Source organism: Ambystoma mexicanum, chromosome 2p (genome assembly GCF_040938575.1).
Source record: "Ambystoma mexicanum isolate Mex_15411 chromosome 2p, UKY_AmexF1_1, whole genome shotgun sequence".
Lineage (NCBI taxonomy): Eukaryota > Metazoa > Chordata > Amphibia > Caudata > Ambystomatidae > Ambystoma > Ambystoma mexicanum.
Window position 1 is genome coordinate 1,414,846,850 of NC_090923.1, and position 269,312 is coordinate 1,415,116,161.

The 269,312-nt window shown below is 45.5% G+C and overlaps 1 protein-coding gene across 3 annotated transcripts; it reads right to left on the reverse strand.

The window, feature by feature from the left end:
* Positions 1–4,386: 4,386 nt before the first annotated feature.
* LOC138566062 (uncharacterized) lies at positions 4,387–213,380 on the reverse strand. 3 transcript variants are annotated; one of them, XM_069643094.1, is made up of 7 exons: positions 213,169–213,380; positions 168,161–168,286; positions 72,857–73,006; positions 64,150–64,338; positions 59,455–59,610; positions 31,957–32,136; positions 4,387–4,708 (listed from the first exon to the last, which is right to left on the reverse strand). In XM_069643094.1, the coding sequence occupies exons 1-7, from the start codon at positions 213,265–213,267 to the stop codon at positions 4,676–4,678; spliced, it is 933 nt and encodes a 310-aa protein (XP_069499195.1). In that variant the 5' UTR covers positions 213,268–213,380; the 3' UTR covers positions 4,387–4,675. The 3 variants fall into 3 exon arrangements, with proteins under 3 accessions (XP_069499195.1, XP_069499197.1, XP_069499196.1); XM_069643096.1 differs by lacking the exon at positions 64,150–64,338; XM_069643095.1 differs by lacking the exon at positions 31,957–32,136.
* Between the last annotated feature and the right edge of the window lie 55,932 nt (positions 213,381–269,312).

The window sequence follows — 269,312 nt, forward strand, 5'->3', positions numbered from 1 at the left end:
ACCTTTTCTCTTCCTTTCCTTCCTTTCAGGTATCCCAAGATCGAGGCGGGCGTGGCTGGAGGCAAGATGCAGGAGCAGGCACGGTGAGCGTTCAGCTGCTAGATGCAGAGCAACGCGAAGCACGTGTGGCAGTCCGGGCGTGGTTTAAATAGCCTTGGAAGAAGTTCCAGGTAAGTATTCTTCCACGGTCCCCACCCAAGTAAAATAGTTCCTTTGATAAAATAGTCCCTCCTAAGCCTCATTTGGCTTGAGGCTTCATGCAGCATGGTCTGCGTCAGGTAAGTGCACCAAACACCCTCTTTTATGAGCCTGGCGCCTATGGCGCCAGGACTGATGTCCAACATGAGCCTGGCGCCAAAGGCGCCAGGACAAAGTCCAAAGAGCCCCTATTAGGGGCCTCTGGGCTTTTACCCGAGGGCATGATGCCTGCTCCCGGGGGTGCTGGGCCTGTCCTGGTGCTCCGGGGGTAGGCATCATGACAGGAAGAAGCGGTCGCAAGGATACGTGGATTCCAGGAACAGGGTGGAAAGGAGAGGTTGGAAGGAGTGGGAATAAAGGTCCAGGAACTTGGATAACAGAAGGGTTCGCCAAGTTCCGAAGTACACATCTAGTCACTACCTGTTGATAGCGTTGAGATGCGTGGGGCCGCGGGGCGTGGCATATTTATGGGACGTACTACGTCCGCCGTGAAGGCTGGTGCGAGGCGTGTCACGTGATACGGCCATGTTGGGAGAAACAATGAATGCAAGCCCCGTCGCGATAAGGACCAGGAAGTCCAGAAGGGGCGTTCTGTGGGTCATGACAAATGTGCAACATGTGCAATAACCATCACCATATGGTAATGTGCGCATATCAGTTCACTTCTGCTGTTCTACCACGTCTAAAATGTCCTCCACAACCATTCTTTGAAGGTCACCAGCCTCGGAGAGATGCAGAGGTAAAACTGCATGGGTGCATTATGTTGTGGTGGCTGTGGTGAAGTCCTAGGCTCTTGGGTGCATGGCCTACGGCCTATGGCCTTTCACCATGCACCCAACATTGTAGGCCTTGCCCACACCCAACACAACATCACAGAGCTATGCAGGCGAACATGTGGCCAGGTACCACAATCCACAAACGTAACATAGGCAGCAACACTTCTACCCAACCCCTGCACCATAATACAGCGATGCATGCACACATGTAACAGCAGAATCCACAAACATACCACAGAGTCTGGCACCCCTAGCCACTTCTATTCACATAGCATTGCATTACTGCCAACCCAACCACAACATCTTCACAACAGTGGCCCTGCTCCCAGCACTCTAATAGGTGCGCAAAACAAATACTTCATGGTGCAGTACAGTAGTCTGCACTCCGTGCAATGGACAGTACCGAAGCCGATAAAATATGCAGTTCAACCCTATCCACTTCTATGCACACAGTACTTCAACACTGCACTCTGTGGACACACTACATGACTGTTCACTCCATCAGGTTCAGCCATGTAAGATGTGCTAACAATCCGCACGCCCATGGAACCAAGAGTGTATGCAATGTTGACCAACCACACACACAAGGCAACAATGTGAAACCTACTTGGAACCAGGGCACATAGTTGTTGGTGCAAAGCCTCCACCCATACATCGAAGGGCCTACGGCCATACTTCACGCAACGCACCATAGTACACTGTATGTTAAAATGTTTATGTCATGTGCAATGCACTCCCTTTCTGCAATTGATCTGCCATCAGTCACCACGGAAAGCGGTCGCTGACCAGCTATTGTGCTGTAACGCAGGCTGCTTGCATTCACCACACAAGGTAGTCGCCTGTGGAGGAACCAGCGAATTGGTGCAATACGCGCGGATACTGCAGGCACACCACCGTCTTCTTCCACCTAATGAGATATATCAGATGAACCACTTGTCACTCCTCCACCCTTTCCATCCTTTCTCCCCACCACCACATGGCATAAGGTATGTTTTCCATGCCCTTCCGGCACCGCTCTGTCCGCCGATACACCATGGCAGCGTTTCCCAAAAATTGTGACGCACAGCATGCTTCCCCCCAGCCAACCACCGGCCGTGCGCAGCGGAGCCAGATATTACACATTTTTTGCGACGTACATTTCAGTTCTTTGCAACAAAAGTACTAGTCGGATTTCCACCAAACACACAAAAGCATGCCTTAGGAACTAAGCCCCCGCTCCTGCCGCAAATTTGGTTAAAATCTGTCCAGCCGTTTGGCCTGTAGGCATGCGCAAAGCTTTTGGCCATTCAGTCTATGGAAAAAAAATTGGAACCCCCCTATAACTTTGCCCCCTCTCCACGAAACCTCACCCAACCAAATTCAGTGGGACCCATATACTTTTTTGGTAAAGTTTTAGCCAAATTCGTCCACGGGCGCAAAGTTATAAGCCGCCCAAAAAGTGGTCTTCCTATGGGTTTAGCAATTTAACCATAACTACATGGCCGCTACCACGGGTGGTGTAATACATATTTATATACATATATTCAGATAACAATGGCAGACTTATTAAGATGACTCCCTTCTCGGCAGGAGGGTGAAGGTCTGGCTGACGGTTTTCTCACTTTACTCACAAATAATACCAGTTATTATCACCAATCCTTATACACAGTTACAACATTCACTACTACCTCCCTGAGTTTCGGCCTTGGGACATTTTCTGGGGAGCTATAAAACATATTTTAGATTGTTTACAGGGCTTCCTAAAATCCAACTTTAATAATAAATATATTAATAAGTAGGCCTGTACAACAGCTTTTTAGTTATGTCTGAACCATTAAGGTGTGATTTAAGATTCTTGAGAAAATTCACTATGACAGTCCATTTAAACAAATGGGAATCTTCAAATATATATGCAGATCCTGACTTTTATTTCACAGTATCAGTTTCATTTCTTCTTGGAGCATCAGTTCCCTTTTTCTGCTGCTTCATTGTTAACTTAAGCCTGCAATTATCCCATCAGCCTTTCTTCTCCCAAAGTTAATGGTCATCCATCTCAGAGAACAGGCCCGAATTAAACTCCTTGCCAGTCCCTGCATGAGAGTTGTCAATAGAAACCGGGCCCGACTCTAGCAACAGACACTCGTATTTCTGAAGGTGATTTTGTGGTTGCAAATGCTATGCTTTCCATGTAGAATCAGCCTTTAATTTTTCTTGGATTGATCAATCACATGCAAAGTCCAATCAGTACCTGGATTCCTCTTTAATTTGAAACAGCCTTTTTAATGTGGCACCTGAAAATGAAATGCGGCCTTTGTCTGTCAGCTCAGAAAGTGCCTTTACAATTCCCTTCTGCAGGCTAGTTTCGTTTTTTGCATATTCCTTGTTACAACTGAAGAAGTACATACATCGAATTCACCAGGCACATTAGCAGCGTTGCAATTGTTTTTTTCCATGCCGGCTTTCCAGTCTGCTAGTGTGCCTTCTCATTACAAGAGGGTATTACTGCACATGTTGGGCCTAACCGGCCTTTCAGTTCATTTGATCCAGGGGCTGTCAATAAACCCCACATGGGTGAACAAAACATGTGGTAGGGTAAGTAAAAGGACATAAAGAGGATAGGGGTGGATAGAGTGGGTGGGGGTAAAGAGTACAGATAGAACAGGCAGTGAAAGAGAGGAGGGGTGCAGGGTGGCTGTACAAACATTTTGCAACGACCTTGAGCAACACAAAATAAAATCACATGAGTTTTACTCTGTATGGTGTCCAACGGCTGCCCTTGTGTCAACCTCTGCAGCAACAACCACCAGGGCAACCTCGGCATTCAGACATTGCCCACCATGCCACACCACAGCAGTAGCAGCAAGGTCATCTGAGTTGCAGCACCATCCCTCCATACACTGTCTAAGATTTACATGCCAAAGTGAGATGGAAAAAGTGCAGTGCAAGTTCTGCAAAAAGGTTCTACGCCGTGGGCCTTAAAACGTGAAATCACAGAGCTTGGGAACATCTGTCCTCAATCAACAATTAGTCCAGCTCCATTGGGACAACATTCATGTGGTCCCAATGGAGTTATTGCAGACAGACTTAAGGACAAGTGCAAATAAATAAACCTTTAACCTCACAGAAAATAGTCAATTCATTATTTCAGTTAGTTCTTTTCTTTTTAAATATTGTTTATTTGCAGCGGAATAGTGCTCATTCTCAAATCCTTTTCAATTTTTGTTCCATTTACCTCCCCAGACATCTCACTGAAGACTAATACACCACCATGATCATCATTGCACATGGCAGGCAAGAGGCGGCCATTAGGTGCCTTGCGCACAATCAATCTTTAGACAGAGTACAAAGAAAGATGCATCAACCTGCTCTAGAAAGAAGTTCTGTTTGTGTGAGTTGTGTTAAATGAATACCTGAAAAAAGTCACTACTTTCAATTTTTGTATTCATTTCTTTATTCAGACATTATTCCGTTTTTTTTTAAATAAAAATGGTATCGTTAAGGCATACAATCATAGACCTTCACTTATAAGTCCTACAGACAAAGCTACAACTATCCAATGTGCAATTGAAGCTTAATTTAGGAATATTAATTGGACTTGGTTATCCTTAAGCTGTGGCCGTTGTTGTTCTTCAGACACTACTCCAAACTGGCTGATGGGGACAGGGCCGAAGTAGACCTGGGTGGCTTTCCTTCGCCTGGACACGGCACTCTTCCGACTCCATTCACCCTCTTCGCGGTGAGCTGGGGTTGGCCTCCTGTGTATGGAGAAAGGAGAGTTACAGCCCAATGTCTGCATCTGTTAGGCAATACATACAGCAATTCTGACTGTTTGTGTACAGTCCTCGGATTACTTGTTTTCACTACTCCCAGCCCTAGCGCTCCGTGAAGATGAAGAGGGGCCGAAGGGGACGGAAAGTGAGGACGTTTGGATGTCATTCACTTACATTTGCACTCGGTGTCTGTGAGGGGAATTGGGGGAGGAGAACTACAAATGAAAGTGAAGACAGAGCGTTGTTTAGCCCAAACAAAGGGACTACATGGAAAAACTCAGTTATGGGCCAGGTAGAGAAGGATGCAAGCAGCCACTTTACAGAAACTTTGTATTGGTGCAAGTGCAATTGTGCTTGTATTTGCACTAGCGCACAGTTTGCCTAGTGTAAATGCGTGTTCTTTTCATGCTTTTTTGCACCAGGGAAATGTTTACCCCAAGCCTAAAATCGGGACTATTAGCACTAACGCAAACATTGCCCTGGTGCAACATGTATTATAATCATGCGTTTTTGCACTACAGTAGTATTTGTCCTTGTGCTACAGTGTGCTTATTTGATCGTGCACCTGTGCAAGATGTCTCACCCACACATCGATCCAATGGAACTATTATTCTGCCATTATTTTTAGCATTCTTCTGAGGGCTTTTCTTTACCTGCGTGGAGGTTTTCACAAGTTAGACACACCGAACAAGATTCTTGCATTATGGGAAGGAATGTCCCTGACTCAGTTCAGACAAAATAATTCTTCATACAAATCTATGCATACCTGTAAATAGGTCACCTTTAAGGTGTTGGATAATTAGCACAATAAGGATTTCAGACTATAATCATAATGATGTGTTATTTACATAGCGCCTTAAACCAAAGCGCTTGTTTTATATCCGGTCACGTCACCGTCTATGGTGCAGATCATATCTTCGCATAATAGTGGTGTCACAATAATGTTTTCGCAAAGAAATACTGGCCGTCCGGTGCGTCAAGGTATGGTGCTGTTCCAAGACAACCATAGACCCAAACCCAGCACTGCATGGAAATAAAAAGAAGACTAGCAAGTTCTTTCAAAGGCACCCCAGGGTATACCTGCTCATTTCATTGGTCAGCCAAGAACAATCAAGCGCCATCTGCTAAGGTCTAAAAAGGGGTGCGATTCAGGACCTGGCTGCGGTGGCTGGTGAGTGTACAGGGATTTCGGTTTTTGATTTTTAATCTGCTAGAATTAGGAACTGGGTGATAAATGAAAATGCTACTACACTTTTTACAGGTTAGCAACAATGATATCTCAGAAGTTCGAAATCTACAAAAAAGGACTTTAAACAAAAGTAGAAAGTGACTCCAATGAAGGAAACCTATCCCTAGCTGAACATGTAAATACCTCAGAGGACTCACCCCAATCAGAGAGCTGGAGTTTGGGGTTACAGCACCCAGAAATCCACACCAACTTCTTTCTCAAATGATTTTAACTGCAGTGACTATTATGTTTGTAAGATCCTGAAGGGGCGGGCATAGTAGATACCAAGGATGTAGAGACCCTGGACAGGGATCAGTGGCAAAGACAGTAGAGGGGCCCACAGGTTGGCAACCGGAGCTCTGGCACAGGGTGAACTCTGGGGCAAACTTTGTGTTTAATATCAACAAGTGCCCCAAAGCCAACTGAGAGAAGTGGAGACCAATCTTTTGAGCAAAGGCTAGATTGTTTCTTCGGCTTGGAAAAGGAATTCATTCTAACCTAAGAGTGAACTTCAAGGATTTGAAAGGACTTTCAGTCAGTTAGCGAATGTAGCCTTTTGTATAAAAATAGATTATAATCTTTTAACATTACAAAAAAAGCAGTGTGTGTTACAAATCATCAACATAATGTTGTCCTGTTGTTGATGAAGTGCTCGTGAATTTTTTTTTTTTTATCAGATTAGAAAGAAGGTCTTTTTTAACGTGTCGGAAATCATCATAGAATTAGTTGGCAGATTCATTTGTGAAGTTCGTGAGGCAGGCCTGTTTTAAGGATGGAGGCCCTCTGTATTCGCCCAAGGCACCAAACTGATATAATTTACAAAGGGCACTATAGACACTGCCACGCCAGCATGGAGGAGCCTTTAAAAAGCTCCCCTGTGCTGGCGTGGCTTCTGCTGTGGCGCCCTTTGAAAAATAAAGACTCCAGGGACGTCATTTCACCAAACTGCCTGGGGTAGCGTAAGTGACATCACACGACCCTTGACCCCCTCATGACATCACAGGAAGTGATGTCGTTGGACCCCACCCCAGAGTGATATCGCGGGAAGCGATGGAACACGACCTTTCACCCTTGATAAAACAGGAAGTGGCATCACATAGCATTGTACACTACGAAAAATATGGTTACGCTATCACTATAATGTAATGTACATTTCATACAAGAATGGATCACCATATGTATTGTCAAGATCAGTGTGTATAGGCCCATATTACCAAATTACTGTGAATGCAAGCAGACGTCCATGACCAAATGATAATGATGTGTTATTAAATAGCATTTACGCTTAAGCGCTTTATATAGAAAAAATATACACCCAATATCACTCAACCTGTATTGGTACTCATTTATCGACTGCAGAAGGATGAAAGGCTGAGTTGAGGCGTTTAAGAACAGACTAAATCAGTGACTCCCCCCTGAAGTGTGCCTGAAATAAACCTTTAATGAGTGTAGCAATTATTGTATAGAATTCCAGAAAGACATATTATTTGGTATTCCTATTCTTTCTTATTTAGGGTCAGTGCTGAAATGTTAGACTTGTGCACTCCTGTTCTTATTTTTTTTTCTTTTTTAAGGGGCCTGAACAAGAAAGCCAGCCACTCCAGAAGTAAAGAGCCACATGGTGCTGGCCACAGCCCAGGAGCTTGCATTTTTTAGAGGTCGCAAGGGAGACCACAGAGGTCGCAAGGGAGACCTCAGAGGTCACAGTTGCAACCTCTGGCGACCCCTAAATGACGTCCCTGAAAGACTCCCCCATGCTGGTGCTGCACTGGTGCCCTACATAAATGAAAAACTCCTTCCCTTGTGGGAGGAGCTGTTCACTTACGTTTGGCGCCGCTGTCATGCCAGCATGGGGGAGCCTTTCAAGAACCGGGTGCTCCAGCACAGAAGCTGGGAGCTTTTTTCATTGGAATAGGACGTTGCTGCCATGCCAGCATGGGAGAGCCTTTGAAAGGATTCTCTCGAGCTGGCATGGTGGCTGCACCCTGTTTGTGTGAAAAACTCCATGCTCCCGTGCAGGACTAGGGAGCTTTTCACTTACACAGGGCACCGGTGGTAAAAACAATTACTCTGTGCTCCCCCTCCTCCGTGATGGTAGGGGGCATGGACACTCTTTCACCAAAATGCTAGGGATAGCTGAAGTGATATTATACACCTCATGACATCACAGGAAGTGGTGTCACATGACCTTTCACCCGAATGGCATCAGTTCCTCTTTACCCTAGTGACATCACTGCAAGTTGCTTGCGGGCATAAACATTTTTTTAAATACCAACTAGGTACTGAAGAAGACAAGAATATTTTAGATACAACATCATTTTAACAAGAGTGCTGCCTTCATATGTCATGAATGGGGTTATGATATGACAGGGGTAGACACAATAGAATAAACCAAGGGTGAAGCACTGCCATAGATATGCCATGTAAGCATTATGTGACCCATTACTTCGATATTATGCGAATTATAGCTGCATGTCAGGTATTATATTATTATATGATAAGTAGAGCCACTGTATTGCAAGTTGCTGTGGTAATACAGTATCCAAAAATCAAATAGATGCAAGTCCCCAACAGTGCACAGGAGCAGTAATGCTTTAATGAATGATTTGTTATTCATGTAGCACTTTCACCAAAGCGCTGTCAATAGCACATATTTAAATACAATTATCATCCCAACCGAAGCTGGTACTCATTTATCAACCTGGGAAGAATGAAAGGCTGAGTTGGTCTTGCCGGGATTCAAACCTGCGACCTGCAGATCACATATAGATCACAGCAGAGAACGCTCAACCTGCTGAGCTATCTTACCACTTTGCTATTAAAAATGCAATGCCACAATGAGAAAACATGCCAAAACTGGCTGTCCAATGTAGGCCAGACACGTAATAACACTTATCATGTTTGCTGTATCCTAGATGACGGACTGTAAAAAAAATACATTTAGACTGGCTGCACCAAAATGCCAATCCAACCAAGTAATAACATTTATCATGCTTTCTTTATCATAGATGCCCAGAAAAATATATGATGCCACAGTAAGGAAAGGCTAGACTGTCTGCACCTAAATACCAGTCGAACTTACTTCCTTATAGATGCCCAGAAAAATATGCCATGACACAGTAAGAAATGGCCAGACTAGATTAGCTGAACCAAAATGCCAGTCTAACCACTAATGAAACTTATCATGCCTGCTTTATCATGGATGCCAATTATATTTTAGCGCACACCCCTCCATCTGCACACATCCCCCCACCTCCCATTCTTCTCCTCCTCCACCCAAAATCAGCTCCTCGACCCAACATTACTTCCACATCCCTCTTCCTCGTCGCAGTACTTAGGTGCGAGGCAAGCAGCTTCATAGGCAAATACTGGGATTTTGGGAACATAAGAATGCCTACAATTTGAAATTTAAAATATGGCTGTGTCAGTGATTCAGCAAGAAACCCTTTTGAGGAATGGAAATTGTACTCTGCTGTTTTCATTGGTCACAATATTCACCCAAACAAACAATTGTCCGTTAATTTCAAGACATATGCGCCAATTTGGACATATTCCAAACAGGATTTGACGCTGGCTGTGCCTGCTTTCAGTCTTCTGCTAAGTCTTCTAAAGCTGGGCTAAGGGACATATTTCGGAGTTTGCTGGATCTACCCTGGTCCTCTGGCCAGAAAAGCTTTCTATGTTGGTGCCGGGACCTTTTTACTTTTACATAGGGTGCCGCTGCCACCCCAGCATGGGGAAGCATTTGAAAAACATCCCTGAGCTGGCACGGTGGTGGAGCCAGCCTCAAATTATCTTTTGAGGGGATAGGGGTGACTGCATGACAGTTTTGACAGCTCGTCATCATAGGGTATACTGTTATTGCCTGGGGTGGCTTTTGTCCTCTGCCACTGTATGCTTGCTGCTGCTGCCACATCAATGAATGTTTAAATGTAAATAGTCTGCTCTCCCAGGTCATAACTATAACAAGCACTTGGTAGCACCCCTTTCCAAATGGAGACCAGGGCTGAGCACTCGGACATCAAGGCAGAGTGCTACCTCCTGCCTGCAACTTCCTCAAAGTGGGAGGCTTAAGCACTCCCAAGCCAGGGGCTGGTGTCACCCTGTTTTTGTAGCTTAATTTATATTGTCATTTTATAGCACAAACAAACAAAACAAACTCCAAACTGACATAATTCACATGGTATACAGATCATATCTCCTCACTTGGTTATAGAAAAAAAAGTGACAATCCTGTAGTACCTTGGCCTGGCCCTCTATCAATGCCAAATCCACTTTAACCAACACCCCACTGCCCCGTGTCCCAAAAGGCCAACACTGTGCCCAAATCGAGGGAAGAGACCTATTTCTTCAACCCCCGTTCATATCCCATGGCAGTTGTCGCATGTTAAGCGATTCTGACCTCTCAACCCACCCTATGGGTTAACCACTCTCCTCCTTCCCTACTACGCCCAGAAATATTGGTTCTGTTCTATCTCCCGAGCCATATTCGTCTGTAAACTGTCCCCATTCCTCCGTAAATTATGTAATTTCATCATGGGCCATGTAGGTGAGTTTCTCCATCAAGTAAACCTCCCACGCCTTCCTAAGCCAGTCCTCTTTCTCTGGGAGCGAGGGTGTTTCCCAGTTCTGTGCCACTGTTATCCTACTCGCTCGGAGCAGAGCTTTCCACATTCTCAGAAATCCGTAGGACTCATAGCCCTCAGGGGGTATACCCAGAGGCACCGTAAGGGGTTCATTAGGTATGGGGATCCCCATATCCTTTATCCAACTGAGCAATTCGGTCCAGAAAATCTTTATACGAGGACAGGAATTGATCATATATGTATATATAAATATAAATATATATATATAAAAAAATAAAAATAAATATATATATTCAGTAAAAAAACTTTGTTAAAGGGACGTTATGGTTAAGTTGCGCTACTAAAAACCTATGAAATTTAGTGAAAAAACTTTTTTAAAAGGGACGTTATGGTTAAGTTGCGCTACTAAAAACCTATGAAATTCAGTGAAAAAACTTTGTTAAAAGGGACGTTATGTTTAAGTTGTGCTACTAAAAACCTATCAAATTCAGTAAAAAAACTTTGTTAAAGGGACGTTATGGTTCAAAGTAAAACCGAAAAAACCCTGAAATTCGGCAGTTATGGTAAGATAAGCTACCATAACTCGCGCCACCGTGCACTGCTAACATTAACACCCAGGACATCAAAGATGACATCACAAATGTCATTGATGACATCACTGATGACATCACATGTGCATTTATTTTTCATGAAAACTCTGCAGGAGGGATTCTTATAATGTTGACCAAAAAGTGTGAAGAATCATTTGAATAAATATCATGAGCTAATTAGTGCATTAAGCAATGCATTGATACAAATAGCATTCTATTATGAAGTTCTATCCAGTATACTAAGCAACTCATGCAGAAACTTAGGCAGTGTGTGCAGTATACATGATGAAGGTGCAATATTCATAATCTAACATGTAATAAGTAGCTAATAAGACCCACTTAATACATAATTACACTTAATACAGACAAAACACAAAGAGACAACAACAAATACAAATATGATTATATACAGGGACAGAGAAGTAAGCAAAAAAGCACAAGTAGTAGCAGAAAACTTCATAACCTAACTGATTATCTTTATGCAGAGAAATGCTTCTGTTTCAAAGGTGCTACTTTCTGTATGTATGTGTATCAAATGATATCAGTGAACCCTTAGGAAAGGAGTGCGAGTACAATGTATACAAATATGAGCATATACAGGGAAGGTATAGTAATAAAAATAAAACTATGAGAAAGTGCTGATAACTCTAATGATTATCTTCATGCACAGAAAGGATTGCTCTCTTTTAAGCCTGTGTCTTCCGCTATATATATGTTTCATATGATATGACTTGACTCTAAGTCTACAAATATAGTACCTTTTCAATTTTTACTTCCTGACTGTTACTGAAGAAAACTATGTGGCTTAGATATGTCAGTAAAGGAAAAAAAGGGAGAGCCAGCCAGGTGATATCATCACTGATGTCATCAATGACATTTGTGATGTCATCTTTGATGTCCTGGGTGTTAGTGTTAGCAGTGCACGGTGGCGCGAGTTATGGTTGCTTATCTTACCATAACTGCCGAATTTCAGGGTTTTTTCGGTTTTACTTTGAACCATAACGTCCCTTTAACAAAGTTTTTTTACAGAATTTGATAGGTTTTTAGTAGGTCAACTTAACCATAACGTCCCTTTTAACAACGTTTTTTCACTGAATTTCATAGGTTTTTAGTAGCGCAACTTAACCATAACGTCCCTTTTAACGTTTTTTCACTGAATTTCATAGGTTTTTAGTAGCTCAACTTAACCATAACGTCCCTTTAACAAAGTTTTTTTTACTGAATTTCATAGGTTTTTAGTAGCGCAACTTAACCATAACACATATGTGTAATTGTTATATCATAACATAGGAACATTTAACAAATTCACAAAGCAGCACACATACAAAGTATATCTAGTAATACTTAAGAAATGTAACCCATATATGTAACACACTAACCATTCATTTAAATACAATATGTTCTAAAATGGAATATACCAAAACAAGATAAAGTAGCTTCCAACATAATTACCTCACAGACACTCCACAACTAACAGCAAGACCAGACGTATAGACTACTGATTACATATCTTACCAGAAATAGTAAGTGCACTTCATTTTACTCATATATTTATAAACTTTCTATATTAGAAAAAAAAACATATTACTTCTTTGTTTTCTCACAGAAATGTGTAGTACTGTGGAGTGTCTAGAGGACCATTTCCCACGAGACGAAATGTTAGAAGATAGTCCAGCTAATGGTACACACTTTCCTATATAAACCAATTAATACATATTATTTTGTATACATTCAACATATACATTTTTTTTTACAGACCCTACAAAAATTGCAACTTCCAAAGAAAAAGAAGCGGTGGATAACCCTCTCGAACACATTACCCACAAAATGGACCAACTTATGGCAAATTTTACGGATTTAAAGAACTTTGTGGAAGATCACCTAAAACCACCAACAACATACCATTGTCCCACCTGTACTTGTCCCCCCTCACCATTTCCCATTCATTTAACCCCAAACTCTCTCCATGGACCACAACGTTTTGATGAGATTTCCATCCCTTCTTCACCTGATCCCACTTATATTGAAAACCCTAATTCTCATGTTTTTGTTTCCGTTTCTGCCCCACCTTCTCAGTCATAAATTGTTTATATATGTTAAATAAAGTTACTTTTTTATATTGTGTTGTAATTACTTTCAGTTCTTTGTGGTAAAACCAATTTAGGTGTCCACGGACAACGCGGTTGTTCAGAAATGTTCATAAATAAACGAAAATGTAAGTGTCCTGAGGACACTATATCTGTCCGTAATGTTCTCATGCAAGTTGAAAATGTTCTAAGAACACTCGTAGTGTCCTGAAATGTTCGTAAATAAACGAAAATGGAGGTGTCCTTAAGAACACTATGCCTGTTCGTAGTGTTAGCTAGCAAGTTGAAACTGTTCTAAGAACACTTGTGGTGTCCTGAATTGTTCGTAAATAAACGAAAATGGAGGTGTGCTTGAGACGCTATGTCGGTCCGTATTGTGCACAAGTAAATTAAACTGTGCTAAGAACAAATGGCTGTCCGTAACTGTTCGTTTTACGTGTGATGCACTTTTAATTAGTTCAGGACCCGAACACTGTCCGTAGAACATCAACACGGATGTGCAAAACAATGTCCGTACATTGGGTGTCCTGCGGACGGCTGCTACTTTAGCGAACATTCTCGTGAAACAATCATGTGACCGCGCCCACGCTGATCGCGTGTTCTGAATGCGGACACTGTTCGTGTCCCCAAACACTTTAAAAGTACATTTGCAAGTTATCCTCAATATTTCTCATTAAAAACTCAACATACCACAAATCCCACATACTAATCCTAAGTTTCCACCTAGTTTTTGTGACTTTTTGAACCTTTTTTGGTGTTCGAGCTGTCTTGCGGACGGCGCGCATGTCCGCGAACCGCGCACAAGCACCCCTATAAAAGACCACACCCTAGAGCTCATTCTCATTGTGTTTCTGGCTATTCTACAGAGCACAGAGATTTTTGCTGCAACCTGCAGATTTCCATCTTCAACCTGATGACTTCTGTGGCTCCACTGCTGCCACCTGGTGCTGTATCTGCCTCAGCACCACCCCCACCCCCTCCACCACCACCACCTTCCCAAGGGCCTGAAGAGGGGAACAGGAGTGAGGATACAGAGGAGGAAGAAGAAGATGACGAGAATGAGGTAGAGGAAAACCATACTACTCGCCCTCGGCGTGATTCTTGGGTGTGGCGGTTGTTTACCGTTCATGGGAATGGTCCTAAGGCTTGTGCGAACCGTGTCACCTGCAATGAGTGCAAAATGGTGCTCAGTCGCGGGAGGCATGGTTCGTATAGCTTTGGGACTACGACCACGAAGCGACACCTGAACTCATTCCACACTGGGGCCATTTGCAAGGTTGTACCTTGCGAAGAGCGTAGTAGGTTGATTGCCTCTACTTCATCCGCCGTTTCTGATTCTGTCACCACAAGGAACACTTCTCTGGGACAGTGTCTTCTTCAAGCTGCCTCACAGGCCATACAGAATTCTGATGACCCTTACCTTTCGAGGGTCACAGTTGTATGTATGTACTGTGACACAGTACACTGCAGGGGGGAGCGACTTCGCAGTGCTTTTGAGACTATCGTCTCAGAGCACGAGAAGACCTGCACACTACCCAAATAAAACCCACTCTACATCTTCCTCTCTCAGTTCGCCCTTTCTTATCCCTGTGGTTGGTGTCCCCACTTTACCCTCCGTTCCCCTCCTCTCCTAGTGTGTCGTGTGTAAAAAACAAAAAAAATACAAAATAACAAATATCAAAAAAAAAATAAGGCTCTTTTCAGAGTCGCCTTTCACAGTTAAAAAACAGAAGTAAAGATAAATAACGCAGGGCCCTTTCTATTTCTTGAAAGTCCACGGACAGTTTGCGAACATAAAAAAAAATTGGGATGCTATCCTATTGTAACCATTGCATTTTTCTCTGGGAGGAAGTGGTGGCTCTGAAAAGAGCCTTTGGGAGGTGTTTGTATGTCAAAAATTATAAATACTTAACACCTACTTCGAAATGCATGCTGCATTTCTAAAAAAGGTTGCAATGCATTTTGTACATTTCTCAGAAAAATCTGATTGCCAGCATAGGTAAAATGGACACCATCTCTGCGAAAAATGTATGTACTACGAAACATAATATTTTCATTGTGAAAAGAGGACATGCCAAAATCTCTTAGGAAGGTACAAACAGCCTTATTGACATTACGCCTTGCTTTCTCCATTTGTGGACCACATGAGAAAGAACGAAGCCACATTTGTCTCTGTGCAATCCGTGAAAAAATTACTATGGAGTTCGGAAACATGTCCATGATCTTCTGAAGTCCTTCTTTCATTGCAAATTGCAAAGAAATTCCAGACACATGTCCTAAACTGTTCCCTCCACAATGAATTACAATTATGTCTGGATGTTCCTCTATCTTCAAAGTTGCACAGAGAGGTAGCAAGTCCAGCCACTTAATTCCACGGACTCCATGCCAGTGCACTTCCACATGTGGGAATCCAAGATCTATAGATACTCCACAGCTTTCTGCATGCACCTTCAACCAATGTATCCACAAGTCTCCCAAAATCCACACAATCTGTTTTTTAAAACACTCAGCCATAGCTATCTGTTCTTCTCTCAGCAAAAAGAATATCTGAGAAAACCTCTCCTAGCACAACACACCCACTAAACTTTACTGACCAATCCCTTGCTACATTCAATCTCATTTGCATGCCTCCCCACCCCAAATTCCCCGGATGTAATACGCAGTGTCCTAGAACTACCGCCATGTTCGCGAACATATCGTAACATGGACAGCCCTTCTACCATTTCCACTTCACTCTCTGTGCCATTCCCTCATTGGATGTAGCTAAGAAATCACATGACCATCCACCAATCAAATCCAAGACCTCTACATGTAACTGCATCATCATAGATCAGCATTGCAAATGTACAGTGAATCTCTCGGACTACAAGTCTCATACCATTGGCAAGCACGATCTACGAGAAATACTAGACAAGTCTCCAAGATTTCTACTTGCAGCTTCGTCCATATCCATATGCATGAACACAAACTACAGGTATGCATATTTTCTATACAGTACATGAACACATTTTCTAACCGACTTTTACCTTGTATAATCTGTAAAATGAATCTACGATCATTTTTTCATTCTCCTAAAATGAACTGTGACTTACAAACCTTTATACTGTTTAATTTCTTCGTACACACACACACGCAAATAATGTTAAACTAACATTTTTGAAATAAAATATATAGACTACATATGATGAAACAAAATGACATGCACACTCTATCATCAAATCTCAAAGAATAATATTTGTACAAACACATACTTGGTTTTAATTTTTTTAGTTTATATAATTACTTACATTTATATAGGACAAGCAGGCTATGACATTAACTCCCTCTTACGTGGAAAAGCAGGCTATCACATGGACTCACTATTACGTGGAAAAGCTTAGTTACAGGAATAGTGGTATACAGTGGTACATTATGATTTTGACAAGCCACAGTAAAGATATTTTCTTTCCTACAGTTAGTCATAAGATAGTTTTAATGGTTTTGAGGAAGGCGCTGAGTATTTCAATTTAAAAAATGTATGTCTAAATTAAAAACAGTGCTATATACAAATCGAATTACTAATTTCTTTCTTTTACAATTGCAGTGAAGACCATTCTCCTGAAAATAAGCAGCCGAATTTGAATTACAAAGAACAACTAAGAAGCAAACTGCTCATTTTAGAAAAAAAGTAAGTAGATTGTTACCATAATATTTGAATTATTACTCAAACACACTCTAATGTTAATTCATGCTACTTATGTGCCTAAAAATAGAGATTCTGCACCATTCAAACCAAAAATCCTCCCGTCTTAAACAGTGATTTACTGGCAGAATGGCCCACAAATTCCTATTTTTCGCCACACAAATTACCCAACTCAGCCACTAGAATTTAGATGTTGTAGAAGAAACAACTGTTTTAATTGTATAGCTTTAGATATACTATATATACTTCTCCACACCACTGGCTTACTTTTTTCTGTCATCTGAACCCCAGTTTATTAACGCATTAATTCAAGAATACCCATCCCTAGTAGTTGTACTTCCCAATGCACAATCACACACCATTACATACATCTTTATCATCTCACTCAAACACTCATGCACACAACACACATGCATTGCAGAACACCCCAACCCATACCTTCTGTATTTTTTTCAACAGACCCTAAAGCATGCCTACCAAAAAGCAACTCCGTAGAATGGAACGCAGAAGTAGAGCAAATGAAAAGAAAAGTCTCCAACATAAACATCCATCTACAGCAGAATTTGTAAAAAAAAGTTGAAACACAACAGCTAATACAGTCATGTAGTGAAACAGAAGACGTTTCTAGTACAAAAACTTTGCCTCTTCTATCAAAAAGTAAAACAACCCAAAAAACAATTAACAGAAAATCAACTATCACTACAAATAAAACTTCTTCTATAAATCTTGATATAGTACAAAGTAAGCATACCAAGAAAAGTATTTTAGCTAAAATTTTCTGTCACAAAGTCCTTCAAAATCTTATAAAAACAGGAGAGAAACCAGGTTCAACACTTCAAACCTATCGTAGGAAAGTAATCTTAGAAGCGTTGATAGACAGTGCACTTCTTCTCAAAAGAAAGTTATTTATTTTAGTGTTAAACAGAATGAAACCACTAACAAAACTAATAACTAAATTACAAAAAAGACTTCTTAATAAAGAAATGTCAACAGAAATAACTTCTTAAATATCTGTGGAGGTGAATGGAGTCACACTACAAGTACATAACCATAGTTTAATGAAGAAGCCAACAAACAAAAGCAAACAAATACAATTGCCATACATAGCAGTGGTCGAGGTTATGAAATGGAACAAGAAGTACTCCTTCCAAAAATATGCCCTGAAAACATAGATTTACCCCTCCATTCAACTGAATCAGAACATCTAGTGTACAAATGGCCATGAACGTCAATGTGTAACATTCCCAAAAAAATGTTCAAGTCTTTACACCAATTCCTCAATCAATATGTGAAAAGCAAAGACAAAATAAAAATTAAACTACTGCAAAATATGGATGCTTGTCCAGTACGCAAGTACACAGGACTACAAGGAAATTCATTGGCCTGCATTACAGGACCTACTTGCAAAACACCCTTCCATGATATCAAAAGGATATCAACACATCATGCAAGTGCAAGAAATCTAGTTTATAAACTGTACTATGCTAAAAGTCCTGCTTTAGCACTAGCCAATTTAAATAACATTCTTCTACATGGTACAGCAAAAGACATACTAGAAGAAATCGACTATATCCAGACAAAATATTTTGGAAGTGAAACTCACTTACAAGATGAATTAGCTGTAAACCAACTTCGAAACAAATCTGCACATGGCAACCTTTCACTACACACATACAAAAAAGAAATACTAAAATTTGAAAGTACTTCAGCTGAAGTACCAAACCACGTGTGTGTATGTTGCCGCAGAACCTTTTATAAAAGTAACACAAAAACTGTAGACCTATCATACAAAATAGAAGACAATGAAGATTCTAAATGGTTTGAATTAGCTCTCTATCTTATAGCAGAAAACAAATATGAATTAACTGACCCCATAATACTTTGCAGTTACTGCACTACAAAACTTGACAACAACCAAACTCCTTCACGTGTTATCACAAATAACTTGGAATTATATCCACTAACAAAACCCCTTCAACAACTTAATTTATATGAGAGCATCATAATTCAAACAATGCACCCATTTCAAGCAATAATACGCCTTCAACCAAAAACTGCAAAATTACCTCCCTCTGAATTAGTAAAAGGTATTCGTGGAAAAGTAGTGTATTTACCATTAGATCTAAAAGAAAATGTGCACACTCTAGGAGTGCAACGTCCAATGCAGCAATCTTTAATTATCTTGGTAAATGGAGTACCTACAAAAGACAAAAAAAATTGGCAACAACTGGTAGATTTACATAAAGTTAGAGAAGCCCTGCAATATCTTAAAGAGAATAATGAATATTACAAAGAAATTAATATTGAGGAAAACTTGAAAGATACAACTGAAATAATTCAAGAGACACAAGAAGCTGGTCAATTTGAGCTCCTAGATCCTGCAACAATATCAAACACTTTAGACCATTATACAATTCATCCATTGCACTCTAATGACACCATAGAAGATGCACTGGAAACGTACCAAATGCGTCAAACAAAAGGATCACCAATCAGCATATGGGAAAAAAGTATAGAAGCACGTGCTTTTCCTCTACTCTTTCCTACTGGCAAAGGAGGAAGATACGATGATAGACCTATTCAAATATCAGTATCAGAATATATATTCCACCTACTCTTTGAAAGTGAACTAGCAACTTTATGTTACGGAGTTGCACACATATTAAAATCAGGATCACACTTTCAAAATATGACAGCTACACAATTATTACAAAAAGTTCAACAAAAAGATGAGGTTTTACAAGCAAATCTTACAAATCTATAAGCAAATATGCGTGGTACTTTGTTCACAGGATCCTGTTAATGTTTCAAGATATTTTCACCATCGCTTCATTGCTATGCTACATTTTATTTGTAACAAAACTGTTCCTCTCCTTGGAGAAGTGCAAAACTTCTTTTGGAGAAAAGAATACCAAGCCAGAGGAGCACCACATGTCCACATGCTTTTATGGATTAAAGATGCTCCTAAATTTGGTCAAGACATTGATGCCACTGTTTTGCAGTTTATTGAAAAATATGTCACTTGTGAAATTCCATCAGAATCCGCAAATAGTGATCTTTATGCAAACATTTTACAATTCCAAAGACACAAATGTGGCAAATATTGTCGTCGCAAATACAAAAACAAAGGGAAATACTACACCAAATGCCGATTTGGTTTCCCTAGACCAGTTACAAATACAGGTCAAGTGAACAACCTCATGTCTTCAGTTAGACATAGTGTTAAAGGTAAGTCACCTAAAAATACATATTGCATAAAAATAAAAGAAGAAGAAAAATATATCAATGATTACAATGCAATCATTGCCCACTTTTGGAATGCAAACATAGACGTGCAGTACATTGCAGACAATTCTACTGCAGTTGCACGATATGTCACAGCATACTTAACCCAATCAGAAAAGACAGAGCTCCAAGACCTCTGGAATGACCTGTCATCAGATAAAACAGTGTCTCAGAAATTATACAGCTTGGGCATAAAAATGCTGTCCCATAGAGAATGTGGATCCTATGAAGCAGCTGATCGATTAACTGGTACTGCATTGTATGGTAAATCTGCAAATATAGTATGGCTAAGTCTTGGTCCAGCTAAATCTAGAAAAAGAGTTCTAAAATCATACGAAGATATAGAAACAATAGCCAAACAAGATCCCAACAGCCAAGACATTTTAAAAAAACAATGTATTGGACACATACTACCCAAACAGGAGTACCACTTTGGGAACCATGAGCCTATACCACATAGCCCAAAACTACACATACAAAAATAATATAAAACCTGATGAACAAAACCGTAAATACAAAGTGACAAACTGTGAAGGCAGCTTAGTAAAACTCACCAAACCAAATTTAATTAATCATATCAAATTGTCATTAAAGACTGCTCAACATAAAGAAGTATATTAACATGTCCCTGCTACAACTCTTTAAACCATGGAGAAAAGAAGAAGGAATACTAGATAACTATGACTCATATGAAGACGCTTTCAAAGCAAATGAAAGCAGTATAACTGATGTAAACTTTGCACAGTACAAAACAATGTTGCACAATGAACAGCAACACGAAGAAGAACTCCAGGCCCAACTAGATAAGGACATTCCTGACAGTAGTCAACCTTCTATCACAGGAAGCCAAGAACCACTGAGAGACCCAATAATAACAAATGAGGCAGAAATAGCTATGATAGAAGTAGAAAACACCATGTGTCAGTATGAAGAAAAAGAAGACTTAACTATACTACAATCAAAGCTAAATAATGAGCAACATAGCATTTTTCAAGAAGTAACAAAAGAAATTGCACATGGTGTACAACATGAAAATAAAGAATGCAACTGTCAAAATTACAAACCTATACTATTGTATGTCAGTGGTGAAGCTGGTTCTGGCAAAACATTCTTAATCAAAATCATCAGTAAGTTCCTTCAACAATTGACAAACAACAAACTGTCAGCTGTTGTCACTGCCCCCACAGGTTTAGCTGCCTACAACAAAGGTGGTGTCACTTTACACTGATTACTACTCCTGCCAGTAGAACACCAAAACAAATTAGATTATTACAAACTTTCTGCAGAAGCTGCAAAGGAACTACGCAGAGTATTGAAACAAATGAAAATGCTACTATTAGATGAAGTGAGCATGGTGTCCAACCTAATGTTGGCTTTGATTCACCTCAGATTACAAGAAGTACTCAAAACAAACTATGAAGAGCTCTTTGCAGGAAAACACATTATTGTTTTCGGAGATCTTCTTCAATTGACACCAGTAAAAGGTGAGCCTATTTTTAAAACATTAGGACACAAACTCTGCCGTAAAACTGTTGGCAGCATTGGAAATGTCAACCTTTGGCAACATTTCCAATACAGAGAATTAACAGAAAACATGTGCCAATCTGCACATCTCACTTATGCCAACATCTTAAAAAGTATCAGAGTTGGTATGCTTTTTACCAGCAAATCTTACAAACGCTTGTTCAATGTTCTTAAAACCAAAATTTGTTAACTAAACTGTACTTAAACCTTAAGTACACTTGTAGTAAAAAAAATATAAACTGTCACAATATTCCAAAAGCTATCTAACTGCCCAAAGATGCTACAACAACTAATCAGATAAATTAATACCTCTCAAGTAGAGCAAAAAATAGACAGCTAGAATACGCCAATTGGTATCTAACTGTCCCAAAATTTAGAAATATCCAAATAGATAAAGCAATACCACAAAATTATATAAAAAAAATAAACAGTTAGAATACGCCTACTGGTATCTAACTGCTCCAAAATTTTACAATATCCAAACCAATACCTAATATCTTACTGCTCCCAAAAACTGGAACAATCCAATGTATAAAGCATTAGCCAGAAACAACAAGTAAACACTGAAAACAAACAAATAAATAAACTGTAGAATAACAGAAAAAGGTTTTTTTTTAATCCAAGATGGATTTTTTTTCTCCCACATACCCAATGATTTTAGCAACAAACACAGAAACTGAGCAAATTGCACAGTACTCTGGTTTGTCATCTACTAAATATGAGGGTCAACAAAAAAAAGAAAAAATTGTGATTGTACAATGTAATAAGTCTTTATAAAATACTAATACTAACATGCTATTTTCTTTTATCACAGAAATGAACAAGAAAAACATGGACTTCCGTTACTAAACCAAATAGTAAGTATAACATGATAAATACAACCATCGCAGCATATCACACCCATACTGGCTTATAACATTGTTCCTTATAAATTTGTTTTTGACCCAAAGTTATAAGCCACTATGAGTGTGATATGCTGCGGTGCTTGTGGCCAGGGCATAGACTCTTGGGTGCATGGCATATGAGTGTGATATGCTGCGGTGGTTGTGGCCAGGGCATAGAGTCTCCTATGGAAACACCAACTTAACCAAAACTATATATACACAGTAGTGTCTGTGTAGTTATGGTTAAGTTGCTGTTTCCATAGGAAGAACACTTTTTGGGTGGCTTATAACTCCGCTCCCCCTGGACCAAACTTTGCAAAAAAAGTATATGTGCCACTCTGAATATTCCTGCAAAGTTTGGTGATGTTTGGTCCGGGGGGGAAAGTTATAGGGGGGTCCCAAAACATCTTTTTTTTCCCATAGACTTAATGGCGGAAAAACTTTGCGCACGCCTACAGGCCAAACCTCTGGACGGATTTTCACCAAATTTGCGGTAGGGGCTTAGTCCCGAAAGCATGCTTTTGTAAATTTGGTGACAATCCGTCCAGTAGTTTCCTTTAAAACGACCAAAAAAGATGTCTAAAAAAGTAGTGATATCTATGTCCACTCCGCGGTCACACTTCCCTGGTCGCTCCGTGGACAAGAAATCGATTGGCTAATCCGTAGCATCATGTCCGCAGGCATGTGGCACTTTCACCGATTGGTTGTGGAACAGTGTGAAGTGCGTCAGATTTCTTCGCTGCCCCTGCCATCTTTTGTTCATGTTTTGGTGTACGCGGACATCGCCAGTAACACATACAAAACAAGACACCATTGCACTTGTTACACTTATGAAATACTGTTTCCGAAGGTGAGCTTTAATGAGGCTGGGATGGGATGTGGCAGCAGAAACTCAAAAAGTGATGTTTTCTTGTCACCAAAGTCATACGGTAAAGTAGATGTTGGTGCTCAATGTACGGTGACCAATTACTGCGTCTGTGTTATAATGTATTTAGAATAATATTGCCGTCAGACTGGCGTCCTACGTTTTGAAATCTGAGGCCGCCACCTGCACTGTTTGATGGAAACAGCGGTTCTGGAGGTGTATGGGAGTAGCGGTTCTCATGATTGGATTCTCATATGTTGTTGCAAAGTGAGAATGTATTTGCCTTCTGAGTGAAGGTCAATTGATTTGCTTTTTGGTTGCGAGCTCAGTAGGCCCACGCATCCGAGTGAATCCATAAGGGGCAATTGTTTTTTGACCTTGAGTGAAAGGGAAACTTCAGAAGCAATGCAAGGAATGAAAGCTTGGAAAAAATACCATTTGATAAGGTTATGTTTTAAAAACGTTTGTAAGGCCCATGCAATATCAGTTCACGAAGATTCATTGGTGCGAATACATTTCTGTCTGACTTGGCCAAAAACAATGGAGGCAGTAAACATCAAGTAAGTTTAATTTTGACGACTCTACACCGAACCACGTTTTAATTTTATATGACCGAAACACTAATTGTGACAATATAACTGAAGTATTATCTTTCTGCGCAGTTGTAATTTTCCTCCAATAACAGAGAGTGCAGATTCTCCCCGTTTGCAGGCTATGACTAGACTCACCCTTGTTGAGAGTTAATATTTCTTCTTTGAAATGCTATGTTTGCCCACGTAGCTTTGTGTATCACTTTGCACGTTCTTTTGGTCTTGTTTAAAATCACGAGATGTAATTTTTTCTTACTTGTCCATTCATTTTGGCTTCATAACTGAATTACCATCTTACTGTGTAGTTGCCATTTTTTTAAACCTGACAGCGAATGCAGATTCTCGGCGTTTGTAGGCTGTCACTATATTTACCCATGGTCAAACGCTAATATTTCCTTAAACTGTCATGATTGACCACTTCGATTTGTGCATTTCTTTCCACATTCTTTGTGTCTTTTTTGCAATTTTTTGCTAAAGGTTGGGTATTGACACGTATTGTCTCTTAAGTTTTCTGCCCAGCTACATCTTGCCGTACTGTGCATGCCATGGTTTCGAGATGTCGAGTGACGGGTTCTTTGGACGCCAGATGCAACTGCTCGTGACCGGCTGCCTGTCCATCACAATTTTGTGGAATGATCGCCCAGGCCCCTTTTGTCCATATGCTGAACTGGCCATTAGGCGTAACATAACATCATTTATGGTGGTGTAAGCCGAAGGTCATGGCACCGTTTTGGAAATCACTGTGCAAACAAAGCGGGTGCTTTAACAAAAACGCATACTTTGTGTATGGCAAAAGACCAACATGTGCCTCACCATTAACATTTTCAATGGCGCCCTTAGAACCATTGTTACAATTTAATCGAAAATGGGATTAGTCCGATAGTCTCTGACAGTTTCTTGTTAAATAAAACTACTTTACAAATTCTAAAATGTTAACGTTTTCTTTTAAAATCCAGTGTATCATTTCAAAATGTAAGGTACTACGTTGTACGTCGCTGTATGTTCATTTACAGGTTCTGCGTCATGGCAAGTACTTTTGCTTTTTGCAGGCTGCCATGGAAAGCGAAGAGGGGCCATGTATGGAACAACCGCCTTCCCTTTCTATGGTGGCCATCTTGAAAAGGGATTTTGTTTTGTAATCCGGCCCACCACAGGCGCCGGATTATAACCATAAATCCTATTTTTTAGTAGCACACGTTACTGCTTTGCAAATCTAGACTATTACTGGCAAATCTTATTGCTTCTATATCCTTTAGTGAGAAATATAAAGTACATGGAGTGTATGCGATTTAAAAAATATATATATTTACACTGTGAAAGGTGGTTCTTAACAGAACATTTACTTTGTTTACGGACGGCTTTCTTTTTTGGTTTGACAGCTAATAAGGCAATTTGCGAACGGAAATGAGGAAAGAGGCACCAAACAGTAATATGGGGCGGTAGGTGGACGGCGAAAAATGTTGTGCGTTTGTTATTTGTAAGGTAGGGGCAGTGTTTCTCATGCTCCTTCGTTACAGCAGTGCTTCTGTTTCTTGGGGAGGAGGGATGGCCTCAGCTGATGTCATTTTCAGATAACTAGAACTTTTGCTAAAAGTATGTAATGTGTACTACATTGCTAATGGCTGACTATCAATACGTGTTGGCGCTGTGCAAGTGAAATGTTGAAGGTGGACGTTCCTACATCAATATAAAATCTATTTCCACACTGTCCACGAGACATACATCTTACTGTTAAGTGTGTACGGATTCTCAGACACGTCACCGTGCTGTACGCCAGCATATTGTCATGTGGCATTCTCCGCAAGGTGTGTAAATAAGTCAGAAGTTACTTTACATTATGGTTAAGTGCCACTACTACAAACCGATGATCTTTAGCATAAAAACGTTGTAAAGGGACGGTATGGTTAAGTTGCCCTACTAAAAACCTGTGAAATTCAGTAAAAAAAAAAACTTTGTTAAAGGGACGTTATGGTTAAGTTGCAGTGCACTACTAAAAACCTATGAAATTCACACAAAACAAAACTTTGCTAACGGAACGTTATGGTTCAAAGTAAAACCGAAAAACCCCTGAAATTCGCCAGTTATGGTAAGCTAAGCAACCATAACTCACGCCACCACCGTGCACTGCTAAGACTAACACCCAGAACATCAAAGATCACATCCCATGTGTAGCTTCCTATTTTTCCCTTTACTGACATATCTAAGCCAGGTGGCTTTCTTCACTGTCAGTCAATTATCCAATCAATTTGAAAGTTTGTCTCAGCCAATGGGAGGATTATGAGGTCTTTCAAAATGAGGCTAAGAATAACAGGCAGTGTCCCGGGCCAGGAGCTGAGGAGAGGAGTTTGCTAAAGTAGTTGTAAAGAAGCAGATAAGAGGACCCCCTTGAACCCAGAAGATGGGTGTGCTCCAGTGCAAAAAGAGGTTAACTCCTGGAACCCCAGTAGAGAGGTATGCTCCAGTGAAATGGAGGAAAACCACTTAAGGCTAGAAGAGGGGTGTACTCTAGTGATGCGGAGGAGAGCTCCATGAGCCCAGAAACAGGGTGTGCTCCAGGTAGGAAGAGGAAAGCCCCCGTAGGCCCAGAAAGAGTGTGCGCTACAGTGAGCGGAGGAGAGCCCCGTGAGCTGGGAAAGGGGTTGTGCTCCAAGGAGGAAGAGTAGAGCCCCTTCAAGCACAGAAGGGGTAGTGATCCAGAGAGGGAGATCAGAACCCTTTGAGATCAGAAGAAAGAGATAGCCCATAGACCCTTGACATGAGTGAGGGGAAGAGTAGTGAAAGGGAGCATGATTTTGATCCCTGGAAGAGGCGATATGTAACAGAAGAGGAGAACCCCTTTGATCCCCGGTAAAGGGGCATACTCCAGTGAGGGGGAGGAGAGCCCCGTGAGTCAGGAGAAGGCTGCTCTAGTGAAGACAGAGAGAGGGTGGATGTTATACCCAGAAGAGTGGGCATGTTACTGTGGGGGAGAGCCCTTGTTTCAGAACAGGGGAGTAAGTAACAGAGGGAAAGAGTGCAAGTGAAGGGTATGGCTTTTTTGACACTTGTCAAGGGAGGAAAGGGAGAAGAAGACCCAAAATATCAGAAGATAGACAGAGAGGCCTTGTGCTCCCCAAAACAAGGGATGGGGCTGCATATAAGAGTGAACCAGGTAGGAGACTTTCCTGCCTTGAACATTGTGTAGTATTTGTATAAACCAATTAAGTGTCCTGAGGACGTTTATGTTACAACCATCCTAAACCAATTCCCATGCAATAGTTTTATGCTTTACTGTTGCTTCATAAAAACCACTGAATGATCATTTGGTGTCAGTAGTTGTGTGTTACCTCGGTACTTTGAACTAATTAAAAACATTGATAAAATCTGAATTTTCCTGCTTGTAACAATCTTAATACTTATTACTTTTTTGATACGAAGGAGCCAAGCGATCCAAAGTATCTCGGGACATGGCATGCAGTTATGATTACATAGCGTATATGGACCCTTGTCTATGGGAAAATGTTTACTGGTCAAACCTAGAAGAAAATGAAAATAAGAATTGCGGAAACAAGATGCAAACAAGTTCAGGCCGTTGTTTATGCAGCATCCATCCTAATTATCATTTCATACCTATGTATAATGCCTCACCTGATGTATTGTGTATACACCGACATCCCTACTTGAGCCCCGTGCTATGTACAGTGTCCTGTTAGTTTTTGAGGTCAAGTCAATGCTGCATAAACACGTTAAATGAACATACACTAGTATGTGAACCTCTTGCACAACATCAGTGGGCCTCATTGCGAGTTTGGAGGTAGCCATGCCGTTCTTAGCGGCATAGCAGCCTCCAAACTCGTGTCTGGGTACGGAGAAAAGGGAATTACCGGGCCATTCTGACTTTTGCGGGCCAGGTAATTCCCTTTTCTCGGGACCCGGTACATCCCCATTCCCATTCGAGCCCCCATAGGGCTCAATGGGAATGGGGAGGATTCTAACAACGGACCCGTTAATGACGGGTCCGTTGTTAGCATCCTGGTCTGCTCGCGGGTGGCGGTATGCACGTCTGGTCTGGCCCAGACGTGCATACCGCCACCCGCGAGCAACCTCGTAATGTGGCGGCCCGGAATGAACAGCGCCGGTACCTTACCGGCACCGTTCATTCCGCAGCCGCCAGCCTCGTAATGAGGCCCAGTGGCTTGAGGTGCCAGACCACTAAGCATGTAGAGAAAAACCCATGTATTAGTTTCAGAGGCCAGGCATAATTGACACCTGTGGCGCTTTTCGGATGCACAAAGTGAAGAATATGGGGCTGAGGGATACTCAATGACAAAGGTGCAATGGGTGTTCTTCATCATTGGAGGGAGAGTGAGAGAGAGAGAAAGAGAGAGAGAGACAGAGAGAGAAAGAGAGAGACCTATTTCTTTAGAAAGAAACATGTTGTCCACCTGTTTTAAAAATAATCTTGTATATGGTGTCAAGTTGAATCTCTGAATGGATCACAATAAGCATTGACTCGAATAGCCCTTTTCCAAAAGAGAGCAAATAACAAAAATCCCTAACAGAGCAGGGAATTACTGATTTCTGAATTGTACCCCTCATCCACAACCACTCAAGGGATGCAAGGGAGTGCAAGGGATGCTTTAGGTGGAATGTTTTTTTGCATGATGAATGGTGGGCCTGAGTGGAAGAATTATGTGTGCAACAATCAGAATTGAAATAGGGATTCTGGAGTATAGTTTAATTAATCTTTGGGAGTGGTGTTTGGTGTTGGAAAGATATGCTTTAGGGACCTACGTGATTGTTTTCAAAAATATTTTACCTAATGGAGAAGTGACCAAATTTATTTAACCTAAAAACGAAAATCACTTTTTTCTTTTTCTACTTTTTTTTATAATGCGGGGGGAGACCCCCTGTAACTCACCTTACCCCTTCCTACCCTAGCCTATACCCTTACCCCACACCCCACCTATTATGCACTATATTTATACCACATTACCTACCATTTTCGGTCAAATAAATTCAGTCACTTCTCCTTAGGTGAAATTGTATTCAGTGAAATCTACGGCAGCGGTGCTTTAGTGACATTAGATATGTTTCACTTTGTAAGCCTGCCTTCCATCTTTACAATTGGCGATGTGGGGAGTGTAGGCCCGTGCAAGGTTTACTGGTGGACTCCACCTGCTAGAATATACCTTAATTTGAGTTGAAGGAGGAGTTCAAGCAAGACCTTTTTGCAAAGTCAAAGAGCTTACCCACAACCTTATGCTGTGGAAAAAGTCGTCTGTAGTGTGATGCTGTTGAAGTTGGAGACCTACAGAAGGCTGATGCTGTTGAAAATGGGGGTGAAAGCATTGTAAAGAACGTGAGATTTTCCATCATTGTAGAGGGTTATAATAGCTAACATATTTAGATAACAGCAGGTAATGTGTCATCAAGGTTCTTTGCATGTTCCTAGTCCATTCTGTGTTTGAATATATATACATTTTTCAAATGTCTTTGCCATTTAACAAACTAGTTTTTTTGGATTTATCCATTCATTCATACTGTTTAGGAGGTTTCTTTACTCATTCTTGATGAATTTTTGATTCAATAATCTTTCATCCACATAATATAAATTGTCTCTGATTACAGTAATTTCTTAACATTCAAATGATCCTCTCCTTTACAATGTCAGATATCTAAACTTCATTTTTTATATTTTCTTAGTATACCAGTTGATCATTTCTTTATAGCATTATGAGATGTATTGTTTTTTGTTTGCAGGGGTTCCTTCACATTCCAAAATATTAATTAATTTGCATTTTTCTGGACAATGAGAACAACATTGTCCCCAGTGGCGGCTATTTGATTGCTATACCGTGACGTCACAGTGTTACGTGCATGAATCATGACGTTATCGATCCAGCATCTGTTTGCTGCGGCTAGTCTATAATGACGTTATCTTGCAGTGACGCTGAGTTAATAATGTAATAGTCAGGAAAATAATGTGTTGGTTATGTAGAAAACAAGAACTTACTTTTATACATAGGTCTTCATTACTGTGACCTCATGGTTATGAAATTACATCTTTAATTAATTTATAAGATTCTAAAAGTATTGTTTTAAGCACCCGATTGTTAAATTATTTCCTCAATAATTCCTAGAAATGGAGGCTTGGTTTTGTTTTGGTTTCTTAATTTGTCAATAGAGTTTTGTCTCATATTATTGTAATTGTAACCACAAATCAAAGATTATGGGCCTCATTCTGAGTAGGGCGGTAAGGTTTAATGGTCACCGGTAACGAGACCGGTACTGTTAAACCCTTACCGCCCTACTACGAGTTCCCTTTGCGGGTCCTTCGTTAACGCCTGCTTTTAGCAGGCGTTAAGGACGGGACCCGCAAAAGGACTCCGGGGTCAAAAACGGTACCGTAATTTACGGTACCGTTATTGCCGCCTTCCCCCTTCCCATTGAGCCCTATGGGGGCTCAAATGGGAATGGGGAATGGCCCTGGTGAATGGGGAATTAACGGTCCCGCTGACCTCGGAATGGACCGGTAATTACTCCATTCACCAGGCCGGAGTTTGGTCCAGTTCGGAGGCAGCCATGCCGCAAATAGCGGCATGGTTACCTCTGAACTCGGAATGAGGTCCTATGTGATTGGGGTTCAGTATCTTATGGCATATATCAGTGAATTTTGATGCTTTCAAAGAAACACATATCATTCTTGATCTTTGTTGAGACCAATGTTGCATGCATCCATTTTGTCGATCCAGGCGGCTTCTTGCTGTCTCAATTCTAGTTCTTTACTTCTACCTATTGGTGATGGTTTGATAGACCTAATTCCTGTACATTTTAAAGTCTGGGTCTTAATCACAGGTGATATATTGCTGCTTGCTTTGGTGTTGCATGCAAGGCTGTGATAAGGCCCTTTGTCTCATCTTTACACAATTACATATTAGAGCAAGCAAATTAACTGGGATCTAAGGGGATGTGGACATTTTGTCTAGCAGGCTCAGTTTAAAATAATATTTAAACCCACATCATAACAGTCTGTTCCACACTGTATATCGCATATGCACATTGATTTTAAAAACCTAGAAAGGAAACACTGTGGGGCAATTGAAGGGATGGAAGGCGTGATTTGTGAGTAGTCAAAATCACTTGGAATTATTTTGTTTTAAAACAGGGACCTACAAGGAATTTAGTAAATTGCAATGGGCCTCATTACGACCCTGGCGGAGAACCATGGTGCAATTTGCACCATGGTCCATGGCGCAAAGCTGCCAACTCCGCCATGGGGGTTGGCGGACTTACCGCCCCATTCCGACCTTGGTGGGGCGGTAAGTCCCCAATCCCCATTTACCCTTCCCCATTCCCATTTTTGCCCCATAGGGTATAATGGGAGTGGGGAAGGCGTTAATTACGCCACCGTAAATTACGGTGGCGTAATTAACAACAAGTCCCGTAGCGCCATGGATTTTTCCGCCTGCAAAAAGCAGGCGTAAAAATCACCATGGCGCTACGGGAACTCGTAGTCAGGCGGAAAGGGGCGCCATGGTTTACGCTGGCGTAAACCCCTTTCCGCCAGGGTCGTAATGAGGGCCAATATCAGAATTTTATATAGCGCCAGATTTCTCTTGCTTCAGACAAGTTGGGCAATTGTATCAACCTCAAAAGCATGAAAGGCTGAGTTGGCCCGGCAGACATTCGACCTTGCAACTGCTGGCGGCATACAAAGCTATGAAGCGAGCCCCTGACGTAGAAATCTCTCCTCCTGGCTTGTGCAAGCATGCACATAGCCTGCTTCATCATAACAGTATTTAGCAGACAGAACACAGAGCAACCTATCAAGGAACGGCCAGAAGCTCAATGCTAGTGGTTCCTTTAAAAGCGAATGTTGCAAAAAACAAACTTTGCATATTTATGGAAACATTTGCATATATTTTTTTACCCAAGTGTGGATGTGCTCTGCAGCCCAGGCCTCTTCACTTGAGCTCATAGAGGAGGAATCTGCCACAGACTGGTAGCCACCACGCGGGCATGGACTCATCTTTTTTCTCAGCTGTGATGGATAATTATTGGGATGCACCCCTTCTGCCATCTTTATCCTGCCCGCTGCCAGGGTTTGGCTCTGTGAAAGGAGGCCCCCAGATGGTGAGTCAGGAACTGTAGCCACTGCATTCTCCTCTCTTACGTATATGTATCATGCCGCAATTCACACACAAAACACATACTGAAGTGTCTCTTGGCATTTTCTATGATTGCCGTCAATTTCAAAGGCAATTATTTGATACATTTTGGAAGGGTAAAAGAGTGCTGCTATTCAAACTGGTGTTCTTCTGATAGAGCACAGACCGCTTCAGGAGGTCCTCAAAACAGTACATTTACCAGCTTGTGAATTTGTAACTGCAGTGCCCAAGTGTGCAAAGCGGATCTCCCAATAGGCAATCCAAAGCGCCAATCGGGCAGGTACAAAGTCACTGTCAGAGGCCTGACTGTCCTGACCACAATGGCCTTTCACAGGTTGGCCTAACATATGTGCCCAGTGATCAGTGCTTCCTCCAATTCTCCTGCCAGCCATTATTCACATGCAGCATTCAGACCCCCCTCCAGGCGTGTCAAAAATATCATTGTACATATGAATAATGGATGCAACAAGCAACTCATGTATGATTGATGACATTGTTATGTCCTAATCAAACTTTTCTGCAGAGCGACAGACAGGTGCTTCAGCCCATGTGGCAGCACCCAGGGACATCAGTGACATCAAATCTCAAACAAGGTGTGATGAAATCCTCAGCCTTTGACTGGGGGCTCTAGGGCAGTAGTCATAAATGTCTGGTGCCCCTGCCCCCTGTTTTAGGTCGGACCTGGGATTTTACATGAGGGTCCCAAGAATACCCCACCCTGGCCTAATAGGGAACTGTCACACAGTGTGGCTAGCCATCACTTCACCGTTTACTTTAAGAGATTCCCACATGCAGGGACCGAGCTAACATTAGCGGCTCTATACAATATAGTTCCCCTTTTTGCAAACTGAGACCTAAACCCCTAAAACGGAAGGGGGGCACCTCATTTGGGAATTTATGACCACAGAATTGAATTTTTAAGGTCAAGGTGAAGTCACCTGTTATTATCAATGCTTCACGTTTCATTCATTTTCTTTGCCCCTAACCTGTAAACACCCCAGTAGACCGTTGTTTAAATATATCCTTTACTGTTTGCCTGTTGTTGATCCTACTTGGTCCTCTGAATGTGAAAGTACTATTAGCAGGGTCAAGGAAGTTGTAAGCGCAGAGTATCTCACCTGCTTCGATCAAACTCTGAAAATTGAGAAAAAAAACATGGATTCAACTCAAGACGGGCTACTTGCCATATTAGCCAAACTCAAACATGGCAGAAACTCTGCAGTGGACATCATTTCATAGACTAGCAGGGACCTCTTGCAGACAGAGGGGTCATATTCTCAGGTAGGCAAAAAATGGTCAGACAGTTATCTAGGTTAGCAAACACTAGCCTTATTTTGTATATGGGAGACCGGCTACCGCCATCACTGAACGCCAAGCTTACCTCACTTTCTTTTTAAACCGAAAGCCAGAGATGTCACCTTGAATCGAGAGAGAGGGTATATGCATACAGGAATATGATTTACACATTATCCAAAAACTCAGAAAAGATCACAAGGCGGCAGACTAAAAATCGCGCCACCAACAAAAAAATAAACATGAGGCTCAGCGATAGATGAGCAGTAAACCAGATTCATAAGGCAAAATGGTATTCCACCATCAGTGCCCATGGAAGAAATAGTTAATGCCACCATGGAAAATGTCTTCATGGGACTGCAGAAAGCAACCCATTGCTACTCCACATAAAGAAAACTCAAGTGCAGTGCAGTATGAGCAGGGAAGATGATAATGGACTATCAGTAACAGGGACAGGCGTCTTCCGATAAGGTTTCCACGTTGCGGTACCCAAAAGCTTAGGGAAGACATTTTGATATTGGGACATGACTGACAGGGAGGATTGATTGCAAAAAAGGAATTGTTACAACGTTTCCTTTCATCCCAATTAATGCACAATTAATGCCACTGAAACTAAAAAAAGACTGGTCACACTTGCGGACGCAAGAAAAAGAAGAGCAGTCGACCACCAGTAAGAGATTAAGAACTTCCAGAAGAGTGTTACGGAAAGTATCCCTAGAGTGACTTATACACCTCCCTCCAAGCAGACAAATGCAGCAGTAGTGATTGATGAGTATTCAAAGTTCCCGATTATCGGGATGATATCGTTAACAGCACTTAACCCTGGCCCCTGCTGGTCTGGGCACACTTTTCCCTCTCTCCCTCCCTTGCACTTCCCGTTCTGCGCACTTGCACAAGCTTGACCTTGAATGTTCTAATCTTTGCAAGTCTGTCTGTCCTCCCTCCATCTCCCCACCCTGGCTTAGTTGTGCTTGAAATACTCCTGCATAGGCGCATTGGATGTTCAGCCACCAAGCAATCTGAAATGGTGCCAGGCCAGTACTGTAGTTTATTAATCTGTATGTTCCTCTCCCCTCTCACTCCTTCTGCTCTCCCTCTTTGTCATGCACGTCGCTAGTAGACATGCCTCGGGCTTAGTATGCTAGCTATTGCTGCTGGATCATTCGGAAGCTTCAAGGCCTAAGAATGACTACTGTATTTCCTTGTTCCCTCCCTGTCTTGAAGCGCTTTGAAGCACTTTACTTGTGTATAAGCGCTTTGAAGCACTTCACTTGTGTATAAGCGCTTTACAAATAAACAATTACAATTACAATATACCCACAATCACATTTTTACCATGGGGAGAATTCTGAAGGTAGTCAAATCAGATAAATCCTCTTCAGTTAGTAAGCACGAGTACATGAAATTTGAAGAATACCCAAGTTGGTCCCTGCCATCCTTCAGCACACTGTTTTCCTGGCACAGTATTCTGTATGCTTTCAGCTGTAATTCTTGTATGTTTTACCTATGTACTGTAACTAAGAGACCTCCCGGTCGCATGTAACCAACCTTAACCAAAACTTTGCTACACATTCATGTAACAGCGCCACAATGCCTCTGGGCTGCATGTGCGCTATACAAATGCAAAAAATAAAATAAAATCCAAATAAACAGTTTCCAAGTGGCCAGATGTGGCTTCTGTTTATTCTGTGTAAAGTACTGTCACCCTTTTGGCTTCCGTGGTGGTCTTGCTCACAGGCTGGGTTCATGGGGCTGTGATGCTGCTGGCGGTGGTGGTTGTGTCCTAGATGCCATGGAATGATGTGATGTGCATTCTGATCTGTGACAGGAAGGCTGTTTCTCAGAGAGTCGTATGTTAGCTCCTATTATTTCTAAGGCCTCAGCATCTGGGGTACAATTCTCCTCTCCCTCCTCAGTATTTGTGCTTTCCAACAGCAATGCTTGTTCCCACTAGACTCTGATGGAGCATAGCCTTTGTCTTGATCGTCATCCATCTTGTTGTCATTACTGTCTGACATAGTGAATGGGGCAGTGAAGATAAGAGACCTGAAATGTTCTGTCTCCTGCCACTGTTCCCGTATTCTCTGATTTGGTATTTGCAGGCCTTCATTGGATAAGAACTGCGCATCTCCACATTCTGCCCCTGAGATAGTGGACCAAACTGAAAGCGCAACCACCTCTGTCTGTCTGGCTGGATGTTCATTCTCGTTGTGCAATATTCGTGTATTTTCTTATGCTGGCACATTTACCACAGAGTGACTTTTGATGGGAGCGTGGAACGTAAGTTGGATGATGCCATGAACTGACCAAGTGAAATTATGCCCCCCTTCCGACTCCCCTCAGTGCACACAGTAAGTTCTGCTGCAGGAGTGAAAAGTCCACGAGCAGCTTGTATCCCCCTGCCACTCGCTCATTTCGGTGCTGACAAGCTGTTTCAACTGTGGGTCACCATGTCCCCAAATATTTGCTGCTTCCTCCTAGCAAAATCAGGCATGTCTGATTCTCCCACAAATTGCCCTCAGGGTTTCCGACACCACCCACGCCACCACCTAGGGGTCACCCAATAGCACGTGTCTCGTCTACTCACTTCAAGAAACCGACACTGACTGGTGTGTCTCCCACCAACTTGAATCTCTGCAGCGTCCCACCAGCACAGGTTTCCCTCAGGGATTGGTGGCACCACCTTTCAGGTGCCACACAATGAATGGCATGTGTCTTGTCTTCTCACCTTTAGAGACGGATACTGATTGGCACGCCACCCAGTTCATCGAATCTCTGCTCTTCTCGCAGAAAAATCAGGCAAGTGTGCTACTCCCACAAGCTGCCATGAGGGTTTTTTTCGAAGCCTCCTGCTCCTCCTTAATGGTGCCACCTGATGAACCATGTCTTGCCCACTCACTTCAAGAGACTGACACTGACTGGTGTGTCACACGCCTCCCTGAATCTGTGCTGCTTCCTCTCAGCAAAAACAGAGGAGTGTTTTTTCCCCCACACGCTTCCCCCTGGGTATCCCAACTCCTTCCACTCCTGTTCCCATGTGTCACACAATGTCATGTGTCTTGTCTACTTGCTTTACGAGATGGACACTGACTGGTGTGCCAGCTACCACACTGAATCACTGTAGCGGTTTCCCAGCTAAATCTGACAAGCTGCCTGCAGGCTTTCACGGATCCTCCTGGTGGAGGGCACTCAAACATTTTCATGGCACACATCCTCATCCCTAAAAACGAGGGAAAGGGGTGCTTTTTCACTTGCAATCAAGGAGATGTGCTTCCTTGATTTGCAAGATAAAAGGTGCCGTTTTTTGTCGCCCTGTGTGTTTTTTGGAGTTTGGGGGTGGGCGGACCTGGGGGGTTGAATTCCTCAACTCTTTGCTGTCCTCCCGCTCCATGCTGCCCCCACCTGTAATTGGCCAGGTGAACTAGCATCTCTACAGGGGTCTCTGCTGAAAAGGCTGGTGAGGCGCAGTGTTGCCAACTCCACTTACCATAAGCGATGTTGGGCTTGTTTTTGCCCAAAGTCGCTTATAATATTTGGAGGTCACTTGTCGCGGTTTCTGTTTGTTGAACCCAATGCATGCATGCATGCTATTGGGTTTGTCTACATTTCAGCTAAGCCCACTGCAGGCCACGGCTCCACAGACCTTGTGCACTGGACTGCAGGCAGCCCTTTATCAACTGTAATGGCTCCTTTCTCTTGCTCCCAGGTGCTCCCTCCTTGTGCATGTGCAATGCATGCATGCATGCTATTGGGTTTGTCTACATTTCAGCTAAGCCCACTGCAGGCCACGGCTCCACAGACCGTGTGCACTGGACTGCAGGCAGCCCTTTATCAACTGTAATGGCTCCTTTCTCTTGCTCCCAGGTGCTCCCTCCTTGTGCATGTGCAATGCATGCATGCATGCTATTGGGTTTGTCTACATTTCAGCTAAGCCCACTGCAGGCCACGGCTCCACAGACCTTGTGCACTGGACTGCAGGCAGCCCTTTATCAACTGTAATGGCTCCTTTCTCTTGCTCCCAGGTGCTCCCTCCTTGTGCATGTGCAATGCATGCATGCATGCTATTGGGTTTGTCTACATTTCAGCTAAGCCCACTGCAGGCCACGGCTCCACAGACCGTGTGCACTGGACTGCAGGCAGCCCTTTATCAACTGTAATGGCTCCTTTGTCTTGCTCCCAGGTGCTCCCTCCTTGTGCATATGCACTGATGGGACATTCGCATCTGAAAGGCCCCTCACAGATGGTTGCCTAGTCCCTAGGTGCCCCATGAACACCAAAGGCCTAAACATATGCAGAAGAGAAAGCCGCCTTTGAAAGGTTGGCCAGGAGCTCAGCTACACTGACGTGCAAAGCAGGGATTGTTCTGTATCGCACAATAGCAAGCCACAAGTTTGTGATAACCATTCTTCATCCAAGTTACGTTGCTACACAGCATTTATTAGCAATTCTCAGAGTGAATAAAATAAAGTAGTGTAAAAAGAACATTTATTTCAGGTCTGCATTATTTTACATTTTGCGACTTCTAGTTTTCCGTTCATTAATTGAAAAATGAAGCAAAACCTATAATCGTTTGACTGAGCGGGTTTCTCCAAGAATATATTGAAAGGTTGCTTTAATAGGAGATGTGTATTTTGCAAAACAATGTGTCAGAGTGCTCAAGTTACCATGCAATGCGTGCGAAGACCATTTATTCCTGTTTTTTCCCTTTTGGATTCTGGAATTTGACGTTTTCTCCCCCTACTTGAAATGTAGGAAAACTACAAGTCTCATAATTCTAAGAAAACACAGGAGCTGATGGCTTTCTCAAGCATGTCTATGGGAAGTTTTAGAGCTCTGTTGTGTAAGGCAGTATTAATGTGGGCCTTGAAATACAAAATGTAAATATTTGTAGCAAGTGCAGCATGAAAGGTATGTGTTCAAGTTCCTAAACTGTGCAATGGGTTAACATTCCTGCTTCACTGTTTAATCAAAGTGTGTGACCTTGGGCAAATATTTGATCCTCTTTTAGGAAAGAGCACTGGCCTCAGCAGGGACAACATGAATGCCCTCCCCTTTTTCTCTGAAGTACATGAACTCTCCAGGTCACTGCCCCACAGGAGAATGAGTGGGCCTCTTTGTTTTGCCCTGCTATGCTCTGTCTTGTATATCACACAGTCTACGGTTTTCACTATTTCTTGGAATTTCAGGATATGCAGGAGGTGGTATACGGGGCTAATTTAGGAGCTGGGCAAGGTTGCTTTGTAGCAATGTTGATGTGTGCAGACACGAGAAGATAGGACACTCTGGGGTGTGCATGTTTTATTTATCTTGTGAGTTGACTGGAGCAGTAGATAATGGGCCCTGCAGGCTGGTAACGTAAATGGTCTATGTGATTGCGCTGTCTGTCGGAGTTGTGTTTGAGGAGAGTGGGGGATTGAGTTTGTGCATCTGAGGTGAGCTAGATAATATTTAGGGAAATTGAAGGTGTACACATGCCTTTTGTTGGTGTACATTCCATTGTGCAATCTGTGTTGTTTCTGTGGCGGTGTTGTGTTTATAGATGTGTTGTTGGTTAGGGTGGGATACAGAATGACTTTCAGGTGTTTACTGTTACCATATCTTGCACAACAGACCAGCTAATAACTGTGGACAACCTTTTTCACTTTGACAACATCAAAGTTGGTCACATTGATTTGCTTACATCAATGCCTTGTTATGTCATATGTAGTTTTAGGCTACCTCTTGCTAAATCAGGTGACACTGAGCCATGGCAAAATAATGTAGGGCTCACGGTTTCTAGTAAGTTTCCCAGGACCTCCCTTATGACTGCCCACTGACTCCTCAGACACTCCCATTGTAGCACTGTATACATGCCAACATGCCCCACACCAGCAACTAGTCCAGTCCTGGTTCTTACTTTGTATTCTGGTACTTTTAGTGCTGGATTTATAATATGGAAATCTGGAACTGCAAGTGCCAGAATGCAAAGTTAAACCCAGGACTGAACTAGCATATCGCAAATGGAACGAGGCATGTTCGCAAGTATGGCAGCACTCAATCTTACATGAGATAATAGTATACTGTTGTTGGATTTGGACCATCAACTAGCAACTGACCAAGCCAAGCAGGCACCACATGCTAAGCACCAGAGAAATAATGGAACAGATGAGAAACTCACAGGGGAGCCAATGACCAGAGGTCTGATGGACCAGATGAGCCGAGAACCAGAGGACAGCGGCCTGCCAAAGACCAGAAGGGTGAGTGACCAGAGGAGAATGACTCACCGGGGAGTCAAAGACCAGAGGCGCGACAGACTAGAGGAGCAACTCACAAGGGCATAGCTGCCCAGTGGGACCGTCTTATGCATTATACCATGAGCCAGGCCTAGGTTTTCTGTAGCATGCTGGTACTTATAGGCCCATACTCATCACAGTAAGGACAAAAATGGCAGTCCAGCATTCAACAGGAAATTCTCAGACTGGTCCACATTGTCACACATGACGCAGGGCTACCTGGAAACTATGCAAGGGAGCCAAGGACCAGAGGGGTCACGGGCTCAAGAAACCATGGATCAAAGCAGAGCAACTCACCTAGGGGCCAAGTACCAGTTGGAAGACAGACCCGAGCTCCCTATGAGAAACAGTGGTACAATCTCCAATGACACTAGGGGGTCAAAGAGAAGTAGAAACGTGATTTTCTTTGAGGAAGTATACATTGCAACGTGTGAAAGCTCTGATAGAAGAACTTGCCCAATGAAGCGTTATTCCGTAATTTGATGTCAGGGAGTAAAGGGCGCTAGCACAATATCAAGTGGTGTAGGAGTCATACGACGAAGCCATACACACTACTAACTGAAGTGCTGCACCTACACTACTTCACTGCGGTTTATGTCAATGATTCCACGAAGGGGACATGGTGTGTGTATGATGCTTGTTATCCGCTCGTGTATCCTTGAGTAGCCTTCATATTAAACCTGTGCATGTCACTCACGGAGCGTTCATTCAAATGCAGCATCTAGAACTTTCTCAGCCACGCACAATGATCAGAAGGAATTCCCACTTTAAAGCAATTTGATAAATAAAATAAACTTGAACCACTTGTGCAATTAGGTATTTACTTGTAAGGCCCAGTTTATGGAAAACCGTAAAATGAACGCAATTTTCAGTGAGACAAAACCACTACAATAAAAAAAGACATTCTTAGGCAAAACACAGCCAAAAGGACGTTCTTAGCTGAGGCTCAAAAACCCGGGCAATCCCGATCCCATTGAGATCCCATCGAGAACAACAAACCCACATACCATACCACACCTGGGACAAATGCCAATTTCCATTAAAAAGGCATGAAAGGAAAGGAAGCCACTAGGCCTGTATTACAAGCAAAAAGGAATCTAGATGGAAAATGGGTGGCATTCGTTCTTGGGTGGTGTAATGGATGTTACCTACTCCTTGTTTTCGGAAATAAGTGGGTGGGGAGGATTAAGGTCGAAAAACAAAGAAAGGGGGCGTTTTCAAAAAACGGGGACGAGCATGGTTACAACTTTAGACTGAGATTACCACTGGGCCGCTCTTCCTCCCAAGTGTCGCACTGTGACCTGTGCCTTGTCCACTCACTTCAAGTGACAGACACTCCTCACCAAATCTCTGGTGATGGTCCCTGTGCTGTCTACCCACACTGAATTCGTCATCTAGCATATTGAAAACAAAACTCTACATCTCCCTCTCCGACTGTGTCCCAGTCGCCCTCCCCTTACTACAGGAACTACTCTAAATGCACTTTTTAGGAAGCCTTCCCCCAACTATTCTAAGGCTGCCACCAGCAGCGACCTCCTGCCACTCTAAAGCTGTCTGAGACTGAATGGGAGCTCCAAACACTTGTCTCCCTTCAAGCCATGTGGTTGAACTATATAATAAGACACATAGGCAGTCTGTAAGACGTAAGAGAAAGGGGAGTAAAGTAGTCACTCCTCCATCAGCAATTTACACTTGGTTAACTAAGGGAGAAGAGCTGAGGGGGCCAGGGATGTCATGGGTAGGGCCGATCCAGGGCCGAGCCTGGTGGTAGGCCTGGCTCTAGGAGCCCACCAAGGGCCGAGCCCATGAAATCCCTGGCTCCTCCAGAAAAAGGGAAAACATTAAACGCTTTCCTGGCGAGCCACCATCAGCGCCATGTTTATTTTTTTCATACATGGGCATTTCTTTCCCTTTTGCCCGCGCGGCGTACTGGGCTGCCATGGTGGGGCCCGTGGCATCCGGGAGTACCGGCCCGAAAGGAGGGTCGGGCTGGATCCCCTGTTGGAGCGGGTGCCGGCCAAGACCTCGCCAGGCTGGCCCACCTCTATAAGGGAGTAAGTCACAGAGGACAGTGAAAGGGAAATGAATGGTACCATTTCCAATGCCGTGAAAAGGAGCAACACATTTCATTTGACACCCATGTTAATCTGCACTTGTGTGGGATGTACGTTAGTGCATGTAAATCATTTCACATGCCTGCATGTCCCACATCTTCCCAGTTTAAGAAACTTCATGAGGGTGGAGGCTGTTAGGAAGTCAAATTAGATCAGCCTCTCTTGCTGCTCGCCGGGGCATTCGGCACTAGCGATACGCGCGCCCCCCGTGACGTGCAACATGGAGGTTGTATATGGGGTTTTCCCAGAGCACCTCCTTAGTTCCAAGTCTGTCCTGTCTCAAACCATATACGCATTCGTCCCGATATTAGTAATCCTCAGTAGAGGCATAGTGACCCCAGGGGCAGTTCGACATGCCTGTGGTCCAGGGCCCAGTCCACCCAACAACACACTTTCCCACTAACGGGAAAGATCCCAAACCCAGACCATGTATTTAATCGTGGTTCCTCTGGTGTTATGCCATTAGCAATCGAGTTTCTGCGGCAACCCCAGACTAATTGGTATGAGGGTAGTAGGGCTTGCCATCTATGCCCTATCCCCACTGCCCACTATAGGATGCCGTGGGTGGCCCTTTCATCTCCACTTCCCAACCCTAGAGGAACTTGCATCCAAAGATAACTCTTGGGGAGCGTATCTTGAGTGGTTGGCCGCACCACAGTGGGAATGGGAGTGTGATCACAATTGCTTTTATAGAAGTCAATGCTCACGGGCCAGAGGGAAACATATTTTTGGGCACTGCCGGAGAGCAATGGGAGAATCTCAGAGCCGTTGTTCAGTTTCCTGCCGGCCTCAGGAAAACTGAAGCCCTCATCACAGAGCCAGGCAGCTTGCCCACAACTTCTGCCCGGCTTCAAAATGGCAAATCAGCCTTTTAAGCCTTCGGCCACCGCTGCAGAACCGATAATGAGAAAAGATTACGACAGTGAGACAATGATCATTGACACATGGGGAGCATGAGGGTAAGTCAGGAAACGGAAAAATCAGGGAAACAAAGTAATAACCAGTGCTTAACTTGTGCCTGTGCTTGCAGAGGCCCAGCCCCAGGACGCAGTTCTGAGCACTGGCACTTACTGCACCCAGCAAGGATGTAAATGACGGGTCTTACAGCAACATAATGATTGCTTTGTACTTGTCACTATTCATGTAAGCCAGGAGAGTTCACTTCAACTTCCCTTCCTGCTTTCCGCTCTGTCCAATTGCAGAAGCCCCTTAATTGGCCTTCCCTTCCTTGCCAGGCAGTGGTCGAAGTGGGCGGGAGCGGTCGGCAGCGGTGCTCCTCTACTTCTTTTAATTACGTTTTACTGGTCCCATACTTTTTTTTAAAAAAAGAAACCGTTCCGGAACGGTTTCGTTTTAAAATAAAAGTGAGAGAAGGAGTTGAAACTTGCACTTTCAGTGCACTACACTGAACGTTCCCTTAAACAGCAGGCACATGTGTTTTGGGGTTTTTATTGTGCATGGGTGGGGGCGCAGCAATGGGGTCTGTGGGGAGCAGTGCAGGCCAGTAGGGAACATAGTTCCACTACTTCTTTTCGTACACTTCGACCACTAAGTTGTCTTTAATCACCTGCTCTGCAGAAGCCAGGAAAGAGCTGTTGACAACATTGGGGGTCATTTGCTGGTATCCCACTGGTAATTCTGGAGGAATACCGGCAAGCGAACCTACCGTTACCGGGACCTGATATCCCAGTATTACCGGGATATTACAGGTGCCTGCAACGGCAGTCATTCCCCATTCCATGGATTCCCATAGGACTCTATAGGGGGAAATTGACAGTACTACCAACTGTTTTTTGTCGGGGGGGCCGAATTTACCTCCAGCTCTTGACTGGAGGTAATACAGGTAAACCCCACTGACAAACTTGCCGTTTGGCGGTGGGAAAAGTGGCGGTAACAGAATTACAGCCACTTTTACTGCAACTTTTCCCCCACTGCCAAAACTCCTGATGACCCCTATTGACTCAAATATGCCTGGTGATATTGCAAGTGTTTCAAGGCGTGACGAGGAAAGGAAGGGGGAACAGAGGGAGGACAGAGACAACGATCTTACGAGGCCAAATGACCTTGAGATCACGCAAGTGCAAGGGTGGGGAAAAGTGCCAGGGGATAGGGGAAGGGGCAGTGCTGTACATGGGATCAAAATAATAACAAGAAGTGCGGTCAGCAAGTGGTAGGTGCATGGGTAAGTGCAGACAGCAGGTGTCCAAAAGTGCAGGTAGGGGGACTGTAGGGTTACAGATACAGACCCAAGTGCAAGGGTTGCCGGGAGGCAGTGCGGGTGTGCAACTGGGCGGGCAGGGACCTGGGCCCAAAATCAGTGGGGAGCCAGGTAACCAGTGCAGTATCAGACAGGAAATCAGCAGGGGAGAGAAAGAGAGATGGCAGAAGCAAAGAGGAAGGTCTGGAGGTGCTTCCGGAACCGGAGATGATTCTACTCAACTTTCAGAAAGGCAGGGAGGCAGTTCCAGAGGGAGGCCCCAGCCGAAGAAAGAGATCTACCACCAACTTGTTGCTTGGAGAAGCTACTGACCCTGAGGGAGTTGGAGGTGGAGGAGCAAAGAGCTTGAGTAGGAAGGTATTTACGAAGAGAGAGTTGGAGGTATTGAGAACCCAGGCCCCAGAAGACCTTGTGAACGAATGCAGAGGGTCTTGAACTTAATCCTTGCAGTCACTGGGAACCAATGCAGAGATTTCACTGCTGGAGACATGCGATCCATTGGCTTGAGGTCAAGGACAGGTCTCGCAGTCCTGTTCTGGATGAGTTGCAGAGGGCGGAGAGTAGAAGCAGGCAGATTTAGAGAGAGGCTGTTGCAGTAGTCCAGCCTAGACAGAACCAGAGCTCTAGAGAGAATGAGCTTCTGGGGGAAGGAGAGGAAAGGAAGAATACCTCTGAGGAGGTGCATTTTGTAGTGTGACTTCTTAGAGACATCAGAGATGTGAGGAGAAAAGGAGAGTGTGGAGTCAAAGATGACCCCGTGGTTCTTAGCCTCACAGGTGGGAGCAGGAAGGGGGCCAAGGGAGGCCGGCCAGAGAGTGACAGGAAAGGAGGGTGCAGGTGTGCCAATGAGGAGAATCTCTGTTTTACTGGCATTAAGGCAGAGATCCTTGGCGGCACACCACTTCTGGATAGCAGGCAGTCAGAGATGAGAGAAGGAGAAGAGGTGGCAGAGGGGAGCCTGAAAATGAGCTGAGTGTCATGCCTATAGCACTGAGAGTTGGAGCAGAGAGCGTCAATGTGATGGGCGAGAGGTGCTAGCTATTGGTTGAACAGCCATGGAGAGAGGTTAGACCCCCGGGGAACACCACAGGTAGAAAGTGAGATAGAGGAAAGGAAGGACCCCAGATGGACCTAAGAGGGTCGATCAGAGAGGAAGGAGGTCAGCCAGGCCAGGGCCTTATCGGTGATACCCAGGTTATCACGGAGATGATTGAGCAGGATGGCATGGTTGACCGTGTCAAAGACAGAAGAGAGATCGAGTAAGATAAGAACAGAGGGGAGATTAGAATAAGGTTAGAGAGCAGGTCTTCACTGATGTTCAGGTGAGCAGTTTCCATGCTTCTGGCTGCTCTGAAGCCAGACTATTGGTCATGGAGACAACCAACAGATTCAGTGCAAAGATTAAGTTGGGAGATGGCCAGTTTTTCCAGGAGTTTGCCCAAGAAAGGAGTGATAGAGATCGGGCGATAGTTAGCCGAGAAGGAGGGGTTGGCTGAGGTTTTCTTGAGAAGAGGGTGCACAAGAAAGAGCTTCAGGGGGAAGGGAAGGCTCCAGTGGCGAAGGAGTGGTTGCAGCAGTCATCCAGGGCAGGAGCGAGGGTGTCAATGTGGTCCTTGATGTTTTTGGAAGAACAGATGAGAACCTGTTTTTGACGAGACCTTCATAGATCGGACTTGTCTAGAAACCTTGTCAGTGGAGAACAGAGGAAAGGAAGAGAAAGAGGGAGGAGAGTTGGCCACAGGGGGCCCAGAGGTAGAGCACAGAGTAGAGGGAGGAGGAGGAGGAGGAGGAGAGGACGAGAGGGTGGACAGGATGGTCTGGGTTTTAGAGATGAAATGATAAGCCAGGGCCATGCAGAGGGCCTGGGAGGGGACAGTAGAGGTAGAGACTGCAGCAGGATTGGCCAGCGCCTTGCAGATTTTAAAGAGTTTGACCGAGTTGTTGGATGCTGCAGAGATGCAGGCTTGGATGTGGGCTCTCTTCTTAGTGTGGACAGAGAGTCGGTATTGCCTTTGGAGCAGGTGGCAGGCCAGTTTGTCAGAGGATGCACAAGAAGCTAGCCATTTCCTCTCAGCCACCCTGCACTTGCGTTTAAGGGTGACAAGGTCAGAGTCATACCTGGAGTTGCACTTGGCCTTGAGCTTCAAGTGGATCCTCATGATGGGGCAAGAACATCAAGAGTATCAGAGATAGAAGAGTGTAGCATCGAAAAGGCTGTGTCAGGGTGTGAGTCAGCCAGCGGTGCGGGGGGAGAAAGTGGCAGTGAAAGCCTCAACTGACACACGCTTCATGGGTTGGATAACCGAGAAGGTAGGTGGCAGTGCTGGAGTTGGCTTGGCCTGAGGGGTAGAGAGGGAGAGATGGGAGGAAAGGAGAAAGTGATCACTCCAGGAGAGAGGAGTGGTGAGGGGGGTAGAAAGGGGGAGGTCTGAGGATATCAGTTAATCCAGAGTGTGCCCTGCAGAGTGAGTCTGGCCAGACGGGAGAAAAGAAAGAGAGAGAGAGTCACAGAGGTCACGAAAGAGTCCAGAGGAGGAATTGAAAGCATCCAGGTGGATGTTAATGTCTCCAAGAAGGAGGAGTTGAGTGGTCGAGGCCAGGAGAGAGGAGGAGAGGTCCGCCCACTCAGAGAGGAAGGAGGTTATCTGACCAGGTGGCCGATAGTAGCCATGGTAAGAGAGTGGCAAGGAGAGAGAGAGAGCCTGCAGACAAGGCATTCGAAATAGGAGTAGGCCTGCATAGGAATGACAGAGGCAGGAATCGACTGCGGGAAGATCAAGGCTACACCCCCTCCAGAACGGTTGGTTCGGGGCGCAGAGAGGATCTTGTAACCATCAGGGAGGAGAGTGTCAAAGCTTGTGACAGAGCTGGCCGTGAACCATGTCACAGTGAGACCAAGGACATCGAGGTCATGTTCTTCCAGGAGGCGGCATATGTCAGAGGAGTGTTTGACAGCTGAGCGAGAGTTGAGAGTGGAAATATGGAGAAGGTTGCCAACCTTCAAAGACTTCCAGGGAGGGGTACAAATCAGAGGTATGCCGTGCAGAGGTGTAGAAAGAGCCCAAGGGGGGCAGAAGAGGAAGGAGGAGAGGGCAAGGTAGCCAAGGAGGAGGCAGAGGGGGGAGGCAAGGAAGCCGAAAAAGGAAGAGAAGGGACAGCAGGAGAAGAAAGGAAATTGATGAGGTGCGTGAAGCATCTATCAAAGAGGAGAAGGTTGGCCTGAGGCCCTTGGACCAAGACGGTGCCATTCAGGTAAACATTAAAGATGACCTTAGAGGTGTGGAAGGGGGCCAGGAGGGACTCCCACCGGGTGCTACCATTAATGGGAGAAGAGAAAGGGGAGAGCACAGAGACCATATGAAGATGCCATAGGTCTGGCGAGGGAACGACAAAGAGGATGTCAGTGAGTGTCTGTCTGGAGGAAACACTGGTATAGGTGTCAGCAATAGGGAGCGCTGGGTTGGAGACCAGAATATCCTTTTTGAGCTTCTTCCTACCAGACTCAGAGAGTAGAGCAGGATAGTCGATACAGAAGCAGTTTGAAAAGATAGGAGAGACAGAGAGCACAACAGAGTAGGTGGGGGAAGAGAAGAGAGGAAGAGAGGTGTTGGGGAAAGGTGGGGGGGAGACACTAGGGGAGGACAAAAGGAGGGGTGCAAGAAGATGAGACAGAAAGGGACAAGACAATAGTGGACGATTGACTACATGTATCCCGTGGAAGAGGTTGTCTCCTCAGTGCTTTACCAAGTGGGAGCAGGAAGCATGGAGAGCCTCTTACCAAGCCACACTGTGGCTCTTCTGATCTAGCGTGCTTGACAGTCCTCTAGTCAGAGCAGGCGCAAGAGGATATGCAGTGTTGTGAAGGGCAGGGCAGGATCCACCGCTGAACGAAAGTTGGCATATGTCCATCTGCGACTGTAGCTTACAGCCGGTGTAATTCCCTGTTGCGTGGCTGTATTGGGGATCTCGTGGTTTCACAAGTGTTCCAGAGGAGTATAATTGGACTGCAGTAAAAGCAGTATAAACAAGCACTGGAAAAGACAATAGATCTGGCCTTTCTGTGAGTGTGTGAATATGACTGAAGAAGTGGATGCATGCATAAATAAATAAATGAGCGGGTGGATGTGGTTAAATAAGTGGATAAGTATGGGTGTAAGAATGGATGGGTGAGTGGATGAACATGGATGGATGAATCTATGAATGCGGTTTTACAAGTGGATCTTAAGGCACTTTTGGGGGAGTTAGAAACAGAAGTTACCAGGTTCTTTGGGATATTAGCATAATTATATTTATAATTATATAATTGTTCACAAAAATATAATTATATAATTGTTCACATAATTATAATTTTTCTTTTATAACACGCTTAATACCAGAGATTGGTTTCTAAGCACAGGATCAGGATTTAAACCTGTGTTGCTCCGTGTTGTCTTGCTTCCAAGACAAACGCATTGCCCCTGAGCTATCCCCCCTGTTTTTGGCTTCACCATAACAGGCTTCCAGAGCCATAAATGTCTCAGTTTTCGATGAGGATGTGAAGAAGCTACACAGGTATGTCTTGGGTAGGCACAATAACCCACTAAGCTGTCTTTTCAGTATTCAAGCGTTTGCCCTGTTACAAAGAGCTCTGTGGTAGGTCCATGCGCCTACTGAGGACTCTTGGCTAAGCGTAGGTGACCGGCTGCTTGGAGAATAGATAGTGCATGTATTGTCCATGGGGATTGGAGTCTAATAATGGCAGGTTACAAAGCAGATGCCACAAACCAAATTGTCACTTGGAGTGTGCATAATTTAGCCCTGTAGATGGGCAGCAGAGACACAGCCGGGCAATATGTGTGCACAATATGTAACATATTTGTGCATCCAGCATATTGGCCTCAATGTGGAAACATTGAGCGGGGACCATTACAAACTGGCATCGCAAAAAACCCTATTTATATTTCAGTGGTAGTGGAAAACACATATTATTTTATAGACCTGTACCTTGGGTATAGGGAGGAAGGTAAAATGCTCTACGGTGAGGGGGAGTGCAAGAAATAGTAGTGGTGTCCTGCTGAAAAAGGAAATGATCTGAAGGAGGGATGGGAGAACAGTTGCAGAAATATGATCTTTCTATAGGGGGAGGCCAGAAGCACAGAAACAGGATTGTACTGGTAGAAAGGTTGCGGTGACCATGAAAAAGGATGAAGAAAAAAAATCCAGGTGAGCTGTGATATGTTTTAAGCACTTTACTTGCCCCCACAGTTTTTCTATGTTACTCTTTGACTATTGACCATGCTGCACTTTTGTGACACCACTCTCTACCGTCCAAGAAGTTCGACATATCACAGTCTCACCCTATCTACTGCAATTATCCTCGATAACCATCCCATGTCACCAGCGTAGCAAAATGGAGCTATCGTCTTACTATATAATAAAAGGACAGCTGTATGTTTGTCTGATGCCGTCATGTGCAGTAGAGGCTGCCCGAAAGCACAGAATGCTCCACTAGAGGGAGCTGTTGCCTTACTATTTACAGTGGTTCAATTAGCATAGTTTTGCCTGTTGTGAACACTAGAGGGAGCTGCAGACTTATGACCTATAGTGGTCCTACTGTGTTAATGAAAACCTGCACTTTGGCCCATGTACAGGGGACTGTACACTAGTTTATCATACCATACCCGAACAATCGCAGGGCATGAGCAAGGTGCAGAGAACCTTTTGACACACCTTCCCTGGAGCAGCTCCGGTCAAGAGAGAGAATAGAAGATCTATCCATCATCACATCTTAACTGAGCCACACAATGCATAGCATGGAATGCTTTCCAACCTTTACACCGGTAAGCGACCTAGGATAGCATTTATTTATTTATTGTTTGCTTGTTAGGCACTTATACAGCAAGTAAAATACTGTTTCAAAGCACCCACAGGGCAAGGGGAGGGAACAAGGGGGTGACACACACATTACAAACACAATATTTAAGGCAGTGGAGGGAAAGAAAGAACAAACCTACTATGCCTTCTGAGTATTCAGAATATGCAAGTGCAGCAAGGAAGAGGGCAGAGGAGATAAGTGCTGGGGAGGCCAAGCTCATGGATGAGCCACAGATGAAGTACTTGAATGTTGAGTGCTACACAGCCTGGAGCCATGTTAGTTGTAAGTGTGAACCTCCAGTGAGGAGGGTGTGCTAAGGCAAGTGCTGAGGGTGAATAAGAGTTGAGTCTATTGGGTGTGGGAGGTTGGGGGGCCTGAGGATGCATAAGTGTCCCGGACACCAATCACAGCAATTTAGGGGATTAGCAGAGGAGGGAAGAAGGGAAAGAGGAGGTAAAGAGGAAAGTCTTGAGGAGCTTTTGGAATTTAAGACAGTACTACTGAAGGCGCAGAGGGAGGGGGAGGCTGTTCCATAGGAGGGCGCCAGCTGAGGAAAGATGATCGACCACCAGCCCTCTGTTTAGCGAAACTCTTACACAAAGAGTTGGTGCCAGAGGAGCGTAGTGGTCTAGAGGGAGAGTATTTAGTAAAATAAAGTTGAAGATAGTTAGGTCTCTGGGCCCAGACAGTCTTGTGGATGATCCAATGGGATTTGAATGTAATCCGTGCAGCAACCGGGAGTCAGAGAAGACTTTCTGGGCAGGAGAGATGCAGTCCTTGGGCTTAAGGCCAAGGATAAGTCTTGTTGCTCTATTCTGGATTATATTAAGGGGGTGCAGAGTGGACTACGGTAGATTCAGGAGGAGGCTATTGCAATAGTGAAGACTAGAGAGAACCAGGGCTCGGGTAACATTGAGCCTCTGTGGGAAAGTGAGAAAAGGGAGAATTCCTTTGAGAAGGAAGGGCGAAAAGTGGGACTTCTTGGTAATGTCCTGAGTGTGAGGGAGGAAAAAGAGAGAGAAGTCAAAGATGACTCCAAGGTTTCTGGCTTCAGAAGAAGGAGCAGGGGAGAGCCCAAGGAGTAAGGCCAGAGTGAAGGGAAGAAGGAGGGAGCATGGGTCCAGATGGAAAGGATCTCAGTTTTACAGACTTTGAGGCAGAGATCATTGAAGGTGCACCATGACTGGATGGCAGATAACCAGTTGGGGATGATGGAGGGTGCAAGAGGGTCAGCAGGAAGTTTGAAAAAGAGTTGTGTGTCACCTGCATAACACTGGAAGTTGGAGGAAAAGTAGGAGAAGAGGCGTGCAAGCTGAGCAAGGTAGATGTCAAAGAGCCAAGGGGAGAGGATGGAACCCTGGGGGACACCACAGGTGGCGAAGGAAGTAGTAGAGGAGAAGGTACCGAGGATGACTTGGGAAGAGCAGTCATTTAGAAAAGTTGTCAGCCAGTCCAGTTCCCGTTCCGAGATGCCAACGGTATCGTGGAGTTTTTGTATGAGGATGGAATGGTTGACTGTGTCAAAGGCAGGGGAGAGATCGAGAAGGATGAGGACCCTGAGGAGTTGGAGTTCAGAGATGCAAGAAGTTCATCACGGGTGTTCAGAAGAGCAGTTTCCATGCCTCTGGATGCTCGGAATCCAGATTGATGGTCATGGAGACCACCAACAGGTTTGGTGTGCAAGTTGAGTTGGGGCAATACCAGCTTCTCCAGCAGCTTCCCCAGGAAGAGGGTGATGGAAATATTGCGATAGTTGGCAGGACTGGAAGGGTCTGCTGATGTTTTTTTCAGGAGGGGGGCACACAAGGTAGTGCTTAAGGGAGGAGGGGAAAGAATCAGCGGCAAAATAATGATTGCAGAAATCAGCGAGTGTGGGGGCAAGAGATCCAAAGTTATCATTAAAGGTCCTGGATGAGCCTGGGGGAACCTGTTTAGAAGAGACCTTCATAGAGCGGACAACTCTGGTAACTTCTTCAGGTGTGACAGGGGAGAAGAAGGAGAAAGAGGAAGGAGGAGAGTGATGGGCCAAGGGATGCAATGGGGTGTGGGATAAGTTGGGAGGGTGGGTAACAAGGGTGTTTAGGATGTCCTGAGTTTTGGTGGTGAAGTGAGTGGCCAGTATGTTGCTGAGGCCCTGGGAATGAGAAGGGGAGGAGGAGACTGCGGAAGTGTTGGCTAGTTCCCTGCAGATTTTGAAAAGTTCAGCTGTGTTGCTGGATGCATCGGAAACCTGTGCCTGTATGTGGGCTCTTTTCTTGGCATGGATGGAGAGTCTGTATTGTTTTTGGAGCAGGCGGCAGGCCAGTTTGTCAGAGGATGAGCCTGAAGTATGCCACTTCCATACTGCCACCCTGCACTTTGATTTCAGGGCTGCAAGTTCAGAATCGTACTAGGTGGTACGCTTGAGGCAGGTTTCAGGCAGATCCTCATGACTGGGGCAAGGATGTCAAGAGTATTGGTGATGGGCAATTGGAGATTGCCGGGAGCAGAAGTAGTGGTAGAAACTGGGGTTAAGGGTGAGGGGGGATGAAGTTAGATGTTGAAATCACCCAGGAGGAGGAGGTTGGAGGTGGATGAAAGTAAGGAAGAACAGAAATCAGCCCATTAAGAGAGGAACAGGGTGGTGGTGCCAGGAGGCTGGTAGATGGTAGCAATGGTCAGGAAAAGATGGGAGAGATGACCAACTTGCAGACCAGGCTCTCAAAGGATGAGTAGGGCTGAGTGGGTAAGATGGAAGCAGAAATCCACTCAGGGAAGATTAAGGCAACCCCCCGCCATTGCGGTGAGGTCGAGGCTTGGAGATGATCTTGAAGCCGGCAAGGAGGAGGCAGTCAAAAGCAGTGACTGAGCGGGCATTGAACCATGTCTTGGTAAGAGCGGGAATGTCATGGTCAATGTCTTCAAGAAGGAGGCAGATGTCAGCGGAGTGCTTGTTGGCTGAGCAGGAGTTAAGAGTTGCCAGGTGGAGGAGGTCTCTGCCTTTGAACATTTTCTGAGGTGGCGTACATGGACGTGGTACACTAGTCAGAGGAAGGAAAGAGAGAGTAGTAGGGGAAGATGCAGGTGAATGAAGGAAGTTAATGAGAGAAGGCAAGATCCGGTCAAAGAGAAGGAGGTTGGGTTGAGGAACGTGAGCCAGGATAGTGTCTGTGTGATAGACATTAACGAAGCGATGTGAAGATCAGAAGCCGGCCAAGAGGACTTCCCACTTGGTGCCACCGATAATGGGAGAGGATGTGGAAGGAGAGACAATAGAGATGAGATGGGGGTCCATAGATCTGGAGAGGAGACAGAGAAGAGGATATTGGTGAAGCGTTTACATAGGTGTCTGCAATGGGAAGTCCAGGATTTGCACTCAAGATGTCTTTTTTGTGCTATTTTAAACCGGAATTAATGAGAGAGGGGGGCTAGGTGATAGTGTAGCAGTTAGAGAAGATAGGTGCGATGGACAGAGCCATAGTGGAGGCAGAGGTTAGTCGAGGAGTCAAAGAAGAGAAGCTGCAGAGTACAGTTCTAGCTAAACTCACCAGGAGGACTAGTGCAAGTAGCCAGAAAGGCATAAATGCAATCCTGAAGGAAATAGAATAATAGGAGACAAGAGGTGCACAGATGTAAAAGTACACACACCTAAATCCTGCGGGTGTTCTCACTGGTAGACCCCAGGGATCCTTTGCGCAGGTATCCAGGGGATAGCGAGCGTGCTTGGATCCCGACCCTGGGGGCAGACAAGCGAGGGAGGATCACCTGGGCAAGGGGCCCTTGGGGACCAGGGAAGCAACGCCCCTGGGCGAGACGCAGTATCCTCTTTTCTGCAGTACACCCCTACCCGACAAAATATTGCCACCACAGTCCCATCCTACCTCAGTACTTCCCTTTAAGAAAAGGCAGGAGAAAACATCTTTATCCACAACGACACATCTGTTACCCCCTTTCTGACAATTACCTTCCATCCTCTTCAATGGAACACTACAAACCCCATAATCTATATATCCTCTGATGTACGACCATCATTTTTTCCCGCTAATAAGGACAGGTGAAGTCAGGCATTCCCTTACAACCAGGCACACCTGAACCAAAGTACCACTTCCAGGAAGTATAAAAGGCGGGGCAGGAAAGCACACTTTGAGTGAGTTGGGGATGCTGGAATGGGCATGAAGTGAACACCAGAAGAGCTGCAGAGACCCTGGGAGACCCGGAAGAGGAGAAAACTGCCCTGACACTGGCCCTGTGAGTCTAGGAGAGAATGTGGAGTGGGAGCTGTACCTCCAGAAGGCAAGACCAAGGGCATCTGGGGTTGCCAGGCAGTACCCACAGTAAGACTCCTCCACTGGGCCAGTCAGGTGAACCCAGGTCTCTGAGGGTCAGCGAAAGAGACCCTGACCCTACCACAATATCCCGTTTTAGCTCTTGAAGCTCCCAATGCCAAATGTGGTTTTGGGGTGCTGAGAAGTGGGTGCAAAATCCCGCCAGTGCATTCTGGGACTGGAAGTCCCAAAACCCTTTCTGAAGATTGCGAACTTTGTGAGAGGGGTCTGAGCCCGGTAGAAGGAGACCCTTGAGAACTTTGTGAGAAGGGTCTGAGCCCGGCAGAGGGAGACCCCTGTAAACTTTGTGAGAGAAACTGGCACCAGAGATAGAGTGGTCCGGTGCCACGTGGTTGCTCATTCGAAGGTCTCTGGACAGCGCCCCCTCTCCCGAACCAGGAGAAACAATGAGTACCAAGAGGCAAAAGGAAGGGAAGCGTGAGGTGTCAAGGTGGTCATACAAGGGTCAAGCCAAACCCCTTGTACAATCAAAAAATCGTTGACACGTTGTAGAAGTTTTGACATGTTGTGGAGGCAGACATGAACCCGACTGAGGGATGCCTGTGCATACATTGTGATGAATGAACTGTTGCAAAGCCTGATTGGGGGCTAAGACTCGGACTTGGGTAAAATGAAGTCCCTAAGGGGTCGAGAATGTCTTTTTGGAGATTGTGAAATTGTCAACTGTGGAAGGTGTGAACCCGACTGAGGGAATTGTGAAACTGGTGTTTGCGCCCGGCTGAGGGGAATGCCGTGCAAACTGTGATATTGGGACGCACGCACTACCCATAGAATCACAGAGTGACCCAGGGAGACGTGATCGCCCTTCGGAAGTCTCTGTTTAAATTGACAAGTGCTTTGAAAGGCCAATGCTGAAAGTAGGATTGGAGGCTGGCTGAGGGGCAATCCTAGGGTGAAGAGTAATCGCCCGACATGAAGGTTAGCAGAAGGAACTTTTGTTTTGTGGTGTATGGCACATCAGGCCCTCTGAAGCAGGAAACTTTGCATGAGAAGAGACTTGGGCATAGAAGGACCTGCTATGGAGAAAAGGAACTGTAAGCTCGTACCATAGAAGCCCAGGAGTGTGATGTGCTCAAGATTCCCACTTTGTCCCATGCTATAAACGTGTGGAAGGAAGATCTTGGCCATGACAGCCTGACTTATCATTTTGTGAACACTTCTTTCTTTTCAAGTGAACATTATCACACACTACTTTGTAGCATACCGGTAAGGATTGGAAATAGTTTGTTTTTTTAGTATAGTCCCTTTTTATTTGACTAAATTCCACTAGGACTGTATTATTATTAATATTTGATGCTCGTAGCTTGCTCCCATCTTAGATTTAGGTTTAGATTAGGTGTTTATTTTAACTCATTTTACAGTTTAATAAACACCCTTGAACTGTGATCACTTGTGTCTGTCTTACTTTGATACCATGCCTTCCTTACAACATGCAGTGAGAGAGGTTGTAGGTTAGTTGAGGCAAGCAAGGCAGAGTACATATGCACAGCGCATTGGCAAGAAAGATTGGTGGAGGCGGCAGTGGTAGAGTTCAGCCATCACTCATTTGACGAACTGCAGGGAGCGTAGATGTCCAGGGATCAAAGACAACAGAGGTGGGGACAGTAAATAATCAGGGTCCAAGTCATAGTTTATTTAGTGGGACCTCCAGGCCCCCCTCGGACAGGTACAGACAGGGGCCTTACTGAGTGGGCCTTGATTGTGGGGGCCGGCTTCTGCCTGCCGGCGCGTGTGAGTGGCTGAAGTAGGTGTAGGCTAGTAGTAGGACACATTCACCTTACATTAAATGTTTCATCCTGGGACAGGAGCAGATTCCATTCTGTCTAAAGCGTTATGACATCAAACTACAGTGCATGTCATTACCTCCTGGGTGACCCATCCTTACAGAGTACCTTTATTGCAATACACCCTGCTATGACACCAGCATACCTTAGCTCCTATAACACATTACTGGACCATCGTCGGAAAACACCAGGATTTGGAATAAAGATTTAATGAGCAAGAGCTAATAGCCTCTCTTGGATATGAGTTAGCATCTTGAAAGCAGTTAACACTGCAGTGAAAGTATTAATAATAATTATGTATTTCTTATATAGCGCTACCCACTCATAGGTCTCAGAGCGCTGATGTAACAGAATACATTATTATCCCAGAGTGGTACTCCATTTATCAACCTTGGAAGGATGAAAGGCTGAGTTGATATTCTGCCATCATTCAAATCTGCCACAGCAGGCTGCACCCATATATCAGGGGCGAGCATTTAGCCCCATGTGCTATTGAACCGGCAAGTTGCAAATCTATCTTCCACATTTGATGCAGACTATAACTTTGTGTCCATTGTACATGAACATTGTGCTTTGAATACATTCTAGATGTGTCCTGGCCTTCCTTTCTACACAGATAATGTTTCATAGAGCATGTGTAGCACCAGTTAGCCTGGGATATCAAAAGCAGCTCCTGGTAGCTGCTGGTGTCAAGCTAACCAGCTGTAAGCAGAAGCTAAATAGCTCACAGCACTTACGATCTCATAGCATCTTCACCCACAACTTGCCTAAACTGTGTGAGGACACGAGCATTATTGAATCTGTGACAGCACCTTCACCACAGCCTGCCAAAAGCATTAAGGGAACAGTAATAGCGTGCAGTTCACCCCGACCCGGCTGAGCCACCACAGAACTTTAGCACAGTGTAAAACTGACTTTTATTCCCTCAGTCTAATCCTCACGGTTCGACAATAAAAAAACGTTAAATCCCAGCATAGCTAGCACATGTAGTCCATTCTCCCGTTCCATGGGGGCCATTTTGTTTGTTTACTCTTTTTTTCTATTTTTTAATAGCCAACATGGAAAGGGAAAAGGGACTATGCGTAGTCCCTTCTCCTGGAACCCTGGCAACCATTTCTTTGCTTTTTTTTCTCGAGTTGAGAAACGGTATGAACACTGTTTCTCAACTCGAGAAAAAATATTATTAGTGCCCCTGTACAATGTACCTGGGTACTAATAGCAACAGAACCCTTGAAGGAGGGGCATTAGTGGTCTGGTAATGCCCCGGGGGCTATGTTAAAGCCCTCTCACAGACTGGTAATGCCCCCTCCACGGGTTCTATGGCTTTATTATTAGGTTTTTGATGTATAATAGATGAGGTAACAAAATGCCAATTTTCGAGGGTGGGTACCACTCATAAATTAAGAACTGTGACACTTTGCTTCAGTAGAATATTCTGGTTATTAGCCGAGTTACGAAAGCTGATATTGGCTGATGGGGTGCGTAAACGTTTCTTGGCCCAAAATACTTGACTAAGGACAGCCTTAAGTCCCTTTATGCTTATCTCCATCTCTGGGGGAAGATTAGGAAATGTCTCAAAAAACCTAGGTGCTCCACTATGAAAATGCCCTACACAATGGCAATGTCTGCCTGGCAGAACTGTTCTGAGGCTGATTGGGCACTTAAGCGGGCAGAATACAAGCGGGGGTACTTGGGACAATCAGCGACTGGCGCGAATGCTCTGCACATTGGGGGCTTCATATCTGATCATGGGGCTACCCAGTTATTGTCCTGGGGAGTAAATGGTTGTTCTCATAAAAGGCCCCAAAGTCAGCGGCCAATGTCCTATTACTATACATTATTCGGCAGTGAAACGGTCAATGGCCACTCAAGAGTGATCAAGTGGCAGTCTGGTGTATCTCCTGAGATATCAGGCACTCTTTGGGAGCGATGCAGAGAGGGTATTCGACCTATAAATCATGAAGTACAGCATCAGTTCACAGTCATTTGTTGGTGGTACCATACACCTCTGAAGTTAAAATAGGTGGAGGAATGAGACTATATTGTGTTGCCGAGCATGTAGTAAACACCTGTACAGGGGACAAACACGTGCAAGGCGCAGCATCTCAGTGCAACGGGATAAAGCAGAGAATGGACAAGATCCATGTAGAGGCAAGGGAGGATACGAGGGGTAGCGTGGCCACTTATCCGGCCCTGTCAGGGGAGGAAGGGAGCCTGACGCCCAACACCCCTGCCAGTGCCAGAGTGAGTGTGGGCGGAGCCACTCCCAGATCCCTCCTTACCTGCTAGGACATAGGCAGGGGCCGTGGAGCACGGGGCTGTATTCAGGGACGGACTGGGCCATACAATTGTCTCGGCACCAATGAAAAAGTGGGCTACAGTTGCAAATGGCAATTCACTGCTTTTGTGACAGACTGTTTGAATAATACCCAAGGGGGGAGTTTTTTGATAAAATATGATGCAAATTGTGCAATTTAATTTAAAGAATATTTATTCAGCAACACTGGTCGAAACTACTAGCCACGTAACTCATCAAACAGGGACCCATTGGCCAACAAAGTGACCCACTTTGACCGAAAAAACTGGCCCACACTCGCATTTTGTGTTTTTGGTTTGGCTATTGCCCCATAGGCCGGACCGAAGCCTGGCTGCCGTGCCACCCCTGAGCGCACAAGGTCCTTCAGGTGGCACCAGCAGAAGGAAGCAGAGTGCCCGCGTGGACCAGGCACAGAACAAGGAGAAGTGGTGGCAGGTCAGACCTCCCAGAGGGATGCTCGCCCACCGAGTCGCCTGCAGGGAAGGATGCCGCGGCAGGAACCGGGAGTCCCCGCTGCGCTACTGTATGTTAATGATATAAGTCAGTATTTTTCATTCTGAATGTTCACGTCACAGACAGTAATGGGAGGTAACAGTGCCACTGGGAAGGTTGCTAAGAGCTTGGGTGGTGAAGTTGATGGCTTTGTCTTGCCTCTGCCAGCACCCAAGTTAAATGCTTAGCCTCCAGCAGTCATTGGTGTTGCTGAGCAACTGCGTAGACATGGCTTTTGAATGCATAGACTGTGATATCGGACAAAGCTTGTGATATTCAGAAGTTGGCAGCGGGCTGAGATGGCAGCAGCCATGGAAAAGAAGTAGAGATTGAGATGGCTGTCAAAGTGATGCCAAGATTATGGGAGTGTGTTGTGGGGATAAAGGAGAAGTGGGGACTTGAAGGGGCAGCAAATGGTTTTGGAGCAGTGTGAAGAAGCTAGCTCATGATGTGTGTATATCTTTGCAGGTTTGAGGATTATATATTGGGTGGCCATCAACCGCCGTACATTTGATGAGAGCTGGTCCTGCGTTTGTGGATCACCAGAAGAAGACTGCGACTTTGATATGGTAATGATACTTATCCATGTACCCGTCTCCGGATAATGAGCTGGCCGATTCCGCCTTCTTCACTTGAGCTGACAGCAGAGGACCCCCAGCGGGTTATCTTCTCTCTTGGCCGCTGTGATGGATTGTTTCGGGTGGTCGTCCTTGAACCACCGCTTCCAGTCTCTTTTGGTGCCGTGGCCTACACAAGGAGAAAATTGAATCACAGAGCTCAATGTACAGCACTTCAGTTATTGTCTAGAAGTAAAACATTTAAGGGCAGTTTACTAAGTCAGTCCACACTGGCCTTTCTGTGCACATTGCCATTTTATGAACACCAGTCGGGAGCAGAAAGGAGCCTGACGAACAGGGCTGGACCGCGAACCAAAAGTGGCCCTGCAAATGCACCATACTGCACCATCTGAGCAAGCACAACCCCTTTAAAAAAGGGGTTGGGGAATTCCCCCACAAGAATATTTAGAAAAAAAAGGGTTAGCCACACAAAAGATGCCTAGGGTGCAGAGGCCCACCGGAAAATCTCCCGAGTTCCCAGTAGGCCAGTCCACCCTTTGATGTTGAGAAGCGTGAGTTACATGTCTTGCTCATGCCCCTTCTGGAAAGCATAAGTGGGGTACAAATACGGTCAAAGCAGCTTTTCCCTAAATGTACTGCCTTCGCACATTCGAACAAGTGATTCAGAGTGAGTATGCATGCTGCGTTCCCTCATGTCCATCACTGCCCTGCAGGCATAGCACCCTGGCGGGGCCACAATATGCCGAGGTGCAGGCGCCATAACCGTTACGGCAGTGAAGGGCGCAGTACAAATGCTGTGCAACAGAACATACGGGAACACGGCACATGGATCCTGACCATAGTGCCTGCATGCCAATTCTGACGAAGCTGGAATTATTATGTATCTATTAGGATCCCATAGCCATTGCAATCGGTATGCAGCGATTATATCGGATAGAAAACAACTAATGACATTTTAACGAAAGAAAAAACAACGAAATCAAAAATAACTAATTTTGGAAAAAAACTAAAAATGGGGTTGGGAGTGGGAATGCTGGTTTTGAGGGTGAGGGAAAAGTATTACTAAAAAGATAATGTTGTCTTTGGGGGGGATCCCCCCAAAAACAACGAAAAAGAAATGTGTTATTTTGATTTTAGTTGTTTTTTTCTTCGTTAAAATGTCATTAGTTGTTTTTTCATTCGATGAAATCACATGTAGCCATTGCAATCCCCTGCAGTAACTATTCCTGGAATCATAACCAGCCTCCAGAATGGTTATTACAGGTGATGGGGGGCAGAGAGGTGCCCATGAGTCTGGGAGTTAATGGGTGTGAGAACCTTGGCCACTATTACTGTGTGGCCTAGGCCCACTACTAGCATTGCGCACGGCGGAAAGACTAAGGGGATTTGCCACACAGGTGAATTCACTGGAGGCATGTAGGGCACTCCAAATGTCCTCTATCAGATCTGTGGGGTGCAGCCATTGCTTACATAGTATACATCTAGCACAACCAATCAATGTAGTGTAAGTCAGGCTAAAATCAGGGCATTCTCGCATTCACTGGGAAGAGGCTGCCTGTGTGTCTGTGTTGTGCAACCTCTCCTGCCTTGCTCTTTCCTGCTGAATCAACTTGATGCTTCTTTGCATGGCGCATTGAGGCTCTGTTCCCTTTAGCCGTCTTGCTTCCGAGGTCTGTGTTTGGCCAGTCCTTCTAGTTGCAAGCTGTCTTCTGAGGGCCAGCAGATGCCGACATCTTGCTGCGTTCAATGTGCCAATACAGAACATCATAGCTCAGAGATGGGGCGGGACGCACTTGTCTTAGAAGCAAGACAACACAGAGCAGCTTGGGTTCCATACCCGGTACCTCAATTAAAGGCTGCACAGAAATTCGCGGCAAAAATGTGGTGGTTTGACCCGGTAAAGGTGTACCGCATTATACCATTTAAAGGGGAGCATGGTTGCAGGGGTGTCCCCCGCTTCGCTTAAATGGTATAATGGGTCTGGGGGTTGCGGGCTGTCTCCCACATCCTTTGCATGGATTGCGGCAGCAAAACCACAGTCTTTTTGCTGCGAATTTTTGTGTAAACGGCCATTTTTGCCACGATTTTAACACATGGAACCATCTATTCCTAGCCACCCCATTATTCCCTCCCACGCCTTTCTGCTCAAGTGTGTCCTTTGCTATTCGACTCTGCTCTATCATGCTCTCTTCTGTTCTGCCTGACCCAGTTTCATTCTCTATTCCTCTCCCATGCTGTTTTCTATCCTCTCCTTCTGCATTATACCATACTTCATTGTGTCCTGTCATGTTATATTCTTGCACATCATGTCATATTATGTTATATTACATTCAATCATGTGTTAGAGCACATTTGACATTGTTATGTTGTATTCTAATCTGTACTGGGCAGTATGTTGAGGCGTGACTCTCATGGACAAATGACAGCTCCTCTATGTTTACGTCATGGGAGAATTCTGAATGTCAAAGGTCAGGGGTCCTCTCACCGACCGGAGAGAAGAGTTCCTTCTCTTGCGCATAATCCGATGTGGCAACTATAGCACATGTGTGCTTCTTCTTCTCAGAGAGGTTTTTATGGGAGGGAAAAAGGGGCACTTGCCCAGGGCCCCCACCTTGGAGGGGGCCCCACAATGCTGCCTGATCTAAAGAAGTAAGATTCCTTTGTTCACCAGACTTAAATAGCACACATCAGGATATTGTATTGCATGGTGCTGAGGCTCTAAACCTATTGCCTGTCTGATTTGCAAAGTACATTCTGCCTCAAGCAATTCATCATGTAATGCTTTCTGTGTTCACTGTGGTATATATAGTTTGTGTGTTTCTTGCGGCACAACTCCTGTAGTATTCTATCCTTCCTGTGAGAATTATGTTGATCATATGCAATAGCCACATTTGAAATGCATATTGTTAAATTGAGTGCCACAATGGTTCATGAGTTAGCTCAGTGTGTTAGGCACTAATTGCAGAGATATGTGTTCCTATGCAAGATTAGAATAGCACATTCCTGTAAGGCTGACTGAGCCTTTCCTATGTCTGAAGTTTATAAACCTGCCTGCATATGTACTTGGTCTTGCAGCACGACAGGTGCTATTATCAGCAATGCACCTGCACCAGATAGGGGTTGCTATAAAAACAAGCATGTCATCTTTATGGTAAAAGTCTAAAAATTGGTTTGTTCAGATGGGGTGTTGTAAAACCTAGGCAATCACCTCCAACGATGACCATAAACTGTTATTCCAAGAGATAAATAAGTATCCAAATTTGGAACCAAATAATTCATGCTTGTATCCTGGCTTTGCCAGCAGACAATACAGTGATCCTGGTCAAATCATCTAGTATCTTGTACATTACTGTACTGTCATCTGTGAAGTTTGCCTCCTCGAGTGCTGGTGGCATCATATAGCCCATTACTTGATCTTTCTTCTTATGTAGGCTATTTGAGTGGGGGGTAGGAGGGGGGGGGGGTAGGGTAGACAAAAGGAAGCAGACCAGATGGTGCAGGACTCGTGCAAGCGTATCTTAAAGTCTGCTCGTTTGACACAAAAAAGGACTTTGCATTTTTGTACATGTCAAAGGTATTTGTGCACGTTTATAAATGACAATTGCACAAGCCAGTGTTTTGAAACTATGTAAAGCTTTAAAATACAAAAAGAACAACCCACATTAAATCTGTTAAATCACACTGGTTGGTATGCTGGTACTTAGATACTTCTCTTGATGATGGAGAGACTGAAGCTAGAATCATTCTGTGTTACACACTTCTATAATATTTTGTTATTAAAAATGGTCATGTTTGGTAATGTGATTGGTGTACTTTCCAAGTCAGTTTTATAAAATGAGATTATTTTAGTTCATGGTGAGAACTGGCAATGAAAGTGTTCAAATGCAGAAATTGCAGCGTTGGCACAAATCACAGATTTACCCCTTAACCAGTGTGTGTAATGCTGGGCATCTTATTTAATCTCGAAATTGCCAGTCCCTAAACCTTTCAAAATTGTAAGCCCTTCAGAGTGATTTCCTTCTCAGGGTATGATGTTCAAATAGCCTCACTCATGCTTTCACTGGCTATAGTGTTGATGCCACTATAATAGTGGGCATTGATATACTGCACACCACAGGCCCTTAATTCTTTTGATCTCCAATGGCAACACTATTTGAAAACCATGTCCCACTTACAATCTCAGTCTGTCCGGATACAAACACCTGTAGCTTCTAATCTGCATCCACTATCCATGTTATGGTATGTGTAGCTTTCTCCTTCCTACCAATTGGTCTCCTCTATCCATGCTTGAGCACGATTGCGTTCTGTGAGGCAGTAAATGTGAGTTCTCTGTCTAGTCTGGGTTACATATACCTTTATCGTACAGTCCTGCATTAATACTACAGGCTGCATACCTTCCTTGATTCTATTGATAAAAAGTCTTGTGAATCTATGGTAGAACAGAAGTAACCTCTTTGTTTGCCTTCAAATGGTACTTAGTTACCGTTCTGATTAGAGCAATAATGAAGAGGGTAAGGGGACATAAAGGGAGTAAAGATCCTTATTTTTAATGCTTTGAGGCAGGATATTAACCTATGGGATGTGATTGGGGGAGGGGGGGCAGATATTCTTGATCACTTAATTCCTTTGGATCGGTGGAAGGGGGCCCCAAAGATGTCCGTGGCCAGGGCCCCAAAAGTGCTTACGAGGGCACTGCCTCTTCACTCACAGTGGACGGGTCCCCAGCACCTCCTTCTGTTCTCATCCCATCGTGCGACAGTGTAAACATCTCATCAGCGACGTCACAGCAGCCCAGGCAGCGATCATTGGTGGAGTTGGCCATGCTTTCCAGTCCATCTACATCCATCACTCCAAATCCAGGCTCTTCCTTCATGCTCATGTGGGTGGGACTCACAACCTAAGAGGAAAGACAGATTGCACTGGAGTAGGGTTGGTAGAGCCACCCTTTGGTTTAACATAAGCCACGTGCCTCCCATACTGTCTGAAGGCTGTGTCAGTCAACTCCTGACCAACATGAAAGTATGCAATTTGATTAAGTGCCTTACAAGTAACCAATAACCAGTACAAAGGAACTGCCATGGGAACAAATGACGTTGCATGAGCCCAGGCCAACCATAAAATGCCCTGTGTTTTATACAGTCAGTGATGGTCAACTAGCCTAGTTGCGGATTATGGGTTTGGAAAATTAAGCCTATTCAGAGAACATCAGCTACCACTGCAAATCTTTGCCACTTTAGTGCATTGCACAGGTGAATTGCAAAATTAAAGTTAGCCCCAGAAGAACTATTGGAGCTTGATGCTGTTCCCTATTGGGAAAGACTTGGCATTTGTGTTGGTTCATGTAAGGTTTGCGAAAGGCAACCACCGCCCGTGGGGATCACGTCAACAAAGCTTTGAGTACAGGTGACCTGCGTATCGCGCCTGGTGCACCCCAGCAGTCTCTTAAGTATAAATTGGTAATGCAGGCGGTAAGAACCACCTGCTCCTATGTAGGGTGGTATGGTCCTCTCAGGGCTCAGTGTGCAGGCAAAAGGCTATAGAGTAGTTTACAGCGGAGATATGCATGTATATGTTTTAGGAAACAGTGTTTGGACACGAAACACGTACTTACTTACAGTAGTCGCAGGATTCCTGCGAGCGTGGTGCCTTAAAATCCAATATGCCCAAAGGGCAAGGTGCCAGATGGGCCAAAAAGTGAGGCAGGATATTAACTGGGGCGAATAAGTACATAGGATAGAGTATAAATGGTTAGATGACAATACAGACTTTGCCAGGGATATTCACCACTTAAATATATGCAGTGCTTCCTGGACCAAAGATTAGGCACAGGACCAGCTGTGTCCTATTCAAGGCACTCATGTTCCTTACTCTATGTTGTTGCACTTCAATGTTTTGTTGGGCTTCACTGACTCACAGTGTTTTTAAGTTTGGAATTTCAATATTAAACAACAACAAAAAATAGGCAAGGTATGTTCCAGCTACTTTTAGAAAGGCACTCAGCGCCAGTGGTTGGATCATCCCACCAAAAGGTGCAGGTTGCTTAACTATGTGAGGGATCTTCAAGGGGACATGGTTCTACTGCAGGAGACGCATTTAGACGCTGCCGAATCAGCCAAGCTTGCCAGAGGGTGGATCGGGGGAGCAGTGCATTCACTTTACCATCGGAAACGTGGTCTATCAATTAGAATTCATAAGCGCACACCTCGCATAGTTCTGGACATCCTAACTGGCAAAGAGGGCCGCTTTGTCCTGCTACATGGGAGTCTCTATCATCAACAGACTCCGCTCATCAATAAATATGCTCCTACTACCGACTTTCCTGGCTTCTTTACGCATACCTTTACAACATGTACCTCATTTATGAGTCAGTTGTCGATTGTGGTGGGGATCTTAACGTTGCCTAGATAGACGAGGTAAGGTCACGCAACGACACACACTCCAAAGAAAAGCTCGACCCTGCGCGCCTTGATGTCTGAGCTTCAACTGACCGATGTCTGGCATCATAAACATGGGGGAACACGGGGCTGCACCGTTTACTCTGACCTTCACCATAGCTACTCAAGACTTGGCTACTGGCTTCTCACGTCCAGCAGCGTGAACATGGTTGACAAATGTGACATCCTTCCGATACTCTTCTCAGATCATGCACCTGTAGATTTGAAAATCTCTCTCCCAGTCGAAGTCCAACATGCCCCTTCCTGGTGGCTGAACTTGACGGTTCTCAAGCATACAGATATGGTAGAACATTCATACAGGACACCATTTTTTTCTGGCAGGACAATCTGACAGGGGTTTATGGGGCCCACAGATGTAGGAATGCATACAAAGCCTACCTGGGTGGGCAGTGCATATCAAGTTGGGCTCATAAACGGAAGGCAGAGGCGTTCCGCAAAGTACAGTTAACCATGGATTTGGGCAGCGGTGAACAGACACATAAAATAGCCTGCGACCCTAGGGTGTATGCTCAGATTGTGAAACTCTGCTCAGAAATTACACATATTACACAATGTTAAACTTTGGTTACAAACCAACGACTGCTGACTCCTCTCCTCTGAACGACCGGTCTCCTTGACACCTCTCCCTTTTCCCTATGACATCCTCTTATCCCCAACAGTCACCATTAACTGTACATTTATCCTAATATGCCTGCAACTGTAACATAAGAAATGTAAGATACTCATGCAACATTAACCTGTAACTGTAACATAAGAAATGTAAGATATTTATGTATCTGTAACTTAAGCTATTCTCAAGCGCCCTGTTGCCTAACGGCACGGTGCGCTCTATAAATAAATAAACAATACAATTACTATGGTATGTGCACAGAAAGCATTCACCCGGTGGACTCATATGTTCTATAACGATGGCGATAGGCCATCACATATGATGGCACTCGCAATGAATTGACTCGATTAAAGACAAAATTGTCTCCTTGCTGTTCTACGACAGGCTTATTAATCACTGATTCACAGAATTATGCAAAATGCTATATGCGGCTCCCCCAAATACAAATATTGCCCAAGTTCACACTTTATTGTGGGCTATGCAGCTACCTATAATTCTACCCTCTGATTTAGAGAACCTGAATGCTCCTATTACGAAGGGCGAAATAAATAACGCCACCAATTGACTGGCCACTGGAAAGGCAGTTGGCCCAGATGGCTTACCATTGGCCCTTTATAAGCTATTGAGTGGTTGTTGCCGCAGACACTGGAGAGGGTATTTTCCGAGGCTGTTAATAGGGGGCACCTCCCAGTTTCCATGCTGACAGCCTACATTGGGGTGTTTTCACAAGAAGGGTCAAGACCCATCGGATTGTAGGTCATATCGGCTGATATCATTAATACATTCGGACGCAAACATTCTTGCAAAGTGCCTGGCCAGGCGTATAGAGAGGCTATTGTCCCGGCTCATACACCGTGACCAAACAGGGTTTATCGTACATCAGTATTCCACTCACAATGTAGGACGGCTTCTCTACATAATCTCACACAAGGCATGACCCGATGATGTAATCCTCTCACTGGACGCCGAAAAGACTTTTGACAAGTTGAGGTGGGATTACATGTTTGCAGTACTAGAAAAATTTGGTTTTACAGGGCAAATTCTCCAATTTATTAAACTATTATATGACAACCCCTCGGCTGCACATCTGAAACCTTCTCCCTTTACGCAGGGACTAGACAGGGTTGTCCCCTGCCCTCTTTATTGTATGCCTTAGCGATTGAGCCACTAGTCCATAAACTAAGAGGAGACATCGACTGGTCTGGCATACTCAGGGGTGACAAGGAACGTTGTGTTTCACTTTATGCAGTCAACCTTCTTTTGTACATTAGCCGGAGATCCACCTCCCTCCCACGCATTCAGGTAATCCTGCAAGAATATGGGCCTATAACTGGATATATTGCGAACTTGGAGAAGTCAAAAGTCATGCCCTTACGCTCCGACATCCCATGGGACCCTGGGGAGTTGCTCCATTTAGACTTCACAACAGATAAATTGAATACCTTGGTATTCTCAAGTGACTTATCTAATAGCTTTGAACTATCCCCTGTCCTCTCTAAAATCAAACTCGACATGGACGAATGGAATTTGCTATCACTTTCACACACGGGTAGAATAAACGCAGTCAAAATTAATTCCATGCCCAAACTCACATACGTGGCTTGAATGATCCCATCAGCTCCCACGGCATCCATGTTCAATGATTTTGACAAACAGCTAATGAAATTGATACGGCGGGGGAAAAAGGCTCATATCAATAAATCCATTCTACAAGCGAAAAAACCCAATGGAAACCTTGTGCTTCCCTCAAGGAAGCTTTATCATCTATCTACACAAGTGTGTTGAGCTAAACGTTGGCTTAATATGGAGGATTCTTCCAGCCGGCGCTCTTTTGAATCAAATGCATTGCAGCCATACACTCCGCAGGAGGCCCTGGTCATTCCAATGTCTACACCAGGAGGATAGCTCAGGGGCAATGCACTTTCCTTGGAAGCAAGACGACGCGGAGTAACACAGGTTCAATCCCTGTGCCCGTGCTTAGAAACCTCTGGGTATTAAGCGCGTTATACATTACCAATTATAATTATAACAATGATAATTATAAGTTGCTCTACGCCTCGTCATGTTGCTACCTAGGTGGCCCGAATGGGCCGGGCATAGAATGACTTTCCGGATGTCTCTGGGGGAAGCACATGGTCTCCTCGCAGAATGAGGCCGTTCATGGTCGTAATTTCGTCGCCCACTTTCCAGTAGGGGCGTAGCCCTTCGGGGACTGCTCTTTCGTTGGGCCATCCTTCGCAGGCCCACTCTGCTACGTGGCGGAGGGCTTCGTCCTGCTCGTATTCATCTTGCCAGTGGCGCTCGCTTAGTTCCATAAGTCGCCGTTCTTGAGGTCGCCTATGGAGGCCACTACGCATTCGTCCTCGAGGAATGTGGTTCCTGGGGCATTTTGGTTCAGGAGTCTAGACATGTAATCTGCTTGGGCGTTCTTCCAGCCTGCGATGTGGGCTATCTCATAGGTGTATTCTTGGAGCTTGGCAGCGATTCTGGCCAGTCTCGGTGTGGCAGTCTTTGTGCCTCCTGGGCTTAGCATGTGTATGAGGGGTTTGTGGTCGGTGACCAATCGGAATTTTGTACCCCAGACATACGACCCGAAGTATTCTGCGGCCCAGGCACACGCTAGCATTTCCTTCTCTACTGTGGAGTAGTTCTTCTCTGATGCAGACAGAGCCTTTGAGGCGAATGCTACAATGTTCTCTGTGTCACCCTTTTTTTGGGTTATGGTCGGTCGTGATGCATGTTTCCCATTCTGGGTTGAAGGGTTTTAAACAGGGTGCATGGAGGATCCTTCTTTTGATCTCCTTGAATACTTTGTTCTGCTGGGACCTCCATGCGTAGCTCGCCACTTTCTTCAGGAGTTCCCTCATGGGGGACGTGGTTTCTGAAAATCTCGGGACAAATTTTGTGTAGTATTCCGCAAGGCCCAGAAAGGACCGGAGTTCGTCTTTGGACATCGGGGCCGGGGTGCCGGTTATGGCTTCTAAGAGGTTCTTTTTGGGGCTCACTCCCTCCTTCGAAATGCGAAAGCCGACGTATTTGACTTCCCCTACGCCAAAAGCGCATTTCTCGAGGCGCAAGTCTGCTAAGTACTATAACGAGTGCTTTGTCGTGGGTCTCTGAGTTCTTTGCATATACGAGTATGTCCTCCTGGAAGTAGGAGACATTTGCGGTTCCTTTCAGCAGAGAACTCATCATCCTCTGGAACGCGGACGCCGCTGAGGACAAGCCGAACGGCATTCTGGTATACTGGAATGTGCCGAACAGGGTAATGAACGCCGTGAGTGGACGCGAGGATTTGTTCAAGCTGATTTGGTGGTATGCGTCACGCATGTCCAGCTTCGAGAACATCGTTGCTTCTTTCATCATGAGCACTATCTCACTGATGCTGTGGAGCGGGAAGCTGTCGGTGACAACCTCTACGTTGAGGTTTCTGAGGTCAATGCAGACTCTGAGGTCATTTGAAGACTTCTTTTTAATGAGTACTACTGGGCTCAACCATTCTGAGGACTCTACCATTTCAATGGTGCCCTCTTCGACCATCCTCTGGAGGTGGGCTTCCAGCGCAGGTCTCGCAGTGGCAGGTACAGACCTGACCATGTGCTTTACAGGCACTGCGTTGGGTTTGAGGCGGATCTTGTGGACATAGTTCTTGATTTTTCCTGGAGTTTCGGAGAACTGGCCAGGGAAGGCTTCTTTCGAACTCGGCGCTCCTGCTGAAGAGACCGCTAGCACCTGTTCTGGTGTGCTGGAGTCTAGCCTAATGCTGAACCTGTGTTGATCGTCCCACCCTAGTACGGCGGGGCCTTGAGAAGCAAAGTAGAATTTTGTCGTGGTGAGCCTGCCTTTGAACTCAATCTTTGCTTTAATGTAGCCGAGTAGATCCACGGTGGCACCTCCGAAGACCGTTGGCTTTTGTCTGGTGGTTCTGATTTCAACTTTGTCTTTCCCCATCATCTCTTTGTAGATGTTAATTTGCAGTATGGTGAGATCCGAACCTGAGTCGGCCATGACTCGTGTCTGCATGCCGTCCACTTTTATTGTGCAGTGAGGCTTTTGTCTCCTGGCTTGGTGGGTGTTGACCATTATGAACATGGGTCTGTCGTGTAGCTCGTCGTCTTCACTCGACTCTTTGTCGCCGTCAATGCGGGTGATGGCTTTTCCCTTCCACGTGCAGGCCTGGGCCACGTGACCGAAGCGTCGACATTTTGAACACTCTTTGATGCTGGCGGGGCATTCGAGATCACTGGCCATGTGTTTGGTGCTGGCACATCTATAGCACTTCGGTGCATATCTTTATCTGGGACCTTTGTCTCTGGGGTTGTCGCGTGGCTGTTTTTCTCTGCGCCCTCTCCATTGCAGCGCCGATATGTCGGGTACCGGCGACGAACTCCTGATCTCTTTGCTCCTGCTAGTGGTTTCCTCTTCGGCTCTGGCTATTTGGATGGCTTTGTCGAGGTCCACTTCCTTCTCCTGGATGGATTTATCCTGCACTTTTCTGGAATTGGTGTGTACCACTAGCATGTCGCAGATGACTTGTTCTGTATGGTCGCCAAATCCACTATGGATGCTAATTCCCTCATTCGGGTAATATAGTCGTCGACTGGTTTGTTGCCCTCCTGCTTGCGGGTGTAAAACCTCAGTCTGTGCAACACCACATTTTCTTTGTTGGTGAACCTCTTTACGATGTGGTGAATTGCCTCCAGGTATACATCATCGTCTTCGCCAGCCTCTGGCATGGCCTTTAGTCCTGAAAATATGCGCTGCCCATCAACCCCCATTGGGTTTAACAGCATTGCTTTCTTCCTGGCTGGTGCATATTCCATTCCGCCCATCGCTTCTAGGTATGTGGAAAAAAGCGGTTCCCACTGCTGCCACGATATCGCCTGGGTCCCGGGGGAGGGGAGGAACGCGGGGGGCGTGGCACCTTGCATGGTGGTCGCACTGGGTTCTGGTTCCTCGTCGCCAGTTATGTGGTAGCCTTAATGAAGACAGGATGAATGAATGAATGTATGAGGTAACTGTGGTATTTATTGGACACTGGAGGTAACGTGATTAACTTGGGAGTATAGTGTCCAAGGGCAGGGGCATAACTGTACTCACAGTCTGATGGTCCTTATCCCAGTAGCTGCTTCACTGCTACTTGCAAGTCCCTTGGGATGAGGCACACCATTCACACCAGAGCCCCCAGGAGGCTGTCCTCAGCAATGGCGTTGTGCTCTGGTTGTGTGTGCTGGATGTGCAGGCCTGGGAGCCTGCTGGGTCCTACTTCAGGAGGAGCGCGGGGGCAGTCCTCACACTGCGCTCTCCCGCCAGCTTCTGCCGTGAAGCCGCTGCTTCGCGCTTCTCGAGCACGAGATCTCGCGAGATCTCGCGATAGGAAGTCCCGACAGTTTGTTTATTGACCCATATGCCAGTCAAAATTACAGTCTATGGCGCCTTAGATACATTGTACAATAATTTAGTGATTGAGCCAAAGAGCCCAATGTAGATGGGTAAAGCAAAATGAAGGCCTTTTGTGAGGACTGTGGCATCATTACTACCTGGTACAGCCTACACATCCTGTGTACCTGGGGCATTAGTCCCCCTCCCCCCCCATGCTAAATATCCATGGTATAGACAGTGACGTGGTGGCATATTTTTGAAAAACTTGTTTGCCCGTTGAACAGATACTCTTAGAGCTCGAACGGGTTCTACAAAATGTAAAATCTAGCTGCTGCAAACAAAAGACAGAGCACCCTTTCAAAACCAAAGGAGCCCTCTTTCAATTTCCATGATAGCACCAAATACTTTGGAGCAATGGAAAGAAGACAGGCAGGAAAAAGGTTTTACAAAACGGAGAGTGGGAGGCCTTCAGGGTGTATAGGAGGTTGTGGGCATTATTTCTTTCATAATCTGGGGGTGTACCAACAGATAAAACCCATATTGTGAGAAATCTGATTGGCCGAGACACCCAAGTAGGGCGCTAATATCTCATACGTTTATTTTATCTGAATAGGATTCATATTACACAATGCAAATTAAATGCACACGCGATACTGTCTAAAGTAAGGAAATCATCAACGAGTGAGAATGCGTGTGGGCACAAAATACATCAACACTTTTCTCCCGCCCCCTCCCCTAACAACAATGTAAAAGACGCCAGTTGCCCGTGGTTTATGTGTGGCTGCCAGACTGACCAGCAAAGTATGCACTTTTCACACAGGCTCATTATTACCAAACCTCAGATTTCTGTTGTCTGTTCCCCTCTGCACCCACGGTGCTGTAGTTTTAGATGGACAAGGGGTGTGTGTGGATCAAGCGTCCCCCCAAAAGTCTTCTATATTATATGAAGATGAGCGCGCTCTCCTTACTTGGCCGGAAGGTGCTCCCTGGTGAATGCTTCCCCCGGCTGCAGGGCTGGAGTCTCCATTAGTGCTGCAACATCCACTACAGGGGTCAGGGGGAGAGGCTGATCCGGTGGCGTCTGGGAAGGGCTGCATGACATCGATCTGTCCCATTGTCTTCAGTAAGGAAAAGAAGGAGAATTCCATGGTCAACACGTAAGCATGCCTGGTATTTACAGCACATATGAGTAACATAAATCATCATAGAGACCGCGCAGACAGTGCGCGCTATAAGAACCTTTAACAAAACAAAACATTTTTTATTTTTTTTATTTTCTGATGTACAAGTATATCCATGAAATGAAGTGATTATGTAATCGTTGGTTAATTGTATTATGAGTAAAGGAAATTGTAAAAGTTCTAAATGAACTAAATACAATAAAACAAAATAAAATTTAAAAAAAACCTACCATAGACATAAAAGGTGATGGCAAGCATGCTATTGAGCCATCGAATCTACCCAAATTCTACATGTTTTTGAAGCATACGTCCCACGTTATTGTTCCCCTGCTCATCTCCCAGACATTGCTGGTTTTGCCTCCACCACCTTGGCCATTTCGGTGAAAAATGTTCGTTTTTTTCTACTTGGTATGTCCCTCATAATGTCTCCTCCATAGACTCGCGCTTGGATAATGTGGAGGGTGGGTCTTTCTGGCAGCCTCTGGAATGCGCTCTTAGTCGCATGGCTGTGCATCCTGATGCCGTCGAGAAAAGAGACTGGTATTGTGCCTATCAACCAGTCAAGTTTGTAACCTTATTCATGTATGTTTTGTGAAAACTACAGAGCCATGGCACATGTAATAAAACCACCCTGAACCTGGTCATGGCATCCTGCAATAAAGATACTTTCCGTTGCCCAGAATTAAATGTATACACAGTGCCTGAATGCTTCAAAAGCACTCTTATGATGTAGTAAGCCGAGTAAAGCAGTTGACTGCGAGGAGCTGTGCTGTGCTGTGCTGCAGACTTGTGTTACAATCTGTTCTTTCTGTCTACCAGCGGACAAGGAAGGGTTAAAAACCCAAGAGAAGCGCGGAGCACAGCAGAGTAAGCAGAGTAAAGAAGTTGACTGCAGTTCAAGTGAGCGGGGGAAGTGGTGATTTGATCTGTCTCATTGGAGGAAGTCCTTCAGGCTCAGATAACGGCGAAGGAATCACCATTCCCTGCAGAGCCTAGATCTGATTCTAGGAACGACGCAAAGGAGAAATACTTATTGAACTTTGGGGAGGGAACACCAGTAACACCAGTAAGCTCGATAAAGCTCCTTGCTGGCACTGCGCTTATCACAGGATATTGCCCTCATTCAAGCCTCTCTGAACAACAAGGCTAATTGGAAAACACATAACTGCCCAGCCCAAATGTCTGAACTTCTGAAAGAACTGGCTTCCTCAACCTCTTAGGGGGCATTTGATCCATCGAGTCCTTCACAGTTGCAATCCGGGAAACTGCTGGTGCAGCAGGGAATCAATGATGGTAGCACCACTCAGGCAGAGAAAGTTGTGGGGGGACCCAAAAGGGTAACTCCTCGGCCTTGGATTCCAGGGGCTCTTCCCCGAATGATTCTGCCTTTACCCTCGACATTCACTCCTAAAGGTCTTATTGGCAGAATTTATTGGTGCAGCAAATTCAAGCTACAATCATGTCAGCCCTTTCCATTTCATTGACTCCCTACATTAAGTTGTATGAAGCTATTAATGAGGACTTCAAGGACCAAGCAACTCTGCTGGCTATGGTCCACTCCAAATTGACCTTTTTGGAAGCGCCTGCGGCTAAGGTTCAATCTAAGGTGGACTACGAAGCGGAACAGGCTAATAAGTGGCAAATGAGATTAAGTGACATGGCAAGAGCAGAAAAATCCGATAAGACTGCAATGATGGAAGCAATTCTAGACACCCAAAAATGGGTCAGGCATTGTGGGGTTATTCGGGAGAGGCGATGCTTGAAGTGCCAGTGTGGCTGGGTTGAACCTATGCAGCAACATCTTTTAGCTAATAGTAAGGCCCAGAGCACTACCAGACAACTTCCGGCTAACTCTGCCTCTACAGACTTACAAGACCCGATTCCTCTGGTGGTCTCCCTGGGTGAATCTGCGGAACAGGGATTGATCCCAGGGTACTCGATAGCTATCGCTAACTCCCCTGCAGAGGCACAGGATTCTTTTGTGGCCCTCCTGTCAGCTGGGTGGATCCTGAAATTTTGACTGATGCTTTGCCCCCCACAATTCCTCCATCGTTACCTGGTATTAATGACATTTTGGAATCAAATGATATGATTCCATCTTTGAAAAGAAGCCGAAACCTACAAGATCATGTATATTAATGCAGGCAAAAAAAATCAAAGAACCTGCCTCAACGAAAGAAAGCTAAATCTAACTCTTCCAGAGCCTTCTTACGCAATCTGAAATCCCTGCAGTAAACCATTAACTAACAAGAGAAGAGGGGGATACACAAAGAGAAGATCTTGAGCCTATGCCTATACAGGCCCCTGAGTGGTGGCTTGGTCAATTCTAAAAGTGAAGTGTTCCCTTCCGGTGGTCAGGATAGGGACGGCAGTGAGGCAGCTTCCATTATGGACCCCTCTACATATTCTATTGAATCTTCTGAGGAGACTCTCAACTGAAATCAGCAGCAAATTGAGGCCCAAATACAAGAATAGCTGTCTGAGCTCTCTTCAGCTGTTTTGTGGTCTGTTCTAAAGTAAAAACCCCATTTGGTCGATTTTGGTAAGAGGAGATTTATGACCTTGGCGGATCGCCGCCGTCGGACGGAACAGATTCAGGCCTCCACCAAGTCTTGTGTTCCCTTTACGACGAAAGCCAATAATTCCCCAGTTTCACCACGTCTGATGTTAACAAGGTTCCATGTCTTAAAATTGCTGCAAAAATGGCTGTGTATACAAAATATCACGGCAAAAATGCTGCGGTTTTGCCGCCACAATCATGTAAAGGATGCAGGGGACACCCCGCAACCCCCATACCCATTATACCATTTAAGAGGAGCGGGGGACACCCCCGCAACCCCTGCTCCCCTTAAATGGTATAATGGGGTACACCTTTACCGGGTCAATTTCTTTTACCAGCAACATTTTTGCCACTGTTTTATTAGCTGATACCGTTAACAAGCCTCACTTGGTAAAAGAGGCTTTCACAAAAGAAACGGGAAAGAATTGGACCTTGATGCTCTCTCTAGAGTGCTTAACTCGGGTAAATGATGGCCTTATACTGAACAGAGCAAATGTGATGATCCTTTTACATCACATACCGGCGCCTCGCTCAATCTCTTCAAGGGATATTTCTATTGTGGAGTTCACTGATGATCCATATCAGACAGAGTGAGACTGCATGTAAGATCGGAATCGATCAAGGAAAGATATGGGCGGAGGCCCACGCACTCTGTCTCTAAATTTTGATCTCACTCAAGTTCGGGCCCAGACTTCTTGGGGCCTGAGACTTTGTGTAAGCAAAAGAATAGAACTGGGAGACTCAATGATAACTGTCATGAGCAGCCAAGGCTCCAAAAATCTGAGAAGGTTGAGAGTAGACATCCAACGGCATTTGCTAATAAAACTTTGCAAATAAACCTGATCAGCCCCTGAAAATCACCTTCTCTAGGAAGGCCAGGGAACCAAGATCTGTTGAATTTGATAATTCTTCCCCCGAGCACGTATCCATAGATGAAGATTGATCTTGGATCCGTACTGCATTTAATCAGTCTATGGATCATTAGCGTGAAAAGAATTATGACAAGAGCCAACTCTTTATTGGATCTTATGTACTAGGGGATTTGTCCACCTTATGAATGATGATGTGACGGACTGGCTTCAATATGATGTACTTCTGTTAAAGGAAACATGGTTGTAAAAGTAACATCTCTTTTTTAAACCCTGCCCTAAAAGGTGTTAAGGGAAGACCATCTTCGGGCCTGCTTATCCTTATTAAAAAGTCCTTTTCAGTGGAAGTTGAAACACTTGTGTATAGGCACATTATAAATGCCATATCATATCATATCATATATCAAGTTCTGAGGCATTGGATTCCTAATCCATGGGTCCAAGTACTCGTAATAAAAGGGCTGCTAGTGGATCAGGAGACTTCCTTGACAACAGTTTTAATGAATTTATATTGGAAACCTGCAAAAATAGTATGTGATGCCTTTATTGGGGTAGTGATGAAGGTGATTGATGAAGTAAGGCTTGAGTGGAATAACCCACATATTATATTGGTGGGGGACATCAACATCCGATGTGTCCCTTGGGGAGGTCGTTCCAAACATGGGGGAAAGCCTAACCCCACTGGGGAATTGAGAGCTAAAGCTTGGCTTCAGCTTATGTGAAGTAGAGATTTACTTATGTTAAACCGAGACACGGGGCATGAGCAGGCAAGGACCGGAAAGGACCACTTTGCCACAGACGTCTGCTCCGTTGCTCCTGACTTCTCCTCGAGTGTTTTTCACTTGGACTTATTTGCTGTTGTTTCAAGAGTCATTACTTGGCCACGCCCCCTTTTTCAGCATAGAGGATAAATTTGGAACGTGCGCGCACCAGCGCGCACGCACCGAGTCAAGGACCGGAAAGGACCACTTTGCCACAGACATCTGCTCCATTGCTCCTGACTTCCCCTCAAGCGTTTTTCACTTGTACTTATTTGCTGTTGTTTCAAGGTGAACTTCTATCAAGAACATAACCCTGTTAATTATATATATAGTGGACTTAAAGAGAGCCCTAAATAACATATATATTTACTTATTTTAGAGTCATGCCCCCTTTTTTGGTGTAGAGGAGAAATTTGGAACGTGCGCGCACCGAGACAAGGACCGGAAAGGACCACTTTGCCACTTCGCCGCTGCGTCGTGGCTTTGTGGCGTCGCAGCGTTGTGCTCGTGTACCATTTCTGCCTCCCCCTTTTTATTTTTATTTTTATTTTTCTCTTTTGTGAACTCCACGCAGCTGCTTTTTAACGTATATCGGCTGAGCTGTTTAGGGGTCTGGTGGCTTCCAGCTTGTTTTGTTTGACACTGTTTGACGTTGCAATCACTCATACGTAAGTGTGCTTAGTCTTACGAGGCTTGTATTTCTTTGTTCGGCAAACTGTTGTTATACTCATTTTGATGTTGCAGCGCCTGTACTCCCTGAAGTCTGATATGCCTGTAGAATTACTTTCCTCACAAAGGGTGGGGGTGGTCCTAATGGCTGCAGCGCAACACGAGTGTCTCGTAAAGTCATTACTCTAACACATGTTACTCGCTGTCCCTCACTCACTCCAACCCGAGATATTCGTAAATTCTTTCCAGACACCTTCCCGTCAGTTCCTATAGCAAATTTACCTATGTGTAATTTTAACAAACCACCATTTATGCCTCTGAGCAATTCTGCTCAGCCCACACAGGCTCCTGAAACAAGCAATTCTAAAATAACTTCAGACAAAGTTGTTGCTGTCTCGGATGAAGCAATGTTGGGGAACACATGGCAACTTGTTCGCTTACCTCCAGCGGATACGCCTGTGCCTGGAGTAGTGGATGAAAGTCCAGATTAAAGCTATGTCATCCCAGATATTTCATTGCATGCAGGCGATTATGACCTCTCCAATAATTCAGATGCTTGCGCTGCCTCTACGCCGAGTGCTCATTGCTCGACTTCATCAGGGTCTCCAGTCATTTCTTTTGTGCATCCTACTCGTCGACGACCTACGGTTCCTCGAGAAGAGTCACATGAGCCAACTTTTGCTCCCGCTCCCCCCACCATGTTGGAAATTACTTTGGCAGCGGTGAATATGACTATCACTAGTCTCTTCAAATTGTATGAAACTCTAGAGATCAAGCTCACCAAACAAACAGAGCTTATCCAGGGAATTTCAGACTGGATAGCAATCGAACTAGCATCCAAACAGAAGAGCCACCGTAATAGTGACGACCCTGTTCCTAACATCACTCCTGCTGATCGCGACCGATGGAGGAAATCCCGTTTGCATTACCTTTCATCGAACAGGTAATCAAACCTGTTTCACCACAGAACATGCTACTTGATAAATGTGCAGACATTCATTCGAAGAACAACAATTCCTGGATTAGCATTGAGCAAACCTCTCAGGAAAATATAACAGACTCCGATCAGATACATACTGTTGAAGAACACTTTGACATCTTTTCCAAGAATAAAGATAATCTGAACAAAAAACAAAAGCTATCCGTGAACTTGCGCAAGTCAAGACTGGGAACAAAAAAATCACAACCCTTGACAAAGACACGTGTGATCAAGCCACAAATAATGCCAGTACAGCTTGCATCTGCTAAAGATGATCAGGAAGTCATGTGTGATCATATTTCAGCAACAGCCCAAAATAATCACACGCTAACGCATCTCCCGTTAAATGACTTAGTAGAGGCTCTAAACGAAGGCAACCAGCGTGTGAATGAAGAGCTTCCTGTTCCTCCATCAACAGTGGAAACAAATCCATTATATAATTTCAAGGAAAAGAAGTCTGTTGACCATCTCGTGAAAAACATCAGACACACTATAAGTTCCGCAGATAATTTTCTCCTGGAACAGCGTAGGCTAGACATTAGGACTGAAGTTGCAGCCTACCTACAGAGTCTGACAACACTGGAGAGTCTTCCTTTAAACCAGATTGGACAGAGATGGCCAGTGCTACCCCTCACGCAACGTGTCAGTTCAAGAGGCAGGTTTTATCGTGTGACACCAAAACAAATTCTGCCAATTGCAGCCATCCTGAAATGCATCATGAACAACACATACCTGACCAATTTGATCATCGAAACCATCCTCCACTAAAAGTGATTCAAGATCTTATTCATGATCAACTTGTTAGGAGGAAGGAGTTCCAACCGGAACAACGAGTCGCATCCCGATACGAAGCGCTTGATGCTTATATGAACCATCAACAACAAAATGGAACTGCCACACCAGACCAACATCAGTGTATCAGCAACGGTGCCATTTCAAAACCAACTCAACAAGTGGAGACACAAGCACTAATTGTAGAGATTAGTGAGTCATAACCGAGCAAATCACAGTCCATAACAAACAAATCATGCCCAGAATATAACCGTGGCCTTTCTGGTGAGAGACGGGTTAACTTCGCTGTTGCGTCTACGGAAGATATGACTCAACATCATTCCAGTCAAGCCTCTAGAGATCTGATACAAGAGCAAGCACGTATTGAGATGTCTATAAAATCGTGCTTAGATGCCTATTTTCAGAAAATAGAACCTAGGAATGACTCCGAAGTCTTCCATCAGAATACTGCCATGAGACTGAGAAATGTCAGTACTTCGCAAAAACACCAACTTGGCCACGATGAGTGGCACAATTCGAATCCTTGCAATGAAGAAAGTGCACATGCCTCGAATCACAACAACCAACACCCCCGAAATAAGTTAAGAAATAACTCAATCAAAGTAAACAGCAAAGAACTAATGGTAACAATGACTGAAAAGAGATACTCACTAATCATGAAATGTCGTTCAGCTCCATACTGTTATCTTCTCAAGCTCCAAAATCAACAAAACAGATGGGGCCTCATTACAACTCAGGCATTAAGGGTTAACGCCGTTGTTAGCCCTTAACGCCTGATTCCAATTTTAACGGCTGCTTTTAGCAGGCGTTAAAATCCATGGCGCTAACCCGCCTTGGTGCTAATTACGGCACTGTAATTTACAGTGCCGTAATTAGCGCCTTCCCCACTCCCATTATGCCCTATGGGGCAAAAATGGGAATGGGGAAGGGTAAATGGGAAATGGGGATTTACCGCCCCACTCACCTTGGAATGGGGCGGTAAATCCGCCATCCACCATGGTGTAAATGTAGTTTACACCATGGTGGTAAAGTTGGTGTACTTACCGCCTGGGTCGTAATGACCCCAATGGATTTATAATCCAAGGCAAAGGTAGTCTTGATAAGTACAGGCAATCAGAATAACAGTGGACTCTCTTACCTTGTCTTCGAATGAAGTGTGGGTATTAGGGAAATACCTGAATCCCCCTCTCCCTGCCTAATGAAACAGGCGTGGAGTCGAGGTGTCAGGGAAACCCTTGGTCGGGGAAAAAACCCTGGTAGCTGGGGATCGTGGAGGTTTCCAGAAGATGGCTGTCGAGGCTAGCGAGCGTCGAGAGTCAGCTACAGCAAGCACTAATACGTCGAGGGTGTCAGTGTTCGTGTCTTTGCCTCTGGCTGTAGATACAAATTAAGAAGGGTAAGTGTTCAGGGTTTATGGTAAGGAAAATGTAGGAGTGGGAAAGAAATGCCACTGTACCTTGGGAGAAGTTCTAATGGGTTTCAGGTGTAGGTCAAAAGGTTGTTGGTGTTCAGTCGCCTGCGAAGGGGTGACTGGAATGCTGAAGTACGTTCAGTGAATATACGAGATAAAGGTAAGAATAGAACGGTACGGCTGATCTGAGAATGGGATGTAAATGTGGAGTACCTACCCTATTGTGAAAAGGGTTGTAATTTCCTCCGTGAGAAGACGTAACTTCTATGGAGGAAGAGGAGTCTGGGTACTGTAGTTCTGGAGGGATTTTGCCCTTGCTAATATGGAGTGAAAGAAAAATGGTTAACCACTGATTCAAAGGAAGGGTAGAGTTGGGGAAATCGTGGATCACTTACTGGAGAGCAAATGCCGCGATATCTAAGTAGGAGACCGGAACCGGGAGGGACTGGTCTGGGAATTCGTCCAAGAGAAGACTGTATAGGGAAACGAGAGAGAGAGATTAGAAGGGAGTGGGAAAGAAGAGGTTTGTAGAGCGGTCTGGGCTATCTAAATGATTCCTAGTTACTCACGGAGCGTGGCTCACGATAGTCGTAGCAACGCGCTGGTCCTTTGGGGTTGATGCCGGAAATACTCTTCCGTGCTGATGAGGAGGAGTCACGGCCTCTCGATCCGATCGAAGAACTGGACCAGCGCACAAAGGAATTGACGCCATCTTGGAAGGATACCTTCGTACCTCGTGAACATGCCGCCAACGGTGCCACACAGACCAGTTCTTTGTCGCACTCGTGACAGTATTCCCCCTCCTAAGGGAGGCAAACCTCAGTTTTCCCAGGTGGTTTCTATAGAAACGACGGATCAAATGTGGGGCATGAACTGCCGAGGCAGGTTCCCACGTTCTGTCCGCTGAAGAATGCCCCTTCCAATCCACCAGAAATTGGAGGATCCCTCTTCTGTATCTTGAATCACAAATACCTGATACCTCATATTCGGGGCCAGTACTGGTCATGATTGGAGGGGGTGGCCCTGAAGGAGTTGTATGGAAACAACTGCAAACATCTGGTTTGAGTTGAGAAACATGAAATGTAGGATGGATACGATTCCACGAGACAGGTAGTCGTAATCTGTAGGCTGCGGATCCCCTTTTTTTGATCACCGGGAATGGCCCGAAATACCTGGGGGATAGTTTGGAAGGAATCAATCTCCTAGGGTGGAATTTGCTGGATAACCAGACCAAATCTCCTTTTCGAATGTCCGGCGAAGGGGTGCGGTGTTTGTCAGCTTGTTTCTTGTTCCTGTTCTGAGCTTCTTCCAGTGCAGTTTGAGCGTCAATGTGTCCTTGTCGGATGGTTTCCACCAATCCATCGATGTTAGGACAAAGGGACGATTGTGGCGCTTGGTAGAGAAAAACTGAGGGATGAAACCCATAAGTGCAAAAAAAAGGGCTGGTATGAAGAACAGAGTGAGCAGAATTGTTATAAGTGAATTCCGCAAGAGGAAGCAGTTCCTTCCAGTTGTCTTGGGTGGAAGAGATGTAACATCTTAGATATCCTTCAAGGGTTTGATTCAAATGTTGCGTTTGCCCGTTGGTTTGCAGGTGATATCCTGATCTCAAGGCTCTGGAAATACCTAAGGTTTCACACAAGATTTTCCAATATTTAGAAGTGTATTGGGGTCCTCGATCCGATAGAATGGTCTCCGGCAATCCGTGTAAAGATAAAATGCGCTCAAGGAATACCTTAGCCATTACTGCAGCTGAGGAAACCGCAGGAAGGGGAACAAAGTGCGCCATCTTTGTTAATGTGTCAATTGTAACCATGATGGCGGTACATCCTTCGGGTTCTGGAAGGTCAACCACGAAGTCCGTGGTGATAATTTCCCTGGGTCTTGTAGGGAGAGGCATCTTTACCATTTCTCCGAAGGGGGCTTTTCTGGAGGTTTTGGATTGTAGACAGACAGGACAGGAGGCGATGTATTCTGAGATGTCTTGTTTCAGATTAGGCCACCAAAAGTACCTCTGTATTACTTCAAATGTGTTATAGATCCCTCTATGACCGGCGGCTTGCGAATCGTGACACATCCGTAGCACCTCCGTTTGTAATTTTTCATTGGGGATAAACATTTGTTCATCTCTAAACAGAAGATTTTTACTCTTTGTTAGCTTCAAGCGTGGAGCGAGATCCGGTTGTGAGGTTATTAGTTTCTTGGTTTCTCTCTGAACTTGGGTAAGAAAGTCTTGTACGACTGACACAATAAGTGCTGTTGGAAATAATAGTTCCTTTTGAAATAGAGATTTCTGTAATGGGTCCCTTCTGGATAGGGCATCCACCTTCAGATTCGTCTTCCCTGAAACAAATGTAAACTCGATTCTGAAAGGAGAAAAAAAATGTGCCCATCTTGCTTGTCGACTATTACATGTCTGCACGTATTGAAGGCAACGGAGATTGTGGTGATCTGTTCTGACTTCAATAGGATGTGATGAACCAAGTAGGAGGTGGCGCCATTCCTCAAATGCTCTCTTTATTGCTAACAGTTCTTTCTCTAAGACAGTATAATTGAGTTCTGCTGGAGACAAAGTTGTGGACAGATAAGCAATAGGTCTTTCAATGTTTCGGTCATCGGGTTGAAGAAGTACTGCCCCTAATGCATGTTGTGAGGCGTCTGATTCCACAATAAATCTCCTTTGTTGATCTGGCATGGCTAGAATGGGCGCTTGGGAAAAAAGAGTCTTCATTTCCTCGAAGGAATCTTGTGCCTGTGAGGACCAATGGAACGGGATTCCCTTCTTGAGCAGGTGAGTTAAAGGTTGAGTTAATGAAGAAAAATGAGGAATAAATCTCCTATAAAAATTTGCAAACCCCAAATATCTCTGGATTTCCTTGATCGATTTGGGGATTGGCCATTCCTTTATCACTACCACCTTTGTTGGGTCCACGGCAATGCCTTCACTTGAGAGAACGTAGCCCAGATAGTTTACTGAAGTTGTGTGGAATTCACATGTTTCAATCTTGCAGAATAAATGGTTTTGTTGTAACCGGCGCAATACTTCGCCTACGTGTAGATTGTGATCTGCTGTTGTAGAAGAAAATACTAGGATATCATCTAAGTAGACAATAACGTAGTGCAAAGCTATGTCGGCGAAGATGTGGTCCATGAATCGCTGAAAAACAGCTGGCGCGTTAGATAGCCCAAAGAGCATTACCCGGTACTGATAATGTCCGAAGGGTGTTCGGAATGCCGTCTTCCACTCGTCGCGGGCTTTGATGCGTATAAGATGATACGCGCCTCTTAAGTCTAGTTTAGTGTAAATGCGAGCTCCCCGGACTGTCTCTAGAATATCCGGAATGAGGGGCATTGGGTATTTGTCTGGTATAGTGATTTTGTTCAGTCCCCTATAATCAATACAAGGACGGAGTTCTGTAGTGTTCTTTTTTGGGATAAAGAAAAGAGAGGCAGCTGCGGGGGAATGGGACTCTGTTGTGATAAGACCATTCTGTAGGTTGGTATGCAGGTAGTCTCTCAGTACTTCTTTCTCTTTGGCTGATAAGATGTACATCCTACCAAAGGGAAGTGGGCTGTCTGGTATGAGATCGATGGCGCAGTCATCTCTGCGGTGTGGAGGTAGTTCGGAATATTCCGTTTCAGAAAAAACAAGATGGTATTTTTGATATTGAGGAGGCAACATGGAAATTTCATTTACAGAAGTCGTCAAGCACTCATGAGGAACCTTCTGGGTCTCCTTCTCCCTCTTTCCTTCTTGGAGACATTGGCACCTGATGACACAATGTTCGGAGCCTAAAAAGAGGGTTCCCGCTGCCCAGTTTATATATGGGTTGTGTCGTCTTAACCAAGGAAGGCCCAAAATGACAGGATAGTGAGCCGTTCGTATGATGTCCAATTCAATGGTTTCACAATGATTGGATATCGACATTGAGAGAGGAGAGGCGTGATCTGTGATCGGGCCTGAAGTAAGAGGACTGCCGTCCACACTCTCGACTGGAATCGCAAGTGTTTTCACTATCCGTGGGATATTATGGTTTTTTGCCCATATATCATCTAAGAAATGTCCTGCTGCTCCGCAGTCTATTAGAGCTGGTACGTTTTCAAGACGAATGTTCTTCCAGGACAAAGATACTCCTACCACAACCATGGAACGGTCTGTGGAAGAAGCTTAAGAGGAGAAAGAAGCACCAATGGGGGAACTAGAATTACGGAATAAACCCGGCCCTGTGGTTCCCTTCACGACCCGGCACTGGCGTTTCCCGTCTTTCTAAGTGGAGCTATTGGGCATTCTTTGACAGTATGATTGTTGGCCCCGCAATACATGCAGAGTCCTAGGGATTTTCTCCTAGCCCGTTCTTCCACTGAAAGAGGGCCTCAAGTAGTTCCTAGCTGCATCGGTTTTTGGGGGAAGTAGTCTTATGCACGATAGGGGTGTTGTCCGATAATGACCTAGGATTCTTGCCCTTTCTTTTTTCTCGATTTCTCTCTTGTAGTCGATAGTCCAGTTGCATGACTAATGCAATGAACTCAGCCATGTTCTGTGGGCGTGGGACGCGGGACACTTCGTCTTTTAACTCTTCGGACAGATCTTGTCTAAAGATTGTGATTAAGGTGTCATCAGCCCAGGAGTTGTCTGAAGCATACTGTTTGAATTTGGTAACATAATTCAGGATGTCGAGATTGCCTTGCTTTAGGTCCATAAAACGTTCTTGTGAGGCTATCACTATTTCCTGCCTACCAAACATGCTTTTAATGCTATTACAGAAGGCAGGATAAGAATCCAGAATTGGGTTGTTATTAACCACTAAAGGGGTTGCCCAAGCTAGGGCTGCGCCCGTCATTTGGGCTATCATGTGTCCCACTTTATCCCTATCTGTTGGGAAGAAGGCTGTTTTGAATGCGAATTGAATGGTACAGGACTCCAAGAATTCCTTGACCATATGTGGGTTAACGTCAAAACGTCCCGAAGGGAGGGGACCTGGCGGAACCTCCGCACTATGGGCTGCTCGGTTTGCCTGCTGTCTTAATGAGAGGTTTTCTTGTTTTAGTTGCTGTACCTCTGTAGAGAGTGCTTGGACAGCGTTAACTAATTGCTGTATCTGCTGTTCCATAGCGTCTGAATTCTGATTACCCACAATATCTAGACCACCAAAATCTTTCTTTTTGGCATTGCTACTGTTATCTTCTCAAGCTCCAAAATCAACAAAACAGATGGATTTATAATCCAAGGCAAAGGTAGTCTTGATAAGTACAGACAATCAGAATAACAGTGGGCTCTCTTACCTTGTCTTCGAATGAAGTGTGGGTATTAGGTAAATACCTGAATCCCCCTCTCCCTGCCTAATGAAACATGCGTGGAGTCGAGGTGTCAGGAAAACCCTTGGTCGGGGAAAAAACCCTGGTAGCTGGGGATCGTGGCGGTTTCCAGAAGATGGCTGGCGAGGCTAGCGAGCGTCGAGAGTCAGCTACAGCAAGCACTAATACGTCGAGGGTTTCAGTGTTCGTGTCTTTGCCTCTGGCTGTAGATACAAATTAAGAAGGGTAAGTGTTCAGGGTTTATCGTAAGGGAAATGTAGGAGTGGGAAAGAAATGCTAACTGTACCTTGGGAGGAGTCCTAATGGGTTTCAGGTGTAGGTCACAAGGTTGTTGGCGTTCGGTCGCCTGCGAAGGGGTGACTGGAATGCTGAAGTACGTTCTGTGAATATGTGAGATAAAGGTAAGAATAGAACGGTACAGCTGATCTGAGAATGGGATGTAAATGTGGAGTACCTACCCTATAGCGCAAAGGGTTGTAATTTCCTCCGTGAGAAGACGTAACTTCTATGGAGGAAGAGGAGTCTGGGTACTGTAGTTCTGGAGGGATTCTGCCCTTGCTAATACGGAGTGAAAGAAAAACGGTTAACCACTGATTCAAAGGAAGGGAAGAGTTTGGGAAATCGCGGATCACTTACTGGAGAGCAAATGCTGCGATGTCTAAGTAGGAGACCGGAACCGGGAGGGACTGGTCTGGGAATTCGTCCAAGAGAAGACTGTATAGGGAAATGAGAGAGAGAGATTAGAAGGGTGTGGGAAAGAAGAGGTTTGTAGAGCGGTCTGGGCTATCTAAATGATTCCTAGTTACTCACGGAGCGTGGCTCACGATAGTCGTAGCAATGCGCTGGTCCTTTGGGGTTGATGCCGGAAATACTCTTCCGTGCTGATGAGGAGGAGTCATGGCCTCTCGATCCGATTGAAGAACTGGACCAGCGCACGAAGGAATTGACGCCATCTTGGAAGGATACCTTCGTACCTCGTGAACATACCGCCAACGGCGCCACACAGACCAGTTCTGTGTCGCACTCGTGACACATACCCTATGTTTGATCTGTGCAGGACAAGTGTCTTAAACATCTTCGGAGACATCCCCAAATTAGAAGACTTGTCCTCAGCAGACATTGACCAAATAGAATTTTTGAACGACGAGGATCTTTCAATCATTCGTTTATGGTTACCATCGAGAGTTGTGCTAAATGCCTTATGGAAAGCAAAGATGGAGATCTTCAAGTTGGGTTTCATTATTGCTCAAGACCCGCATGCAAAAGGACAGTTAGAACCCGAAGTACATCAGTTCTCAAAACACGTGCCGCAAATTTATCAAAAATCAGTGCAAGATACTGCGGTGAATCAGAGAGCATAACAATTAAACAATCCATCTCAGAACATCTCCTTGGCTTCGTGGAATACCCGTGGACACAACCACCTTCAGATTGAAAAAGGCAACTGTTTGGCTGATTATGATGTCATTGCCTTACAAGAAATGTGGCTGAGGGACACTCCTCTTTGGAATAATCATGAAGTTTCCTTAGTTCCAGCTGTCAAAGCAGCTAAGGGCAGACCAACATCTGGATTATTAGTAGCAGTCAAACTGAGTAATGGGTTTACCATCAAGCCCTGGGCTGCACCGAATGTGTTTCTTCAGCTGGTCAGAATTAACTTCCCACACTCGTCTTTAGCATTAATAAATATGTATAGAAATCCTGTTGGCATCTCAGACGACTAATTCTATGATGCTTTGTCCTCTTTACTTGATTTGTTATTAGCCTCCGCAGACATCTCGGCAACTATTATAGTAGGGGACATTAATCTCAACTGCATCTCAAATAAAAAAAAGTACCATTCGGAGCAAGTAAATAGATGGATCCAGTTCATGGCTGATCGCAACCTCAGAGTAGCCAATGGTTCTCTTCCAGGAGATGTACCACCGAGAAACAACTGGCATCGTGGAGATTCTGGAAATATCATCGATTACATCTATATTGATGAGAATTTATTCAACACAGCTACTAAGTTCATGATCATAGAACAAATCAACAGCGATCATCATTTGCTTACATTAACCTGGCCTTGGTTTGTAAAGCAACTTATTGCTTATCCAAGACGAATGAGGCAAAGTGTGTTGGTTAACAACGCGAAGACAAGATTCAGATGGACCGACAAGAACCTATATACTCTAGGAAATGATTTAGTTAAGCTAGATCAGAGTAACAACTCATATGTAAACATCATGAACAGATAAAGGACAATCTTCTGGAAAAATGACCAGAACGCCTTTTCCCATAAACATCTTTTCCATCAAGAAGTGAAAGATCGCAAGATAGAACTAAGAAGAGAAAGAAGAGCTATTAAGTTACTTCCACAAGAACTCCAACTCCAAGCTATGAGGAAAGCTAAAACCAAGTTTAGGAATTGGACTCCTGCCAGAGCCACAATCTTTTTTCAGAAAGACAGTGCTTGTATGTTGCAGTCCATCACCAATAAAAGCACAGCTGAAACTTGGTCACTACTCAGTAATGAACAATATGACAAACAAAGTCACAGTCAAATAAACGGAGTAATGGAATGGCAATGGATATATCACTTTTCTGACCTTTATAGCGATTCTAGCCTCTCAGTCATGGACTATCATTTCCCTGAAGCAGCTAGATGGGACCTAATTTTTTCCCAAACCGACATCGAAGAGCTGATAAAACGTTCTAGTGGATCAAGAGCGGCTGTACCAGATGGTTTAAACAACATGATGTTCAAGGCAAATCCAACAGCTTGGGCGGCAATACTGGACAGAATTTTTAGAAATATCATTCATACTAGAAGCATACCAGACTCCTGGCGTACCTCTATCGTAGTACCCATCATCAAGAAGGGTGATTGATCTAAACCCAGCAACTACTGACCAATTGCATTGCTCGACGCACCAGGCAAGATTTTTGCTAGATTAGTGCTTAGAGACTTTAACTCTTGGACGAAATCACATCAGAGGCGAGACCCGAATCAAACAGGTTTCGTACCAGGTATGGGCACATCCATTAACCTTACATGCATAAGTGCCATCAAGAGCCAAGCACGAACTGGCAAACTACCACTTTACTTGGCCTTCGTCGACTTCAATGCCGCATTCGACTCGGTCTCCAGATCACTGCTAATGGCCAAACCCTCAAAAGCGGATTGTCCAAACACACTCAAGTACATTATCTTTGCTTTTCATTCTAACACCTCCATACGGATCAGATTAAATGCAGAAGGCCTACTATCTCCAGCAATTCAGACTATGAAAGGGTTTTAACAGGGGTGCATATTGGCGTCAGCACTGTTCAGTTTCTTCATGCATGATATTAAAGAAGTCTTTGTTAATCAAACTACAGACGCCCCGAAATTGAATGGCAAGCCCATAGCAGCATTACTTTATGCAGATGACTTGGTCCTTTGCTCTAAAAGTCTGATGGGCCTACAAACTTTATTAACTCTTCTTACGCAGTATATTCAGACTAATCAACTGAGTATAAACTTGGGAAAGACCAAAATTGTGATGAACGTTCCAAAAACAACAACCCGTAACACAATGGAATGGTCCATACAAAACGTCAGAATTGATGTCGTAAACCAATATGTTTATCTAGGAATCACCATTGATATGAGCCAATGCAATCAAAAACATTTAAATCGACGGCAACAAAAGTTACAAACAGCAATATCCCAAACGAAAATCATAATGAGGAAGTATGGAAAATTCTCAATTGTGCCGGCATGGATTTACTATACTCAAAAATGTACTCCAGTTTTGTTATATGGAATGGAAGCGTTGGAATTAGTTGTTGAACACAACCTTGATAAACTAGAAGCATCTTTCTGGAGAAAGATATTAAACCTACCCCAAGGAATTCCAGTAGTATGGATCCGTTATGAACTGGGTTTGATCGCACTCGCTGCTCAATATCATTGGCGCCGATGCGCACTTTTTAGGAACTGTCTTATGTGTAATGATTCTACTACTGTTTTGAAGACGATATCATCTCATCTGTTATTGTCCAATAATGTGTTCGCTAGGAAATGGTTGCAATGCATTTATCACACGCTTGCGAATGCTAATGTTTCAATTGATCTCCTAGTTAAGAATCCAATGAAAGTTAAACTTCAAATTTTTGCTACTGATTGGATTCGCACTAGAGAGTTAAGCTTGATTTATAAACATTTTGATGGCAATTGTATGATTGATAAAAAGTTCAGAACTATGTCACCTTATTTAGTCAAAAGTCCATCTCCAAATGTTCGATCGGCAATTATGCGTCTAAGATTTCATCTATGGCTGACAGAGGAAGTACTAGCCGATAGACGCATAATTCAGAAAGCAGACAACATCTGTCGCTTTTGTCAATTGCCAGGCAAGCAAGAAACCATTAAACATCTTATTATGGATTGTTCAAAGCTAATTCTCTTGAGAAAAACACATTTCTCTAATTTATATCCATTTCTCGCAGATATTAACCAAGAGCTAAAATGGCAAATTATCTTCTCTGCTCGTCTAGTGAGAATTAAAATTGCCACTGTTAACTTCCTGAATGCGCTGAATTTACAATCTTGCCCTGATTTATCATTTTGAATTTTCTGTATTAATTGTTCACCTTTTTTATTCAAATTCCAGGAACTTGAGATCTATCACTGTGGCATTTAACTGTGTTTGTTTTTAATTTGTATCAACTTGTATTGACCTGGTTTTTTTTCTTTGAATCATGAGTCTACCAAAGTGTGTTTTAATTGTGATTTAATTGTGATTTTTGAAAAATGTATAAATGTAATTGATTTTTTACTAATATGTTAAATGAAAAATAATAATATTGTAAAAGTTAATTAATTAACTATAAACAATAAAAAAAAATATAAAATCAAAGGGGATATCCCGGTGAGGTTCACCTGGGGTCGAGGTTCTGAAAAGGCAATATTAGATTATTGCCTTGTTTCCTGTAACATCTAACACGAGGTGGAATCCCTTGTAGTAAGGGCTATGGAGAACAGTGATCACTCCTTGGTTAAAATTGCAAGGTCTGGCTCCCCGAAATCAATTTGTGTTGACTCAGTCCCGTTGATGGAGGTCTTTCAAGGACGTATTAGCATCCGCCTCTGTAGACAGGAGGTATTAGAAATGTCCTCTTGTTTGCAATTGAGAGCGGAGACAAAAGAGGAGATGTTGAATTATGTGCCGTTATTGGGCAAATATGTCCAGGGATCCGGGTCTAGACCAGATTTAATTTGGAAGCATACATTTAACAACACATTGGAGACTGAACGCAAGAAGTAGAGAGCTGATTTGAAGGCCTTGAGAGATCTCTCATTGATCAGTCGTGCATTAAGAAACAAAGAGTGCCGGCGACAATATAAAAATTGGTTGAGAAGCTTTAGAGCTGATCACATGGAAGAGGATGGGGCGAATATGCTGTCAATCCCAAGTAAAAAAAACTCTAGACTCACCTGGGAATTGGTTAACAAGGTGGGAACGCCTCAGATAGTCATACAAACCTTGTCTGTTAATGAACAACAGTGAATCGAACATTTTGACTCACTCCTTCTGGATAAGACAATTAAACCCATGCCCCATTATCTAGGAAAGAATCTGGAATGGGACTGGAAGCTACAAAAGTCTGAAATTAATGAGGCAAACTCTCCACATCCAGGGCTCCTGGTCCAGATGGGCTTTTAAATTATGAGTTGAAACAGACCTCTGATGAATGGTCAGAATTTGCCTACATTCTCTTTTGTAAGGTCTTACAGAAAAAACAAATACCCTCTTCTTGGAAGAGGGCCATTATTGTCCCTATTTTCAAGAAGAGGGTAAGACTTGACCCAGTTAACTATCGGCCCATAGCCCTTCTTGACAGTTTGGGGAAAATGTTTGCAACCATCTTATTAAAGCGCCTGTTAAGAAGGGCTTGACTCGGAGCATCAAGATCCCAGGCAAACGGGCTTTGTCAGAGGTGTTGGTACGGGACTAAATTTGTTCCTATTTAACTTGCAAGCTTTTGATAGTGTGAACTCGGAGCGCCTATGGTTGAAATTGAGGGACTGGAATTGCCCTGAGGAGATCCTGGAGCCAATGGAAGCACTTTATTCAGACACTAATATGCTGGTCTGGTTGAGCTGTCAGGTATCGTTATCAAGAGAGATTGAGATTAATAAGGGTGTAAAGCAGGGTTGTGCGCTGGCCGCTATTCTTTTCAATCTCTACATTTCTGACATATGAGAGTCCCAGGAGGCCATACAGGGCTTCCCTCCGATAATTAATGGGACCGCACTCCCATGGATGCTTTACGCGGATGACTTGCTGCTGATCGATAGGACACCAATAGGTCTCCAGCGGGGATTAGATGCTCTGCAGGAGTATATGTCTCTTAACGACTTGCGAGTTAATGCAAAAAAAAAATCAAAGAGTCTTGTATATAATGGGGGAAACAGACGGAAGAAGTGCAGAACTTCAAGTGGCATGCAAACCATCATCCCCTGGAATGCGTAGACACCGTTACCTATCTGGGAGTCCGTGTCAACCAGAGTGTGGCGGAAACGCCATGGGCTTATCTTTTGCCAGTAAAGGCTAAAAACCTTACAGCCCAAGGCATGATTCTCCAACAGCGATTTGGCAAGTTCTCCATGACACCCCTGATTACATTTTACAACCAAAAAGTAATCCCTATTCTATCTTATGGAGCGGAAACCTGTTTAAAGCTCAAATGGCAGTTCTGGGAAATCCTTGAAGGTTTTTTTTTTAAAAGAAATCTTGGGGTTGGCAAGGATTCTACTGATGGCTTGTGTCCGTTTTGAATTTGGCCCCTTATCCTTGTATGTAGTTTCTCTGTGGAAATCCCTCTCTCTATTTCGAAAGTCCCTGTCGGCTCCCCAGCTAGCTATCTTGGGGGACAAGAAGGCGGTGACCGAGGTGGGGCAAATGCACTAATTGATTGACAGAGTTGGATCGTACTGAGGAAACATTAATCACCAGTCCGGCATTGATAAAAAAAGAAATAGTTTCAACAGGACTGGATACTGACTCAAGCCAAAAGGAATAGCTTAAGCCTCATGAAAGATTATGGGCCTCATTAGGACCCAGGCGGTAAGGGGTTTACGGCGGCGTAAACAGCGCCGACCCTTACCGCCTGATTCCGAGGTCCCTTAGCGCCATGGAGGATTTAACACCTGCTTTTAGCAGGTGTTAAAATCCATGGCGCTAAGGGACCTTGTTGTTAATTACGCCACCGTAATTTACGGTGGCGTAATTAACGCCTTCCCCACTCCCATTATGCCCTATGGGGCAAAAATGGGAATGGGGAAGGGTAAATGGGGATTGGGGACTTACCGCCCCGCCAACCTCGGAATGGGGCAGTAAGTCCGCCAACCACCATGGCGTAAACGTAGTTTACGCCATGGTGGTAAAGGTACGACCCAGGCGGTAACTTACCGCCTGGGTCGTAATGAGGCCCTATGTTTTAGAATGTAAGTCTTTAAAGGAGGTGCCGAAATATTTGAAGATGTTCCTGTGTCCAGTAGTTCGAGGGTGATTTTTGAGAATGTGTTTAAACTTGTATCCTACGTGCGAACTCTTGGTGGCCCGGAAACAGATGGGGGAGGGTTTGCGGTCTTGTAGATTCTGTTTAAAACCTGAAGGACCGGAATCATGAAAGCATCTATTGGCTGCATGGATAGGCTGGATAGACGGGCGCTCTCTCTTTTTGGGTCATATGATTGCATCTGCGCCAACACTGGGGATTGCTGATTGGTGGCTTAAGTTCATGAGGGGAGAAAGCTACTCAGCAGTTTTTGCGATAATAGAATTCCTTCATGGAATACCCCTGGAGGGGGACTTTAGGTCATGTAGAGGAAGGTTAATGTTGTGAAGCGTGAGATTGGTTTGATAATGGGGTTGGTAAGAGGGTCTTTTTGTTTTCCACCCCCGACTGGAATGCGGTTGCTGTTAAATCCACCTTTCCTCTTTTCTTTTGTTTTTCTTTTCTTTTAACTCTTTATTCTTTATTACTGTAGTAGTGCATCATAATATGTTGTAACATTTTTAGAATCGTTTAGGACTTTTAACTGCTGTATAAGAGGATAAGGCTACGGATGGTTTTGTACATTTCTTTTTTGCTGTTTATGGAAATGTTTCTTGTTTAATGATCAATTGTTAAAGGTTTGAAATAAACCAATAAAACAAAAAAAAAACAAACCAAAAAAACCAAAGGAAAAGATGTAGTATTGAAAACTGTATTGAACTACATTGCTGTGTGCTGTTGTGGGAATGAATGTGCCTAAATATGGTGCTTACAAAGCAAAGTCATGGTGTAACATTGAAAGCCACATTACAATACGCTCAATTGTTTTGATAATCCCGGAACAGCCTTCTTCGTGTGACGGTTATGAGGTAAGCAGAACGCAGCACAGCCAATCTGAAACTGAGCTGCCAAGACCTCAGAATGAAAGAGAAGAACAATGCTTATCAATTTGTAGTCAAATAATGTTGTTTTAGTTTTAGTTTTTAAAATGTGCTGTTCGGATTTGCCCCAGTATCAATGGGAGTGGGTATTGTTGCGATGATTTCATGTTACAGACAGGGAGAATGATTCAAGAGCCATTTGCACTCAACCCTATACCTAACGTTTGGACCGTTGGCTCGTTTTGGGTATAAACCAAACTGTAATGAAATGCCAGCTCGATAATTGGTATAAAGTGATCAGCTGACTGCTCAACCTCACAGAGAAAGCACATGACAGCAGGGGGTTTTGTTTACGTTAAGGAGGAGGAGTGACAGTGACGGAATAAGAACAAAATGGCTGTTACTGACTGGCGCCCAGCAAGAAAAGCTGCAGGGGAGACATCATATTTTTTTGCAAAGACAAGGATGCAAACATCCTTTGGATTTTAAATAGTTTTTGACAGTTAGCCAGTTATCAAAGGCCTATCGGGAACTCACTATTTTTTGGGACGCAATGGGCGAATTGCAAGCAAACAGCTAGACAACTTCCCCAGAGGAAGTTGTGAGTATTAAAATTAAAACAAATGTCCTATAAATTGTCATGCAAATGTGATCTATTTTTAGATTGATAAGGAAGTCTGTTGTGTTTCTTGTTATATTTACTCATCTATAAGAATGGTCTAGCAAACCGGCTCATACAACCAGAAGCCTATTATTAGGTTTTCTAATGAAGTAAATGGTTGCATGCAAGAGTTAATGGTTCAATTAAGTGTGTTTATTAAAAGATGAACAAAACATATGTTTGTAAAAGTCAACCCTTGTTAATAAGCAATTTTATTTATGAGCTTATATGGCGTTAACTACCCGTTCCAAGGTCTGGAACGGGTGGTAATGGCCCAGGACTAAAGGCCTGAGATAAACAAGGGCTTTTAACGAGGGCCACAGGGCGTTACCACCCTTTGCAGCCCTTGGAGGTTAACGTCATAAGCATCCGTCCCTTGGGCTTGGATGGGGCTAATTTAAAGAATGTTTGTTCTGTGAACGGGTCACCTCGCGGCATCCAGTTCACTGAACGAAAAGATTGTTTAAAGAATGCTGCCTGAAAAGGGAAGGCAGGGTTCCTTATGGAGCCGCTCATCCCTTTCGGTGGCAGCCTCACGCATGAAGAAGACAAAGAGGAAGCAGCAGCGGTGAGTGCCGCCGTCACAATGAGGTAAGTGGGGAGGAGGGATTAGTTAAAAAGGGATCTGGGGATGGGAGGAAGATGGCAGGCCGGGGAAGCCACCATCAGACGGCTTGGAACGAGGGCTGTTATTGGGAGATTCAGCTCGCGTTCATAGATTCCTGATTGGCTGGTTCCCTCGCTAAAGGTGCTAATGCAATAAATATTGATACTATGTTGGAGATTGTGGCTACGGAGCCACTCCCGCAGAGTGATAGGTTAATAGTTTAATTCACAGTTATTAAACTTTATTTTAAACTATCATACTTGGCATTCTTAAGAGACAGATGGATACTCAATGAAACAGGCCATGGATGGACCTTATTCTACAGAGTCATTGTAAATGAAAAAGATATATGAGAATTGCTTTATGTTAAAGCCACCTTCTATTTTCTGAGTACTATTCCAAAAACCACACACAGTGTGTGTTTTACATTACTTTTTAACAGCATTACAGTGCAGTCAAATGTGATCATTTCATGCAAATGGTATAAATAAATGGAGCATGTGTAAGAGATGTTTTTTATATTCTACATGTAAAAACGGTATCAGGTAATATTATCCCCATCAATAATATCGCCATATATATGGCCGTGGGGGAAGGCCAGAGCTGATATTATTAGTGGGGATAACTTATGGGTTATTGGGACCGGTGGTTGCGGGGGTGTCCCCTGCTCCATGAAAAAAATGATGGGGGTTGCGGGGGTGTCGCCCACAGGTTCTATTGCTTAATATCGTTGCAAAGATATGGCGATATTTTTGCATGGCGATATGTTTGCGGGGATATTAACACATGGAACCGTAAAAAAGCGCAACTAGAATCTGTGCAGAAGGGTGACTAACAATCAGAATTCTGACATCATTAAATGCCGAATGCCGCTATTCTGAACGCGGCAAATGTTCTTCATCCTAGCAAAGTCAGTCCAGAACCTTACGAAATGACTTTCTGATATTCTGGTGTGAGATATAAGGTTATATCCATCTCTTTGGTTCCCATTCCATGCAGGGGGCTTTAACTCCCTATGGGCCAGGCAGACCTCGTTAGCTTGGTTTGTTTTCCCAGAAACCATACCACATTCTGTAATGGTGAAGGACCAGTGAGGAGCGAAGCGTGGCAGTATGAGGTGGGACTAGGGAGGCAAGGGAGTAACATGTTAAGGCTGATGAGTGAGGATTGGGACTGAATAATACATGGAATGCCTAAGGAGTGCTATATTAAGTATAGGAAATGAGGAGAATGGCAGGAGTGAGGAGAGCACGTACGCATTGATGTATGAAGATGAGTATAGCAAGTGAGGAGAAAGAATTAGAAAGAGGAGTGGGCAGTAAAAATGCAGCATGAGGAAGAAGAGCAGCTGGGACTGATGAATATGACAATTCAGGAATAAAGATCATGAAAGAGGGGGAGGAGGGAAGTATGAAGGCTGAGGAGGATCATTGATGACTGAGGAGGTGGATTGAAGAGAGTGAAATATGAATGAGGTATCAGGAGTGTGGAGGGCTGTGGAAAAGTAAGGTGGAAAAGTGTATGTATAGGAGGAATGATTAGCAGGAGTCGTGGGGAGGAAAAGTGAGGACCAGCGGAACTGCTGAAGAGGGAGGAGGATGAGTGAGAGGTCAGAATGACAAGTAAGGAAGTGAAAGGAGGAATAGAACAGGGTAGTGAGGTGCAGAGAGGACAATTAAGTAGTGAGAAGAATTACATATAATGTCCTAGCCTCCTGGTGTGCTCCCTCCATGTCCTGAGGTTCATGCTTTCCTATCTCTTCTTCTTGTATCTTCCTCCCATCTTCTCCTGATGTTTACGCTTTCCACTGCCTTTCTCTCATTATTTCACTCTCACCTCCTCGTTCAGTGATATATCTTTCTCCCACCGCCGCCTGATGCTCAGCTCATCCTCTTCTCCTCTATTACTTTTTCCCTCTTCTTCTCCTTTCTCTCTTCTGCCCTCCAACTTCTTACTCCCTCCTCCTCTCTTTAGCCATCTCCAAATACCTACACTGGCATACAACGCTAAGTACTCTACTCCAAATGTAATCAAATTGAGACGATATGAAAACCTCAACAGAGAAAGTGTAAGTGCTAGTGATGTATCTCCCATAAGTGACCAATAAAAACACAAGATTGATAGTGAATAAAACTCTTAAATATTTTGATACTCAAGTTACAGAGATAGACACGTTAGATGTACATCGGGACATGCTGGAATGGTAAGGCCCGTATCAAAGTTCCTTCACTGCTTCTTTTTGACTCTATATCAATCAACTATATTTCATTTTCCATTCTCCAGGCACGAAACAAAATATTTTTATTTTTTGCTTATTTATGGGTATACTCTTGGAAAGAGAGACATTAGTATTCGAGGCTGGGAAAGCCAAAAGGATTACGGGAGCCAGGAAAATCCGAAAGGGCCGACATGTCACAGCTCAGCGCCTCCCACAATGGTCTCTTTGAAAACGGTGGCGACTTGGCTCCAAAATAGCATTTTCAGCTACGGGAACGACGGTCAGGACTACCAAGATGGCCGTTTCTGTTCTTAGACACCCCAGTCCCTTGTTTGTGTCGATGACCCAGGAGTACCGCGTCATCAGCTGGAGCCCGTTCGAGGATTCCTTGCTTTCTGAAAAGCAGCACACAGTCAAGTCTCCGTGCGTCTCAACGCTACGGTTCTTACCCTAGCTCAGCGCTTGTGTTTTTCCTCCTCTCTGGCCATCTGGCCGCATGCCGCTTACCTTTTCCTTGCTCCTGATACTTCCACTTACCTTTCTGCCTCTTCCTCGCTGGAGCCTTGTTCTCTGTGCTATTAACTGCCGCTGCCTTTATCTTCCTCGTTCCTGTTTCCCACGAGCCACATCCTCGGGACTCCACAACTCTCTTCTATTTGGACGCTCCACTGGATATCTCCAGTTCTTCAACTGAGGTTTTTTCCCTCTGGAGATTTTTTCCTCCTTTCGGGGGTTCACTCCGGGTGTCACTCTTCCGTTGCTTTCTGCCGGACAGCGTGGCATCCTGAGAGGACCACCCCTTCCTGCGGGATTCCAGACTACAGCACAAAAACAAACAAGCCTTCCTGGGAAGTCGACTTCACATAAACAGGTGAGCTCACGCCCTCACACGACACCCGACCGAGATCCGGCTAAATTAAGCCTATTAGAGGACCAGAGATCTTTGGGGAGCACTGAAAAACCAAGAGATGTTGATATTAGGGGCTGGGAAAACCAAAAGGATTACGGGAGCCAGGAAAATCCAAAAGGGCTGACGCCCCAGTCAGAGGGCCAGAGGACTTTGGGGAGCCATAGCAAACAGGACTGGGAACAGTGAGAACCTGGAGGGTTCCAGTGTTCAAAGTCAAAACAAGAACATTATCAAGCAGCAAGTCAGAAATGGTGGAATTGTGTTAAGAAAAAACATTTTCCCTGTAACGAGGGGAGCACATGAAATATATGTAAAGACTTAAGATTTGGCAAACAAAACCTACAAAGAGGATGAGGACTGTATTGTGAAAAATTCACAAACTTTTCAAAAACCTTTTTTGAAAAAGCGATCCAAGTAATTGGGCCCAACAAAGCCAAAGGACAGAGGCTATTGCTCCGGCTTACCTTTAAAAAAAATTTCCTAATTGGTATGGCCAGATAGCCAATAGGGTTTGTACTTAGGACTATTTCTTTTGAATTTTGACGAGCACCCTTACTTTTAATTTTGTTAGGCAGGGAACTTTCCTTATAGTGGTGGGGCCAGATAAGCGTTATATTGTATTTAAATAAACACCCTTGAACATGTCACACCTTAGTCTGCCTCCATCTGGTTCTCCACAGCACAGAGAACGAGAAGTACACATCTGTATTATCCTTACTAATTTAGGGTGTGTCAAGCCTTTTGGGGGTCGATATCAACTAACAGGGTAACCAAATGTTATTTCAAAAAGCAGAGAACATTAGACCTGTATTTTTACAAGACTAACATTGCATTTTGAGTGGTCCAGTTAGATCACATATTTATGAAAAGCTCATTTTGAAATGTATCCAATATTAAGAATGTTTTAAATGCTTTATGTCATAACGCACAAACACATACACATATGAAGATTGAAATGGCTACTAATACTATACATGAAAATTTAAAAAAAACCTGCCTTTACAAAGCTCACACCAGAATAAATGGGTTTGTAAAGGCCAGACACTGAGTAGGGACAATGCAAGAGTCCATGAATATGCACTACCTCCATTCAGGCGGAGGGGATTGGTACGCCTCTCAACGTGGGGCACAAGGCCTACAGGCTTTTCATCAGAGCCAATCCTGTCCCAGAGGTATGGCGAGTGGGTTGGGAGGGCCCCAGTCTCTGCCCCTCACCAACCCAGTTAGTGCCATGTTGTATCTACCACATACCACAGTCTATCGCACCCAATTTCTGTTTCTACTCTTACAGGACTACTGTCCCAGAGGGTCATGCAGCGGAGGGGATTTGTCGAAGAAAAATAAACATTACCGCTGGTCCAGCGAAGCAGATCACCTTCAATTCCAGACTCGTTGTATAACCGCGTTGGCATCAGAAACCTGACAACCCGCAACCGAGAGACTGCATTATGCGACACGTGTGAGGACGGGCGAGGCTACTGAGCACTTTAAGATTTTCCTGTGGTTGTGGCTACCAGGAAGGCAGATTGGCCCACCCAAGCAAGTGATAAAGGGAGCCAATGAGAAAGGGAGAATAAGGAAGATGAGGGAAGTCAGGGGAATAAAAAACCCCAGAAGATTCAGACAGGAGGAGCGTGCTTTGGGTGAGGTCAGGTGGAGCGGAGATGGTCCAAGAGACCAGGCAGTGGAAGGACAGTGGAGTAGAGCAATTCGGAGATTGCGGTGGAGTGTGCTACAGGTGAGGTGTTGGTTGTGTGACAGGGGGAACCTGATTGAAAGAGTGTGCCTGCAAGTGAGGGACTGTTTGCTGGAGGGTGTCCTATGCCACTCTGAGCTGCTGGAGGAAGGTGGCACCTCATAATAGGCCAGCGATAGTAGCAGATGTCTGATGAGAGAGGAACATGACCTGCATTAATGACAAACAGTCAAAGGGAAGAGGGAAATCCTCAATGGTTAAATCGTCATGGCCAGTCTTCTACTCTCTCCAAGTGTACTAGCTAGGCGGTTGTTCACATGTTTCCTCCTGTACAACCAGATCTTAAAACAAGGTCTATACACTGCGGGTTGCCTATAGCCAAGCTGTGTTCCAAATGAGTATCTGCGCAAACACACATGGACCGGGTACCAAAAGTGGCCCTGGAAATGTTTTTCAAATTGGCCCCATATTACATCATGTGAGCAAATGTATCAAGCAAACCCAACCCTTCCAAGTAGGGTTTAGCCACCTCCCCACCCCCTGGCCCACAAAAAACAGAAATTTGAAAAGAATGATAAAGAACATTTGTCCCAATATAGCTGTTAAAACATAGTTCAACACAACAGACATTGAAATATTACATTCATTAAGAGTGAGGAATAACATACTGGGAGCTTTATTACCAAGTCATTACTTCATAGCGATGTGGGGAACAAGGAGAGATGATGGGAGGGGGGAGGGGTGACTAGGAGAGAGGGTAACAAGAGCAGGAAACCAAGGTACCCACACAAAAGAGTTCCATGCAGATCCCAACCAGGAAATCTCCAGAGTTCCCTGCATGCAAAGGCAACGCTGCGTCTACCCAGCAACAAGTGCAGTGATTGTGCCTCATGCCAGGGTTTGCAAGGCCGCTGGTCTACGTCTTTCAAAGGCAATTAGGGATTCCACAGCATAAGGTAGGAAGTGTTACCAAAAAGATGGAAGACTTTATGTCCTAGGTATGTATATCCTGCATAGAGGAAATACCCCAAAGAGGTTTCTAGGCATTATCTGGAGGTGTTTCAGACGTTGCCACAGCAGCAGAATAGATCTTAGCCTGAGGTCTAAATAAAGACCATCTATATATATAAAATGCGTAGGTATGTTTCCGTACTCAGCTGATGCAATTTATCAGTGTTACGTTGCCCTCTACTGTCCAAAAGGCAAAGTGCACCCACTTCAACAACAGCTATCATTTCAATACAGATGCAATTTATCATTGTTAGGTTGCCCTCTGCCGTCCAAATGGCAAAGTGCACCCACTTCAAGAACAGGTACAATTTCAACAAACAGAACGAGCACGGTTCTATGCGTTCGCCTTCACCTTCCACTATCGTAAACATTACGAAGTTACTTCTTTCCACCCCCACTTCTCTTCACACAGGGCACAGCGGTTCCACTGTCAATGTACAGTTAATTACCGGCTCAACGTTTCAGTCTCTAAAGAGCGAAACACTGTAGGACGAATGCCTCTTCATGAGCTAAAACAGAAAGTAGGTGCTGTAATTATGCTACTATGCAATTGTACGCCATCACAGGGACTCTGCAATGCAACAAGGTTAACAATTACGTGTCTTCATAAGACATGTCATAAAGGCACTGTGTGATCAAGGGAAATAAGATACTGTACTTATACCGTGCATACCTCTCATTTAATCTGATACGTTTAGCCTTTTCAATAACCATTAATAAATAGGTCACAGGGATCTATGCCCCCTTCCTAGAAGCGAATAGTGGTAATTTTGATTATTTAAGAAGAGGGGACTGAAGTGACCCTAAGAATTAACAACCGATATTGATCTTTAAGATATGCTAGAACGGTGTATGGTACACCGGCAATAGCTAGTGTAGCAGGAAGAGCTTTGAAGAGGTTGTTGGTGTCTAGGCCAGCCTGGGTTAATAGTGGAAAGAAAGAAATAGGACATGATCTATTTCTGTCCAGGTGGGATGCATGTAACATATAAGAGATCCATGCTGGGTGGACGTTGAGGGTGGGGGGGTCACTAACAGAGGTGCTGATGCAGGGAGGTATTAACCCCGCAACCACTCTCCTTTTTGAGAAGATGGTTAGCGTCTAGAAACATGAAAAGAAGAAGTTGCAATACTGTTGCTTCATGTTTAATAATATGAGTCATCACTAATATGTTGGTCACCAGAAAGTCATTTGACCCTTTGCTCGCTCATGGAAACACCACTTATTTTATATCGGGCCTGAACGTCCAAAATGGGGTGTGAATAAAATATGAATACACTCTAATTAATGCAGGCTTAATCATGTGCACAAGGCACACTTATAAGGAGGCACAATAAAAAAGTTCATATTATTAATTGCTGTTTATTTATTTAATTTATCCAAATGCTGAGACTTAAATTCAAAGTGCTCCCAATTGTAACCGATAATGGGACTACGACCACTTGGCAGTAAAGTGGTTTGGCAAATATCACAGAATTTGGTCAAAAAAAGTAGTCAGGGTGAGATGACACGTCATCAGAGACCACAGTCACCAATGTAAATACTAAATCCCAAAAAGGAGCGACTAACTAATCCCAAACAAAAAATAGCACACTTTCCCCAATAAGTGAGCACCACCGGTGACCAATACCGCTGAAAGGTTGTTAGGGCTGTCGGCGAGTCAGGGTACAGCTGGACGCCGTGCCCTGCCCCATGCCTGTTACTGTCACCTTCACCTGGCAGCCTCATCAGTTCTGCTGCCCCTGTGGTGAGGCTGGGAGTGTCCGGTGGGACGGTGCACCCCGCAGCCCCGCTTGCATCAGAACACCACACCTTGAGCGTGCCGGATATTCAAAGGCAATGCCTGACATGTGATCCAAGCACTGTGCAACAGGCAGGGGTGCCTGGTCCTTTGATGGCACAGTCTGCCATTGTCTGGGATATAGCGGGAGGGCCTGGCTCGTAATGGCAATAAGCTGTCCTATGATGCATGTACCTTGGCATGGTGTGGCAACATCTGACATGCAATCTGCGCACCTGACATTAAATGTAAGAACTGGAACATGTCATGGACAGACATGGCAAATGATATGACTACCTGGCATTTCATGACAATATGTTGCACCTGACTTAAGGATGTGCTACTTAATAGCAGTACCTGCCATCAGGGGTGGACTGGCCTATAGGAAACTCTGGAGATGTCCCACTCGGCCTCTGCACCCCTGGCCTCTGGTGTGTGGTAACCTATTTTATTTGTTCTAAAATGCCTCATAGGAAAAGTGTGCAATATGGGGCCACTTTGAAGATGATTTCCAGGGCCCCTTGTGGTTCCCAGTCCACCCCTGCCTTCCGTATTATGTAAGTGTACGGCTTTTGATGAGAGTGCGTGGCATGCTGGGAGTTCTGCCGTTTGGCGGTGATATCGGGCATATCACATAAATACCCGGTGCATCATAGCAATATATGGCATATGATGTAACAGTATCCAGTTATTTTATCGCAAACATTACAGAGTGGTACATAACAGAGCAGACAATAACACTGAAAAACACCAAACAGATGAAAGAAATATATAAAGGGAAGTGGGTACGGGGCTATCATGGGTCGGGATGGGGTTGGGGTGGCATTATAAGGGTGGACAATTGGGCCGTTTGGGGAAGGGACCCCACCAAATTAAAAAAGTAAAGGTTCTGTGTTTTTCGGCGGTTGGTGTTTGATATGTGATTTGGGTACCGGGGCCTTTTTCGGAAATGCCAGAACACAGTAGTTTCACTATACAGAACCAGAATTGCTGGCTTTGCCGGGGCTTCTTTACACTTGATTGAGGTAAATATAAAGCTGCCAAAGGTGGCCTCAGATTTATAAACTTAGAAACTATCATGGGGCCTCCCCTCTACGCGCTTTCTATTATTGGATTACAGTCCATGCGCCAGATGATCCTACTTGCTATCCGTAGGAGAGACATGAGCGGCACAGGCTTCCCTGTGGCTCCTTCCGTCAATAGAAAGGAAAATAGGCGAGCGTCCACCGCACCTTCAATTACATTCACGGCAAAAGTGGCGGCGGCTCCGTGTTATAGCCGCGCCTCACTCGTAATGAAGAGGCTCAGTGTTTTGCTCTCTCAAACGGACATGTTTGCAGGTCGTCGGGGTTCCTGGAATGGAAGGAGCAGAGGAAAGGTCTTGAACTTTCCTAGCCCTGTTTGTGACTAATATTTATTTAGTAACTGTCCAATCTGTGTGCGTGGCCTTATCAGTCCCCTGTAACTGCTCATACTTATGAGGGTCCAGTTGTCCATCATACAGAGGGATAGGGACCTGCGCCACAGAACCCCAGTCATCAAGTGTCCCTGGACAGACTTTGCACCAGCAGCAGGAGTGATTACTTTACACCAGGTTGTCCAACTCCAGGCTTCGCGGGCCGGAATCCTGATGGGATTTTAGGATATTCTTCATTAATATTAATGAAAGAACAATTGCATACATTTAGAATTATTGTATGCAAATTTATCTCATGAATATTAATGAAGGGTATTCTGAAAGCCCAACATGTCTCCTGCCCTCCAGGCATGGAGTGGGACAACGCTGCTTGTGACACCTTGGGCATACACGAGTGATGGCTCATTACCGCATCGGCCCTCTTTGCCACAGGCCTCGTCAGTACTATAGGACTGTGTCGAGGAAGAGTGGGACTCTGAGTAATGAAGATTTTCTATATAAATTCAATGTAATAAAGTCAATTTGTCCGGGTGGATAGCTCACATGTTAAGCTCTAGTCTAACATGTCTCCAGCCGGCATTTCCAAAGTTGGAATCCTGTGACAAGGCCGACATGCATCTAATGTTGATAAATGGAGTACCATTAAATGTCGGGTAATAATAACACCTGGTATTACAGCACTTAGAAGAGGGAGGAATCTGGCATGAAGCGCTGCATAAGAAAACAAATTAACATTATTATTATTATTGCTAATATTAGTCTTTGTTTCTTAGGAACGTGTAAACTATTGCTCATCAGGGTGTCTACACTGCTTTGGAACCAGAGTCTTTGGGGGTCGAAGGCTCAGATAAGCACTGGGTCCAAGGCGACCAGAGTTCTTCACTCTGCCCGCATCCATGCGTCTGGAGAGAGTTCTTTGTAGATTTTGTAGGAGTGAGGATCCACCTGAAACTCTTGAACATCCATTGTCCGATTGCCCGGCATCATTGACAAAAACGAAGACGTTTTTCCAACGCTTATTTTGTGAATACACGACTATAGCATGCAAGTCCTTATGGAAAGGACTGTTTCATTGTCAGCAAGTGTCTACTCGATTGGCTGTTGTACATTTTTTATTGTCACTCAGATTGGGTTAATTCATCCTTTGTTACTGGTTTTTTATCTGCTATGATCTTATTTCTCTAACATTGTCGATGTATATCGAAAACTCTTATGTTATCAAATAATGAGATATGTTATACAAATTTGTACAAATTATTTTACATGGACTTGTTACCTATATTTTTATGAAATTGTAACAATTCGATATTTTGTTTTATATTGAAAGGTTGATTGTATTGAACTAGATCAATAATTTTAAAAAAAGATAATTGTTTTCATTTTGGAAGTAATCAAAGTTTCATAGAGAAAGAGCAAAGACACAGCTGAAAACGGATTAGGGCCTACTGTGCAGCAGACAGAAAAATAAGCATACTAACTACTAAGGGTGTGGGAGAGTGCGCGTGAGAGTGAGTGGGGTCATGTGTAAGTCCCTGTGGGTGAGGTGCCATTGGGTGCAGGCCTTCAGCTGGTTAGCTAACACTGATTTAGTGGTCTTTGATATATGCACCTGCTTTCTTGCAAAAGTCACCTCAAATGTGCTCTTTGTAACTGTTTCACGCACTCTGAAAAATGAACTATTCGAGATTTGCCGCCCCCAGCAGCTGTCTGTTTTCTTTTAATTTCATATTTCAGATGCAGCTGGTGTCTTTTTTTTAATTAAATCTGCCTGCAAAGACAGACAATGGCTGCGGTCTTTTTATTTACTGCCAGATTCATGGAATTATTTGCGTGAAAAACGCAGAATTGCGTGCCTTTCTGCCCGAAAATCCCCATACGTCAAACAGGGATTTTCGGGCAGAAAGGTGCGCAAATCTGCGTTTTTCACGCAAATAATTCCATGATGTTTTCTCTTTCAAAGCCAGCTGCTGCTTGCTCCCTTTCTATGTAGTTTTCTCAGTCGGTCTTTTTTGCTTGTACTCTTTTAATAGATTGATTTTGATGTGTAGTGTAAACTGACTGTACTCCTTTTTTTTAAATCCATCTTTCTCTTTCTAAGTGAGTTTCTGCCTGCATGGTGTTACTGCAGTAACACGGGTCTTATAGCTCAGTGTCAACGCGCTCGTCTTGGGCGCAAATCGACGCAAAGCAACACTGGTTCGGTCCCGGCGCGCCCTTAGAAGGCATTACTAAACTATAACGGACTCATTTTGTTTACAAGACCATCGCTGCCTGCTCTCCGTTTATATAATACTTTGCCTTTCAAAGCCAGATGCACTGTTTATTTGTTACTTAATCTTTCAAAGATCGTTGCTAAACGGAGCTGACTGAGGACACACCAAAGACTTGGCGCGTTAAAAATGCCATATCACATCACATCAAAGGCTGATTTCATCTACGCACCGGAAAATTCAACTGTGGACCGCAGGCATGGCGTGAGTCTCCTTATTGTATTACTAACTTAATGTTGCCAGCATCAAAGCACTAAAGCCCTCTCGACTACCCGAAAAGCACTGATTTTTTTTACCCATTGTGCCCAACACATGCATGAGGTTGCCATCCACCTACACGTTCAGATGGCAATTTCTTGCCAGCTGTAAATGACACCTTGTTGGTAGAATATAGTGAGCCCGTGGTCTGGCAACAAGTCAGAAACACGGGCACTGTATTTCTGATGACGGAGCGCCACCTGCAGGTTTATGGAAGCAACGCTAACAACAATTCTACCAAATTGTGAGTGGGAGCACTACTTATTGTTGCCCGCATCAGAGCACTGAAGCCCTCTCGATTACCCGAAAAGCATTGATTCTTCTACCCACTGTACCCAACACATGCATGAGGTTGCCATCCACCTACACGTTCACATGGCAATTTCTTTCCAGCTGTAAATGACACCTTTGTTGGTAGGATATAGTGAGCCCCTGGTCTTGCAACGAGTCAGAAACATGGACGCCTCATTTCTGATGACGGAGCGCCACCTGCAGGTTTATGGAAGCAACGCTAACAACTACTCTACCAAAATGCGAGCGGGAGCACATTTCTTACAATATACATTTATCAGTGATATTCAAATTGGTCTTGTTAATATTTATCTCATAAATACGTTTATAAATTTGATTTACTGTCTTATTTTCACGAAGTATGATATTGGACAGTCAATACAAACATGTTATGATAAAAATTGGAAAGACAATACGCTCAATTTGCAGCAGAAACATGTAATTTAAGTGGTCTTGTATAGCTGCTGTCTGCCACTATTGGTGGCCTCACTGCGCTTGGCCCTATACAAGAAAAGGGGGGGGGTTCATTAGTGGGACAGTGGGAAAGGCAGAACTTGTGGTGTTGATGGGTGCAAGTCGGAAGTACCCGGTCCCTGAGTGCCAATCTTCTTTCCATGGGTTTGGCAGAAGAAACTTGGGAGTATGCTATCCACAGGGAGGAGCCCAAGATCTAATGGACTACAGGCAGCACTTTGGGTCTGGTTAGCTGCTGATGTGGGAGAGTGTGACAGGACTAAAGAGCAGAGTTTAGCTATGGCTCAACTAGTGTTGATGTACTAACGGCTAGGCCTATGGTGGCCTTCTATGTGGGGTTTGTGTGTATAGTGTAAGGTGGTTGGAGATGTAAGTGGAGCACCAGGAAAAGGTGCGAGTAGGCCTTAAAAGGCAAAATAACCTGCAACCCTGCAATGTGGGTTTATTAACTGAAGTGTGCTCTCACATTTACAGCTTTGACACAGGTTGGTAAGATGTTTTAGAAACGTGTCACAGAAAGCAGCAGAGAGTAGCCCACACTTGCTTTTAATCTGGGCAGCTGCTCTGTGTGCTCTCTGTGACTAGAAAAGCAAAGGTGCATAGCCCTTCCTCTGTCTCATGCTAAATCAGCTGAGAAATGTAAACAGGAGATGTGCTAGAACACAAATGAATGGGTTGGAAAACAATCTTACTGTGAAGCCTCCTCCCTTCTGTTTCATTCCAAAGAAAACAGCCCATACATGTGTAAAGAATCACATAACATTTTTTTTATATTTGGATGAAGTTTAAGTTTCTGTATTGTGATGTTGGCACATGACTCCCTAGTCACGTGTGAAGGAACACGGGGCAACAGGAAGGGGAGGGACGGGATATGACGTGGGGTAACCACTTCGGAGACCGTGTGAGAGAATAAAGGATGTGTTGAATGAAGGCTCCACGTCTGTGCCTTATTACGGAGTGTGACGCTTTGCACATCTCGACACTGGCGACGAGGAACTCACGCAGCGAACACACGGAAGCGTACGGCGTAAGGCGGGTGGGAGAAAATATACACTCCCCGCCTGCTGAGACTCTCCTAGAAGTCCGAGCGAGGTCTCGTAAGCATCTGTCAACGGCGACAGGTTGGTCAGCGGGTGGAGCGCGTCGGCTCCCCACGATTGTCACACGTGGTGCGCGAGTGGAGCGCATTCGGCTCCTCGCGACCGCTCCAGAGTGGCAGAGTCATCCGTGAGTTGAGCGCGTCGGCTCCTCACACAGAAGCGCGTGAGTGGAGCGGGTCGGCTCCTCGCAGCGTTTCCCTCACCAGCAACGTGTAGGAATTTCGCGGGAGGAGCGCGTCGGCTCCCCGCGACGGCTCTTTTCCGGGAAAGGATTTGGCCCGTGAGTGGAGCGCAGTCGGCTCCTCGCGCTGAAGCGTGTGAGTGGAGCGTGTCGGCTCCTCACAGCGCTTCCCGCCAAAAAGGCAGTAACATCAGTGGGTGGAGCGTGTCGGCTCCCCGCGACGGCTCCTTTTCTGTGGAAAGGATTTGGCCCGTGAGTGGAGCGCAGTCGGCTCCTTGCGCTGAAGCGTGTGAGTGGAGCGTGTCGGCTCCTCACAGCGCTTCCCGCCAAAAAGGCAGTAACATCAGTGGGTGGAGCGCGTCGGCTCCCCACGCTCACGCAGGTACGATCGATTTAAGAGCACGCAAGTGGAGCACATCGGCTACGTATACAAACACCACACGGAACAACCACCATCATCAGGTCTTCAAGTAAGACGTATTAATCTGTCATCCACTACACTTACTGAGTGCGCAATTATACATTGTCTGTCATGCTTGATGACTCGTCTGAGGAATCACTAACAGTACAAGTAACTCCCGCCAAAACAACATGCAGAAGCATGATGGACGGCCTGATATCACAACTGCCCCCCAATTTTGACCTGAGCGACACCAGCACACTGGGACCAAGGTGGAAAAAGTGGGTGAGGGATTTCGAAGTGTGTCTCAAGGCGGTAGGGCCTTTGGAGGATGAAAGGAAACACAGTTTGCTCACACATGCCATAGGATCAAATGTGAGAGACATTCTAGATGAAATTCCTGAAGATGACATAGACACTTACACCAAATTAAAGACAACCCTAACCAATTACTTCACGCCACACACAAACGTGTACTATGAGCGTCACATTTTTCACACCACTAAACAACTAAAAGGTGAAACAATGGATGCATTTGTGATGAGATTAAGAATAAAGATGAAACACTGCGATTTTAACAACTACTCTAATGAGGAAGCCCTTCGCTCACAGATAATTGTAGGGTGTGAAAGCAGTGATTTCAGAAAACGACTTCTACAAAAGCCTCGAAACCTGGAAGAGATTCTACGCCTGGCTCGATCCGAGGCGGCGCTAACAGCACAGGTGGAAGGTCTTGATGGCATCACCATCATTCACGGGAAGCATGAAAATCTACACAAACTTGAAAGCACCACCAGAGGAAACACAGATCCATTCTGCTATTGCTGTGGACATGAGTATCCTCATGAAGGCACCTGTCCTGCCATGGGTCAAATTTGCTCTGCCTGCGGGGGAGAAAATCACTACAAGGCTGTGTGTTTCATCTATCGCAGCAAAGTGCGAGGAAGTGGAAGAAATAGATGCTCCACACCAGAAAGAGAAGTGAGGCGTATGAGTCCCAGTCGTGAGTCACACTACCATAATGACGCAACACGCCGCCGACAACGAGAAGAAACGTCCGATAGAAGACAACCAAAGACCACACATGAATGGCGTGACAACAAATCTTCATCCTCCGGACGGAGAAGACGTCCCCGGAGATATGTCAGGTGTCTGGTAGAACAATCACATTCTGACAGCATCTCTAGCACCTCCTCAGAGGACAAACCCAAGAAGGAATCAAATCCACATAGAGGAGAACCACGGACAAAAGGTTACCTATATGCACTTGGAAACCCCACAGCAAAAGAAAATAGCCCTACTCTCATCATCAATGTCAACCAAGTGGCTGCCGAATTTCTGGTGGACACAGGAGCCACAGTAAACGTGGTGAGTGAGGAAGTGTACAACAACATGCCAAATGCCCCACGTTTGCAACCCGCGAGAGCACTCATTTTTCCATATGGCTCCAAGACGCCGCTACCATGTAAAGGCTTCTTCACGGCATCATGTCGATACAAAGATCACGTGAAGGAAATACTCATGCATGTTCTTGAAGCTGCCACTGACAGTGGATGTATTCTCAGCTACAAATCTGCGGTCGACATGGGTCTAATTCATATTCTATATAGACTCATGATGCACAAACACCTGGATCCCACCGCCAACATCGACAAAATTTTCCCTGCACTATTCAGAGGACTCGGAAAATTGAAGGACAGACAAATTGAACTACATATAGACAACAACATTCCTCCGGTAGCGCAGCATTACCGCAGCATTCCCATCAATATACAAAAACAAGTGGAAACCGAATTAATGAAACTCTTAGAAGCGGACATAATTGAACCTGCTGAAGGCCCCACTCCTTGGGTATCCCCCATTGTACCAGTCCCGAAAAGAGACTCCGCTGACATTCGCATTTGCATAGACATGCGAAGACCTAATGAAGCAATTTTGAGAGAACGTCACCAATCTCCTAGGATAACGGACATGGTGCATCTACTCAATGGAGCCACAGTGTTTTCAAAACTGGACCTCAATAAGGGGTACCATCAACTAGAACTTCACAAAAGGTCCAGGTACATCACCACTTTTGCTACTCACCTGGGCCTCTACAGATACAAGCGGCTCAGTTTTGGAGTTTCTTCAGCGGCAGAAATATTTCAGTCGGAAATTCATAACATAATAAAACACGTACCAAATTGCTTAAACTATAGTGATGACATCCTAGTATTTGGACAAAATCAAGAACAGCACGATGACACCCTTATGCGTGTGTGCATGGCACTGGAGGAAGCACACCTCACCTTGAACAAGGACAAATGTGAATTTAGAAAACCAACCCTGCGATTCTTCGGCCACATCTTCTCCAAAAATGGAATGACACCGGATCCTGAGAAGGTCAGAGCACTCACAAACACAACACCACCGACCTCCGTCACCGATCTGCGATCGTTTCTTGGTCTGGCAAGCTATTGCACGAGATACATTAAGGACTTTGCATCCGTCAGTGCACCCTTGAGAGCCCTCACCAAACTTAACGCCGATTTCCGATGGACGGATGAATGCCAACAGGCGTTCCAAATCATCAAGGATCGCATCGCTGATGCCAAAAACATGGCATACTTTGACCCACAGAAACACACAGAATTAATAGTGGATGCTAGTCCAGTTGGCCTAGGAGCCATTCTAACTCAACTAGATCACAAAGATGGCCAGGCCATACACATAGTATCCTATGCCAGTCGCAGCCTCTCAAAAACTGAACAAGCATATTCACAAGCGGAGAGGGAAGGTTTGGCGGTCGTGTGGGCATGCAAGCATTTTCATCTTTTCCTATATGGGAAACCTTTCACTATAGTCACCGACCACCAGGCACTATTATTCATCTATGGAAATGCTCAGGCCAAGATGCCTCCCAGAATAGCTCGATGGGCTTTAAGGTTACAAGACTATCAATTCAACATCATTCATCGACCCGGAAAAGAACAAAATCCTGCCGACTTCCTTTCGCGTCATCCCAGTCAAGACTGCTACTCCGATCCATCCATTGCAGATCAATACATCATGTATGTGGTCCAAGAAAGTACACCACAAGGTTTGGACATGGAACAAATAGCCAGAGAAACCAACTCGGACCCTGCAATGCAGGTCATTATGAGATGTCTTGAGACAGGGCACTGGAAACAGGCAAAGCAACTCAAAGAAGGTGCAGAAGAAGAAACCAAGCAAGACATCACCTGTCTGCTCACAGTAAAGGAAGAACTTGCGGAAACAGAAGGACTCTTACTGAAAGGGAAAAAACTAGTGATTCCTCGATCATTAAGAAAAAGGGTCCTTGAGCTTGCACATGAAGGACACAGGGGAATAATGTCCACAAAAAGGATGTTGCTACAAAGGGTATGGTTTCCCCAAATGGACACACAAGTGGAAGAACTACTCAAAAACTGTCCCACGTGTGTGGTTCTTAACCCTCAAACTAGACCTCAGAATGACTGAATTGCCAAACGGAACCTGGGAAGAAATTGCCATCGATCACTATGGTCCTCTGGAAGGGGGTGAATATGTCTTAGTGGCCATCGATGAGTACTCGAGATTCCCAGATGCACAAATTGTACCGTCAACAGCAGCATATCACACTATCCCCGCATTGGACAGAATGTTTGCCATATACGGAATTCCAAAAGTAGTGAAGTCAGATAATGGACCCCCATTCACCGGACAAGATTTCAAAACCTTCGCAGAATACATGGGTTTCCACCACAGAAAAGTAACACCGTTGTGGCCTCAAGCGAACGGCACAGTTGAACGATTCATGGGAAGTATTAAACGCACCACGCAGATAGCTCGCCTGACTAGAGAACCACTGGAAAAATTACTGTGCAAGTTAATGAGAGACTACCGCAATACCCCACACAATACCACTGGCAAGTCACCGTCAGAAGTCATGTTTGGTAGAAATGTGCGAACTAGACTACCGCACATAGAACTGGAGGAAGAACGGTACAAAGGAGACACTGAAATGAGACAACAAGACGCGTCCCAGAAAATGAATATGAAAACCACGGCAGATAAGAAAAGGAGGGCCGAGGAGAATAGTTTGGAGCCGGGAGACATCGTCGTTGCGAGACAGCCACAACATCGCAAAAACATGGCATCGTTCAATGAAGAGCCCCTCACCATCACACAGAGGAAAGGCTCTCTCATCACGGCTGAGGGAACAACGCACACGATGACAAGAAACAGCTCTCACTTCAAGAAAATGCCAGGGATCATACCCCTAGTCGAACATTACACGCCAAGGGACACTCTGATGCGGGATGCACCCTATGAAGGAGCCCAAGAAGATTCCGACACTGATGAGCCCCGTTGGCTACCTCAGGAATCGAGCGAAAGAAATAACTGGAGACCTCAGAGATCTCGACGTCGACCACCGCGTCTCATTGAGGAGATGCCCTGATAATGAACTCAATGTTTAGTATCGGGGGGGTGTGATGTCGGCACATGACTCCCTAGTCACGTGTGAAGGAACACGGGGCAACAGGAAGGGGAGGGACGGGATATGACGTGGGGTAACCACTTCGGAGACCGTGTGAGAGAATAAAGGATGTGTTGAATGAAGGCTCCGCGTCTGTGCCTTATTACAGAGTGTGACGCTTTGCACATCTCGACACATTCTGAACATGATGTAAAAGAGCACACACATAAGCAAACACAATTTGCATTGTCAGAACAAAACGGAAGCAAGATACTGTTCTTGCATACTAATATTGTTGAACAAGAGTAATGCAATCACTACTGTCGCTACTGAAAGTAGACGACAGGCGTCGTACACAAAGTGAACAAATAAACAAAACAGGTCAGTAGTGCATATCTACATGGGAACAAACAATTAACATTGATAATGTTGTGAATTGGTGAAAAGCATCTACACCAGGTGTTTCAGCCCTATAATCGGGTTTAGTGATCCATTTCTTCCTAGGGCCTTCATCAGGAAGAAGGGAAGATGGTGTGGTCAGGATGTTCAGGAAGTGCTGAAACAGGAATGGAGGACATTGATAAGGGGAGGCTCAATATGAATTGACTGAAAAGGGTGATATAAATCACTACATGTCTGTCAAATAAATGGATCGACATAGCTTACCTGTGGGGACGAGAGTCAAACCACAGGTGGAGGTGACGTGGGTTACCTGAAAGCAAAATGGACAATACCGTATGTGTCCTCCTGTGGGTCCTCCAACATCATCTTCACCAGAGTCCAGCCTTGTGATCTTTAGAACTGTTAGGTTGTGGAAGTCGCTGACAGGGATTGGAACTGCCCAATCGCCGGACACCACTGGCAACGGTGTAAAATGGAGAGCACTGTGTACCAGCGAGCCCTGGACCTTCAGCACCAGAACATGTGCTGATAGCCATTGCCCCCAATGGCCCTGACTCACCTGCTGCCATTGTTCATCTGATCAGGGTATGGGTGGCTGGCTTGCAACCCTGCTTTAATGTTCACCTGGTGCCCCATTTGCTAACTTTGGTTGGAAAGCCCTAGCCGGCTTCTTCCTTTACAGGAAATCTACCTCGTTTAGCCCATTGCTTCTTATGGGAGAACTTTGAATAACTACTAATACTCTCCCAATGTCGCCAGAACTTGGTTATTTAGCTTGAATAGTGTAGGGTTGGGCTTACTGTGGCATGGTGCTAGCGTAGGCGTATGATAACTTACTTCTACAACACCCCCTACAATTTAGGCCATAGTAACAGTATTTACCTAAAACTGTGTTGATTCAATTAAATACCCAACTGTGTTTTTATATATGCATGTGTGTGTTTTACGTACCTGTAGTATTCTAGCTTAATGCAGCTTTTTTGTTGAATAAATGTATTTTCATGCTGATTTATGTGAGTGATCTATTGCTTAATAAACTCTTGTGTATGTTAACTGTACTTTACACCAATCCCCTGAGAGTTTGGTCTAAATCTTTGTGGTACATCTTTCCAAGTCTACAAGGATTGGCTTCTCCAAGGCCTACACCAGCCGTGGTTCTGAAAGAAACCCTAATGCCCCAAACCCTCAGCCTCTCAGTTCCTTCACAACCGCGTTCTCTTCTCAAATCCCACTGGCGTATCATCTAGCAGCAGCCAAGAACCAGGTTATCAACCTACGTCATCGCCCCACTCTTTTGCCACCATCATGCCCTTCTAAATGACTCCCTGCAAGAATAGGTGGAAGCCTATCAGAAAACTAGAACCCCTCCTGCACATCCACAACTAAAAGAAATAACCCAACACTGAATGAAATGGGGCCCCATGTGACATGGGTTGAGGGACCCTGCACCCCCTGCTGCACATGCACATATACCAGCCTTAGAACAGTCTAGGGGGCTTGCGTGTCACCAGGGACAGCAGGCGTGTCTATTTCTCCCTGTCTACACTAACAATCCATAATTAACATCCAGCAAAATCATTTTGTGAATGTGGCAATGCCCAAATGTCACTTGCACCCCCATCTAGAAGATGATTGGACCCTGCTTCACAACCTCACAGCGCCATTGCATATCACTGGGCTCTCGTTAACTCAAAGATCATATGCAATGAACTCTGCATCATGCATACAACCCTCCACAAAAATACATTATGTAGCAGACATCACCCTGCCACATCCACTGCAGTTATGATTTTAGAGATACCAGGCCTGATTCATGGAAGTTTCTGTGCAGTAAATAGGGACTTTGCATGCCAAACAGTTCATGGAATTGACAAACAGGACTTTTTCGTACTTTGCAGGACTTCTCGTAGGCTCGGCACGTCTATGTGTGCAGTTGATGGCCCTGCGCGAGACACCGGCAGTGCAACACACACCCACAAATGCGCAGACCGAGACGTATTCATGGATCCTCCCATGCAACCTCTCGTCGGGGAAATGGCTACACAAAGCCCTCAATATATCCTCCACCCGAAGGCAGGCATAGAGACAATTGCGCATAGGAATCACCTCTGTGCGGTGAGATTGCATGTTGGATTTAGGGGTGCGTGCACACAGACGGGGTTCAGAACTAACTTAGAGGTGTGCATACGCAGTGTAGCGGGGTGCATGACCGGTTTACAGGGGTTCGCACATAGATTTTCAGGAGTGTTAACAGAGTTACGGAAATGTGTACCCATGTTGTGTGAGTGTCGGTAATAGTTATGTGCAGGTTCACAGAGAGGCATACTCGGCGCACAGCTTTTGCAGGATCTCTGTGCACTTTTCCATGCGTCACCCCTCTCTCTTGGTCAGACCACTCTCTTCTGTCCTCCCACCTGGGTCCCTATGGCCCTCTGACCGCACCTCCAAAAGCCCTGCCAACCTCGTTCATGAACATCCGTCCGATCAAGCGATTGTTAGCTGCTGCCGTCACTTCCACCTTTATCCCACCTTGTCCCTCTAACTCAGACTCTACCACCGACACTGCTCTCAGCAACTTCCACCTGTCCATCACCAACACCCTGTACATTCTTGCCCCAGTCACAAGGATCCGCCTGAAAACCGCCTCTAAACTGAACACCTGGTAGACTCCGAACTTGCAGCCCTGAAAAGAAAGTCCAGAGCAGCAGAACAGAAGTGGCAAACTTCAGGCTCACCCTCTGACAAACTGGCCTGCCGCCTGCTCCAAAGGCATTACCGACTCTCTATCCGTGCCAAGAAAAGGGCCCCGATTCAGGCACGGTTATCTGGTGTTTCCATCAACACAGCTGAACTTTACAAAATCTGCAGGGAACTACAAAACCCTTCCGCAGTCTCCTCCGCCCCTACTCTTTCTCAGGTCCTCTGCAATGCACTGGCCACTCACTTCACCACCAAAATTAAGGACATCTTGAAAAGCCGTGTTACTCACCCTCCATCCCTCATCCCGTTGCCTCCCTTGGTGGCCACTCCCCCTCCCCTTCCTCCTTCTCCTCCTTTTCCCTTGTCACACCTGATGAAGTCACCAGAGTTGTCCGCTCCTTGAAGGTCTCTTCCAAACAGGTTTCCCCTTGCTCATCCAGAACCATCAAGGACAACATTGGCTCTCTTGTACTTGCACTCGCTGACCTCTGCAACCACTCCTTTACCACTGGTTCTTTCCGCTCGTCCCTCAAGCACTCCCTTGTGTGCAACCTCCTTAAAAAACCGTCAGCAGACCCTACTTGTCCAGCCAACTACCGCCCTATCTCCATCACCCCCTTCCTGGAGAAACTGCTGGAGAAGTTGGCCCGACCCCAACTCAACTCTCACACTGAACTTGTTGGTGGTCTCCACGACCATTAATCTGGATTCGAATAATCCAGAGGCACGGAAACTGCTCTTCTCAACACCCATGAAGAACTGCTCGCATCCCTGGATTCCAACTCCGCAGCTGTCCTCATCCTTCTTTATCTCTCCTCTGCCTTTGACACGGTCAACCACTTCATCCTCATACAAAGGCTCCACAACACCCTTGGTATGTTGGAGCGGGCACTCGTCTGGCTGACCTCCTTCCTGACTAACCACTCCTCCCAAGTCATCCTGGGTACCTTCTCCTTCTCCACCTGTGGTGTCCCCCAGGGCTCTATCCTCTCACCTTGGCTATTTAACATCTACCTTACTCAGTTGGCACTCCTCATCACTTCTTTCTCCCCGAACTTCCTGTGTTACGCAGATGATACACAACTCTTCTTCAAACTTCCTGCTGACTCTCTTGCACTTTCCATCATCCCTGACTGCCTATCTGCCTGGTGCACTTACAATGATCTCTGCCTCAATGCCAGCAAGATGGAGATCCTTCCCATTGGGTCCCCTGCTCCTGAGTTCGTCCCTTCACTCTGGCCTTCTTCCATAGACTCTCCCCCTGCTCCCTCTGAAACCAGAAATGTCTCTCTCCTTCCTCCCTCACACTCAGGACATTGCCAAGAAGACCCACTTTTAGCTCCTCCTTCTCAAAGGAATTCTACCCTTTCTCACCTTCCACTAGAAGCTCAATGTTTCCCGAGCCGGCGAGCCCTGGTTCTCTCTAGGCTTGACTATTGCAAAAGCCCCTCCTGAAACTACCTTCTTCCACTCTGCAACCCCTCCAGCTAATCCAGAATAGGGCAGCGAGATTTATCCTTGGCCTTAAACCCAGGGATCGCATCTCTCCTGCCCTAAAAAGTCTTCACTGGCTCCTGGTTGCTTCACAGATTAAATTCAAAGGGGGATAGGTTTGGCTCGGACATTGAATCAACAACACTCTGCACGATGGCACCCTGCCACGTGATGGAAACAGACTGCTGAGCAGCCCACACCCCGTCTTCAAAGTTGGAGGGGGGAGGGGAGTCCGGGGTCCTCCATCACTGTAATGACTTAAGATTTGACAAACAAAACCTACAAAGAGGATGAGGACTGTATTGTGAAAAATTCACAAACTTTTCAAACACCTTTTTTGAAAAAGCGATCCAAGTAATTGGGCCCAACAAAGCCAAAGGACAAAGGCTATTGCTCCGGCTTACCTTTAAAAACTTTTTTCCTAATTGGTATGGCCAGATAGCCAATAGGGTTTGTACTTAGGACTATTTCTTTTGAATTTTGACGAGCACCCTTACTTTTAATTTTGTTAGGCAGGTAACTTTCCTTATAGCGGTGGGGCCAGATAAGTGTTATATTGTATTTAAATAAACACCCTTGAACATGTCACACCTTAGTCTGCCTCCATCTGGTTCTCCACAGCACAGAGAACGAGAAGTACACATCTGTATTATCCTTACTAATTTAGGGTGTGTCAAGCCTTTTGGGGGTCGATATCAACTAACAGGGTAACCAAATGTTATTTCCAAAAGCAGAGAACATTAGACAAGTATTTTTACAAGACTAACATTGCATTTTGAGTGGTCCAGTTAGATCACATATTTATGAAAAGCTCATTTTGAAATGTATGCAATATTAAGAATGTTTTAAATGCTTTATGTCATAACGCACAAACACATACACATATGAAGATTGAAATGGCTACTAATACTATACATGAAAATTAAAAAAAACCTGCCTTTACAAAGCTCACACCAGAATAAATGGGTTTGTAAAGGCCAGACACTGAGTAGGGACAATGCAAGAGTCCATGAATATGCACTACCTCCATTCAGGCGGAGGGGATTGGTACGCCTCTCAACGTGGGGCACAAGGCCTACAGGCTTTTCACCAGAGCCAATCCTGTCCCAGAGGTATGGCGAGTGGGTTGGGAGGGCCCCAGTCTCTGCCCCTCACCAACCCAGTTAGTGCCATGTTGTATCTACCACATACCACAGTCTATCGCACCCAATTTCTGTTTCTACTCTTACAGGACTACTGTCCCAGAGGGTCATGCAGCGGAGGGGATTTGTCGAAGAAAAATAAACATTAACGCTGGTCCAGCGAAGCAGATCACCTTCAATTCCAGACTCGTTGTATAACCGCGTTGGCATCAGAAACCTGACAACCCGCAACCGAGAGACTGCATTATGCGACACGTGTGAGGACGGGCGAGGCTACTGAGCACTTTAAGATGTTCCTGTGGCTGTGGCTACCAGGAAGGTAGATTGGCCCACACAATCACGTGATAAAGGGAGCCAATGAGAAAGGGAGAATAAGGAAGATGAGGGAAGTCAGGGGAATAAAAAACCCCAGAAGATTCAGACAGGAGGAGCGTGCTTTGGGTGAGGTCAGGTGGAGCGGAGATGGTCCAAGAGACCAGGCAGTGGAAGGACAGTGGAGAAGAGCAATTCGGAGATTGCGGTGGAGTGTGCTACAGGTGAGGTGTTGGTTGTGTGACAGGGTGGAACCTGATTGAAAGAGTGTGCCTGCAAGCGAGGGACTGTTTGCTGGAGGGTGTCCTATGCCATTGGGAGCTGCTGGAGGAAGGTGGCACCTCATAATAGGCCAGCGATAGTAGCAGATGTCTGATGAGAGAGGAACATGACCTGCATTAATGACAAACAGTCAAAGGGAAGAGGGAAATCCTCAATGGTTAAATCTTCATGGCCAGTCTTCTACTCTCTCCAAGTGTACTAGCTAGGCGGTTGTTCACATGTTTCCTCCTGTACAACCAGATCTTAAAACAAGGTCTATACACTGCGGGTTGCCTATAGCCAAGCTGTGTTCCAAATGAGTATCTGTGCAAACACACATGGACCGGGTACCAAAAGTGGCCCTGGAAAGGTTTTTCAAATTGGCCCCATATTACATCATGTGAGCAAATGTATCAAGCAAACCCAACCCTTCCAAGTAGGGTTTAACCACCTCCGCACCCCCTGGCCCACAAAAAAAAGAAATTTGAAAAGAATGATAAAGAACATTTGTCCCAATATAGCTGTTAAAACATAGTTCAACACAAGAGACATTGAAATATTACATTCATTAAGAGTGAGGAATAACATACTGGGAGCTTTATTACCAAGTCATTACTTCATAGCGATGTGGGGAACAAGGAGAGATGATGGGAGGGGGGAGGGGTGACTAGGAGAGAGGGTAACAAGAGCAGGAAACCAAGGTACCCACACAAAAGAGTTCCATGCAGATCCCAACCAGGAAATCTCCAGAGTTCCCTGCATGCAAAGGCAACGCTGCGTCTACCCAGCAACAAGTGCAGTGATTGTGCCTCATGCCAGGGTTTGCAAGGCCGCTGGTCTACGTCTTTCAAAGGCAATTAGGGATTCCACAGCATAAGGTAGGAAGTGTTACCAAAAAGATGGAAGACTTTATGTCCTAGGTATGTATATCCTGCATAGAGGAAATACCCCAAAGAGGTTTCTAGGCATTATCTGGAGGTGTTTCAGACGTTGCCACAGCAGCAGAATAGATCTTAGCCTGAGGTCTAAATAAAGACCATCTATATATATAAAATGCGTAGGTATGTTTCCGTACTCAGCTGATGCAATTTATCAGTGTTACGTTGCCCTCTACTGTCCAAAAGGCAAAGTGCACCCACTTCAACAACAGCTATCATTTCAATACAGATGCAATTTATCATTGTTAGGTTGCCCTCTGCCGTCCAAATGGCAAAGTGCACCCACTTCAAGAACAGGTACAATTTCAACAAACAGAACGAGCACGGTTCTATGCGTTCGCCTTCACCTTCCACTATCGTAAACATTACGAAGTTACTTCTTTCCACCCCCACTTCTCTTCACACAGGGCACAGCGGTTCCACTGTCAATGTACAGTTAATTACCGGCTCAACGTTTCAGTCTCTAAAGAGCGAAACACTGTAGGACGAATGCCTCTTCATGAGCTAAAACAGAAAGTAGGTGCTGTAATTATGCTACTATGCAATTGTACGCCATCACAGGGACTCTGCAATGCAACAAGGTTAACAATTACGTGTCTTCATAAGACATGTCATAAAGGCACTGTGTGATCAAGGGAAATAAGATACTGTACTTATACCGTGCATACCTCTCATTTAATCTGATACGTTTAGCCTTTTCAATAACCATTAATAAATAGGTCACAGGGATCTATGCCCCCTTCCTAGAAGCGAATAGTGGTAATTTTGATTATTTAAGAAGAGGGGACTGAAGTGACCCTAAGAATTAACAACCGATATTGATCTTTAAGATATGCTAGAACGGTGTATGGTACACCGGCAATAGCTAGTGTAGCAGGAAGAGCTTTGAAGAGGTTGTTGGTGTCTAGGCCAGCCTGGGTTAATAGTGGAAAGAAAGAAATAGGACATGATCTATTTCTGTCCAGGTGGGATGCATGTAACATATAAGAGATCCATGCTGGGTGGACGTTGAGGGTGGGGGGGTCACTAACAGAGGTGCTGATGCAGGGAGGTATTAACCCCGCAACCACTCTCCTTTTTGAGAAGATGGTTAGTGACTAGAAACATGAAAAGAAGAAGTTGCAATACTGTTGCTTCATGTTTAATAATATGAGTCATCACTAATATGTTGGTCACCAGAAAGTCATTTGACCCTTTGCTCGCTCATGGAAACACCACTTATTTTATATCGGGCCTGAACGTCCAAAATGGGGTGTGAATAAAATATGAATACACTCTAATTAATGCAGGCTTAATCATGTGCACAAGGCACACTTATAAGGAGGCACAATAAAAAAGTTCATATTATTAATTGCTGTTTATTTATTTAATTTATCCAAATGCTGAGACTTAAATTCAAAGTGCTCCCAATTGTAACCGATAATGGGACTACGACCACTTGGCAGTAAAGTGGTTTGGCAAATATCACAGAATTTGGTCAAAAAAAGTAGTCAGGGTGAGATGACACGTCATCAGAGACCACAGTCACCAATGTAAATACTAAATCCCAAAAAGGAGCGACTAACTAATCCCAAACAAAAAATAGCACACTTTCCCCAATAAGTGAGCACCACTGGCGACCAATACCGCTGAAAGGTTGTTAGGGCTGTCGGCGAGTCAGGGTACAGCTGGACGCCGTGCCCTGCCCCATGCCTGTTACTGTCACCTTCACCTGGCAGCCTCATCAGTTCTGCTGCCCCTGTGGTGAGGCTGGGAGTGTCCGGTGGGACGGTGCACCCCGCAGCCCCGCTTGCATCAGAACACCACACCTTGAGCGCGCCGGATATTCAATGGCAATGCCTGACATGTGATCCAAGCACTGTGCAACAGGCAGGGGTGCCTGGTCCTTTGATGGCACAGTCTGCCATTGTCTGGGATATAGCGGGAGGGCCTGGCTCGTAATGGCAATAAGCTGTCCTATGATGCATGTACCTTGGCATGGTGTGGCAACATCTGACATGCAATCTGCGCACCTGACATTAAATGTAAGAACTGGAACATGTCATGGACAGACATGGCAAATGATATGACTACCTGGCATTTCATGACAATATGTTGCACCTGACTTAAGGATGTGCTACTTAATAGCAGTACCTGCCATCAGGGGTGGACTGGCCTATAGGAAACTCTGGAGATGTCCCACTCGGCCTCTGCACCCCTGGCCTCTGGTGTGTGGTAACCTATTTTATTTGTTCTAAAATGCCTCATAGGAAAAGTGTGCAATATGGGGCCACTTTGAAGATGATTTCCAGGGCCCCTTGTGGTTCCCAGTCCACCCCTGCCTTCCGTATTATGTAAGTGTACGGCTTTTGATGAGAGTGCGTGGCATGCTGGGAGTTCTGCCGTTTGGCGGTGATATCGGGCATATCACATAAATACCCGGTGCATCATAGCAATATATGGCATATGATGTAACAGTATCCAGTTATTTTATCGCAAACATTACAGAGTGGTACATAACAGAGCAGACAATAACACTGAAAAACACCAAACAGATGAAAGAAATATATAAAGGGAAGTGGGTACGGGGCTATCATGGGTCGGGATGGGGTTGGGGTGGCATTATAAGGGTGGACAATTGGGCCGTTTGGGGAAGGGACCCCACCAAATTAAAAAAAGTAAAGGTTCTGTGTTTTTCGGCGGTTGGTGTTTGATATGTGATTTGGGTACCGGGGCCTTTTTCGGAAATGCCAGAACACAGTAGTTTCACTATACAGAACCAGAATTGCTGGCTTTGCCGGGGCTTCTTTACACTTGATTGAGGTAAATATAAAGCTGCCAAAGGTGGCCTCAGATTTATAAACTTAGAAACTATCATGGGGCCTCCCCTCTACGCGCTTTCTATTATTGGATTACAGTCCATGCGCCAGATGATCCTACTTGCTATCCGTAGGAGAGACATGAGCGGCACAGGCTTCCCTGTGGCTCCTTCCGTCAATAGAAAGGAAAATAGGCGAGCGTCCACCGCACCTTCAATTACATTCACGGCAAAAGTGGCGGCGGCTCCGTGTTATAGCCGCGCCTCACTCGTAATGAAGAGGCTCAGTGTTTTGCTCTCTCAAACGGACATGTTTGCAGGTCGTCGGGGTTCCTGGAATGGAAGGAGCAGAGGAAAGGTCTTGAACTTTCCTAGCCCTGTTTGTGACTAATATTTATTTAGTAACTGTCCAATCTGTGTGCGTGACCTTATCAGTCCCCTGTAACTGCTCATACTTATGAGGGTCCAGTTGTCCATCATACAGAGGGATAGGGACCTGCGCCACAGAACCCCAGTCATCAAGTGTCCCTGGACAGACTTTGCACCAGCAGCAGGAGTGATTACTTTACACCAGGTTGTCCAACTCCAGGCTTCGCGGGCCGGAATCCTGATGGGATTTTAGGATATTCTTCATTAATATTAATGAAAGAACAATTGCATACATTTAGAATTATTGTATGCAAATTTATCTCATGAATATTAATGAAGGGTATTCTGAAAGCCCAACATGTCTCCTGCCCTCCAGGCATGGAGTGGGACAACGCTGCTTTTGACACCTTGGGCCTACACGAGTGATGGCTCATTACCGCATCGGCCCTCTTTGCCACAGGCCTCGTCAGTACTATAGGACTGTGTCGAGGAAGAGTGGGACTCTGAGTAATGAAGATTTTCTATATAAATTCAATGTAATAAAGTCAATTTGTCCGGGTGGATAGCTCACATGTTAAGCTCTAGTCTAACATGTCTCCAGCCGGCATTTCCAAAGTTGGAATCCTGTGACAAGGCCGACATGCATCTAATGTTGATAAATGGAGTACCATTAAATGTCGGGTAATAATAACACCTGGTATTACAGCACTTAGAAGAGGGAGGAATCTGGCATGAAGCGCTGCATAAGAAAACAAATTAACATTATTATTATTATTGCTAATATTAGTCTTTGTTTCTTAGGAACGTGTAAACTATTGCTCATCAGGGTGTCTACACTGCTTTGGAACCAGAGTCTTTGGGGGTCGAAGGCTCAGATAAGCACTGGGTCCAAGGCGACCAGAGTTCTTCACTCTGCCCGCATCCATGCGTCTGGAGAGAGTTCTTTGTAGATTTTGTAGGAGTGAGGATCCACCTGAAACTCTTGAACATCCATTGTCCGATTGCCCGGCATCATTGACAAAAACGAAGACGTTTTTCCAACGCTTATTTTGTGAATACACGACTATAGCATGCAAGTCCTTATGGAATGGACTGTTTCATTGTCAGCAAGTGTCTACTCGATTGGCTGTTGTACATTTTTTATTGTCACTCAGATTGGGTTAATTCATCCTTTGTTACTGGTTTTTTATCTGCTATGATCTTATTTCTCTAACATTGTCGATGTATATCGAAAACTCTTATGTTATCAAATAATGAGATATGTTATACAAATTTGTACAAATTATTTTACATGGACTTGTTACCTATATTTTTATGAAATTGTAACAATTCGATATTTTGTTTTATATTGAAAGGTTGATTGTATTGAACTAGATCAATAATTTTAAAAAAAGATAATTGTTTTCATTTTGGAAGTAATCAAAGTTTCATAGAGAAAGAGCAAAGACACAGCTGAAAACGGATTAGGGCCTACTGTGCAGCAGACAGAAAAATAAGCATACTAACTACTAAGGGTGTGGGAGAGTGCGCGTGAGAGTGAGTGGGGTCATGTGTAAGTCCCTGTGGGTGAGGTGCCATTGGGTGCAGGCCTTCAGCTGGTTAGCTAACACTGATTTAGTGGTCTTTGATATATGCACCTGCTTTCTTGCAAAAGTCACCTCAAATGTGCTCTTTGTAACTGTTTCACGCACTCTGAAAAATGAACTATTCGAGATTTGCCGCCCCCAGCAGCTGTCTGTTTTCTTTTAATTTCATATTTCAGATGCAGCTGGTGTCTTTTTTTTAATTAAATCTGCCTGCAAAGACAGACAATGGCTGCGGTCTTTTTATTTACTGCCAGATTCATGGAATTATTTGCGTGAAAAACGCAGAATTGCGTGCCTTTCTGCCCGAAAATCCCCATACGTCAAACAGGGATTTTCGGGCAGAAAGGTGCGCAAATCTGCGTTTTTCACGCAAATAATTCCATGATGTTTTCTCTTTCAAAGCCAGCTGCTGCTTGCTCCCTTTCTATGTAGTTTTCTCAGTCGGTCTTTTTTGCTTGTACTCTTTTAATAGATTGATTTTGATGTGTAGTGTAAACTGACTGTACTCCTTTTTTTTAAATCCATCTTTCTCTTTCTAAGTGAGTTTCTGCCTGCATGGTGTTACTGCAGTAACACGGGTCTTATAGCTCAGTGTCAACGCGCTCGTCTTGGGCGCAAATCGACGCAAAGCAACACTGGTTCGGTCCCGGCGCGCCCTTAGAAGGCATTACTAAACTATAACGGACTCATTTTGTTTACAAGACCATCGCTGCCTGCTCTCCGTTTATATAATACTTTGCCTTTCAAAGCCAGATGCACTGTTTATTTGTTACTTAATCTTTCAAAGATCGTTGCTAAACGGAGCTGACTGAGGACACACCAAAGACTTGCGTTTAGGCGCGTTAAAAATGCCATATCACATCACATCAAAGGCTGATTTCATCTACGCACCGGAAAATTCAACTGTGGACCGCAGGCATGGCCTGAGACTCCTTATTGTATTACTAACTTAATGTTGCCAGCATCAAAGCACTAAAGCCCTCTCGACTACCCGAAAAGCACTGATTTTTTTTACCCATTGTGCCCAACACATGCATGAGGTTGCCATCCACCTACACGTTCAGATGGCAATTTCTTGCCAGCTGTAAATGACACCTTGTTGGTAGAATATAGTGAGCCCGTGGTCTGGCAACAAGTCAGAAACACGGGCACTGTATTTCTGATGACGGAGCGCCACCTGCAGGTTTATGGAAGCAACGCTAACAACAATTCTACCAAATTGTGAGTGGGAGCACTACTTATTGTTGCCCGCATCAGAGCACTGAAGCCCTCTCGATTACCCGAAAAGCATTGATTCTTCTACCCACTGTACCCAACACATGCATGAGGTTGCCATCCACCTACACGTTCACATGGCAATTTCTTTCCAGCTGTAAATGACACCTTTGTTGGTAGGATATAGTGAGCCCCTGGTCTTGCAACGAGTCAGAAACATGGACGCCTCATTTCTGATGACGGAGCGCCACCTGCAGGTTTATGGAAGCAACGCTAACAACTACTCTACCAAAATGCGAGCGGGAGCACATTTCTTACAATATACATTTATCAGTGATATTCAAATTGGTCTTGTTAATATTTATCTCATAAATACGTTTATAAATTTGATTTACTGTCTTATTTTCACGAAGTATGATATTGGACAGTCAATACAAACATGTTATGATAAAAATTGGAAAGACAATACGCTCAATTTGCAGCAGAAACATGTAATTTAAGTGGTCTTGTATAGCTGCTGTCTGCCACTATTGGTGGCCTCACTGCGCTTGGCCCTATACAAGAAAAGGGGGGGGGTTCATTAGTGGGACAGTGGGAAAGGCAGAACTTGTGGTGTTGATGGGTGCAAGTCGGAAGTACCCGGTCCCTGAGTGCCAATCTTCTTTCCATGGGTTTGGCAGAAGAAACTTGGGAGTATGCTATCCACAGGGAGGAGCCCAAGATCTAATGGACTACAGGCAGCACTTTGGGTCTGGTTAGCTGCTGATGTGGGAGAGTGTGACAGGACTAAAGAGCAGAGTTTAGCTATGGCTCAACTAGTGTTGATGTACTAACGGCTAGGCCTATGGTGGCCTTCTATGTGGGGTTTGTGTGTATAGTGTAAGGTGGTTGGAGATGTAAGTGGAGCACCAGGAAAAGGTGCGAGTAGGCCTTAAAAGGCAAAATAACCTGCAACCCTGCAATGTGGGTTTATTAACTGAAGTGTGCTCTCACATTTACAGCTTTGACACAGGTTGGTAAGATGTTTTAGAAACGTGTCACAGAAAGCAGCAGAGAGTAGCCCACACTTGCTTTTAATCTGGGCAGCTGCTCTGTGTGCTCTCTGTGACTAGAAAAGCAAAGGTGCATAGCCCTTCCTCTGTCTCATGCTAAATCAGCTGAGAAATGTAAACAGGAGATGTGCTAGAACACAAATGAATGGGTTGGAAAACAATCTTACTGTGAAGCCTCCTCCCTTCTGTTTCATTCCAAAGAAAACAGCCCATACATGTGTAAAGAATCACATAACATTTTTTTTATATTTGGATGAAGTTTAAGTTTCTGTATTGTGATGTTGGCACATGACTCCCTAGTCACGTGTGAAGGAACACGGGGCAACAGGAAGGGGAGGGACGGGATATGACGTGGGGTAACCACTTCGGAGACCGTGTGAGAGAATAAAGGATGTGTTGAATGAAGGCTCCACGTCTGTGCCTTATTACGGAGTGTGACGCTTTGCACATCTCGACACTGGCGACGAGGAACTCACGCAGCGAACACACGGAAGCGTACGGCGTAAGGCGGGTGGGAGAAAATATACACTCCCCGCCTGCTGAGACTCTCCTAGAAGTCCGAGCGAGGTCTCGTAAGCATCTGTCAACGGCGACAGGTTGGTCAGCGGGTGGAGCGCGTCGGCTCCCCACGATTGTCACACGTGGTGCGCGAGTGGAGCGCATTCGGCTCCTCGCGACCGCTCCAGAGTGGCAGAGTCATCCGTGAGTTGAGCGCGTCGGCTCCTCACACAGAAGCGCGTGAGTGGAGCGGGTCGGCTCCTCGCAGCGTTTCCCTCACCAGCAACGTGTAGGAATTTCGCGGGAGGAGCGCGTCGGCTCCCCGCGACGGCTCTTTTCCGGGAAAGGATTTGGCCCGTGAGTGGAGCGCAGTCGGCTCCTCGCGCTGAAGCGTGTGAGTGGAGCGTGTCGGCTCCTCACAGCGCTTCCCGCCAAAAAGGCAGTAACATCAGTGGGTGGAGCGTGTCGGCTCCCCGCGACGGCTCCTTTTCTGTGGAAAGGATTTGGCCCGTGAGTGGAGCGCAGTCGGCTCCTTGCGCTGAAGCGTGTGAGTGGAGCGTGTCGGCTCCTCACAGCGCTTCCCGCCAAAAAGGCAGTAACATCAGTGGGTGGAGCGCGTCGGCTCCCCACGCTCACGCAGGTACGATCGATTTAAGAGCACGCAAGTGGAGCACATCGGCTACGTATACAAACACCACACGGAACAACCACCATCATCAGGTCTTCAAGTAAGACGTATTAATCTGTCATCCACTACACTTACTGAGTGCGCAATTATACATTGTCTGTCATGCTTGATGACTCGTCTGAGGAATCACTAACAGTACAAGTAACTCCCGCCAAAACAACATGCAGAAGCATGATGGACGGCCTGATATCACAACTGCCCCCCAATTTTGACCTGAGCGACACCAGCACACTGGGACCAAGGTGGAAAAAGTGGGTGAGGGATTTCGAAGTGTGTCTCAAGGCGGTAGGGCCTTTGGAGGATGAAAGGAAACACAGTTTGCTCACACATGCCATAGGATCAAATGTGAGAGACATTCTAGATGAAATTCCTGAAGATGACATAGACACTTACACCAAATTAAAGACAACCCTAACCAATTACTTCACGCCACACACAAACGTGTACTATGAGCGTCACATTTTTCACACCACTAAACAACTAAAAGGTGAAACAATGGATGCATTTGTGATGAGATTAAGAATAAAGATGAAACACTGCGATTTTAACAACTACTCTAATGAGGAAGCCCTTCGCTCACAGATAATTGTAGGGTGTGAAAGCAGTGATTTCAGAAAACGACTTCTACAAAAGCCTCGAAACCTGGAAGAGATTCTACGCCTGGCTCGATCCGAGGCGGCGCTAACAGCACAGGTGGAAGGTCTTGATGGCATCACCATCATTCACGGGAAGCATGAAAATCTACACAAACTTGAAAGCACCACCAGAGGAAACACAGATCCATTCTGCTATTGCTGTGGACATGAGTATCCTCATGAAGGCACCTGTCCTGCCATGGGTCAAATTTGCTCTGCCTGCGGGGGAGAAAATCACTACAAGGCTGTGTGTTTCATCTATCGCAGCAAAGTGCGAGGAAGTGGAAGAAATAGATGCTCCACACCAGAAAGAGAAGTGAGGCGTATGAGTCCCAGTCGTGAGTCACACTACCATAATGACGCAACACGCCGCCGACAACGAGAAGAAACGTCCGATAGAAGACAACCAAAGACCACACATGAATGGCGTGACAACAAATCTTCATCCTCCGGACGGAGAAGACGTCCCCGGAGATATGTCAGGTGTCTGGTAGAACAATCACATTCTGACAGCATCTCTAGCACCTCCTCAGAGGACAAACCCAAGAAGGAATCAAATCCACATAGAGGAGAACCACGGACAAAAGGTTACCTATATGCACTTGGAAACCCCACAGCAAAAGAAAATAGCCCTACTCTCATCATCAATGTCAACCAAGTGGCTGCCGAATTTCTGGTGGACACAGGAGCCACAGTAAACGTGGTGAGTGAGGAAGTGTACAACAACATGCCAAATGCCCCACGTTTGCAACCCGCGAGAGCACTCATTTTTCCATATGGCTCCAAGACGCCGCTACCATGTAAAGGCTTCTTCACGGCATCATGTCGATACAAAGATCACGTGAAGGAAATACTCATGCATGTTCTTGAAGCTGCCACTGACAGTGGATGTATTCTCAGCTACAAATCTGCGGTCGACATGGGTCTAATTCATATTCTATATAGACTCATGATGCACAAACACCTGGATCCCACCGCCAACATCGACAAAATTTTCCCTGCACTATTCAGAGGACTCGGAAAATTGAAGGACAGACAAATTGAACTACATATAGACAACAACATTCCTCCGGTAGCGCAGCATTACCGCAGCATTCCCATCAATATACAAAAACAAGTGGAAACCGAATTAATGAAACTCTTAGAAGCGGACATAATTGAACCTGCTGAAGGCCCCACTCCTTGGGTATCCCCCATTGTACCAGTCCCGAAAAGAGACTCCGCTGACATTCGCATTTGCATAGACATGCGAAGACCTAATGAAGCAATTTTGAGAGAACGTCACCAATCTCCTAGGATAACGGACATGGTGCATCTACTCAATGGAGCCACAGTGTTTTCAAAACTGGACCTCAATAAGGGGTACCATCAACTAGAACTTCACAAAAGGTCCAGGTACATCACCACTTTTGCTACTCACCTGGGCCTCTACAGATACAAGCGGCTCAGTTTTGGAGTTTCTTCAGCGGCAGAAATATTTCAGTCGGAAATTCATAACATAATAAAACACGTACCAAATTGCTTAAACTATAGTGATGACATCCTAGTATTTGGACAAAATCAAGAACAGCACGATGACACCCTTATGCGTGTGTGCATGGCACTGGAGGAAGCACACCTCACCTTGAACAAGGACAAATGTGAATTTAGAAAACCAACCCTGCGATTCTTCGGCCACATCTTCTCCAAAAATGGAATGACACCGGATCCTGAGAAGGTCAGAGCACTCACAAACACAACACCACCGACCTCCGTCACCGATCTGCGATCGTTTCTTGGTCTGGCAAGCTATTGCACGAGATACATTAAGGACTTTGCATCCGTCAGTGCACCCTTGAGAGCCCTCACCAAACTTAACGCCGATTTCCGATGGACGGATGAATGCCAACAGGCGTTCCAAATCATCAAGGATCGCATCGCTGATGCCAAAAACATGGCATACTTTGACCCACAGAAACACACAGAATTAATAGTGGATGCTAGTCCAGTTGGCCTAGGAGCCATTCTAACTCAACTAGATCACAAAGATGGCCAGGCCATACACATAGTATCCTATGCCAGTCGCAGCCTCTCAAAAACTGAACAAGCATATTCACAAGCGGAGAGGGAAGGTTTTGCGGTCGTGTGGGCATGCAAGCATTTTCATCTTTTCCTATATGGGAAACCTTTCACTATAGTCACCGACCACCAGGCACTATTATTCATCTATGGAAATGCTCAGGCCAAGATGCCTCCCAGAATAGCTCGATGGGCTTTAAGGTTACAAGACTATCAATTCAACATCATTCATCGACCCGGAAAAGAACAAAATCCTGCCGACTTCCTTTCGCGTCATCCCAGTCAAGACTGCTACTCCGATCCATCCATTGCAGATCAATACATCATGTATGTGGTCCAAGAAAGTACACCACAAGGTTTGGACATGGAACAAATAGCCAGAGAAACCAACTCGGACCCTGCAATGCAGGTCATTATGAGATGTCTTGAGACAGGGCACTGGAAACAGGCAAAGCAACTCAAAGAAGGTGCAGAAGAAGAAACCAAGCAAGACATCACCTGTCTGCTCACAGTAAAGGAAGAACTTGCGGAAACAGAAGGACTCTTACTGAAAGGGAAAAAACTAGTGATTCCTCGATCATTAAGAAAAAGGGTCCTTGAGCTTGCACATGAAGGACACAGGGGAATAATGTCCACAAAAAGGATGTTGCTACAAAGGGTATGGTTTCCCCAAATGGACACACAAGTGGAAGAACTACTCAAAAACTGTCCCACGTGTGTGGTTCTTAACCCTCAAACTAGACCTCAGAATGACTGAATTGCCAAACGGAACCTGGGAAGAAATTGCCATCGATCACTATGGTCCTCTGGAAGGGGGTGAATATGTCTTAGTGGCCATCGATGAGTACTCGAGATTCCCAGATGCACAAATTGTACCGTCAACAGCAGCATATCACACTATCCCCGCATTGGACAGAATGTTTGCCATATACGGAATTCCAAAAGTAGTGAAGTCAGATAATGGACCCCCATTCACCGGACAAGATTTCAAAACCTTCGCAGAATACATGGGTTTCCACCACAGAAAAGTAACACCGTTGTGGCCTCAAGCGAACGGCACAGTTGAACGATTCATGGGAAGTATTAAACGCACCACGCAGATAGCTCGCCTGACTAGAGAACCACTGGAAAAATTACTGTGCAAGTTAATGAGAGACTACCGCAATACCCCACACAATACCACTGGCAAGTCACCGTCAGAAGTCATGTTTGGTAGAAATGTGCGAACTAGACTACCGCACATAGAACTGGAGGAAGAACGGTACAAAGGAGACACTGAAATGAGACAACAAGACGCGTCCCAGAAAATGAATATGAAAACCACGGCAGATAAGAAAAGGAGGGCCGAGGAGAATAGTTTGGAGCCGGGAGACATCGTCGTTGCGAGACAGCCACAACATCGCAAAAACATGGCATCGTTCAATGAAGAGCCCCTCACCATCACACAGAGGAAAGGCTCTCTCATCACGGCTGAGGGAACAACGCACACGATGACAAGAAACAGCTCTCACTTCAAGAAAATGCCAGGGATCATACCCCTAGTCGAACATTACACGCCAAGGGACACTCTGATGCGGGATGCACCCTATGAAGGAGCCCAAGAAGATTCCGACACTGATGAGCCCCGTTGGCTACCTCAGGAATCGAGCGAAAGAAATAACTGGAGACCTCAGAGATCTCGACGTCGACCACCGCGTCTCATTGAGGAGATGCCCTGATAATGAACTCAATGTTTAGTATCGGGGGGGTGTGATGTCGGCACATGACTCCCTAGTCACGTGTGAAGGAACACGGGGCAACAGGAAGGGGAGGGACGGGATATGACGTGGGGTAACCACTTCGGAGACCGTGTGAGAGAATAAAGGATGTGTTGAATGAAGGCTCTGCGTCTGTGCCTTATTACAGAGTGTGACGCTTTGCACATCTCGACACATTCTGAACATGATGTAAAAGAGCACACACATAAGCAAACACAATTTGCATTGTCAGAACAAAACGGAAGCAAGATACTGTTCTTGCATACTAATATTGTTGAACAAGAGTAATGCAATCACTACTGTCGCTACTGAAAGTAGACGACAGGCGTCGTACACAAAGTGAACAAATAAACAAAACAGGTCAGTAGTGCATATCTACATGGGAACAAACAATTAACATTGATAATGTTGTGAATTGGTGAAAAGCATCTACACCAGGTGTTTCAGCCCTATAATCGGGTTTAGTGATCCATTTCTTCCTAGGGCCTTCATCAGGAAGAAGGGAAGATGGTGTGGTCAGGATGTTCAGGAAGTGCTGAAACAGGAATGGAGGACATTGATAAGGGGAGGCTCAATATGAATTGACTGAAAAGGGTGATATAAATCACTACATGTCTGTCAAATAAATGGATCGACATAGCTTACCTGTGGGGACGAGAGTCAAACCACAGGTGGAGGTGACGTGGGTTACCTGAAAGCAAAATGGACAATACCGTATGTGTCCTCCTGTGGGTCCTCCAACATCATCTTCACCAGAGTCCAGCCTTGTGATCTTTAGAACTGTTAGGTTGTGGAAGTCGCTGACAGGGATTGGAACTGCCCAATCGCCGGACACCACTGGCAACGGTGTAAAATGGAGAGCACTGTGTACCAGCGAGCCCTGGACCTTCAGCACCAGAACATGTGCTGATAGCCATTGCCCCCAATGGCCCTGACTCACCTGCTGCCATTGTTCATCTGATCAGGGTATGGGTGGCTGGCTTGCAACCCTGCTTTAATGTTCACCTGGTGCCCCATTTGCTAACTTTGGTTGGAAAGCCCTAGCCGGCTTCTTCCTTTACAGGAAATCTACCTCGTTTAGCCCATTGCTTCTTATGGGAGAACTTTGAATAACTACTAATACTCTCCCAATGTCGCCAGAACTTGGTTATTTAGCTTGAATAGTGTAGGGTTGGGCTTACTGTGGCATGGTGCTAGCGTAGGCGTATGATAACTTACTTCTACAACACCCCCTACAATTTAGGCCATAGTAACAGTATTTACCTAAAACTGTGTTGATTCAATTAAATACCCAACTGTGTTTTTATATATGCATGTGTGTGTTTTACGTACCTGTAGTATTCTAGCTTAATGCAGCTTTTTTGTTGAATAAATGTATTTTCATGCTGATTTATGTGAGTGATCTATTGCTTAATAAACTCTTGTGTATGTTAACTGTACTTTACACCAATCCCCTGAGAGTTTGGTCTAAATCTTTGTGGTACATCTTTCCAAGTCTACAAGGATTGGCTTCTCCAAGGCCTACACCAGCCGTGGTTCTGAAAGAAACCCTAATGCCCCAAACCCTCAGCCTCTCAGTTCCTTCACAACCGCGTTCTCTTCTCAAATCCCACTGGCGTATCATCTAGCAGCAGCCAAGAACCAGGTTATCAACCTACGTCATCGCCCCACTCTTTTGCCACCATCATGCCCTTCTAAATGACTCCCTGCAAGAATAGGTGGAAGCCTATCAGAAAACTAGAACCCCTCCTGCACATCCACAACTAAAAGAAATAACCCAACACTGAATGAAATGGGGCCCCATGTGACATGGGTTGAGGGACCCTGCACCCCCTGCTACACATGCACATATACCAGCCTTAGAACAGTCTAGGGGGCTTGCGTGTCACCAGGGACAGCAGGCGTGTCTATTTCTCCCTGTCTACACTAACAATCCATAATTAACATCCAGCAAAATCATTTTGTGAATGTGGCAATGCCCAAATGTCACTTGCACCCCCATCTAGAAGATGATTGGACCCTGCTTCACAACCTCACAGCGCCATTGCATATCACTGGGCTCTCGTTAACTCAAAGATCATATGCAATGAACTCTGCATCATGCATACAACCCTCCACAAAAATACATTATGTAGCAGACATCACCCTGCCACATCCACTGCAGTTATGATTTTAGAGATACCAGGCCTGATTCATGGAAGTTTCTGTGCAGTAAATAGGGACTTTGCATGCCAAACAGTTCATGGAATTGACAAACAGGACTTTTTCGTACTTTGCAGGACTTCTCGTAGGCTCGGCACGTCTATGTGTGCAGTTGATGGCCCTGCGCGAGACACCGGCAGTGCAACACACACCCACAAATGCGCAGACCGAGACGTATTCATGGATCCTCCCATGCAACCTCTCGTCGGGGAAATGGCTACACAAAGCCCTCAATATATCCTCCACCCGAAGGCAGGCATAGAGACAATTGCGCATAGGAATCACCTCTGTGCGGTGAGATTGCATGTTGGATTTAGGGGTGCGTGCACACAGACGGGGTTCAGAACTAACTTAGAGGTGTGCATACGCAGTGTAGCGGGGTGCATGACCGGTTTACAGGGGTTCGCACATAGATTTTCAGGAGTGTTAACAGAGTTACGGAAATGTGTACCCATGTTGTGTGAGTGTCGGTAATAGTTATGTGCAGGTTCACAGAGAGGCATACTCGGCGCACAGCTTTTGCAGGATCTCTGTGCACTTTTCCATGCGTCACCCCTCTCTCTTGGTCAGACCACTCTCTTCTGTCCTCCCACCTGGGTCCCTATGGCCCTCTGACCGCACCTCCAAAAGCCCTGCCAACCTCGTTCATGAACATCCGTCCGATCAAGCGATTGTTAGCTGCTGCCGTCACTTCCACCTTTATCCCACCTTGTCCCTCTAACTCAGACTCTACCACCGACACTGCTCTCAGCAACTTCCACCTGTCCATCACCAACACCCTGTACATTCTTGCCCCAGTCACAAGGATCCGCCTGAAAACCGCCTCTAAACTGAACACCTGGTAGACTCCGAACTTGCAGCCCTGAAAAGAAAGTCCAGAGCAGCAGAACAGAAGTGGCAAACTTCAGGCTCACCCTCTGACAAACTGGCCTGCCGCCTGCTCCAAAGGCATTACCGACTCTCTATCCGTGCCAAGAAAAGGGCCCCGATTCAGGCACGGTTATCTGGTGTTTCCATCAACACAGCTGAACTTTACAAAATCTGCAGGGAACTACAAAACCCTTCCGCAGTCTCCTCCGCCCCTACTCTTTCTCAGGTCCTCTGCAATGCACTGGCCACTCACTTCACCACCAAAATTAAGGACATCTTGAAAAGCCGTGTTACTCACCCTCCATCCCTCATCCCGTTGCCTCCCTTGGTGGCCACTCCCCCTCCCCTTCCTCCTTCTCCTCCTTTTCCCTTGTCACACCTGATGAAGTCACCAGAGTTGTCCGCTCCTTGAAGGTCTCTTCCAAACAGGTTTCCCCTTGCTCATCCAGAACCATCAAGGACAACATTGGCTCTCTTGTACTTGCACTCGCTGACCTCTGCAACCACTCCTTTACCACTGGTTCTTTCCGCTCGTCCCTCAAGCACTCCCTTGTGTGCAACCTCCTTAAAAAACCGTCAGCAGACCCTACTTGTCCAGCCAACTACCGCCCTATCTCCATCACCCCCTTCCTGGAGAAACTGCTGGAGAAGTTGGCCCGACCCCAACTCAACTCTCACACTGAACTTGTTGGTGGTCTCCACGACCATTAATCTGGATTCGAATAATCCAGAGGCACGGAAACTGCTCTTCTCAACACCCATGAAGAACTGCTCGCATCCCTGGATTCCAACTCCGCAGCTGTCCTCATCCTTCTTTATCTCTCCTCTGCCTTTGACACGGTCAACCACTTCATCCTCATACAAAGGCTCCACAACACCCTTGGTATGTTGGAGCGGGCACTCGTCTGGCTGACCTCCTTCCTGACTAACCACTCCTCGCAAGTCATCCTGGGTACCTTCTCCTTCTCCACCTGTGGTGTCCCCCAGGGCTCTATCCTCTCACCTTGGCTATTTAACATCTACCTTACTCAGTTGGCACTCCTCATCACTTCTTTCTCCCCGAACTTCCTGTGTTACGCAGATGATACACAACTCTTCTTCAAACTTCCTGCTGACTCTCTTGCACTTTCCATCATCCCTGACTGCCTATCTGCCTGGTGCACTTACAATGATCTCTGCCTCAATGCCAGCAAGATGGAGATCCTTCCCATTGGGTCCCCTGCTCCTGAGTTCGTCCCTTCACTCTGGCCTTCTTCCATAGACTCTCCCCCTGCTCCCTCTGAAACCAGAAATGTCTCTCTCCTTCCTCCCTCACACTCAGGACATTGCCAAGAAGACCCACTTTTAGCTCCTCCTTCTCAAAGGAATTCTACCCTTTCTCACCTTCCACTAGAAGCTCAATGTTTCCCGAGCCGGCGAGCCCTGGTTCTCTCTAGGCTTGACTATTGCAAAAGCCCCTCCTGAAACTACCTTCTTCCACTCTGCAACCCCTCCAGCTAATCCAGAATAGGGCAGCGAGATTTATCCTTGGCCTTAAACCCAGGGATCGCATCTCTCCTGCCCTAAAAAGTCTTCACTGGCTCCTGGTTGCTTCACAGATTAAATTCAAAGGGGGATAGGTTTGGCTCGGACATTGAATCAACAACACTCTGCACGATGGCACCCTGCCACGTGATGGAAACAGACTGCTGAGCAGCCCACACCCCGTCTTCAAAGTTGGAGGGGGGAGGGGAGTCCGGGGTCCTCCATCACTGTAATGACTTAAGATTTGACAAACAAAACCTACAAAGAGGATGAGGACTGTATTGTGAAAAATTCACAAACTTTTCAAACACCTTTTTTGAAAAAGCGATCCAAGTAATTGGGCCCAACAAAGCCAAAGGACAAAGGCTATTGCTCCGGCTTACCTTTAAAAACTTTTTTCCTAATTGGTATGGCCAGATAGCCAATAGGGTTTGTACTTAGGACTATTTCTTTTGAATTTTGACGAGCACCCTTACTTTTAATTTTGTTAGGCAGGTAACTTTCCTTATAGCGGTGGGGCCAGATAAGTGTTATATTGTATTTAAATAAACACCCTTGAACATGTCACACCTTAGTCTGCCTCCATCTGGTTCTCCACAGCACAGAGAACGAGAAGTACACATCTGTATTATCCTTACTAATTTAGGGTGTGTCAAGCCTTTTGGGGGTCGATATCAACTAACAGGGTAACCAAATGTTATTTCCAAAAGCAGAGAACATTAGACAAGTATTTTTACAAGACTAACATTGCATTTTGAGTGGTCCAGTTAGATCACATATTTATGAAAAGCTCATTTTGAAATGTATGCAATATTAAGAATGTTTTAAATGCTTTATGTCATAACGCACAAACACATACACATATGAAGATTGAAATGGCTACTAATACTATACATGAAAATTAAAAAAAACCTGCCTTTACAAAGCTCACACCAGAATAAATGGGTTTGTAAAGGCCAGACACTGAGTAGGGACAATGCAAGAGTCCATGAATATGCACTACCTCCATTCAGGCGGAGGGGATTGGTACGCCTCTCAACGTGGGGCACAAGGCCTACAGGCTTTTCACCAGAGCCAATCCTGTCCCAGAGGTATGGCGAGTGGGTTGGGAGGGCCCCAGTCTCTGCCCCTCACCAACCCAGTTAGTGCCATGTTGTATCTACCACATACCACAGTCTATCGCACCCAATTTCTGTTTCTACTCTTACAGGACTACTGTCCCAGAGGGTCATGCAGCGGAGGGGATTTGTCGAAGAAAAATAAACATTAACGCTGGTCCAGCGAAGCAGATCACCTTCAATTCCAGACTCGTTGTATAACTGCGTTGGCATCAGAAACCTGACAACCCGCAACCGAGAGACTGCATTATGCGACACGTGTGAGGACGGGCGAGGCTACTGAGCACTTTAAGATTTTCCTGTGGCTGTGGCTACCAGGAAGGTAGATTGGCCCACCCAAGCAAGTGATAAAGGGAGCCAATGAGAAAGGGAGAATAAGGAAGATGAGGGAAGTCAGGGGAATAAAAAACCCCAGAAGATTCAGACAGGAGGAGCGTGCTTTGGGTGAGGTCAGGTGGAGCGGAGATGGTCCAAGAGACCAGGCAGTGGAAGGACAGTGGAGTAGAGCAATTCGGAGATTGCGGTGGAGTGTGCTACAGGTGAGGTGTTGGTTGTGTGACAGGGTGGAACCTGATTGAAAGAGTGTGCCTGCAAGCGAGGGACTGTTTGCTGGAGGGTGTCCTATGCCATTGGGAGCTGCTGGAGGAAGGTGGCACCTCATAATAGGCCAGCGATAGTAGCAGATGTCTGATGAGAGAGGAACATGACCTGCATTAATGACAAACAGTCAAAGGGAAGAGGGAAATCCTCAATGGTTAAATCTTCATGGCCAGTCTTCTACTCTCTCCAAGTGTACTAGCTAGGCGGTTGTTCACATGTTTCCTCCTGTACAACCAGATCTTAAAACAAGGTCTATACACTGCGGGTTGCCTATAGCCAAGCTGTGTTCCAAATGAGTATCTGTGCAAACACACATGGACCGGGTACCAAAAGTGGCCCTGGAAAGGTTTTTCAAATTGGCCCCATATTACATCATGTGAGCAAATGTATCAAGCAAACCCAACCCTTCCAAGTAGGGTTTAACCACCTCCGCACCCCCTGGCCCACAAAAAAAAGAAATTTGAAAAGAATGATAAAGAACATTTGTCCCAATATAGCTGTTAAAACATAGTTCAACACAAGAGACATTGAAATATTACATTCATTAAGAGTGAGGAATAACATACTGGGAGCTTTATTACCAAGTCATTACTTCATAGCGATGTGGGGAACAAGGAGAGATGATGGGAGGGGGGAGGGGTGACTAGGAGAGAGGGTAACAAGAGCAGGAAACCAAGGTACCCACACAAAAGAGTTCCATGCAGATCCCAACCAGGAAATCTCCAGAGTTCCCTGCATGCAAAGGCAACGCTGCGTCTACCCAGCAACAAGTGCAGTGATTGTGCCTCATGCCAGGGTTTGCAAGGCCGCTGGTCTACGTCTTTCAAAGGCAATTAGGGATTCCACAGCATAAGGTAGGAAGTGTTACCAAAAAGATGGAAGACTTTATGTCCTAGGTATGTATATCCTGCATAGAGGAAATACCCCAAAGAGGTTTCTAGGCATTATCTGGAGGTGTTTCAGACGTTGCCACAGCAGCAGAATAGATCTTAGCCTGAGGTCTAAATAAAGACCATCTATATATATAAAATGCGTAGGTATGTTTCCGTACTCAGCTGATGCAATTTATCAGTGTTACGTTGCCCTCTACTGTCCAAAAGGCAAAGTGCACCCACTTCAACAACAGCTATCATTTCAATACAGATGCAATTTATCATTGTTAGGTTGCCCTCTGCCGTCCAAATGGCAAAGTGCACCCACTTCAAGAACAGGTACAATTTCAACAAACAGAACGAGCACGGTTCTATGCGTTCGCCTTCACCTTCCACTATCGTAAACATTACGAAGTTACTTCTTTCCACCCCCACTTCTCTTCACACAGGGCACAGCGGTTCCACTGTCAATGTACAGTTAATTACCGGCTCAACGTTTCAGTCTCTAAAGAGCGAAACACTGTAGGACGAATGCCTCTTCATGAGCTAAAACAGAAAGTAGGTGCTGTAATTATGCTACTATGCAATTGTACGCCATCACAGGGACTCTGCAATGCAACAAGGTTAACAATTACGTGTCTTCATAAGACATGTCATAAAGGCACTGTGTGATCAAGGGAAATAAGATACTGTACTTATACCGTGCATACCTCTCATTTAATCTGATACGTTTAGCCTTTTCAATAACCATTAATAAATAGGTCACAGGGATCTATGCCCCCTTCCTAGAAGCGAATAGTGGTAATTTTGATTATTTAAGAAGAGGGGACTGAAGTGACCCTAAGAATTAACAACCGATATTGATCTTTAAGATATGCTAGAACGGTGTATGGTACACCGGCAATAGCTAGTGTAGCAGGAAGAGCTTTGAAGAGGTTGTTGGTGTCTAGGCCAGCCTGGGTTAATAGTGGAAAGAAAGAAATAGGACATGATCTATTTCTGTCCAGGTGGGATGCATGTAACATATAAGAGATCCATGCTGGGTGGACGTTGAGGGTGGGGGGGTCACTAACAGAGGTGCTGATGCAGGGAGGTATTAACCCCGCAACCACTCTCCTTTTTGAGAAGATGGTTAGTGACTAGAAACATGAAAAGAAGAAGTTGCAATGCTGTTGCTTCATGTTTAATAATATGAGTCATCACTAATATGTTGGTCACCAGAAAGTCATTTGACCCTTTGCTCGCTCATGGAAACACCACTTATTTTATATCGGGCCTGAACGTCCAAAATGGGGTGTGAATAAAATATGAATACACTCTAATTAATGCAGGCTTAATCATGTGCACAAGGCACACTTATAAGGAGGCACAATAAAAAAGTTCATATTATTAATTGCTGTTTATTTATTTAATTTATCCAAATGCTGAGACTTAAATTCAAAGTGCTCCCAATTGTAACCGATAATGGGACTACGACCACTTGGCAGTAAAGTGGTTTGGCAAATATCACAGAATTTGGTCAAAAAAAGTAGTCAGGGTGAGATGACACGTCATCAGAGACCACAGTCACCAATGTAAATACTAAATCCCAAAAAGGAGCGACTAACTAATCCCAAACAAAAAATAGCACACTTTCCCCAATAAGTGAGCACCACTGGCGACCAATACCGCTGAAAGGTTGTTAGGGCTGTCGGCGAGTCAGGGTACAGCTGGACGCCGTGCCCTGCCCCATGCCTGTTACTGTCACCTTCACCTGGCAGCCTCATCAGTTCTGCTGCCCCTGTGGTGAGGCTGGGAGTGTCCGGTGGGACGGTGCACCCCGCAGCCCCGCTTGCATCAGAACACCACACCTTGAGCGTGCCGGATATTCAAAGGCAATGCCTGACATGTGATCCAAGCACTGTGCAACAGGCAGGGGTGCCTGGTCCTTTGATGGCACAGTCTGCCATTGTCTGGGATATAGCGGGAGGGCCTGGCTCGTAATGGCAATAAGCTGTCCTATGATGCATGTACCTTGGCATGGTGTGGCAACATCTGACATGCAATCTGCGCACCTGACATTAAATGTAAGAACTGGAACATGTCATGGACAGACATGGCAAATGATATGACTACCTGGCATTTCATGACAATATGTTGCACCTGACTTAAGGATGTGCTACTTAATAGCAGTACCTGCCATCAGGGGTGGACTGGCCTATAGGAAACTCTGGAGATGTCCCACTCGGCCTCTGCACCCCTGGCCTCTGGTGTGTGGTAGCCTATTTTATTTTTTCTAAAATGCCTCATAGGAAAAGTGTGCAATATGGGGCCACTTTGAAGATGATTTCCAGGGCCCCTTGTGGTTCCCAGTCCACCCCTGCCTTCCGTATTATGTAAGTGTACGGCTTTTGATGAGAGTGCGTGGCATGCTGGGAGTTCTGCCGTTTGGCGGTGATATCGGGCATATCACATAAATACCCGGTGCATCATAGCAATATATGGCATATGATGTAACAGTATCCAGTTATTTTATCGCAAACATTACAGAGTGGTACATAACAGAGCAGACAATAACACTGAAAAACACCAAACAGATGAAAGAAATATATAAAGGGAAGTGGGTACGGGGCTATCATGGGTCGGGATGGGGTTGGGGTGGCATTATAAGGGTGGACAATTGGGCCGTTTGGGGAAGGGACCCCACCAAATTAAAAAAGTAAAGGTTCTGTGTTTTTCGGCGGTTGGTGTTTGATATGTGATTTGGGTACCGGGGCCTTTTTCGGAAATGCCAGAACACAGTAGTTTCACTATACAGAACCAGAATTGCTGGCTTTGCCGGGGCTTCTTTACACTTGATTGAGGTAAATATAAAGCTGCCAAAGGTGGCCTCAGATTTATAAACTTAGAAACTATCATGGGGCCTCCCCTCTACGCGCTTTCTATTATTGGATTACAGTCCATGCGCCAGATGATCCTACTTGCTATCCGTAGGAGAGACATGAGCGGCACAGGCTTCCCTGTGGCTCCTTCCGTCAATAGAAAGGAAAATAGGCGAGCGTCCACCGCACCTTCAATTACATTCACGGCAAAAGTGGCGGCGGCTCCGTGTTATAGCCGCGCCTCACTCGTAATGAAGAGGCTCAGTGTTTTGCTCTCTCAAACGGACATGTTTGCAGGTCGTCGGGGTTCCTGGAATGGAAGGAGCAGAGGAAAGGTCTTGAACTTTCCTAGCCCTGTTTGTGACTAATATTTATTTAGTAACTGTCCAATCTGTGTGCGTGGCCTTATCAGTCCCCTGTAACTGCTCATACTTATGAGGGTCCAGTTGTCCATCATACAGAAGGATAGGGACCTGCGCCACAGAACCCCAGTCATCAAGTGTCCCTGGACAGACTTTGCACCAGCAGCAGGAGTGATTACTTTACACCAGGGTTGTCCAACTCCAGGCTTCGCGGGCCGGAATCCTGATGGTTTTTTAGGATATAAAAAAGAAGGAACTGTCCACGGTCTGTGGAACACTCGCGTCCCCTGCACACTCAAGATATTGTACAATGACAAACAAAAAGTAAATAGTGTTCCTATATAGAAGTAATTAGTATTTTAAGGATTAAAAATGTATGAACTCTTGTTTGAAAAAGATAGTAGTTACAGAAGAACTCAATCAATCAATTATGTAATGGCTTTTTTCACATGACAAAATCTTTTGTCAATAAATTCAGTTAAACATCGATATAGAATAAGAATATATTTTTAATGCAATTCAGTAAAAAGGAGCAAAAATAAAACTAAACTAAACAATCAAATTAATAATGCAAGGTCACAATATTGGGTTCATTTTGGCGTCCTGTATTTAGGGTTAATTGTTGTTAAAAACTCAACGCATTTCGGAAATAAATGTCCTTCATCAGGAGTGTTTATTTGTAGATCTATTCATTAAATTCTCTGATCCAGAATTCAGATATCTGGCATGGGTGCCCCGCTCTAGTTCTGTCTGAAGATCACAGTCTACTAGCTTTATACTGATGGATCACCTCTAGATCTGCAGTGATTTGATTCAAAGGAGATTCTCAGTCAGATTAGGATAATCCTAGTTAAGGAAATCATTGGATTTGGCATCCTGGGGCAGGTATCCTAGTGCTCAGAATTTGAGCTCCCAAAATGGGGGGCGTACGTCCCAGAGTCTCATGTGTACTGTGTCTGGTGATTAGTGATACTCTTCTAAAGAACGTGTTATCTTCCCCACGAAGGGTTCTACTTCAGAAGCTGCTAGATGTCTGTACGCGTTAGCAGGTAGAACTCATCAGCTCGGGCGTAGTACTGCATAGGCTCGGGCGTAGTGCTGCGTACAGACGCAACCTTTTGTCACTAAATTGACTGCGTACAGTGCTACTCTCCCCTGCACCTCACTAATCGAGTTACTTTCATTACCTTTATATACCCTGGTGTGCACCTGCTACCCTTTGCTTTTGTTCTAGGGATTTTAGGATATCCCACATTAATATTCATGAAAACAATTTGCATATTTTTAGAATATTGTATGCAAATTTATCTCATGAATATTAATGAATAGTATCCTGAAAACTCAACATGCCTCCTGCCCTCGAGGCCAGTGCCGGCTCATGAACACTCGGACTCAGGGTAATGAAGATTTTCTATATAAAATGCAATGTAATAAAGTCCATTTGTCTGGGTGGATAGCTCACTTGTTAAGATCTAGTCTAACATGTGGCTCCAACCGGCTTTTCCAAAGTTGGAATCCTGTGATAAGGCCGACTCGGCCCTTCATGCATCTAATGTCGATAAATGGAGTACCATTAAAAGACGGGTAATAATAACACCTGGTATTACAGCACTTAGAAGAGGGAGGAATCTGGCATGAAGCACTGCATAAAAAAACAAATTAATATTATTATTATTATTATTATTAAAATGAGTCTTTGTTTCTTAGTAACTTCTTGTGAACTATTGCGTATCAGGGTGTCTAGACTGCTTTGTAACCAGAGTCTTTGGGGGTCGAAGGCTCAGATAAGCACTGGGTGCAAGGCAAGCAGAGTTCTTCAATCTGCCCGCATTCATGCGTCTGGAGATAGTTGTCTGTAGATTTTGTAAGAGTGAGGATCAACCTGAAACTCTTGAACATCTGTTGTCCGATTGCCCGGCATTATTGACGAAAAGGAAGACGTTTTTCCAATAGTTACTTTGTGAATACACTACTATAGCATGCAAGTCCTTTTGGAGTGGACTGTTTCATTCTCAGCAATTGTCTATTAGATTGACTGCTGTACATTTTTATTGTCCCTCAGATTGGGTTAATTCATCCTTTGTTACTGGTTTTTTATCTGCTATGATCTTATTTCTCTAACATTGCCGATGTATATCGAAAACTTTTATGTTATCAAATAATGAGATATGTTATACAAATGTGAACAAATGATTTTACATGCACTTGTTACCTATATTTTTATGAAATTGTAACAATTCGATATTTTGTTTTATATTGAAAGGTTGATTGAATTGAACTAGAACAATCATTAAAAAATAATTGTTTTCATTTTGGAAGTAATCAAAGTTTTATAGAGAAAGAGCAAAGACACAGCTGAAAACGGATTAGGGCCTACTATGCAGCAGGCAGAAAAATAAGATAAGCATACTAACTAATAAGGGTGTGTGAGAGTATGTGTGAGAGTTAGTGAGGTAATTTGTAAGTCCCTGTGGGTGAGATGCCATTGGGTGCTGGCCTTCAGCCAGGGCCGGTGCAAGGAATTTTGCCACCCTAGGCAAACTGTCAGATTGGCGCCTCCCACTCCAGATACTAACCGTTCTCAACCATCCTAATTTTGTTACTGATTGCTGCAAATCCATTACCTCCACCTAACACATTGCTCGCGTCTTCTGCTGTGGATGGATTCTATTGCACTTTCCTCACCCTCCCGTCCACTCACAGTGTTAGGTTTCAGAAGTGAAATGAAAGACTCTGAGCCTCATTACAAGTCCGGCGGTAACCAGGCCTTTTGTTTAGTAGAACATGGCTCAACCATGTAACATTTTTTTTTTTTTAAAGGAGACGTTCTGCTAGACAAAAAATGAAATGGGGCTCGGACAGAGTTATTTATTGCCCTCAGTTCACAAAGAAGTGACCGATCTGGGGACCCACGGACACCCATTTCAAATGAGACGTTAGGGACAATGGTATGACACGGAGCTGGGGGAAGGGGCGGGTTGTATGTCTCGCCTGATTAATCTGCTTTCTCCATGTTCAGCAGCAGCACTGGCGCTTTCTCCACAACGTGGACCCGCCTCTTTGAATATTGTCGGATGCCTGGTACTTACTTCTGAGCCAGACAAGACCGTCGGTCCATCCCTGACTAATGACGCACAGAAGGCGGAGCGAGAGGGGCACGTGCAGTGCTTGCTCTGTAAGGTGCGGTGGCCAGCGCTGCCACAGCCACACCCATGATGCCACTCATGAGCATGACCCAGGCCTGACCCCAACCTTCACAGTGCCTCCTGGTCTCGCTGCTTCCGCTGCTGCCACCAGCACCAGCCTGCATACAACGTACAGAGGACAGGGCCGGTGCTATCACAGGCAAGGCAAGGCAGTATACATTTAACGTAGTGTGTGGCGTTAAAGCAGCATTTTGCCGCGCTAACATTTTGCACATAGCGCCTACCCTTGCCTAGTGATAGCACTGGCCCTGCCTTCAGCTGGTTAGCTACCACTGATTTAGTGGTCTTTGATATATGCACCTGCTTTCTTGCAAATGTCACCTCAAATGTGCTCTTTGTAACTGTTTCACGCACTCTGAAAAATGAACTATTCGAGATTTGCTCTGTTTTCTTTTCATTTCATATTTCAGATGCAGTTGGTGTCTTTTTTTTTATCACATCTGCCTGCAAAGACAGACAGTGTCTGCAGTCTTTTTATTTAATGTTTTCTCTTTAAAAGCCAGCTCCTGCCTGCTGCCTTTCTATGTAGAGTTTCACAGTCCGTCTTTTTTGCTTGTACTCTTTTAATAGCTTGATTTTGATGTGTAGTGTAAGCTGACTGTGCTCTTTTTTTTCATTTTGTATCTATCTTTCTCTTTCTAAGTGAGTTTCTGCCTGCATGGTGTTGGTGCAATAACACGGGTATTATAGCTCAGCGTCAACGCGCTCGTCTTGGGCACAAGTCGACGCAAAACAGCATTGGTTCGAGTCCCGCTACGCCCTTAGAAGGCATTACTAATTATAACGTACTTATTTTGTTTACAAGATCATCGCTGCCTGCACTCCGTTTATATAATACTTTGCCTTTCAAAGCCAGATGCACTGTTTATTTGTTACTTAATCGTTCAAAGATAGTTGCTAAACGGAGCTGACCGAGGACACACCAAAGACTGATTTAACCTACGCACCGGAAAATGCAACTGTGGACCGCAGGCATGGCCTGAGACTCCTTACTGTATTATTAACAGTGCTTTAAGTGGGTCGGGGCCTGCCGGGGCCGGGCCCCGCCAGTCTCCAGAAAGTGGGGCTGAGCCGGGGTCCTGCCGGGGCCCCCGGTCCCACCACGCCATGGCAGGACGCATTATCCCGCCACGGCCGCAGCCGCGACGGGAGATGCGCCCGCCAGTGTAACGTTAGGCAAGTGGACAGAAGTGCCAGCCAGCCACAGCGTCGCTGAGGCTGGCTGGCACTTCTGTCAGTCACTGTAACTTCCGTGATGACCCCCCATCTGAGGGGTCATCAGGGAAGTTACAGTTCCTTTGTTGGCCATCGCCAGGTCACTGACCCTCTGTGAACCCGCAGGCTCCATGATTTAATATGTAGATTAAATCACGGAGCCCGCGGGTTCCCAGAGGGTGAAAGACGCCTTGGGCTCTGTGATCTCTGCTCAGAGCAGCGATCACTGAGCCCGAGGTGCCTGTCTCCTTTGGCAAATCTTTATAAAAGATGCCTTGAAATGTGTACGTTTCAAGCCATCTTTTATAAACGTAGAAATATTTCTACGTTGATAACAGACGGCTTGAAACGTACACAATTCAAGGCATCTTTTATAAAGCTTTGTCGACGGACAAAACCACCTTGGGTTTTGTCCGTCCTCAACTTTTTATAAAAGATGGCTTGTACGTTTCAAGTCATCTTTTATGAACACAGAAATATGTTACAAATGTCTATGTTTATAAAAGGTGGCTTGAAAAGTACACAAACCGTAGTAAGGTAAGCACACAAGTGTGCGCAACTTACTATGGTTTGTACACTTTCAAGCCACCTTTTATAAACATAGAAATATGTAACATTGCAATGTTTATAAAAGAAGGCTTGAAAAATACACAAACCATACTAGTACGCATACAAATATATAAATGCTCTACTACATTTATATATTTGTTTGCGCACCCTACTATGTTTTGTGCACTTTTAGGCCACGCCCACAGCGGATGCCACGCCCCCAAATGAGGGCCCCCCCTCAATTTCTTACCCCACTTAAAGCACTGATTATTAACTTGGTGTTGCCCGCATCAGAGCACCGAAGCTCTCTCGATTACCCAAAAAGCAGTGATTCTTTTACCCACTGCACCCAACACATGCATGAGGTTGCCACCCGCCTACACATTCACATGGCAATTTCTTGCCAGCTGTAAATTACACCTTTGTTGATAGGATTTAACGAGCCCCTGCTCTGGCAACGAGTCAGAAACACGGGCGCAGCATTTCTGATGACGGAGCACCACCAGCAGGTTTATGGAAACGATGGTAACAACTACTCTACCAAATTGCGAGTGGGAGCACTACTTTTTGTTGCCCGCATCAGAGCACCGAAGCTCTCTCGGTTACCCGAAAAGCACTGATTCTTTTACCCATTGTACCCAACACATGCATGAGGTTGCCATCCACCTACACGTAGTGAACCCCTGGTCTTGCAACGAGTCAGAAACATGGCACTGCATTTCTGATGACGGAGCGCCACCTGCAGGTTTATGGAAGCAACGCTAACAGCTACTGTACCAAAATGCGAGCTGGAGCACATTTTTTACAATATACATTTATCAGTGATATTCAAATTGGTATTGTTAGTATGTATTTCGTAAATACGTTTATAAATTTGATTTACTGTTCTTATTTTCATGAAGTATGATATTGGACAGTCAATACAAACATTTTATGATAAAAATTAGAAAGGCAATCCGCTCAATTTGCAGCAGAAACATGTAATGTAATTTAAGTGGTCTTGTATAGCTGCTGTCTGCCACTATTGGTGGTGTCACTGCGCTTGGCCCTATACAAGAAAAGGGTGTGTGGTTCATTAGTGGGTCAGTGGGAAAGACAGAAAGGCAGAAACAAAACCTGTGGTGGTGTTGACGGGTGCAGGTCGGAAGTCCCCAGTTCCTGAGTGCCAATCTGCTTTCCGTGGGTTTGGCAGTAGAAATTTGTGAGTATGTTATCTATAGAGAAGAACCCAAGATCTGATGGAAGTTCCCAGTTCCTGAGTGCCAATCTGCTTTCAATGGGTTCGGCAGTAGAAATTTGTGAGTATGTTATCTATAGAGAAGAACCCAAGATCTGATTGAAGTCCCCAGTTCCTGAGTGCCAATCTGCTTTCCATGGGTTTGGCAGTAGAAATTTGTGAGTATGTTATCTATAGAGAAGAACCCAAGATCTGATGGAAGTACCCAGTACCTGAGTGCCAATGTGCTTTCCATGGGTTTGGCAGTAGAAATGTGTATGTTATCTATAGAGAAGAACCCAAGATCTAATGGACTACAGCACTTTCGGTCTGGTTAGCCGTTGCTGTGGGAGAGTGTGACAGGACTAAAGAGGCGAGCTTAGTTGAGGCTCAACTGGTGTTGATGTGCTAACAGCTAGGCCTGTGGTGGCCTTCTATGGGGGGTTTGTGCATATGGTGTAAGGCGGTTGGAGATCTAACTGGAACATCAGGAAAAGGCGGGAGTAGGCCTTAAAAGGGAAAATAACCTGCCACCCTGCACTCCTACCCCTGCCCATGTTCAGACAGGTTCCATTTCTCTACCTCGCAATGCTATCTCTCTCTCTCTCTCTTTCAAATGGATATATTGAAATAAACTGTGCGGAAACTCAGACATTACCATAACTTGCAAAGGCTTATAGGGGGCAAGAACTTACGGTTCAGTGGAAGGGCAGCTTAAAAGTTGAGGACTTCCGTCACCCATGTCACCTTCCTTAGTATGTTGGTTAGCAGGCTGAGAGATGCCTCAAACCTTACCCTAAAATGCTCAGGTGCTATGCTCAGTGTCTTGCTGGGGCATCTACCTGTCAAGGGCAGGTTGCGTCAAAAGAAGGGTAAGGTATTTTTCAGGTGCTTGTGGTGGGACGGAGGGCAGAATCCCTGCTCATTTTGCCCAGAGGTCTACCCTGCTGTCTCCCACAAGCCTCAAATTATTTTCACATAGTCCAGAATAAACCCCCAACCCTACTATCAATATCCACAACTTACCAGATTTTGACCCAGCACCAGGCCTTCAGGATCAGAGCGATGTGCAACCCTGCTGGGTTTCTTCATGATGAGACAAGGAGCAGCAAAGATGGAAGGTGGATTATGGATTCCTAAAACAAAAGTACAGCACCTTAGCCTAAAAAAGGGCATGGGAGCTGGGGCTGCTGCAAGTTATTCATGAGCAGTGTGTTGGTAGTGACGGACAGGGTTTTTGTGGGTGGGAGATATGATGGACTTTCCAATAAGGCTGCAATCTCGAGTTTGCACTCTATCTGGCCCCTTACTAGCTAAGAGTCTCTCAGGGGGGTTTATTGACTTGTGCCACAGCTAAATGATGGGACCAGGGCAAAAACACCCATGCCTTATTCATTCTGATTTTAAGGGCTGTCCTTCCAAGGGTAGGGGATTGGTTGTCAATGATTAGCATGTGCACAAGGTGTGAGCTGTCCCCACAGGGGGTCTCCTGGAGCCAGGGAAGGTACTGACTCACCATTAACAGCTATTTACACCACAGACGAGAGCAAGGATGAGAGCCTGCTGGACTGTCCCTCTGAAGTATGTGGGTTGTTAACTGAATTGTGCTCTCACATTTACAGCTTTTACACAAGTTGGTAAAATGCCTTAGACAAGTGTCAGAGAAAGCAACAGAAAGTACCCCCACTTCCTCCTAAACTGGGCAGCTGCTCTGTGTGCCCTCTGTGACTAGAAAAGCAAAGGTGCGTAGCTCTTCCTCCGTTTCATGCTAAGTCAGCTGAGAAATGTAAACAGGAGATGGCCAACACAAAGAAGCATGCTACTCCCTGAAAATTGAGAAACATTGCATTTGTTTGGATAGTGTCAGACAATTTGTAAATGCCTGGGCTACTTTGTAAACTGGTTCTTGGGTTGTAGAGTGCTGCCCGTAAGAGCTCCTTTATTCTACCCTGCCCAGTGTAGGGGCCTATGGACACATACCCACATGCACACCAGGTAGACGCTTGCAGGTCCCTGAAAAGTGATCAACACAGCATTTGTGTGGATAGGATCAATCATTCTGTAAATGTCTAGGCTACTCTCTAAGCTGGGTCTATGGTTGTAGAGGGCTGCCTGTAAGAGCTCCTTTTGTCTAGCATGCCCAGTGTAGACATATAGACACTACACATATGCAACACAAAGAAGCTAGCCGGTCCCTAAAAATTAAGCAAAATGACTTTTGTGTGCATAGGATCAGGCTTTTTGTAAATGCCTGGGCTACTCTATTATCTTGGTCTCGCATTATAAAATGCTGCCTGTAAGTGCTCCTTTATTCTACCCTGCCCAGTGTAGGGGCCTATAGACACATACTCACACGCACACCAAGAAGAAGCTTGCAGGTTCCCTGAAAATCGATCAAAACAGGATTTGTGTGGATAGGATCAGTAATTCTATAAATGCTTGGGCTACTGTGTAAGCTGGTCTAGGGTTGTAGAGTGTTGCCTGTAAGAGCTCTTTTTATCTACCCTTGCTAGTGTATAGACACATAGTCATTAACACACACACACACACACTCTCTCTCTCTCTCTCTCTCTCTCTCTCTCTCTCTCTCTCTCTCTTCTTTCCTTAATGTGGCAATCCCCACTAAAGCCATGTAAGAGTGCCTATGCAATGAGCCTTGTGGTATAGCGTCCATGGGCAGAAGGACAGTGCAAACAAAACAGGGGGGCACCCTCAGTTCTATCCACACTTACAGCATGTAATAGTATACCCATACTGAGGCACCCTTATGGCTCCCACAATGCACCTCTACCACACTTATATCATGTGCTACTGTGCCCAGACAGTATTGAGAAACCCTCAGAGTTATTACAGTGCATCTCTCTCTACACTTACAACATGTATTTGTATATGCATAAAGTAGCACAACGCACTCAGATCTCTCACAATGCGCGTCTATGACTTGCACCATGTCGTAATATGATCGTACGGTACAGAGACAACCTCAGAGATTTTCCAGTGCACCTCTAGCCACACTTACAACATGCATGAGTCTAGACATAAAGTATTGACATACCCTCAGAGATCTCACAATGCACCTCGATCCAGACAAAACCCGAAGCCCCTCCGTTGAAATGTATTGCATTGTGGCGGATGGTCATGATAAAATGTTTCTGCTACTCCAAAACTCCCCTCTGAGTCTTAAATTCGGAAACTCCAAATGCTGACCAACCAGAAAACATCCTACCATGACTTCCGCATCTCGAGTCTCCCCAACCTCCTTCTCACTAATAAGTCATCACCTGAGTCTCACGTTGTGACCCTCCTGGGTGTGATCCCTAGCACTTGCAACCAGACTGCTTTCTGCTGACCCCCCCTCCAGCTTCAGCTCATGACTACCTTAGACTGGACATACTCCTTTAGTAGCATAGTTTGACCTCTCACACAACAAGCCCTTGCAGTTTTATGTTGTGAACTCTAACCCCTGAGCCACCACTGGACTCAAATTGTGATATTTTATTGTTTAGCCTTTCCTTCTCTCTTCTACTGAGCCATCTCCCCAGTCGCCTTTTATGGGCTTTTATTCCTAAGTCACCCCATATCGGAAGAAGACTTGGAGCCATTCTTCCCTCGGCTGCTGGAGCCCACAATCGGAAGCACGAGATGCCGCAGAGTGCCGCCTGAAGACTGCTGCTGGGACAATCCTTGCCCAAACAATATGAATCCCACGGTGAAGTTCTGCTGTTCTACTGTCAGATGAGACCTTCCGCTGTGTCTCCCTTCCTCAAACTTGGAAGCACAACAAGTCCTCCAGGAGCTCTGAGAAGCCATGGACCATTAGCTGACATCCACCACACAAAGAGGAGAATTATCCTGTTCCGAGACGTCGCACAGCCCGCTGCAGTGGCACTTGCCCTGCACCACATTATGGCCCCTGGACATTGACGCTCTGCTGCTGCTTCTCGCTGCAAAGGGGAGGGCCTTGCTGCAGCCTGAGTCCTGTGCTCCAGTGTCTTCCTGTCTGCAGACCCTGTGTGGGGCCACTTCATCTGCGCTTTTCATCTGTGTCATCCTGTGGGTCCTCCAACATCATCTTCACCAGAGTCCAGTCTTGTGAGCTTTCGAACTGTTAGGTTGTGGAAGTCGCTGACGGGGATTGGAGCTGCCCAATCACCGGACACAACTGGCAAAGGTGTAAAATGAAGAACAGAACTTGTGCTGCTAGACACTGCCCCCAATGGTCCTGACTCACCTGCTGCCATTGTTCATCTGATCAGGGGATGGGTGGCTGGCTTGCAACCCTGCTTTAACATTCACCTGCTCCCCCATTTGCTAACGTTGGTTGTAAAGCCCTAGCCGGCCCCTTCCTTTACAGGAAATCTACCTCGTTTAGCCCATTGCTTCTTATGGGAGAACTTTGAATAACTTTTAATACTCTCCCAATGTCGTCAGAACTTCGTTATTTAGCTTGAACAGTGTAGGGTTGGGCTTACTGTGGAATGGTGCTAGCTTAGGTTGTAGGTCAAAGGATCGAAAAAAAAAGGATTGAATGGTAAAAGGATCGATTCAAAAGGATCGAAAACAAAAGGATCAAAACATTTTATTTTTTTTTACATTTATTCTTTGGGGGGGGTCCCCCCTCCAACCTCTGTTTTTATGGTAAAAAACACTTTTTTTTAACTATACGAAAACCAAAAACAAAATATAATTAAAGAAAAACATTCGGTCCTTTTGTTTTCGGCCCTTTTGCGTCGATCCTTTTACATTCGATCCTTTTACATTCGATCCTTTAACTGGACATCGCTAGGTTATCATTTTAAAAGGAGTATGATAACTTACTTCTACAACCCCCCCACCCCCCGATACAATTTAGGCCATAGTAACAGTATTTACCTAAAACTGTGTTGATTCAATTGAATACCCAACTGTGTTTTTATATATGCATGTGTGTGTTTTACATACCGGTAGTATTCTAGCTTAATGCAGCTTTTTTGTTAAATACGTGTATTTTCATACTGGTTTATGTGGGTGATCTATGGCTTAAGTTAACTGTACTTTACACCAATCCCCTGATCTTCTCAGTCTGAACTTTATTGCTGAGCCTCGTTGCAAAATGAGAGTTTGGTCTAAATCTTTGTGGTACATCTTTCCAAGTCTACTAGGATTGGCTTCCCCAAGGCCTACACCAGCCGTGGTTCAGCCTCTCAGTTCCTTCACAACCGCGTTCTCTTCCCAAATCCCACTCCCATATCATCTAGCAGCAGCCAAGAACCAAGTTATCAACCTACGTCATCGCCCCACTCTTTTGCCATTGTCATTCTAAATGACGCCCCGCAAAAAGCCTACCAAAAACATGCAACCCCCCTGCACTTCCAGCATTAAATGAAATAACCTAATACTGAATGGAATGGGGCCCCATGTGACGTGGGCTGAGGGGACACTGCACCTCCTGCTGCTCATGCACATATACCAGACTTAGAACAGTCTAGGGGGCTTGCGTGTCACCAGGGACAGCAGGCGTGTCTATTCCTCCCTCAGGCGTGTCTATTCCTCCCTGCTTGCCTGTCACCAGGGACAGCAGGCGTGTCTATTTCTCCCTTCTTGCCTGTCACCAGGGACGCAGGCGTGTCTATTTCTCCCTGCTTGCCTGTCACCAGGGACAGCAGGCGTGTCTATTTCTCCCTGCTTGCCTGTCACCAGGGACAGCAGGCGTGTCTATTTCTCCCTGCTTGCGTGTCACCAGGGACAGCAGGCGTGTCTATTTCTCCCTGCTTGAGTTTCTCCAGGGACAGCAGGCGTGTCTATTTCTCCCTGCTTGCGTGTCACCAGGGACAGCAGGCGTGTCTATTTCTCCCTGCTTGCGTGTCACCAGGGACAGCAGGCGTGTCTATTTCTCCCTGCTTGAGTGTCACCAGGGACAGCAGGCGTGTCTATTTCTCCCTGTTTGGTGTCACCAGGGACAGCAGGCGTGTCTATTTCTCCCTGCTTGCTTGTCACCAGGGACAGCAGGCGTGTCTATTTCTCCCTGCTTGCCTGTCACCAGGGACAGCAGGCGTGTCTATTTCTCCCTGCTTGCGTTTCACCAGGGACAGCAGGCGTGTCTATTTCTCCCTGCTTGAGTTTCTCCAGGGACAGCAGGCGTGTCTATTTCTCCCTGCTTGCGTGTCACCAGGGACAGGGGGCGTGTCTGTTTCTCCCTGTCTACACTAACAATCCATAATTAACATCCAGCAAAATCATTTCGTGAATGTGGCAATGCCCAACTGTCACTTGCACCACCCATCTAGAAGATAATTGGACCCTGCTTCACAACCTCACAGCTCCATCGCATATCACTGGGCTCTCGTTAACTCAAAGATCATATGCAATGAACTCTGCATCATGCATACAAAACTCCACAAAAGTACATTACGTAGCAGACATCACCCTGCCACATCCACTGCAGTTATGATTTTAGAGATACTGGGCCTGATTCATGGACGTTTATGTGCAATAAATAGGGACATTGCGTGCAAACCGCGTGCAAAATCCCATTTTCCGATTCATGGAATTGACAAACAGGACTTTTTCGTACTTTGTGGGAATTCTCGCAGGCTCGGCACATCTATGTGTGCAGTTGATCGCCCTGCGCAAGACAATTAAGAGCGTGGGCATGGCAGAGGGCAGTTTAGGGAGCAGAACATAGAAAAGGGGGAAGAAAATGTGAAAATATGGGCATTACGAGGAACGGACCACAGGCAGTGCAACGCACACCCACAAACGCACGGAACGAGACGTTTTCATGGATCCGCCCATGCAATCTCTCGTCTGGAAAATGGGCAGGCAAAGCCCTCATTATATCCTCCACCCGAAGGCAGGTGTAGAGACACTTGCGCATAGCTATCACCTCTGAGCGGTGAGTTTGCGTGTTGGATTTAGGGGTGCGTGCATGCCGACAGGGTTCGGAACTAACTTAGGGGTGTGCAGACACAGAGTAGCGGGATGCATGACCGGTTTACAGGGGTTTTCACACAGATTTTCAGGAGTGTTAACAGAGTTACGGAAATGTGTACCCATGTTGTTGGGGTGTCGGTCATAGTTAAGTGCACAGCTTTTGTGGGATCTCTGCGCACTTTTCCATGCGTCACCCCTATCTCTTGGTCAGACCACTCTCATCTCTCCTCCCACCTGGGTCCCTATGGCCCTCTGACTGCACCTACAAAAGCCCTGCCAACCTCGTTCATGAACAACCACCCGATGAAACGAGTGTCAGCTGCTGCTGCCACTTCCACCTTTACCCCCCTTGTCCTCAAACTCAGACTCTACCACCAACACTGCTCTCAGCAACCTCCACCTGTTCATCACCAACACCCTGTACTTTATTGCCCCAATCATGAGGATCCACCTGAAACCCACCTCTAAGCTTAACACCTGGTACGACTCTGAACTTGCAGCCCTGAAACGAAAGTCCAGAGCGGCAGAACGGAAGTGGCAAACTTCAGGCTCACCCTCTGACAAACAGGCCTGCCGCCTACTCCAAAGGCATTACCAACTCTCTATCCATGCCAAGAAAAGGGCTTCGATTCAGGCATATTGTGCCTCCATCAACACAGCTGAACTTTTCAAAATCTGCAGGGAACTAGCCAACCCTTCCACAGTTTCCTCCGCTCCTACACCTTCTCAGGCCCTCTGCCACTCACTGGCCACTCACTTCACCACCAAAACTCAGGACATCCTGAATAGCCTTGTTACTCACCCTCCCAACCCATCCCTCATCCCATTGCCTCCCTTGGCCAATAAGCCTTCCCTTCCTCCTTCTCCTCCTTTTCCCTTGTTACACCTGATTAAGTCACCAGAGTTGTCCGCTCCATGAAGGTCTCTTCCAAACAGGTTTCCCCTTGCTCATCCAGAACCATCAAGGAAAACATTCGCTCTCTTGCCCCTGCACTCGCTGATCTCTGCAACCATTCCTTTGCCACTGGTTCTTTTACCCTCCTCACTCAAGCACTCCCTTGTGTGTCACCTGCTTAAAAAACCATCAGCAGACCCTACATGTCCAGCCAACTACCACCCCATCTCCATCACTACCTTCCTGGTAAAACTGCTGGAGAAGTTGGTCCTGCCCCAACTCAACTCTCACACTGAACTCGTTGGTGGTCTCCATGACCATCAATCTGGATTCCGATAACCCAGAGGCATGGAAACTGCTCTTCTGAACACCCATGAAGAACTGCTCGCATCCCTGGATTCCAACTCCCCAGCTGTCCTCATCCTTCTTGATCTCTATTCTGCCTTTGACACGGTCAACCCCTCCATCCTCATACAAAGGCTTCACGACACCCTTGGTATCTTGGAGCGGGTACTCGTCTGGCTGATCTCCTTCCTGACTAACCGCTCCTCCCAAGTCGTCCTGGGCGCCTTCTGCTTCTCCACCTGTGGTGTCCAGTAGGACGATATCCTCTCATCTTGGCTATTTAACATCTCCCTTACTTAGTTGGCACTCCTCATCACTTCCTTCTCCCCCAACTTCCTGTGTTACGCAGATGACACACAACTCTTCTTCAAACTTCCTGCTGACTCTCTTGCACCTTCCATCATCCCTGACTGCCTATCTGCCATCCAGGCCTGGTGCACTTACAATGATCTCTGCCTCAATTCCAGCAAAATGGATATCCTTCCCATTGGGACCCCTGCTCCTGAGTTCTTCCCTTCACTCTGGCCTTCTTCCATAGACTCTGCCCCTGCTCCCTCTTCTGAAACCAGAAACCTCTCTCTCCTTCCTCCCTCACACTCAGGACATTGCCAAGAAGTCCCACTTTCAGCTCTTCCTTCTCAAAGGAATTCTACCTTTTCTCACCTTCCAATAGAAGCTAAATGTTACCCGAGCCGGCGAGCCCTGGTTCTCTCTAGGCTTGACTGCAATAGCCCCCTCCTGAAACTATCTTCTTCCACTCTGCAACCCCTCCAGCTAATCCAGAATAGGACCGCAAGCTTTATCCTTGGCCTCAAGCCGAGGGACCGCATCTCTTCTGCCCTTAAGAGTCTTCATCGGCTCCTGGTTGCTTCACAGATTAAATTCAAATCCCTCTGTATCATCCACAAGGCTGTCTGGGGTCGGGGACCACACTGTCTGCAAATCTCTCTCACGTAATATTCGCCACCTAGACCTCTGCGCTCCTCTGGCACCAACTCCTTGTGTGTTAAGAGTTTCGTTAAACAGAGGGCAGGAGGTTGGTCGCTTTCCTCAGCTGGATCCCTTCTTTGGATCAGTCTCCCCCCTCCCTCTTTGTCTTGAGCAGGTCTTTCTTAAATTCCAGAAGCTCCTGAACACTTTCCTCTTTACCCCCTTCTTCCCCCTTCGCTCCTCTGATAATCTCACAGTTGCATCCTCGGTGCCCTGACTTTCCACACCAAATCACCCCCAGCTTCTATACATCCTCAGAACTTGCCTCGGTACACCCTCCATCCTGGAAGCTTGCACTTAACAGACATTGCACTTCACCTGTTGCTCACACATGGGCACCCCAGCACCTACCCCCATTCCCCCTCCCTTCAGCACTTGCACATTCTAAACACTCACAAGGCATAGTAGGTTCGTCCTTCACCCTGCCCACTGTATTTAATATTTTTTAATGTATTTGAATGTTTCTCATCCCCATGTCGCCTCCCTGTTGCCCTATGGGCGCTTTGAACAGGATTTACTTGCTGTATAAGCGCCTAACAAGCGAACAATAAATAAATAAATAAATCGGGCCCCAAGGATCACAAACGTACTCCCTCCTGTGAATGTGGGCCTTCAGCCCAACCAAACAATTGGGCAACGATTCCTTCTTAACCAGAACAACCGAGATTGCCCAAGCGAGGAGGAGTAGACAGACCTGCCATTGCCTAATCAAACAGATTCTAACTTGTTTTAAAAATGAGTTTTTCACGTCTGTAAGGGAAGCAGGGAGGTGTGAAGGGAGAGAAAGAGGGCGGGAGCAAATAGGGAGGGAAACGGCTTGCCACCCTTAGCTGCATGGTGACCATTGCACAAGGGAGTGGGTGAAGTCTAACCCAGTATTTTAAGAGATGCTGTTATATCTCCATTGGCCAGCATAGTGAGGCTTGACCCAACTAATGCCCTTGAGTAGTGTACATTAAATAACTTGGACACAGTTGTTTATTATGGAATACAACTGTCCCGGCTGCCAGACAAGAAAGAGGTGTACATCCATGTGACTGGGAATTTAAAAGCCCCTTTAGGGCGTAAGGCTGTTCCCAACCTGGCCGCCCTACCTGGCTCTGCCCTTCCATTTCCATGATTACTGCTTGTTTGAATGCTAAATAAACTATCTCTTCTGTTGAGCTGTAGACTTAGGGCCTGATTCATGGAACTTTTAGCGTGGTGCAAAGTCACTTTGCACTGCCAACAAACACCATGATTCACAGATGAATGGTACAAATATTTCAGTCGTGTTAAAAGGAACTCCAGTTATAAGAAAACAGTAATTTCATGCTCCTTGTTGAGGCCTTGCGTTGTACATCAAAGTCTGTAGATCATCTTGCATTCCAGTTGTCGCAAACGTTGTCGTTGATCTCCACCTCTTTTATTGCAATATGCTTTATGAACGCCAATTAATTGGATCTCCGCCTTGTTTCCCATCTGACGCTCTCCTTGACAATGATTTGCGAATGGCAGTTTTGGATCTTGACTGTTGAGACTAGACAGATGCTCCCTAATACAGACATGCTGTTCTCGAATGGTGGTACAAATGTACAATTTTTGACAAATGCAAATAATCGCATACACTATGGGCCTCATTACGAGTTTGGAGGCAGCCATGGAGCTATTAGCTCCATGGCTGCCTCCAAACAGGGTTCCTGCTTTGGGGATTTACCGGGTCATTCCGACATAGGAGGACCCGGTAAGTACTCCTTGCAGGAACCATTCCCCATTCCCATTTGAGCCCCGATAGGGCTCAATGGGAATGGGGATGAAGGTAACAACGGGCACATTATAAGTGTCCCGTTGTTACCTCCCTCTTCCAGTCGCGGGACCCGGAAAAGACGTCTGGTTTTATCAGACGTCTGGTCCGCGTCCCACAAAGGGAACCTCATAATACGTGCTCCTGGAATGAAGGGGGCCGGTCCCGTACCGGCCCCCTTCATTCCGGGAGCGCAAGGGTCGTAATGAGGCCCTATGTATTTTGATCTGCAATTAATAACATCTTTTATTTCAATTGCCATCCCTCCATGACATACAAATGTTGTAGTATTTTGATGCGCATATTTGCAGACACTACATGTCCCACATTTATGGAAACCTTTATGTGTGAACCTTAGCCAATCACTGCCACTTCCTTTTTGAATGTCCGGTTTAAGGAATGACAGGCATAGTTTTTATCTAATTGTTGGTGCCCGAGTGTACACAGACGTTGGTTTGTCCTCTATATAATTGGTAAGATCAGTATCTAATAATAACAGGTGCCAATTTTTCAGTACCATTCCATATATCAGATTACTGTCTTTGGAATATTTGGTGATAAAATTCACCCGTGTTGCTCTAGAATCTGAACTCTTTGTCAGTGGTTTTATCGTATCCTCTCACTGTACAGATTGAGTCTAGTCACGTGCTTTCAGCACACAATACTGTGAGTACCCTTGTTCCTGAAAACCTTTTTCTAGCAAATCACACTCCTGTTCATAAATGGTGTTGGTACTACAATTCTCTTTAGCTCTATGGACCTCTCCCACAGGAATATTGGCAATAGTTGACTTCTAATGACAACTAGTGGCAAATAGCGTAGAATTCACTTCTGTGGGCTTCCTGAAAGTCCTAGATTCCAATTTCCCTTCGTCTACATATAATTTAAGATCAAGGAAATCAATAGAATTATCATCAATAGTTCCTATAAAATCTAGGCCAAAAGTATTCTTATTCAGGTAACTAGCAAATCTTTCAAAGCTATCTTTAATACCATTCCATACTAAAAGCACATCATCGATGTATCTCTTCCAAAGTTTGATCTCACTGTGGTATTCTTTCTCATTATAGATGTAATTGTGTTCAAAATGTCCCATAAATAGGTTGGCCAGCAAGGGTGCGTATTCCGCTCCCATCGCTACACCTTTATTTTGTGCATAATAACAATCATTGAATAGAAAGTAGTTATGTTCCAATGTAACTTCCAAAAAAGACTTAATCATCTCCACATGTTCCATATTGGATGCTGAAAAATCTTGGTAAAAAGTTAAGTCTCAGGCTTGAATTGACAGTTTGTGCTCAATCGAGGTGTATAGGGATTGTACATCCAAGGTTGCCGATAAAAACTGTGATTCCCATTGAAACTCCTGTAGAATTTGTAAGGTTTGGGTTGAGTCCCTCAAGTAGGATGCCAAGGAATGGACTCATTCGTTGATGGCTTTATCTATATATTCAGCGAGGCCTTCGGTCGCCCATTCTATGCCACTCATAATCGGGCGAACTTCTGGCAATTTCTCAAACTTCTTATGTACTTTAGACAGGCAATAAAAAGTAGGCATAACAGGATGGATCCTCACATTCGTCAGTTAACAAGCCCCTCCTGTGCCATTCATGAGCTAACATCGACAATTCTGTAACTGCCTGTCTGTTGGGTTACCCAATCATTTGGCATAGCACACCGGCGTCAATACGTGTAACTCTGCCATTCTAGTCCCCTCTATTCAGAATAACTACATTGCCACCCTTGTCTGCTTCTTTTATGACGATACTGTGCATTCAACGCTGTGTCAATTCCCAACATGCTCATTTGTTTTTCAGACAGGTTACCCGCCTGCATTATTATAAAACAAAATCGATATACTTAACGTACACTTTAAAATGCAGAGAGAATTTAGCTTCTCTTCTTTTAAAACTGGGCATGATATTCAAAAGCATTTTTCAATGAGAACATCCCTTTGAAAAACGATTTGTAAATCTGATCCAGATGACAACAGAGCAGGTAAAGCACACCCCGGGAGCAAACACCAGGCCCGCACAGGGAGGGGGCAGTGGCTGCCCTTTCCCAGAAAATTAACCACTTGGTGAGGGCACAGGGGTGTGCCGTGTCATCCCATCAGGGTGCTCAAGAGCAAATACCCTAATATATAGCGTCCGGTCTAACCCCCACAAGAACGCAATAGGGTTACAGCTGCTTCTCCCCCACACAGCTCAGGAATACACCCTGAAATAAATCACCCCACAATCCTCCACCTCAGCAAAGCCATTTTAATAAACCAATGCGTTTATGGGGTTTCAGGAAGCAAGCAGTGCTGTAGAAATGCTAACGCTGAACTGAAGAGGGGTTCTCCAGGCTGCATGACTTAGTAACGGAACTAATCAACGCTGATCACGTCTCTGTGTGGGGTCAACACCAGGTTCAGTTCAATGCTCTCTAGCCATGATCAATTGTCGGCAGCCAACCACCACACCAAGGCAAATCACTTGGGATATCAGTGGTGGTGACACTTGTGTACACTTCCCCGTTTTATACATTATTAAACCCAAATCCGAAGCACCAAATCGTATACAGTCAAGATCTTTGAATTAGACAAGGGTACCACCAGCCGATGTCAGACCACCCCTATTAAAGGGCATCCCACATTAATAAGGGGTGGGATCTTCTTTGGATCTGGGTTTGTCCTCTTTGGAAGAAAACTGACGCAAATACATGAGAACGTTCCCACTCCGAGCACAAGCCAGTTCTTGGTGTTAGATATGATATGGCATTTATAACGCGCCTTTACACAAGTGATCTGCAAACATGTTAATTCACCTGAACTGTCATTGACCGTCCACGTTCCAACTTCAGTGGCAGTTTCACAAAATTTCCACCAGCCCCTGTCGCAATACTACAGCATCGCCATAAATCAAGTCAGAGCGAAAGGGCCATGGCAGCAATTCTTCAAATTCCGGTCGTGAGGCATTACCTGAACTCGATGCAGTCAGTGCTTAAAGTGGGCCGGGGCCTGTCGGGGCTGGGCCCCGGCAGTCTCCAAAAAGTGGGACTGAGCCAGGGCCCTGCCTGGGCCCCCCATCCCACACAACATTGGCGGGATGCATTATCCCGCCGCGGCCGCAGCCGCAACGGGAGATGCGCCCGCCAGTTTAATTTCAGGCTAGCTGACAGAAGTGCCAGCCAGGCACAGTGTCGCTGAGGCTGGCTGGCACTTCTGTCAGTCACTGTAACTTCCCTGATGACCCCTCATTTGAGGGGTCATCAGGGAAGTTACAGTTCCTTTGTTTGCCCTTGCCAGGTCACTGACCCTCAGCGAACCTGCGGGCTCCATGATCTAATTTGCAGATTAGATCACGGAGCCCGCGGGTTCGCAGAGGGTGAAAGACACCTCGGGCTCAGTGATCTACGCTCAGAGCAGATAGATCAGAGAGCCCGAGGCGTCTATCTGAGTTGGCAAAGCTTTATAAAAGATGCCTTGAATTGCATACGTTTCAAGCCATCTTTTATAAACATAGAAATATTTCTATGTTTATAAAAGACGGCTTGAAACGTGCACAATTCAAGGCATCTTTTATAAAGCTTTGTCGATGGACAAAGCCACCTCGGGTTTTGTCCGTCCTCAACGCTTTTGAAAAGATGCCTTGAATTGTTTACGTTTCAAGCCGTCTTTTATAAACATAGAAATATGTTATAAATGTCTATGCTTATAAAAGGTGGCTTGAAAAGTGCACAAACCATAGTAAGGTAAGCACACAAGTGTGCGTAAATTACTATAGTTTGTGCACTTTTCAAGCCACCTTTTTATAAACTTAGAAATACGTAACATTGGTATGTTTATAAGGCTTGAAAGGTACACAAACCATAGTAGTGTGCATACAAATATATAAATGCTCACATACATTTATATATTTGTTTGCGCACCTTACAATGATTTGTGCACGTTTTAGGCCACGCCCACAATGGAAGCCACGCCGCCAAATGAGGGTCCCCCCTCAATTTATTACCCCACTTAAAGCCCTGGATGCAGTGGTTCCTCTTGTGTATGAGGAAGATTGCCCCCTTAGCGTAGAGTACACGTCGGTCCGCGAGGTCTATGTTTCAGGATTAGGAACAGCAAAACAGTGGCATGCACACTGCTGGTTTCTCGGAAATTGATGTGAGTGCTATTGGCGAGCAGCGAACGCTGGTTTAATACATTCCTGCTGGCCAGACCCCCTGCCATAACATACGTTCACATATCGCATATGGAAATTCACTGAAAAGACAAAACGTTACCAGCGTAATTTTAAAAACACAGCGCACATTCTTAAATCGATTGCAATAAGCACAATTGTTGAAAGTGCTTAGCTCCTGCTTGGCCCCAAGAAGAGCTGGGTTACTTGAACACCTCGGCACACAGTAATAATGCTGAAATAAAATGGCTGCCTGGGGGAAAACAAAGGCAGGCTGGAGATCCAGTCACATCCTGCTGACATCACTAGCTGCATATCCAATCAGGTACTACTTACAGCAGAAAACACAAGACACCCACAAGCAAGTCCATGGATAATTGTAAAGCAATTTTACAAAACACGTATCTTTAACAGAAACTTCTTTATTTTGAAAACCAAATCAAAGAAAATATGTAACATAACTTAAAACATGCAGTAAATATTGTTTAAATCATCAATCAACTCAAATAACATTTACATAACATTAACAGAAGGCAGCTGCCATTTTGGACATATAAATGACTGTCAAATTCCCCACACAGTACAAATTCAGCCAAAGAGTGCAACTGACTTTTCATACCACCTGCACTCATTTTTTGTTCCTGAAATTGATCTGCTGTTCCACTTGTGTCTGTATTTTAGTAATATCATCTGTTGTGTGATTATGTTTGAAGTTTTTTGAGTATAGCGCTCCGCGAACCCTATTGACACGCTATGCGTTTAATCAAACAATACTAAAGATTCTGGCACAAACTTGTTGTGATTTCATATCCTCTGATGTCACTTCCTGGGGAGTCGCACATTCTGAATGCTAATTAGTCCCCATTGTTTTTGGGGCGTGTACCCTAGAGATGGCGGTAATTTGATGTATGCATGTGTAAATCGAGGCAGGGAGGTTAACACTTGTGCATTTTTGCAAGGACCATCACAAAGTATAGGACAACACTGCATATGGCACTATCGAATGAAAGCAGCCCCTTCTCAATGAAAAATCAGAAACAGTCCTGCCCAACTGCACATAGAAACACTGGCCAACAAAGCCAGTCATTGCCGTTCTTAATTTGTGATAATGGTTGTGGGGCATACTGGCGTGTAATGGCCACAACCGCAAAGCGTAGGAGTGCAATGAGGGAAATCACAAATGGCAACATGACTTTGCTTATGCCCCCAACCATTATCCGCCATATTAACACCGTCATTAGCATTCACTAATGGAGGTAAAGGAAATGGAAATGCGTTTCATGAAGAGAGTATTGTGTGAGCATCACTTCATGAAACTAAATGCAGTCCAAAGATGACAGCTGAGGAAAGGGCACTTAAAACTAAAGCCTTTTTCTGTTTCCATGATGACATGTTGGGCGAGAAAAGACTGGCCTTGTTGGAGATGGGGAGTTGTCTATTTAGGATGGGCCGTGGGCACAGGGATTTGGGTGTGGGGTGGGCTTGGAGGTAAAGTGGTGCCTGTGGCAGGGGAACACTTTGATGTTCGCCTATCCTTTGAACACAGGCCTTTCACCAGCAAATAATGCCTGTAATGTGCAAACACCGCTAGTCTGGAACGCGGGCCTCAGTCCTGATCAACATACATGTCTCGTTCACCATATCTTAAAGTACAGCACAGAACATAAGGACAAGTCTGTGTTTGTTCTCTTCAGGAATTTCAATGTCTACCCTATCGCTCATATCTATTTCCTACATATATTGGAGGCTTACATTTTTTTGCCTCTCCGTTTAGGACTTGTGGTTTAAACTGCGCGCCATTTCGATGATCTGTCTTCGATGGCCTTAGTCTGCCCTTAGCCTTCTGCAGATGTGCTTTTCGGAGCTATGGGTATACCGCACATTAGCACTGGACACTGCCCAAACGCGGGCTCTAAAAGTGGGTACAATACCCGGATTGCGCCTATGGCAACGGTACCCGTACTACTTTTTTAACCTCCAGTGACTTCACGGCTCTTACCAGGAATGCCACAGATCGGTGGCCTGTGTAGTAGGGTTGACCCGGCCTCCTTCTGCCTTGGCGCGCGTCTCGTGATGGCTGTTCACTGGCCTTCCTGCTCAGCACAGGCTTCTTCATGACAGCAGTCTGCAAACAGAAAAACACAGTACAGCAGTTACTTAGACAGACCATCACTAGACTGCCTTTGCCGATCACTCCTCATCAGTTCCGACTGTGAATGACTGGGGACATCCGCTGGGATTTGGGATGCTAGAAGCAGTGCTTTAAATGAAAATTATTTCAGGGCGTGGCCTAATATGTCTGACTCAACTTCAAATCGAAATGAGTCAATGAACCTTCAAAAGACGTGGGCCAATTTAATTAAAGGCGTGAACTGCCACTCAAGTTTTTGTACCTCAAAGCAAGGGGGTGAAACTATTTAAAAGAGTTGCATTAAATTAAAATTAATATGCAATTAGAAAATCTCCAAAATAAAGATATTCAAATATAAAATAAAAAATGAAAATAGGTCACTGCACCATGTAATCAGTCCCCCAGTTATTTTAAAAGAAGTTGATGGTTCTTTAGTGTAAATTTAATTAAAACATTGTAAAGACAATAAAAATGTGTTGTAAAATTCAAACAATGTATTATCTATATTGTAATTTCCCTTTCTTTTACATAACATCCTAGTTGCAAATGTCTTTAATGTTGTGATTCCAAGCCTGGCCTATACTGACATCTACTGGCAAAGAGCAGTACTGTCACCGATTTTTTTATTTACATTAGCACTACAGTAAATCAGGTCTAGGAAGTCAGTTGGGGACAACATTTGGAGACTGCTAGGACTGAGCCCTGCCTAGCCCTGGCCAACTTAAAGCCCTGACCATATGTGACTGCTGGAACATGACAAGAAGTGTGAACAGATCTCAGGTTCCAAGGCAATGTCTTAACAGCCTGGTGCTGAGGGCTGCTCTGATCTCCATATGCGAGAGAGTCAACATGTGTGTGGTCCATGGACAGTGCAATTGTGTGATGCAGGAAGGATAGGCTCTAGATGCAACGGCAAACAGCCGCAGGTGATGCGTGTGACAACGACGCCTACCGTGGGATTCTCAGTCTTGTGGATTCCTTGTGGCGTCCTGATCAGGCAGGCCTGGCGGTCACATGGTTGATATCAGGATTCCCAACAGGGCCTATTCAGGCTTTGCAATGACAGCAGTGAACCCCAGGAGATAACAGAAATACCAAGCACATTAAATGAGATGAAAAAAGTGGGCATACCCTACTAGGTCATTCATGAATATTTATTCTAGGCTGGGCCTGTGGCGCTTGGGGCAGAGCTTTCAGTGGCTCATTGTCTATTGAGCAGCGCTGCAGCAGGATTTAAAATCCTGCTGCCGACATGGACCTGCGCTACCCTTTCTCCAATGGCCACTGGGAGATTTCGTGCTCCTCTCCCCGCTGAGGGCTGGTTTACCCCTCCTCTCCAGCGATGAATGTTTCAATGCCTGGCAGCACTGATACATATAAAGGGCCGATTTAACACATTCATATCTCACAAATCAATTCTGAGGGCTGCTAAAAGGAAACCCTTTGCTTTGTTCTACCCAAGAAAAGATGTTTTTAAATGTATGTTTTTTTTTCTTTTAGGGACAGTAAATTGGAGTATGCTTCGTTTTTGAAGGGTGTGGAATTAGCTTTTGTGGGGCCAGAGTTAATCTGTTTTGGTGGCTGGATGTGTGCCTGTGGTGGCGTAACAGAAAATGAGGCGGGCCCCCTGAGAGCCCTGCTGAAGACCACCCCACCCCGAGCTCCTCCAAGAAGCGTATGCTGCACCACAGACTCTCGGGCCAGCCTGACCCCCCACTCGTGCCTCATGCATGATGATCACGCTGCCGCTGCGGCGTGATAGCTGACGGCGCCAGGTGAAAGGTCTAAGGTTTTGAATTTCCCATTTTATATCTTACACCTTACACCCAAGTGGCACCTGGGACCCAAGTGTTCCCGATGCCACTGTGTGTGGCTAGTAACATTACTATGCAAACAACACTAGCAGAGGCAGCTTTTGATGCCAGGGTCTCGGGCGGCTCATGAGGGGGCACTGGCATTGCAAACGAATCAAGGTCATTGGGGCAAGTGAATGTCTTTAGTGCCGGGCCATTAGCCTCTTCAACAACTTAGCACAAACGAGCAAGCATAGCAAGAGAACCTTACCATAATGTTTTGCAATGGTGCACCAGACAGCATATTTTCTTTTAGAAAAATGGCTTACAAGGCCATACAATTTACAAAATATTGTGTTTATTTATTATTGTGTTTATTGGTTAAATAAAACCGTATTTGCATTTTAAAAACACAAAAAACATATAAACATAGATGATGCATTAATTATCCTTAAAAACACATAATACATACAGTCGTCACATTATTCTTAAAAATGATCTTAAATAATAGTCTTAAAATACCATCAACCTAAGTTGTTGATTACTTCCTTCTATAAATAATAAACAGTAACATTCATGACTGTTGAGCATTGAGTGGTTGGCAGTGGCAGCAGTGGGCCCTCTGAATGTTTCTTCAGTGTTTCCTCCTTGGAGGCGAAAAGATATAGCAGAAAAGCAAAGCTACCAACTAAAACAGTCAGTAACGTGCGGAGTGCCACGCGGCGTGAAGCATTTAGTGGTTGGCAGTGGCAGCAGTGGGCCCTCTGAGTGTTTCTTCAGTGTTTCCTCCTTGGAGTCGAAACGATATAGCAGAGAAGCAAAGCTACCAACTAAAACAGTCAGTAACGTGCAGAGTGCCACGCGGTGTGAAGCATTTAGTGGTTGGCAGTGGCAGCAGTGGGCCCTCTGAATGTTTCTTCAGTGTTTCCTCCTTGGAGGCGAAAAGATATAGCAGAGAAGCAAAGCTACCAACTAAAACAGTCAGTAACGTGCGGAGTGCCACGCGGCGTGAAGCATTTAGTGGTTGGCAGTGGCAGCAGTGGGCCCTCTGAGTGTTTCTTCAGTGTTTCCTCCTTGGAGGCGAAACGATATAGCAGAGAAGCAAATCTACCAACTAAAACAGTCAGTAACGTGCGGAGTGCCACGCAGCGTGAAGCATTTAGTGGTTGGCAGTGGCAGCAGTGGGCCCTCTGAGTGTTTCTTCAGTGTTTCCTCCTTGGAGGCGAAACGATATAGCAGAGAAGCAAAGCTACCAACTAAAACAGTCAGTAACGTGCGGAGTGCCACGCGGCGTGAAGCATTTAGTGGTTGGCAGTGGCAGCAGTGGACCCTCTGAGTGTTTCTTCAGTGTTTCCTCCTTGGAGGCGAAACGATATAGCAGAGAAGCAAAGCTACCAACTAAAACAGTCAGTAACGTGCGGAGTGCCACGCGGCGTGAAGCATTTAGTGGTTGGCAGTGGCAGCAGTGGGCCCTCTGAATGTTTCTTCAGTGTTTCCTCCTTGGAGGCGAAAAGATATAGCAGAGAAGCAAAGCTACCAACTAAAACAGTCAGTAACGTGCGGAGTGCCACGCAGCGTGAAGCATTTAGTGGTTGGCAGTGGCAGCAGTGGGCCCTCTGAGTGTTTCTTCAGTGTTTCCTCCTTGGAGTCGAAACGATATAGCAGAGAAGCAAAGCTACCAACTAAAACAGTCAGTAACGTGCAGAGTGCCACGCGGTGTGAAGCATTTAGTGGTTGGCAGTGGCAGCAGTGGGCCCTCTGAATGTTTCTTCAGTGTTTCCTCCTTGGAGTCGAAACGATATAGCAGAGAAGCAAAGCTACCAACTAAAACAGTCAGTAACGTGCAGAGTGCCACGCGGTGTGAAGCATTTAGTGGTTGGCAGTGGCAGCAGTGGACCCTCTGAGTGTTTCTTCAGTGTTTCCTCCTTGGAGGCGAAACGATATAGCAGAGAAGCAAAGCTACCAACTAAAACAGTCAGTAACGTGCGGAGTGCCACGCGGTGTGAAGCATTTAGTGGTTGGCAGTGGCAGCAGTGGACCCTCTGAGTGTTTCTTCAGTGTTTACCCCATGGAGGCGGATCAAGTAGCAGAGAAGCAAAGCTACCAACTAAAACAGTCAGTAACGTGCAGAGTGCCACGCGGTGTGAAGCATTTAGTGGTTGGCAGTGGCAGCAGTGGACCCTCTGAGTGTTTCTTCAGTGTTTACCCCATGGAGGCGGATCAAGTAGCAGAGAAGCAAAGCTACCAACTAAAACAGTCAGTAACGTGCGGCGTGCCACGCGGCGTGAAGCATTTAGTGGTTGGCAGTGGCAGCAGTGGACCCTCTGAGTGTTTCTTCAGTGTTTACCCCATGGAGGCGGATCAAGTAGCAGAGAAGCAAAGCTACCAACTAAAACAGTCAGTAACGTGCGGAGTGCCACGCAGCGTGAAGCATTTAGTGGTTGGCAGTGGCAGCAGTGGACCCTCTGAGTGTTTCTTCAGTGTTTACCCCATGGAGGCGGATCAAGTAGCAGAGAAGCAAATCTACCACATAAAAAAGTTAGTAACGTGCGGAGCGCTGTGCAGAGTGGAGCATTGAGTGGTTGGCAGTGGTCGGCGAGGGATCGGCGAGGGGGAGGCACTGAGCTTCATTCCTTTCAGAAGACACACCTAGGTAACCACTTGTGTTTGCCCCTTCAGGCCGCCTACTTGTCTGTCTGCTATGTGTTTGTCCTCCGCTTGTGCCGTGTCAGTGCAATCTGAAATCTGCCGATAAACTGACATCGGCGATCGTTTTTTTACACCACAGCAGTGCCTTAAGTGGCACTACAAATCGAGCCGGGGCCCATCGAGGGGGCGTGGCCTAACAACGGGGTCTTGATGGGCCGTTAGGCCACGCCCCCTTGACGAGCCCCGGCTCAATGGGCTACTGGCACCCCTGCGTAGAGATTAGCACCCTCTCCCCTATGGGGGAGAGGGTGCTGATCTCTGCATTTATTTTGTATAGGCCTGCCTGGCAGGGGACAGCGCCTCGCCTATTCAGCCTTATTGGTGGTGCTGACCCTCGCCAGCTGGGGAGGGGCAGCGTCACCATTAAGGCTGAAAGGGTGAGGCCACTGGAAGCAGAGGCCTTTTTCCTAAAGACTGAAACTCCCGCGAATCCGTGGGAGCTTCAGTATTTAGAAAGCAAGGCCTCTGCTTCCAGCGGCCTCACGTTTCTCCATAATGGTGGCGCCGGTGCAACGGGCATCCCTTGTTTAAAGGGATGCCTCGCAGGTGCGGCGCCACCATTATAGCTGAAAGGCATTTTTTTCTGAAGCCTGAAGCTCTCGCGAAGCTCTCGCACACGAGCGAGAGCTTCAGGCTGTAGAAAAAAATGCCTTTTCGTGTAGTGGCTGGGGCTGCCCGGGGAGATTAGTGGGCCCCGGCTTGGCCCCGCCTCAAAACGAAATTTCGGAGGGGCCTCGGCAGGCCCCGGCCTACTTAAAGCCCTGCACCACAGCAACTGCCTGCACGCATAACTGCACTACAACAGTTGAGATACTTCGGATTTAATGGGACCTACCTGATCCTGATTGTTTGTAACAGACCATAATACCAGGGAAAAATATATCGGGGCCGTTACGCCGAGACTGTTGGACGGCCCTCTTCCCTTGATCTGTGGTTTGTGGGTTCACGTACTTTGGAGACTGCAGGAAGTCCCTCCTTTGATTGGCAGCTTCTCCCCCATCTATATTTTCTAAATAATTGGACAGTTGTCCCTGTCCCTCAATTCCCGCTCCCCCGCCTCTTACTTTTATCTTGTGCCAATTTTGGACTTGTTTTGAACTGTTTGGAACCAGTTCTTTTTTTACTTTTTAAAAGGTTATTGGTTTACCCGTTCTTATTTCGTCCCTTTTATAGAATGCCACGTAAGGGCCTCAGGAGTCAATTCACTACTGAAGACTCAATCAATCATGAACAAATCATGGAAGAAAGCATTTATGCTGCCCCGCAGGCTAAAGATTCAACCAATGAAACCTTACTCTACTTTACTTTACACATTTATACTGCGCAGCCATAAACGCATGGGTGTGAGGGCGTGGACAAGACTAACCAGAACACCGAACAAATAGCTGTCCCAGGAAGCAGGAGGGACAGAAACGGCTTAAAGGCAAAGAGGAAACGGACGCTAATTAAAGAGCAGGGTCTTAAGCTCTTTTTTGAAGGTGCTCAGTGAGGATGGATTTCTTAAGTGACATGGCAGAGTATTCCAGAGCGTAGGAGCCACGCAGAAGAATGCTCCCGCTTGGACTTTCTTGGTTTTGCATCTGGGCTGAAAGAGAAGATTTTGATTATTAGATCTTAGGTTTCTGTGGCAGTGTTTTTCCCTGATGTGCTTTTTAAGATAGGGGGCCATAGTCCCCATGCGACACTTGCAGGTGATGACCAGCATTCTGAAGAATATTTGCGCCTCTACAGGAAGCCAATGTAGTGCCTGTCGTGCTTCCGTTATATGAGAGCGAAAAGAAAGACCTGTTACGACTCTCACAGCTCCATTTTGTACAACTTGAAGCCTACTGATGGGGCTTTGCTAGCCCCCACCAGTAGGCTACAGCAGTAGTCTATTGTAGAGCTATAATAGCTTGTGCAATTGCCTCAGCATTCTGTTGGGAGATATACGGTCTCAAATGAGCCAAAAGTTTGATGTAATAAGATGCAGATGCGACCGTGCAACCTACATAGGCCTTCATATTCAGTGACTGATCTAACACCGCTCCCAAGATTTTCACTTTCGGGAGGGTGGGAATTTCCACGTCCCCCAACTGGAAGTGTTTATATGCAGGGTTTAGTTTGGCTAAAATGTCAAAAAATTAAACCATGGACAGAAATATTAGGCTGATGACGAAATATGCATCGGCTTCCAGGAAGATCGTATAGTGGCAGCCCTAATTCATAACTTGTGGGAAGATACCCCCAACCCTGTCGGATTGGATTTGTCCGGATTGGATGGTACCACTTCATGTCCGGCTTGTGTCGGAATGCCCACACATTGGAAGGAGCAAAAGACACCGAAGGGTAAAACACCAGCAAAACAATTAAACCTCTTTTCCCCAATTGCCGGGCAAAAAATATGAATTATTTAGGCAAACAAACCTGCACAAGTACTGAAATAAAATCAATAATCACGGTGAGGGGGGTCGCTAGGCTGGAACACTCTATGATGAACAAGGACATACGGATGCCCAGAGACACCGTAATACATGATCTGAGCATTATAGAGTTTGCTGACCTCACAGTGGAAAATAATATAATCAATAACTTAGATTCAGTGGCTCACAGTGTGGTACAACAGACATGTGATGCATTGATTGGGGGGGTCTCCTACGGAGCAAACTTTATCGATAAATACACAAGGAAAAACAATAGTGGCTTAGAGAAAGGGGCCTCATCCCGGATGCTAATGATGAACACCAGGACTCTGAAGAGGCAGCAGTCCACCATACCCTCAGGGAAGCAGACGAGAGAATCCGTTTAACTCAGCCCACAGTCTCAGCACTGAACATGGTTCTTAGCTCGTTCGTTAATTTATTTGATAATATCTGGGCCGAAGTGAGAACACATACTGAATGAATGACAGAAATGTATAAAAGAATGCAAAGCCCGGAAAAGAGCTGTGTGCCACTGGTGAAACAATGGACTTGGGTTGAAGGGTGAAGCTCCCCCGACTTGGGTGTGCCGGATGAGGTGGTAACACGAAATGTAGAAATTGAGATTGTGAATTCTTTTGAGGGTCCCTCTGTAAACTGTGGCATTATACATGATCAAGTTGTTGCTAGTGCCGAGCCAGATATTATAGATCTGACCCCAGATGAGACCCTTAAGGGAGAGGATAGGTATAATACAAACGAAAATGGGTATAAGGCCAAGAAAACTAGGAATGCTAAAAACATCAAAAAACGTAATACCCCCTCTCGTAAATATTTTCGCAATCTCACTATGCCTGAGTCAATGGCTAAGGGTGGTAACAGAAGTAATGGCTGGCATAGAGTGATGACACCAGTTCTGGAAGAAAGCGTGACAGTTAGTTTCCCTGAAGTGAGTGAGGATGCCATTCAGGTAGGAAAGAGGCAGCCAATCACTTGTACCAATGATCACAACCCTCGAGAGAATGATGATGTACAGGGGTTACAATGTACGAGGGTTGAGACCAGGATTCAAACAGATCCTTTAGTGGGACCCTATGCAGATAGCCCAAATTGTATGGTTGTCGGCCATGGAATTACACCAGGTGCTCTGAAAGGTGGTGGGATCCCAACGTCTGTTTAAAAAATAATAACAGTTAAGTTGGATCCTTCAAGGATGGTCTTAGATTTGGCCACTGGGGTTACATCTCATACAGAGCATACAGAGTCCGAGACTGAACAGTTATTCAAGAAATTATATTATCCGGACATGTCTTATAATCTTTCGGGGCAGGCAGCAGAAGGAGATCCTCCTTCCACATGTGGTAACCCCAGAGCAATTGGTAGTATCTGTATGCAGTGCCAGGACCAGGATACAATCTTGAGTAAATGGTATGTGCCAAACCCTGTCCAGATTCCTGTCCAATTCACGGACCATATGTCCAAAGAAGTGATTCCCTCCGTTGTCAAGATAGGAAACCACAGGGTCCAGGGCCTGTTAGATCTCAGCGTATCCTGAGGGGTGTAAAGGGAAGCGAAGGGCTGGGACAATGCCCACATGAAAATACTTGGGGAAGAAAGGGGCTATTTGATGGTAACAATGCTAATCACAGTTACGAACAGTTGTGCATGAAACTTATACAGATGACAAGCCTCTGGGGTCCTAATACATCAGTGTGTTTGAATAGTGGAAATGTAGTAAAAATATTTTCGGAGATTCCGAACTTAAGCCTCTTATCCTTGCAATTTAAACAGGGTTCAATTTCCGGATCGGGATCAATGGGGAAAATGTAATATTTATTTTAATTTCCAACTGGTCCTGAATCTGCTAATTGCTGAAAGTGATCGACTGGAAAAACTGGGTTTCAAGGTGAGATTACTGGAGGTTGATCAGAAGGGCAATTACAACTATGGTGGAAACCCGAAGGTCGTTTTTCAACCAGATAGACCAAGTACGAGGCAAGTGAGGCACTACTATAGAGGCTTCAGTAGACAAAATGAAGATAGGGCAAAAGTTAAGGCCCCTTATAGAACTGATCCCCTTTAGTTAGCACAGATTTGGAAGGGTTGATTGAGGAGGATATATACCTGAAACTCCTCTCATGGAATTTGAGGGGGAATACCCATTTGTTAACTAATCTTGAAACTACAGCCATGTTGATGGAGAGTAACTGTCTATTTTTGCAAGAAACATGGCTGGTGGAAAACATGCATGTAGACGGTTATGAGGCGTTTGCTCAACGTGCCAAGCAGAATAAGGTGGGGAGACCATCAGGGGGTATGATGATTGCAATAAAGAGCAAACTGGGTTTTGCATCAAGTCCTATGCCTGACCTCCCATTTGGCATTGTGGCAGTTAAGGTGTTCTCCTCGGTGGTGGACCTGGAAATACTCTTTGTAAATGTCTATTGGCATAACTGAGTGGTGGATATAAATGATTTCCCGGAAACAACTACCAATCTAATTCGGGACTGGCAGGGGGCAGTCTTGAATGGAAAGGTAACATTGGCAGGAGAGCTGAACTGAGACTGCTGCTTGTTGAATATGGATAATGAATCATGGGAGACTGTGCCAGATATGATAAAGGAAAACAAGAAGGAACAATGGGGGAGAAACTGGATCTTGTTGCGTGAGTCTATGGTTCTTCTTTGTCTGAATGGGGGATTGGATGGCTCGGATACACTAATAGCAACCTGGAAAAGAGGGGATTGTAAGTCATAGATTATATTTTTTTGACGCTGGGTCCTTTAATTCGAGTGTTGGTTTCAAGATCTTACCTAACACATGGAGCGATCATAGTGTCTTGAAAGCGGACTTTGATATTCTGGTAAATAAGTCCATCAGAGGCGACTTAATAAAACTCAGAACAGCGGGAAAGTGTAAAGTGATTCAATGGTCTTCCCAGAACATCAGTATTTTGAATAGAGAACTAAAGTCCCTAATGAATTCCAGCACCTTAATGTGTGTAGGTTTGAGATATTCTTGGGTAGTCTGATTGAAATGACTAGTTTAAACCCTGGAATGAGGTCTGGTACACCATCTTGTAGACATAGGCATATTTGTAATCAGCAGCTTGCCAATGAAAAAGCATTTATGCAGATATCTTTGCGGTCGATCCGCTGCTCCAACTGGGACCAGGCACAAAAACGTAATAGAATCTGACTCATTAAACAAAGGTACAAACATTTCTGCAGATCAAGAAAAGCTGCAGAAACAATGCTATGTACCCCGGTAAAAAGAGATTTAAGGGCATTTAGTGTGCTGATTAATGGGCAAGAGTTAACAATGATTTTAAGTCAACTGAACACATTCTCACAGACCCAATGGGTTGAATTCCTTTCTGATCTCTATGGGGTGGACCCGGGGGGTCTCTATGGGGAAGGTAATTGTTTGCTTGCACATATTGAGGAGTGGCAGCCCATACTTAATTATGAGGTGGTTTGGGGGCTGATTAAAAGATCTAAAACCTCCCGGGCAGCTGGTCTGAATGGCTTGACTAACAATACCTTTAAGGGGCATCATCACTATGGTTTTCAAGAGTATATCTAAGAATGGCGTTCTCCCGAACACCTGGCAAACAGATTAGGTGGTTCCCATATTCAAGCAGGGTGAAAGAGATCAGGCAAGGAACTACCGTCCAATTGCTCTAAAAGACGCAGACTGTCAAATGTTCACGTCTATTTTTTGATCCATTTGAATGAGTGAATGTCCACAACACAGCGCCTGAACAAATTCCAGACTGGGTTTAGATTGGGTCATTCAACCAATGTAAACAGTCTAGTCATGAGGGCGTGGAAGGGATAAGTCTGAGGAGGGTATGCCAGAGATATTTATTTGGCTTCAATTGACCTCTTTCCGGCCTTTGACCGCATTAACCGGACCCGACTTTGGTCAAAGTTGGCATTGTGGGAGCTGCCGGGGGTCTGCTGTTGCTAATCATGGCACTCTATGATAGGCCGGGGATACGCGTCAGATTGAACCTTAACAGGAATGTTTCTCGCAGGATTCAAACCTGTATCGGCCCCAGACAGGGGTGTGCTCTTGCCCCGTCTCTTCAACCTGTATGTTTCTGACATTGGGGACTGTTTAGCTGAGTCGGGCATTGTCATTTCGAAATTGGGTGAGTTACGTATTCGCTGGATGGCCCATGCAGATGATTTCCTGCTCCTTGGTAACACCAAGGTGGGACTCCAGCGCTTATAGAATACATTTGCTAAATATGCAGAGGCGAATGGACTGATTGTTAACCCTAGGAAAACATGTTTTGTGGTGCTGTCGACGGGGCGGAAAAGGCAGAGTTGGTGTATGAAGGGTGTCCGGATAGATAACAAAGCAAGTATGTTTTACTTGGGTTTCCCTCTCTTGGCTCAGCCTTCGAGGATTGGAATCTGCACCTTTTTTAGACAGAAAGCTACAGTACTGTCCAATCAGATGAGTAAATTAAAGCAAAAATGTGGGCGATTCTCTATTAAATCAACGGTCTGCTTTTATGAAGGAAATGTGGTCCCTAAACTCATCTATGTGATGGAGCTGTATTAATATGAGATGGAGAATTTCTGGGAAAGGTTAGAGTGAGGGCTGTGGAGGCAGACTCATAAGTTACCTAATTCTATTTCGACCTCGGCTATTAGATTCGTACTGGAATAGCCTCTTTGGAGGCAAGGGTGTCATGGAGATTACTTTCCTTTTCGGAAGTCTGATAGATCGATTCCTTGCTGAATACACTCTATGTAGAGCTGGGTAAATTGTTGGATAAGTCAAGACTAGCAAATGATTCTAATATGCATTTGGTTAAAATTCGAGACAGGTGTGATCAGACATTGAGAGATCTCTGTCTGGATAGGGTGACTCTGGTTACTAACCCTGATAAGGTTAAAAGAGCTCTCTATGAGAAAGATTGGATCACAACTACAGAAAGGCTCTATTCGTACCCATCTAGAACCACCTACAATAGGAACATAAGAGACGGAGGGACATCTCGCTCCTTTTCTTACAGTTCCCAAATCGATATTTTCAGATCATTTTTTTAAAATGATGTTGAAACATCTTGCCTACCCTTTACGTTATTACGAAGGAAAATGCTCAACCCAGAACATGCACTCGGTCGATTTTGAATGAAGGAGGGAAAAATTGAAACAGTAAGGCACCTCTTATTGGCTTGCCCGGCACTCTGCACTGAAAGGTCGGTATTTATGGCCAAATTTGCTAAGTGGGGAGTTTATGGGAGTGATGAGTATATATGGTCCCGCTGAATTAATATTCACAATACATCAGAGGGCATTGCGATTGCGTCATTTATTAACTCCATGGATTTATACTTATAAACGTGAAATACCATAATTGGGATTCTTTTTATAAATGCTGCACAACTTCGTTTGTTCTTGAATATGAAATTTATAATGGATGAATTATTCGTTTTAGATATTTAAATAATGCACTGGTTTTTAACAATCCGAATTGGGTTTTTAGTAGTTTATGTGTCGTTGAAATGAACTGATATGTATTTAATTGTTTTCTAATTTGTTCTTTCTATAAGTGATTGATCAAGTGATATTGTGTTGTGTTTTAACTCTGAATTGTAAAGGTTTTCTTTTGTAAACCATATGCAATAAATAGATAATTAAAAAGACAACATTTTCTCCCATGAACAGACAGGACCAGAATTGATCAGTATATATAAAAGGCATGTCAGATACCAAATTCCCATATGCCCTTTCATATAGAGTAGTAAGATTGGTACAGTCAGTTAATAAATGTCTAGGGGTTTTCAAGTGTCTTTTTACATAATCTACTTACACGCTCTTCCTGAGGGATGTTATACCCCGCCCCAATATTTTCTAGTGTAGGAAGTAGATTACATTTTAAAATCATTCTACGTCTTGCATATGGATCGTGTAAAATGTTTAGATAGGCACATAAAGTGTTTACAGGAAATGATCGCCTGGAGTATTCTACATAATTAGACTTCCTTGACAGGTGGTTACTTCTTGCATTTCGATCCCAAATTGCTGCTTTTAGTTTTATTTCTCTGAATTTGGTAGCCATATTTTCTGTGCCATCACAAATGCACCCTATCTTCTCGAGGAAGTCTTGTATGTCATTTACCCATATTTTTAATGCATTATGCATATCAACTTTGCCCTCTGAATCCAAAAAGTGCGAGCACAGAGATTTCGTTTTATCTTGACACATCAAAATGTTGGCGTAGAGGATACACATATTTATCATTTAACGTGTACTAAGCGATATTAGACCTAGTTCACTAGAAATTGCTTCTACCGGAACAGAGTGAGATAAGCCCAAGGCCCTCCTCCACAATTTGCCCACCAGAACGTTTAGGCAAGCTATTTCTTTCACAGTAAAAACCTCCAGACCTTACAGAATGCAAGGATCTATGCAGACTTTATACAATTGTTTCAATCCCTCAACAGAATGCACACCTGTTGTTTGTAAAAAAAAAGGATCTAATGGCCTTGAACTTAATAGTCACTTTATCTATTATGGTTTTAGAGAAGCTATCTTTGTCCATATTATTTGTGACCAGTAAACCAAGATAAGGATAACTAGAGACTTCCTCAACTTTAGTCTTTTGCATGGTCCAATTATATATTATTATATGTTTTTATTATTGCTTTATTATTTCATATTTTTTTTAACAATGTACAATTGGTTCTCTAGGCTAACTTCTGAAATAATCTAGTAGACAAGGGAATATGACAACATTTTCATGTGCCTGAGTTCACAACATATTCCAGCATTGCCACTCTAAGTCATTTGTATGCATCTGCGCCCACAATATGTCCCAGCATTGCCAGTGTAAATCATTTCCTGAAGCTGAGTTTACAATAAATGCCAGCATTCCTAATGTAAATCACTTTGATTTTGTGGCCACAATATATGCCATTATAGTCAATGTAAATAACTTTTATGCAATAACATCTTAGTATTGTATGGTCACTGTTACTCACTTTGTGAAGCTGTGGCCACAATCTATGCCAGTATAGGCACTATACATCACATTGATGAAGCTGTTGCTGCAATCCAAACGTGTAATATAACAAATTGGATGATGTTGCACAAACAATATAACACTGCATTGTCAATTTTTATTACGTTCAGGATGCAGGCCCTGCAGCCAAACAAAAGGACACATTCCACACACCCACACATCACCCCCACAAGCCCCTGAGACTCACACACACCCCACACATAAATATCACTGGAAAATTAAATCAGAGGCAAGAAAAAGGGGCATGTGGAGACCTGAACTCCGCCAGTAGAGGAAAAAAAGAACCAGAAGAAAGGCCTTCTCTAATTATTCCTTCAGACTCTGGAACCTTCTCCCATCAACACCAGGAGTGCCTCCTCGCTTCTACATTTCAGTATGGTGCTCCAGACCCTCCTATTTAAGGAATGGCTTCTCCGTCACACCTATGTCCACAAACCCTCCACTCTCCACCTAACCTGAGATATTGTGTTATCTTCACCCTGTTTCCTTCCCTAGTTGCTTATAGATCCCTTGCTACAACATTGTCCCTTCTCCCTCTACCCATCTTTAGCTCCCGGCTCCGTTGTATTTATCCCTTGTGATCTGCTTCACTCACCATGTACTTCACCCTGTGGCTTCTAAAGCGCTCTGCTGCTTCCAAAGCAACGCCAACACTCAATAAATATAATAATAATAATAATAATAATAACAACAATCGTGGGACACTGCAAGCATGTAATTTGGGTCACTCAGCATCATCTCAGGGGGCCTTGTTTGCCTTGAGTCTGCATATTGTAATTATATTTCTCTAGCTCAGTTTGTAAATAAATCGCTGTTTATAAATAACATTTTCCCTCTCTCATTATATCCCGGAAATGTGTGTATGCATGAGATGCTTGTTGTGAGTTTATATAATTTGGACTACACTAAATTGAATTGAATGTTGCTCTTTGATTTGAAGTGTCTCTTATTGCAGAAAGTTAGCAGCAAAGTCTAGGGATTGCATCTGATTATGTCTAAAGAGTCTGGTGAGGGCAACGCTACAAGTTGGCTGCTTGTACGCTTCATTCTGACATTTACTGACTGAGACTGAGCCGAAACTACATTTCCCAGCTTCCCTTTTGCCCACTTATTTACATTGGCGGTGTGTTTGGCAGGCTGGTTTGTGCCGGTTCATGCAAGTGAGTGTGACGCAGCGCCCCGCCAATTTACTTGTTGGTAAGCTATTTTGTGATACTTTTCAATGTCTTAGTATTGTGGGCATTCTTGAAATGTCTGCATCACACGCGCAAGCCACCAACACTGATAACCTAGCCAATATGTCATCAATTACGTCTCCACCAGCAGTGAGTTTCCCCAGATCGGCACGAGCGGCCGCAATATTGAAACTTTATATGTCCATGACGTTGCAACCCTTGGAAAAGGCTAGCGAGGCTAGCGGGGCTACTGGGACTCAGGATCTACAGGAAGTAGGGATTAACACTGACAATCTCCCCCAGGTTAGTACTTCTTTTGAAGCCTTAATATCAAGCATAACTGCTGATAATATACAAGGAGTGCTTGTGAATAAGGTAACTTTTGAGGATACAATCAATGTGCCACAGACAATGCCTATGGCAACTCCTTTAAAATCTAAGGGCCAGGTCCATGAGGTGGATCAATCCAACATTTTAGCAAATACAAATACAGATTTGGAGAGGCTCTCCAATGTTAATGTATCAGTTATCAACAAGCCTGCAGAACAAACTATGACTGTCACAGGCATTGACGATTTGAACGTCTCAGTTCTCATCGATGAGTATAAGCAAGATATTGACATAGTTCTAGAAAGACACTCCAACTTTAACGGGTTCCATGTGATATTTTCTCCGCAAAAATATCTCCAGACAAAATTTTTGCCATATTTATGCGGCGAAAATAACACATGGACCCTGCGGGGGACACCCCCGCAACCCCCGCATCATTTTTTTATGTGCGGGGGTCACCCCCGCACCTAATATTTTCGACACCAAAAATATCACCTATGGGCGTTCCCGACGACCATACGTACGGCGATATTTTTGGTGGCGAAAATATTACCTGATATCCTCTAACGTGCCTGCTACTGACAAACCTGCAGAACAGGCTATGACTGCTACAATTATTATTGCTCCGAATGCTTCAGATATAAATGACAAGCATAAGCAAAATATTGATATAGATAGCAATCTATGTCTACCCAGGGAGTCTACTGTATCTACAAATACCAAGATTACCTCTGTGATCAAATTCATTCTCTTAAATACACTATCTTTGGCCAAACATTCAACAGTGGTTGTTGACCTCATTACTGACTCCAAGACCAATATTCTGCTTCTAACAGAGACTTTGCTTCATTCAGCATCCGGCCTCTCTCTCTCAATTGCCATACCTGATTGCCATCTTATACTTCGGCAAGACAATTAGATTGTCTGGTCATCTACTCAAAAACTCCTAATATTCATTCATTGCAAATTCAGGAAATTACTGGATGTGAGATATTATACATCGAACTGCAAGTTAACCCAAACCTTTCATATGATTTCTCATATCTAAACTGTCCACCCGAACATATGCCCAATTTCAAATTTGCCCTCATTGAAGCTATTGAACTATTTATGACCACTAATTCCACTGGTATCATATTGCATGACTTCAATCTAGAATACCTCGTAGCAGCAGGCTGCTTGGCTAATTTAGAAGACCTAACTTTTTTTCTCAATTAGTGAGGGGCCCTAAATATGAAAAAGAGAGTCCTATTGAATGTATACTAGTTAACCATGAGGCTATCATGCAAATTATTCTGTCTAATTGTCCCTGGTCCGATCATTTGGTAATTCATTTTGATATAATAATGTATGGGAAAACGATGACCGCCGGGCCTAGAGCAACTAAAATATTATGCCGGAACCACAACAGAATCTCCTGCCAATCCATGACCCCTTTTTTATCATCATTACAGGTAGATTCCTTTCTTTGGAAATCTTTGGAACAAAAGAACAACTGTTATCCTTCTTCCTTGAAGGATGCTTTGATCATCTCCCCATTGAGGTCAAAAATGATCAGACCATAGAAAAACCGAACCGTTGATACTCCCATCATAAAATATCTCTGCTGGTCTAAGCGCCCAGCGGAAAGAAAATGGTGCAAGTCTGGTCTTGCTGAACACAAGCACAAATGGGCCTCAGACACGCGGAATATAAAGCCACTATTTGCTGCCAAGAAGGAGTTATATAACATCAACATCTCCATGGCAGGTAATTAATCTAAAGAATTGTTAAATTTGCTGTGCGACTTCGAGAAAGGGCATGCTGTTACCATCGGCCCTCCTTCATCTTCTGAGGGGTGTGATAAACTAATGGACCATTTCATGCTCAAAATCAAAAAGATGAGGGAAGCTACCCTACCTAAATTGCCAATGAGTCAGTCTCCGATGGATCCAAAACAGTCTGAAGAATTACCAAACAAAGAACAGGCCCCGATTCCTCAATTCTCCTTTTGGCCTCTTGCAGTCGCTGAAGTTGGAAAGATCATGGAGGGTTAAAAGCCACCAATTGTGCACGTGACATCTGCCATGGAAAAATCATTAGGGAATGATCCCCGTGCTTGGCTCATGCATTTACTGCAATTTTAAATGAGACCTTTCGTACCGGTCACCTTCCAGAGTTATTGAAGGATACATGCATTACACCCATCATAAAAAAGTCCACATGTGACCTAGATGATCCTGCAAATTATCACCCAATCACTAACGTAAGCTTCCGTCTAAAAATTCTATATACAATTGCATATGTTGAAATCCAGCACTTTGTTGCTATGCACAACCTATTTGGTGTTTATCAATCAGGCTTTATGCTAGATATTAAGCCTAACATACTGGAAGACATCGATGAAGGCAAGGCAGAACTATTGATGTTCCTAGACCTCTCAGCTGCTTTTGATAGATTAGATCACAATACTCTTATGGCACATCTAGCTACTGACCTTAAACTGAACTGTCTTTCAACTGGATCAACTCCTTTATGCAAGGCAGATTAGCCAAATCAGTACTGGGCCAATTATCATCTAAGGCTCGTCCTATCATGAAGGGAAGTACCACAGGGTGCTTGTCTATCCCCTCTGCTATTCAATTTGCATATCAAGCCACTGCATGACTTGCTCTTGGGTAGGAAAATCACATTTCACCCAATTGCTGTTCACGCTGTCTGGGTAAAATGACCACTGACAGCTGCCTGATCAATGATGCATTCAATGTGGTCAGCCATTGGATGAAAGACAACTGGCTCTGTCTGAGCAACCAGAACATTTAGCTATTGTTGTTGGCTATTCCAACCTTATCCAAGAACTTGGGAAATGCCTATAACGTTCTATCATTTAGCTCCTACTCTGTTCCCATTATGAAAAAGGCGAAGCCACTGGGCATTTGTTTCAACTCGGACATGAGAATGAATGCTCACACATCTGCCACTGTCAGTGCCTGTCGTTATGTCATCCGTCTCCTTCGGCTCATTAAGCCTTTCATCTCGGACACCAAGGCTACCATCATTGCCAGAGTGACTGTTGGAAGTAAAGTAGATCATGGAAATGCCCTGCTGTTGGGGGCTCCTGCATATTTCTTTATTTATTTGTTTTTGTAGAGCGTGCTACAGCCCGCAGGCATCGAGGTGCTAATCAAAACCTAAGGAGGCTTACTTAAGGGTTACAAAGAAGCCACCCAATAAAGAAAGAACTTGTTCACATTAGGTAGTTACTTGGTGAAACATGACACAGGTTGAGTCAAGTGAAACAAATAGTTTGTTCTTAATGGCTTTGCGAAAGACAGAATGGGAGTCAATTACTCTGAGGTGGGGTGGAAGAGCATTGCAGAGTGAATAGCGCAACTCCAAGTGGTGCAAAACACGCCGGCCAGAATATTTGCCAATGCTGACAGACCTTCTCACATCTCCCCAGTTTTAAATAAACTCCACTGGCTGCCAATAATCCAGAGGATCAAGATCAAAACCTTAACCATCGCCCATAAATGCGTATATGGCAAAGCACCGGACAACCTCAAAGAACGTCTTCAATGGCACAGTCCTTCCCGTGCCTTGCGCTCTAGCTTGAAGCAGCTGCTGCTTTGCAAGCGCAGAAAATGCGCTTGAGCAGCTGGCAGATCCCTACAATTTTTACGCTCCTGCGCTATGGAATCAATCACCAATGTGTGCCAGATCTGAATCTATTCTCTGCTTTCAGGAGACAATTGAAGAACTTGCTTCCTTTACTCTGGATCTTTCACATAGCTATCTCTCAAGTTTCGCTGATGAGCTTCTTCCCTCGATCCTGATGGTATTTCCCTCTGTTGTCTTGATGTCTGTCTTTTATTTGTTACAGCGCTTTGATGCCTCAGGGTTTTAAGCGCTATATAAATAAAGAAGAAAATAGGTGGGCATGTCAATAGGTGAGTAAATCTCCCTCATTTTGTAAATAAATATCCCAAGCGAAAGGGTATGGGGATAAATGGCACAATAGTTTCTGACTGCTTTGCATAAAATCAAAGAGCATTTTGGGAACATATAAATGGATATAGATTTCAAAAACGTCATGCATATATCTGCGACAATTGTGTAAGCATGCAACTATTTTGAGCCCATAATGCACACTGGGCTTGATGCTCATTTCCAGAGCTTTAAGTGGGGTAAGAAATCGAGGGCAGGCCTCATGTGGGGGCGTGGCTTGTGGGAGGGGCGTGGCCTAGAAAGTACGCAAATCGTAAGGTATGCACACAAATACATATACATGTTATATATTTGTATGCATACCTTACTATGGTTTGTGTAATATGCAAGCCATCTTTTCTAAACATAGAAATATGTAACATAAAGCCCACTTAAAGCACTGCTCATTTCCTTTGTCACAATACTTACCCTAACATTTGGACAGGGCTATATTTGTGCGAGAGGCTTCAGCTGAGCAATAATTACTTGCTTAGCTGGTTGCAGTTGTGGGTGAAAGCCGCTGTGGTTGCTTTTATGCCACTCCGCCTGGCTGCGGGGACCCCTGCTACACCACTGTGTGCCTGTAATACACATATCTCTTAAGCAGGCACAGTAATATCTTTACTTATTAATAGCAGGGGGCATTGTGAGCTGCCGGGTACAAATATATCTATGCAGCAGGAACTTTAACACTATGAGCAATCGTACAAGAATTAGAACCATCTGTCATTAATTGGCAAAACCCTAGAGGAGTAAATAGTAAGATAACCAAAAACAGCATTTTAGAAACCACATCACTCCTCAAACAAAAAGGTGGCACCTTGAACCATACAGAAAGAATAAGATCACTGACTGGGTGTATATCACGGTCACATGACAGGATGCATGCGTTTGATGAGAAAGGGGAGGGGCTAACCTATCAGAGCCAATGGAATTTGAAAGAAAGTTGATGGTAGCTTCCTACTGTTGGGGAGACTTTTCTACAGCTCTCTGGTGGGGGGTGTGAAGAGACTTATCCTGGGTGGAAGGACAAGGCGTCCGCCAAGTTGGAGCAAAGCTCTCTCAAAGGGTAACAAAGCAGAGCAGTCAGGATTCAGTTTTAGGAGGAGGTGGGCTGGTAGCAAACTACGATTAGTCTCATACACGTACACAATAAATGACACCACATACATTATACTGACAAACAATATATATATATATATATATTTAGTATTGCATTACGGTTAAAACACATTTAAATAAATGCTTTAAACTACCAAGGAAACAATGAATTTTTGCATCCGAATAAACTTGTTTCACTGACTGACAATGAATATAGCAAAAACACAGTGATTGAATAAGCACTTCACTCCAGGGCACAACATAGGAGTACTAGGCCTATATTAGTCCTAAAAAGGAGGGTACGATCATTAAAGGAAACCAACCCACATTGCCAACAGATCAGGGTAGCAGGAGAGGTCAGCCAGCTAGGAATGGCCCCATGCCCTCCACATAGGCCTGCTGTTGATTCATTCCAAACGTTGGGTGGACTTTACTCATTGCCGCTGTTTATGCCTGTCCTAGCTGAACCCCCTTGCATTCCTGCCATCATTACTCCTGTTTGGGGACCGGAGCATGGGACGGCAGTTTCTCAAGCTAGTGCTCTTTCCACATGGACACTACAAGTTCCAGACTTCCTCATGACTAGGAGTAGGTAGTCAGGTGCCTACTCGCTGCTCCACCTTAGGGCACACTCGGCCGGAGGGCAGCTACTCTGCAGAGAGGCCTGCTGATTATTCTTGCTGAACGCTTTGGGGTCGTCATTCATTGATGCTTCTTGTGCCTGTGGGCCTTCCAGGTCCTGATTCAACTCTATGTACCCCTGCCAGCTTGCTCCCCTGTCCTCTTCCACCTATGGTGGGGACCGGAGGAAGAGTCTGCAGATTCATGGGAGATAAACCTTCTTTCCTGATACTAGAGGTCCAGAATCAGAGGCGTAGCCAGGATTCTCTAACAAGTCGGGCCTGAGGCTAATGTAGTTGGGACCACCGCAGTCACATTAACACCCGTAAATGCCACACCGTACTGCTGAGTGGGCATTTACAGATTCAGGGTGGGCCTGGCCCACTCAGGCCCTACCCTGTCTACGCCTCTGTCCAGAATACATTGGGAGTAGGAGCAGGACCCACCAGCCTTCCGAACATGTCCTCTCCTCATTTTAGGTTACACCAGGGGTGCAAAACTGACTTGGTTGGAGGGCCAAATGTACCACACAAGTCTCATTCATTGGGCAGGACTGTGTAGGGATGAGCTGGGCATAGGGGTATTGGTGCACAAGTTTCAGTACAAAAAAATTAAACATGGGTTATGGGGTGTAGTCTTTATGTATTGCTCTATTTTTAACAGGAACCTTTGTGATAGATTGCCTTATAATGGCAATACCAGTTTGGTTTCTGTGTATTATTGGACTGAAATCATTTTTTAAATAGAAGTGAAACTGCAGGTAACAAGATGAAAAGACAAAACTGACTGTAGGACAGGCAACACTTCATCATTAAACTCGGGTGAATTGGAGGGCCACAAATATTGTCGTGGACGGCCGTAATTGGCCCGCTGGCCGTGTTTTGTTCACCACCGGGCTACACTCTCCTGGATGGCAGCTGCCCTGCAGAGACGCCTGCTGCTGACTCTTTCAAACTCTTCAAGGAGTTTATTCATTCCAGCTGCTTGTGTCTGTGCACCTTCCACGTCCCCGCTCAACCTTATGCACCGCTGTCTCCTTCACCCTGTCCTCGGTACCGGAAGAAGGGCTCCTGGTTTTGCAGGGAGGTGAACTTTTCTTCAAGACACTACAAATCCCAGTTTGACCGGGGACGAGGAGCAGATCAAGTCAACCAATCTGGCACCTGCTGCCTCCATTTCAGGCCATAGTCTCCCTCTGGACGCGCTCGATTAGGGCCTATTAGGGAAGTACAGAGAAGCCAAGACAGTGCTTGTTTGAGCCTGTTCAAGAAGGTTTCAGGGACCTCTGCCGTGACCACCCTCTGTCATGGCCCCCTGCAGTTTGACGTTTTGCTGGCTTATAGACACTGGGGTGGAGCGCCACAGCCTCGGCAGCTGCAGCTCGCCTTCACAATCTGGGCATTTTCTCAATATGCTTCAATGAAATCCTCTGTGCTTTTCTAAACAGCAGCCCTTCCATACACTATGCTGGTGATATTTATGGCATCATCTGTGATAACGACAGTGATATTGTTTTCTCATATGAAAATGGATAATGGAATATTCAGTGCCTGCCATTGGCTCCCTTGTACCCCATGATGACACTATTTCACATATTCCTTGTACAGCTGAACAAGAGCGGTTGAGGGAGCAGGTAGAGTTTATTTAACAGAATGTTGTTTTCTGTATCTCTATGTGACTGAACTTTGACGGTCTTCTGGTCAAAATACAGCTCTACCCCCACACTAATGTATCAACTCTACTTTGCTATAGTCTGCTAAATTCCTCCCTGAATCTAACTAAGCAATTCAAATAGGTAATGGGTAACCATTCCTGTTTACAGGATAAGATCTTGCTTCTCAGGGACTTAAACAGTCCTTTGGACATTTTCATTAGCTCCAACCCCTTTAGTGTGGTACTTAGGAAGCTTTGCTCCGTGTTCAACCTTCCCACTTTGGACCTAGATCCCACACACACTCCTGGCCACTCTCTAGATGATATTGCAAGCAGAGGTATTATCATCAGTCTTGACCCCACAGGTCCTCCTACATGGTCGGCCCACCAGTTGATAGATTTTAAGATTCCTACAGAAAAGCACACCCCAAAGTCTTCTGGGTCCTCGGGCTGACTTTGCATTCATTCCCTGACCACAATCTCTGAAGCCACGCTTGCATCTGTTCTGGACCCTTTACCAGACTCTCTTACTATTCTGACACCCGTCATCGTGAAGTTCACTAGCTACGTCAAGATATTCAGTGCAGCCTTCAAAGAGGCATACTCCAGTATCCTATGACCAATTTAAGAATGTTCCAAGCAGTGAACAAAAATTCCACTAGAGAGTAAAATGTTGTATAAAAAGAGTCTAACACTCTACATTCAGATCATCCATCAGGCCAAAAAACAATTGTATGCTTATAAAATGTATGGTAACATAAACAAGTGCGGGTCCCTCTTCAGAGTAGTGCAAGACATCTCTGCACTAACTATTTTTTGAACTAAGATTAAGAATGTAAGGGACCCACTTACCGCACTGGATACTGGAGAGCTCCCATAGCCATTGTTTAGACAAATATCTTGTTCCAAACACTGTTTAATTTCTCAGATTGAGTGTAAGCTCTTTTCTAGCAAACCAAGTTCATTTAGGGAGAATTCCTTTCCTCAGTAACATAAACATGCTCCTATTCATCCACTTATCAAAAACCTCTGTTGCATCCAATTGATCCAGCAAACTACTGGCGTTCAGTTATTTCTCCTCTTCTGGCTAAGCCTTTGGAGGCATCGGCCACTCGTCAATTGTAAATCTTTGTTCTGGCCAACAACATTCTGGACAGTTTGACGAATCAAAGGAATGTGCCCCTTTCTACCAGGGGGAGCCACCCCTTTGAGGGAGGGAAGGTGAGCCCGCTTAGTAAAACCCTCCCTAGGGGTGTGGGAAGGTGGGGCCTCACTGGGAGTGACTCCCCTCGAGGGGGCAAGGACTCCTATTCCTCTAAGGAACTCCCAGTCACGAATACCCCATCAGCCTATGGACTCTGGAGGAGACTGAGGTGGAGCGCCCAAGATGGAAGCAAAGACATGATAATCTTATTTCAGCATTGTTGACTGAAGGTAATGCTGAATACTGACAGAGCGTAACAGCTGACAGGAGCTGGCATGCCTCCGGGCAGGGTGGCGCTACGAATAAAGGTTATACTATTCTTGAATGGAGGAGATGAGGAAATCCTATGCAGTGGCAAGCCACTGACGTAAGAACTTTCTGGAGGGGCAGAGCCGCGCAGGGCCACAGAGCTGGGTTTTGCAAGGGGAAGCCTGACCGCGGAAGAGAGATGTTGCACGGCCAGTGCAGATAAGCCCAGAAGTACCGAGTCAAAAGCAGTAGAAAACCTGCTTTACCTGGTAACGTGACCACACAGCAGTTGTGGTGGGATGGAAGCCTGCAGATGTACGCTGAGAATAATCCTCCATTTATGAAGCAGGCAAAGAGGAGTGAAGGGCAAAGCTGACCGGAGCCAGCAGCCAAACACCTCTAGCTCAGGACGGCAGAGAGAGCGAAAAGCTGTGGCCTGGTCCATGAGACTCCAACCCACTGGAGCACACCCGAAGGAAGCAAAGGTAACGTGTTGCCCAGGCTGGATGGAGGGAAAGCAAATTAACCCCTAAAGGGAACAGAGAAGCAGATGGGGAAAGCCACCTATGGGTTAGTCAGACCCTCAGAGAAAGACTATCCAGAAGGGTTACGGGAACCCTGAAATTCCATGCATTAGAGATTGGCAAATAAGAGGGAACCTGCCCCAGGGACAAAGAAATACAGGAAGTCTGAAGGACTTGGAGAGCCCTGAAGGGTACAATCCATTAAAGCCGGAACAGGATAAAGGAAAAGTTGTGAACCTCCTTTTTGGAAAAACAAGAGAAAAGAAACAGATACATTTGTGGAGATGGGCTAAGGAAAGCATATTTCCCATAAGAAGAGTTGGAGCAGTTGATTTATTAAAACACTAGCATTTCTCATTGAACGGATTGAGGGAGACTTGGAGAGCTTTTCCTTTGAGGAATTAAAACCCTGTATTTGGAAATACCACACTGGAGAGGGTTGGGCCCTGAGATCCCAAGTGGATTTGGAAATTAAGCAGTCGGAATATAGAGCACATGACTCTGACTATAGTTTGGAGTTATTTTTCGTTTAAGTGGTAGGGCCAGTTAGACGATAGGATTTGGACGGAGGACTATATTTTGATTTGACTTACGATGAGCACCCTTAGTATAGTTTTGTAGGAAGGGAAATTCTCATAGGGATAGTTAGGCATTGTTGTTTTTTTATTTGAATAAACACCCTTAAAATATGTCAGTGAGTCTGACACCTTATTCTGGTTCACCACAACAGCCATTGGTTGGAGTGCCGGAATGGTCACAGGACAGAGGCTACCCTACTATCAGAATGCAATGCTGTCCAAGAAGCTTCTGGCTCTGGCCACTGCTCTTTGATCTGCCTATTTTACCTATCTGTAGCTCTTGGTGCAGTGGGTCACGGGGTTCTGACCCACATAATCTCCCCTTATGTATTCCCTGATGTCCTTGAAAGGTTAGCATCATTTCCTGTTGAGTACAGCCCAGCCCCTTGTTATTGACTCTTTTAGATATGTCATTGATAAAATATCTTTATGTCTAGCAGGGTTAATGTGCCTTCTATTATTCAATATTTACATTTGGCCCTCTTTAACATTATCCAAAATTGAGAATTGAGGAAACTGTGAGTTGACGCCAAAGCCCTTCAACAATGTGACCAGGAGGTACAATCACAGCTCAGAAAGAAAAAGTATGAATTGAATAAAATCATCTCTGATAGGGCCGAATACGCTAAGTTCAGAAGTAAAATTAATGATTTTGAACAAGCAGAAAAAGTGGGAAGATTGCTTGCACACAGACTGATGGTGGTGGAGAGCGAACGGACCATCACAGCGATGAGGGACAACTCTGACAGGATGATGCTGACATCCAAAGACATCAATGAGGTGTTCCCAGGATTTTATGAACAGTTATATGGTTCTGTTGTCACATTCAGAAACAGCTGTATCACTTTGAAATCCCACGGTTATCGAACGAACTTGCAACTCCACTGGACACACCGATCTCGCTGGAAGATATTTGCTCTGCAATTTCCTCTCTAAATGGAAACAAAACGGCAGGGGTGGATAGGCTCCCAGCAGAATTGTATCAAATCTTGCCTGACTTTGCAATTGAGTTCCTCCGAGAGGTATACGCTGACTCGTTTGGAGGTGGAGTGTTACCTGTCACCATCAGGCATGCCTTAATTATGGTCCTACTGAAGAAGGATAGATCGCAAACTTGCCGCGCAAGCTACAGGCAAGTAAGCCTCATAAACACAGACTGTAACCTTCTGCTGAAAATACTGTCGAGGCGATTGGAGAAGGTTATAACTTCACTGCTACATGAAAATCAGGTGCGCTTTGTTTCAGGAAAATCTGTAGCGGATAACAAGAGGAGATTACTTTTGGCAATTGATCAGGGAAGTAGGCAAGAAGATCTTGTGGTGATGATCTCCCTTGGTGCAGAGAAAGCCTTTGATAAAATAGAATGGCTTTACTTTTTTGAAACCCTGTAGGCAATGGAGATTGGATCGACATTCATGTGTTGCATTGAGTTGCTCGAGGGCAACCCTACCACCAGTGTCCTCACCAACGGCCTAGTTTCTGAGACTTTCCAGTTACCATGACCAAACCAACATAGTGTTTGTCCTGATCTACATACCACCTTCTCACAACCCCAACTTTGCAACAAAACTACTGGACGCCACCGCCATGCTATCAACCCACCACGACAACCTAGTCATACTGGGAGACTTCAACATATGGTTCAAAAAAGAAAACGAGTCCACAGCAAACTCACTCTGAGCACTGCTGGAAACTTTGCATTTCAAGCAAATAGTAAATGTATCCACCGGCGATGCTGCACACACACTGGATGCAATTTCCTGCAGGGAAGGACTATGCACATCCACGCCACCTACACCAACGGTATGGAGCAACGACTACTTAAAACCATTCTACATCACATCTCAAACCCGTCTGTCAGCCAGAAAGGAAATGCTCCATACCAGCAAGAAAAGAATCTGGAAGAACCTAGACCTAGAGCCCCTAACGAACCTTCTAGACTGAACCCTCCCGACCCAAACAGAACCCACCAAAACAACCATAGACACAGCAGAAGACACACTCAACAATCGTATCACCAAAGACATGACCAACTGGCACCAGCTAAAACATTCAAAGCAACACCAAGAAAACTGGCAGCAAAATGGTTCACAGAAGAACTGAAAGAAGTAAAAAAAAAAACGACCGCAAAATGGAAAGAAAATGGAGAGAACAATACACCCGATGAGACAAAATAAAATACCAAAGACAAATTAAACTATACAAATTAAAAGTCCCCAAAGCAATAAAGTTTTATCACGACAGAAAAATATAAACGGCAAATAATCCACAGAAATAACTCTTCAAAATCATCAAAGAGATAATAAAAAACACCCTTCCATCACCCCAACACAATCACTTTGTGAAAACATCACCAACCACCTGAGAGCAAAAATAGACACAATCCAGGAGACCATCAACCTAGCCCTTGCAAACACAACCACGAAGAAGCAAAGCTTAGACCCACTTATCGCTACCAATTACCGCCCTATCACAACAGTACCATTTTTACTCAAAATCTTGAATAAAATTGCATATCTGCCGATCCAAAAACACCTTGAACAGCACAAACTTTTAGGGGTCCGACAATCAGGATTCAGACCATTACACGGGACGGAAACTGCACTGATAGATCTGAAGACTCAGATCGATGAGTTGAGAGATCAAGGGAAAACAGCATTATTGCTGTTACTTGATCTCTCAGCTGCATTCGACCTGGTCGATCATAAGGTCCTCTGCGGGCACCTTGATACAGCAGCCCATCTCTCCATAGGCGCTGTTAAGTGGATAGAATCATTCTTGAGTGACAGAACTAGCAGAGTATTCTCACCCTCTGCAGCTGCGGATCCCACCCCTCTCATGTGCGGGGTTGCTCAGGGTCCCTGTGTGTCCCACACTCTCTACAACATATTCACCAAGCCACTGTTCGATGATCTGGACCTTCTGGGTGTCACCTACACTAACTACGCAGATGACAATCAGATTCTCCTCCCTCTTTCTGGGGACCATGGCAAGGACTTGGCGTTGGTGAATAGAATCTAGCTCATCATTCAGGAATAGATGGCCACTCACGGCCTATGCCTGAATGATGACAAGACAGAGTTGATAATCCTCGGCTCCCCCTCCAACATTTCCAAACTAGGTCATGAATATGCCTCCTTCATCATTGACGACAATAACACCATTGTCTCCAAGGAGGTAAAAACACTTGGTTTCTACCTTGACGCAACAATGTCCTTTAATAAACAACTAAATTCCCTGGCTGTAAGCTGATTAGAGTAGGTAGGCCCTTCCTTTCTAATGACAGTTGCCTTATACTGGCCCGAGCATTAATTCTATCAAGACTAGACTACTGCAACGCCCTCTACAGCAGTGCTAATAAAACCATTACCCAAAAACTCCAAAGACTACAAATCAATGCCATTAGAGCTGCACTAAGCATCAACAAAAGAGTGCACATCTCTGCAATCAGACGCCATCACAAATGGTTATCTACCCACAACAAAATACAACTAAAAATCGCCTCCCTGACACAGAAAGCACTACACAATCTCGCACCGAGCTACCTAATTGACAGAATAACAAGAAGAACGTCCAGTAGACTGTCTAGAACTGTGAACACTAATTGTCTGTTAGTACCCAGATTCAAATCTTCTAAGATTGGTGGAAATAGTTTCCCTGTGAAGGCCGCTAAACTTTGGAATTCCCTGACACATCAGTTGAGAGCTGACCTTCCCTACTCTTTCTTCAGAAAGAACCTCATCACTCACCTCAATCTGACTGAGAATTAGTCTCCTTTGAAACTTTGGTACATCAGTACGACCTGCTGATAGATTGTACATTTTGTACATCCTTACATACTAAGATGTAAATAACTCTGGCTCTCTGCGCAACTTGATTTGTATATTGTATTATCTCCTGTGTAATGTGACTATTCGTATATTGCCTGTACATTATGTAACCTTTGTAAGCTTCGCATATCCTTGCTGCGCCGTGCCACTCCCGGGTCTGGTGCGCCTTATAAATGCAATAAACAAACAAACGACTACCGAACCACAGACACTGGGCGAAACACAGTTTACAGCAAAACCCACCTGCCTAGAAGCAATCACAGAAGAAACCTTCACCACACTGATCAAACACACCAACCTTGCATGATCCTCCCCAAGGGACCCCTGCCCGCCTGACATCTTCAAAGGAATCCTCAACCACAGAACTCCAGCGACACATTTCTGGAACCTAATGAATCTATCCCTCAAAAGAGGAATAGTAGCGTCCTCCTACAAATCAGCATATAATTAAACCACTGATAAAAAAGCAATGAGAATGCATGGATGACCCGAGCAACTACAAACCGATATCCAACCTGCCAGAGCTCACCTGATGCCCACCAGGTTAGCTGCTGGCCCCCCTCTCAAGTTCCCAGTAATGCTTGTAAATCTAACTATCAATGGTACAGTAGTGAGGATTCCAGTGAGCATAGAGAGGCCCGTCCCTGGAAAGGTCCTGCTGGGTAATGACCTCAGAGACTTAGGTCTTGTGGGGGGATACAGCAGAGAGACCCTGCGCAAGGTCACAAACAAGAGCTGCCCTGGCCAAGTACAAGGCTGAGCCAAAGGGGAAACTCAAGACTAAGGGAGTCAAAAAAAGAAAAAGAGGGAAAGAGGGAAAGAGAATATTCCACCAAACTCACCTACCACTGCGGTGGAGGTAGTTGGCCAAGCACCTGAACCTAACAAGGAAGAGGTGCTGCCTTAAATACTCAACCTCATGGCCATCCTGAACTCCAAAGTTTGTTGAAGGTGGTCCTGGTAGGAAAGAGTTCAGTAAGGGCCAACCTGAGTGCCCGTCTTTAGAAGGCCTAAGGAGACAGGCCTGCTCCCAGCTTGAGGATGAACCTCCTGGGAAGCATAGGATTTATTGGGAAGGTGGGCTCCTGTACAGTGAGCCCACAGAGTCTACTGAAGGAGAGCATAGGAGGTTGGTGGTCTCCCTTCAAGTCATACCCTTCCTGCTGCAACTGGTGCATGAAGACCCCTTGCTGGTCACCTTGGGATCAAGAGAACCAAGCAAAGGTTATCCAAAGGTTCTACTGGCCCAGGATGGGGGTGAAAGTAGAAGGCCATTGCAGGAGTTGTGCCACTTGCCAGATCTCTGGAAAAAGTGGCTCAACAATCCAGGCTCTGTTGGTGTCACTCGCTGTTGTGGGGGAGCCCCTTGAGAGGGTAGAGATTGACATTGTTGGTCCCCTTGACCCTCACACATCCTCTGACAATAGGTTTTCCTGGTTCTGGTCGGCCATGCCACCAAATATTCTGAAGCATCACAAGAAAGACAGTAAATGCCAAGCCAGTTGCTAAAGTTTTACTGGGCATATTTACTAGGGTTGGCTTCCTTAAAGAAGTTGTGTCTGACAGAGGCAGCACCTTTATGTCCAAGTAAAAGCAAGCCATATGGAAGGAGTGTGGGGTCACTTATAAGTTTTTATCTGCGTATCATCCACAAACAAATGGCTTAGTTGGGAGGTTTAATAGAACTCTCAAGAACATGATTGGCAAAAATGGGATCTGCTGTTACCATGCTTGCTCTTTGCTTACAGGCTTCAGCTCCTTTGAGCTACTTTTTGGTCACCACTGTAAGGGGATCCCTGGCCATAGTCAAGGAAGGATGGGAGCTCCCCACTCCTCCTGTAACTACCAATGTAGTAGACTATGTGCTGGGGCTAAGGAAGAGAATGGCCCTTCTGATGGCTCAGGCCACGTACAAGCTGAAGGCTGGTCAAGCTTTGGTCAGACATTGGTATGGCCAGAAAGCTTCACTCGTTCACTTTACCCCAGGTCAAGAAGTCCTGATCATGAACCCAATAGGGCCTACAGGATAAATGGTCAGGCCCTTACACAGTTGTGGAGCAGCTCGTTGAGGTTAGCTATTTGGTGGACCTTAGAAGGCCTGGACAGCCCCATAAGTGTTTCACATAAATAGGCTAAAGGCTTTCATCCCTAGGGTTGAAATAGCTGCACTGCTGCTGGCATCAGATATGGAAGAGGAGGAATCAAAACCTCTCCCTGACTTATTCCATAATGGTCCTTCAGCTGGCTCCATTGAGGGTGTCCAAGTGGACCCTCACCTGACTTCTGACCAACAAGGGGAAGTAAGAACTTTGCTGAGGTAATTCTTCCCCTTGTTCTTATGGACTCCGGGTTTAACACCTTGGTGCAAACATGAGATAGACACTGGAGATAGTGTACCTACCAACAGTAGAGGTTACAGAATGTTGGATAAGGTGAGATCCTACATGAAGGCGGAGGTCAACAAGATGTTGGATCTGGGAGTGATTGAGCCTTCCAGTAGTTCATGGTCCAGTCCAGTGGTTCTAGTCCCAAAAGCTGGTACTTTTGAACTCAGATTCTATGTGAATTACAGGGCTCTGAATGCTGTCACCAGGACAGATGTTCAGCCCATACCAAGAACTGATGAGCTGGTGGATACCTTGGGTGCCTCCAAGTACCTCAGCACATTTGACCTCACTGCAGGCTATTGGCAAATAGCCCTAGCAGAGCATGCCAAGGGGAAGATAGCATTTTGAACTCAAGAAGGACTTTACCAGTTCAGGGTAATGTCATTCTGGCTGTCAAATGCATCTGTCACGTTTCAGAGGTTTGTGAACCATGTTCTAAATGGGATGGATAAATTCTGCTTAGCATATCCCGATGATATGGCAGTCTTTGGTGCCACCTGGAGGAACAGGTGGAACACCTTAGAATTGTGTTACAGGCTCATCAGAAGGGCCACTTAACCATAAAGGCCAGCAAGTGCCAGACTGATCAAGGATCTGTGGTCGGCATTGGGCATGAAGTAGGTGGAGAGAGGATTCAGCCTCTTCCCAGTAAGGTACAAGCAGTACAAGACTAGCCTAACCCCACTACACAAACCCAAGTGAGAGCCTTCTTAGGACTCACTCGGTACTACCGACATTTCATGGCAGACTATGGCACCATAGCTGCCCCTCTGACTGCTCTCACTACTCCAAAGAAGCCTAAGAAGCTCTCTTGGTCTGAGGAGTGTGAGAAGGCCTTCAATGGCTTAAGACTCCCTGTACCAGGCCCGTGTCCTCAGGGCCCCTGACTACAAACATGCTTTTATTGTGCAGAAATATGCCTTTGACGCTGGGATAGGTGCTGAACTATCACAGAAAGGCAAGGAACACCCGATTGGATTCATTAGTCGCCAGCTTATGGACAGCAAACTCAGGTGGTCCACTGTGGAGAAAGACTGTTTCTCTGTCATGTGGGCCCTAAGGAAGCTGAGGCCCTACCTCTATGGGACCCACTTCACTGTGTAAACTGACCATCAGCCCTTAAAGTGGCTAATGAACATGAAGAGAGAGAATCCAAAGTTGCTCGGGTGGTCCATAAGCCTGCAAGGGTTTGACTTCACCATTGAGCACATAATAGGTGTCCAACATAGCAATGCTGATGGGTTGTCCAGAATGTTTAAACGACCTGAACATGACCTGAACATGAGGCCCATCCAGGGGTGGATTAGTTCTGCCTGTCCTTGGTCTGGGAGGGGCGAGTGTTAAGAAATCTTAAATCCATGTGTAATTTTCCCTCCATTTGTGGATGCCCCCCCCCAACTTTTTGCTTTTGTTTGGCTTTCCTAGCCTTCAGCTGCGCTCCACTGGGCTTTTGCTCACTTGTTAGGGGGAAACTGACACATTCTTCCAACTGTCAGTACTGGGAAACTATGTTTTCCTTAGTCTTTGAATATGTTGCCATTTCTTGGTAACTTTTTAACAGTGCACAATGTACCTTCCAGTACCGTGCGCTTGGGGTTGTTTTTGTTTTATGGCCCTAGACATCCTCAAATGATTTTTTGGTGATTGTACGAGTGTGTCTGGGACGAACTGGTGGCAGCAGTTACTTTTTAAAAGTGTTTCACTGCTTTTTACGGAATGATATTGTGTTTACCGCGTTTGGTTCAAGACTGTGGCCAGGTCTGAAAATGGCGAGCCACAAAGTCTTGTGTTCTGTCCCATGGGCATTTTGTAAAGAGATCTGTGTAGAGGTGCACTCAGTTGTTTGTTTAAATTTAGAAACTGTTTCAAAATAATTACTAAAGATGATTACGGGTATTTCAGGTACTCCCGGTCTGATCTTGGCTACAAGATCTCAGTAAGGTTCAACGAGGGGGTCCCTCAAGAGAATCAGAGGACAAGACCTAGTTTACACAGGGGCAAATAAATTGCCTGCAAATTTCAAACAAATGCACAATTTCTCGGTGTGTAAGAAGAATTTACTGAATACAAAAGGTAAATACATAGGTAAAAAATAATAAATGAATAAATGAGCATGAACACAATTCAATTTGTGTTATTCCATAACAGTTGTTGAAAACAAAAGGTATTTAGGTATCAACAAGATTTTGAAAATGTTTACTGTGAGTGCTTTTAAATACAAGAGTACAAAGATATGTCACAAAACATAATCAAATTCAAAATTAGAACATTCATTAAAGCAGATATCTCAATGGAGAGGAGTTCCTGGCTGAGGTAAGGTGGTGTTTCTCTGTGTGTCGCCTCCTATTGGTTACGACACGTTTCAGACATAGGGGTGCCCTTCATCAGGTAAATGATATCTGTAATTTTAGTGTCTTTTCCTGAAAATAAAGGTGATGCTGCATGAGTATTTTTTCTACGTCGGGTAAATAAAGTGCTCTTCACGTATATACATTGACACGAGTGTCCTGTGCTCATGGTTCACTAACCTGGGAGTTGGTTGGACAGCGGGTGGGACTTCACTGCCTGCCTGGGTGGGGGGACCTCGCTGTGTCTGATGACAAAGGATTGGAATTGTCAATAATGTAGTAAGATGGCGCCTGTCCGCGGTCAACCATGGGACCAGTCGCTTGGGGAAAGAGGCTGGGTCCCATGTGATGACCGTGTAAATTGAATTGTCCCAATTTAAAGTGAGGAGAACTCACCTTTTGTAGTTTAGTGTCTGTACTGGGGCCTGAGTCATAGAGCATTTTCCAATGGGATTGCACCATTATAAAACACTTCTGTGAATCAGGCCCTTAGTGTTTCACACTGTCCTAGTTGGAAGCGAGTGAGCCTTCACTGTCGTGGGGAAGGAGGGAAAAACCTCTCAACGTGTCTGTTGATATAGAATTAGCAATATTTGAAAGATGTAAGATCGTACAGAACGGGCTGTCAGACGCAGGACCAGTCGCTTAAGAGAGGCGCTGGTGCTGCGTGATGACCACTTTAAAGAAACTTTCACTTATCACATAGTGCAAAGGGCGCTGATCTGTACTCACCATCTATTGTCGGGTGACTTTTGTAATACTTGGTGCTTACTATTTTGCGCTCACACTGTTGGGAGTATGTGTCCTGGCAACTGTCCCGTCACGGGCGATCGTTCTATCCCACAGCCGCTGAGAGCCGGAGCGCTGAGAAACTGCAGGACTCAAACCTTCTAGTGACCTCGACGAAACTGGCAAATTTTGGTCCGGACTGTGCCGAGGGTCGTTGAGTACTTGCAACACTTACCGGTGGCCATCTTGCACAAACAATCACTTTTACGCACAAATATCCGTTAAAAGGTATTTGACCTTGGCTGGGTTAGCCTGCGCGCCCTATCTATTCTCACCTTTTGAAAACTGCTCTGCCGCTAAGGGCAGATCCTACTCGAATAGTGGGAACCAATTCTTCATCGCCTCAAGCCCCTTCCTAACTTGCTACAGCTCTCCCAAGAAGACCCGCTTTTTGTTCTGCCTGCGCGATCGTGTGTTTTTACGCACAACTGTACTGTTGAGCACAAGGCTCCCCTCTTCTTAGGGCTGGACTTGAAAGTTAGGAAACGACTTTGAAGAATTGTCTAATGCTCCTAGTGTGTTAACTCAATCCTCTCTTTACAGGTGGTGGATGTGTTTTCCTGCTGTGTCGCATTAGGAAACGTAATGTATAATATGTTATTTAGTATAAGGATTTTGTGTGATGACTGTTTTCATATAACTAAAGTTTACTTGTGCCTATTGGTCCGGCCGACTATAAATGTATAGATATTTTTAATATACCCTTGTCTAAGAGTAATTTGTGGTTCGTTACTTACTGTGTGTACTCAATGTGGGCTTCCGATATATGATATGATAGGACATTTATAGCGTGCCTATACACACGTGTTTCAAGGCACGACAAGGCAAAGGAGGGCAACACAGGGAGGACATGACAATGATCTTACTAGGCCAAGTGACATTGAGATCATGCAAGTGCAGGGGAGAGGGAAGGGGAAAAGTGCCAGGGTAAGGGGAGGAGGAGCAAGCGCTAGACATAGGATCAAGACATCGAAAAACAAGAAGTGCAGCCAGCAGGTGGCAGTGCAGGGGTTAAGTTCGGACAACAAGTGTTAGAAGTGCAGGTTTGGGGACTGTAGGGTTGCAGATACAGCCCCATGTGCAGGGTTGCCAGGAGGCAGTGCAGGTGTGCAACAGGGGTCGGGGGCAGGGACCTGGGCCTGTGGTTCAGAGAGTAGCCAGGTAACCAGTGCAGTGTCAGACTTGAGATCAGCAGGGGAGAGGAAGAGAGAAGGCGGAATTGGTTCTGCTCAAGTTTAATAGAGGCAGGGAGACTGTTGCATAGGGAGGCGCCAGCCGAAGAGAGCGATCTGCCCCCAACTCGTTGCTTTGAAAAGTGACTGACCCTCAATGAGTTGGAGGTGGAGAAGCGAAGAGCTCGAGTAGGAAGATACTTCTGAAGGGAAAGCTAGACATATTGTAGTCCCAGGTCCCAGAAGGCCTTGTGGACGATGCAAAGGGTCTTGAACTTGATCCTTGCAGCCACTGGGAGCCAACTGAGAGATGTTAGTACTGGAGAGATGCAATCCCTGAGCTTGAGGCCAAGGACAGGTCTCGCAGTCCTATTCTGGATGAGTTGCAGAGGATGGAGAGTAGAGGTGGGAAGATTTAAAAAGAGGATGTTACAGTAGTCAAGCCTAGAGAGAACCCGAGCTCTGGAGACAGTGGGTTTCTGGGGAAAAGAGAGGAAAGGAAGAATGAGGAGGTGCAGTTGGTGGTTTGACTTCATAGAGATGTTGGAAATGTGAGGAGAGAAGGAGAATGTGGAGTTAAACGATAACCGCAAGGTTCTTAGACTCACAGATGGGAGCGGGAGGGGGACCAATGGAGGCCGGCCAGAGAGTGGCGGGAAAGAGAATGCAGGTGTGCCGATGAGGAGGATCTCAGTTTTACTGGCATTCAGGCAGAGATCATTGGCTGCGCACCATTCCTGGATTGAACGCAGACAATCAGGGATGAGAGAAGGAGAAGAGGTGGCAGAGGGGAGCCTGAAAGCTATCTGGGTGTCATCTGCATAGCACTGGAAGTTGGAGCAGAGAGAAGCAATGTGGTGAGCGAGAGGCGGCAAGTATATTTTGAACAACTCGGGAGAAAGGTTAGACTCCTGGGGAACACCACATGTGGAGAGAGAGATAGAGGAGAGGACGGACCCAAGTTGGACCTGGAAGGGTCGGTCAGTGAGGAAAGAAGTCAGCCAGGCCTGAGCCTGATCATTGATACCCAGGTTATCACAGAGCCGGTTGAGCAGGATGGCTTGGTTGACCATGTCATAGGCAAAAGAGGGATCAAGTAGGATGAGGATAGAGGGGAGTCAAGGTTAGAGAGCAGGTCTTCATGGATGTTCAGGAGAGCAGTTTCCATGCTTCTGGCTGCTCTGAATCCAGACTGATGGTCATGGAGACAACCAACAGATTCAGTATGAAGATTAAGCTGGGAGATGGCCGGCTTTTCCTGGAGTTTGCTCAGGAAAGGAGTGATAGAGATCAGCGATAATTAGCCGGAAGGGAGGGGTCGGCTGAGGGTTTTTTGAGAAGAAGGTTCTCAAGAGAGTGCTTCAGGGGGGAAGGGAAGGTTCCAGAGGTGAAAGAGTGGTTGCAGAAGTTGGCCAAGGCTGGCACGAGGGTGGCAATGTGGTCCTTGATGGTTTTAGACGAACAGGGAAGAACCTGTTTAGATGAGGTTTTCATAGATCGGACTTGTCTAGAAACCTCGTCGGGGGAGAAGAGAGGAAAGGCAGAGAAGGGAGGGGGTGGCTGCAGGGGATCCGGGGGAAGAGGAGAGAGTGGAGGGAGAGGCAGGAGAAGCCAGGAGGGTGGACAGGATGTCCTGGGTTTTTGAGATGAAGTGAGAAGCCAGAGCCGTACAGAGGGCCTGGGAAGGGACAGGAGAGGTAGGGACTGTGGCAGGATAGGCCAGCTTCTTGCAGATTTTAAAGAGTTCAGTTGATTTTTTAGATGCCGCAGAAATGCAGGCTTGGATGTGATCTCTCTTCTTAGTGAGGACAGAGTGTCGATATTGCATTTGGGGCAGGCCAGTTTGTCAGAGGATGTACAAGATGCCAAGAAGGAATGTGACCTGGGAGGAGGGACACACAGCCTGTGGTTGTTGGCTTTTTACCCACTATTTGACCGCCATGGCTATGATGGTTAATAGGCCATCCCTGTGCACTACCTAATCCTCCCTACCCAAAACACACATCACTGGGATCTCTTGAACAATTTTGTGCTTTTGAGATAATGCCATATTTATTTCTAAGCAGTATTCTCAAATGCATAGGTTTAACTGTAGCTGTAAATCAGCTCCTGGTGCAATAAAAATGTCTTAACAAAGTGTGCCTCCTTCCACTTGATTTATAAGCAATATGTGTGCCCATGAATCTGTTCCTTGACCTAAATTCCTGTTGAAATCAAGACATCATTTTGGCTCTTGTGCCAACACCATTTGCAAGCTGTTGCCATCATATGAACAGGTAGTAAGTACAATCATGGCAGTGCTGGGAAAATGCCTAAATAAGAACAATAACTGTTGGCTTTGCCGGTGCTTATTGCCAAGTTGTGTATGCTTACCCCATGCTCCAGTCCGCACCTTTTGCATAATGTGTCTGCAGGGTCCAATACGGAAGTGGGAAAGGGGTTCCTGGTGACATGCCCAAGCTAAATTAAAGATGAGTTGCTCTCAACAAAGGGGTGTGTTCCACATTCCTTGTGAAATGGGGTTAACGCTACTGATCTATGGAGTCACTCGGACACAGAACCACTCAGTGACATGCATTCCATTTCTGCACCATTACCATTCTCCAGCCCTCCATAGCATCATTGCATTGCATAGAGAGGATACGGTGCATTGCTACAATACCTGCACAGCACTGTAAATGCACCAGAACCCTACCGGCAATGGAGGCTTGACCATAGGAGGCACTAGGGCGGCGTCCCCCCGCCCGGACGCCTCACGCCACCTATGCATTTTCAGGACCCTCCAGGTCCTGCAAATAAAAAACCAAAGAAGAAAAGTAAACAATAAAAATGTTTTTAAAAATGCACTTGCATTATCGAGCGAGTGGTTTTAACGCGTAGCATAATAATGCAAATCTAGTATTTGCAAAGAATCTAAAATATTTACATACTTTGCCAAGGCAAAGACTGGTGGTGTGTGTCCCTTATGCTCTACAGAGCACTTTACATGGGTGAACGCTGGTGAACATAACACCCGTGGCTTCACTCATGTAGAGCTCTGTGAAAGGGGTTTAGGTCTATTTGACCTAAAACATTTGGCCTAATCACATTTGATCAAATTTATTTGACCTTTTTTTTCGGTCTAAAATGCGCAATCTCTCCCCACTTCCCCTCAACCTAATCTATACCCTTAACCACCCCATATACATATTTAATGACATTTTACTGGAAAAAAGGTCAAAATATTTCGATCAAATATTTTAGGTCAAAGGTTTTTAGGTCAATTATGCTAATACTGTAAAAGGCATCGGGAGAACACGGATGACGTCAGCCATTCAAGATTCCGAAGGGGCGCTGTTATTAACAGCCCTGGAGGCATTCTGAATGGCTCTTCACCCCTCCCTCTGCCTGTCTGTCTCAAGCCGGGGGCGGGGTCCGAATGCTGACCCTGCCCTCTGCCTAATAGAGGAATAGGCAGGAGGAGGGGTGAATGGTGTCTCCTGACCCCCTTCCAAAAAACGTAATGATGTTGGAGGGAGAGGGAGAAAGTCCTGGCCTTTTAGAAAAGATCACCTTCGGCCAGCTCTCAGGTAAGTGTTTAAAATGTAAAAATGGTGCGTCTATTTGTGTGTTTGTGGGAGAGAGAGGGAGGGAGGGATTTTGTATTTTTAATGTGTGCGTGCATAACTGTATTTGTGTGAATGAAGTGTTCTGCTGAGCGTCGTGTGTACGTTTGAGAGAGAGGCTGTATCGGTGCATGACTGCTTGTGTATGTTTATATGAAGGCCTGATTGTGAGCTCTGTGTAAAATACAAAAAAGTGTAATCCCGTAATGGAAAGAAACCTTTGTTACACAAGGCCTGCAATCAGGCCCTGAATGTGCGTATCGTTGTAAGAGTTGTGTATGATTGAGAGAGAGGCTGCTTGGGTGCATGCTGTGTCTCTGTATTTGAGGGCATGGGCTTCATTTTAGGGGGGCACAGCGGTGTTTGTCCCCCCAACTTTCATGGCACACCATTTTGTCCCCTTTCATTTGGCCGGGGCACCTTTTCTTCAGATGTCATGCTCCCCCCCACCCCCCAACTTTTTCAGCAAAGTTACTCCACTGTTTGAGGGCCTGATTTTGAGCTCTGTGTAAAATAAGAAAAGTGTCATTTCGTGATGGAAAGAGACTTTTATTATTTTACACAAAGCTTGCAATCAGGCCCGGAATGTGTGCGTAAGTGTTCTAGTGGGTGAAAAGGGCATGATTGACAGAAGCGATAGTAAAGTGTTCTGCTGGGCGCCATGCCCAGTAGAACGCCTACTCGGGAAGATGCATATACTCCTATATAAAGGCACACAAGCAGAGACACACCCATACAGCATCTCTCAATCATTCAGTAATTCAGAGAATCGGTATGCGGCGTTTCTCTGTGCATGTACACATGAGCGCGCATATGTGTGCAAGTGAAGTGTTCTGCTGGGCGCCATGCCCAGTAGAACGCCTACTCGGGAAGATGCATATACTCCTATATAAAGGCACACAAGCAGAGACACACCCATACAGCATCTCTCAATCATTCATTAATTCAGAGAATCGGTATGCGGCGTTTCTCTGGGCATGTACACATGAGCGCGCATATGTGTGCAAGTGAAGTGTTCTGCTGGGCGCCATGCCCAGTAGAACGCCTACTCGGGAAGATGCATATACTCCTATATAAAGGCTCACAAACAGAGACACGCCCATACGGCTTCTCTCAATCATTCAGTAATTCAGAGAATCGGTATGCGGCGTTTCTCTGGGCATGTACACATGAGCGCGCATATGTGTGCAAGTAAAGTGTTCTGCTGGGCGCCATGCCCAGTAGAACGCCTACTCGGGAAGATGCATATACTCCTATATAAAGGCTCACAAGCAGAGACACGCCCATACAGCATCTCTCAATCATTCAGTAATTCAGAGAATCGGTATGCGGCGTTTCTCTGGGCATGTACACATGAGCGCGCATATGTGTGCAAGTGAAGTGTTCTGCTGGGCGCCATGCCCAGTAGAACGCCTACTCGGGAAGATGCATATACTCCTATATAAAGGCTCACAAGCAGAGACACGCCCATACAGCTTCTCTCAATCATTCAGTAATTCAGAGAATCGGTATGCGGCGTTTCTCTGGGCATGTACACATGAGCGCGCATATGTGTGCAAGTAAAGTGTTCTGCTGGGCGCCATGCGCAGTAGAACGCCTACTCGGGAAGATGCATATACTCCTATATAAAGGCTCACAAGCAGAGACACGCCCATACAGCATCTCTCAATCATTCAGTAATTCAGAGAATCGGTATGCGGCGTTTCTCTGGGCATGTACACATGAGCGCGCATATGTGTGCAAGTAAAGTGTTCTGCTGGGCGCCATGCCCAGTAGAACGCCTACTCGGGAAGATGCATATACTCCTATATAAAGGCACACAAGCAGAGACACGCCCATACAGCATCTCTCAATCATTCAGTAATTCAGAGAATCGGTATGCGGCGTTTCTCTGGGCATGTACACATGAGCGCGCATATGTGTGCAAGTGAAGTGTTCTGGTGATTGAGAGAAGCTACATGGGTGCATGACTGCTTGGACCTGATTCATGGAATTATTGGCGTGTAAAACGTGGATTTGGGTGACGTTCTGCCCGCAATTCCCCGCTCGTCAAGCAGGGATTTGCGGGCAGAAGGGCACGCAAATCCCCGTTTTACATGCAAATAATTCCATGAATCAGGGACCTTGTGTGCAGGTACATGTGTAAATGAAAGTGTGTGTATGTGAGGTGCTGGAAGGCCCAGGGAGCAGGCATGTCATTTTTTGACTGGCCATCTATGATAGAGGCCCTGTAAAAGAAATACCATGCCTGACCACTTGGCACCCCAGCGCCTCACATACACAGATCATCACATTGATTGTTTGCATGTGAGATGCTGGGGGCGGGGGGGGGGGGTCATGGAGAAGCCTTGGCAGTTTTTAATAGGCATCTATGATAGAAGCAAAGTAAAAAATGCCTTGCCTGCAATCTGGGCCCCCCAGAGCCACGCATACACACATAATCACATTGATTGTGTGCGTGTGTGGTGCTGTGGGGGGAAGGGGAGCCATGGCATTTTTTAATGGCCATCTATGATAGATGCCCGATAAAAAAACTCCATGCCTGGGCCTCCCAGCACCTCCTGTGCACACAATTGATAATGGGCCTTTGTGAGGCACTGGGTACCCAGTAGCAGAGGTATGTCATTATTTACTGGGCATATGTGCCCAGTAAAAAATGCCATGACAGTCCCCTGGAACCCCAGCGCCCTGCACACATAATCTGCTCCTTGGCCCACCCAGCATCTCGCGGTTGCACGCATATTCACATTCATAATTAATGTAATTATGTGTGATTGTGAGGCGCTACCAAACTAGGGGACAGGCATGGCATTTTTTACTGGGCATCTATGATGAAGCAAGCATGATAAGTGTTATTACATGGCTAGACTGTTGGTGCAGCTAGCCTAACCACGTCTTACTGCGGCATTGCATTTTGTTTTGGGCATCTTTGATAAAGCATGCATGATAAGTTTTATTGTGTGGCTAGACTGGCATTTCGGTCCAGCTAGTCTAGCCCTTTCTTACCATGGCATGGCATTTTGAATTGGGCATCCTTTGATAAAGTAAGCATGATAAGTGTTATTATGTGGCTGGACTGGCATTTTGGTGCGGCCAGTTTGGAAATGTGTTCATGCTGTGACATGCATTTTTAATGATAAAGTCAACTGGAGTATGTCCTTATGTGGGGATACTGCCATATATTGGCAGAACAAGTGCTGACATTCTTTTTTATAGTATCATTAATGACAGTATGCGCAAAGCAAACATGAGTATGTTCTTCTATGGGAATACTGGCATATATTGCAGCCAGCATGGACATTTATGGGCACAGCCAGCATGCAAATGTTTTTATACTAGCACATATTGTGGGCGAGGCATCATGAAAATGGGTTGGAGAAATGCTCCTGTGCACTGTTGGTGACTTGCATCTGTTGGATTTTTCATGCGGTACCCAACACAACCAATTGCAAACTGGTTTTTTATCCAATTTTTCCAAAAAGTGTACTCTAAAATGCACCATTTTAACCCATTATTAAAAAAATATATCCGGGGGAGAACCCCTCCAAACCCTCAATGAGAGGTTCAGGTTCCCTCAGTACGCTCGATTGCTAGGGCATATTTGGGGGAAATATTTACGCCCCTCCACTTAAGAAATTCAACAGCCGCCACTGCCTAGCGGCAAGCCTTTAGGAAGTTGGACGTGAAAATGGATATTAGTTACAGGAAACTGCACAGGGTATTTAATAAACTTAACATAACCAATGATCTGCTTGCAGTGTAAAAAACACGTATTCCGAAAATGCTGTGTAAATCATTACCCAATAACATTTTAATGGTTTAATCGGACACCGTTTTAAGCATACTGTAATAGTCCATGGACAATTAGTTGGGTGTCTTTCAGCCTCCGTGTAGAGTGATCTGATGCACTTGTATAGGCTTCAGAGCGACCTTGTAAGGCTACCACCCAGAGTAATGGGGCAGGCCTAGCCATAGCTCTCAACCATTTGCCTCGCAAAGGCGGGTGAAATCACCCGATTTTGTTTTTGGCGGGTGAGACGCCCATTGGAATGAATTGGCGTGCAGGAGGCTTGGCGGGTGAGTCAGCCCTTTGCAAGGCGGGTGACACCCGCCAAAAGCGTGTGAGTTGAGAGCTATGCCTAGCTAGTGTTGAGGGAGACGGTCAGTCAGCCTTGGAGACCTCCTTGTGCTCAGGGAGACCTTTCTGCCTGAGGAAAGTCCCACCGCAGCAGCATATTTTAGAGATGTGCGCATTTACAAGTTCACAAAGTTGGCTTGGCATCAGGAGGCTGTGCAGCCTTGGTCACCGCACTGGAGGAGTTTGACCCTAAATAAGAGATGACGTTTAAGCAAGCAGAGGGTCTGCCTTGCCCCTCGGTTTGGCGGATCACTGAGGGGCTTAGCCTGATGCTGTATAGCAAAGAAGACTCAGCCACACTCATTTTTCAACTTCTTCAGCTACAAATATTTTCCTCTCGGGCATGTGTTGAAACAAATGATGCTGGAGTCACTTCCGGTTTTTCGGTGAACGGAGGATATCACAGAGGCAGCAGAGGTTCGAATCCCGGATCAGCGCTTAGGAACCGAACTCAGGTACGGTGTTAGGTGCTTTCTAAAGAAACAATTAAATAAATTAAACAAATGTCACCTCCTGACCTGCCTAGTCCCTGCTTCCCACATAATCTTTCACAAAAGAAGCGATGGACTGGGAGAAAACGTGAAGAGAATATTTCTAAACAACTAACTAATAAGAGGTCGCATCTGGAATACGAGCCTCTGAAAAATCTGTAGGGAGGGAACCGAGTCAGTCACCAGGTTCTAAAATGTCGGAATCGTTGGCCAGATGGTGCGTCATTTGTGCCCGAGGCTTATATCCAGGGCTCAAGCGGGGGCACTCAGGTGGACTGCGCCTGCCCACCGCCGTCCCACTTATGTATTTAAGGAATAAAAAAAAAATACAACTATTTCCAGGAGCCAATGTCAAAACTGCTGGGAGGCGAGCCACTTAACCCTAATGTCACAGAATGAATCGAAAAAGGGGCTCATATTGACATTCTGCCATACAACTTTGTGTTACCGATTTTTAGATATAATGGGAGCGTATCACGGTTGCGTATCCTTTATACTTAGCCAGGATTGTAATAGAAAATTCGGACCTTTTGGCAAATACGTATTTGCCCAGTGACACATTTTTGAATTGTGTAAAACAAGTTGAATTCAATTTCAATAATTTACTTCAGGATGTATGTACTTCACGTGACGTCACCTCCTATTACGTCATCGTCCTCCGACTCGAGCCCTGTAAATCGCTCTCATCCTGAAGTTTCTCGGAGTCCATGTTGGCAAGTTGTCCCAGAACAGCCCCGCCCTCCCCCGCAAGCAAGCCGCCATAACCCACCTGCTTGTTTCCAGCAGCCGAAGTCAGCGGCGTGGGGCCTGCGGGGGCTGCAGAGGCCATCGCCGCCACGGCCAGAATCCCCACGAACGAGGCCCTCATCTCCGAGGACTGGGCACCGTCTCGGCCGAAGGACTTGGATGCAGCCCTGTAAGGTGGCAGGCAAGCAAACCTCTGAGTCGAACGAGTGGTCCGCAGTATATTGAGATCCAAACTCTAGCCTTTTTCCTCTAGAGGTGAACAACACGGAGGGCTCTGGTTAGATTATTGTGTAACCACCTTGGCTGTTTTTTGTGTGCACATGGTGCACAGGGTACACAGCCAGCATTGCAGCACCACTCTTCACTGCAGGGATCGATATTAGTTTTAACTATTGCGTGGTGGGCGTTCTCCTGCGGTGTTCCATTTGAAGGGTCTTGTTGGGGGGGCCTGGATCAGCAGTCCCCCACCCACTCTGCATCCATGCAGAGGGGCGGACCAGAGGAGGCACCCTCCAGCACGCCGGATCACCGGATAAGACAGTCCGCTCCTGGCGGAAGGCAGGGGGCACCATGCAGCCTCCTAGGCACTGGGGCCACACACCCATCAGCCCCGGACCTGGGGGCACCCAGGCCGGGGTACCGCAATCGCTGTGATCACACGGCCGCAACATTCAACATAGGCGGTGTTGCCCAGCAGGGGCACCGTCTTCATGCCGGGCCACGTGGCGGGCCCTAGGCACGCTGCGCCGCACCAGCATGGTGCACAAAGACACACGAGTCAGTTGTCGATCGACTGACAAGCCGGAAGCGGCTCGTTCTCTTTATTAACTTTGTCACATGGTTAGCACCATGTGACCATACACAGACCCTTGCGAGGTACCATGTTCCCCAGCAGGGGTGATATGCAACACTCCTCCTTTTTCATAACAATAAAACAAAAATGCCAAATCACAGCACACTGCACGCACTAATACTTCGACTATAACTCCTACTAGTCTTCCCACTCTTTGGGCCCAGGTTGTCCACAGGTTGATGGTCTGGGTTGGTGAGTTACTGGTGACACATTAACATTTCACATCCCGGCACACCCTTTATTAACCTGGGTGAGAGGAATCTTGCACCCCTGACACAATACCATCGCTTGTAGCTGGTAACCCGCACCCCAAACACAACAGTACAGTGTCACACAATATTTAGGCTGGTCCAGTCCAGGCCCACGCGCCGCCAGCCCGACTTCCATCGAGAACTTCTTCGGGACAGTTCAGGTTCATGGATAGGTAAAGCCGCCCCTGGGGTACCAGGGACCACCTCAGCCCCGTCTCTTGACAGCAGAGCGCAATTGTGACTCGATGCAGGCGGCCCGATGGAAATTCAGGGCTGGCAAAGCAGCACCTTGGGGTACCAGGGAGCACATCGGCCTAGTCTTTAGGTGGGCCAACTTGAGACAGGATGCTGGTGGTAGGCCAATGACTGCACTGTTCCGGGGCCGGCACATTGCACCTGGGAACACCAGGGGGCCATACTGGCCACGTTCATAAATGGGGTAGGCTCACCGTTGCAGGGTGCTGGCAGCAGGATGGCAGAAACTCGCTCCTTTCACTTCCCCTTCCACCTTAGGGGTGGCGACTTGACGTTCAGCACATTGGCCTTAGCCTGCTCCTGCTTGGTGAGCAAGGGCCCGATGTTGCTCCTGCCTGGAGTCTGCAGGCCACACCCTCTTTCCTCTTGTGCGATCTCCTGCAAACTTGACCACCATGGGGCACCTGATGTTGTGGGGCCATGTGCAGTAGCAGGCCGAGATATCAGGGGGGCCACATGCATTTTCCTTCTCTCTCCACTTTCACGGGCGACTGATGGGCCTTTACGCCAAGTGGTGGTGCCCATGGTTAGTGGGCCTTCAGGGCAGACAACATCTGGATGGGAGGACCTGGGCCAATGGGGAATGCCGGCCTACCTCTCCTCCACTGCAACAGGGAGCACAGTGTGCAAAGGCACGGCCCGTCGGTGCCTCAATTTCCTTCCTGCTGTAGGCTTGGGCGAGCCGTTGCACTCACACATAGCCTTGCTATGCGGTCAGACGCTCCGAGTGGTCTCTATTCCCTGTTCTCTTTCAGCATTTATTTTGTTTTGGCTTGGGTTCCTCTTAGGCCACGCCCCCTCCCTTTGTTTGTTTCAGGCTCGTCGCGGTGGGCTTCGTTACCTTTTGGGTTTTTTTTTTTTTTTAATTGTGCCACTGCGGGCTCGCCCCATCCTTTGTTGTTTAGGGGGGCCCCGTGCCTCCGTTACCTCATGTTCTCTCTTTTTTTTTTTCAAATGCTCCGGTGCAGAGCGATTTTCCTCTTTTTTTTTTCTTTTGTGGCCCTAGGTCGGGCCACCCCACACACGCGGACAGCCTCCCTCGCCCCGCACCCGACGCTCTTTTGTCACTGGAGCGGGCGCGGGAGAGCCTGCCGTGCCTACACGGCTGCAGCAGAGCACCGTAGTCCACGCGCCCACCCAGCAGCCATCTGTCAGGGCCGCCTCAGGACATGAGTTGCTCGCACTCCGTGGTACTTCCTCCCTGATGTTGTAATGCTGGGAGAGACCGGGGCCGCCCCAGCTGTTCCCCCAGTCTTTGGAGGGCGGCCGCCGCCTCCTTTTTCTCCACGTGGCCGATACCGCATTCCTTCTTCTGGGCACCAGGTGGGCCTTGTCCACACGGCAGACACTGCGTTCTTACTTGTGGGCACAAGGCGGCCCGTGTCAACAGAACACGGGGCCCTGGGCCACCCACAGACTCCATGCACAAACGGGCCTCCAGCAGCCCGCACAACATCATGGGTCCAGATGGTCCTCGTCGCCATTGTTGGGGGGCCTGGATAACCAGGCCCCCACCCACTCTGCATCCATGCAGAGGGGGCACCCTCCAGTATCCGGATCACCAGATAGGACATTCCGCTCCTGGCGGACCGCAGGGGGCACCCTGCGGCCTCCTGGGCTCCAGGGCACCGGAGCCACACACCCATCAGCCCCGGACCGAGGGGGCACCCAGACCGGGGCACCGCAATCGCCATGATCACACGGCCACAACATTCAACATAGGGGATATTGCCTAGCAGGGGCACCGTCTTCATGCCAGGCCACGTGGCAGGCCCTAGGCATGCTGCGCCGCACCAGCATGGTGCACAAAGACACACAAGTTAGTTCTCGATCGACTGACGAGCCAGAAGCGGCTTGTTCTTTTTATTTACTTGGTCACATGGTTACCACCATGTGAACACACAGACCCTTGGGAGGTACCATCTTCCACAGGAGGGGTGACATGCAACAGGCCTGATTTACAAATGCGTTATACAATGGCACAATCCCATTGAAATACGCTTTGTATATGAAGCCCGATATCTCCCAATTTATGAATTCGGCTGCTCATTGTGGTCAGGTTATATAGTAAGGGGAAATGTGTAGTGGCATAGTTTCGTTTCATCTTACGCTTGGGACATTTGTATCAGACCTAGGCTTTTTACATCTTACACACAGTTGCTCATTTACATTTATCCACTTGGTTCAATGGCAGCAAAACTAGACCATGACTCCCAGAATGCATTAATTAATTAAACAAAAACAAAGAGGTGATGGCTAGAAGGTATAGAATGAATCTCAAACCTCTGTCAATTTCTCTCAGCCACCCCCCACAGTGTCGGTCTTAGCCTGCCAAGCCAATACAGAAAGGAGGAAGACCAAATGCAAAAAGGGCAGTTGAGCCCAAACTGCTAGGTCACATCCCTTCTGCACAAGACCATAAGCATCATGGATGAGTGCAGGACCTGGAAGGCGACAAGTAGAAATTAAGTGCAGGTTCATGCCTTTGAAATCCCACAGGCTGTGAGAAATAGTGAAGAGGTAGAACCAGGACCGGTGATAGTGATGTGGCCTGCACGGGAAGCCCCCGTATTTGCAAACAAAAGGAACAACTCTTGTGGGCAGAGGAACAAGAAGAAGCTGGTGAACAAAGACCAATGTCAGGAGAAGAGTGCTCAAACCAAGCCAGATTGAGGAGTGACTAGAAGAACAAATTACTTACCCCTGATAATGTTCTTTTGACTGGATGTTCCATATTCCTCATCTTTGATAATCTCCTTCCAGCTTCAGCTGCTTCGAAAATAGTTTTCTGTAGAGGACACCGTGCATCGTCGACTCGCTGTCCCTTGATGGCCTCCGTCCACTCTCGAGCATGACATCACCAACGGTACATTTAGCATGCACCACGCCCGTTACTTCAGTTCTAGTCTTTCCTCTCTCTTCAGAGCACAGACATTTGCGAGGTCAAAATGACCAGCCGCTAAAGAGAGGAAGGTGTAATACACAGACATTCTACTGAGGTGTAGGATGGGAGGGGCAATGAGGAATACGTGGGAGGAACATCCAGTCAAAAGAACATTACCAGGGGTCACGTATTTGTTCTTCGAATGGATTGTGTCCTCCCACGTATTCCTCATCTTTGATAAACACCCAAAGCAGTATGATGTAGGCGGTGGGAACAAGAATTTACTAATCATTAATGCTGTGAAGTGCAGCTTTCCAAATCCTGCCTCCTGTCCCAACGCGAAGACCAGGCAGTAATGTTTTGAAAATGTATGCAGAGAGGACCAATTGGCAACCACACAGATGTCTTGTACTTGTACTCCTCTCTGTAAAGCCAATGAAGTGGCCACACCCCTAGTAGAATGCGCCCGCAGGCCCACACAAATGTCTTTACCCGCTAAATTATTGCATTATGAAATGCAAAGTATAATTCAGCGGGACAAGGTTTGCTTGGTCACAGCCAGTCCTAGCTTGTGACCCGTGTAACCCAAAAACAATTTGTCATCTTGTCGTAGGTTTGCTATCCTAGAGATGTAAAAACTCTAGGCTCTCTTGGGATCAAGACGATGCAGTCTTTCTTTCCTGCTCCTCAGAAGGATGAGGTGGAGGATAAAAAGTAGGAAGGATAATTTTTTGAGAAACATGAAACTTCGAAACTACCTTTGGGCGGACTCTTAAAACAACCTTTTCCTTGAAAAAAGTGATAAAAGGCAGCCTATACGAAAGAGCCTATAGTTCACTGACTCTACGTGCATATGTAATGTTCGTGAGGAAAACCGTTTCGAGAGTTAACATCCTTAGAGGACATGAATGAAGTGGGTCAAAAATAGCACACATGAGGTATTTGAGTACATGGTTAAATACCAAACTGGTATAATGAAAGGGACTGGAGGGAACACATTAGTGTGTCCTTTTAAAAATTGGACTACGATAGGGATGTTGAAATAGGATCCCTGCTCTGTTGAACGCATAAACATGGATAGCGCTGCCAGGTAGCCCTTCACAGTGGCCACCTGGAGCCCTGGTTGGCCGAATTAAGCAAAAAGGACAACACCATTGGTGTGTCACAAACAAACGTATCCACATTCTTAGCTCTGCACCAGCTGAAAAACATATTCCAACGGCAGCAGTACAGAGACTTAGTTGCTGCTCTTTTGTACAAAAGCAATAGTTCCATTAGGTTTTCCGGGAGGTCCCAATCTTTGCACCTCAATCTCCCAGAAACGAGACGTGAAGGTTGAGAGTCCTGATCCCTGGATGGTGACTGCGACATCTCTCTTGCGAGAATAGGTCCTCTCTTTGGGGAAGACGAAATGGAGGGCAGATGGACATATCCAGAAGGTCAGGGTACAACATCCTCGCAGCCCAATCTGAAGCAATCAGGATCATGGTTTTCCCACGTCGTTATGACATGAGGAATGACGGGGACTGGAGGAAACACTTACAGGAGTGGAAACTCCCAGTCCACTACGAACGTGTCTCCCAGAGCCCCTCCTGGAGGAAATTCCCTGGAATAGGACAGGTCAAACCTCCAGTTGATACTGGACACAAGCAGATCCACTTTAGGGGCTCTCCAAAGAGCGAAGATCTCTTGAATGGCTTCTTGAGCTAGCTCCCACTCGTGGGAGACTGTGCTCTGCCTGCTCAGAGTGACTGCCGCTACGTTCTCTTCTCCGGCAAAGTGAATGGCCAAGAGAGAGATTCCTTCTTGCAGTTCTCAAAAACAGAGCTGCATTGCCTCTCTGCACAGTGGTAGTGACCTTACACCTCCTCTCTTGTTGAGGTAGTATATGGCCACTGTGCTGTCCGTCATTATCAGGACATTCTTTCCTTGTACAGAGGGCAGAAAGGCCATCAAGGCTAGTCCGATTGCCCTCAGCTCCAAAAGGTTGATGTGTAGTTTGAACTCTGATGGAGACCAGTGACCGCTGATCATAAGATCGTTGGCATGGGCTCCCCAACCCGTGAGGGAGGCATCCGTAACTATTGTTATCTCCGGCCATGGTTGCCAGAAGGGTTCCCCCTTCAGCATGTTCTCCTCGCAGGCCCACCACAGGAGAACCTGCACTACCTGGCTCGGGACCTGAAGAAGGTCATTGATTCTGCCAGAGAAATTAGACAATTGAGACCTGAGGGCCCATTGAAGAGATCTCACTCTCAGACGAACCTTTGGCACCAGAAGAATGCAGGATGCGTTAAGGCAGAGCAACCTCAAAAAAATCAAAGGACGGGAGACGTTGGGCACTCTGGAACTTGTCGACCATCTGCCAACTGTGGTGAGTCCTCACCATCGGCAGCAAGGCTTTCCCAGAGGAAGCATTCAGGACCGCTCCAATGAATTGAAGCTTTAGAGAAGGTATCATGTGAGACTATTTGAAATTGACGGAGAAGCCCAGTCTGTGGAGAAAGTGGTAGGTGATGCTGAGATGTTCCAGGACATGGTCTGCAGAGCGTGCCCTGATCAGACGATTGGCCAGGCAGCCCTCCTGAGACTTGCTGCCACTTCCACCATCAGCTTGGTGAAAACCCTCAGGCAGAGGTGAGCCTGAATGGCAGAACCCGAAACTGATAGTGAGAACTGCCAATGGCAAACTTTAGGTACCTCCTGTGATTGTGATGAATAGGCACATGAAAGTAAGCATTCTGAAGGTCCAATGATACCATAAAATCCTGGAGCTGGAGGGCCTGAAGTATCTGAGAAAGAGTGACCATTTTGAACTTGTCCTTCTTGAAGAACTTGTTCAAGTATCTCAAGTCCAAAATGGGTCTCACTCCTCCGTCCTTTTTGGGGATGAAAAAGTAAGGAGAGTACCACCCTCTGCTTCTCTCTGCTCTATGGCATCTTTGTCCAGCAGAAGGAGCAGATCCAGAACCCTAAGGGAGTGGCTCCCTGGTGGATTATCTGGAGGCCTTTTTAAGAAATTGAGGCAGAAACCCTGGGCTACAGTTTGCAAGGCCCAAGCATCAGAAGTAATGCCCCACCCTTCTTACAAATGCTGACTGAGTCTGCCCCCCATAGCTGTCCTGTGGACTTAAGCTTCAGAGAGGTTTTGGGGCAGTTGTGGAAGTGGAAGATTGCAAAAAGGACGTTGTTTTTGGGCGGACTTTGGACCACAATCTTGTCCACCTCGAAGAGACTCTTTCTGGCGTCTTTGGTTTGTCTGGCCTCTTGCTCTTCCAAAGGATGTATAATAACGAAAAGGGCGACCCCTCCAACCTTGGGAAGTGGTATGTGCCTTTCGTGGCTGCCATATTGCCCTGCTAAGTGACTTAGCTGCCGCTTTAGATGTCTGAAGCTTCTCCATACTCTGATCTGCCTTGCTTCCAAAGAGATGGGACCCATCAAAGGGCATGGTCAATAACCTAGAATGAACATCAGGCACACAGCCAGGTTAATCTGTGCATCATAGTACTTATTGCCATGGCCCTGCTGACACTGTCGGCAGAATCTAGTCCAGATCACATTACAAAGGCTCACACATGGATTATTTGCCATCTTTAATAATATTCTGAAAACTTTCTTTTTTCCCCTTCAGGGATGTATTCTGCGGCCATGGCTATGACGTCCCATGGTGTAAAGGTACATTTTGCTAGTGCACAAGTAGTGTTAATAGATTTCAATGCGATGCTACTGGAAGCAAAAACTCTCATAGCCAGAGTGTTGAATCTTTTATCATCCCTGTCCGGTGGTATAGTTGGATAGGCGGAAACCCTGGATGTTAAAGTGGCAGTCTGCATTACCAAGCTTTCAGGAGTGGGATGCTTGGATAGAAAATTTGTGTCTAAACTAGAAGGCTTCATGTTGACTGCAGGGTTCGTATCAAGAGTTTACCAATTTGCCATTACCCCCTTCTCTAAAGCAGAGTGAAATGGTAATACATGATCCTTCTTTGGTCCCTTGTCTAAAATGTCAGTGAGCTCATCCTGCTGAAAAACTGTAGCAGGCCTTCCCCATCCCAGATACTATGTGACCCTATTAATTAGTGACCTGTAAGTGGCCTCAGCATGATCTGATGTTGCAAAATCCACCCCAGGAGAGGGGTCAATGCCACTTGCATTCTTTATAGAGTGAACCAAGTGTTTTCTTGATTCCTCGGAAATTAGAACCTCTAGTTCATTTGGAGATCCATGCTCAAGTCCAAAAGGAGGCCTGATGAGAAGACAAATGTTCCTCAAAATGGATGACATGGACTTGAAAAAGGTATTTTTTTGGTAAAGGTTTAAACACCTTGACATGTTCCGCCAACGACGTCGGCTGCTTCGACGCCAAAGGCTTTGACATCGAAAAACTGGTCCCATGACTCAACACAGTCACAGAAGAATGAGGTTTCAGCCTCTCCTTGACTCAAGGCTTCAAATGCACTCAAGGGGTCAATGGTTTAGAGGCTGGGCTCGAGGGCGCGCATGCTGAAACCTTTGAAGACGCTTTCTCGGCCGGAAGGCACAATGGGGTCATGGGACTTTCTCAGTTCTTTAGACAGAGTTGGAGCGGCCTTCTTAAAGATCTTTTACATTTGAAGATAAAAAGTCTCCCTTCCGGGAAAGGAGTTGGAAGATGTCGAGCTGGATCTGTGACGTCTTTTCTTGGCCTTCTTACAAGAAGCCAAAGACGAGTGAAGCAAAACATTGCGAGATTGCAAACGCTTCTTGGAGCCTTCCGTGGTGGTGAACCCCCCCCCCCAAACTCCTTTCATCAGAAGATCTTCTTTGATGGATATTTATACAGGAGCCTACTCGTAGCCTGTTTACCCTTTCCCTCTTTAAGCACCTTTCCTGTCATCGTCTGACAGGAACCGCAGTTCTCTGTTTTGTGCTCGAGACCGAGACACCATAGACAAATGCGGTGTGAGTCCGTAATGGACATGTTGACCCACAGTCTGTGCATTTCTTGAATCCTGTTTTTGGAGTCGACATTATCGAGAATAAACATCGAAAACAACGATTGCGCACCGTATACGAAGCGAACTGTGCAGCGGAAAAACAACCGAAGTAACTGTCACGGTACGTGCTATATGTACTGTCGGTGATGTCGTGCTTGAGAGCGGGTGGAGGCTGTTGAGGTACATCGAGTAGACGATGCACAATGCCCTCTACAGAAACATTTTTCCAAAGCAGTTGCAGCTGAAAGCAGATTATCAAAGATGAGGAATTTGTGGGAGGACACAATCCATTCAAAAGATCCAACACAGCCATGGACCAGAGGAAGAAGGGACAATCTAGGAAAAATACAATTGGCCAGAGATGCATGGGGAGGGCATTACCAGAAAAGACGGTGCATGCAGCAAGGATCCACTGTCGATAGAAGAATGCTCAAACCAACCCAGATTGCGGAATGGCCAGAAAGGCCCAACACAGCCATGGACAAAAGGAAGAAGGGACAATCTTGGAAAAACTACACTTGGCCAGAAATGGCAGGCGGAAGCTGTGGGTGATACCAGAAAAGACACTGCATGCAACTAAGATCCACTGTCAATGCCAGTAGGGGGTGCTGATTGAGGATATCAGAAAACAGTTAAGCAAGTAGAAAGGCATCCATCACAAAAGCAAGATCCTTGTAATTCACCCTCTGGAGTGGTGCATGAAAACACGTTTTGGATAAAAATGCTAATAAAAACAACTTTCTCAACATAGTTTTGTATCAAAAACCTACATTAGAACTAACAACTCCACCCTCTCTGATATATTGGGCATCAAATCAACATAGATTCCGATGGTGAATTCCTATCTAAAACCAACAAGAGGCCCTTGCTTTGTTTAAAGTTGTAATCTGTGGAGTCCACAACCTCTTACAAATATTCAATTACAGCTGTATCATCCCAAATGTATTATCTTTATTGCCCAAGTGTAGTTCACTAAAAACAAACATTAAAACAAAGTCTGTATAAGTCAGACCTTGCTGTCTGTGGGGTCTTGTGACTGAAGAAGAGTGGATACTCCAACTGCCCGGTTGTGAGGGCGCAAGCAGAACTTCCTGGCATGACTGCTGTACCGGAGTACAGCCTTGTTTTGTTGTGCCGCCTGCTCCTCCGGCGCAAATTCCAGCGTCCCCGTTGCTGAGCAACGCTTGCGGCCACAACTCCTTGCCTCAGTTTCAACCCGCTAACCGGTCCAGCCTGTGATATAACATCCACCCTGGGCGAAGCACAGGCGAAGTCTGGATAAGTTGGACCTCGCTGACCTCTCCTCCTCTCCCTAGCTTCTCCTCCTTTGAATTCTCATTCACTACCTTTTCTAAGCCTTACCCTATTTCCGTTTTTACTTATTTATCGCCCCCCAGGGGCAGTTAGCTCATTCTGTTAAGATATCGATAATCTCCTTTCTACTATTCTTCCATCCACGACTCCTCTTATACTCCTTAGGAGATTTTAATCTTCATCTCTCCTCTGTTCACTATTCTCTTCCATTTCTTGCTGTTCTTGATTCATTTTTCCTTTCTCCACTTTTTACACCTTCTTCACATATCTCTGGGTCTTGTCTTGATCTTATTTTAATTTCTCCCTCTCTATCCGCCTCTCACATCTCATCACTTCCTGTTTACCTCTCTGATCCCTATTTTCTTTCTGCTTCTATTTTACCTGCATCTCCAGTCTTAACTGCTCCTTCTAATTCCTCTCTTTCATTTTGTTGGCGCAATCTGCAAAGTTTCAATACCCCACTTTTTGTGTCTTCATGCATCTCTGCCTTACCTTCTCACTCTACTTTCTCTGCCCTGTCAGCTAACAAGGCAGCTTCTGCTCCCTTTTCTTCACTTTCCTCATCTCTCGATACTCTCTATCCTACCTCTGTTTTCCATCCATCTCGCAAACCATCACAGCCTTGGCTTTCTGTCCATCTTAAGTCCATGCGATGTGCTCTGCGTTGCCTTGAAAGACGCTGGCTCAACTATAAGTCTGAGGGTGACTATGGGGGTCATTACGAGTTTGGAGGTATCCATGGTGCTATTAGCACCATGGCTGCCTCCAAAGTCGTGTCCGGATTCTCTGAATGGGGACGTACTGGGTCATTCCAACCTTGGAGGACCCAGTAAGTCCCCATCCAAAATACCCTTCCCCATTCCCATTCAAGCCCCCATAGGGCTCAATGGGAATGGGGAGGGAGTTAATAACAGGCCAGCAAATAGCGGGCCCGTTATTAGCTCCCTGGTCCCTTAGCGGCTCCCGCTAAGGACGGCTGGTGTTACCAGCCGGCCTTAGTGGGACCCGCTAAGGGACCTCGGAATGCGGCGGTAAGGGGTTAACGGCACCGGCATCCTTACCGGCGCCGTTAACCCCTTACCGCCGCACTCGTAATGACCCCCTATAACATATACTCATCATATCATATATTGTATGATAATTGTCTTCTTTCTGCTAAACAATCCTATTTTTCCGATCTTCTCCATGCACAATCATCTAATCTGTGACACCTCTCTCAAACTCTTTCCCATCTTCTTTTCCCTCCTACTCTTGATCACTCACTTAACTCTTCTCTATCAGCTTCTGACTTAGCGTCATTTTCTCTTCCATGGTGGACTCTCTCTGCCTCGCAATTGATTCTTCCTCTACACCATGGGTGGACAACATACGGCCCGCGGGCCAGTTGCGGCCCGCCATGCTCTTTTGTCCGGCCCGCGAGGCACAAAGACTTTCCTAATGGAGGGCGGCCCGCGGCCGCCCTCCATTAGGAAAGTCTTTGTTGTCTTCCGGGCCGGACAAAACACTGGCCCTCATTGGTTCAGCAAACACATGCATCACGTCGCTCCTACGAGCCACGTAATGCGTGTGTGCTGCACCAATGGAGGGCCAGCACTACGGCTGGCGTGGACCATAAGGCTTGATGCCGGAAGGCATTTCAGCCTTGGACCACGCCAGCCGTAGTACGAGTCCAGCGTTCCTGCTTACCTGCCGCTTACCTGCCTGCCTTCCAGCACGTCTCCGGTAAGTGGTCTGTTTGTGTTTGTGTGTCGGGTCTGTTTTGCTTTGTTTGTGTGTGTATGTTGCGAGGGGGTGTCGGATGTGTGTCGGATGTGTGTCGGATGTTTGGATCTGAATGTATTTTGTGTGTATGTTGAGATGCGGGGGTGGGGGGTGTCGGATGTGTGTCGGATGTTTGGATCTGAATGTATTTTGTGTGTATGTTGAGATGCGGGGTGGGGGGGTGTTGGATGTGTGTCGGATGTTTGGATCTGAATGTATTTTGTGTGTATGTTGAGATGTGGGGGTGGGGGGGTGTTGGATGTGTGTCGGATGTTTGGATCTGAATGTATTTTGTGTGTATGTTGAGATGTGGGGGTGGGGGGGTGTTGGATGTGTGTCGGATGTTTGGATTTAAATGTATTTTGTGTGTATGTTGAGATGCGGGGGTGGGGGGGGTGTTGGATGTGTGTCGGATGTTTGGATTTTAATGTTTTTTGTGTGTATGTTGAGATGCGGGGGTGGGGGGTGTTGGATGTGTGTCGGATGTTTGGATTTTAATGTTTTTTGTGTGTATGTTGGGGTGGGGGGTGTTGGATGTGTGTCGGATGTTTGGATCTGAATGTATTTTATGTGTATGTTGAGATGTGGGGGTGGGGGGGTGTTGGATGTGTGTCGGATGTTTGGATTTTAATGTTTTTTGTGTGTATGTTGGGGTGGGGGGGTGTTGGATGTGTGTCGGATGTTTGGATCTGAATGTATTTTATGTGTATGTTGAGATGCGGGGGTGGGGGGGTGTTGGATGTGTGTGGGGGGTGGGGGTTTGGGTCTGTATGTTTGCATGTTTGAGAGTGTGCTGAGTTGGGGGGTGGGGGTTCGGGTCTGGTTGGGTGCTTGTGTGTGTGTGCTGATTTGGGGGGTGGGGGTTTGGAGTTGGGGGGGTGGGGGGTTCTGGTCTGTATGGGTGCATGTTTGTGTGTGTGCTGAGTTGGGGGTGGGGGTTCGGGTCTGTGTGCTGAGTTGGGGGTGGGGGTTTGGGTCTGTATGTTTGCATGTTTGTGCTGGGGGCATAGTGTTTGGTTGGGGGTGGGGGACATGGGGCATAATGTTTGGTTGGATGTGAGGGGGCCATGGGGCATAGTGTTTGGTTGGGGGTGAGGGTGCCATGGGGCATAGTGTTTGGTTGGGGGTGAGGGGGCCATGGGGCATAGTGTTTGGTTGGGGGTGAGGGTGCCATGGGGCATAGTGTTTGGTTGGGGGTGAGGGACATGGGGCATAGTGTTTGGTTGGGGGTGAGGGTGCCATGGGGCATAGTGTTTGGTTGGGGGTGAGGGGGCCATGGAGCATAGTGTTTGGTTGGGGGTGAGGGGACCATGGGGCATAATGTTTGGTTGGGGGTGAGGGACATGGGGCATAGTATTTGGTTGGGGGTGAGGGTGCCATGGGGCATAGTGTTTGGTTGGGGGTGAGGGGGCCATGGAGCATAGTGTTTGGTTGGGGGTGAGGGAGCCATGGGGCATAATGTTTGGTTGGGGGTGAGGGACATGGGGCATAGTGTTTGGTTGGGGGTGAGGGTGCCATGGGGCATAGTGTTTGGTTGGGGGTGAGGGGGCCATGGAGCATAGTGTTTGGTTGGGGGTGAGGGTGCCATGGGGCATAATGTTTGGTTGGGGGTGAGGGGGCCATGGAGCATAGTGTTTGGTTGGGGGTGAGGGGGCCATGGGGCATAATGTTTGGTTGGGGGTGAGGGGGCCATGGGGCATAATGTTTGGTTGGGGGTGAGGGACATGGGGCATAGTGTTTGGTTGGGGGTTAGGGGGCCATGGGGCATAGTGTTTGGTTGGGGGTGAGGGGTCCATGGGGCATAGTGTTTGGTTGGGGGTGAGGGGGCCATGGGGCATAGTGTTTGGTTGGGGGTGAGGGGGCCATGGAGCATAGTGTTTGGTTGGGGGTGAGGGGGCCATGGAGCATAGTGTTTGGTTGGGGGTGAGGGGGCCATGGGGCATAGTGTTTGGTTGGGGGTGAGGGGGCCATGGAGCATAGTGTTTGGTTGGGGGTGAGGGGGCCATGGAGCATAGTGTTTGGTTGGGGGTGAGGGACATGGGGCATAATGTTTGGTTGGGGGTGAGGGGGCCATGGGGCATAGTGTTTGTTGGGGCTGAGGGACATGGGGCATAGTGTTTGGTTGGGGGTGAGGGTGCCATGGGGCATAATGTTTGGTTGGGGGTGAGGGAGCCATGGGGCATAATGTTTGGTTGGGGGAGGGGGCCATGGGGCATAGTGTTTGTTGGGGGTGAGGGACATGGGGCATAATGTTTGGTTGGGGGTGAGGGGGCCATGGGGCATAGTGTTTGTTAGGGCTGAGGGACATGGGGCATAATGTTTGGTTGGGGGTGAGGGAGCCATGGGACATAGTGTTTGGTTGGGGGTGAGGGGGCCATGGAGTATAGTGTTTGGTTGGGGGTGAGGGACATGGGGCATAATGTTGCACTCCAAGAGTGAACCCAATAATAAAGCTAAAACAGGCACAGTTGGGAGATGTTCATCTTTGGCTTTTTGAGGAAACCTGTCTCAATGAAGGCCATACTCCTCTTGGGCAACCCAAATAGCAAACTGTAGCAGTCCAAAATGACGGCATGTCCAATCTAGGGTCAATAAAATATATATAAGTTAACTAAACATGCGAGATACAATAACTAAATAGAAATAAATTCTAACAATGGAAAATGTGTAGTACAAAATGTAAGTTTGAAATGCAAATAAAAATCGTTACCCCTCAAAAACATTATTTTTCCATGTGTTTAGTAGAAATTGGGGCTTTAAAAAGCCTCCTGCCACGCCGCGCCTACAGCTCCGCCCACATTTACTTTTCGGCCCACTATAGCCCTCATGTAAGGTACTTTCGGCCCTCTGTCGAAATCAGTTGTGCACCCCTGCTCTACACAAACAGCACATTTTCCTCCTATCTGGACTGCTGCGACTTCTGTTTCTCACTTTACTCCTATTACTAATGAGGACACCTCTCTTTTGTTGACTCGAGTTCATCATACTGCTGCACCAACTGATCCTATCCCTTCGGTTCTAAAGTCTATGCCTCTCTCAATTCCTATCTTACATCATTCTTCAACACTTGTCTTCTAGCTTCTACTTCCCCTTTTCTTTTAAGCATGCTTCTATTATTCTGAGCCTTCTGATGACCCCTCTCTTGCATCAAACGTTCGCCCTATTTCTCTTCTCCCTTATCTTTCTAAATTACTTGAGCGCCTTGTCTAATCTCAAGTCTCCACTTTCATGTCTAATAGTTTTATTCTTCCTCGGTTTCAATCATCAGATTTCCGTCCCATGCATTCAACTGAAACAGCTTTTCTGTCAGTCTTAAATTCCTTACTCACAGAATGTTACTATAAGCACTCTTCTTTCCTTATTTTATTAGATCTCTCCACAACATTTGACACTGTTGATCACTCACTCTTATTAACCTCTCTTTCATCTTTTGGTGTTTTGGCTTCTGACTCTGTTCTTTCCTGGTTTAGATCTTATTTGTCTCAATGGACATTCTCTGTTTCACGGGGAGGGACAGCCTCAGACTCCTTCACTCTTGCCCATGGTGAACCGCAAGGATTGGTTCTTGGTCTTTTCCATTTTTTGTTTGTACTTCCCCCTTACCTAATGTTATTTCTTCCTTTGGTCATTTCTATGCTGATGATACCCAGCTTTTTCTGTCTTTCTCCCCTTGTTCAGCTTATATACACAATCAACTTTCCTCTTGTTTACTGGCTATTAAATCTTGGATGTAGTCTCACTACCTTACACTTAATACTGGTAAAACTGAAGTACTCTCTTCCCTTCTATTACCATCCCCTCACCATTTCCTCCTCTTACTCTATCATTTCCTCCCTCCCAGCTCCCTATCTCATCTACTGCCCGTCATCTTGAACTTTACTTTGATCCTGCCTTATCCTTTAAACACCACATCTCTGCCTCTTCACGGGCTTATCGCTATTATCTATACAACATTCGAAAAGTCTGCTGCTTCTTTACCTTTGATGCTACTAAAGTACTAATATCCTCCTTAATTCTTTCACATTTTTTGTACTGCTCGACTACACTCTTTGGTCTTCCACTTACCCGACTTGCCCCTTTGAAATCTGTCTTTAACGCTTCTATTTATGTACTTATCCATATGACTTCAAATGATTCAATTTCATTTGCTCTTCTTACTGTTGGTTGGCTCTCCTTTCAAGGTCAATTCAAATTCAACTTTTTATGTCTTGTCTTTAAATCACTTTATGGTCTTGCTCTTGACTATCTCTCCTCACTGGTTTCATGCTATATTCCCTCTCATTCTCTTTCCTAAAGCTCTCAATTTCGTCTTGTAGTGCCACTCTCTGTGCAAAGTCACGTTTCCATATGTTTTTTCATCTTGCTCCTTTGCACTGGAATGCTTCCTCTTTCTCTATGTTTTATTTCTGTTTATTCTATGTTTCATAAATCGCTAAAATCCCATCTAGTCCAGCACGGTTGATCACAGGCTGATTTTGCTCAAATGCCATACTATTGTATTGTTTTTATTGTGTTGTTGCTATGTACAGTGCTTAGTATTAAGGCGCTATATAAATCTCAAATAAATTCAAAATACAAAAATACATTTAAATAAATGGTATGTGCAACACACAATACCACATTTAGCAACATTACAAACAACCAAAAAGGTGTTCATCTAGCATATCACTTTTTAAGGGATCCTTACAAGATTCATAAGGTAATCAGCAGATATTGTGTTATCTAAAACATGTTTCTGCTATGAAGGACAGTTCTATTCTCAAATATCAGGGACACAATAGGCCTAAATTTGCTCTAGTTATTTTTCAACTCTTTATTTATTTTTTTCAACAAGAAATTAAATACATTGCAAACATAGGATCAAAGTCAACAAATGATGTCATATCATTCTAATTAATAACTTTGACAAGGTAACTAAAAACAGAAGGTTAAAACAAAAAAATAAAAAATCTCTTACTACAGTATGACTCGTCACTAAACTCCTATAAACAGTCAACCCTACGTAGGATGAGCCATCAAATAGTGAAAATAGAAAGACAATAAGACACACACACACATACACACACACATACACACACACACACACACACACACACACGTACACACACACATACACACACACACTCTCATCACTCTCACACACCTAACCAACAATACATGAATTTGCTTCCACTCCCGCAATCATTAACATGCCCAGCCTTAGCCATAGAACTCATTAAATGGTCCACACATTTCCAAATAGCAATCCTCACGATTCTGTTTTTGCATCATGTACTTCTCGTGGCTAGACAGAGTCTGTAAATCAGACAGACAACCCTCCACTATTGGCTTTTTCCTCATATTCCATACTCTCAAAATTCGCTTCTCTGCCACCATCAACACTTTATATATCCAACACCCAAAGCTACGAAATTAATCTCCCACTAACTGAAAGCAGAACCACTGAAAAGGGTGACCTCGGTAATACCACATTTTTGCTCTAGTTCTAACTCACTTGTATGTTGACGATTTTGAGATCAGATAAACTTTCTTCCACACAACATTTAAGGTGGGTGCTGTAATTTGGTAAGATATTCCTCCTATTGGAAGGATCAGAATAAGCCCTCGTAATTTTCTTTGAGTGGCTAAATTCCAGGAATAGATTTTTAAAATGTACAAACATTTATTATTGGACAAACATTGCTTTCTTGAAGTATTGACCATAGAAAAAGTGATTGAGCTACAAACCCTTGTGTTCAGGAAAACAACAGGCCACCATTCCCTGTCTGGCCTTATTGAAGCTACCCTCACAATACCTCAGAAAAAACCTGCCTTAGCCACAGTTTCTACAGTTTCCGAGAAACTGCTCTTCCCTGTTAGAATATGATAGACATGGGATTTCAATTACAAAAAGAACTTCTGCAATAATGGCCCAGACCCCCCTTACGCTGATTGCTATTGAAGCCATAATAGCACCAATCACCCATATCTCTGGCAGATGACCATAAAAATCATTTTCAGTAAATGTACTGAAACTTGTATAAACACAAGACTATGCTGGGGCACAACCACTCTACCCCACAAAAAGACAAACTGAGCATAAACACATATTACAATGGAGACACTATGTTCCAGTCTAAAATCTCACCCTTAGTTGTATTTAAAGACAGCCTACCCACATTTATCATATTACTGTAGGACAGAAAGAATCTCCAACTGACTCTTAATCTTCAAATCACTGTACCCCTAACAAACGAAGGAAATCAACCAATGGTAACAACAAAGAAAACCACGGAACACTGCTCCAATGAGGAATGTGCATGATGCAATATCCCTGTGAACGCATGGTAAGCAGGCCTATTAAGACAAGCATTGGCAATTCCAACAGTTCGGGCTTTTGTGAAGGCATGGGAAAGACACTTGTCGAGCACTGCCATAGCGGTTTTAACTGTCCATTAATGGTAGCAGGTGCAAAAGGTGGCTAGTACCTTGTCCTCTAATAACAGTGCACTTATACACAAGCAGTGTACTTATATACAATCCAAAACTGTTGCATTTGTCAATGCTTGTTTTGAACAGGACTTCAGTGAAGGACATGCATAGTGTGTATAAATTGAGTGGCTGAAAGCAGAACTGGGTAATACTTTTATTACACCAGTAGTGTGTTTACAACTCCAATGAATTAAGTCATTAACTCTCAGAAGACTGCTTTGAAAAAACACTGGCTGGCATTTCAAGTGCAAAGTTTGATGGTAAAGCTTGATTAAAGAGAGCTGAAACAGTTCCAATGAGGAGGTGTTTTGGGCGGGGCAGGAACTGGATGGGACTGGCCTTTAGGGATTAGAATGGCCATGGGCAGTCAATGGGTGGGCAAATAACCAAAGAGCACCTACAAGCTGTGTGTCCCGTCTCATATGCCTCTTTCCCTATCTGTACTCTAATGCTATCGTTTCAGCTTATAGCTGTCACAAGCAACACCTAATAGGCCAAACTAAAAAGATAATTGAGCAATAAATAATTTATTAGAAACTAGTGGAAAAGTCAGTGTACACGTGGTAATTTGCATAACGGAAGACATGTTCAGAGTGTAAATATATTATGTGGTGTATTTTAACATAATTTATGTTGATAGAAAAAAAATCTTTCTGTAAAGGATATTGCTCCTTTTATACTGAGAAACTTCAAACAAAATCTGACAGAATCCGTTGAGACTTTAACATAGTGCGCACGGCCAATTGTTGTAGCTGCTCCTTATTTTCTTGAATTCCACTTACAGATTTTAGACTCAAATATATTTATTTATTTATTCATTTATTTATTTTGGATTTATAAAGTGCGCAGCGGCCTGTAGGCATTGTGGCGCTGTTACAGAATATTCACTTAAAACACAGTATACAGGTTATAGCATTTCATGTGCAATAGTAAAGGTTAACATGACATAGCTGGTGGTGGTCCAAGGTTACAAAGGAACACATTGGTTGCAGGTAGTACATTAGCAGCTGGTCTAATTAAATAACTGTTTTAAGCACTTTCCTGAATATTGTAATGTATTCTTCATTTCTTAGGCTGAGTGGGAGCAGCGTTCCAGGCTTTTGGGGCTAGGACTTCGAAGCTGGTGTCGCCAGCTTTCGCTCTGTTGAAGGTTGGGACTGAGAGTAGGTGAGCGTATTGGTCACGTTTTGGTCTATGGGCTGGGGCCTGGTGAACTCTGTCTGCAAGGTATGCCGGGGCTGTCTGGGCAAGGCATTTGTGTGTGAAAGTGAGGGCCTTAAATGTTATGCGTTCTTTGATGGGGAGCCAGTGGGCGTCTTTCCTTGCCTGGGAAATGTGCTCTCTCCTCAGTATGCTCAGGGCGGCTCTAAGGGCGTTGTTTTGTGCAATTTGTAATCTGTTCATGTTATTTGCAGATGTGTCTAGGAGTAGGATGTTGCAATAGTCAAGTGTTGTGCCAATTGTGGCTCTAGCAAGGTTAAGGCAGTTTTTTGGTGATAGGTGGGGTTTTACTGCATTTATGATTTTAGTAGTGAGTGCAGCTGATGATGAGATGGCACTGACTTGTCTGTCCATTGATAGGGTGGGGTCCAAGTAAACGCCGAGGGTTTTCACTGCGATGGACCCTATGATAGTTTAATGTTCGATATTGAAGGAGTTGTATTTGTCGTCTATTTTTTTTAGGGATTCTTGTGGGCCTACCAGTAGAATTTCTGTCTTTTCCCCGTTTAAGCAGAGACAATTTGCTGCCATCCAAGCCTGGATGTGTACATATGTCTTCTGTAGGGTGTTGCGGTCTTGTTCGTAGTTTCCTGTTAGTTGGAGAAGAATTTGAGTGTCGTCGTTGATATAATGTTGAGGGTTTTCAGAGCAATACAATTCATGGGCAGCATGATTCAAAGTAGACATGAGATCATAAAATAAAGTAAATTAAAGTCAAATAATGTTTAAAACATAGATGAAGAATATTATTGATATAATACATACCAAGACATTTTACAATGAATAATTACATAATACAAATGTACAGTGACCAAAAAAAGTAATTAATTTTGTTAGAGAAATAGCGCTTGATCAAATTAATTTCTGTTTATATGTTTTACATTTTTTTAATATATTTTCTTAGTGTATGTAATTTGAAGTTTGCCTGTTAAAATGGTATCCCTGTCTTGGGCCTTTTCTGCAGCTATTTATATGTTATCATTGTTGAAATACAGATTTATTTCACCTGGAAGATGAATTTGAAGTCTTATTGTTGTATGCGTAAGGCAACAGCTCCCTCTAGAAGTGATAACAGACGAATCGGGCAGTACAGCTTCAGACAAACATACATCTAGACTTTTATTATATAGTATGATAACCGTATGAATGCACCTTTCAACCATTTTTAGCAAAAGGTCATACAGCAGAAGATTTGAGGTGGGCTATCATCGAACAGCTTACTTTCCCAAGAAGGAGCGGAGATAATATTATAATTATAATTGTTCTTTTATAACACAATACCCGTGAGCGGTTTCTAGTGCAGGATCAGGATTTAAACCTGTGTTGTGCTGCATTGTGTTGCTTTCAAGACAAACATGTTGCCCCTGAGCGATCCTGGCTTCATATTGAGTCTTCCTCTTACTATGGAACAGAGGTGAACCACAGATTGCAGTCTGGCATGCAAGTGATCAATAAAGCCATTGGGTGGGACCATCTGGCTGTGCTGTGAGAGTACCAGACTATATTTAGCTAGAGAAATTGCCAGGTAATGGGAGATTTTGGGACCACATGGTGAATTAAATTTCTCATTGCATACCAGCATGCCTTATAAGAAGGCCTCTGGACAAGCCACCAATAGAGTGTAAAAATTGTCTAAACAGAGAACTGCCTAAAACACAGCCACACACGCAGAAAAAGGGGTAAGGGGGAACCAAAGGTTCTTACAGACACTCACAATGGTATAACAAACATATTCAATCAATTGTTTGAGTTTAGCACAAAATGTATAGATTTAATTCCCTATTTAAACACTAAATGTAGACAAAATTCACTCTGTAAGTTTACGCCCGGTATGCATGGTGTTCTTCAATTAAAAATCAACTACAATCTTAAAGTAACAATTCATCCTGTTACACAGAAAGTTTAAAAATGGTTGTATTGAAAATACCAAGATGATGAGGGTCATAGTCTAACAATCTTAAGGGTTTCGGGACAGAGTCCCACCTTCAGGGATATGCCCTCATTGTTCCTGAATTAAATGGAGATTCAATTCTAGACTGTATCAACATAAAGAGGATTACACAAGCCACATTTAGAGACATTCCTTAGAGTGGAATAATGAATAGGGAGTCAGTAACCTGCCAGCCACCGCACAACACACAGCAACTCAAATAAACTGTGTAATAGCCATAGACATTTAACCATGTACACAAATGTAAGCCATGTTCTCTAACTGCTGCGAGTAACATCTTGTGGTAGGCTTGGTACTATTAAAATCTATTTGTCCACTGAGGAAAGGAAGATGATCCTTTGTGAACAATTTTGGAAGTAGGATTGCATTCCCTTGTAAGGCGAGATATACGTTGGTTCATATAATTTCCATTCAGCTACACAGTTGCACATAATAGATAAATATGAGGAGGCAGCTATGTGATGAGTACAGAATGACGGGGTGCAGAGTTTCATCTTCAGGCATGGGGCATTTCAGAAGATGATTTTATTCTACGTCACAATCTTATCTGTTTCACATGTGCAGAAGAGATAAAGATAAATACAATAAACAATGATGTTATTCACTTCTGACGCATTCAACATGTTCTTTTACTGACAAAGCCAGTGTTGCCCCAGTGGAAATGTCCACTTGAAAACTGGAGTACAAGTTAGGGCAACTGGGTCATCAAGAGAATTAAACGGCAATGCCGGCTGCCATCACACGCATGGCCTTACAGTACTTCAGTAAAAGAGCAATGGCAGTGTCCTGTGGGCGCAGGGCTTTCTCACACTGCGCGCTAAAATGCTGCTCCTCCAACACACTGGCAAGTATAGCTGCAGTAAGCTATTCATAGTTAAGGGACAGGGAAGCGGCATAGGATATGCATTGCAACACAATGTAGAGCCATGGGGTATTATGCATGTAGGTTTAAACATGCACTGAAAGATTAGAGCAAATTGGAGGGGTGCCAAAGAGGGGAACGATGTTTCCCTGACCATACATTATGTCTATGAAATATGGAGACATTTGGAGAAAGAATGGAAAAATGGTGTCTAGGATCACAAGAGTTGAGGAAGTGACACAGAGTAAAAAATGTAATTATGAATGCAAATTGCATTAAAAAGTAAGTTAATGTATTAGCGGGTGATATTGAACTAAGCATAGTGAATATTATTGGAGAAAAGCAAAATGAATGAGACAAAAACACTTTGTTTCTGGAAAAAAACCTGGAAATACATGTAAAAATGTAAACATTCGTATTTATACTGAGGAAGCAATGGGCAATGAGTGGAAGGGCTAACAAAAGCTCACTGAAGCTAAAGTATATATGAAGAGCAAGTAAGGGGCATGATGCTTTAAAATAAATTGGATTGAGAAAACATTAGGTTAAAAAAGTATTTTTTATAGAAGTACACATCTTGATGTTCTGGCTTCTAAGAATAAGGAGAACATTATTTAGGGGATTTTGTAAGAGTTGTTTAAATGGAAATATATTTATGAAAAAAGTGCTAGCAGGTTGAGGCACTCACAAGGAAAAATGAGGGAAGCTTGTCACGTTTATAGGGGAAATATTGAGATAATTAAGGATAGAATCTCTGTTATGACACACATGCATGCACACATGCATGCATACACATGCACACACATGCACACACACATGCCCGCATGCATACATGCACACATGCATGCACACATGTGCACACACACATGGATACACGCACACACACACACACACACACACACACACACACACACACACACACACACACACACACACACACACACAGATGCATGCAATCACACATGCACACACATGCCCACATGCATACATGCACACACATACATGCATACACACACATACATGCACACACATACACATGATTTTATGGAAATACAGGCAATCAATAGATTACAGGTAATGTACATAAAAACACACATGGGTAGTCAGAGGAAAGGAATTCAATATTGTAAAGTGAACACACACAGACGCAGGATGGTTTTGTTTTACATTTAGAGTGCTAGATGAGAACATTATGTTATGTAGCTGGTCTTTTTGAGGGCAATAAATAATAAAGAAGATGCTTGGGAAAGCAAGTAGGAGTGGAAGCAAGGTCTGGGTAAAGATACAGTTGACTATCGCTGTTACTCACCACACAGGCCGGGGCGTTGTTCAAGAACCCAGAGTGCTGAGTCTGGCTATCAGTAGTAGTCCCGTTGACTTCGTAAGCTTTAGGACCAGCCCAGTGCAATGTTGTCGAGGGTATCTCTTTATTATGACGTGCCCTTTTGCTGAAGGTAACCAGTCAGAGGAACCAATCACACTAAAGAGCGGGTAAACACACACCGCGAAACCAATGCTGCAAGAAAAAACGGAACATGTTAATACCAGAGTGTAATGCATTTGTGTGAGAGTAGAAGAGCAAGAGATTAGTACCTTATAATTAACTTGCCGCCACTAAAGGATGGAGGAGCCCCTAATGAAAAGATCAGAAGGAAGAGTTAACCAGGGGAATGTCACTAGGCCTAAATAGATATAGCAGAGAGAAGTAGGATTCCTACCCTAATTAGAACTGGATAAATCCCCAATAAGAACTGAAAACAACGACAGGATAAAACAAAAAACAGGAAGTTAGTTTGGGGGAGTAATCCCGGGCGGAATGAGGGTCGCACTAGGGTCTGGTTGGTGCGTGTAGCAAAGCATCTTTAATGCACGTGGTTTCCACTTGTAGATGGTCAGAGATGAATCAGGTAAGTGGCAGTCAATAGTATTCCTGCACAGTACAAAACAGGTAATACTTAATGTTGGGTTACTTAGGGAGCAATACTTGATGGAGCAAGTGCAGAGGTATGGATAACTCAGGAGCGGTGCTTGGTGGTATAAGCAACTACGTTTGAATGTTACCCCAGAAGTACATGAGCAGAGTAGAATAACACAAGGCTTACTGGTAGCTTGTTAGCAGGCTGCTTATTTGGAGTGACACTGAAGGAGTTGCACATGGAAAGCAGAGTGGCTGAGAAAGCAGAAGGAGACGGAATGCCAAGCAGCGGGACGAGAACGTGTTGAGAGGAATCCACACAAAAGACAATCCGTTGGACGGACTGGTTCGTCAACGGGCTGGCTGCGTAGGGACTGGGGTTAGCCAAAGAAGTCCAATAAACAGTCCGTGTCAGATTTCTGGAAGGTCACCAAAGCCAAAATACATAAGTGGTCAGAGTCAAGAATACAATCCAAGGTCAAAAACAGGTAAGAGATGTCAGGATTCAGAGATAGGTAGCAACGCTAAACAGAAGTGGTGACTTCTGCGCGGGCATCTGCTTTAAAACTTCCTGGAGGCGCGGCCAGGGGAACGGTCAGCTGACAGAACACTTCACCCGCAACACATTACTGGGCGAGGCAACGGAGCGGGTAAACGTTGCAGTGAAAACTGCCAACGCCACCAGAGAGGCCGATACCTCCTATGTGTTCTTCCGGGAAATCCGCCGTAATAATGCCCAATGCGTCGTAAGCGGCCACAAACATAGCCAGGTGTAACAATCACACATTTTTGCAGGCTGCTGCAAGAGGAGAATAACAAGAAAAACTTGAGGAAGTCAAGTTAGTTCAAAGGGAAAGTGTCAAAATACGGGCGATGCTGACAAGCGGAGAGGGCCTTGGAACACAGCAGGCAGCGGGCATGTCATAGACAAATAATCAACATCAATCGGATCAAGGAGGGAACGGGTTCATGCCGAGAGGCAGGGGAACAGGTTTCAGAGGAAGAGGAGGCTTTCAGAACAAGCAAGGTAGTTTTCAGAATGTGCGGAATGATAATCAAGACATGCAGGGAGGGCAGATTAGAAGACTCCCTCCTGTGAGTTGGACATGTGGAATAGCAGAGCACATTGTGCGCACATGTAAAAGCCAAGGAGATGCACGAGGTGGAACATTCTCAACAGGGGAGACAGCTTATCCTCCAGTATGTAGCTCACAAGCAAGGGAAGGGTTTGCCCAGGATCAGACTGTGTATTGCATTTCAGTTTGAACTGTGGCAAATCCTATTGAAGAAGGTAATAAAGCATTGTGACTGTGATTACCATTGGTGCTATTTAGAAGAAGCGGAAAGTGGATATTTCACAAAGAAGAAGAGATTTTCTAGTGGAACTTTGTTTAACAAACCTTTCCATTGAATTTGAAATATCAAGAACTGATTTGAGACTTTTCTCTCGTTGGTTGAACACTAACAAATCTGACTTTGACTCTCGGGGAAGGGCAATTACCCAGGAGATTATAAGGTTGTCCAGAGACTGTGAATGTTGTTCATGTGATGTTTCATTGCCATATATTTTCTTTGTGTATTTTTTGTTTAGGCATTTTTTTATATAATTTATTTCCTAAAATTACAAATGCTGGTAGATCAACAAGCAGTTGTCCACCTCGTACTACTGACCCCTCACAGGACCCACACCCTACATACATGGCGTAAGCTTTCTCCATCTTGGGCGAACTTCTCCACAGTACATGTAAGGTAAATACAGCCCCATCACCCACTAAGTCAAACCAGTGTTCTGGATAATTCTCTGGGTCTGGTGGGGCCAAGGTCAGTGCCCCCAGGGAATCTATTGGCCTTTCAATTCTGACCATAAATGGCTTGTTTGGGTCCTCTGTCTAAACCTGCCCATGCTTTGCACCAGAGAGAGACATTCCTGCTCCAATTGTGAGCATCATAATTGCACTGTTTTGGATTGTCTTTGCACAGCATCGGAGTATCATTTGGCACGTGCAGAACATCACCAACAGGAGCACCACATTGGGGACCAATAGCTTCCCCAATATCTTCACCACTGCTCCAAGCCATGTAGGCGTCCATGAGAACAGTGTGTCAAACCAATCTCCAGCCTGCACCCCTACTTCACTTTACATGTTTGTCTTCAACTTGTGTAAAGCCCCTATAATGTGTTTTAGGGACCAATTTTCTGCATCATTTGGGGGATGTACGTGCAAGATGACAGTCTGATCTTTTTGCACACAACCCCTTCCATCGCCATTACAAGGTCCAGAACGTACCAGTTTTGGAGGGTCAGCAACCGCATCGCCCGCAAATCACTCTTGATAGCATTCAGTCCTTGTTCTGTATCATTTGCCAGCTGGATCATCTCCCACCTCACAATTATTACCCTTTTAGCATTCGCTGCGGCCTGTGCCCCAGGCATCAGAAGGGAGGTGAAAAACACTTCCGTCTTGGTATACAGGCAGTATTTGTCAGGGATGGCTTTGAGCAACTTGGACGAATCTTCAGACAGATAATTTGATCTTGTCTTTCGTATCTTCAGTGAGCGCTTCTTTTTTCTTGCCTGCGGGGGTTGGGTCAGAACTTGATTCTGTTAATAGGTTTAGATGCAATTGTTAGATGAGCTTCAGGCACCACAGGAATAGCTTAGTGCAATGTTGTCAACACACAGGTGTCTCGCCAGGATGGTGGAAGATGCAGGTGTGCTTGCTGGCCTCATACCCAGTGTATATCCATCAGGGCCACTGTTCCTTTAGCAAGATCTTGAATAAACAGTGTTTTATGGCATTTAATGTTAGTTCCAACAGGAACTGTCCCATGCCCTCGAAATCAAAACTCATATTCTTCAGCTGCTTGAATCTCCCCTGGAACTTCTTGTGTCTTAATCCATGTATATTACGAGACATACAAAGCCCATATTGAAAAACAGTTCTTGTTGATATTCCATATCACATCCTCTCCAAACCCTGCCAACACCCCTGATGGGCGGCTCACCACTGCATTTCTGCATCTTTTTGACACCATCAGCAATCGCTCCAATTTCAGCAGGGGTCGTGGTTTGCTTTGGGCACCATTATCTTCTTTAGCACATTTTTCTCCATCTTTGTCCATTAGTACAACTTGTACTTTGGGCCCCCGGAATAAACTGTAAACCCAACACAGTGCCAAATGAACAAAACACTGGGCTTCTAGGGATGGCATTTCCTGGGGTACTAACATCTTGGGCCCCTGTGACGCATGTGGGATGAGGGAGCAGACATAACAGCTCCCATTACACCTCTGTTTCCCCACTGAGTACATGTGATAGTACCACACATTACTAAATTCTGGATGGTGAACATTAGACATTGTGTCAAAAAGAACTCCTTTATATGGGAATATTCATTTTACTCCTCAATTCCCCTTTTTACAAGCAGCTTCCATTGCCATGATAATGTATCACGTATACGTATTCTCTTGAGGTCCACTATAGTAGTCATAAAATCATCCCTAGGTACTATAGAATCAAAGAATTCCCTATTTATACATCCCCCTATACTACACCCCGCCTCTATAATTCCTAACCATATAGACGCTCTTTGAGAAGTACAAAAACATACCAAAAAGAACCCGACAGCAAAGATTTAAACATGGTGCAATCAAACTTATTGAACAACTTGAATATACTGTGAAGAGAAGCGGTAAACCGTGTAATATCAATGGGGAAAGTCATTATTTACAAAGGAAAAGAAGTACACAACAGCAGCAGCTTCTTGATATTATAAAATACAAATACACACATATAAGAAACCCATAGTTCGATGATGTGTTGAAGAGGTCGGAAATCTGTTGCTGCAGTCAAAAAACTTAAAACATCCTTCTGAAATGTACACATCTTTGTTCAATATAGCAATTTACAAGAAACATTCAGACAATATGTTCACAGAAGGCGGTGATGTATCGGGCACCCTCCTGACATCAGAGAGGTGCACCCAATACCGCAGTTCCTTCACCTTGACCGCAAAGGGAGTGGCATACACTATTGTGTGAGGTCCTTCATAGCGCGGCTCACTACACCTGCGAACAAACCTGCAAACATAAACTGCATCTCTTGGATGTAATTGGAGAGGCTGTGATCTCGCAGAATCCGGTGTAACGCTGTTCTCTTCTTCCGCTCATCGTGCTATCTGTTGAGAAAGGCATTTTATTGACTTTGTTAATTCAGTCAAATAAAAATTAAACTCATTTTATAGAACTGACACAGCCATGTGAGCATTAGAAGCACTCTGCAGAGGTGACAGCAGCATGTGCATACATCTCCCTGTCACTATCTCATGAGGGGGGAAGTGATGATCCTTGCAGGGCTGAGTACTCGAACTGAAGAGGGCCAAAGGCAAGCAATGGGCCCAATTCTTTTTGAGAGTAACGCTTAGTTTAGATGGTTAAGCCTTCAAGCGGCTATTCATCCTCTCAACAACACTGTTGGCCTGGGTGTGGTAAATCAAGCACATCTTGTGTTTAATCCCTAGAACCCACAATTTCCTAAAACAGCTCATTAAAGAAGTGGTTGCCGTTATCGCTCTTAAGATTTTCACACACTCCCCATCGGGGAAACACTTCTCTCACTAGTGAGACAAGGTCCTCGACATTTGTATGGGTGGCACACTTGACGATTGCGATAAGTGTTGGCTGTGACAGGGCATGGATCAATCTATCCAAGAGAGCTGCATGCTGCACTGCAGACCCATCTGCTCCTCGAAACCCTCTCCTCTTCCACCTTGACAATCCCGAGTGCATGGTTGTCGTCACATATGCCGAGCCTGAGTAAATGGTTACTCGACATCCCTGCGCTGCTTCTAGTGCCTCAATAAGAGCAATCAGTTCTGCTGCTTGTGCAGACTAATGCACAGGTACTCTTCTTTGGATAAGAACCTCATATTCTCCATCAACCAGTCGGACTACTGCAGCCCCAGTATGTCGCTGGCCTGTCTCCTGGTCAATAGTCACTGACCCATCAACAAAAAACAACTCTCCATCATCCAGGGCCCAATCTTATGCCTTGGGTATGTCATCGTCCGAACCCTCATATGTGGCACAAGGCAGCAGGGTTTACCGTTTTACAGTGAATACTGTGAATGGATGGGCTGGAAAGGATAACTTCATATGTGGATGCCTTCTGTGTTGTCAACATATACTTCAATCTTTCGATTATTGAAAACGGTGCATGTTGTACACACAGAGTTACTGAGCACCCCATGGTCATCGTGGCTGACTTCTCAGTAGCAAAAGTAGCTACAGCTAATGCTTTTTCACAGGGGAACTGTCCTTGCATGACTGAATCCAACATACCACTGTAATACGCTTGTTTGTGGCCCATGGTACTATTGAAGAGGGAGACTCGATTAGGGCCCTCATTACACCCATCCCACTCTCAGCCTGGCGACAGAGAAACGAGAGATGTACATCGGTTCTGGGCCCTTCCTTGCCATCGTTGATGTACCATATGAGTGAAAAGCACTACTCACTCAGACAACCATTCAGACCATACCTAGATAACAGTATTGAAGAGATACAGCTGTCATCAATCGAACAAGTCAACTGACTACAACCATGAAGAGCGCTGATGATGTCAGGGCTGACATCATGACATAGATGCATTAGACATGAAGAACACAGGCATCCATGCACAAAGCTACACAAACACTTTAGTGTATTGTTGATAGACCTGAATCAAATGCTAATGACTCACATAGTTAGAGCACTGTCACACGTATAGCTTTTGCTATGCAGAAACTGCAAGATGCCAAAGAATACATATGAACCGCTTGCCTATGCTCAATTGCATCTGACATGGATGGCCATGTGACTAAAGATGGAAGCTATAGGTACATTGGAGTGAATGGGAAAAGCAAGATGAACTTCAAAGTACAGGGAAAGGCAGACAGACTGATCATGCTGCCCAAACCGACCAACCCACATATTCGATAGGTTTCCAGGTGGGAACCTGGGTTTGTGACATCATCTTGCAACAAAAGCAGGTGACACAGGCTTAGAAGCTGAGAGCTCTAAATGAAACTTTGTTTTTCTGGTGTAATCCCTGTTTGTTTGCTAATGAAAAACCATGACTTTGTCCTATGGCTGTGGCCTCTGTTCTTGTGGCTGGGAGTTTTCAATGGGCCCAAGTAAATTCTGCGTTTATTTGGGGTGACTGCAATAGGAGCCTGGCCGTGCTGTACAGGACTGTCACAGTGCAAGAGGAGGGGCCTCCGACGTGCTGACGGCACACCAGTGCAGCACACACCCCTATTGGATAGATTCATAGACGCAGTACAATTCCCATCAGGCATAGTAGTCATGAAGTGCCAGGCACACACGAGGCGGGACAGACTTGATCGCCCATGGCAACGAAGCCGCAGACACAGAAGGAAAGTGAGCAGCATACTTTACAGAAATAAATGAGTTTGATACCCCATCTAATACACGCATATGCGTGCACAACATGATACCGAGTACATAGCCAGTTTGTCAAATAATAGAGTTTCAGGGGAGAGCACCACTAGAAGAAAAGGAGTTATGGGTGAAGAAAGCATGTTCAATATACCCTAGAGATGCATTATGGCAACAGGAGAGCACAGGAAATCCAGTGATTCCAGTGACATTGTTGCAGATTGTGCTCACGCAGCTGCATTATCCCACTCGCCCAAGGATATTCTTGCTGCACATATTGGGGAAGATTAGTTTTGTCCCAATATCGAGGAATACATTGCCACATTCATGAATAATTGTGTAGTATGCAAAAAATGCAACGCAGGTCATACGTTACAGGTAGTGTGAGGAGCAGTACCACGCCCTATTGGGCCCTTCCACCATCTCCACATAGATTATGTAGACATGATCCAAATTTGCCATGGGTACCACTATATGATTGTAGTTGTATTTCCTTTTTCTCACTGGATCGAAGCTGGTCCATGCTCACACCCCGATGCCCTCAGTGCGGCAAAATTCCTCGTCAGAGGAAAAACACCTCTTTATCCAGGAGATCAGGTTTACTTGCGTAACTTCATCCGGTCCTGGTACAAGCCCAGGTTCAAGGGCCCCTATTCAGTAGAAAAATCCACCAATAGGGCAGTCAAACTCGTGGGCCTGGAATTACCTTGGAGACATCAAGCCCTGGAGAGGTGAGACCTGCTCTGCCCTACACACAGACAATTTGATGCAAGAAGAAGAAGAAGAAGAAGAAACACCTCAGCAAATGCAGACAGGATCAGCAACTTGAGCTAGACAGGAGCAACATAAAAAGCTGGATTAGGCACACTGTCTTTTCCTCACACTAGGTATCATTGTGAACGTTTGGACTGATTTTGATTAATGATTCTATACCTGCACGAACTTTGAGAAGCACTTTTTCTAACTTGCAGACACATATGCTTTTCTTCTTTATGTGGCACACACTTATCCCATATTGACTCGAGGTGACCCATCTATTATCAAACTGGTTAATAGTGCCAAGGTGCAACTTATTTGAGAGCGATTGTTTTTTTCTGCACTTGCTCAGTATTACCACAGGAGAGCTTGACTAACACGCAAAAACAGTAATGATGCATTCTAAATACTTTTTCAAAAGATCTCGTGGACTATATGGACAATATAAAAGACATCCAGCACTACAGAAAATGGAAGCTGTGACAGTCTATCGTGTTCATATTTTTTGTCTTCTGCTGTCTCTACATCCTTACCCTCTTTGCACTACAAAAGGTTGTGTTGTGGCATGCACATGCTTTGGTCTCTGTTAACGCAACCCTATTCCTGCTCTTACTGAAGCCATACATGGACACATGACCAATGCTGCCCGAGAAGTGGAAAGACTCAGGCGCAAAGCAGATATAGATTTTGAACAAGTAAATCCATAATTTGCTGATTCAGCCCACATATCCAATGATATGCGGTACAAATACATGACCAAGGTGCGGAGAGAGACAACAAAGGAGAGCTGCTATGTCTTCTCTCTCATCCCCTATGCCATAAATGCTTCCAGAACATTCATAGCTGCAGAAATCCCAACAGCCAGAGCACAATGCCCTATGCACCTGTCGCTTTGCACAACAAGAGACCAATTCCAAGGCAGATGGCCATAACAAAGATGGATGTCACAGAGGACATTCCGTATGAAGACAACTACATTACTACTCAAGAGATGATATATGACTATTAGAGCACTGACAAGACAATAGTGTATGTTCCTGATGGCCCAAATAAAGGAGAATAGAGCATGCAGTGCGTCATCTGAAATTAATAAAACAAATAGTGCACTCACGTGGGGAACAATCCCTCAATGGAATTTTACAAACGGAATTCACAAACCATTTAAAGAGTACAAAGTACAGTATACGTCATTTAATCATAAATATGTGTGTTCATAATTAAATCAAAAGTAGTAACTTCTTCAAACATAGTTTTTGACAATATTTGACTTAAATGTATCATAATGTCGCAAATTACATCTCCAAATTCATCAATACATATCACGTGTTATGCTCACCTGGCTCCCACAGAGGCGTCGATCTGAACTGGACAGCTGCGGTCTCCACCAATGTGACGCGTAGGGCCGAGATGACGGACTGGACTGGCCCACCTAGCTTTGTTTGCTTGACCCATATTCTTCTGATGGTTTGAAAAGATGAGCTCTCCATCCTGCATTGAGCGCAGGGGCGCATTGATAACCAGTTACTTCACTGGCTCGAAGGAATTGGTGAGTTCCAGAACAATATTGACTCCGAAAAGTATGTAGTTCGTAATAGTTCACATGTCTGACTTTCACTCTTGTCCGATTCCTTGCAGTTTGCAGCTTGACCCCAGCGAAGAGTTCCTCGTGGTAGCTGACGAAGTTCAGGTAAGGATTTGGCTTATCCTACACAGTTCAATAATGTAACCTGTGGCTTGCTCCCTTATTCAGGTGTGGAGAGAAAATATGAAGTTCAGGGAATAATGCCTCCGTCGGTAAAATTAGGTAAGTCTATTGTGGTGAGAAGAGTTCCCCTTGTTTGTCCCTTCGTCTCACCTTGTTGTCCTTTTGTTCCCCTTAGGGGCCGGGGTACGGCGAGGATGCAATGGATACTGCACCGACCCATGAAGAGGAATAGTACCCCCGGCAGTAATCAGGTAAGTCTATGGGGGTAGTTACTATTGCCTCAGTTTATTCCATTGGCTCACCTTTGCTGTTCTTGTGTTCCCCTTAGGTGCCAGAGTGCGGCGGGAACGTGCAGAAGGATGCGGTGAATCGTGAGGATGCTGTGAAGGCCGGTGAGTTCAGCACGGCGCTGCAGCAGGCGAGGCGGCGCACGTAAAATGCTTCTTTCTTCCAGCTCGAAGGCGCAGTGGATCCGGATTTCAGGTAAGGATCGAAGGTTTTGCTCTTATTCTAACCTCTTCTCCTTCTGTTCCTCCCTTTTTCTAGGAGCTGCAGACTTGAGGCGGGCGTGGCAGAAGACTGGATGCAGGCTTGCAGACACGGTGAGCGTTACGCTGCTGGATGCAGAATAACGCGAAGCGTGTGCTGCTCTTTGGGCGTGGTTTAAATAGCCTCCAAAGTAGTCCCTGGTAAGTATTCCTCCCCACCCAGCCCCACCCGAGTAAAAAATAGTCCCTAGGTAAAATAGTCCCTTCCAAGCCTCATTTCGCTTGGAGCTCTGCAGCATGGTCTGCATCAGGTAAGCTTGCAGCATGGTCTGCATCAGGTAAGTTCTACTCTATGAGCCTGGCGCCTATGGTGCCAGGACTGACTCTCCATATGAGCCTGGTGCCATAGGCACCAGGACCGCACCCAAACAGCCCTTAGCAGGGGTTTTTGGGCTTGCTCAAAATAACTTGATGCCTGCTTCCGGGGTTGCTGGGCCTGGTCTGGTTCCCCGGGGGTAGGCATCATGACATCACCACAGTATTGTCGATCCACTGATTAATCTAACGTTCATCACAACATTTAGTTGGTTCACAAAAATAATCATGTGTTAGTCCATTGGGTTAAAGGAACCCTATACAAAAATTCTGAGTCCATTATTGAAATAACTTTCAAAGTAATTGGGGACAAAGTGCGGTGAATAGTCCTATTGAAAGCTTTTCCTATCCCAGGTGCTGTGAACTTAAATTCTATCTGTAAAATGAGAGAAGAGAATTCTTAGTTTTGGTTCAAACTTATAAAGCATGGATCATCTGCTATGATGTATACTTATAAATTGCAGCAGAATTATCCATAAGGAGGGAAACTGACCTGGTATTCATGTATATTGTGGCTCACACCAAAATGGTGTCTCTTGAATGTTGTTGGCAGGGGATCTGCCCCCTCTGAAATCTGGTTTAGGGTTGTCCCTGTTCTGGTCTCCCTATCAAGTCAAAATAGTATTGTAAGTTCCAATAAACAATGACCTTTGAATATTTCATCAAAGAAAATACTCTAAAAGGAGTAAAAGTAGTATGCACTTATTGTTAGCTTTAGTATTAGGCATCCAGTACAGTTATGTAATTTGTCTGTCCTCCCTCTCGGGGTCTCTGTAAAGTGAATCACAAAATTCACTTATTAAACTATGATGTCTCTACTGATTAAAATCTAATGTTAAAGTGTCCTGTTAGATGGTTGATTACTGTATCTTCTCTGATAGAGAAAAGTTGAGGCAAATCACGTGACACGTGTGCACGCTGATGCAGCCAACTGTGGTCACGTGATCATGACTTTCCGTGGGTTTCAGGATTCAAGAAATAAACCGTGTCATGTTACTGACTGTTCATCAGTCTGGTAACATGAAGGTCGCCATCTTGGGAGAGGTAGTTACTCGAATGAAAATAATGATATTCCAATATTTGAATCCACTTAGAAATAATGGTATTAATTGAGTGAAGGTTCTCATGTATGTGAGTAGACACTATTTCTAGATTCTCTATAGATGTATGTGTTAGAATAACTCAAATCTAATACAACATCGTCATGTCATAACAGCTCCTTGTTTTTTAAAACAGATATTAACATCATGTTTGTTCCATTAATGTCAACTACACACAAACCGTTGCACTTTGATATGTCACAAATAGTGAAGGTGTGGAATTATTTAAACCTAATGTGATCAATTCAAGTACCATAATTAACAATGTGTTGGTTATACTGTTCTATAAAGGTACATGATCCATATGTTTCCTCCAAAATTGAACAAGTTGTGTAGTGGATTACATCTTATACCATTCGCTTTATAAGTCTTCTACAGATTCTTTTTTTGAAAATCAAATTTTATTAGCATTTAGGTTATAACATCAGAAAATGACAGTCAAAGCGTATCACTTAAATTCAATTATAAACATTACCCTCTTCGCCCCTCCCCTCCTAGCCATGGACCATTCATTTGTGATCACAGCAAGGGATGGACCCGTTGTGAATCATTTCACTCCCCGATCAGAGTAGCTCTAATGTGTGTGCTAGAACGTTGGGCACATCCACCTCCGCTTTCCCATCATTCATCACCGGCCACACTTTCCACAGTCTTCGTGTCCCTCCCCCAAACCCGGTCGACATATGGTCCCCCCTCACATATTTCCCAAGGACTCAAGCAGACCGCCCGTATTTTTCAAAAGACATGAGCCACAGTCCTTAGATGTTCGTCCTAGACTCATCTATAAGATGAGTCAAAAACTCCATCTCAATTGCACAAACCTTGGCAAACCACTCTTTCTCCCCAGGCTTTCTTGGAGTTTTCCATCTTTGGGCCAAGCAGCACCTAGCCGTCACCAACATGACCTGGAACATATGGTCATGTGTCACATCGCGATCTCCTTCCACATAGACCCCAAAAAGGAGTAGCCATGGGGACAAGGATCTCTCTATCCCATCCACCCCCTTTATCCATGATAGCACCTCCCTCCAGTACGCCTGCACCACCTGACATTTCCACCACATGTGTATATGGTCACCTTTTTCAACATGGCACTTCCAGCAGTGGATCATATCCCTTCCTCATCCGGGCTATCCTCTGCGGGGGATATTGCCATCTGTGAATCAATTTCAAAGCCTGAAGGCGGTACTGGAGCGAGGCGGTTGAACGATTGGCCCGTCTGCACATGATGGCCCATCTCTTATCATCAATGGGCTCACCTAGATCTTCCCCCCATTGCACATGGGCGGGCAGAGGATCTTTCAGGGTTGCTAAGAGCAGGAGCCTATAAAGTCTGGATATCACTCCCTTGTACCCCTTGTGCGAGATCAAGAATCTTTCAAAGTCTTTTAGCTCCCTCCTGAAGGTGTCTCCCCATCTGTCTTCAGTGAGAGCCCCCTTTAGTTGTAGATAACGAAAAGGCAACAGGTTGTCCAAGCCCAAGGCTTCCTCCAACTCTCTTAGGGACATGAAAGTTCCCCCCACCCACAACTGCCCTGCCCTACTGAGACCTGCCTCGTACTACTGTTGGAATGTGAGTGGCTCATCTATACCATCCTTGTGCGGGGGAGCCCAGATGCAGCTCAAGGGTCATAGTCCCTACCCTCTTTCAATACAGACCATAAGACACCCAACACCGGATGTCATAGAACCCTCCCCAGGATGTGTGTCTGGGGGGTGCACAACCATTCATCTAGTGTAACTGGGGATTGAACCTCATTGTGCATTGCAACCCACTGCTTCCCCGTGTCTGCCACAAAGTGGTCCACCAGAATTCTTAACTGGGAAGCCCTATAGTATATCTCCAGGTCTGGCAACCCCACTCCCCCTTCCTCCTTTTGCCTTGTCAATACCTCATAGGAGATTCTGTGCTTCTTACCAGCCCAGAGGTAGCATAGGAGGGCCCGCTTGACCTCCACCAGGAATGGCTTAGGTATTTGCGTTGGGAGCATCTGAAACAGGAACAGGAACTTGGGGAGCATCACCATTTTCACTGAGTTGAGACGTGCCATCCATGAGATTTCTGACCCTGCCTACCGCTCAATATTGCGCTTAATAGCTGACCACAGGGGGAGGAAGTTGCTGGCAAAAAGGTCTCCAAGACTCTGTGTCACCTGGACCCCCAGATAACAAAACCTATCTTTCTGTATTCTAAATGGGAGCCCCTCAACATACTTCCCTTCCGCTTCTGATAGGTTTCCTGCCAAGAATGCCACTAACTTCCCCAAATTTACCTTATAGCCTGAGAGGTTACTGTACTGCTCCAGACTGCCCCACACACGTGGCACCGACTGGGACGGGTTGGTGACATAGAGTAACACATTGTCTTCTAACAGGCTGATCTTACAGTGTGTGTCGCCCACCCTTATCCCACTGATCCCCCCATCTTCCCGGATGGATACCGCCCACGGCTCCATCATCAACGCCTATATAGGGGAGACAGTGGGTGTTCCTGTCTCGTGCACCTCCCCAGTGGAAACAACCCCGATTCATTACCATTCACCACTACCCTTCCCGAAGCGCCAGAGTACAGGGCCGACATCCAGCCCAGACATCTAGGGCCCATCCCGAGGGACGCAAGAACCTCCCCAATGAAAGCCCAGCTCATCTTGTCAAAGGCTTTTTCAGCATCCAAGGATAGGAGAAGGGCACCCTCTTCTCTAACTGCCCTTGATCTCAGTACATGGATGGTCCTTCGCATCCAGCCTGCTCCCTGCCTATTCAACACAAACCCTGCTTGACCTGGATGAACCAGTCGGGGAAGATATCTTTCCAAACACGTTGCCAGAATCCTGGTGAAGATCTTTGCGTCCACATTCAGGAGGGAGATGGGCCTATATGAGCCGCATTCCACTGGATCCTTCCCTAGTTTGGGTATCACTGCAATCAGGGCCTGGAGGAATGTCGGTGGTATTGTATCTCACCCCCTGATCTGGTTAAACAATTTGGCCAATGGTTTCACCAGGATGGATTGAGACTGTTTAAAGAAGTTGGCCGTGTACCCATCCCCTCCCAGAGCCTTTCCTGTCCTCAACCTTTTAATAGCTCCCTTGACCTCTTCTTCTGATATCTCCCCATCCAAGGTCTCCCGTTCTGAGTCCCTAAGTTTGGGAAGGGGATGTCCCTCAAGGTACTCGTGGATGTCTTCTATTGACTCACCCTCCTGTTTGGTGTAGAGCTCATATAGAACTCTGTGAAGCATTCCGCTACACTTCCCGCCTCCTTACACATCCTACCTCCCCTGTCTCGGACACCACCCACCCGCCTTTCCATCCTACTACCTCTTGTTCTATGCGCTAGCATGGTCCCCACCCTATCCCCCTTTTCGTAGTGCCTCTGCCACGTGTACCTCATCTTTTTAATCACCTCCCCAATTAGGACTGTATGCAGGGCTTGCCGCTTCTCCCTCATTTCTCACAGAAGAGCCTCACGATTCTCATCCTTACGGGGGAGCCGTGCCCTCATAGCTCTCAATTCCTCACGGAGTCTACTCTCGACCAGTGCCATCTCATGCTTCCTTTTAGACCCCTCTGCGATGAGGAGGCCCCGAAAGGGGGCCTTTTCCTATACCACTGCCATCTCTGTTTCCCCAATATCACAATACTTATGACGATACCCAGATCCTCCTCACACTAACAGGAGACTATGACACTGATTCCAAGACACTCAACAACATTTACAACACTATCCAAGCTTGGATGGCAGCCCATGTGCTCTGCCTAAACTCAGACAAGACTGAACTACTCATGGTTGGTTCCAAGGAAACACTTAAGAACCTCGACTCCCAATTCAGTCACTTTATGATAGACTGCATCAAAATCCCTGTGGCAAACTCAGTAAAAACACTCAGAGTCTATCTTGACTCCAACCTAACAATGACTAGGCAAGTCAATGCCATCGCCTCATCAGCGGCATATCATGCCAAACTCATGACTGCAGCCAGACCTTTCCTTTCCAAGGACAACTGCATCATCATTGCTAGAGCTATCAAAGGATCGAGACTAGATTACTGCAATGCTTGCTTGCTGGTTACCTCCACTAAAAACATGGCCAAACTGCAAATAATACAAAACAACACTCTAAGTGCAGCCACTGGAATCCCAAAAAAAGAGCACATCACAGCCGACAGGAAACAGGCGCACTGGCTCCCAGTTAGAGAGAGAGTCCTCTTTAAAGCCCTTGCCCTTACTCATAAGTGTATCCTCCACACTGCCGCACCCAACCTCTCTGAAAGAATTCACTGCATAATCTCCACTAGACCGCCAAGAACACCCTATGCAAACATGCTTGTAATCCCCAGAGTCAAGAGAGCCCGAGCTGGAGGCACTAGCTTCCCTTACCTATCAGCTCTGCAACGGAACGCCCTACCACCACCCCTGCGAGAAGTCTCCCACCTAGCATTCCGTAAAGCTGTGAAAACTATTCTCTTTACTTTGAAACTTTACTCTTATGCTTTGAAATGTCATCATGTATGTATTTGGATGATTGTACTCGCCTGCCCCGATACCTATTTATGACTCATATGCATGCATCTCTTCTGTAACTAAGCTTGCCAATAGTAACAGCGCCGCAATGCCCTTGGGCTGTATGTGCGCTATACAAATGTAAAAATAAATAAATAAATAATCTCAAAGTAGGCTTCCATTTCTTTCCTCAAGAATTCCTTGAATACTGGGTCCCTCAGTAGGGTGTCGATACAATGCCACCTGTAACACTTTGTGGCCCTCAGCAGTCGCCATTCTACTACAAGGAGCTCATGGTCTGACCAGGTGATGGCCTCCACACTCGGTACCCCCATCTCCCCTCCTCCAATACCAGTAGAAGGTTGATTCTTGTGTACGTTTGATGTGGGGGGAGGAGAAGGTATATCCTCTCGGGCCTGCCATGCCTTACACCACACATCAACCCAGTAATATTCCTGCAGGTGGTTTTTCATGGCTAGGTTCTCTTTCGTAGGCACCCTTACCCCGTCACCTTTGCCGACCACCGATCTAATCGGAGGTCGGCAATAGGATTAAAGTCCCCGCCCAGGACCATGGCCCCCTCTGCCCACTCATCCATGACCCTGAACACCCTGTGCAAAAACTTTATCTGACCCACATTTGGCGCATAGAGCTTGGCCAGGGTGATTCGTGTACCCTCAGCCATCCCCTTAATCCCCAGGAACCTTCCTCCGAATCCCCTCTTTGTCTCAACCTCTGTGAGATGTAATGATTTCCCCCAAAGTATGCCCACACCTTCCTTTCTAGCGGATTTATGAGAAGCCCAGAAGTTCCTTCGGATTTCCTTCCCCTTTATTGTCGATTCAGACCCCGCCTGTAATATGTTTCTTGTTAAAAGAGGAATACCAATTTCTCTTTACGGAACATATTGCTGGTAAGGGACCGTTTATTCTGTGAATTAACGTTCAGTGTACCGAATCGTCCCTCAACCATGATCACTACTAACCCTGCCCTCAAGGATTTCAACGTATCCCCATCAGCTCGAGGCCTTCAACAATTTATAGGTCCATGGCGCAACCTGTCTAGCCCCTTCCTTCTTATTCCCACCCACAGCCCCCACCCTAACCCACCCTTCCCTTGACCCTCCTTTCACCTCACCCCCCCTACCCACTCTCTACCCCTCCTTATGGAGCCGTCCACCTTCATCCCCCAGCGATACTGGGCTCGGTCGGCAAACCATCAGGGGCTCTTCCCCAACCCCGGGTAACTTCTCTAGGAAGAATCCCGCTCCTTGTAAACCAAACCGTTGCATTCAGTGTATCATAATTGCCCCGGATATTTGCCCACTAAGTCCCACCCCACAATCGGCATTTCCCTTTCTTCGGACCACCCTAAGAAATGTTTTCCTCTGTTGTCCTTCATTTTCATGCACAACCTCACAAGCAACATATCAGCCGACCCTACGGCGTTAGCTCATGCCCAGAAACAAAAACAGGTCAACTGTGGCAATATGTCTGGGCAGTCCACGTCCCCCCCCAGCCCTCTAGGTCACCACAGGGACCACAGAGGGAACACCAGCGTACAGATCAATCTTGAGGCATTTCCATTTCACTTTTGGAGACCCCCACGGCCTGCGGGGGAATGTCTAGTCTTTTGGAATTAACGGGTCCCTTTCACCCTTTGTTTCCCTTTGGCCAAGCTCGGACCTTTACGACCCTGAGTGGGGTCTCGGTCACCCCCGGTTTTCTCTTCCGAAGGGCCCGCATGGCCTCCAATCAGGTCATCTGTGACTCTCTGGATGTCAACCACAAGGCGGTGCCTCTACCCCTGCCATTAAAAAGCCAGGTAGAACCGGTGTCCCCAATGATACCGGACCCCTTTCTTCTGCAGCCATCTAGTGAGGGCCCCACATTTTTTTCTCATCCGCAGTGTGAGGGCCGAGAGATCCTGGAAAACGCCCACTCTAGAGTCTCCATATTGTATGTCTCGTAGATTCTTTGCTTTCTCCAGTATTCTGGCCTTGTTTCTATAATAATGCAGCCATGCCAGCACCGAGGGCGGGCCCCTCCCAGACCCCCCTATACCCCCACCTGGTGGTCCCTGTCTATCACGACCCCTTCTCCAGGGTCTGTTCCCAAGACGATCCTTATAATGTCCTGCACCTTGCCCTCGAGGCCCATCTGAGTCTCACCCTCCGCTTCCTCCAGGCCGAAGAAACTCAGATTATTCCTCCTCTCGCAATTCTCCATGTCGTCCACCTTGAGGCGGAGCTCCTCCTCTCGGTGCTGTGTCTCCATAAATCTTGCCTCCATCTGCGTCTCCAGGAGGTCGGTGGACGTCTGGTTGTTCTCAACTCCATCCATCCGGTCCTCTAACGTGGACACCATGGCTGTGAGGTCGGCCAATTTAGCCCCCATATCCGTTCTCATTCCCTTTATCTCGTCTGGGACCATCTGGATGTTGCTCTGCATAGTGTCCATGTCTGGCACAGCAGCGGGGGAGGGTGCAGTCTCCATCTCCATACCCCCTGTCTTGAACTGGTATTTCACCAGGGCCTCTTTCCAAATCATGGGCCGCCATCTCCCCCACCCCCCTGTGTTCCTATGTCCACCTGGCGCACTCAGCTCAGCCCCACTGGGGCGTGAGTCTGTCCCCTGCAGTGGCCACAGGTGGACAAGCCCACAGTCCAGGGGGAAAAATGGGGGGGGAGCCGCTGCAACACTGCCGGACCTCAAGGCAACTGTCCTGCTTCTGTAGTAGTCCATTCCTTAGAGCCCACTCCTGTTAAGTGGAGCACGATCTAAATGTTTCCCTGCGTGCTGCCACCCCCACAGTGCTGTACCTCTTTACCCCTCCACTCCTGTCCAACGTGGGTCACTCTGCGTGGGCAGGTCAGCCCCCGACCGATTACAGTGCCACCAGGCGGGTGGAGTCGGCTCCTCCCGCATGGGCCTCGCTGCCTGTCTCAGGGACCTTCTCTGGGTCGTCTCCCCCACTCCTCTCTTGTCAAACTCCTCATTCACTTTGCCTCAGGCAGACCTCCAAGACCGTCCAGACCTGCTTAGCTAGCAGCTAGCTCCAGCACCCACCACTCCTCCTGGTGCCAGGCTGTGGGTGACCCCTCCGGTTGTCAGTCAGGGACAGGGCTCAGAGGTCCCTATTGCTCCTTCCTCCTCCACGCAGCCCTCTGCACTGTCACCTTGCCGTGTTGCCGGGTGACAATGCCTCTTTCAAGCAGCCAGCACCACCGCAGCAGTGATCTCCACCTCAATTCTCCCCCACGCCAGGAGTCTGCCAGGGGCCCCGGCGTGTGTCTGAGCCCCCAGCGATCCTCCTTCTTCCAAAGCCAGGGCAGCCCCCTCCGGTGCGCCGCAGGAGCTACTAGCCCACAGCAGTCTCCCAGTGTTTGTAGTGCTGCTTTCCTCTGTCAGGTCGATCTGTTGGGGGTGGCACCCAGGTGCGCTTCCGTGTCAGCCCGTGTCGTGAGGGGCCACCCAATGAGCAGGGAGGGAGTACCACCCCTGAGCTTCAGCTGGGCCCCCTGGGCATTTCTCCCACCAGTAAACCGCTGCATGACCCAATTATGAGGGGCCCCGCCGAAGCGAGCCTGGGCGCGCTCTCGTGTCGGCCCGAGCAGGCTGCAGGCACGGCCGAGAGAGAAAGTCTTTCTGGTGCCACTAGTTCCCTCGTCGGAGCCTCCCGCGAGCCGGCGGTTTTATGGCTGCCTCACATCCAAACACACTCCACGCACCCTGCTGTGACCGCAGTGCTGGATCTCCTCTGGTCTCCCTCTAGGATCAGGAGGTGGGCAGTCCCTTGCTGAGTCCCCACTCCCTGGGGCTCCTGTAATGCCGGGTGGCCTCTGCTGGAGCCGGGTCTCCTCACCCGACGCGAGGGGACCACACGTCCCTTTCTGTTCACAGGGCTCCACTACGTGCCAGCTGCCCGTACCCCACTGTGCAGGTGGTACAGGCGGGCACTGCTCATGCGTCCCCGCAGGAAGGCCAGGCCGCACCGCTCTCCTTGTTAGCTGCGTGCGGTGAAGCCAAGGGGGAGAGGGGGAGCACCCAACCTCTCAGCAGTCGTTCTCAGGGCTGGGGGTACCTTGAGACTCCCACTCTGCGCCACTGAATGCCTCTCCAGTTCCAATAACTGAATGCTACCCTCTATAATGGCTTGAGTTCCCTTCTCCACTGAATCTCCTCAGGTTTCCCAGGTCCAGGCGAGGAGTTTATGGATCAGGCAGCCATTTTGCCTGCGCCCCCTGGTGGCCTCCAGTCTTATACAGATTCTAATCAAAGTAAACATAATTCATTGATTCAAATACATTGATGCATTTTGTATCTAGACATCTTACTCATTAATCTCTGTAGAGTTTAACATGTTAAGGAAGAGTAGAATAGCCAATATAATGTAAAGTTTCGCAAATTAGCATACTACTATACTGGTAGTTGTTGATTTTTTAGTGGAAATATCAAAAGCATTGTTTCTGGATTGAAAGAAGATAGAGGAAGCAAGATAAATTGTAATCAGTATTCATCCCTTTGGGTGCCAGACGATCAATCCAAGTTATCTTCTTTTGAAGTAACATTTTCACTAAATCGCCTCCTCTGTGTGGTTGTTTCAATTGTTCCAATATCACCACTTGCATATGTGACACCGTGTGTCGGAATTCCTTGAAATGTTTCACTACTGGAGGTCTTTCTGAGTTGGTTTGGATATTCGACTTGTGTTCCGTCAAGTGCATCTTTGCTTTCCTTGTGGTTATTCCTACATGATAGATGCTGCATGGGCATCTTATTCCATAAACCACGTTGGTAGAATCACAAGTAGAGGTATGTTTTAATGTTACTGGTTTGCCTGTGTAGTGATGATTTATTGTCTGTCCTTTTATGATGTTGCAGTGTTGGCAATTAGTGAATGGTAATGTTCCCCTTTATGACATGGGTCTCATTTTTGAAGCACTGATATCAGCTCTAATCACCAAGTCCCTGATAGATTGTCTTTTTTTGTAGGCAAAAGTCGGTACATTAGGAAATATATTCACTAGAGTAGGGTCAAGATGTAAAATATTCCGGTTGGATTTTAGGATTTGTTTTTGACTACTCTGATGTGAATAAGTCGTCACATATACAAGTTTGGTGGTGGTATCCTTTAATTTTTGTATTAGGCTCATTGACCTTGGAATTTCACTTACTTTTAGAACAGCGTGCTGAATAGTATATGTAGAATAGCCTCTTTTCTGGAAAGTGTTAGATAATTCACAAGATCTTTCCACATACTGTTGGTTATATGAGATTATCCATCGATACCTCAAAAACATGTCTTGATGGAATGCTTTCAATTGTGCATTTCAGATGAAAGCTGGAATCGAATAGAATGCTATTCTTGTCGGTTGGTTTAGAATATACTAGTGTTCAGATGATTGTCCTGGACATAAAATTCCACATCAAGGAATTCTAGTCTAGATCGACTCTGTTTTTTTAGTAAACTTCATTCTTGGGGTTATTCAATTAACATAACCAAAGAATTCCTCTAGTTCTTGTGCAGTCAATGTCCAAATGCCAAAAATATCATCTATATAATGATAATAGCATTTCAGATAATTCATCGAACTCTCATTTTTCAAGATATATTCATGTTCTAAGTGTGCCATATATGTGTTGGCATAGCTAGGTGCCATTGCTGCGCCCATTGATTTTCCCGCTATCTGAATAAAATAGCGGTCTTCAAATCTAAAAAAGTTGTTACTCAATACAATCATTAATAACTTCAGGACAAAGGTCTTGTCTGCAAGACATTCGGGTGTTGCCAAAAGTAGCCACTCTACCGCTCAATTAGCTCCTGATGATTAATGTTTGTATATATACTGGTCACATCCATTATGAAGAAAATGGCTTTATCTGCTTCAAATTCAAGCTTTTGGATCTTTAGCAAAAAGTCGTTAGTATCCCTCAAGTAGGACTTGGTCTTCTGTACTAATGGCTGGATAACTAGGTCAATGGGCCTCATGACGAGGCTGACGGGCGCGGAATGGACGGTGCCGGTAAGGGACCGGCACCGTTCATTCCTGGCTGCCACATTACGAGGTCTGCAGCGGGTTCCGCTCTGGAAGCCTCGCCAGACCAGACGTGCAGAGCGGGACCCGCTAGCAGTCCAGGATGCTAACAACGGGCCGGTCTTTAACAGGCCCGTTGTTAGCATCCTCCCCATTCTTATTGAGCCCTATGGGGGCTCAAATTGGAGTGGGGACGTACCGGGCCCGGGTCCCGCAAAAGGGAATTACCGGGCCCTCCAAGGTCAGAATGGCCTGGTAAGTCTCCTTTTGTGGGACCTGCACCCGAGTTTGGGGGTAGCCATGCCGCTAAAAATGGCATGGCTACCTCCAAACTCGTAATGAGGCCCAATGTATTTAGCTAGAGATTCCAATAGGCTATTTGTAGCCACAATTATTGGATATCCAGGGGGATTCATCAAATTTTTATGAATTTTGGGTAAAATGTATAGAACCGGCATTGTTGACTGTTCCTTGGTTAAGGAGGTCTTTGTGTGATGGTTTATAAATTCATTACGCTCAGCTTCGTCCAATACCATCTAAATAAGTAACTTAACTTGCTCGGTTGAATCACAGGCAACTTGCATGTAGGTATCCGTGTCACACAACTGATTTGCTACTCCTTGCTTGTATTTAAGCAAATCCATAATTACTAAGGCTCCATCTTTGTTGGCCGGTTTAAGTATGATATCTGGATTCGGCCATAGATTGTTCAAGGCTTGCTGTTCACAATGTGTAAAGTTTCCTCTCTGTTTATTTAACGTCATTTAATACATATCTCTCAAAGGTATCCAGTGTTGGGTTTTGTATTGGTGGTTTACATTTACTTTTGGGACGTAATTCCATATATCCACTTTCTTCAATTGGCTCTTCTTTTTCTAATGTTTCAAAAAACAATTTCAATTTCATCTTTCTAAATAGATGGAAGAAATCATTTATTTCTTTAAGTAAAGAGCTATTGTAGTGAGGATGAAAGAAACCCGTTTCTGTAATGTTTTCTTCTAGAATTGAGTCAAGTGGTATGATGAGATATTGACCACTAGGTCTTCTTCAGAGGGAATTGTACCTTCCTTGAGGGATTTTTTCTTCTTACTTCTTCTTGTTCCCTGTCTCTTTCTAAAAAAGAGGCCCTAGTTACGTCTTACTTTGTAGTGATGGGACTTGCCCACGTTCCTGTATATTATCAAAACTTGGTTTCCCTCAACTTCTGCAGTGGATACGTCAGAAGATGTTCCGGATTTTGGTTTCTGTGATAGTCTTGTAAAGTTAGGTTTTCGTGCTCTTGATTGGTTATCTCTTTGATGATAACATTGTTTCCAAGAATATACAATGCCCAACTTGTAATCAAGTGTAATCAAGTGTATCTCTTCTGAATTTTCTTGTTTTTTTTAGACTCCATTTCTTGTGTGTAACTGTCCAGTTTCTGATTAATGTATTCTAGTATTGATGTAAAAGACTTTGATATACAATCTGCTAAAGGAAAGAAAGGAATACAAGCGAATGCGAAGTGGGCAAGATCGAGCCTGACCGTCGGATGCTAATGAGAATTGGGCAAGGCTAAAGTCTGAGGAAACAGTGTGTTGACAAAAGTGAACCTGGCTGAGGGAGATCCACAAGAACTGTTTCAAAAGACAAGATTTGTGAGCAATTGAGAAGGGTCTGCGCCCAGAAGAGGGGGGCCTAGGGGACAAGCCATCACCCTACGTGAAACTTTATTAAGCAATTGAGAAGGGTCAGCGCCCAGAAGAGGGGCACCCAGGGGTGAACCCATCACCCAGTGAACATTGGAAAATAACTTTTCATTTGTTAAATGTACTTTATATTTTGAATCAGAGAGGCCCTCGAATGCGAGAAAACATAAGTATCCGAGGTCTTGATATCATTAAAGAACTTTCTAGGGATTAGCACCCAGAAGATGGGAATTCTGGGTTGAAAGTCATCACCCAACACCCATGGAAAAGAGACTGTGGATTTACTTTTGTTAGTTAAATACGTCAGGTCCTCGAAGGCAAGAGAATTTCAAGGAAACAAGACTTGGCCATCGATGGTCTTGAGAACTGCCATTGGAACTATCTTCTTTGCTGGATAAACCAGAGACTGTGCTGTGCTCCAAGCTCCCATCTTACCCCGTGTCCAAAACATGGGGAAGGGAGACCCAGGCTACCGCATCCTGACATATTATTTAAGAACACTTCTTTCTTTTCATGAGCACTATCCCACATCCCTTTTTTGTATTAGTTGTGAGGTTTGGTAATAGGCTTCTTAGTATAGGCCCATTTGTTTTGACACAACGCCACTACGACTACCTTATTTTTTATTCAATGGGTGACGCTTGCTCCCATCTTAGAGTTAGGTTTAGATTAGGCGTTTTTCCAACCTGCATACAGCATTCATTGTTCAATAAACACCCTTGAACTGTGATCACTTGGGTCTGTCTTACTTGTTGTCACCATGGGTTCCTCACATTTGGTGCCAGAGGTGGGATATGATTCCACTGATAAAAATTAAAACCCATGCTAATAATTGTGCCTCCGGAAGGGGAAAATAAAATAGTTGATCTCCTAGAGTCAGATCGTATATCCCGCCTAAAAGAGGTGTTGTCCTCTCAGTTACATATTCCCTCTAGTCAAGAAGATCTGTTTTTTAAGCCTCAAGTCTTACTAGATACCCTCCAACTCTATCATTATAATATCCAACCGTGGGACCGAATAATTCCAAAGACCCGGCCTGTCCTTTCTTTCATCAGATCCAGTGCTTTAAATCCTCCACAATTTGAGCCTTTTTTCCCCATGGCATTCAGTCTCAATCAGCAGCGGGCCATCGAGGTTAAAACCTAATACCTCCCAGTCCACTCCTTCGACAGACTCAGAATCAGACGACTCCAAAGATTTTGAAACTTTATCCGATGGCGTCGAGAGTTGCTCTTTTTATGATTCAGACAACACTGGGGGAATCCTTACACCCCCGGAAGAAAAGGCTGACATAGCCAATATTATTGCCCAATTGGGAGCTCATCAGGTACAAGCCGAAAACAGACTCCAGGAAAATCTAACTAGACTAACTAAATTGCAAGCAAGGCCGTTAATAACCCAAGGTGTTCTTCAGCCATATCTGGAAGGTGAAGATCTGGTAAATTGTTTAACTAAACTTCGAATGCCTGGCCGAACAACTTCGGTGGGGAGAGAAGCTTAAGAAATGCTACTTGGGACCCTTGTTAAAAAGGGAACTCCAAACCTATTATCAACTACTCAACCCCTTGCACAGGGAGCCTCATTCCTTTCCATCAAGGAAAGCTTGTTAAAAAGAGTAGGGCAAACCTGCAATTTTTATTTCAGCAGAAATTAAGAGCCATTAGGTTGAACCCAGGAGAAACTCCTTTAGAGATGGGCGAACGGATTATAAACACATTGACCCTATGGACTAATAATAAAACCTTGGAAGAACTGATCGAAATGGTTACCCTAGAGCAATTTACAAATTCCTTTCCCCTTTTTACAAAAACCCATCCTGCAATTAAATCAACCTACCCTAACCATGACCATTGAGACTGCGCAAAGCTACTCAGATGCGGCTAAGTACTTCCACCCAGCCCATCGATGGGAAGATCGAAGAGACCATAAACACATTCATCACCCCCCACCCCAAGGAACAGATGAACAAGGGGGATCATATAGAGCCAAGGAAGGGATGCCTCGAGAAAGACTAGAGATTAAGAAACCTGATTCCAGACCTAAAGATGAGAGCAGAAGGGAGGAAATAAAAGGGAGCAAAGCACCTCAACTGATCTGTTTTTCCTGTAGAGAAATAGGCCATCTAGCTAGGCATTGTTAAAATAACATCAAGGAAGAACCTATGGAAATAGGTTGTATGAAGGATGAAGAGTGGGAAGACGCCGAAGAAGAATTAGAAACTGTTAGCATCTGTTTATGTCAACCCCCTACCGAATTCATATATCAAAAGGCTTGGGTAAACAGGAAACAGGTAAGGGCCCTAATCGACTCAGGTAGTAAGCAAACCGATATGCGGACCAATTTAGTTACAACCAAAGATCTAGACCACGCAGCCCTTGTCCGAGTAACTTGTGTACATGCAGACAACGAAATATACCCACAAATTCCAGTACACATTGAAATCCGGAGGAATCCTGTAGAGTACTATAAGCCAACATCCCCCAGTATTACAACAAATAAGCTTTTCAGATCTTCCACTGCTAGAGTAGTACTGGCTGGCTGCTTTTCAAAGGCATATATCCACTAACCTGCTCCAGCGGTGAGGGACAGAGTGCCTTAAGTTGATAAAAGGGAAGAGCCTTACACATATATAGAGCGCCAGGGGACCACTCCGGTGGTGATAGTGCGCCATACAAATATCCTTTAACATTAACATTAGCATATACTCCAATGGGGTTCCTGGCTCCATCACAGCCGCCCCTCTACCGCCCATATACAGTATTTGGCTTCACCACACCATGACCGCTCACAATAAAATTAACAACAATAAAATCACAATAAAAATGACTTTTCCATTCCCACACCTCCTGTATATCAGGTGGGGAGATCCCAGGTCCTCAAGGAGCCTCTACCATAACTACTTCTCATTCTCACGCCCTCGTTATATTTGGCGGAAAGATCCCAGGCCCACTAAATATATGGATCCTTTGTAATTGTACACACTGCTGTCTTCTTCCCTTGTAATAGGAAGGTTCCTGTTACACCACAATCCTCTATCTTATAATCAAAACAACCTATATACAATGCCATGTAGTCTTTTACGCTTCACACCCATTCCTCGCACACTACACTCACATTTCTCTTCCTTACCCCACTTGTTTTTCTAAGCAAAAGGTGCACTTATATCTAGGTGCTCTCCTGAAATCCTCTGTCATGGGGTCCCATCAATGGCCTGCACTATCCAGGGACAGCGCCCTGCTCCATAGGGATGTATACGAATTGTTTGTTTCCAAATTGCTCGAATTACAATTGACCTTTTCACAATTGACCGAATTGTGAAGGTCAATTGTAACATATATGCGGGGGGAAACCCCCCGCAACCTCCCACCCAACCCAAACCCGCCCCAAACCCATATATATATATATATATATATATACGGTCAATTGTGAAAAGGTCAATTGTGACCCTCTAAATTTGTGCAATTGTGCATTCCAACAATTGCAAACGAACAATTCGGGTTATACCCTCCATAGAACAGACAGGAATTCTGATAACATGGCTCCTGTAAACACCTCCGAGATGCGCGTAAGGGGACTGGTCCCTGCAGGTGGGCATGGCCCCTCCAGATGTGTGGCCAGGAATCCTCCGTCGCGGTCACCAATTTTGTAGGGTAAACCTCCAACAACCAGATAGATGAATAACAACCCTCTAGGGAAAAAGGCTTGTTGCATCCTTTTGTGAAAAGAACAAGAGCTTTATTTGTATACAAAAGAAAACGGTGACAGGGTATTATAAGTCCTCTGCCACAGAGCTCTCTCTCTTCTTCAAAGCAAACAGCACGTTATAACTGTGAAAATCGTCATCTGTGGTGCACACAATATACAGTGTTCAATCACCTATATACATACTACTGATCACATATGGTCCCCCAGTTCATTGGCCACATTATCTTTGACTCTAACTTCTTCACATGTGGGTTTCGATTTCTGCACCTTGGGTTGCTGCCAGGTGATTGGTTAACTTACTGAAGTCACTCCCCTGCCCTGAGGCCTTATCACATGATGTGCACCTGGCTGTTAACATGAGCTCAGTGGATAACTTCGAGGTCAGTCTGGTGCTTGCGAACGGGGGCAGGCATGGTTCTCCTGTGGGTCCCACTAATCAGTCTAATTTGTGAAGGATTTAGGTGGTTTGCTCTCAGACATCTGGTAGTTCAAATGGGATGACCATTTTCCTGGGGGCACTGGTGTCCTAAATCTCGACTTGGGTTTCGGCAGCTCAAGACTTCTGCCCTGGTACCCAGTGGTTTGTCCTTCGTGACCGGCAGCAGTCCTACTGATATTAGGTTGTTCGCTTTCCTTTCTAATTTCGCAAATCCTACCTCGCCTTGGGTGTGGGTAGAATATTCAAGCACAAGGCCTCCTTGTTCTATGTTCTCGACACGGCCTGCGAGGGCTCAGGCCTACCTTGATGAATGGCAACACTTCTATATTTCTGGTCATCAGGCAGGGACTTATACCAGGTGCCCTTTGTGCACTCAATATATATAACTAGCAGTCTATAGGGCTGTTTTTAGTTTACCTCAAACCTATCTAATTTTCCTACAATCAATACACCCTGACCTACTCGTCTATGCCCACAGGACTCTCCCCAAGCCCCTGTACTCGCCCATGATTGTTTCCCGTGTATTAGTATATTTACCGCAGTCTAAATCGTTTAGGAGGCACTGGAATCTGAGCGTGCATCCCAACACAGGCCAGGGATGTCAGCTGTCCCCAATACTATTTGCCTTGTCCATTGACCCCCTTGCGGCCATCCTCAGAAAACATCATTCAGGTAGGGGCCTCAAACTGTTCACTCAAACACTGGTACTATCACTGTACGGTGATGATGTGGTCTTTGTCAAATACCCGGAATGCAATCTAGCTCCGATTGTGCATGAAACAGTAGCATTAGGACTAAAGTCTGGGTTACAAATCAACTACAGCAAATTCGAGCTGTTCCCACTGACAAGTACCACGACGCGAGGGCCTTTCGGCAAGCGCTTTAGGTGGTCTCCAAAGACAGTTAAATATTTGGGTATAAATGTTGCACATACCACCACCCAGCTGTACTTTCTGGGTTGCAATCCACTACTGCAGGAAGTGCGCCTTGAAGCTGAGAGGTGGTCCAAGCTCCCTAGCTCCTTCATGGTCAGGATATCCCTCATCAAAATGATACTTCTCCCAAAATGTGTGTACCTATTTGTTAATGTTCCTATCCAACTCACTGCCTCATTGTTTAGGAAAATAAGATTAATATTGACTGACCTTGTCTGGGGTGGGAAAACACCACGCATTAAATGGGATACAATGGGCCTCATTACGACCCTGGCGGTAATCGCCCGTCATTACCGCCATGGCGTAATGAGCGTTTACGCCGTGGGACGATGGCGTAAAGAGCGCCACATTACGACCCATCGCGCACGAGCATTACGCCATGGCGGTAATGCAATTAACGCCATGGCGGAAAAGGCCCCTACCGGCATCGTTAAGCGAGCAAGGTGCACTTCCGCCACCGTAAGTAGCGGCCACCGTAAATAGCGGCCACCGTAAGTAGCGGCGGCCGTAATTAGCGGCGGCCGTAAAAAGTCGAACCGGAAATAGCGTCATCGCGCCGGAACGGGAAACAGCCCGTCGGCCATCTTGAAAAACACAATCCATCGCCATCCTACCAAACAACACCAGACCCAACCCTGACACCTGTCCCAACCAACCACCCACCCATCCAAGTACCCGAAAATGCCTAAATCTGTGAAAAAGGCATGTGACCGCCAGCGCCAGGAGAGATTCAGCCGGGAGGAACTCTGCATGCTTGCGGAGACCCTGCAAGACAACGCAGGTGTCGTTTTCTCCCCGGACATGACCAGGACAGCGATCGGGAAAAAGAAGGCCATCTGGGCCCTGGTGGCTGAGCGCATCAGCGCGGTGGGGACCGTACCCCGCACCCCACAGCAGTGCAGGAAGCGCTGGGATGACCTACGCATACGGGTCAGAGCCGTCATCTCAGCAAACCGCAACCTTGCCCTGGGTACCGGTGGAGGGTCGGAATCCCCCCTGAAACTCCAACCGTGGGAGGAGATCTGTGCAACCACGATTGGCATGGAATCCATTGAAGGCGTCGCAGGGATGGAAAGGGGAGCTCCGACATCAGGCGATGAAGGTAGGTGCCTCAAACAAGACATGTCATAGTCACAGCAGTCCAATCATGTGTAGCACAAGGTTGCCCTAGAGTGTAAATGCAACACATATCAACACTGCCCATAGCCACATGCGAGCACCACCCTGCATACACTGCTGGCACCCGCATACCTGCATCCACATTCCACACCAAAAGGAGACAACCTGCATGGCACTGCCTGAAATCTTCCTCATCCACTGACCACAATAATGTCAAACATTTCATTCCAAAGTACGCAGACCCATCAATAACGCCCTCCCTCCTTTGCTCCACCACAGGCACAGATTCACACCCAGAGGACCAGGACACCCCTGCGCCAAAGAGAGCCAAGAAGGCCATCAACAATGGCCCTGCACCCTCAACCTCAGCTGCAGTGAGGCAGACCCCAAAACAAGCAGGTCCCACTGCAGGCATACCGGAGGTCCCACCGGCAAGCACCCCTGTTGGCAGCAGGCCAGCAGCAGCTGCTCCACCTCCACCGACATTGCCTGCCACAGGAGGCAGGGGGTCAGCGGCCAGCAGCAACATCGGGGAGACAGCTGCAACAGCTGCATGTTCGGACTCGGACATGGAGCACGAGGTCAGAAGCCCCACTGACCTACTACATTCCCCCTGTTTCTCAGACGCCAGCCCCCATGAGGGTCACACACAGGGGCACACAGAGGTAGAGGAGTGGCCATCCACCCCATGCCCTGTCCACACTCCACAGGAGGGGAGCAGCCCCTCCATCACTCCACCAGCACTGGCCATGGGCCAGCACGGCCAGCAGTCCCTCCAGGACATCACTCAACGGCAGCATCAACTGTCCGCAATGCTGGATGAGCATGCCGCGGAATGTGTGGGGGCTAGGTCTAGCATTGAACAGGCCACGGAGACCCTAAGGGCCGAAGTGGCGCAGAGCACTGCCACCCTGAGGGATGCCATGCAGGCCATGTCCAGGGACATCTGTGCAGAACTTGCGGCCTTGCGTCGTGCGGTCACTGGCCTCACCCACACACGACAGGACGTGCATGCACAGGGGCAGCCAGGGACATCCTCCACTGCCAGTTCTGCACAGAGCAGCCCTGTGCGACGTTCCGGTCGTAACCTGCGCTCCACAGCCAGGGGTGCCCCGGGGGCCGGGAGAGGGGGCTTGTAACAGCCTGTGGCCACTGGCACAGGCATCTGTTGACACCTAGAGGGTGTGTGTTGGGGTGTGCAGGGGGGAGGTGGGAGGGGGTGTGTTGGGGTGTGCAGGGGGGAGGTGGGAGGGGGTGTGTTGGGGTGTGCAGGGGGGAGGTGGGAGGGGGTGTGTTGGGGTGTGCAGGGGGGAGGTGGGAGGGGGTGTGTTGGGGTGTGCAGGGGGGAGGTGGGAGGGTGTGTGTTGGGGTGTGCAGGGGGGAGGTGGGAGGGGGTGTGTTGGGGTGTGCAGGGGGGAGCTGGGAGGGGGTGTGACACAACATTTCATAGTTTCAATACACTTTATTCTTTCAAAAAAAGTAATGTGTGGACATTTTCATTGCGTATGTGTGCTTTATTGGTGTACAGTCCACAATGTGCATGTCCCAGAGACACACAGTGCCCCAAGTGGAGTCTCCATGTGATAAACACCAGCCGTGTGTGCTAGAAGCAGTGGTCGATGATACTTTGGCGCATTGCACGCCCCTCCTGTGCATCGCCTCCTCCATGGGGTGCCGCCCCATCTGCACCCTCCTCATCCTCATCGTCAGGTGGTTGCAGTTCTGCGTCAGGGGGCAGGGGCACATTCCGTCGGACGCACATATTGTGTAGCATGACACATGCCATGACGATCTTTGCCACCTTCTCATGGCCATACAGGAGTGCGCCACCAGACCTGCTGAGGCTTCGGAACCGTGCCTTCAATAGTCCGAATGTCTGCTCTATGACCACACGAGTACGTGTATGTGCACGGTTGAAGTCCTCCTCGTGCTGGTTCTGCGGGTTCCGGACTGGTGTAAGGAGCCACCTCTTCAGGGGATAGCCTGCATCACCTGTATGTAGGCGAGAATGTATGTGTCAGTCATGTTGTCTGATCAGGAACATGATGTTCCGCCATGGCTCGCATCCAACTGTTACTTTGGCTCACTTCTACATGCACTGATTGATTCACACAATGCAACCAGTATATGCTCATGGCTCCCATGGCCTGTTTTGCATGCCAT

Bases quoted from the DNA above. Each gene is read 5' to 3' on its own strand.
- LOC138566062 (XM_069643094.1), bottom strand. From the start codon at position 213,267: ATGAGGGCCTCGTTCGTGGGGATTCTGGCCGTGGCGGCGATGGCCTCT. The intron at 64,339-72,856 runs GTAAGGAGAGCG...CTTTCCTCTTAG, and splicing joins AGGGAGCACCTTCCGGCCAA to GTTGTGAGTCCCACCCACAT. The intron at 4,709-31,956 runs GTAAAAAAATAT...CTCCATACACAG, and splicing joins CAGAGCACATCCACACTTGG to GAGGCCAACCCCAGCTCACC.